The sequence below is a fragment of the Leptodactylus fuscus genome, chromosome 1 (assembly GCF_031893055.1).
Source record: "Leptodactylus fuscus isolate aLepFus1 chromosome 1, aLepFus1.hap2, whole genome shotgun sequence".
In the NCBI taxonomy this organism is placed as follows: domain Eukaryota; kingdom Metazoa; phylum Chordata; class Amphibia; order Anura; family Leptodactylidae; genus Leptodactylus; species Leptodactylus fuscus.
In genome coordinates this window covers 285,996,204-286,276,334 of record NC_134265.1, presented here as the reverse complement: position 1 = coordinate 286,276,334, position 280,131 = coordinate 285,996,204, and the positions used below count along the sequence as shown (strand labels likewise).

Below are 280,131 nucleotides of genomic sequence, written 5' to 3'. Positions count from 1 at the left end.
CATACTATGCAATGTCCCACTGTACAGAGGCCTATCATTGTCATATGCCACTGAAGTAGTACAATCATACAATATAATACATGAAAAAAGACAACCAGCCCAATTCCTATGGAGCTGCCTACAGGCTTTGTGTCTGGCTTGATGTTCATTGTTTTGCCTGCCATAGACCGCTCTAGTCAGGGTCTGAATGCTTGTATACAGTGCTATTAGCTCTATGCTCACCCCTTGTATTAGTTTCCATCTGAATCCAAAAGACTCAGAGTTAAAATTAGGACCTGCTGTCTGAGACAACACCCATAATGCTGACTGTTCTGCTTAAACTGAGATGGGCGATAGTGGACCCCTGCAGCCATAGGCCTGTTGCAGATGCACCATTTACAATATGGCTAAAGCAGCCCAGTCTCCATGTCACATAACCATTACATAGAGACTATTTGTGTATCCATAGGCATCGCAGGATATGAACAGCAGTAAGTATTTCAAAGTTTTAACCAACCTCCCTTTTCCAGTAACATGTTGACGTATTTGCTAGTTTGCAGTAAAAAAAAAAAAAAAAAAGCCAGTGTCTCTTACACTGACTACACAACTTAAGTAAAACCTCCGTCTGCAGCTGAGTATGTTATCTGTCGCATCAAGACATTTGTGTTCTCAGAGCTATAATATTTCCCTGTTACATGACATCATGTAATGTAGGAAGCTTTTCATGTATATGGTTACAGAATTCCGCACCTTACGTCATACATTACTTAGCTGCATCTGGGTCATGCCTTATTCTTGGCATAAAGTTTTTTTTTTTTTTTTTTTTTTGTAAGTCATATTCTTATTTGTCCTTTGTTTTTGCAGTACTTGATTTTCCCTAGACTATCTCTGATTCTCAGTTGTTGTTTTTTTCTGAACCAGTGGCTAGAATCTAGTTGCTATGATGTCTCCCATAAACAGCACTCAGAAGAGGAGATTCTGCTCCTTAATGTTCACACTCACTCAGGAGCAGCATCTGCACAATATAGGACATTATAAAGACGTACAAAAAGAAAAGCACGCGAGGTTCTGCCCCTGAGGGAGAGGGCTGGAGAAATTGTTGGGTAATAACAAGGATGGTTAGTCTCTGCTAGTAGGGCCAGTTTAATGTGACCTTTGAATAAACACTGCAAAGCAGGTTACCATGATGGCTCCCCCTGTTCTCCGAGCACCCCTGCATTATAACCTCTCGCCGCCCCTTAGTTAATTCTGTTCACATCCCTTTTATGTTCTCCTGAAAGTCTGCCTTGCATAGGCAACAGATGCTGCGCTATACGCTGGCTGCGCATGTTCCACCACCATTTTGCGGTGGTCTGTTACATGGGAGTACAACAGACAGGACAGCAAGAGGTTATGACACAGGGGTGCTTGGACTTGACGGAGGTGGTGAAAGCTCCTCTTTAAGGTTCACTTGGCCTGTAGATAGATGACGGATCAATATCATCTATTAGGTATAGATTTAGGAAAATGATCCTGTCCTTTTATGGACAACTATTCAGCTTTGCATAAGATCATACTACTGCCACGGACGGAAAGCAGTATCAAGTAACCAATACAATGTATGTGCCAAAAAGTGAGTCTTATAATATAGAAAAAGGTTTGCAGATTCTTAACTAACCACATTTTGTATATAATTAATATTGGGTATTGCATCTGGGACTTCCCATTTTTTGCTATTTTGCAGTAATACTACAGATACGGTTTGATGCTTTGCCCCCAGTTAGTCACGTTTCCTATAGGTCTGATTCTAGCATGGAGAGCAAAGAAATAGTTGGGAAAAAAAAACGGAATACATCCTGATAAATAAAAGAGGAAAACAGATGATGAAGATTTGTGTGCACTAGCTGTGTGTGAGACAAGAACATCCCGAATTCTACACTACATTCCAGTGGATCAGGAGATTCCTCTCCATATAAATCCTGAGCTTCTTACTGTGGCTTATTGAAATGTGTTCACTTAGCGATTTCGTCTCCTGAAGTCCTTGCAGGACATAATAGGGGGTTGTAAATGTAATCTGAACTAGACTTTGTATGAGAACCGAAGGCTTGATGGCTCTGTAAATAAAATTTTCCTTCTTTTATTGCGGATGTGCCTGGATTTTCATCTGTCTTGCCATATCCTGAATATTCCTGCCATTTCTCAATGATCTTTCCACACTAAAAACACTGTTACTGGATACTTTTTTCTCTGCTGTATCTCGGAGATGATACAAGCCGAGTATACAGATGACTAAAAAGTTTGGGGTTTATTTACCAATCTGATAATCACATTTTATAGTTCATAAAAGGTACAGCCCATTGTTAACTGCTAACAACTAATGTACAGCAGCAGAAGACTACAATGCTGAAATGGGGGCACTGCTCTGTTATATTCACCCCATAGCAGAAACTCTCAGCATGGGCAGGAGAGAACTCCCTCGCTGTGATGGTTATATTTTACAATCACGCACCTACTATCGCTATCCCCACTACAAAGGTAGTAATACACAGACACATTCCCACCATAAGACTACATATTGACTGGTTTTACAACATCAACTTGCAAACAAGTCTTTGTGATTTTGCACTTGTCCTGGTGGCTAAAACCCTTCCCGGCATCCACCGTTGTATTACAGCGGATGCCGGGTCTGTAAGCTAATAAATACAGTTTTTTTTTTAAATAAATTTTTAATCTACCAAATTTTAAAGACATGTTCAGTATCCCAAAAATGGAACAACCCTGTCAAACAGATCTTACACATTTGGGACTATAACAATGTCCATGATGCTATTTTAATCAATCCAAAAATGGTGTACATACAAGGTGGTCACATGTGGTCTGGCACCCCACATTATATCAATTGCAAAACAAAAATGTTTGTTTTGGTACCGTGTTAGCCAGTGGTTATAAAATATAAAAAACAAAAAAAAACTTTGCAAGTCTTCAGTAGGTGATACCTTTTTTAATGGCTAACTCATAATGATGACAGAATATGACGTTTCGAAGCTTTCCTCTGAGCTTCTTCTTCAGATATAACTAAAAGACACTTTCTAGAGGCTGCATATTTATGTACAACAGGACACAGGGCTAGAATTACAGGAGGGAGGGGGGAAGAGGCTTATTACTATATACTTATAACAACAAACAATCAATTGCCAGATCCCCCAGTTCTTATCTTAATGGCTGTCTTAATGATGTGTATAAAAAGACATAAACCCACGTGAGATGTTCATCCCATTGTCCAACGTCTGGAATAGGGTCATGGCCTTGTACTCATAAATCAGTCGCTGTTTCCTTGATTTAAAGTTCCCTTTTAAGATCAAGATTTTCATGTCATTGGTGATATTATGATCTTCCTGGCAAAAATGATTTGGCACGGGAAGATCAGTTCTCTGTTGTTTGATTGTATGGCGATGTGAATTAATTCTCATTCGGAGTTTCTGACCAGTCTCTCCAACATACAGATTTTCAGTGGAACATTTGGTGCAAATGATCAAATACACCACATTAGGTGTGTTACAGGTGAACGTACCTGGGATTTGATATTCCCTGTTAGAGTTTGGTATCTCTATCTTGTCAGTGGTCAGTATGTGCGGGCAGGTTTTGCACCTCTTCTGTCCACATGGAAATGTTCCTTTGTTAGTTGGAGGTGACAGAGAGCTGCTAATAATCATATTCCTGAGGTTTGGTGGCTGTCTGTAGCATAGGAGAGGGGGGTCAGAAAATATGGATTTTAGACGATTGTCTTTTTGCAGTAGTGGATGTAATTTGCGTGTGATTCCTCTCAGCGTCTCCAGGTGGGGGTTATATGTGACAACCAGGGGTACCCGAGTGTTCTCCTGTTTGGTATTGTATTTTAATAACTCCGATCTTGGTATCCTGGTGGCTCTGGTGATTTGGTTATCAACTGTTCTTGGATGGTAACCCTGCCTCAAGAATGTGTTTTTGAGGCCCCCAAGGTGTTCGTCCCTATCTGCAGGGTTTGAACATATGCGATGGTATCTGATGGCCTGGCTGTATACAATGGAGTTCTTTATGTGTTTAGGATGAAAACTATCCCATCTTAGGTACGTAGGGCGGTCAATTGGTTTCCGATACAGTGATGTCTCAATTTTGTTGTCCTGTATCTTGATGACTGCATCCAGGAAGTTTATTTCGGAGAAGGAGTGATTGAGCGTCAGGTTGATGGTGGGATGGAACTGGTTGAACTGTTCATGGAAGGTTTTCAGCTGTTCCTCAGACCCGGTCCAAATGATTAGGATATCATCAATGAAGCGATAGTAGGCCCGAGGCCTAATGGTGCAGGTGGATAGGAAGTCACTCTCAAGCTTGGCCATGAAGAGATTAGCGTACTGTGGCGCCATTTTGCTCCCCATTGCGGTGCCGGTCCGTTGTAAATAGATGCAGTCACCAAAGGAGAAGTAATTGTGAGTGAGTATGAATTTTGTCAGTTTCACCACCGATTCAGCGTTCATACCTCGCTTTTCCATGAAAAACTGGCAGGCATTTATACCGTCCTGGTGTGGGATGTTGGAGTACAGGGATTCTACATCGATGGTGGCCAGGATGGTTCCATCTGGAAGGGGACCTATAGTGGATAGTTTGTTTAATAGGTCTGTAGTATCCTGTAGGTAGCTGGCTGTATCCTTCACTAGGGGTTTCAGAGTGCCCTCCACCCATCCAGAGATTTGTTCAGTGAGAGTCCCAACACATGAGATGATCGGTCTCCCTGGGTTCCCAGGTTTGTGCAGTTTTGGAAGCATATAAAAAGTCCCTGTCCTAGGGCTTGCCGGTATGAGGCTGCTTAGGCTTATTGCTCCATCAGATAGGCCGGAGATAACCTTTTTTAGTTTTTTGGAGTACTCCACTGTGGGGTCTGAATCCAACTTGGAGTAGTAGTGTGTGTCATTCAGCTGTCTGTGTGCCTCCTGTATGTAGTCTGATGTGTCCATCATGACTATAGCGCCACCCTTGTCCGCTGGTTTAATGATGATGTCGTTATTATTTCTAAGAGATTTTATAGCCCTTCTTTCCTGGGCGCTGATGTTAGATGGCAGTGCTTTATTTGTATCCAGTATAGTGGATTTGACCATGTGTCTGAAACAGTCTATGTAATTATCCAAATCAAAATTTCGTCCAGTTGGAGGTGTCCAATCAGATGTCTCCTTTTTTGCTAAGATTGGAATCTCTGAAGGGGTAGGTTGAGTCTCCTCTGTGTCATCTACCTACTGAAGACTTGCAAAGTTTTTTTTTTTTGTTTGTTTTTTATATTTTATAACCACTGGCTAACACGGTACCAAAACAAACATTTTCCTTTTACCAAATGGAGGATACCAGAATCTACCGGAAATTTAAGGACCTGAAAACACTTCTGAAGAAACGGGCACAGCTGGACAGCGACATCTTTTTCCTATCTAATTGCAGAAAAGAGAAATTAATTCCTAAAGGACTCAGGCTCACAAACCCCATCGCATCTACCTATAATACTCACTATGCACAAAACTTGTGTTATAGAACTTCAGAGAGACTGCGGAATCACCTCATACATCACTTCTACAGCATCAAGAGTAAAATCCAAATGGAGATTAAAACAAAATGGAACAATATCGAGGAGAGCTCCAGGATAACATTACTACAATACTATGAGAAACTGCAGAAATCTCTGATCCTCAATAAGCGAAAGAAACTCCACAGACTGAGACTTGCTGCAGGATTCTACAAGAATACACACAAAGCAAAATATATATCTAACAACAACCGGGACCACTCACATGTGGATTTGGAAACACAGAACTGTGTTATCAATCTCTCCACCTATGAACCCACCAAAGCAGAATTTGGGGTACTCTCCAGGGGACTCTCATTTTGTCCTTCTAAAACCATGGATAAAATTGAACTGTGCAGCGACATGGAGGATTTTTTCAGGAGACTGCGCCTGAGGGAATATTTTCATGACACAGATGACACAGAGGAGACTCAACCTACCCCTTCAGAGATTCCAATCTTAGCAAAAAAGGAGACATCTGATTGGACACCTCCAACTGGACGAAATTTTGATTTGGATAATTACATAGACTGTTTCAGACACATGGTCAAATCCACTATACTGGATACAAATAAAGCACTGCCATCTAACATCAGCGCCCAGGAAAGAAGGGCTATAAAATCTCTTAGAAATAATAACGACATCATCATTAAACCAGCGGACAAGGGTGGCGCTATAGTCATGATGGACACATCAGACTACATACAGGAGGCACACAGACAGCTGAATGACACACACTACTACTCCAAGTTGGATTCAGACCCCACAGTGGAGTACTCCAAAAAACTAAAAAAGGTTATCTCCGGCCTATTTGATGGAGCAATAAGCCTAAGCAGCCTCATACCGGCAAGCCCTAGGACAGGGACTTTTTATATGCTTCCAAAACTGCACAAACCTGGGAACCCAGGGAGACCGATCATCTCATGTGTTGGGACTCTCACTGAACAAATCTCTGGATGGGTGGAGGGCACTCTGAAACCCCTAGTGAAGGATACAGCCAGCTACCTACAGGATACTACAGACCTATTAAACAAACTATCCACTATAGGTCCCCTTCCAGATGGAACCATCTTGGCCACCATGGATGTAGAATCCCTGTACTCCAACATCCCACACCAGGACGGTATAAATGCCTGCCAGTTTTTCATGGAAAAGCGAGGTATGAACGCTGAATTGGTGGTGAAACTGACAAAATTCATCCTCACTCACAATTACTTCTCCTTTGGTGACTGCATCTATTTACAACGGACCGGCACCGCAATGGGGAGCAAAATGGCGCCACAGTACGCTAATCTCTTCATGGCCAAGCTTGAGAGTGACTTCCTATCCACCTGCACCATTAGGCTTCGGGCCTACTATCGCTTCATTGATGATATCCTAATCATTTGGACCGGGTCTGAGGAACAGCTGAAAACCTTCCATGAACAGTTCAACCAGTTCCATCCCACCATCAACCTGACGCTCAATCACTCCTTCTCCGAAATAAACTTCCTGGATGCAGTCATCAAGATACAGGACAACAAAATTGAGACATCACTGTATCGGAAACCAATTGACCGCCCTACGTACCTAAGATGGGATAGTTTTCATCCTAAACACATAAAGAACTCCATTGTATACAGCCAGGCCATCAGATACCATCGCATATGTTCAAACCCTGCAGATAGGGACGAACACCTTGGGGGCCTCAAAAACACATTCTTGAGGCAGGGTTACCATCCAAGAACAGTTGATAACCAAATCACCAGAGCCACCAGGATACCAAGATCGGAGTTATTAAAATACAATACCAAACAGGAGAACACTCGGGTACCCCTGGTTGTCACATACAACCCCCACCTGGAGACGCTGAGAGGAATCACACGCAAATTACATCCACTACTGCAAAAAGACAATCGTCTAAAATCCATATTTTCTGACCCCCCTCTCCTATGCTACAGACAGCCACCAAACCTCAGGAATATGATTATTAGCAGCTCACTGTCACCTCCAACTAACAAAGGAACATTTCCATGTGGACAGAAGAGGTGCAAAACCTGCCCGCACATACTGACCACTGACAAGATAGAGATACCAAACTCTAACAGGGAATATCAAATCCCAGGTACGTTCACCTGTAACACACCTAATGTGGTGTATTTGATCATTTGCACCAAATGTTCCACTGAAAATCTGTATGTTGGAGAGACTGGTCAGAAACTCCGAATGAGAATTAATTCACATCGCCATACTATCAAACAACAGAGAACTGATCTTCCCGTGCCAAGTCATTTTTGCCAGGAAGATCATAATATCACCAATGACATGAAAATCTTGATCTTAAAAGGGAACTTTAAATCAAGGAAACAGCGACTGATTTATGAGTACAAGGCCATGACCCTATTCCAGACGTTGGACAATGGGATGAACATCTCACGTGGGTTTATGTCTTTTTATACACATCATTAAGACAGCCATTAAGATAAGAACTGGGGGATCTGGCAATTGATTGTTTGTTGTTATAAGTATATAGTAATAAGCCTCTTCCCCCCTCCCTCCTGTAATTCTAGCCCTGTGTCCTGTTGTACATAAATATGCAGCCTCTAGAAAGTGTCTTTTAGTTATATCTGAAGAAGAAGCTCAGAGGAAAGCTTCGAAACGTCATATTCTGTCATCATTATGAGTTAGCCATTAAAAAAGGTATCACCTACTGAAGACTTGCAAAGTTTTTTTTTTGTTTTTTTTTTTGTTTTTTATATTTGCAAAACAAAAACAGAGACACCGAGCGCTCTAAGTGTGTTATCCCTTATGGAGGGAGAGTAGAACTTGTGTTGCAGAAATAAATGATATAGCCTCTCACCTGAGGGGGTTGTGCAACCGTCACAACACCTGGAATACAAGATGGATGGACCTGGTGAGAGTGGCAGCGGTTCCGTGGGAGACACCGGAGAACCGGGAGAAGCACGAGAGGTAGATGTAGTCAGGGATCCGCGCTCAAAGGTCATATGAAGAAATGATAGGTTCGAAAACCATTTGGTTAAAACGGAAGGTTTTTTTTAATGTAGATAAAAACAGTAGGCACAACGCGTTTTGGATTACAGAAATCCTTTTTCAAGTGCAAGAAATCACTGTATAACAAAATAAACAGAAACAAGAATGCATGTAGGTGTGGCGGGAAACACTGTTTTTTGAAACCGTTTAATACATTATACCTGTGCTTGCTAATGCGTTCTCTCAGTGGTCTAGTGGTGCGGTCAACATTCTGGAGGCCGCATGGGCACTCAAGTACATATACCACCCACGCGGAGGAGCAGTCTAAATGAAGTTGTAAGTCAAATGGTTCCTGTGTGGTATAGCTGATGATGGAATTAAGTTGGTGGCCGATTGTGAGGCAACATTTACAGCGTTTACTCTGACATCTGAAACTCCCTGGTGTGATGGCAACATGTTATAAATTGGGTCAAACTTGCTTCGTATTCACTCTGACCCCACTCTAAACCCATTTCATAGCAGGATGCATATCTCAGTGTATATTCCACACAAGTTTGAATTTTTCATTGTCAACCACTTTCAACCACTACTGGATATGATGTAGCTTATATATGGTTTGTAATACTAATTTGGTTTATAATATTAATCCAGTTGTAAGCCTTTTTAGGCTGTTTTATCCCAATATCTATAAGGGGCGTGATGCTAGAATATGCCCTTTTTAATATGGGTACCCCCCCCTTTGTTTTAATTGACTACTTCTACATGCATTCTTGTTTGTTTGTTTTGTTATACAGTGATTTCTTGCACTTGAAAAAGGATTTCTGTAATCCGAAACGTGTTGTGCCTACTGTTTTTATCTACATTAAAAAAAACCTTCTGTTTTAACCAAATGGTTTTCGAACCTATCATTTCTTCATATGACCTTTGAGCGCGGATCCCTGACTACATCTACCTCTCACATTATATCAATTGTGACAATTGGGGGTAATTTAGCATCAAAGGTAAGCGGTGTTCCTGGATTTAGAGGTGTTGGTGGCGCTGGGTACCAAATAAACAGCAGATCAGGTGGTACAATCCAAAATAAGTGGCTTTATTCAGCTTCAAACAGGAACAAAAACAACAAACAGCCTAGCCCACACACAGGGCAATACCTCACTTCTTGAACCCTCACTAGTCTATTGGGGCAAGATACTCTCTGAGGTTTCTTCTCACCAGTCTGGCTCAAAGTCCTTTATGGATTCCAGTCTTCTTGGGACAGACCTCCTGTCTTTCTCCAACTGGTCCAGTCCACCTGCTCCTGCAGGTCACTAACAGCACCCTTCTGCGGTGTGCACTCCCTCTGGAGTTGAGCCCCGTTCTCTTAGGTATGGGTGTGGTCCAGGTCCTTTTTAACCCTGTTTTGGGTCGCTCTACAGCGCCCTCTAGGTTCACACCCTCACACAATATATAGTATTATTTAATGAGACAGAGTGTGCCTACTGCTACAGCCATTAGGCATTGTATGTTATATCATATTTACAGCATACCATAGTGCTGTCATTGTATAGAATTATTTAGACAACTATATGGAAGTGTTAATTTGCAAATATCTAACACTTTTAATTTGTACCTTACTATATGGTAGGCACTGGGGAGACCTATTTGTACACCTTATGTGGAGATCACAAGATTTCTAAATTTCCAAAATGCCACTAAGGGCTCGTTCACATCTGCGTTCGGGTCTCCGTAGTTCAGGTTTCCATTTCCTGCCTAAAACAGAGGCAGGAGACGGAAACCTGCAGGAGTCTCTCTCACCCATTCATTTGAATGGGTGAGAGAGATGTCCGGCCGTGAGCGGTGATGAGCGTTTTAGGCTCTCCGCCGCGAAACCGGGTTTTATAATCCGGACACAGAGTCGGACATGCAGTACTCTGTGTCCGGATAAAAAAATCCGGTTTCGCGGCGGAGAGCCTAAAACGCTCACGGCCGGACCCGGTCTGAGCTTTCCGACTTCTGGCATGCAGAAGACGGAAAGCTCAGAACGGACAGGAGAACGCAGGTGTGAACCTAGCGTCAACTGTGTTTATTTTTTCTCCATAATGGATTAGATTAATTTCCTAGGTTTATTAAGAAGAGTTACTGTAGAAATTCCCAAACTGTTACTCATTTACCATAAAGTATGTAACTAGCAAAGACTTGGCCCCCCCACACTGTATACTGTCCCATTTACACACACATACTATAATATTTCCTGCCCCTGCACACAGTATAGTTTTCTATAGTGGCCCCTGCACACAGTATAATGTCTCACAGTGGCCCCTCCACACAGTGTTATGTCCCATTGTGGCCCCAACCATGTTCATTGCAAATATTTAAAAAATTTCAGGTTCAGTAGAACCCTAAATATTTGGGATACACCACCCACAAACTATTATTATACGCTAGGATCTTTTCAGACTCCAGGGTATAATGATCCAAGGCCCAGGGGAGGTGACAAACATAAAACCCTTTGGTACTTACCTCTCCTGGGCTCCGCCGTGGTCCTCTTCAATGATGTCATAGACGTGGGTTATGCTGGCATCGTTGGGTGTTGCAATGCCAGCCTGACCCACGTGACGTCTGTGATGTCACTACAGAGGCTGAATACTGCCTGGAGTCATGCCGGGGAGGTGAGTAAACACTGGTTTTTATTTTTGCTCACCTACCCTGAGCTCTCGTTCATTATACTCTGGGGTCTGAAGAGATCCCAATGTATAATGATCTCAGTATTTTGGGGGATTCACTCAACAAATACTCTTGTCTCGGGCCTGTGGTATTACTTACGGATATCCTCTTCTCCTCACGCCACTAACACTTCACTTCTTCCCTCCAGGGGGTCCTAGCGAAATGATATGAGATGCACGAGGCCAATTGGAGGGCAGAAGGGGAAGCGGAGGTGGCTGTGAGCAGGAATGGGGATCAGTAACTATTTATAGCCTGTTATCTGCTGTGGTTATTCCAGCAGGTAATGGCTTATTTAAAAAATAAAAAAAAGCAGCAGGGGTCTGCATGCCCCCTAAGATCCAGGGCCCTGTGGCAGCCTGTACGGTACTTATGCCACTGTTTACCATATTCACAGCACGGACATAACGTGTAGAACCTGTCCAGCTAACTTCTTTTGAAAAGTCTTGTTATTTGGATTGTAAAATCCCTTGTACATGTAAGAGAAGAGTTCTCTATATTGTGTATGGGGGCCTGCTAACTTCCCCCCAACATTTGTTCGGAGGGAGAGAAAAGCTTCATCCAGAGGCATCTGGTAATGGCAACTCCTGTTTCCTGCGCCAAGTTGTTGCCTATCCTCATATAAGGTCTTTTTCACGCATTTGCATTTCTGTATATTTATTAAGACATCCATCCAGTCCCTGGGTCAGCGGAAAAAAAACTGAAGCATATTGGTTTTTCTTCACTGATGTGGATGCATCACATCGATGCAACTCTATGGAGCTGTGAAAAAAAAAAAAGCATGACATTCTTGTGTCTTCCATTTTCCATGGACCCAGAGATATTGAAAGCGTAGGAAATGTTTAAAAAAAAGCAGAACTGTTTTGCATTCAGGTTAAACATGCATCAACCATGGACAGCAAACCACCCACAAATAAGCAGGATATATAATACTGTCCATGAACATCACAGGCAAAGAATTGACTTTTATGGTATACTAGCTGGTACCCGCGACTTCGTCTGCGGTGATTGTGGAAGTCGGTAAACAGGCGTGGGTAAGGTTTTCGTACTGTGTATAATGGTTGGATGGGATATGAAATGTAACTTTGTATGTTGTTTTTGCTGTAATCCAGAGAATACGTGAGACTTTTGTGTTGAAGTTAATTTGTATTTCAGCTGCTATACGGTGTTGTTATAAACTGTACATAGTGTCTTTGGGACAGAGGTATTTCAGGTTAATATACTTCGATATACGACATTGTATGATTTGTTATTTTCCGCTAGTACATGTAAGTTTTGGGCACAGGATACTCTTGAGCAAGCAACATAAAGTCTGGCCCTGTGCATGACAGTTTAGTAACTCCATGTGCCTCTCATTAATAGCAATTAACCCCATCATGTCCCTCACATTAACCCTTGTGTAAGAGTTACTGATATGTGAGAGACTTGGAGGTAATAATTAAGTATCTTCATTACTGAGGTCTTTTATTAGTACCTCCATATGTCTCACATATTAGTAACCTTTATATGAGTCACACAGGGGTTAATATGAGGGACATGATGGGGTTTATTCCTATTAATGTGAGGCACACAGGGATTAATATGAGGGACATGATGGGGTTTATTGCTATTAATGTGAGGCACACAGGGGTTAATATGAGGGACATGATGGGGTTTATTGCTATTAATGTGAGGCACACAGGGGTTAATATGAGGGACATGATGGGGTTTATTTCTATTAATATAAGGCATACAGGGGTTAATATGAGGGACATGATGGGGTTTATGCCTATTAATGTGAGGCACATGGAGTTACTAAGACTAAACTAATAACCCCAAATGCCTGACATTAATGAGAACAGTAATCCTATGTACCTGCGTGTTTTTCAGTTTCACTTTGCTAGCAGCTTCCTCTTCTCCTCGGGGAATGTTTGCAGGATGCAGACGGTGACCACTATAGCAGGCAGGCACAGACCTGAGCGATTAAGCTCCAACCCCTGGGTTTCCTGCACCCCTCTCAAAGGGGAGTGTCCTTATGCCTCAGCTCTAGCAGCCCACTGAAGAGACTCGGACTTCATTTAACTCTTGCAGGTCCTGTGCTGCTGGTGTGCCAGTGAAATATGGCAGGAGTGCCACTCTTGGCACGTGTGCCAGGGGTTGCTGACCTCTGCTGTAGAGGGTAATATGAATTTTGTGGCTTGCTATGGTCCAAAGTGTGTGAGATTGCAGAGATAGTGATGTGAGTTTGGGTTTTGTGGGGGTCCTGGGAAAAATGTATGTGCGCTATTGTGACGAAAAGTAGCCTATTGCTCAATACAGTGTAGTAACTATGTTTGTGGAAAATTTCAGCCAAATCGGTCGAGCGGGTTTTGTGTGATTGAGTAACAAACATCTAAACATCCAAACATCCAAACACACAAACCCACAAACATCCAAACTCACAAACTTTCACCTTTATAATATTAATAGGATTAACTCAGTGAAGCCTATGGATAAGTTTGAGTTGTTATATGAACATAGCCTTATTAGTTTACAGGCCAGCCAGACAACAATCTGGCATTGACTAGGAAGCCTCCTATGTTGTATGGCTGTTACACGCTCATTGCAGCTGGAGCTGGGGATAGTATTTGTTCATCTCTTGTTCTCCCAAGTTGTCTCCCCCGATTTCCTCCTAGTGCCCTCTCTTCATGCTCCGACTCACATAAGTCCTTTGGGTTCCTGGATTTTATTATTTTAAAATCTTCTTAATAACAAGGTAACATTGTCTCAGCAAACATACATGGTCATCTGTTTCACTGCAGGACTTTCCATTCACAGAGACATGCTATACAAAAAGTGTCCCCATTGAACTGTCAAGTAGGGTTATAAATGAGTCCAATTTGCCCAGTGAGTATTCCTCCGAGATACCTTGTATGTTCTAGCGAGGACGTAAGTCATCGCCCTATAAATGTAATTAAGTAAGAGCATTGTGTTTTGTGTAAGTTACAGGGAGGCAGGCTGAGATAATGCACAAGGAAAACCGTGGTGCCAAAAAAGTAATTGAAATCCATTTTTCTTCTGAACAAGAAAATATTTTGTAGAATTCTCTGGGAGGCTCCGAGGGTTTCTCTCAGATCACTGAAGCATTGCACATTATGTAAAAATTTGCAAAGTCTAATTTGTTTCATACACCTGTGGACAAAGATTTGCATCGACATACATATTAATAACCACTTTAGCAACAACAAGGGAAAAGACGAAGCAAGTATCGGAAAAAAAAGAAAAAACTTCTGCATCTTTACAAGTAACTGCAAGATCTTGGTATAAGTGTTACATTCAGTCCGAGGGTTGTCCAAGAATCAGTCATATTATAAAAAACCCTTAAGGCTAGTTTCACACACAGCTTCTTTTATGAAAATGCCACCTTTTTCATGGGGTTGATAACGCCATTTTTGTTTGGCCTTTTTTGGCAGCCAGATGTTACTGTACACATTTTATATTGCACTATAGATGCCAATGTTTTGTGCTTTGTTCCATTTTTCTAGAGTTTTTTCCAGGTTATTCCTTTATGCAGCATGCTTTATGTATAGGACTTGATAAACTGGTGTATGCGACTTGTCAGGAAAACCTCATGTACACAATGCCACCAAAAACGCAGTGAAAATGCAACAGAAGATACCATCCTTAAAGGGATCCTATCATTAAAACTCAATTTTTTGTCCCTAACACGTAGGAATAGTCTTAAAGGGATTCTACCATTAAATCCTTTTTTTTTGTGGATAAGACGTCGGAATAGCATTTAGAAAGGCTATTCGTCTCTTACCTTTAGATGTGATCTCTGCCGCACAGTTCCTTAGAAATACCGTTTTTTAATGGTATACAAATTAGTTCTCTCACAGCGATGGGGGCGGGCCTCAGCACTGGAAATGCGATGGGGGCGTCCCGACTGCTGCTCAAGAACAGGCTCCAGCGATGCCTCTATCTTTGGCTGGATCCTCTCCTTCTTTTGTCGTCTTTCTTCGGTGTCACCTTTGACGTCTGCGCAGTTGGCTCTGCCAGTGAGATACTAGTAGAGCCTACTGCGCATGCGCACAATTGCGGCCTTGGAACTATGGCTGCCGGTACGCGAAGTCGGCTCTACTAGTGTTTCACTGGCAGAGCCAACTGCGCAGGCGTCGGAGGTGACGCCGAAGAAAGACGATGAAAGAAGGGGAGGATCCAGCCAAAGATAGAGGCGTCGCAGGATTGTGTTCTTGAGCAGCAGTGGGGACGTCCCCGTCGCATTTCCAGTACTGGTGCCCGCTCCCATCGCTGTGAGAGAACTAATTTGTATACCAGTAAAAACCGGTATTTCTAAGGAATGGTGCGGCAGATATCACATCTGAAGGTAAGAGATGAATAGCCTTTCTAAAGGCTATTCCGACGTCTTAACCACAAAAAAAGGGTTTTAATGGTAGAATCCCTTTAAGAAAGACTATTCTCCTATCTTTAGATGTCTTCTCTGCGCCACCGTTCCGTAGAAATCCCGGTTTTCGTTGGTATGTAAATGAGTTATCTCGCAGCACTGGGGGCGGGCCCCAGCGCTCAAGCAGCACTGGGGGTGTCCGCAATGCTGCGAGAGAACTCTCCAGTGCCTCCTCCATCTTCTTCAGAAACGGCCTCTTCACGCGTTTTCTTACGGGGTGTTCTGCCCTCATAGGCAAAATTTGTATTGTGTGGTAACAGCACCATCTACTGGTCATTCACTGTAACCTCTTTTAGTTCTAGCCCTATGCATTATGGGTAGTGCCCGGGTTTTTTCTACTTCCTTCCTCTCCAGCCACCATTTTACATCATCTCTCAGAGTGAGGAGGTCACTCCATTCCACCTGTGCCATGTTGTTTGCTATCTCAAGCCTGTTTCAAGCATAGTCGGTAAGAGAGTTATACTTCTGTCACTATGCCTTGTTTTACTGTTTGTTTCATGCATTACATAGTTCTGTTCATAGCCTGTATTGCTACCTCATGTTATACCATACTTGAGATTATCTGTATATGTATCTGATATACTGTATATGCACTGTACAGATTGTATTCTAAGTGCCATTATTTCTTCCTATAGTTTCACCTTTCCTGTCTTCCCATCAACTTCCAATAAAGAGGTTTACCACGTCACAAGCCTTTTTCTTAAGAAGACAGGGGGTTTAGCTACATGTCTATTACACACCTCAGTCACGTGTATGAGGACAGTATAGTGAAACGACTGCTTATAACAGACTCACGAGATCAGTGAAACGACTGCTTATGACAAGCTCACGGGATCAGTGAAACAACTGCTGATTACAAGCTGAGGAGATCCGACCAGACGGAGCCCGCCATTATCCACGCAGAATCAGCATACGGATAACACAGCTACCTCCTAACGGTCACATCATGTCTCAAAGCCGAGCATCTTCAGTTAAGACAAGATCCCTGACAAATGGCTCTAGCAGGACATCTATCAAAGATGCTGCCACCATTGCCCGTGCAGAAGCGGAAGCAGCAAAAGCGAAAGCCAGCTTCACAGAAAAAGAGATACAGTTAAGGATGGAAAATGCACGCCTCGACGCCGAGAAAGCACGCCTCGATGCTGAGAAAGCACGCCTTGATGCCGAGAAAGAGATGGCAGCCGCCTTAGCAAAGGCAGAATTCCTAGAAGCTTCAGAACTTTCAGAATCTGAGATTCATCGCGACGTTCTCCAGCCAGGACTTGAACTCCAAGATCCAGATCAACGTACTTCACAATACGTCTATCAATATTCCAAGTCAGCTGATGACTTAGATGCAGAACGGGATACAAAGCCCTTCATTAACAGACCAAGTGAACCTGATTATGCAGATCACCAGGAAGACTACTACCACTCTGCTTACTACAAACCAGAGAACGCACATCAATGCAAGACTGGCTACAACAGCTGCCCCCCAGAACGGAAGATCCGAAATACTTCCCAACTTAGAGAGACACCCTTTGCTTCTGAAAGGTACTACACAGATTGGACTAAACCAGAGACATCCACCAGGTATGACCACACACCACGCATGTACTTTGACAACACACCAGCAGCTGGTTCTAATGCTGTTCCAGCCACCATGGACTTTGCCAGGTTCCTTGCACGACGTGAGTTGGTCACAAAGGGACTTGTAAAGTTCACTGATCGTGCTGAAAACTACAGAGCCTGGCGAGCCTCTTTCCAAAACGTCACCAGAGACATAGGTCTATCATGTAGTGAGGAACTGGATCTCCTGGTAAAGTGGTTGGGAAATGAATCTGCAGAACATGCTAAGAGAATCAGAGACATCAATATAAATCGCCCAGATGTCGGTCTCAAAATGGTCTGGGATAGACTTAATGAGTGCTATGGCTCACCTGAGGTCATAGAAAGTGCCTTATTCAAAAGAATCGAGGACTTTCCTAAGATAGCTAACAGAGACTATCCAAAGCTTAGAGGGTTAAGTGACTTGTTATCGGAGTTGTGTGTAGCAAAGGCAGGAGGAGATTTGGTAGGATTGACATTTCTTGATACTGCCAGAGGTGTTAACCCCATAGTTCAGAAGCTCCCGTATAATTTACAAGAGAAGTGGCTTATGCATGGTTCTCACTATAAACAGGTTCACAAAGTGCCATTTCCCCCATTTAATGTATTTGTAGATTTTGTCTCTGAACAAGCAAAAATCTGAAATGATCCAAGCTTTGATTTCATGTTGTCATGTGGTACCACCCATGTTAGTAAACCTCGTAGAGCATTGGTAGAAGTGCACAAAACTAACGTTTCCTCCACAGGTTCAGTCCGCCAAGAGTCTAGCCCACGTCTAGACAAGGACCCAAGCAGACAGTGTCCCTTACACAAGAAGCCACATTCTCTACTTAAGTGTAGAACCTTCAGGGAAAAGTCACTGGAGGACCGGAAAGCCTTCCTTAAGGAGAACAACATCTGCTTCAAATGCTGCTCTTCAACTTCACATTTCGCTAGAGACTGCGAGGTCAATCCAAAGTGTTCCGAATGTGACAGCTCAGAACATAACTCAGCTCTACACCCTGGACCACCACAGCGGACTGTTCCCCAAACCCAAGAGCATAGCGGGGAGTCAAAAGACGTTAATACAGACACTCCAGCAGTCACTTCTAAATGTACAGAGGTATGTGGAGGCCTCAGAGGAGGAAGGTCCTGCTCTAAAATCTCTCTAGTCTACCCAGCAAGTGACCGGAACAAGGCCATCAAAGTGTATGCAATTCTGGACGATCAAAGTAATAGGTCGTTAGCCAAGTCTGCCTTCTTTGATAGCTTTAATATTGAAGGACCCAGTGCACCCTACTCTCTAAAAACATGTGCCGGTATGGTACAGACGGCTGGAAGGAGAGCAAGAGACTACATAGTAGAGTCCATAGATGGCAAGGTGTGTCTGCCCCTGCCAACTATACTGGAATGCAACCAAATTCCAGACAATAGACCTGAGATACCCACCCCTGAGGCAGCAGCGCATCAACCTCATCTGAAGCATATTGCACACCTGATTCCGAACCTTGATACAGAGGCTCAGATAGTCTTGCTCCTTGGTAGAGATATTCTGCAAGTCCACAAGGTTAGACAACAGATCAACGGTCCCCACAACACTCCTTATGCCCAGAGACTGGACCTAGGATGGGTCATCGTAGGAGAGGTCTGTTTGGGAGGTCTACACAAACCCACAACAGTCAACAGCATGCTTACCAATACACTCGAGTGTGGACGTCCATCTCTCCTCCAACCATGCGAAAATCACTTCTTCATGAAGGAACTGCCACATAGCACTTCACCACCAAACATCATGTGTAGTCCTGCCTGTGATGACTGCATGTGGGACAGCAATCAAGATCACTTAGGGTGCACAGTTTTTCACAAGACAAGAAAAGACGATCATATAGCAATGTCATTTGAAGATAAACTGTTTCTTGATATAATGGATAACGGAATGGTGCAAGATGAAACAAAGAGTTGGGTTGTACCCCTACCATTCAAGCCTCAGAGGCAACGCTTACCGGACAATAGAGGACAAGCTTACAAACGATTCGTCTCCCTCAGGCATAGACTACGAAGCAAGCCAGAGATGAGAGATCATTTCTTTACCTTCATGGAGAAGATATTCCAGAATGGTCATGCAGAGTTAGCACCTACTCTTCCAGACTCTGAAGAACGCTGGTACCTGCCCATGTTCGGGGTCTATCACCCAAAGAAGCCTGGTCAGATCAGAGTGGTGTTTGATTCAAGCGCCAAATACGAAGGTGTCTCATTGAACGACGTCCTGCTATCAGGCCCGGATCTGAACAACAAGCTCATAGGAGTACTCTTACGCTTTCGCCAAGATTCCATTACATTTACAGCTGACATCCAACAGATGTTCCATTGTTTTCTTGTCAAGAAAGAACATAGGAATTTTCTGAGATTCTTGTGGTTCCAGGATAACGACCAGTCTAAAGACATTACGGAATATCGGATGAAGGTACACATCTTCGGTAATAGCCCTTCTCCTGCGGTCGCCATCTACGGGCTGAGACGCGCAGCTCAGGAAGTCGAAGCAGAGTACGGAACAGATGTCAGACTCTTCGTAGAAAAGGATTTCTATGTGGATGACTGTTTGAAATCCATGCCCACAATTGAGTCCGCGGTTAGTCTTCTAAAGAGACCCAAGGAAACGCTTGCTCTATCTAACTTGAGGTTACACAAAATCGCTTCTAACTGCCAGAAATTGATGGAAGCCTTTCCTTCTCAGGACCGTTCAAATGATTTAAAGGATTTGGATTTAGGTGTCGATCCTCTTCCCATGCAACGAAGTCTTGGCCTACTCTGGGACATTAAAGCTGACACCTTTACCTTCCAGGTTGGCAAAGACGAGAAGCCCTTCACACGCAGAGGAGCGCTATCGACTATAAGCAGTCTATACGACCCACTGGGTTTTGCAGCTCCAGTAATCATCGAAGGCAAAGCTATGTTAAGAGACTTCACCAAAGAGGTGTCGGACTGGGACACTCCTCTCCCCATACAGGAAAAAGCCAACTGGTTGTCCTGGAGGAATTCCCTATCAGCCTTATCAAATCTTCACATTGGACGCTCCTATGTTTCAGTATCAACTGTCAAGGTTGCGTCACAAACCCTTTGTGTCTTCTCTGATGCATCAGTCAAGGCGATTGCTGCCATAGCTTATTTGAAGACAATAGACACCAGTGGACAATGCCATGTAGGGTTCGTCATGAGCAGAGCAAAGCTGACGTCACTCCATGAACACACGATACCACGTCTGGAACTTTGTGCCGCTGTGTTAGCAGTAGAGTTGGCTGAATTGATCACAGCAGAGATGAATCTGGACATTAAAGAAGCCAAGTTCTATGCTGACAGCAAGATAGTTTTAGGATACATCTATAATGAAGCTAGACGTTTCTACGTATACGTCAACAACAGAGTGTTAAGGATCAGAAGGTCTACCTCTCCCGGACAATGGCAGTATGTGCCTATACATTTCAACCCAGCAGATCTAGCAACCAGATCCGTTGCCGCCAATCGCCTCAAAGACACGATGTGGTTTACTGGACCTACGTTCTTGTATAGACCAAAGTCCAGCATTAGAAGAACCACCATGTTTGAGCTCATAGAACCCCATGCTGATGTTGAGTTACGCCCTCAGGTATCTGTACTGAACACAGAAACTGTAGACTGCCAGCTAGGATCCCATCGCTTCAGTAAGTTCTTTACTTGGAGATTCCTTATCCTTGTCATCACCTGCCTGACTCACTTAGCTTGGTCATACAAGACTACCTCATTGGTTAAAGAGAAAGTCTACACAGGCTGGCACCATTGTAAACGTGTTTACACAGCTCTTGATCTGGAGCAACCTAAGAATGTAATTGTCCAAGTAGTACAAAGTCTTTCCAACGCCTTCTGGGGCAAGTGGAAAAAGGAATACATTCCTATCCTACAACCTAGGAGAAAGTGGTAAACTGGCGAGTCTAACCTCCAGCCTGGTGATATGATGTTAATGAAAGATTGTCAGACACACCGTAATGAGTGGCCCCTTGGTTTCATCACCAAGACATTCAAGAGTACAGATGGAATTATACGTAAGGTAGAGGTTAAAATTCGGAAACAAGGTGAGACCAAATTGTTCTTGAGACCAGTGGGAGGACTTGTTCCGTTGTTTTCATCTAACGAACCTAGTAGTGACGTTGACCGACGTCAAGCGGGGAGTGTTCTGCCCTCATAGGCAAAATTTGTATTGTGTGGTAACAGCACCATCTACTGGTCATTCACTGTAACCTCTTTTAGTTCTAGCCCTATGCATTATGGGTAGTGCCCGGGTTTTTTCTACTTCCTTCCTCTCCAGCCACCATTTTACATCATCTCTCAGAGTGAGGAGGTCACTCCATTCCACCTGTGCCATGTTGTTTGCTATCTCAAGCCTGTTTCAAGCATAGTCGGTAAGAGAGTTATACTTCTGTCACTATGCCTTGTTTTACTGTTTGTTTCATGCATTACATAGTTCTGTTCATAGCCTGTATTGCTACCTCATGTTATACCATACTTGAGATTATCTGTATATGTATCTGATATACTGTATATGCACTGTACAGATTGTATTCTAAGTGCCATTATTTCTTCCTATAGTTTCACCTTTCCTGTCTTCCCATCAACTTCCAATAAAGAGGTTTACCACGTCACAAGCCTTTTTCTTAAGAAGACAGGGGGTTTAGCTACATGTCTATTACACACCTCAGTCACGTGTATGAGGACAGTATACGGGGGTTGGCTTCAAACTTCTAGGGAAAAGGCGACTGCGCATGCCCGCCGGCCACAAGAAAATGGCCACTTACACAGTATTGTGGGGCCCCGGCCTTTCACTGCGTTTTGGATTTTTACCTCCCCACATGTAAGTTTATAGAAAAAAATAACATGCTTGCTTTTTTTGAAAATTCCATTAACTCCCTGTTTTTTTCAGGTTGACAGCAAATAAAATCTCATTCACTTTACTGGGACTGTGAAACACAGCATTTTGTTTCTGCTGCTTTTCTGCAACGTGTTGCCTTGGTTAGTGTGAAAACAGTCCAAGGCTAAGGTCACACGTTGCAGAAAAATAATACTGTGTTTCACAGTCCCAGCAAAGTGAATGAGATTTTGAGTCAAATATACTGGCCTGTGCACTATGCCTAAACATTATAGTTATCATTGATACTAGGAGTCCCTGCCTCTGTGCTATATACTATCCTATAGTGTGTACTGTATAGGACAGTATATAGCGGAGAGGCAGAGGATTTTAGCATGTTTAAAACAACCACGGCAAAATCTGCAACAAAAATGCTGCTTCTCCTTAATCTAATAGAGGTACAGCCATATAATAAGTGGTCATCATTATCCTAGGTCTAATGGATGTTAGAGAACTTTGTCAGGTCCCCTGGTGGCAGTGGTAGACATAACAAAAAATCAGACTATACCCACCCCTCCTAACTACCCCATTGCAACTCCAGTTCTCCCTTGACATCTCCCATTGCCGGCACCGCAGGATGATGTCACTGACTACAGCTTTAGTCAATCATTGTCCCTAGTGCTTGGCACATACTGTGGTGTGATACCATCTTACAGTATTGGCAATGGGGGCCACTACTCTTATACCAGGATATTTCAGAATGTCTTTAGATAATATGCTTGGTATGTCTGTCCTTGTATTCTGATCTTATACAAGAGGCGTATGATTTATAGGCAGCTCATTCAGTCACGACTGAGTCCTTTCCTACCTCGTGTTAGTTATGTAAGAATTAGCCGCTGTGCTTTGTCAAAATCCGCAGCAGATAAATAGAGATATTTCTTCTACATATTACCCCTAATAATAAAATGAACAAGTTTACCTAAAGCTTATAAAAAATAAAGGTTCGCGTTTCCATGCCTTCCGACTAGAGTTATAAAATGATTTAAAAAAATCTTTTGACTGTTTTATGTTGGGCCGCCATGCTTGCTATAACACTTCCTTTGTACTATTCAAAGTCATACACAATATGTCTTCTGAAAGACAGAGATATCCTATTTTCTTTCATGACATAACACAGTAATGAATTATGTAGTTCAGGAAACATCAAATTCACATAAATTTGACTATGCGGTCTGTCTTAGCATGATATTTCGTAAGGAACATTTGGTAATACACCTCGGATGTTTCTAGATGAGAAGAATATCAAATTCTCCTTTACAGTAACATCTTTAGGACCAGGGCTTCTTACATCATGTCATCTATATCAGGAGAAACAGGAATTGCCAGAAGCAGTGACGTAACTAGGAATGGCAGGGTCCCAAGGTGAACATTTGACATGGGGCCCCCCAGCCCCCTTATGTACTAGGCCTTGGGGCAGCGACTATCGCTGATACCCCCGACTAGAAGTTGTGAAACTCCCACAGCTGGCTCGAGTCCCAATTCCTTGGATATAATCTGAGAAGAGTTGGTTTCATCAGCACAGTAATGGGCCACAGAAGAGCTACACAACCTAAAAAGAATATTGCGTGGTTCTCATATCATTGCTGTTAAAGAGGACCATTCACTAACTCCTTCATCATCACAATATACTAACTAGGCTCTGTACTGTCAGGTGGATGGTCCCTGGCTGTTTGTTCTAGCCCTGGATAACCCCTCCTACTTTTAGATATTTCTCCGCACCGCCGTTCGGTAGATATTCCATTTTCCATCTTTATGCAAATGAGTTCTTTCGCAGCACTGAGGGCATCCCCAATGCTGCGAGAGAACTCTCCAGAGCCATCTCCATCTTCTTCAGGAACTGGCCTCTACGCGTCATCTTCCGGCCTGGCTTTCAATTTTCTACGCATGCGCAATTGGCTCTGCCAGCGGGCAGAACCAACTGCCCCTGTGTGCAGCCATTTTTTTTTTGGCCGCTTACTACAAGAGCTTGCGTAAGTGGCCACAAAAAAATGGCTGCGCACAGGTGCAGTCGGCTCTGCCCGCTGGCAGAGCTGATTGCGCATGCGTAGAAAATTGAAAGCCAGGCCGGAAGATGACGTGTAGAGGCCGGTTCCTGAAGAAGATGGAGATGGCGCTGGAGAGTTCTCTTGCAGCATTGGGGACTCCCCCAGTGCTGCGAAAGAACTCATTTGCATAAAGATGGAAAACGGAATATCTACCGAATGGCGGCACGGAGAAGTCATCTATAGGTAGGAGAAGAATAGCCTTTCGTAAGGCTATTCCTACGTGTTAGTTAGAAAAAAAGGGATTATAATGATAGAATCCCTTTAAGTGCAAGTTTTGTGGGGTACATTTTTTATTGCCACTGTTGAACCCATCGTGAACACATCGTATGCTGCCAGTCATCTTACAATTTACATATACAGTTTTGCTCTCTCCAGAGGAACTGCGTTGTTAGCAAACCAAGGATAGATAACTGGATTGGGAAATTTGCCTAATTGAAAAGGAATGTAGGAGGAATATACACCAGCATTGTTTTACCCAAGTGGCAAAAAACAGCGTTATACTGTACTTCAAGGGCTTGTTCAGTCTTTGCTATGATCCCAATTCCTTCTTGTCTTCTGTGTACATTACTGCTCTTTCATATGAAATTAGATTCATATAGGTGTAACATAGGGGCCCATAGACAGGCCCATCTACATTATTTATACAACTTGGAGAATTCCATATCCTCGTGTCAGTCTACAACATTCTGGCTGAGTTAAAACCCTGCTATCTTGACTATATTAGATAATGATACTGTAGATGGGGCGTTCATAGGATGCTATATTGAGCCAAGAAATGATGGCTCCAATGTTGATTCAAACTAAGGCCTATTCACATCTGCGTTCAAATTTCTGTTCGGAGAGTATACTTGGGGACCCCAAATGGAAACCTATACACATTAAAAAGCACTTACCTGGGAAACCTGCATACCACATAGACTATAATGGGGTCTGTGTGGTTTCCACTTGGTTTCCGCATGAAACATGCAGAGATAAAAGTCCTGCAAGCAGCACTTTACTCTCCGCATGATTCATGAGGAAACCAAGTGGAAACCACACGGACCCCATTATAGTCTATAGTCAACTTAAAACCAGAATCACCGATATTCTGTTAGTGGACTAGGGACAACAGTGACCATTCTACACCCCAGAACAGGACCGAGGCATCCCATGATGTGCCAGTATTGATAATTTAATAGTGTTTAAGGGTAACTGAACTTTTGGACAACTGGCAATGCTTCTGTCATTAATAAATTTTGTATTATACTTTATTAACACATTTAACTCCTTTCTGTGAAATCCTGATTTTTATTTTTTTTTTCACTTTTTCCCTTGTTTCTCTATTGAGAGCTGTCCCTGCTTCTCATTATGTACTGAGTAAGGGGCTGTGTGAATTGAAGAGAAAATGAGGGTGGGGAAGGGTCACTTCAGAGGGCTATATCTCGGGCACTATAAAACGTAGAAACGTGCTTTTACTATCATTTGTCAGGATTGAAAGCAGCTGCATATAAATATCTCAATTGCAACTGTGTTTTCAACCAGTAATATCTCTGTATATCTTCTATGTAGAACTGCATCCTTAGTATCATATGAAAGATGAGCTTTTCCTCATTCATATGGCACTAAACCATACATATTGAGAAAATGAGAAGCAGTGGACAGCTCTCAATAGTGAAGCAAGGGAAAGAGTGATAAGAATGCAGGATTTCACAGAAAGGAGCCAAAATGTGTTATAGTATTGTAAGCCGATGGCTGGTCAGGTAATGGAGGGGGTGTATATCTCACCCAGACTACTCAGGTGGGTGAGATGAGAAACTCCAGAAGGAATGTTTGTTCTCAGCAGATAACTTTCGTCTGCTGAACTTTTTGGTAAATGCTCAGTATTGGGCTGGATTTTTAGGAATGGCAGGTAGGTTGGTAGTGGGACTTGTCATTCCACCCCCCTCCAGTCCACACTTTGGGGATGTTCCGGCAGCGACTCAGCTGCAGAGAGTCTCCTCATCAAGGAGGCTTAAGAAGATGCTCCAGCAGCAGATGTTTGGCAGAGCTTGGCTGGAGAGCCACAGAGAGAGGTTATATTTTTGGAGCTGTGTCCTGAATGATTCTACTGGCTTTTGGATTTCTGTGATTGTAGGTGAGGTAACCTTTACTATGTTTAGTTAGAGCCTAGCCGGGCAGGTAATTATTTTTGTATTGTTTCCTTTTTTTGCTGCACTACCTTTTTTGAGTGAAAATAAAACTCTACTCTTGTTTTGGACTAAAGAAACTGGACTTGTGTGTCTATGCCACCCCACCTACAACCCCAGACCCTGACAGTATATTACAAAATTTATTTATGACACAAATACTGCCAGATAATCCAATGTTTTCTGAAAGTTTTGTTACACTTTAAGACACTATCTGTATCTATGGGAACTGTGAAACCTGAAGTTGCATTTTGGTATGTTATTATATGGTTTACACATCTCATGTATAACTGCTCGGGGGTAGATGGAGAGGGGTGATCTGGCCTGTGAACTTGTATCTGTTTTGTTAATTGTTGCATTTGTTTGTACAACTGTCTGTAAATCAAAAAGGCTTTATTAAAAACTATTTGATCAAAAAAACAGAAAGACCCATTTATGCAATAAAGCCTGCCCCATCCCAACACTTTTTTGGATGCTGGAAGGAAGCTGGAGTACTGTAATGAAACAATCTCTTGCCATCACGCTAGAATTTACTATTCCAGCTAAGAACACATTCATAAAACCTTCAGAGCATTAACATAGGAACATAAAGCTATTCATCTGAGACCACGTGCCTGCAATGCAATAACAAGCCTTGTGTCGGAAATATAAATCGCGGCAAAGCCATGGTGTTTATTTTCAAAGCAATGTCTATTACCTTGACAAATGTTCCTTCTCAGTGACATGATTGTACCAGATGGTTAGAAATCTTATAAGATTGTACAAAAAGGAGAAGGTAGTCATTGATTTTTCTCTAACAAGACAAGTCTTTTATTATAATATGCATATAACTCCTAGGTGAAAATATAGTAACAATCCTTGCCTCTGGTATCCAAAAACCTGAAAATACTGATAATCTGGTGTATGATAGTTAGAATGTCATATGATGGGAAGAAACAAGCAGTGAGAACCACTTAGGAGACTACAGAGTATAGAACAAATAAAGTTGGTTTTGAATGAGTTTAATAGGGGTACATTTATACACCTGTGTTATGGCTGCAAGTCCTTGCCCAGAAGAAGGTCTAATGAACCGAACTATTCAAGACAACTTCTCTATAAACCTAAGGTGTTTGATGACATGCAACCATTGGATTAATGGTTCTCCATAAATTATAGGGCTGAGGTGTGTGCTCTAGAGTTCTTCCTGGGAGAGACCAATATCCGTCATGTCCATGCACCTCAATAAGGCATGCGGAAAGGGCTTGTCATCCTTCTTAGAGTCTCTCTACCTTTACAAGTAGATTTCATATTTCATCTTGAAATTACATCTCATCTGCATTTAAAGGAATTGACAGGCTGGCAGTACTGGACATATGAAAATACAGTTTCTGAAAAAAGTACCCTCTTCTCAAGTTATAGACTACTCCCTTAAAATGTGCCCATAGCTAAAAGTAAGGACTGGCCAAGTGAACCCTTATGACCCATACGTCTTTATATTGTACCCCCAGTTATTTGTACACCACAGATTTTTCTACATCCTGCCATTCTGTATGTTCTCTCTCCATCCCTCTGTCAAGTCTTATTGGCAACCAGTCATGTAAGAGAAAAACCTCAAGGATTTCATTGAATGGATCTAGGCGTACAGATCATGACGCAGGATATGGTAAAATAACCAGTAACATGTCAGACCTACCAGAGCTTTCACCCTTTCTTATAGCCCACTGCCCATGTGGTTACAAAGCATAGTGTAATTCTATGGTGGCATCAGTGAAACAATGTAGCCACTATCTGGCATTAAAAAGAATTGATCACCACCAAAGTCACTTCTATGGAGTTGTATGGACGGTCAGCGACGTAGTGAACATACCTTATTATGCTGAGTTCACACAGAGTTTTTTGGACCGAATTTTGACACGGAATCCGCCTTAGAATCCGCCTCCCATTGACTTCACTGGGAGCTGTTCACTTCTTTTTTCCGCTAGCGTTTTTTTCCCAATCGCGGAAAAAAAGAAGTGAGCTGCCCTATCTTGACGCGGAACCCGCGGGTGAATCCGCAGCGGCGTCTGCGGCGAAAGACTCCCTCCCAACTAGGCCCATTCATTTGGGCCTAATCTGGAGCGGAATGCTGTGACTGGAAACCGGTGCACTGCAGGAGGCATTTTTTGGAGGCGGATTCTGAGGCGGCTTCCATGTCAAAATCTGATTAAAAAACTCTGTGTGAACTCAGCATTAGGGTGCAATCTTACCAATGAGTTTTAATTTGTATGCACATGCAGTGTTTGGGGTACTATGGGCATGGCCTTGGCTGCCAAAGTAACTGTCTACATCTGTGGTTGCGATATTATAAAGAGTGACAGGGCAGTCGCTCCACGTGCACATTGTGGGACCGTTCTGCAAGATCATAAATGTTGGAATGAATTGATCTGATGTCCACCGTGTGCTATTCACTAAAGTGGTGCCAACAATTGTCATTAGAGTCAGGGTACCACTGATAACCCCTGACCCCCCCATCCTTTAGTTTACTCCTCTGCTTATTGTGGTTTACTGCAGCAAGATAGTATTAACTCAGACTACCTTGAATATAGATGTTCTTCAGTCAGTTCAGCTAAATGTAATAAAATTCTCCCCCGCTCAGAACAGCCACTTGTCATGCAGCGCACATTTCTTTAAAAAAAAAAATAAATAAAATAAAATTGTATTTGCAGTTTATTGCGCATCTCCTCAGTAGCTGTCTGCAAGTAATCTTCCCTAGCTGCTTTACCTCTGTTTGGCAAATACACGCTGTGAAACGGGTTGCATAATGATGAATTGTCTAATCTTTTACACTCTACAGAGCAGGAATATGCTTAAAAATCTTCATTTGTGTAATGCTTCTTAAGCAATTATTCCTGTGTTGTCTAGTAGGTGACCATGAATTGCACAAGTAAAGAGAAAAGGTGCCATGTCAATAAAATGCTATTTATCATGGCCCTCTGTTGCATATCAAGTATATTCTTTACTGCCAGACAGATTGTGTCTATAGCTGCAGAATGAGCTCCGGGGAAAGCGAGCGCACACTGATCATCAGATATAATATTTCAGAATATTTCTGTATTATAAAAATTAGAAACCAAACACTTTTTCGTGGTAAACTGTTTGTTCAGGACATCTGCCCTAATAGACATCTCTACACTTTCTGCCCTATTATACCTATAGGGAAAATGCAGGCATTTCGGTAAATATACGTGACATGCTGCGACTTACAAAAACGCATTCTGGGATTCTGGCGTTGTCTGAATTAGCCCTCATAGAGATGAAGTCCTCCAAGGTGGACACTGGACCATAAGTAGTTGGAGTGATTTAGGATTGGGGGTTAGTTTTTTTTTTAATGTCATCTTTGTTATCAAGTTTACTCAGTAGGAATAAGATTATGGAGTTTGTGCAAGGAAAACCAACTTATCCACTTCTCTCCACAATTTCCATGTGCAGTGAAAGAAATATAACATCTCCATTGTTTCTGCTAGCAGGCATGATTTAGCATAGCTGGAAACAGATTCATTGAAGTTGTATGTTCACCAAGTTTTAGAAAGTGAGAACAGTTCAATGACTATGCCAGGATGTGCTGTCATGTGAAATGGCCCATTTTAACAGGGAAGGTTCCATGTTCCAGTTCAGTGATCAGGGTTATGTTATGGTTTACCGTGTCTTTTACTTCTGCATCCATGCTTTATTCCTGAGCAAGTTCTTTAACACATCAATTATTGCTTAGTTTTGACATGATTATGTGAAGGATCTCGGGGAAAATATTGCTGTATTAAAACAATATGGTTGGTAGGAGTATAACAATGATTATGATAGTGTACGGCATCTTGTGTAGTGACTTGACAACTATGAATATTACCATTGTTACATTTGCACTCAGTGCCATATAAGATTTAAGGCTGAGGCCCCACATTGCAGAAACGTTTTTGATCGTAAATTTTGCTGCATTTTATTTGAGCCAAAGTCAGGAGTGGATTTAATAGCAAGGCCTGGTTAACATCTGCGTTTGGTAATCTGTCCACGGAGTCCACATGGGGACAGACTACCAAACACATTGGCAAGTGGTGTGCAGTGAAAGCACATGGACCCCATAGACTATAATGGGGTCTGTGTGCTTTCTGCACGCTGCCCGCACAAGTCATGCGGACACGAAAGGAGATCACAAAGTACTTTTCTGTTCGCATGTTCTGTGCGGACACTGTGGGAAAAGCACACGATCCTCATTATAATCTAATGCGTGCAATGCGTTTGGTATTCCGCTTGGGGGGGGGGGTTGGACCCTGTGCGGACTCCCCACACTGATTACCAAAAACAAATGTGAACCAGGTATGAGAGCTTCAAAACACAGAAAAATTTACAACACAAAACCCTTCATTTCCACAAAGTGGGGCCTTAGATGTCGGTTAGATGTAAGTATGGGACCCACACCTATCTCTAAAATGAACCCCCCTGACATTGCCCTGCCTCACCCTGCCCTGTTGACAGCCAAATCCAGGCTGCTAACAGAGGTCAGGTTTATGGAAACAGCTGAGATGTTTCAGTGATCCCCATAGAAGTGAATGGGAGTTACAAGAACAGAGTACAACAGTGAATTATCTCACAAGTTCCGGAAACGACATACTTCATTGTTTTACGTTGTTCCTGTAATTTCTATAGAAGTTAAAGAAACACTATAGTTTAGTAAGCCTGACTGTGTCCATAGACTCGACCACTACTACCCTGTTTCCCCGAAAATAAGACATCCCCCAAAAGTAAGGCATGGGGGGAGGTTTTGTTAAATTGCCTAATATAAGGCACCCCTCGAAAATAAGACATCCCCAAAAACACTGCAGCCGGCAGAACACTGTGCACGATGTTCCGTGTGCACAGGTATGCCGGCTGCTGCCTCTGCTGTGATACCACTGTTCCTGCTGCTGTAAGATGAGCTGGGAAAGCATCGTATGCTGCGGGGAGTCCACTCTCCCAGCTCATCCCACAGCAGCCGGAACAGTGGTATCACAGCAGAGGAGGCAGCCAGCTTTCCTGTGCACATGGAGCACAGCATTCAGCCGACTGCAATGCCCACTAAGTGAGGCTCTCCGGCACAACCGCCGGAAGCCTCGCTAATCTCTGCTAAGCCCCGCCAACCACTTCCACCACTGTGACCAACAGCAGCACCAGCGCTGCTATGAAGATGGGGAAGGTAACTAGCATACCTCCCCCACCACCACCACCTCTTGCACTACCTACAACCGGCAGTCATGCCGACACTCCGTTAAGGAAGCGTCGGCATGACTGCAGATTGTCCCCCGCTCCAGCCGCTCCATAAGACATCCCCCGAAAATAAGACAGGTCATATATTTCGGAAGATAATTTAATATAAGACACTGTCTTATTTTCGGGGAAACAGGGTAGCTGTAACATCTCTGCCTGTTCGGGCCTCTGCGCCACCCTCTGCTCGCGTGCTGCGGCGCAGGAGGTGTGTGCAGTTTGATAATCTGCTTAAAGTTTCTAGTTGCACTGTGTGAACTCAGCTCTAGTTCTGTGATTGCTTTTGCACCACACCCGTCTTCTGCCAATGTTGCTGTCCATTTAGTGTTTGAATTTGTCTTGCCTGTGATTGACAGCTTTCCTTCCTACCAGGTTCAGGGTGGGTTTTTCCTCCCCTATTTAGTCTTGGCTCACAGTCACACTGGTGCCGGTTATTGCCTCTTGCTTCTGGTATCTCTTGCTGTTTAATTACTTGTATTCTAATCCTTGACCTCTGGCTTCCCTACTGATTATTCTTTTGGACTCTGATTTGGCACTGCATCGCTCTACTGTTACCGAACCCTGGCTAGCTGACCTCCCTTTGTTGTTGTTCGTCTTGTCTGCGTTTTGTGTTTCACGTATTCAGGGAGGGACTATCTTCGTGGTTGTCGCCTATTACCTAGGATAGGGTCTGGCAATAGGAAGGGAAAGTTGGGGGCTTCAGCTTAGGGCTCACTGTCACTTGTGCCCCTCCCTTCAGGGTTCGCCAGCAGCTTCTGGGGAATTATCATCTGGCTATTCCCTAACAGTAGCAGGCTCAATATCCCTGTCAGCGGGATTGGGTGTGTGGAAGTCCATTTAGATATAAATGGGGCCCATAGAAGTGGGAATATAATCTAGTATAAGGAAAATGTTTGTTTTTGTACCATGTTAGCCAGTGGGTATGAAATATATAAAACAAAAAACTTGCGAGCCTTCACACGATGTAATGCTGCGCTTATTCTGATCGTAAAAACACGTTCAGAATGAGCGCATAAAAAGCAGCTCCCATTGACTTGAATGGGAGCCGGCATATGTGCTCTCCCCATTGAAATCAATGGGAGGCTTTTTTCCCTAGTGCTTTCAATGTACATAATACATTGAAAGCAATAGGGAAAAAAGCCTCCCATTGATTTCAATGGGGAGTGCACGTATGCCGGCACCCATTCAAGTCAATGGGAGCTGCTTTTTACGCGCTCATTCTGAACGTGTTTTTACGTTCAGAATGAGCACAGAATAACTCCGTGTGAAGGTTCCCTTAGAAAGTGATTTTAGATATATCTGAAGAAGAAGCCGAGAGCATCGAAACGTTATATTCTGTCATCATTATGAGTTAGCCATTAAAAAAGGTATCGCCTAGTGAAGACTCGCAAGTTTTTTGTTTTTTATATTTTATAATCTAGTAGTCATTTATGGCATCTCCTGTGGATATTCCATAAATGTCTGGCATGGGAAAACCTCTTTAATTGTACAATGGATACTTGCTGATAGAGATGAGTGAATACTGTTCGGATCAGCCGATCCGACCAGCACGCTCCCATAGAAATGAATGGAAGCACCTGTGACGCTGACTTTGCTCCCATTTCTATGTGAGCGTGCTGTTCGGATCGGCTGATCCGAACAGTGTTCGCTCATCTCTACTTGCTGATTTATTACAGACCTTTATTCTATTCCTCATACTCACAACTGCTGGATACAAGGAGTAGCGCACTTGAGGAGATTACATTCTCCCCAGCCCTTGGAGTCTAAAAATAGGAACCACACACAAAGAAACTGTAACCAGTGACAGTGGACTCTGTCCATAGCAAATGAGAGAAAAGTATAGCAAATCCAGAATAAAATGTGCAACAAATGTAAAATCTGCATCATTCCCTTAAAGGGGCTGTCCTTGATCAGATCCTTAGGAAGGATACCATAGTGTTGGGATTCAGAAATCAAGTAGGCCCCACAGCAGTGGGTTGCGAGGATGCATGATGGCTGCTATCTTTTGGGTATTTTACCCATTGATCTCCACTCCTGCCTCCACTTTGGCTCAGCAAATGGGACATTTTAGTGCTGTCCTGTATTGGATTATAGAGGGGTTCACAGAGAGCCTGGCCTTTTACCCAACAAGATAGCGCATTATGCTGCACTAACATGTCCACATTTTTTTTTTACCTGTATGTTACTATGTATGGTGTGTTCCCTGTAAAGAGGGGACAGGACCTAAAATTTTTGACTGGGAGGCTCCCTGATATAACTTTGCTCGTGGGAACGTGAGCGAAGCCCATCCCTGTTTTTAAGAGATGTCATGCATATCAGATCAGTAGGGAGCTGACACCTGACACTCTCACCGATCAGCTGGTATTTGCACAGTGTACATGCATATCCATCTGCTTCCAACTCCTGTGTGACCAGATGTTGATCCCCACTGACACCATTCATGATCTATTCTAAAGATAGCTAATCAATATGAAGTCTCTGTTAGCCCCTTTAACAGATAATCGACCACACTCACATGTTACACCCAGGTGACACAGTCAACCGCGCTGCTAAATTTCCTATTTTTTTCCAAGTTTCTGAGGCAAAAACTACCTGAAATAGAATTCACCTGTAGCTCACCTGCTTTGCAATGGTTAATATTTGTGTGTATCTCCTGCAGGAGGAACTGTGGGTTCACATGGCGCTAAGGGTTTTAGTCGCAGACTATGGATGAGATCTGTTTAAGACTCTTAGTGACGCCTTTCCTATTAGAAAAGGTTGGCAAGTCATTACAGAAAATTAAAAATCATCTCTGTCCTGGGAAAATTAGAAACTTTATTATGTATTAATTTATAGTTATCGGAGAAATGTAACTATGACAACAGTGATTTCTTCTGAGAATAACAATGAATTACATTTAATTAATTTTACCATTTACACAAAATTACAAAACAATTGGCCCATTAGGAAGTAATCCTGATGACTGCAATACTCTAATGATATGCAAGGGACATGCACATTTCTAGAGATGAATACAACAATGATTCCTCTTGTGAACAATACAAGATACGACAGTAATACAGAATATATTTGGAGAATTTCACCAGGATTGGGAGGTAGATTTGTTTAGAAGTGTAATTTCCACCGCTCTGAGGCCCTGTCACTAAATTCACATTGTCACATAAGACACATCATAATTGTTTCCTCAAATGTAATGTCTCAACTATACGCAAGTTATACAGTCCTATGAAAAAGTTTGGGCACCCCTATTAATCTTAATCATTTTTAGTTCTAAATATTTTGGTGTTTGCAACAGCCATTTCAGTTTGATATATCTAATAACTGATGGACACAGTAATATTTCAGGATTGAAATGAGGTTTATTGTACTAACAGAAAATGTGCAGTATGCATTAAACCAAAATTTGACCGGTGCAAAAATATGGGCACCTCAACAGAAAAGTGACATTAATATTTAGTACATCCTCCTTTTGCAAAGATAACAGCCTCTAGTCGCTTCCTGTAGCTTTTAATCAGTTCCTGGATCCTGGATGAAGGTATTTTGGACCATTTCTTTCTACAAAACAATTCAAGTTCAGTTAAGTTTGATGGTCGCCGAACATGGACAGCCTGCTCTCAAATGATCTGAAAACAAAGATTGTTCAACATAGTTGTTCAGGGGAAGGATACAAAACGTTGACTCAGAGATTTAACCTGTCAGTTTCCACTGTGAGGAACATAGTAAGGAAATGGAAGACCACAGGGACAGTTCTTGTTAAGCCCAGAAGTGGCAGGCCAAGAAAAATATCAGAAAGGCAGAGAAGAAGAATGGTGAGAACAGTCAAGGACAATCCACAGACCACCTCCAAAGAGCTGCAGCATCATCTTGCTGCAGATGGTGTCACTGTGCATCGGTCAACTATACAGCGCACTTTGCACAAGGAGAAGCTGTATGGGAGAGTGATGAGAAAGAAGCCGTTTCTGCACGTACGCCACAAATAGAGTTGCCTGAGGTATGCAAAAGCACATTTGGAGAAGCCAACTTCATTTTGGAAACAAAGATTGAGTTGTTTGGTTATAAAAAAAGGCGTTATGCATGGCGTCCAAAAAGAAACAGCATTCCAAGAAAAACACATGCTACCCACTGTAAAATTTGGTGGAGGTTCCATCATGCTTTGGGGCTGTGTGGCCAATGCCGGCACCGGGAATCTTGTTAAAGTTGAGGGTCGCATGGATTCCACTCAGTATCAGCAGATTCTTGAGAATAATGTTCAAGAATCAGTGACGAAGTTGAAGTTACGCCGGGGATGGATATTTCAGCAAGACAATGATCCAAAACACTGCTCCAAATCAACTCAGGCATTCACGCAGAGGAACAATTACAATGTTCTGGAATGGCCATCCCAGTCCCCAGACCTGAATATCATTGAACATCTGTGGGATGATTTGAAGCGGGCTGTCCATGCTCGGCGACCATCTAACTTAACTGAACTTGAATTGTTTGTCCAAAATACCTTTATCCAGGATCCAGGAACTGATTAAAAGCTACAGGAAGCGACTAGAGGCTGTTATCTTTGCAAAAGGAGGATCTACTAAATATTAATGTCACTTTTCTGTTGAGGTGCCCATACTTTTGCACCGGTCAAATTTTGGTTTAATACATATTGCACATTTTCTGTTAGTACAATAAACCTCATTTCAATCCTGAAATATTACTGTGTCCATCAGTTATTAGATATATCAAACTGAAATGGCTGTTGCAAATACCAAAATATTTAGAACTAAAAATGATTAAGATTAATAGGGGTGCCCAAACTTTTTCATAGGACTGTATGTAAAACTCAATCATCTGCTGTATAATCCCCAGACTGTTGGGCAATGGACTTTGATATAATGGTTAGGAGTTTTGGCCTTAGTGTGTATTAGTATGCGACGCTGAGGAATTAAATAGTGTCCCCCAATAAGAACAGAATCCGATGCAATATGAAGAGGCTGCGATACAAGCATAGTTTATCTTTCTTTTGCATCAGTTGTACAGTATATATATTATGTAGATTACAGTAACATACATTAAACAGTTAAATCTTAAAAACTTGCTTTGCCATAACATTTTTTTATGAGCGGATATAAATGGGATGAATTAAGCCATAAAATGAGTAGTAGAGATTAAAGGAAACAGCCTTCTATCTAACATGAGGATTCTAGCATGCAGGTTTAATATGGAATTATATCATCTGTATCTGTTTTCATCAATACTATACTTTCCATTTATTAAATATGTGCATATATATATATATATATATATATATATATATATATATATATATAGTGATAACATATTAGCTGTATGGCATTGTCTGAATTTTTATGTATTTCCAGGATATCATTGGATTCCCTGTTTCTTTAGTGAAGGTCTGATAAATTATTATCCATAACAGTAAGAGGATTCAGTTGGTGGTCTTGACTATACAGTAGACTTCAGAGTAAAGGACTGTTTCTGCAGCACCTTTTTGTCTCTCACACTTCTAAAAATCTTATATACCAAGGGATGTTTAAAGAAGACCTTTCTTATCTCATGTGGTTTTATATACCACTAGAAAGCTGACAGGGTGCTTTCCCGTTATGTGCCCCAGGGGAAGTGATATTGGTACCGTTACTGATCTCAGCCCACTATTAGAAGGGTGTTCCTGACAGTCTAGTTGGGCTGTGAGGAACACCCATCCTGAGAGTACGCGTCCATAGTCTTGTACTGTCAGAGGGGGCATTCTTTACTGCCTAGTGATGATGCTAAGCTGTGAGGAATGCCCCCCAGTATTAGTCTATGGCCGAGTACAGTTAGGAGGGTGTTTCTCACAGTTTAGCATCATGGCTGGGTGGTAAGGAACGTCCCCTCTGACAGTACAGAACTATGGACAATACTGTCAGGAGGGCTGTTCCTCACAGCCTTGCTAGATTGTCAGGGACACCTTTCTGACAGTGGGCTGAGATCGGTAATGGCATTGATATTGATATCACAAGCGTCTCCAAGATTTCTCCCGTGCATCCCCCATACTCTGGAACTCCTTACCAAGACACATAAGACTGACCCCCACAATCACAGGATTCAAGAAGGCCCTGAAGACTCACCTATTCAGGAAGGCCTACAACCTCCAATAAGGCCGGGTTCACATGGAGTATTTTGGCACGTAATGTGGCACGTAGAAGGCGCGGGAGCTTTTGCGGGCCGTGTACGCTCCCATTGTTTTCAATGGGAGCCAGTACCGTATACGCGGCACTATTTTGCGGCCGTGATTTTGCGGCGGCCACAAAATAGCGCCGCGTATACGGTACCGGCTCCCATTGAAAACAATGGGAGCGTATACAGCCTGCAAAAGCTCCCGCACCGTCTACGTACCAAATTACGTGCCAAAATACTCCGTGTGAACCCGGCCTTACACTATCACCGCACTGACATCTGTACAGTCTCCCCCTCTCCTTCTGTCTCTCCCCCCTTCCCTCATAGATTGTAAGCCCTCATGGGCAGGGCCCTCTACCCCACTGTGCCAGTCGGTCATTGTTAGTATTGTATCTACCTGTATATTCTGTGTACTGTATGTAACCCCCAAATGTAAAGCACCATGGAATTAATGGTGCTATATAAATAAACAATAATAATAATAATAATAATAATATCTCTTCCCCCAGGGCACATAACAGGAAAGCTGACAGTGCGCTGAATTCAGTGCACTGTTGGCTTTCTAGCGGTATATAAAGCTGCATGTGAAGGAGGACATGAAAGGTCTTCTTTAATAGGTATGTAGCTATAGTGAGTGCAGAGTTACCAATTGCTACTGGGTCCTGGGGCATAGAGCAGACACTAGTAATATAGACAGCACATGATGTTGAGCCCCCCATTACAAATTTGTGATAGGGGATCACTTCCTTTAAGTCTGAGTGACTTTTACAAAAGCCAAATTTGAATAGTTGACTGGGTCAGAATATCTCTAAAACAGAAAGTCTCGAAGGGTTGCTCTTTGTGTACAATGGATAGAAACTACCAAAAGTAATCCAGTGAAGGACAATGGGTGAATCAGCTATAGGGTCATTGTCACTCAAGGCTGACTGATGTGCTTGGGCTGCAAAGGCTGGCATATGTTGTCTGCTCTTACAGACGAGATACTGTACTATGAGAAAAAGGTGTAGCCACAGACTTGTCACTGGTAAAAATGCCTACAGTGGTCAGACTGTGAAGGCAATTGAAGAGGCTGTGGCACTCATGTGACTGCTGTGACCCTTCCCTGTTTACATTACATGCCATTTGTTTCATAACTCTCCCCCTCCCCATGCTACGTAATTAAAGCCACGTCCCATAGAAGTGAATGAGACAAGGCATTAATTACATTGCATGACCACTATGAAACAGGTGGTGTTCAATATGATCAGTCATGAGGCCCCTAGCTACCTACCCCTATAAACAGGGGGTCTCGGGCGTCAGACACACCCACTGATCTCTTATTAATGACTTATGAATGATAGGTTATCAATAAAAATGAATGGACGACCCCTTCAAAGGATCTGCTCTTTATGTCTCATACCTGATTCCACAGCATTCCATTCCAAATTGTATACAATTAAACAATGAAGAGGCATTATTTACTGAAGCCATATTATCACATTAACATCATGATAGTAAGAAACTTTATGGATCCATCTATTTGGAACACGGTGTCAACTTTAGCTCTGTAGGTCACTTATAAAGGACCTTTCATATAATCCTCCACTTGCGGTTTTATACACTACTAGAAATCTGACATTGTGTTGAATTCAGCGCACTGTCGGCTTTCTTGCTATGTGTCCCTGGCGTGGGGATATCGGTGCCGTTAGTTTCGGCACCAATCTCTACCGACTGTCAGAAGGGCGTTCCTGACAGGCTAGCTGGGCTGTGAGGAACGCCCCTCCTGACAGTATTCATCCATAACCCTGTATGGTCAGAGGGTGCATTCATTACCTCCCAGGAATGATAGTAAGCTGTGAGGAACGCCTTCCCCTGCCCCAGGACAAGTCTATGGATGAGTACTGTCTGGAGAGGAGTTCCTCACAGCCAAGCTAGACTGTCAGAAACGCCCTTCTGACGGTGGGCAGAGATGCAGAAACTAATGGCACTGATATCTCCAGCCCGGGGCACATAATGGGAAAGCCGACAGAGTACTGAATTCAGCGCACTGTCGGCTTTCTGGCGGTATATAAAACCGCATATATAGGAGGACATAAAAGGTCCTCTTTAAAAGGTTTTTCTGGGTCTTTTTAATTGATGATCTACCCTTAGGATTGGTCATCAATTGAAGTTCTGTGGGGTCCAACACTGTGTCCACCACAGATCAGCTGTCTGATGCAGCATTGGCACTCCATGAGCACCACTTCCGCTATACAGGCCATTGGTCATCCGTTCTTCAAGGGAATGGGCTGAGCTGCAATATCAAGCACAGCCACTATACAAATATATAACAATATGTAAGTACTGAAGAGGCTGCAGACTTCACCTCACCAGGACACTGAAGCATCTTCAAACAACTGACCATCTTTAATTGATAACCTATCCGAAGGAGGCCTAAGGAGGTTTTCCTAAGGATAGGTTATCATTATTTAGCATGGATAATGTGACCCAAATGGAAAGAAAGAACAAAAACAAAGAGAAATGGAATAAAGAGGAATTAGGGTGGAAATAGGAGTGTGAGATGAATAAGGTCAAGGCAAGGAGAGAAAGCCCAAGAAAGCACTGGCTGCTGTATTCATTGATGGAGTAATTGTTACTATTAGTTTTCTATGGTTTAGCTAATGTAAGTCATATTCAGGTCAAACATGAGTGGTGATCAACAGCTTTGTGGGATTTCTCACATGCTATGATTATATTGATTTTTGGTACTTGAGAACAGTTACTTGTGTATGACAGGTTGTTAGTGTTCCCATTCATTGTGCAATAATGAACACTTGCTATTAGGCTAAGGACACACGTAGCATTAACCCTGTGGGTTAGAAGCCTTGAATTCTCCGGCAGCTACCATATGTTGAATTCCATTTTCAGCATAGACGTTCGGATGTAAATAAATCTCATCCACATGCTGTATGAAAAACCTGCAGCACAAAGCAACTTGCATGTTGGGTTTTGGACTTGCGCTATGACAATTATTGCTCGGGCCATGTTCACATCTACACTGAGATCAAATACTATATCTGCCTGATAATTATGCACCAAGAACTTTTTCCTCCACCATTTTCAGTTTTAAAAAAATGGACATTGTGTGTTACCAATTTTAGTGGTCCACCTTTCTGCTGTTCTCTTATAACAGACCAGAACAATGGAGATACAATGCTAGTGTGAACTTATTGTCAGGGTTTTACCTGTGGACTTCAGTCTATGCAATGAAAAGTGTGAAAGGCGATGGGCGCGGCAGAGAAATCTGGAGGTCAGGCGCAGCATAAAAACTGCAATTATGCTGCAAAGAATATGCACTGGAAAATGTTGCTGAATGTCCCTAAAAAAATTAAATAATAGATGTATTAACAAAGAAAGCAGGCCATATATACCGTATTCATTGATTATAATGTTAATCTGTTTTCCTTAGTCGTAACAGCAGCACAATGGAGGGTCTTGTGCTGCTGGTAGGACATAAGGGAATCATAATTTCAGCTTGCGGTGAATTTGCACAAGATTTGTTACACAATTTTAGTAAAATTGTGCGATTGGAAATGCATGTCAGAAAAAAGGTACATGCAACTAGATAAGTGCAGAAATGACACACATAAAAAAAATGCTGCCAATGAACATTCACAACTACAAAATTCATGGTCCGAGGAAAAAAACAATATAATAATAAATGAAAAGTCAACTTTCAGAAGTATGTTGCTGCTGTTTGGACAAAAGGAAAAGAGATTAACATCATAATGAACGGTTCTACACTAATACATAGTGGAAAATGGACGCACGTTATAAATATATTGTGATATGTTAATCTAGAAGTGGACTACACTTCACTTTAACCAGCAAAACACTAAAAGGTAAAGTCATAAAACAGTATACAGAATATACATATATATGCAAACCGAAAATCAATTCTTTATACATAGTGTCCAGCATTTAAAAGGTGCAGAATAAGAAGCAGAGAGACGCAAGAGACTTGATAAATGCCTAATATGCCTTAATATATTTTTCTTCTGTCCATTCACCTTATGGATGACTTTGACAGCAGTTTCCATATGCCCATGTGTTTGTACAATCACACAGCAAGGGGGCGTCACTTACAGATTTTTGTTGTCCTTCGTTTTGTAACAAACGATTATTGTTCAGTGACAAGGGACTCAGTAATCTGTACACATCCCATACACATCCCATACAACACGGGTGATTTAATCTACAGCTGAACTATTCTCTCTTTCACAACTTATAGTAGTCATTTCCTACCTTGTGTGTCAGGCATCTGCTGTTAGAGTGAATTATGTGTCTAATACATAGGTCAATGCACTTGGGCTATGTATTATGACATTGCAGTCATAGATGTTTTTTATCTTTACAATGAAGTATTTAATAGGTTCTCCATTAATGCTCATACCAAAATATTCCCAATGCTTTCTAAATACAAAATAACAGTATTTACAGCTCCCAATTATTTGTGTATTAATGTTATATATCTGTCTTTTTAATAGGAATGGTATTCATGTTAATAAAATAAAAAAGTACCTATAACAACAAGACGTCTGCTGGGAAGTTCCTGTCCTGAGCTTGTTTAAGCGCCTTTCTAGGGGGGCGTTCACACTAGCGTCGGTGTCCGACAGCTAGTGTCCGATGCTAATGTCCGCGCAAAATCTTGCGCGAACATTAGCATCGGACACTAGCTGTGTCCGTTACATTTTACATTATTTTAAATGGGACATCATGTGTGTCCTTTACTGTCCATGTCTGTCCTTAACTGTCCATTCACAAAGATGTCCAATTTTTTCAAGCGGACAGCAAAAACCTACCGCCATCTAACTCTCTCTAGTAGCTGTGTCTGGCAATACTGCTTGTGATATGAATGAATACATGATACCCACTGCCAGGATATTTCCCAGTACCCACATTTGGATCCCTCAATAAGTGCAGTGTTGAGCTGACAATGTCATAAAAAGTGGCACTTACACTGCAGTCCCTAAGTCTAAGGCCCCAAGGGACGTCCCACAGCCAAAAAGCACTGCGGGGAAAAACTGCAGCGGCAACGCATCGCGGTTCTTCCCACAGCGCTTTAAACAGAAAGTTCGTTGAGTTTTCCTCCTCAGACTGTCTGTTGCAATTATACCTATGGGGAAACCACCATCTTTTCTGGCCCGTTGGGGCCCCAGCCTTAAATTTTGGTCCATTATTGTTTTTTTGTTTCCACAGTCCTTGTGACAAGGAGGTACTGGCGGCACTTGAGGATTAGAGCTCTGACAGCCACCCTGATTTGCCTGTTGTCCTAACTGCTCACACAGGGGTCGGGTTGATATTCCATAAGCATAATCTGTGCAGTTACACATGTAAGTGTCTGGGCTAAATATTTTCATTGCTCATAAGTACTGATGCAATAAAGAGACTTGATGAGTTATTTGAGACCAAGGTGTCCATATGTTTTGCACAGAGGCCTTCTAATACCCATGTGCAGGGTCATTATACTCCTGCATTCATAGGAATCCTATAGATACCTGTATATAAAGTTCCACTGTGTCTCGGCAGTAGAAATGTAAAGAAATAAATATATACTGTAATTCTTGTCATATGGTCCATGACTGGCCGCTGTCTCTGAGCAGACACCCTCCATTCCCTGGATACTAGGACTGAAGTGCTGGTGAATAGCTATTACAATCTTTTAACTCAATTAGACCAATAAAGCTGAATATCCACAAGAAAACCAGATAGACTACGTACCCATTTCTAAACAGTGGCCAAACACATTTAGGGTATTGCTTAAAACACTACTGCATTTAGGCCTCATTCATATATGGAGCAGAGACATGAGAAGGTACTCTGTCTGCTTTTTTGGTTTACAAGGTTGTAAATCATGTAATCCTATTTGTGCTTTCTTAGAGAGAGTGCAAACCAATGGGGGAGTTTGATGGAGAATGCTGTGATGTGTTACTGTGTAAAACTGGAGATACATGGAGGAACAGTTATAGTTTGTGTATTCGACATGTATACTATATAGTGGTTGCCTGCAATTGTTGGGGAGGCAAAAGTGTAACCTAAAGCTCCTGAACCCCAATGTAAAATATGCAACAAGGCCCCCACTTACCATGTGCTATCTAGAATACTGGTATCTTCTCATATTGTAGAGAGGCCTTTGGTCCCTCTAAGTCTCTAGGGTCTGGTAGTGACTGCTACTTCTGCACCCGCATAGCTACACCTCTGAAGGGAGGCATGTGGTTCATATAAGTTCTTTATTTTATAACATTATCTTCTTGTTTCCATTTTTTTTAAATACTAGAAGCAACCCTTTAAAGGGGGTCTATCACTTACAGATGAGCGAGTAGTACTCGAGCGAGTAGTTATTCGATCGAATACTACGGTATTCGAAATACTCATACTCGATCGAGTACCACTCGCTATTCAAATGTAAAAGTTCGATGCAGAACCAGCATTCATTGGTCGAATGCTATACAGTTGGCCAATCAACGCTGGTTCTTCTCCTACCTTTAAAAGTCTTCTCCATGCAGCTTCCCCATGGCATCTTCCGGCTCTGAATTCACTCTGCCAGGCATCGGGTCTGGGCAGAGCCAACTGAGCATGCCCGCTTGTAGTGCGGGCATGTGCAGTCAGCTCTGCCCAGGCCCGATGCGGGGACGCTGCAAGGAGAAGACTGCACGGAGGATCCAGCCCGACCCTCACTCGTGGACTTGGTAAGTATAATTTGATCAAATGTTGCCTACCCCTGAAACGAGCATTTTCCCCCCATAGACTATAATAGGGTTCGATATTCGATTTGAGTAGTCGAATATTGAGGGGCTACTCGAAACGAATATCGAACCTCGAACATTTTACTGTTCGCTCATCTCTACTATCACTGGGAAAAGTCATTTTACAAAAGTCATACATCGTGTACCCTCTTTGCTATTGTTTCCTATGGGTGTATACAAAACAGGCTGCTGCTGCTGATGATGATGACTCAGCTTCCTGTATGCACACACATAGGAGATAATAGCAGAGATGAGTGCTGCTGGGAACTTCTTGTGCTGGCTGGAAGCTCATTAGCATATGAATAAAAACGGACTTATTCAGAAACCACTGAGGTAATCTACATACTATAGGTAGGTGTGGAATAGACTTTCTAAAGCCTATGCAAGGATGTGATTAGTTATAAATGACTTTTCCCAGTGATAGAGCCCCTTTAATATTTCTGTACGATGTCTTCAGTACCTAGGACAGGCAGATATTTTTTTCTAAATTTTCATCTTTTATATCTAAATACAAGATTCCCCATCCCCTAACACTCTGTAATACAGTGTAAAAGTCAATCAACAAGTGAATAAGAATCTACTATTAGTCACTCCTTGAAATCGCCATAAATGATTTGCCTTCATATAAATCTAGAATATTGAAATATACCCTGTGGGATCACAAAGACAGTCTTCTCTCAGGCAACAGCTGTTTTGTGTGTATCGTACACCTTCTCAAGGTACACTCACAGTCTTCTCGTTCAGTCAAGCTTTTTATTAACGTCCCATTCTTAAATCTTCTGGGAGCCAATTTGCTGTCCCTTCCTTGAGTTGAAAATATCAGCGAAACTGATGTAAAAACCACTTGAAATTCAGAGATTCTGCAGCCCAGATAACTCGCTTAATTGAGCTCTTATGAATTCTTGGGCAGCATCGGTTTTCAGTTGTGTGAAACTTTTTTGAAGGTTTTGTATATTTTTTATGCTTTAGTAAAACTGTCTTGAAACTTCCTTTTAACCCTGTTTGTGTTACTCTGGGGGTCTGGAACGTATCAGACAGGAAAGTCATTTAATACGGAGGTAATTGCTCTATAGGCACTGTAGGATTTCCCCTGAATGAACTTGATTGAGTAACTGTTATGTTCAAAGTGTCTGAAAGATGAAAGATGAAAACTTGCTTCTTCTGGGTATATTTACTCTGCATATTACGCACTTTCCTTCCAACGACAACAAACTTGAGCATTAGTTGTGCAATTAATAAGCTCCATAGTTACTGAAACAGCCGGACGCGCATTGTTTGATCCTCTAATTTTCCCATAAAATTCTATTCCATCAAGAAATGAAAGGGGTAAGGTAGCGATACAGTAAAGATCTGGGGAAGAAGCTGTTTTCAGACAGCGCGTGGTACATTTCAGGCTAGTTAAGAGACATAAGGAAACAATGTCTCTCCCAGCAGCAGGACATGGATTGTAACAAAACGCACGACTAATTCATTTTGCAGTTTTAAATCTGGAAATGTAATTCTTTGGATTTTCAGATCACTGTAAAAATCATCACTAAACATGAATAATATTTCATGCCAAGTTTACGTTTGTAAAACATTGACTCAAAGCAGTTTCCCAAGATGTGTTTGTTTGTTTTAAACAATAAATGTTTAGTAGTTGGATTTGCTATTTTGCAAATGACTGGTACAGACTGGTGAACTTCTTCATAATGTGTTTGCTGGAACCCTTCTACGCTGTAGCAATGCGTGCAACTGTTTGATGCAAAAGGTGCAAATCCTGCATGGAGCTTGCATGTATGCCTCGTGTTTGCTTCTATTTAATCAACTCAGGCCACGTTCACACAGTATAGTTTTTTATGTGATCTTTTTAGCCACAGGTACAGAGCAATAAAAGTATTTGATATAAACTTGACTTCACTCTGCCTTATTATTATTATTCATTATGTTGGGTTTTTTTCTGCGTTGCGGAAACGCAGCTTGTTTTGTTGCAGATTTTGCTATGTTTTTTTGAGCCAAAGGCATGTGTAGGAAACTCTGATACATCTCACTTCTGCTCAATCCACTCCTGGCTTTGACTCAAAAAACTGCAGCAAAATCTGCAACAAAAAAAGTTGTGTTTCCGCAATGTGGGGCCTCAGCCTTATAGATATTGGAGCTCTATTGTCTGATACAGAATTTCAAACACGGTAACATGCTGGCTACCTGCAAACTCCCCTAAAGGCAGCATGGGAGCTCACTGTATACTGATGTATACTATCTAGCAGTATGCATTGAAGTGTACCTGCCATTTTATTCCACTTCCCCAGGATAAGCTGTCATGTGTGTTCATGAGGAATAACACTATTTTTGGCCATTATATGGCTTTGATTTTGTAGCAGTTTTCTCATCTGCAGACTCTTTCTAGCTTGCATTTCAATCTGAGCTGGTGGGTGAAAAGACTTACTGCCAAACACTAAATACAGTAAGTAGAGAAGAATCTGTCTATATCTCCTCTTGCTCACTTAGACACAGCCCCAGGACCATACAGGACATATATAGAGAAACATTGACCTGTACTCATGTGAATAAAGTACTTTGAGACAACTTAGCTCCAGCATCAGACTAAATATGTATTTCTGCTTCTATGTTCCTCACTTCTCGCTTATTCCTCCCACTTCCATTTCACACTTGTAAAGATACACATTCCTTTTCCAGGCAAATATAGCAGAGATTTTCTGTGACAACAATGCTATATACCATAAAACCTATGTAATAGGTTGTCCAAGAAATATAGGAAATATTCATCTATCTCCAGCACTCCATTGGACAGTCCCAGTCCTCCTTCCCGATCAGTGGACTCAGCACTTATTGGTAAGGAACTGGTAATGTAAAAGGTAATCTCTCAACAGTGACTGCTTAGGCCACTGGTTACTCTCAGTAGTCATGTCAGCCTCTCAGCTTCAGGTCCTGTGAGTAGTGAAAGGGACACAGAACTGTATAATGGAGCCCCTGGAGATCGTGAAGTATGAATATTTTATAGGTTTTTTTTGTTTTACACTCACCCTGGCCAGTCCTATATAGACAAGACATCAAGTGAATGGAACTGAGCCTGCAGTATGTATTGAGCCTACTATGCAGTATATGCGCTGTGCTAGTTCAAGTGACCGCAGCCCTACAAACAGCGGATCACCTGAAGTGCACTGAGTCCGACCCTCGCTGATCTGATATTGATGATCTATTCAAAGGATAGGTTTGTAAGGTGAGGTGGATGCATATCTTGAACAGGTAAGATTCTGCTCAGGGAAGAGTTAAACACCTGCCCATACTCCACTTGTCAATGTACTGAAAGTTAGCTAATGCTAGGACACAGAGTACTGCATGTCCGACTCTGTGTCCGGTTTAAAAAAAAAGCGGTTTTGCGGCGGAGAGCATGAAATGCTCACCAGCGCTCACGGCCGGACATCTTTCAAACTCATTCAAATGAATGGGTTTGAAAGAGTCCTGCAGGTTTCCGTCTGTTTTGTGCAGGAAACGAAAACTTGCAGAACGGAGACCGGGCGCAGATGTGAACGAGCCCTAAGCTAGAACATCACAACTTGGCGTGGTAGATTTTAGCCTTTGTAATGTATCATTTATTATGTTGTACTTGCATTGCATTGGCTATACACTTTATATATGATCATGCTGCTTTAAATGGTGCAGGCAGTGGCGTACCTACCGCTGTAGCAGCAGAGGCAGCTGCCACAGGGCCCGGGACATTAGGGGCCCAGAGTATAATGATTGGCAGACCGGGAGAGGTAAAAAAACATAAAAAACACTGTTACTTACCTCTCCACGATCCGTGCAGACTTCAGCCTAGTCGTCTGACGTTTCATGACCCCTGCCTGCGTCCCGGGTCATGTGACGTCTGACGTCATTGAAGATCGACTACTTTGGAGGCCGACAGCGTAGGAGCCGTGAGATAGGTGAGTAACAGATTTTTTAAAATGTTTTTCTCCCCCTGGGTCTCCGATTATTATACTCTGGGGTCTGAAAAGATCCCAGAGTATAATTGTTTATGGGTGTCCACAGTGGGACATAATATTGTGTGCAGGGGCCACTATGGGGGATAATACTGTGTGCAGGGGCCACTATAGGGGATAATACTGTGTGCAGGGGCCACTATGGGGGATAATACTGTGTGCAGGGGCCACTATGGGGGATAATACTGTATGCAGGGGCCACTATGGGGAATAATACTGTGTGAAGGGGCTACATTGGGGTATGATACTGTGTGCAGGGGCCACTAAGGGACATAATACTGTGTTCAGGGGCCACTATGGGGGATAATACTGTGTGCAGGGGCCACTATGGGGTATAATACTGTGTGCAGGGGCCATTATGGAGGATAATACTGTGTGAAGGGGCTACTATGGGGGATAATACTGTGTGCAGATGCCACTATGGGGGATAATACTGTGTGCAGGGGCCACTAAGGGACATAATACTGTGTGCAGGGACCATTATGGAGGATAATACCGTGTGAAGGGGCTACTATGGGGTATGATACTGTGTGCAGGGGCCACTAAGGGACATAATACTGTGTGTAGGGGCCACTATGGGGGATATTACTGTGTGCAGGGGCCGCGAAGGGACATAATACTGTGTGCAGGGGCCACTATGGGGAATAATACTGTGTGCAGGGGCCACTAAGGGACATAATACTGTGTGCAGGGACCATTATGGAGGATAATACTGTGTGAAGGGGCTACTATGGGGTATGATACTGTGTGCAGGGGCCACTAAGGGACATAATACTGTGTTCAGGGGCCACTATGGGGGATAATACTGTGTGCAGGGGCCACTATGGGGTATAATACTGTGTGCAGGGGCCATTATGGGGGATAATACTGTGTGAAGGGGCCACTATGGGGTATAATACTGTGTGCAGGGGCCACTATGGGACATAATACTGTGTGCAGGGGCCATTATGGGGGATAATACTGTGTGAAGGGGCTACTATGGGGGATAATACTGTGTTCAGGGGCCACTATGGGGGATAATACTGTGTGCAGGGGCCACTATGGTGTATAATACTGTATGCAGGGGCCATTATGGGGGATAATACTGTGTGAAGGGGCCACTATGGGGCATAATAGAGTGCGCAGGAATGCGTAGGAGGGGGTCAGTCGAGGTCTTCGGCGTCGGTGTCGGTCAGGGGGGGGGGCCATGTCAAAAGTGCGCCACGGGGCCCCGCCATTCCTAGTTACGCTACGCCACTGGGTGCAGGTCATGGCACAGTGTTCAGGAACTTTGGGGAACTGGGTTGCACAATTTTTTATAGTTGAACTAAGTTGTGTCCAGTCGAGAAGTTGTTTGTTACTCTCCCGTGGTGCGGCCTGTTAGTCTTCAGGTGTTTACCCAGCTACCCAGGACTAGAGATGGCTCCTTTTTTTAAGGACTATCCCATTTTCTGTGGGGAAGGGGAGACATCTAATGCCAATGTACTTTACTCCTCACCGACTGTGACAACTGACCATATAATATATAGATGGCTTCGTATCAGGCTGCTGCTCTGGCTCCTAGAGGAAAGTTCTAGACAGGGGTCCCCTGGGTCATAGGCAGGGCTAGCCAGAGAGTCCATAACTCCTAATACGGCATATGTATAGGGGTTTGCCCTGATGGGATTGCCCCTTTAGGGTTTTCCACAATAAACATTTATCAAATACCCATGACCAGTATAGGTTAGTGCTTCTAAAAATAGAATATTACACATGTTTATTCTGGGAAAACATCATTAATTCGATTAATTTCCTAAATGGACTCAGAATCAGTGACATAATAATAAATAATGGTGTCTCTAAAATGTTCTGTGCTAGAGTTTCTAATTTTTCCTATAAACAGAGAGAAAGGAGACATACAGAGTACAATGGCTGCCGGCATGAACAGTGATCTATTTCTGATTCTTTATGAAAGATATATTCATATATTTCCTAATACACCTTTACCAGCAGGAACTTTCTGACCGGCCATGATCAGCCCCTCATAGAAAGCTTTGGGTTAAAAAATGGTGCAGTTACAAGTCACATTTTAGTAATGAACTTAAAATGAAAAGATGCTCAAAAAGCTATTTACATGAATTTATATAGGATTGTTATATGTGGAGGTTATCGCTACACACTTGTGTGCCGGGCGCATAATTGCTTGCCGAAAAAAAGTATAAATTCCTGAAATGGAATGGGTTTCCTTTGTAGAGAACATGTCACTTTTCATAAAATATTCTTTTACGAAATTCTTTATACACAATGTTTTCTATGTCCTTCAGCTCAGAAGAGAGCACCGAAAAATGCAAACTACGAAATCTCTTCACGCGGCTGTAGAATGACCCCCAAGTCCATGTTTCTTCCTTGTAGAACGACCTTGTAGTCAGTTCCTCTGATTTGCAGATGCTCATGAACTACTGTGTGCTGCAGACTGGAGGCCACCCAGCGGAGGGCAATGACTGCAGGATTATATTAGAACCAAAGCCATCCTTTACATGTATATGTACCAGATAATAGATAGATAGATAGATAGATAGATAGATAGATAGATAGATAGATAGAGAATGTCAGCTCTTCAATAGAACCTTTATCAATCTATGCATATATATAATTTTGTTCAGTATTTTATCCTTTGTTTTATTGATTTTTCTTAATAGGGCCAGATTGACTATTGTCCTGAAGATGTCACTCCTCATTATCTACTTATCCATTATCTACTCCCCAGATTATTTGGTTATCCAGGGTAACCTATTGTAAACAATATAGGAAGCCATTAAACATGTGTTCCTTCATCATGACCTCAACAGTTTTAATGTCTTTGTAGTCTAGAGATTAATATGGCAAACTACCCATCCACACCCATGACCACACATACATACACATCTGCTGGGATATTTTCTTAGTTATGAAACAATACTTAAATATAAAAATAAGATATTAAAATGTGTTGTGTATGTTAGTGGAATGTTTGCTTGATCCCCATTTCAGACTCAGTTCATGAATATACATATATATATATATATATATATATATATATATATATATACAATTTTTTTTTGCAATGCGTGATACCTAACAACCCAAAACACTTCATAACAACTTCATTTTATGAGACCGGCTAGATTTGCAGCGAAGCGTATTTGTCAGTTGAGTTAAATACTCTCCATGCATTGTAAAGCTATTTAATTTGCACAAACCATTTACTATATAGCTCAGCCAAAGGATATTGTATTTAAGTCCTTCAGGAAATGAATTCAATGAGTTTCTGTAACTTTGTGTATTATTCTCAAACTTTAATGTTTTCTTTCAAATTTAGAAATTAAATTGCTCCTATGTAAGAATGTATATATGTGTGTGTGTGTGTGTGTGTGTTTGTAAGAACGCTCACATCTGACATCTTTGATCATTCTTCTCTCTGTGGTGACATGTAGCGCGTATGTGGTGACTTTTCCATGTTCATGTCTGCATCAAAGGGTCTGTTAGAAGCCCCTGTTGCCGATTCCAACAGAAATCACAGAGGAATGTCCTCCATGCCTGATTTTATGTCCAATAAAATGACACTACAAGGGAGCGTTCATGATGCTGAATTTATCAAGCAGAAAATTTCTACTTCTGGAATTTGAAGCAGATTTTTTCTGCTTGTCAAAAACAGAAAAGGATTTTGACGTTGAAGTTGGAGAAAAGTACCACTGTAGTTTGCCTGTTACGCAGTGGCGTAACTACCGCCATAGCAGCAGAGGCAGCTGCCACAGGGCCTGGGACATTAGGGGCCTGGTGACAGCTGCTACCACTGCTATCATCATACTCGGGGGTCTTTTCGGACCCCCGAGTATAATGATTGGCGGACTGGGAGAACTAAGAAACATAAAAAACACTGTTACTTACCTCTCCACGATCCTGGCCAGGCCTCCTTCCTTGTTGTCTGACGTCTCTGACGTCACATGAACCCGGCCTGTGTCCCGGGTCATGTGATGTCTGACGTCATTGCAGAAGGACGGCAGCGGAGGCCGACAGCGAAGGAGCCGCGGGACAGGTAAGAAACAGTAGTTTTTTATGTGTTTATTCCCCCGGGTCTCCGATTATTATACTCTGGGTGTCCATAGTGGGACATAATACTGTGTGTAGGGGCCACTATTGGCGATAATACTGTGTGCAGGGGCCACTATGGGGGATAATACTGTGTGCAGGGGCCACTATTGCGGATAATACTGTCTGCAGGGGCCACTATGGGGGATAATACTGTGTGCAGGGGCCACTATTGGGGATAATACTGTGTACAGGGGACACTATGGGGATAATACTGTGTGCAGGAGCCACTATGGGACATAATACTCTGTGCAGGGGCCACTATGGGGGATAATACTGTGTACAGGGGACACTATGGGGATAATACTGTGTGCAGGGGCCACTATGGGGGATAATAGAACGAGCAGGAATGCGTAGGAGGGGGTCGGTCGAGGTCTTTGGCGTCGATCGGGGGGGGGGGGGGGCATGTCAAAAGTTCGCCATGGGGCCCCGCCATTCCTAGTTACGCCACTGCTGTTATGTCTCCATTGGGCAAGGCCAAATTCCAAATTCTGTGTAAAATTTCACATCCAATTCAGTACCGAAGGAAAAAAAGTATTTTCTACCTCCCACAGTTCTCAGATGGAATTTGCCTGAAGAACAACGTGCAGGACACTTATTTTTTTCTCCTAGCTGAAAAAAACAGCTCACAGAAAAATATAAGCTACTGCCTCCCATTGAAATGAATGTGAGGCAGATTTCCGGGAGAATTTGAGGCTGACTCTGTATCAAATTCCTACATCTAAACACCCCATAAAGGATCTATTTGTGTCTGTCTTTTGTTTCAGTTTTCTTTTCTGTTCAGATATCCTGATGGAGATGTGAGCAAAAAATAGAGGGGGAGGGAGGAATTAACTAAGAAAAACACACCGTGAACTCTAAGGGGGCGTTCACACTGCCTTTGGTGTCAACATTGTCTCTGGCTATTGTCCGTACAAGATTTTAGCAATGAACACTAGTTGGTCAGTTTGCAATTTCCATTAATTTCAATGGGATTTTATCTTGTGTCCTTTAGTGTCCATTTACAACCATATCCGTTTTTTCAAGCAGCGAAAAAAAAATCTTACATGTAGGACTTTTCTGTCTGTTTGAAAAAACGGACAGCAAGTGTGGGTTATTTTTTTTTAACATTGAGGTTTATGGGTAACGGACATATAGTGGACAGTAAGGGAGCATTCACACTACCGTTGGTGTCCAACAGCTAGTGTCCGCTGCTAATGTCTGTTCAAAATATTGTGCGGACACTAGCATCGGACACTAGCTGTGTCCGTGACATTTTGTATTGATTTAAATGGACATCAGGTGTGTTCTTTTACACTCTGTGCCTGTCCTTAACTGTCCATTCCCAAAGATGTCCGACTTTTCAAGCAGACAGCAAAACCCGACATGAGGATGTCCCCTTGTCACTGTCACTGGCCTAGGAGTAAAAATATCCTTAGAAAGTTCTTTGTATTGTCCCTTCATGTATTTGTACATTGTTATTAGATCTCCCCGTAGACGTCTTTTCTCTAAACTGAATAACCCCAAGTTTGTTAACCCCTTCCCGACATGCGCCGTAATAGTACGGCGTGTGTCGGGTCTGAAAATATGGCGACCGCCCGGGAGCCGGGCGGCCGTCATAGCCGCCGGGTGTCTACTGCTTTAAGCAGTAGACAACCGGCTCTAATGCCTCCGATTGGTCCCCGGACCGATCGGAGGCATTAACCCCTCCGGCGCTGCTGTCAAAGGCGCCGGAGGCGCCATTTTCCCGGCGAAGCATGGGCGCCGCCATTTTGGCAGGGATCGCCGGCTCCTGGAGCATGCTCCAGGGCCGACGTCATGTTGCCATGACAGCCGGGAGCCTTGTTAAAGGCTCCCAGCCGGTCTGCAAATTCTCTCTTTTGCAGGCTGGTCTATGCAGCCTGCAAAAGAGATGATGATTTTTTGCAATGCATTGCAATGCATTAGCATTGTAATGCATTGCATTAGTGATCAGACCCCCTGGGGTTCAACACCCCTAGGGGGTCTAATAAATGCAAAAAAAAAAATAAAAAAAAAAAGTAAAAAAAAATATAAAAAAATATAAAAAGTATTAAAAGTTCAAATCACCCCCCTTTCCCTAGAACAAATATAAAAGTAGTTAAAAACTGTGAAACATATACATGTTAGGTATCCCCGCGTCCGAAATCGCCCGCTCTACAAATCTATAAAAATATTTTTCCTGTTCAGTAAACGCCGTAGCAGGAAAAATAGTCAAAAGTGCCAAATCGCCGTTTTTTCACTGTTTTGATTCTGATAAAAATTTAAATAAAAAGTGATCAAAGCAATAACATTTCCCGAAAATGGTAGAACTAAAAAGTACACCCGGCCCCGCAAAAAAAGACGCCCTATGCATCCCCATACACCTATGTATAAAAAAGTTACGGCCGTCGGAATATGGCGACTTTTAGAAAAAAAATTTTTTAACACCGTTTTGGAATTTTTTTTAGGGGTCAAAATGTAAATAAAACCATATAAATTTGGTATCCCTGGAACCGTACCGAAACACAGAATATAGGGGACATGTCATTTTGGCTGCACAGTGAACGCCGTAAAACCAAAGCCCGTAAGAAAGTCGCAGAAATGCATTTTTTCTTCAAATCCACCCCATTCTGAATTTTTTTCCTGCTTCCCAGTAAATTATATAGAATAATTAATGGTAGCATCATCAAGAAAAATTTGTCCCGCAAAAATTAAGACCTCATATGGCTCTGGGAGCGGAGAAATAAAAAAGTTATGGGGTTTAGAAGGAGGGGAGTCAAAAACGAAAAACGAAAATCAAAGAATGCCATCGGCGGGAAGGGGTTAATCTATCGTTGTAGTCCAATCCACCCATTCCCCTAATCATTTTGGTTGCCCGTCTTTGCACTTTTTCAAGTTCACTTATGTCTTTTTTGTATATTGGGGCCCAAAATTGTGCACAATATTCTAAGTGTGGCCGTACCAGTGATTTGTATAGAGGCATAACTATGTCCTTGTCATGAGAATCTAGACTTCTTTTGATGCATCCCATAATTTTATTTGCCTTGGCAGCAGCTGCCTGGCACTGGTCACTAAAGGTAAGCTTGCTGTCCACCAAAATCCCCAAGTCTTTTTCATTGGCAGTCTTACCCAGTAATTTACTATTAAGTACATAGTCATACATAAACTTCAATTACCGAGTATCTTCCCATGCTTCCAGCTTCCTTAGATACCCTGTAATATTATACTATCCTCCTCATTATTGATTACTTTACTCTTTGTGTCCGGTTAAAAAAAACAAACGGTTTCACTACGGAGACCAGAAGACCATCACGTGCGGACGCTGACTGCCTGGTTTCTGTCTCCTGTCCAGTTTCTCGGGCAAAAGACGGAAACCCACAAAGCGGAGACTGCGTGCAGGTGTGAACCCGCCATTAGCATCAGTTAGTGTCAGTTAATATCTGTTATGACAGGTGTCCGTTTTTTTTCTTTTAAGCAGACACTTTCATAACGGAATAGTGTGAACCCTGCTTAATCTAACATGCCTTGCGACACATTTAGAAAGTGTGACACTTTTTAGACACTCGTATGACTTGCATCAAAAAAGGGGCATGGCTTAGCGGAAATGTAGTGTGGACTAGTGGAAGATTAGTGTATTTTTATAAACCAATCAAACTAATAGGAGATATAAAATTAGACTACGCAGTCTAATAATGTAACAAATTTATCAATTAGCTTCAGACAATATGATAAAATATGATCAATCTAGCACATTTAAAGACTATCTGGTCTAACTTTTCAGTATTAGTAAATCTGCCCCAGTGTGTGCATTGTAAGACAGCTTGTATAGAGGTCAGATCATTATTACACCAATGGCTACTATGATAAATTGGTACATATACACAGGTAATGTGACTTGTAGTGTGAAAACCAATTACAAAGTTTCTTATATTCACATGAAAAGTTGTTTATACCTGGAGGAATCCTTTAAATTCAGAGCTACTTGGTAGGCATTTCTATACCCTTCCCACTCAAAGTTAGAACTACTGTGTTGCTACCCCTCTTCCCCCAAAATCAAAGCTTCCTTTGTGCTTGCATCCAATCACTTATCACAATCAAATCCATTGGCAGTTTAAGACTGGATTTTACTAGTGATGGTCTGTGCTTAGGTTGGATCATCAGTAGCATATCTCTAGGGGTTTGACTCCCTTATCCCCCACCAGTCAGCTGATTTTAGGGCTTTCCATGCATCCGAACAGATACACAGTGTACTGCCTGGAAACAGAGCACCGCATACTATGTAGGACCCTGGTTACTGAAGCTCAGTCCCTCTCATGTGAAAGAAAAATGCTGGAAATCAATCGATCTGCTATTGATGACAAATACTATGGCTAGGACATCAATGGTGAAATCATGGAAGACCTTCTATAAAGATGTCCCCCCAAGTCTCAACTCCATACATTTATGATGCAAATGTGATCATGTTTCTTAGAAGTTCCAAGGTGGTACAATGGAGAAAATGGGAGGGGAGGAAAAGGTATCATTTTGTGGAAGTGCCTTTCAGCCTCTCTCGCCATTGGCATAAGGTACTGATATGTCAGTCTGTAGACTAGTACCTGCCAGGATGCACCACTTGGATGCCTCCACAAGTTCTGTTCTAGATGTTGGGATTTGTGGCACAGTGTTCAGTACTATCTGCAGCCAGGAAATTTCTGTTTTTTAACATGATTCGCCACAAATTAATTTGGATCGAATCAAATTGTATCTGAAAATTCGGCAAAGCTGCCAAAATGAATTTTTGAAAAATTTGCTCATACACTGTCATACACTGTCTACCAATAAGTATTTGGACACCCATGCAAATGAGGATGTCTGCAGTCATGATGTACGTCACGCCTTCTGCCGTTAACTAGGAAAATAGGAAACAGCATTGGCATTATTGCATTGGCATTAGTCGCATGCAAGATGCCACGAAGTGCAGAGTTGTCCAATTTCGACAATTGTGGGGTACCACCGAAATGGTTGATCCTTAAGGGACATAGCAAGCGAACTGAATTACCCATGTGGCCTATGTGATTACGAAGTGGAAGGTGAACGGTGATTGTTGGAATGTGCCCCAAGTCGGCAGACCCCCGAAACTGGGAGCTAGAGACCGACGAGTGCTGGCCAGAGAAACTGCACCCAACCGACGGCTCCCATACACCAGGAGTTTCACCAGGCATCCAGTATTGTGTCGATCAATACCATCCGTAAAGAAGCATTTGCTGGGGTCTACCAACTATTGGATAGGAATAAATGTTGTATTTCTATTCTACCACAGGTGTCCAAATACTTATCGGCAGACAGTGTATTAGCAGTGGAAGATGGAAAAAGTGGGTTTAGATATCTTCTGTGGCATACAATGTATCTTTGTATTGTTTTACTTTAGCTTTTGAAATGGGACAGAAAATGGTTAAAGAAAATGAGGATATCAAGGATATCATGGTAAAGGGGTTGATAATATTTTTGTGTTTATTTTACAACCATTGTACCTTTAAGGGGTGACTTTATTAAAACGTAAAAGATTTTACATGTGCCTAAAGGTATTCAGTAAATGTAGTGATACCACACTGGAATTTAAGGAATATTTACTCAAGTTTTCTATGTATATACATACATATATTGCCTGGATACATTTGGCTTTGCTGTATCTTTAATATTCTCGGACTTGCCTGCTTTAACCTTCAAAACCTGCAATACATGAAATGTAGTGTTACCTACACATAATCAAATATTCCATGTGAATATGGGCTATCTTTTTTTAGACTGCAGCTGTGATTTATGTAAAACTATGATTTTAATATCCAAAATCCTGTTTTTCTCACACTCTTCAGCTCAGTTTTCCGTTTGACAAATCTCATTCTCACATTTCTAACATGGTAACGGATCAACATTCCCAGTGGTGCTAGATGAGTTTACAATACATGAGGCGTTCCAGTTTACTTTATGTAAAATAAAAAATAATAACACACAATAATATAATGTTTCGAAAACACAGTAAACATAGTAAATGATATTTATAAAACTATAGGGAAGAGGAATCCAAAGCAGATGCCCCATTATCTCCCATAAATTCTGAATTGGTGCCATGTGCAGCACAAATGGCGTTTTTTTTTGTTTTTTGTTTTTTCTTTGTTTTTTTTTTTGTTTTGTTTTTTTAAGAAATGGCTGTAAAATACACAGTACAAGCAGTGCCATTTTTAGGGGCTCAAAAAGCATGGGTGTATAGCTATAGTGGGTGCTCTGATAGCAGTCGCTACTCAACCCTAAGGCTCCAAAGGTCTCATTGCCATAAAATATAGCACTATTCTAAATGGTACAAGGTAGGTAGGGGCACCATTACAGGTTTTGCATCGGGGTCCACGAGCTTCAAGTTAAGCCTCTGCCTCAAAGCAAAAAGTTTATAAGTACCTTCCTGAACACGTTCATACCCCATGAGTGACCGAGTCGCACACACTTTTATTATCTAAAAATTGTATTCATATTAAGGACAAGAGGAGTATGTTATTATGATCCTAATCCTAAAACTTCTATAGCTTTTAGTTTACATATGTTTTTATTGATCATTTCATAGTTTTTTGTATCAGTTTTTGGGAACATTAATTAATAAATTAGTACTATCTCATCACCTAAAGAAGTCAATTTTAAACATTACATACAAACACTGCTCTGTCCTTCAGTCACGTGACAGTAGTAGTGCAACTAGGAATGGCTGGGCCCCAAGGCGAACATTTGACATAGACTCCATCCCTCCTTCCCTCCCTCACCTCCCCCATACAAACCACATTTCCGCACACAGTATTATGCCCCATAGTGGCCTCTGCACACACTATTATGTCCCATAGTGGGCCCCTGAATACAGTATTATACCCCATAGTGGTCCCTGCACACACAATCATGCCCCATAGTGGTCCCTGCACACAGTATTATCCCCCATAGTGGCCCCTGCACACAGTATTATGCCCCATAGTGGCCTCTGCACACACTATTATGTCCCATAGTGGGCCCCTGCATACAGTATTATACCCTATAGTGGTCCCTGCACACACAATCATGCCCCATAGTGGCCTCTGCACACACAATCATGCCCTATAGTGGTCCCTGCACACACTATTATGCCCCATAGTGGCAACTACACACACTATTATCTCCCAAAGAGGCCCCTGCGCACAGTATTATGCCCCACTGTGGACCACCCTTTTCAGACCCCAGAGTATAATGATCAATGTTACTTTCCTATCCTGGGCTCCAGCGCTCTCCCTGCTGATTTAAGCCATCTTCAATGTTGGTAAAGATGTCACGTGAGCCAGGCTTGCGTCGCAATGCATAATGATGCAGGCATGGTCCATGTGATGTCTGGAACGTCACCAAACAGGCCTGAAGTCTGCCAGAGCACAGGATAGGTAAGTAACAGTGTTTTTTATATTGTCTCTCCTCCCATGGGCCTGTGGGGTTCACGGGCCCGCGGCCTCACTTACCTATCCCCACTCCTGATCACAACTGCCTCTGCAGAAGGGGAAGTTCAGGCAGCCTTCTGCAGGAGTGAGGATCGGTAAGTAAATAGAGCCCATTACCTGCTGGGCTTAGTCCATCAGGTAATTGCCTATTAAAAATAAACAAAATAAAAAACACATAAGTGGCCCCTAATGTCCTGGGCCCTGTGGCAGCTGCCACCAATGATACCGTGGTAATTACGCCACTGTTTGACAGATACTTTCCAGTGCTTCTAAGACAGTAGCAAATGCCAAGCAAAAACCTTTCCAAACCTCAGTGATCCAGTACAGAAGCTCACCCAGAGGCTCAGTGGTGAGAACCATGATGCCAGTAAGTATGTGTCTGAGCCACTGAAGGACTGCAGTAGCCATGTGCAGGCCACTTGAGAAGAAATGGACCACTGGGGCTATTGTGCTTCATTGCTGGGTTTCTAGTTTTTGTTATTTTAAAAGTTTTGCTGCTTTTTTTGCATTGTGTGTAAAAATACGGGCAAAAAAATGCGTCTAAAAACGTGCGTTTTTTTGCGCGTTTTTTACACGTGTAAAAAATGTCATTGAAGTCAAAGGGAATCTGATTTTTACACGTGTATTCTTTACATGTGTACTATGCAAAAATGAGCGCGTGTTTACTCTGTGTGCACGGGCCCTAACCAGATCATAAATACCCACAATCTGAGTCATGTCTGATCACAGCACTGCTACTGGGTCTCTGCTGCGTGAAACTAGTCAGGGGCACCATGACATACAAGCACATTGCGGTGCACATATGGGTTAAATTCACTTCTGTGAGTTGCTGCAATCCTCCCTATGGAGACAAAAATATATGTTTGTATTTTTATGACATTTGTTCTTAATAGAAAAGTTTGTTTAAAATAAAACTCATGTTTATTCAGTTTTTTTTTTTTTTTTTTTTAAAGTGTGTTATTATGTCTTAGGCAAGGCTCACATCTGTGCCAGTGTCCATTCTTCAGGGTCCTAACAATCCCTGGGGGGTTCCAGACTGTTATGATCAAACCATCGGCCCAGATGATTAGAATAGCGGGGCTAATGGTGGTGAAACAAAGGGATCTCTATCTATTTGATTAGACTCCTCAGATGTCATGATCAATATTGTTTGCATCAGCTAAGAGGTTAAATGACTGGGACTGGAGATTTATCCTATTCCTTCATTAACCCCTTAAGGACACAACCTAAAAACCCCATAAGGAAACTGACATGTCACTTTATGGGCAAATAACTTTAGGACATTTTAACAAACCCAGGTGACTTTGAGATGCCACATTTCTTTTTCCCAAGCCAGTGACATCATATTAATTTGTCATGTTGCCTGTCTGCAGCTCAGTCCCATTCAAATGATTGGGGCTGAGTTACAGTACCAAGTACAGGCCCTATGTAATGTGTGGCACGGTGCTTGGTATTCAGCGAAGAGGACACAGCACTTACCTGAACACAATTCACCTAACAGCTTATTGGGAGGGTCCCCCACAGATCGGATACCAGATATCATTAATATTTATTGATTATATTGACCTCTTGAAAATTCAAAGTGGATATCAGTTTGGAGGGAAAGATAGGAAAAGAGACAGATACGAAGAGAAAGAAGCATTGTTCTCTAAAAAGATACATCATTTATTATATTTGCTTGTACTATTGACTGATAGGGCTAGTTTTTGCTGTCTGGGCCAATTTTTTTTTTACTACCATTCTAGATGGAGCTTAGAGGTCACATGATTCTGTATAGCTATTGATACCTATGTAGGATAAATATAAAATATAAAAGGGTTCATGCATGTTTGCTGTTGTTGGAAAATATGAGCCATGGAAACAATAGCAACAAGTGACCACAATGTAAGGACCAAATGTAACAGCGAACACGGAAGAAAAAACAACAACAAACCTTACAATGTAGAGTTGGGAACACAAACACTCAGTGATTGCCATTTTAACATCTTTTGACTGAAATTTTCCATATGAACACTGACTTCATAATGAATTAGTATTCACAAGTAGTCAGCATTTAGCTGAATGTCTACCTAACAGTATCTATAATTTGTCATTCAGTGGTATGTACCTGACAGGTTACAGACATGAGAGTAATCCATTGAGAGATCTGTGAATTAGATAAACATATGTAAGTTAAATGTTATTATTATGATTATAGACGAACATTTTGTACAGATGGTATTTCTATGATATGGAAACCCTTTTCCGTTAGTAATTATTCTTTATTCCTTTAGGATTGCCCCATGTAGCAGTATCAACACAACAGGACTCAATAGGGAAGGAAACAGGCAGAATCAAGAGCTAATATGGGTAAATGATTTATCCTTATTTATCATGGAATCAGACATGTTAAGGGTTAACAAATGCCTTAACTTAGATGAATGTAACTACTGGTGGCCAGCTCAGACATATCTATATAGTGAGCATCCTGAGCATCTTGTATGTTAAGTGTATTTGTTTCTTATAGAGTGCCCAAAATACTGTATAATGTGAAGATTTATACCAGTAAGGTTGTCTTGGAGTAACTTTCTTGGTTGTCTTGGAGTAACTTTCTTGTGCATGAAAAAGGGATGATGCCCTGAAACATTGCTGTCTGGGTGTGTTCAGGATTCTGTGAATTATTTGAATAGACATTGTAGGACTATGCATAATGTCTACTACAAGACAATAGGTGACTTGTGTATTATTATATATGGTTACACAAGAAGGTTTTGTAGTACAAATTAGGCTGGGTTCATATCTCTGCTCATTGCCCATTTGGGGATTCTGTCCCCCATTCTGCTTGAAAAATGCAGAGAGAACAGTCCACCAAGCAGGACTTTTCTCTCTTCATTCTTCAGATGGAAAACTGGTGGAAACCCGGTGGACCCCAATATAGTCCACAGCTTTCTGATGGCAACTGCTATTTAAGCAGATTGGGTTTCCATTTTTCAGGCGCATTGGGGATTAAGAACGGAAGTCCAAAAATAGGAGTGAACCTCGCATTACGCATATTTATGAAGAGCTACCCTGTTTCCCCGAAAATAAGACACCCCCCCCCCCCTTCACCTTCTGGATCACATACAACCGGCAGTCATGCCGGCACTCCGCTAATTGTTCCCCGCTTTGTTTGCCGATTGTTCCCTGCTCCAGCCGCTGCATACAACATCCCCCGAAAATATGAAAGGTCATATATTTCGTTAGCTAATTAATTATAAGAACATGTTTTATTTTCGGGGAAACAGGGTAGTTGCTAAATATTTTACTATTTTTTGTGACTTGGATAACACTAGTACTAATTTTCGGTTGGATATTAGTTCTTGTGTCCACTATAAGGACACCAGGAACTGCAGTTTTAACTGCAATTTGTATTGGTTCCACTTACCTTTCATCTTTTCATCTTCTCCTGATGAACCCTATCAAAGGGAGAGATGTGTAGAAGAAACCACTTTAATACCCAAACAAGGTTATAATGGACCTTTTCAGCTGCTCGTAACTCCTCAATATAGTGATACTCTGGCTCATTGCTCGTAGCGCTGCACCTATTTCGGTTTAAGGGAATAGACTACTTGCTTTTGGACAGCTGCTGGTTCAGAGCCTTATCTGTTTATTAAGCTATTTTGCCAGTAAAAGTCTCACTGCATGCAGTTAAGTTTTTCACTGATCTTGTTATATCTTAAGACTCAGTGGATATATACCATTTATCTGCATGCAGGATGTCAAAGTGATATCTGGATCAATAAGAGACACAGAAGGGAGATTAGTGCATACCCTCTGTGGTTTGGATACTAGCAGCTGAACTAACTTATCTCATGCATAAAACTCACTGGGGGATAATATTTTTTACCCTTCATTGAATAGTTACACAATAGTTACACTGATTATATCTACAGCAGGGGAGAAACATTATATCCTCTACTGAATAACAATACTTTGGGAACAATCTGTGACTCATGATGATGATCCAGATAGAATTGATATCTGAACCCACCACCTGGAACAGCACCCAAAATTCAGGACAGTCTCACTGAATACAGGACTACTGAGCTGCCTTAAGGCTTGGTGTACCATTTGCTCTATGATTAAAGAGTTCCTAAAAAGTACCTTCTTTCCTTTGCACAAAAAAGACTTCTGGATTAACCACCCCCTGAGAATTTGCTTGATTTTATCCATTGTTGCTTCAGTTTCTGGCAGCGACAATGGATAAACTGTCCAAAAGTGGGTGAAGTCGCAGAGACCAAATTATTCATACAGTTTTAAAGAAAATGGTGCCCCAGAGTTTGAGCCTCCTTCTTAGTAAATACATCTGCATAGAAGGAATAAGGAGATGAGAGGCTTAGTAAATTACGTGGAACCGAGTTCTGTTTAGGGTGTACTTGGTGATTGTTTGAGTGACAGTGGGAACCCCATTGAATGATCTGTATGGAATCCCAGTCACTAATCGGAGTGAGTAGATGCAACAGAACATGCCAAAAAGAAGGATTAACAGAATTGGGGAAAAAATGGAACTCTTTTTTTTTTTCATAATGCAGAGCCCTAACACAATGTTCTAAAGCTTTAATAATAGACTTGACCAGTACAGAGAGCAGTTGACCATTACTTGAAGTGACTTTCAGAAGTTTCTTCAGAAGGAAGGTGGGTATTTATAATTGGTTGACCAAAGACAGATGAATAATGTTGCAGGCAGATGTTTTCCATCAGAAACAACCATTCCAGATAGGGTTAGTTTTGGAGAGAAATCTTCGTTGACAGGAATAATCTTTCCTAACCATAGGCATTTCAGTTTCCTTGTTTCTGTGCGTCATTGCGGACATAGCGCGACTGTCCTCCGCAATATAGACATAGGTTATCTATATTTTGACATTCCCTTTCTAGACCTGAAAGCTTCACACAGTCCTCTTGCATAGTTTGTAGAGAAGCAGAGGTGGAAGCAATAGTTTCTGGAATACAGGAGACAGTCTAGAAGTTCTTCTTTTTTGAGCAATCTCTTGAGAATGGCCTTGGAACTGTAAATTAGTAGGAATGTCCAGGTAAATCAGAGTATCCAGGGTAGAAGGTATGTTGTGTCCTGCCAGTTCATCTTCAATGTGGCCAGCAAAACCCCTTTCAGAAGGTAGCAATCAATCTTGTTGTTCCACACCAATTCTGCAGCTAGGGTATTGAATTGGATGGCCAATTGTCCCACTTTAGAATTGCACTAGTGAAGACCTAGGAAGGCTTCAGCCAGTGGCGGATCCAGGCTTTGTGGGGCCCTGGGCAAATGACTTTGGCGGGGCCCTACTTACTGGGAGGTCTGAAGGGTAGTTAGCTGTGTTTGACCAACTTATAAAACTGACCTTATTTGTTTACAATTATAGTAGTTCCTAATGTACTAAATTAACAGCCTGAAAATTTGATCAGTTGGTACTATAGGTCGTACGCATTGACTGAATTTTTTTTATACTCGCCTGGTCCTGGATCCGCCCCTGGCTTCAGCAGCAGAAGAAGTAAGTCCAGTTTCTTAATAAGGGAGCGTTCACACTACCGTCGGTGTCCGACGGCTAGTGTCTGCTGCTAATGTCTGTGCAAAATCTTGTGTGGACATTAGCATCGGACACTAGCTGTGTCCGTTACATTTTGCATTGATTTAAATGGACATCGGGTGTGTTCTTTTACCGTGGATGTCCTTAACTGTCCGTTCCCAAAGATGTCTGACTTTTCAAGTGGACAGCAAAACCTGACATGTAGGTTTTTGCTGCCAGAGAAGTGTCTCCAAGCACCGCCTCCTTCTTCGTCCGCCGCATCATGTTCAATGTCTTCTTCCGCCACAGGCTCGTAACCTAGCAGAGCAGAGCAGACTGTGCAAGCGGCCATTTTCCTGTGACCTGTGCGCCTGCGCAGTCTGCTCTGCTCTGCTAGAAGTTACGAGCCTGCGCCGGAAGACATTGAAGATGACGCGGCGGACGAAGAAGGAGGCGGTGCTTGGAGACACTTCTATGGCAGTGGTGGGAACGCCCTCATCGCTGTTTGAGCGCTGGGGCCCGCCCCCATCGCTGCGAGAGAACTCATTTGCATACCGGTAAAAACCGGTATTTCTAAGGAACGGCGCGACGGAGACAACGTCTAAAGGTAAGAGACGAATAGCCTTTCTAAAGGCTATTCTGACGTCTTATCCACACAAAAAAAAAAATGTTTTAATGGTAGAATCCCTTTAAGCAAGCAGGTTGCCAGAGGGGAAGTGATATACATTCAGCTTGAAATGGACCATACACTGGTTTACAAATCTACAACACACTTTTGCACAGTGGCAAGGGCACACTTTTGCACAGTGGTAATGCTACTGTGTGAACATGAAGAAGGTGGTATAGTAGCAGAGGCTGTGGTTTGAGGAGCTACTGATGTAATGGTTACAGGAGGAGAGGCAGAATCCCAACGGGCAGCAACAGTGTTCATATACTGCAGTATCTGGTCCTAGAGAGCTCTCAGATTGAGCTGCCTTTAAAAGTGTGGACTAAGAACCCTCCTTGGTACTCAACTTCTGACCCCTGTACAGGGATCTGAACTTTACTGTAGGGAGGCTCCCAGGTTTATACCTCTTGAAGTGGTTGTGGTATTGGTAGCACATAGCCCAGAAGGTGGAGAGACAGCAGGGCTCAGATTCAGGCTAGATACAGGATCAGGTAAGGTACAGGCAGGAGATCAGGGTTGGCAGCAAAGGTGCATAAGTCATGATCAGGCCAAGGTTGGTCACAGGAGAATGTAGTCAGGAAAGTGAAGGATCAAATCATAGGTTGTATCAGGTTAGAAAACAACTTACAGCAGGCGTAGTATGCCGAAAACCTTGTTGATATGATGCTAAGCAAAGGGAATTGGCTGGTTAGTGCACTGTCCCTTTAAGAGACAGAGAGGCAGTGCGCACCTCGTATAAGCACCTCTTGGAGCCACAGAGGAGAAAGAGAAGAAAACCAGATGGGAGCGGGAAGGAGCAGGGCAATGGGAGCACGTCAGTGAGCTTAGACTGCAGGCACTAACCCTAGGGGAAACAGGACACAGCAGTAATGGAGCACCCATATTACATGTTCATTTATGAAATGTTGCTGGTGGTAGATTTAGGGCCCCTTCACACGGAGTAAACGCGCCGCGCATTGTGGCGCGTTTACGGCGCGTGTACGCTGCGTTTTATTAAGGTGCGCGGTTACGCCGCGTTAACGCCGCATAAACGCGGCGTTAACGCGGCGTAATCGCGCACCGTAAAAAACGCGGCGTACACGCGCCATAAACGCGCCACAATGCGCGGCGCGTTTACTCCGTGTGAAGGGGCCCTTAGGGTGGTTTAGAGAATAGGTAGAATTCTTCTGCTCATCACTGACAATCATGCATCCACATATTCATAGGCTTAAATCCACAAAATAAACTGAATAAACATGTAAACATTTCATTTACTCTTTAGCATTTAATAACATGTTAGATTTACCACAACAAAGGTACTTGAATGGGTCCAGAAAGCCCACGTCCTATACAAGGCCCATGGTCTCTTACGTTAACCATTAATGGTCATTTGGATTAGTGGTGAAACTGAGATACATGTGTTTTGTACAATTAAAAACATTTGTACAACTTTCAGACAGATTTTATGTCCCCTGAGACAAATCCTTGTTAATTTTCCAAAATGTCATTCCATTGTATTGCCAAAGAAGGGAAGAGAAGTGCCAGAGACAGGAGGGGTATGCTGCAAAAGACAAGATGTCTCTATGGATAGAAGTCTTCGTGGCAGTCTGGGCTACAGGGAAAGCAAATGGCTAGCTTCAAAGAAGGAGTCAACCTGGTGCCTTCAGGCTGGATTCACACCTGCGTTGGTGTCGGAGACTCCGCCGCAGAATCTACTTAAAATTGGCAGAGAGAAAAGTTCTGCAAGTCCGCTGTACTTTTCTTTTCTATTTCCTATTATACTAATACCATGCTCCACTTGTACTAGTTCTTTTACTGTTTCAGCCCCATATTGCAAATTTATTTGATCACTGTCTACTGGTATTACTGTATTAGGCAAGGCTTACACAGAAATCATGACTGTGAATCCTGTCACGTGACCAAAAATTGCCATGTTACATCCTTCACTAATATAAGCAGATGGAGTCACATTGTGACCTTAAACATGTTACGCTGGGTTCACACCATTGCACGATCTACATTTTCAGGCTTCTGTCTTCTGCTGACAGAAGACGGAAACCTGGCAGACCGTGTCCGGCCGTGAGCACAGGTGAGCGTTTTGTGCTCTCCACGGCGAAAATGTTTTTTTTTTTTTAACCGGACACAAAGTCCTGCATGTCCGACATTCAGTTTTCCCTTATCCACAGAGGCACTTCCACCCCTCCTGCTCTAAGCCAGCGACCCAGTCCAGAGAGGACACATTTTCAGATCAAACACTTCAGTTGTCTATTGACGGTGCGCTAACAATAGGTTCATATAAAAACACAGTGTTCTTCTATCTCTGTAATATAAACTAATACACTATCTGTAATCCTATTCAGAACGCCTGACTCTATATGTGTGGACATCTTCCTTTCTCATACCTATCACACTCCAGGAACTGGTACGTTTAATCACTGCTCCACATTTTTACTTACATCATAGCTCTAAAATCACGACTTATGGGTGGAGTTGGAATGAGACATAGAGTGGATGTATACCTTTACATTATCTGGATAATAGCACTATCAGCACAGAACTGATGGGACTTTTGAATATCTACAGTAGATAACCTAGTGATTTTGCTTTATTATTTTATAAACTAAGGAGCCAGTATGTACTAACCAGGAAATTTTTACCTGATATTGTATCGATGCAGTTCATTGTACACTTAAGACCTACCGTGTGATGATTTTGTATACAATGGTGTATATATATCTATTGTGTCACTACTGCACATATACATTTGTTTTGGTTGATTACTCACACATATTCTATTATGTTTTTGTTTTTTCTTTTTTTGTAAATATTGTAGAGTCTGATGAAGGCCATGTAAGGCCGAAAACATTCATTTGATACCTGACAATGTATATATCACCTTGAATAAATACACCTTGAAGCATTTCAAATAGACCCAGTGGGATCTTTATTGCATATTACGTACGGATTGGGACCCTATCCCATTGCAGTGAACCAGATCTTCCCACCACACCACTCCATATGAATATTCCCTACATTTGGCCACATTTTGCTATAATTTGTCATAACTACAAGTCGTCCCCTATTCAAGGGATAGAGCATAAGTTGCTGTTGCTCCATTCATTTCTAGGTGACTGCTGGAGATTGCCCAGGGCTGTACTTTGGCCATCTCTGTCAGTCCCATAGAAATGAACTTAAACGTGAATGATTGTGGGGGTCTTAAGGGAGCCTTCACACCGAGTTATGCTCCGCTTATTCTGAACGTAAAACTTGTTCAGAATGAGCGCATAAAAACCAGCTTGACTTGATATACGCATATCACATTGAAAGCATAGGGAAAAAAGACTCCCATTGATTTCAATGGGTAGCGCTCGTATGCCGGCACCCATTCAAGTCAATGGGGGCTGTTTTTTACGCACTCATTCTGAACAAGTTTTGCGTTTAGAATGAGCGTAGCGAAATTCCGAGTAAAGGCTCCCTTATAGCAGTCAAACCCCACTGATCTGCAACTTGTCCCCTATACTGTGGATAGAAGGTAAGTTGCACTTATGTGCAAAGTCCTTGAAATGTCAAGTTAAAGTTTGTATATACTGCCTAACTAGAAAGATGTGTTATTCCGAATCTAGGAAAGTTGGGCTAAACCAATGTGTACTCCGATTTCAAGAATATTGGTTGTTATTCAGTTTTCCTAGAGAATGCAATTCAGAAACTTCTGATTATTATTATTATTATTATTATTGTTATAATACTATTTGGTGTATATTTGGAATTGTCATCTTAAAACATAAGCAAAGTAACATTTTTCTAGTTTACTTTGGGGTTTTAGCCAGCAAATAGTTAAACAAAACATCAAGTAACTGATAGAAAAGTATAAGCAGCTGATAGGTGAAATATTCCCATATAGGAAATCCAGCCACATCCTGTGGACTATAGTACGCAGAGTATATACAAGTAAGTGTAACACTTTGTATTCTGTGTATGATTCAGTGTGAGGGTGTATTAGTCACATAACACACTTTCCCTACATCTTTCTAGTTCTATGTTACATGACATACAGTATGAGTGTGCGGCCAGGGCTGTAGGACTAGTAGTAAGTGATAGTAAGAGCAGATGCTTGCTGCAGTGTAATTCTATGAGAAGGCTTTGCCCTTGCCTGGGATCACATGATCAGGAGCAGGCACAGCTCTAGACAGGCAGAGCAGAGTGAGGCACACTACATTGTCTGTACTGGGAGGAGGTAGCACTGCAGGGACCAGGCTGCTGCTGCTGCTGCTGCCACACACACACTCACACACTTGTTATTCCCATCAACTTTTCCTGCTTCTTTTCCCTCTCTTATCTTTGCTCCAGAGGATTATATGATTTTCCTATTGACAATATCAGCATGTAATAGTACAGAGCATGCACCTGATTCTATGGGAAAGGACAGACATCCAGCAGAAGAAAACCAGATGTGAGTGGAAATATTGAAGGTTTTTTTTCTTCATTGCACATAGGACAATACAGGAGACAGGATACTGCATTTCTTCCAGAAAGGAGGGAGTTATTCTTCTAGGTCTCAGCACAGTCTGCCAGGTCATCTGGACCTCAAGAACAGTCCTTGATTTTAAATATGAGCTGCAGACACAAGAAAGGATAGTCTGGATGGTGCATGTCCTTCACTCTGTGGATAAAAGTGTTGCCTCATACTGACTGGCACAGAAGACGTCTATGCATATGCATGGCAGTGACAAAACCTTTAGGAGACTGAGTCTTTTGGATTGAGAGGATGCCAGTCAGACGGTGCAGAGGTAGAGGTGGTAAAGTGATGGGATGCTGCTGCCAGTCATTGCCTCTATTGCTGATGCTGCTCTGTATGGGCACTTGCTGCAGAGCTCAGGTGTACAATCTTAGCCTGGCAGTGGATGAAGGACTGCCACCTGGAACCTTGGTAGGGGACATCCGTGCTGGACTGCCAGAAGGGAGCCCAGGTGAAGGCTTTTTCCTATCTGAGGAGGATGGAGAGTCTCCAGTGCTGAGGGACTTTCACATTGACACTGAGACTGGCATTGTAAGGACATTACGAATTCTGGACAGAGAGAGAAGACAACACTACAGCTTTGTGGCTGCCACTTTGCTCGGAGATGTTGTTCAAGTAGACATCAAGGTGCAAGATGTCAATGATCACTCGCCCACCTTCCCTGTAGAATCACTGAGACTGCAAATATCTGAACTGACACCTCCGGGCACCACTTTCAGGTTACCTGCAGCCAGAGACCCAGACACTGGGGAGTATGGGCTGAGGGGTTACTCTTTGGTTAGGGGCAGCCAAGAAAGTGCCTTCATCATCAGGTATGGGGAGAGCAATTCTGGGGTGGGTGCTGATAAAGATTTTGCAGATTGGGATCAGACAAGAAAGATTGTGGGGGTAGACAAGGTGGCTAATAGAGATCTATCATATGTTCCAGAGTGGCACGAACATGACAAGTTTGGGGAGGACAGTGTGTATGATGATTTAAATGTAGAGCTCTCAGATTTTCACAATAAGAGTGAAGGGTTGCAAGCAGAACACAGGGGGGCAGGGATAGCTGTGAAGTCATACAGTGAATTAGGTAAGATGGGACAAAGTGAGAAATCAAGCGCAGAAGAACAAGAAAATAAGGATGTTGACTATGCAGAAGGCATGTCCTATGGGACAAACACAGGTGGGGAGCAGCAAAAAGTCACATTAGAGGGCCATAGTCCTGATGTACATTCAGAAGGTTATCTGTATGATTGGCATACAGGGGGAAATAGTGACAGATTAAGATCACAGGAAAAGCTGGCTTTACAAGGGTCACTTACATATTCTAATTTTCACCCCTTGGATCTTGTGTTAGTGCACTGGTTAGATAGGGAGGACGTTGACAGGTATCAGCTGGAAGTTGAGGCTTTTGATGGTGGGTATCCACGGAGAACTGGAAGACTTTTAATAGATATTACAGTATTGGATGCAAATGACAACCCTCCAACCTTTGACCAGACAGAATACAAAGGATGGGTTTGGGAAAATGCTCCAGTAGGTACACCAATTTGTACAATTCATGCCACTGACCCAGACTTAGGAAGCAATGGGGAAGTGAGATATACCCTACGATCTGATGAGGGATACTTTTTTGTTGAAGAAACCAGTGGAGTACTAAGGGTTAATCGACCATTGGACAGAGAACAAAAAGCTCTTCATCAACTTGTAGTACAAGCTAAAGATGGGGGATCACAACCTGAGGTTACAAGTGCCCTTGTTATAATAAAAGTTCTTGATGTAAATGATAACAAACCGCAAATACAAATCACACTACTGACTGACAGTGGACGCCCAGAAATATCAGAGGGAGCAAGGGTTGGCGAGTACCTTGCAAGAATTTCTGTATCTGACCCTGACTTAGAGCTACAGGATGTTCCATTGGAGGCATCTCAAGACCAGGAAAAAGGGGAGCAAGTAGACACAACTGTCTATAGTGATACATTGGAAGAAAGTGATGGCAAAATGAGACATTCACAGTTCAATACAACACCTAACAGTAATAAGGAACAAAGAAAGCAATATAGGAACATAATGGGTCAGCAGAACATTGAATATGGCTCCATGAGTGCACCGCAACAGGTGTTTCTGACTTTGGAAGGTGCTGATGGCTCGTTTTCTCTACGTTCTGTTGCACCTCAGATATATTTTTTGTGTGTTGAATCTCCCCTGGATCGTGAGCAAAAGGATTTATATGAACTGAAATTGCTTGCTAGAGATTCAGGATCTCCTCCTCTACACACTCTTAAAACACTACTTGTTGTTGTCACAGATTTGAATGATGAGTATCCCGCTTTTACTCACCCTGAAGGGTACCATGCCACAGTCTCAGAGGCTGCATCTGCTGGTACCGCTATACTGACCCTTAATGCCCAGGATTTGGACGATGATGGCCCAAATTCTAGGATCACCTATACTCTCCAGGACAGTCCTATTTCCACAGTCTTTACATTAGACCCAGATACAGGGGTTCTTAGCCTTAACAAAACACTTGACTTCGAAACAGAGACAACATTGAACTTTGTTGTTGTAGCTGCCGACCATGGTATTCCTCCACTAACCACCACTTGTCCTGTGACTATAATAGTTGAGGATGTCAATGACAATGAACCAGTTTTCTTACAACAGTTTTATAATGTAACGCTGCAGGAACATTCTGCTGTAGGACACTGCTTCCTTCAGGTAAGGCAAAAAGTAGATTGTCTATAATATTTTTTTGATAGCTACCTGGTTCACATTGCACATGGCATCTATGTATGAGCTCCCGCTTAAATCCAATTTATTTTTATGGTTGAACATTATACATTTTAGCACTTTAGGGCACCATTTACTTTGGCTGTCTATCAGTGATAGGACCGGCCACTGGACTCATAAGCCCTGAATGTGCAGAGATTTCAGTTAATAAATTACAGGTTATGCTACATTAACATATGCACAGGTAAATCCGATCTTTTGGTCCATTGGAGGACCTGAAGAATGAAAAAAACTAAAATATCAGACACAGAGTCTGTTGGGTGCCCATTTTTTTTTTTTTTTTTACTAAACTCACCAATTGAAAAAGTCTGGCTTTCAGGACTTTTTGCCTAGTGATTTCTGAGTGCCGCAACGGAATCCCTGAATGGAGACTTTGTGCAGATGTGAACGCAGCCTTATACTGAATCTTGTCCATTATGTTTCTTTATAAATGTTAACAGTTTTATCTGCAGGCATCATGACATAGAACAGGGCTGAGCACAATGATGTAGTTTGGTGGTCTGGATTTCTGCCAATTCATTCCAGCTTGCTGCAGGTTATGAGTCCAGTGGGCGTTCCTACAGTCATCTGTATATACCTGCTCATAAAGGAAACCTGGGAATCATTGAACTGCTTTGTCCTCATGAACTAATAGTAAATGGTAATAAATGGCAAGTCATACCAAAACTGTATATCTGTCTGCTCATCTCCTGCTGCTATATGCCATGCAGTGTGAAGATAGATCTGCAGATATACATAAACAAACTCAGGGGAGAATTCATTATATCTTGTAATGAATTTAAATCTCTGCCAACATGTGTCAATGGGGACTCTTAAGTACAGAATACTGTATAAGGGTTGCTGAATACTTCTGTATTCATTCATCAGTACCAATGACTAAGTATAAGACACTCAGCATGTCTTATCACAACTGGAGAGACAATCCCTGCTGATACTTCTGGTCTAATCGCAGGCAAATCAGCATTAGCACTCTGGCAATGCTTACACTTAAGACTGCAGCTCTGAAAAGGTGCCGCAACACTGGCGCTGATAGGTCTGACAAGTCTTCTTTACAGATCAATAATTCACTTCACTGACAGCTTGAAAAAACATATATATATATATATATATATATATATATATATATATATATATATATATATATAAAACTAGATAAATATATAACCTGTGAAGTAGCGCTTGTTGGAGAATAACAATTTTCTCGATAGATGTCTGTTTGTTTTTTCCTCTGATGTAAGACCTCCATATATGCATCTTGATATACAGTATACACAAATCAGGAAAAAGGAGGGTTTGACTTGTTAAATTTCAACATCCTTTTGTTCTCAAGGAAGAGAAGTCACCACCTGGCTCCTGCTTACACCCTTGTTCTCATTGGTAATACATGCATGCTCAGCCAAACGTGTGTTGAGCTCATTAGTGATTAAAGTGATTAAATCCCAGTAAGGTTTTGCAGTTCCTGTTAGCTATTGAATGTCCTTTAAGTATTGCATCGTATGTCCATAAACTACTCTACTTCCAGCAGTGTTTGGGTTCATAACCTTTTTTGGACTGACTCCCACAATGATAAGTAATATCTGAATGATCCACAATAAAGGTTTCTCCATAATTAGAAAAAGGATCTGCTTTTCCAGCAGACAATGCTAAGTCTGGCCATGAGCCGTGTCTTGTATTGCATGGGAGTGCATAATTTCCAGATCTGCAATGCCACACACAGCCCATAGGCAAGAATAGTTGTTTCTGAAAAAAAGCCGTCCCTTTGTTCTAATCCTAAACAACCCATAACGCTGCAATGTAATGATTCCTTTTTAATATCCTATAAAACTGTAGGCAGAGCAGAATGCTGCAAGGACTGCTATAGAGAGACCTTGACTGGCTGTCTGCTGTTTTCCACTATGATGTTGAGCTCCACTTCCTCTTCACATCACGTCTAATGGTCACGTGGCCTTACTGCTGCTTAATGCTATGTATATGAATGGGACTGCAATACCAAGCATAGTCTCTATATAATGTATGGCGCTGTGCTTGGCAAATAGTCAACAGGCCAGAGCAATATCATAATCCCAGAAAAACCCCTTAAATCTACGAGCTGGTTTTTAATATGAGGAAACATTCCCTTACACACACAGACATATACTCTACTATACAAATAAATGTACTGACAAACATAGAAGAAGTGCATATTTATATCTGAGGCCTGGTTCACATATGCGTTTGGGTTTCCTTTCAGGGAGTCCACTTGGGGAACCCCTGAATGGAAACCTATCTGCCTAAAAAAGCAGCTACCAAAGAAACCACATGGACCCCACAGACTATAATGGGGTCCGTGTGGTTTCCGCTGATTGCAGGACTTTTCTCTCCGCATATTTCATGCAGATAGGTGAATGAAATAGTCCAAACGCATATATGAACTGGGCCTTACAAAGATATAAACAAAGCCACTTACTACTCAAGCAAACATACAGTATATATGCATCATGATATACATGTGATTCAGTGGTGTGCACACATACCGTATACAATGACACACAACATATACTGTACACATATGGATACTGTACACACTTAAACACTAGATGGATACCCCTGTGTACAGGGCATTTACAGCCCCTTCCAATCTCCTTCACTTTCTACCAACTCTCAGGCTTTGATTTTCCAAAGGCAAAATACGAAATATTGGTTATGTGTTGCCTTAGCTAAAAGTGTCCTCTGTGCAAGCAGATCCATGAAATGCTCCAATGTATCCGACAACTATCAGAAGTATAATAATAAAGTATATAGGTGTACAAGAGTCTGTCTGTAAGTGAAGGTTGGTTATTCTATAATGAAAAGCTCTACATCAAATTTTCTTTGTTTTAATTCTTCACCTTTTCAAGACCAGGTCAGTGAATGGGAACATTGCTGTGTACAACTAGAAGCATGTACACACCAACTTGTCCTTTGTGAGCTAAACAGTCTGGACTCCAGGCTCATACCTTTTACTTTTGACAATGGCAAACATCTGTAATGCTGTTTTCTCAAAGAGACTCAAAGTGCCGGGAGCATAGTGGAGTAGGGGGGTTAGTGGTTACCATACAGGCGCTCATCTCCAACACCCACAAGGTCAATTATTAGTACTGGGAGACAATTTACCTATCAGTACATAGATATGTATATTTTTTGGCCTACACTGAAAAAATTGTTGCACAGGTGAGATACCATCTGCATTAATTTTTCCCTTTGTTTGGGATATATACTAAAGATTTGTATGGCAAAAATGTCCATAGACAGGTCATATATGTGCATACATTGGCATACTTTTTATCTGTATTAAGAAGTTCATTAAGTCATTCAATGTCAAAAACTTCTGTAAACCTTTCCTTTGAAAGGAAATTGATTGACAACATGGCATACAGTTCTGTCGGGGTTATTATGTATGTATCTATGTGTCTGGTGCAAAAACTGGAGCATTTCCAAGCATATACATTGAATTCAACAGAAAAGACGAAGTGTAAAGAGAGACTAATACTGCACAGAATTATGGGCAATTATAGGGCAATTGGCATGAGCCTCATGGTTTGGGTTTTTTTTGCCTTCCCCCTGGATCAACACTGTAGGGATTGTAGGGTTATAGGTTGGACTTGATGGACTGATGTCTTTATCCAACCTCATCTACTATGTCACTATGTATAGAGGAATTATTTGGTCATTATTGGATCTTGACATTTTACAAAGTTTTGGATTTATTTATCTATAATGAGAAAGTATTTTAACACTTTCTGATTTGATCAAGTCTGGATGTAACTTTACAGCATCAGATTGGGTAATCTTACATGGTAATATACATATCAAAGGAAACCTGCCACAAGATTCATGCAGCCCTAACCACAGGCAGCATGAAATACTGACAGGTTCCCTCATTACAATGAACTTCTCTCCATTCTTTGCTCTTTCTCTGAAACGCCGTAGGTTTTCAGAGTAAAATATAGTTTATTGTAATAAAGAGTGTGTTGATATTTCATGCTGTATGAGTAGAGCAGTGGGAGTCTGCTGACAGGTTGCCTTTGTTTCATAGCCTCCACTATTATCATGTATCCCCTATGCACATAAGTATCTGAAGGGACCCATAGCATTCAGGAGAATGGGGGTCCCCAAGTAACGCATGTGAATAAAAAGGCAGTATGTAGGTGTGACTATTGCTCTACTCACTTCTGTGGGTCCAACAGAGAGTGGCATATTAGGAAAACGTTGGCATTTTCCGTATAAGTATAATAGGGGCAGAAAGTCTATAGAATTATACAGGACTCAGTTTACAACCCTATATAGTGTGGGGAAGATAGCTCGGTAGAAGCAGTGGTTGGTACGTACCCAAGCAGTCAAGACAGGGTCACAAAACTGTGCAGCAAACAGATTTATTTAGGAAAAACAGGAAAATAAATAACGCTTGACTTCAGGCACAAATGAGAAAAACAAAATACAGCCTTAACTTCAGGCAAAAATAGAACAAATACCTGCTCGTCCGAGCGACTAACTAAACAGAAGTAATAACCTAACTATATGTGTGGCTTACTACCAGCCACACGAAAAACACAAGCACTGGACTCAGGGTTACAGGACAGACCCAGTCACCTTCTCACTTCCTGAGAAGGAATGCTCTGCAACCTTTAAGGGACCAGTTATGAGCCTATGACCCACACTTGGGGCTGAAACCTATTCCAGACCCGCACTGGACCACACATAAGTCAGGAATCTGGGGCTGATATAGTGGGACTCCAGCACTCTGCCTGTCACCTTCTCACAATAGATAAAACACATATATCTTATTTTGTACACCCCCTTTAAGCGGCAGTAGATATCAACGTAATGATTAAAACCGCATGCATTTCCATTTAATAAAAGTTTCATAGTCTCTTCTTCATCCTGACCTCTCAATCAATATGTAAAAATCATAAAAGATATCAAATGTCACAGTCTAAAGGGAATAGCAGATTCTTCTCTCCATGTGCTCTGTAGTTTTGACCTTCTGTTCAGTTCTGTGGCATATGGCAAAGTGTTAGAGACAGAGCATCTGGATGTCTTCTGATTCTTAATTGCAGAAATCTTTTATCAAATGGTCCAGATTTTTTTTTTACAAGTATCAGAAATGTGTCGTGTTCTGTACGTGTTTTTCTAATGTTTACTCTTACAAGGAATAAAAATCTAGATGTTTTAAGTTATTTTGAAAATGAAATTTTATTAGGAATTTGAGACTTTTGTTACATTTTTTACAGTATTCTAAGGGAATATATTTCTACATGTAAAAAAATTTGATTATATTTACTTCCTAAAGTCATAGGTCTTCATAACCTAGTTCTTCTTTTATCCCCAGTATTAAGTAGGTGGCCAGACACTGATGATTCAGTTGCCAGTCTTCATTGCTGACTCCACAGATGAGATTGCACTGGGGTCCAGTATGCGTCAGCACAGTCCCTGGAGGTCATCTTTCTATGTCCCATGCAGTATCCATAAGTGGTAGGGTATATAGCCATGGGTCCCTCATTTAGCCAATGGAGTGTCCTTTAGGCATCCTGCAAAAATGTTTTCTGCATTTGGGAGTCTATGGGTATATATTGGAGGTATATATATTAGGAAATGTAATCTGGCATCTCCATAATTACCCCTATAATAAGATGCTTTTTGCTTCTTGGTTTTTGTACATGTTTTATAGAAATAAAATGCAGAATAATAAAAAAAAACTAAGTGGTGTGCTTTTGGAAAGATACGGAAGTTCATTAGTTCAAAAACAATGCCCCAGATTTACTATTCTGGGTGACTACTTACAGGTGCAACTCTGGTACATTTTGGCATATCTAATTTGATCTAACATTTTGTATGTATGGCTTCTCAGAAAAATTGGGGCGTGGCTGAAATGCAACAAAAATGCACTTAAAATGTGTCAAAATGCACAAAAGCAGTGGAAAGAGCAAGTGTTTTTGCTAAAGCGTTCAGTTTTTTTTACTTCAGTAGTGGTCTTTATCTGGTTTTCACAATGTTTGGGCTTAGGCTAGCTGCACACGACCGAGTTTCACCCGTGAAACTTGGTCTGTGTATTAACCATATTTACTGATTTGAGCTTCATGCTGGCAGTGGGACTCCAGGCATCTTGGTTATCTATGATGCTAGGAGTCCCTGCCTCCCAACAATATACTGTCCCATACCAATTAGAGTATTAAACAGTATGTCGCTGGTAGGCAGGATAGCACACTTACCCATTCTTTTCTATGGACCCGTACACAGGATTATGAATTTCACAGTCCTGTGTGCAGGTTGACAGTCCAGGCCACAAAATTATAGAACAGGTCCTATTCCTGTCCTATTTTGCGGCCCGTGCTCCTGTGGCTCCTATTCATTTAATGGAAGGAGCCGCCGAAATATGGACGGCTCACAAGGAACATACCCGTGTCCCCCGTGTGCCACCCATGGTTTTAATTCACAGCTGACCGGATGCAGCACAGTCGCCTGCAACCAGCCTTAGGTTGAGACCTCACGTTCCAAAAAATCTGCTTTTTGTTGCAGATTTTACTACTTTTTTTTTAGTCAAAGCCAGGATTGGATTGACCAGAAGGGAGACATACAGTCCTATGAAAAAGTTTGGGCACCCCTATTAATCTTAATCATTTTTAGTTCTAAATATTTTGGTATTTGCAACAGCCATTTCAGTTTGATATATCTAATAACTGATGGACACAGTAATATTTCAGGATTGAAATGAGGTTTATTGTACTAACAGAAAATGTACAATATGCATTAAACCAAAATTTGACCGGTGCAAAAATATGGGCACCTCAACAGAAAAGTGACATTAATATTTAGTAGATCCTCCTTTTGCAAAGATAACAGCCTCTAGTCGCTTCCTGTAGCTTTTAATCAGTTCCTGGATCCTGGATAAAGGTATTTTGGACAAACAATTCAAGTTCAGTTAAGTTAGATGGTCGCCGAGCATGGACAGCCCGCTTCAAATCATCCCACAGATGTTCAATGATATTCAGGTCTGGGGACTGGGATGGCCATTCCAGAACATTGTAATTGTTCCTCTGCATGAATGCCTGAGGATTTGGAGCGGTGTTTTGGATCATTGTCTTGCTGAAATATCCATCCCCGGCATAACTTCAACTTTGTCACTGATTCTTGAACATTATTCTCAAGAATCTGCTGATACTGAGTGGAATCCATGCGACTCTCAACTTTAACAAGATTCCCGGTGCCAGCATTGGCCACACAGCCCCAAAGCATGATGGAACCTCCACCAAATTTTACAGTGGGTAGCAAGTGTTTTTCTTGGAATGCTGTTTCTTTTTGGACGCCATGCATAACGCCTTTTTTTATAACCAAACAACTCAATCTTTGATTCCAAAATGAAGTTGGCTTCTCCAAATGTGCTTTTGCATACCTCAGGCAACTCTATTTGTGGCGTACGTGCAGAAACGGCTTCTTTCTCATCACTCTCCCATACAGCTTCTCCTTGTGCAAAGTGCGCTGTATTGTTGACCGATGCACAGTGACACCATCTGCAGCAAGATGATGCTGCAGCTCTTTGGAGGTGGTCTGTGGATTGTCCTTGACTGTTCTCACCATTCTTCTTCTCTGCGTTTCTGATATTTTTCTTGGCCTGCCACTTCTGGGCTTAACAAGAACTGTCCCTGTGGTCTTCCATTTCCTTACTATGTTCCTCACAGTGGAAACTGACAGGTTAAATCTCTGAGACAACGTTTTGTATCCTTCCCCTGAACAACTATGTTGAACAATCTTTGTTTTCAGATCATTTGAGAGCGGGCTGTCCATGTTCGGCGACCATCAAACTTAACTGAACTTGAATTGTTTTGTAGAAAGAAATGGTCCAAAATACCTTCATCCAGGATCCAGGAACTGATTAAAAGCTACAGGAAGCGACTAGAGGCTGTTATCTTTGCAAAAGGAGGATGTACTAAATATTAATGTCACTTTTCTGTTGAGGTGCCCATATTTTTGCACCGGTCAAATTTTGGTTTAATGCATATTGCGCATTTTCTGTTAGTACAATAAACCTCATTTCAATCCTGAAATATTACTGTGTCCATCAGTTATTAGATATATCAAACTGAAATGGCTGTTGCAAACACCAAAATATTTAGAACTAAAAATGATTAAGATTAATAGGGGTGCCCAAACTTTTTCATAGGACTGTATAAAGTGCTTCATTTATACCTCCCATGCTGTGTTGTCTCAAAAAAACCTCACCAAAATGTGCAACAAAGAAGCAGCTTTTCTGTAATGTGGGGTCTTAAACTAAAGGATTTTTCAAGGATTTAATAAAGTGCGGGATTTAATAATAGTGAAACAGAGATTATAATAATAGCAAACTATATTTGTATAATCCAACAAATACAGCCAGTGATATTACGGTAAGTTCTAGACACTTCATGGTTTTAAAGATGCATTGAGTATTAGGGACATAAGGTGATGTAAAAAGATGAGTTTGTGATCCATGAAACAGTGATATATTTGTTGTGCTAGGTTTGTGACAAGGCCATTTTGCAGCGAGGTGCTCTCATGAAGTAAGCGGTCATCCTCTAGTGCCTTACTCTTAACCTGATACTGTGTTTATATTATGAGCAATGTCAAAATGCAGGGAGCATGAACAGTTGTAAATCCTTTTGCACTGAGATGTTGTCAGTAATGTCTTCTGATGTCCTGTGATAACTCTTAACCAGGGGGGAACATGTACATAGCAGAAGACTGATCTTAAGGTGCATCTCCTTTGATCAAACAACCTGCGCATTCTTTTTTGAAAGCCATGTAATGTGAAACATTCCCTCCAAGAATAAATGATGTAATCAGTACAAAGCAGGATATCTCATGATATCTGATCTGTGTCCACTCTTGTGTAGTGTAGAATAACTTAACTGCATATGGCGGTAGAAATTCAGAACCCTTCACTCAATAATCCTTCATAAAGACCAATACATCATAAGTATGTTTGGTGATCTTGAACATATAGTAAGTTTATTTCAGTGTCACTTGAGAATATAGAAAGATGAGGTTCATAAGTACACTTATTAGTAATGAGATGGGTATTGAAGATCAAGCAGAGGCTTGTAGAAAGTTCTCCAGGATCAACCATCTATTAGTGTTACGATCAATGGCCCTTCAGCCGCAGTAAGGGATATTTTTTTAGCTATACTATATTCTGATCAGAGTAAATAGAAGTTGCCTGATCACCATATTGTAGAGAAAATCTGGCATTATCTAGCACATTTAGAAGAATATTATAGTCCAGATTTCCAGGCAGTGATGTATGTTGGTTTTAAGCTAAGTGATCATGGATGGTATTTTTATAGTTTAACTTTAGAAAATATAAAAGAAGTGTTACTCACCTTACTTCTTACCTGACACTCCTTTTTTATTTCGTCTTCGGTTTTTCATTGGCCTCTACATCCTGATCCCACTCAAAACACAGTAAAGGACTGTGCAGCCAGTCACTAGCCGCAGCGGGGAATAGTATCGACCAATAGGCAGTATTTTATGTTTGTTAGTAGTAGAGAATGGTGGAAAACTCAAAAAGCATTGGAACCAGAGTGTTGTGGTACCATGAGATGACTATTTCTTCTTTCATTTTTAATCCATTCTGAGACTACAGTAACAAAGTTATAACTACTAGACAACCCCTTTAAGGAAATACAGCGTTGTTGCTCATATTAAGCAGAAGGGCAGCCAGCTTTTGTAGTCCAGGTTAACAATATGAAAAAGATGGTGGAAAATTTGATGACATGTTTGTGGTTTGTTTTTTTTAGATGGACTAGGATTGGTTTGTGGGCGCTTTACACTCAGATAGGTATAGTTATTATGTTAGTTAGTCTTATGGAGGATCTTATAACACAAATTCCGAAACTGAATGACTTTCTATACCATTACACAAGACTCATTTTTTAAATAATTGTTCTGTATATCTAAGTAAATTGTAGCACTTCTCAACTTACATGTTGTTTTATGGCTAATGATATTCTTATGATCATCTTCTGCCATGCAAATCTTTGTAGCTGATCCATGACCCAACGCTCCATTACACTTTGCCTTAGCGTCTCAATTTTCAAAGTGTTTTGCAAAACTTCATGTTCAACCTGCTTTTCTTCTTGTAATCCAGATTTTCCTGGCCTACACCTGAAATGTGGACTGAAAAGTTTTTTAAAAAAAGGGTTATGAGGAGGTATATAAATCTTATCAATGTATTCCCTTCACTAAATAAGTTTACTTAGGCTAGGTTCACACTTGCACTGGAATCCTGCATACAGACCCGTAGACCCCATAGACTATAATGGGGTCCAATGGGTGTCCATCGGGTTTCCGCCACTTTTATACTAAAACCGGTGGAGAAAAATCTCTGTCGTGCGGGACTAATCTGTCTGCCAATTTTTGCAATGGCGATTCTGCGGAAGATGTGAACCTAGCCATACTAATATATATGGCTATCACCCAAAATCCTAGCTTTGTATAATTAAGTTAGGGTCCAGAAGTCTCGTTCCTCTGCCTCCTCCAATGTTTGGACTGACTCCTAGCTAATCTATGTGCAAGCAGTAGTAGTAGAGCAGAGTCATTGACGTCACAGGGAGCCAGAGCAGAGGCAGAAGAGACTGAACACAGAGACTTCTGATATCTCACTGTACTCTGCAATTGAAGAATGGGAGCCAAACTGGACATGCATATATTAGCAAGTAAGCTTATCCAGTGCAGAGAATGCACTAGTGAGCTTCTAATATCTCCACATAACCTGTTTTCACCATATCATGAAACAGCTTATTAGACTGAAATGAGGTTCATAATACGGAACTTTAAACACAACTATATGGTTCCATACTGTGCACCGTATTCTGGATCAAATACACAGTCATGTAAATGAAGGGGAAGAAGGACTACAGAGATCAATTTACAAAGAGATTACGAAACTATTCAGTATGTAGAAATATTAAAATGGTTTTATTTCTTGCATTTGCTATTTGACGTTACACTTATAGTGGAGTAGCAACTACTGGGATTCCTTCCTCTTCTACTAGAACTATTATTGGGGAGGTCGTGGGGATGAATTAAGCAAATTCTTGAAGACATGGAAACAAGAGATACGTGTTGATGGGGTTAACATATAAAAGAACTTGTTTAGGACTTATTATTTTACTATGGGGAAACCCTGCTCATTTGAGTCCAACTCAGACTCAACAATGGAAAACACTGACAAAAAGACAAATAATAGGTAAACATCTTCCATAAAGTTAAGACTTACAAAACCCATGGAATACAAAACCCATTACTACAAACTGGACATTCTATTTCTGTATTTTGGTACAATATTTATGTGTATGCCCTTTGTTTTATGCCCCTTTAATTACAAACACTGAGGTAAATCCCTGAGGTTCTGGATGCTTGTATGTCTAATCTTCAGTTAGCAAATTATTGTAGCAGGTTAATAGAATTTTCCTGCTTATATTGTATCATAGGTAGGATTAATTATATATAGTTTACAGAGTCACAGCTACCTTGAAACGTGTACTTCATTATTCACAAGAGTTCTAGATGGTAATGATAAAACAGCACCTTGGAAAGTTATACTCAGTCTTTTTATAACACAAGAACAATAAATCATGAATGAGATAAATATGTTGATTTTTAAGGGGAAATTTGCTATTATGTGTTTCTCTTATTGGTTAAAAGTGATGAGACAATTGGGCGGGTTTTAGGAGGAGCAGATTTACCATAATGTGCGCCAGATATTGGTATAAATTATGGCACAAATCTTTACCTACTAAGCTGTAAGTAGCATGGCATGAGATGCACGCAATAAACAGCCACAAGTAGAGTTTTTTCCACATGGGACTTCCATCCATTCTGGAATCCTTCTTCAAGTGTGCATTGGTTGACAGTCTGACGCGCTCCACCTATAAGGGAAGTGCAATAAATGTACTGTACCAGTTCAGAAATGCTAGCCTTTAATAATCCACATTGGCAGCTGATTTATCTCCTCCTATATTTTAGGGGGTGAATCCTCTTTTTTCAACATTTTAATGGCATTCTTGTGATTTGGATACAAGATGGAATAAAAGCTGAGTGTTAGTATACAAATACTTGGGATGCTGGATCTTTTATAATTTCTCTGTAAATAGAGATTTGCCCCAGAGTATAATAGATGGAGATACAGGGAGGGTTAAAAAAATAAACAAAACATTCATATTTAACTTTATCTATTTTTTGGTCTCCTTGTGGCGTCCAGTGCTCTCTTGGTGATGTCTGGCACTCTTCTGTGAAATGATCAGCCCAAGTTTGAGCCTCAGTGGTGACCTGGGCACCCCGGGCATCATAACGTCACAGAAGACTGCTGGATGTCACCAGGAGAGCAGCCCAAAGTGGTAATGGAAGGTGAATATGATATATATATATATATATATATATATATATATATATATATATATATATATATACATCTGCCCTGGGCCTCCTCCTATTATACACTGGGGTTTGAATAATGTCACTTTTAACTTTGACATAACTTTGGCTATGTTTGCCTTAGAGATCTAGAAATTGGATACCTGGGTTCCTAGCAGGTTGTTGCAGTTGCGACTTGGCCCATTAGCCAGGACTCCCTCACCACACTAAGGTTGATTGTATTTTCTTACATCTCTTTTCTTTTCTTCTTCGATGTCCCAGTCCATATTGGGTAAATCATTTTCTCTGCATTGCTCCTGGACTGAGAGGTGAGGAGACAGTGAAGGAAGATTCATGATATAGTCAGACAGAACCCTCTCATGTATCTAGTATTCAGCTCAGCCCTCTCTACTTGTACACTGCTTTGAGTAGCAATACCAGACATGGCCATGGACTAGACCAGTACTGTGGGGTCCATTGCTCTTTTGCGTGGTAAGAGACCCGGCAGATAGAGTTGTTCCACTAAACTGATGACATATTCTAGTAATGTACCATGAATATGTGAATCCACACAACCGCTATAACAACACATGAATTATAGTTTAGTAATTTGGGATATTTCTTGTATAACCATAGTGTTTCATTGTAACTGTCTTTAATTATCAGCCATTTCTAATGGTTCTGGTGAGCAGAATAGACAATGTGGAACATGAGCCAGCTAATTATTTCTGGGTTTTTCTTAAATGTTCATGCCATGACGTCTAACATTACTTTGATGTCAGTGTTTGGAATAGACTTTTTCCATTTTTCTTCTGTATGCAAAGAGAGTCATAAGATGAAAGACACTTCAGCTCAAACCTCTTTCCCTTTGGGATACAGTACAGAAAAGAACTCAGTAGGGCATAAATAGAATTTATTCTAAAGAATCATTCTGCAGGGGGCAGGATTTGATCCTTTTGGATGATCGCTGGTATCTTTTGTGGGTAGAAACCATGTCAATAACGACATACATTAAAGGGGCTTGACAAAGTAACAGAGACCTATCAAATGTAGCTTTTGAAATTAATGTCTAGCATAAAACTTTTTTCTATTTTTCTAAGTAGTTTGGTTCCTTTTTAGTTGGCTTAACAGCGCCATCATTATAACTTTACTTAAAGCCTGGTTGTCTATTATTCACACTGATCTAATATAACTTTTTCTGAAATGTGAAAACAAGTCAGAATTCATTCATCCATTTCAAAAATATATTATTCCAACCTGTCTAGGTTGTATGTTTCAGCATCACGCTGAGCAGTTCTCATTATCACATCCACAGTGGGAATGGTCCTCAAGTAACTACTGTTTTATTTACTAATGTAGCTGCTATACAGACCCTTTAAACCTGCTAGATTGGGTCTTTAATAAGTATCGAGGAAGAAATTGTGGAGGGTGATGATTATAAATCACATTTATTAATCATTTTTTTGTCCTCTGTATTGAGTGAAATGCAGAGTGACAACATAAACTCCATTAAATGTCACCTAGTTAACCCAGGAAGAAGTGTAGAGCTGCTACGTTCATATCTGCATTGGTCTCTCCATCCTTCGAGTCCATCAGGGGACCCAAACAACAGAGAGATAGACCGCTGTTTTAGTGGTTACACACGGATGCTGGCAGACCTCATTGACCATAATGGGGTCCATCGGGTGTCCACAATTTCAAAACTGAAGCTGGCATAGAGAAAAGTCCTCCCTGTAGGACTTTTCTCTTTGATGGAGACTCTGGTACAATTTATCGGGTTCAGATGATATTCACCTGAGCATAAGAGAATTAAGTTGTGTAGTATACTGACACTTATTTTTAATATTCATGGATTCTAAGAAGGACAAGTCTGTGTCACAGTACCACCGTATATCATGTGGTGCCATTATTCAAAAAAGGGTCAGAAGCTGAGCCCAGAAACCACAAGCCAGCAGACTTAACCACATAAAAGGTTGGTACATAATAGGAGAATAATGGTACTGGGTGAAATGTCTGTAAGTGTTGAAGTAACTCAGTGATAGAAAACAGAATGTGATTATTTATTTTTTATTAATTGTTATTTATTTATTTATTATTTCCTAATAAGATTGGCTCACCATTACTAGTGTTATACCACAGATAGATTGCACAGCAGATGATGCAAAACTATGTAAAGTGATTAACACAAGAGACAACTTTATACCGTTACATATGGATCTGGATATGTTTGGCAAATGAAGTTTAATACTGTGTAATAATTGTAAGCTTATTGTAATTGTACTTAATAAATGGGAAAACATTGGATAGAACTGACATGGAAAAGGACTTAGCAATTTTAGTTGACAGTGAACTTAATGTTAGCAACCAGTGCCAAGGAGCTGCTGCCAAGTCAAATAAGATTACTGGGTGTTTTAAGAGGAGCATGGATGCACATGACATAAGCATGGTTCTGCCACTTTGCAAATCACTTGGTAATCAGAACATGTGCAGTAATACTGGGGCAGATTTACTATTGAAAATTTTCCAGAATTCTGGTGCAGTTGGCCCCCTAAATGACTTACATCATAGTTATTAGGCATTTTAGACACTTTGTATCACTTTCTGTGTCTTGTCCTACAAGGGGTGCAACTTGTTGAAAGAATACAGAGCCTAAAATGCAACTCTGTGCCAAAAATCCAACAGTTAGGCACATTTTTGTGGGAAACTAAGCCAATGAGTAGGTGGTGTAGACTTAGATTAGACAGTCTAAACATATGCTAGATTTACCATCCACCATCAGTCACTGTGATAAATCTGGCACATTTTTAAAACTGTCTAGTCTCCTAAAACTTAGGAATTCATTAGTAAATTTTCTCCATAGTGCACAAGAAAGACACACTAGGGCTTTAGCTGGTCAAAAGGCAAATAACCTAAGTATTCAATGCAATAGGTGGACTATGGAATTCACCAAAATTAGGGTTATTTAGTTTAGAAAACATATGATTGAGGGGTGGCCTAATAACATTGTATGAAGATATCAAGGGTCAATACAGAGATTTCCCCCATGACCTATTCATAACCAGGACTGTATATAACAATGGGACATCCTTTCAGTTTAGAGGAGGGAAGTTTTCTGCATAGAAGGGGTTCTTTACTATAAATGCAGTGAGATTAAGGATCTATCTGCCAGAAGAAGTTGTCATGAGGAATTCAATAAAAGATTTAAAGAAGAATGTCTTTCTGGGGAATAATACTATTATAGAATATTATTATTGTATTATAATTTTTATTAGATTTCTGGAGGTGGGTCATGACTCCAGGGATTTATTCTGATTGCAAGATTTGGAATCGGGAAATAATTTTTCCTCCAAAATAAGGAAACTTGGCTTCTACCTTATAATCGCTTTTGCCTTGCTCTGGATCAACATTGCAGTACAGTAGGCCAAACTGCAGCCTTACAAATTATATTACTATGTTATGTGATTCCTTGGGATCAGACAACAGACAAATCTTGTGTAGTCTGATCCTGCAGTCAAACTACTCCTTCTATCTGTCACCTCTTTTCCTTTGCATGCATTTGGTAGATAAGCAAAAACTATTGTACAGATGCAAATTTAGCATTGGTACTATGCAGAGATACTGTAACAACAATTGGAACCATTTTGGACAACAGCACACGGCAGTAGTCACAATGGACCCCAGTAACCTCTCTGATCAGTAGTTACAAATGATTTCTTCAAGTAAGATCATGGATGAGAATTAGAAATATAGCTTATGAATCATGAGATTTTTGGCGATACCATATTGAACATTTTCCGGGCGTTTATAATTACTAAGAGAAACCTTTAAGAACAGGCCTTTAATTCCAAGTAGCTGACTAATGTGATGAAAAACACATTTAAAGAGTTTAAATTGTTTAAATTAGCTTTAATTAAAGGGAACCAGCGAGCGAGTTTATGGCGGCGTGATAAGTTAAGTAAAACACAGCAGAGAGAGGTTTATTTTCATAGAGGTGGAAAAAATGTCCCTATCAAACTTGTCTTCCGCTCTCCAGCTCCATGTATTACATCTCCCTGCCATATAATGAACAGGACTGCACATGTGGCTTTTCGAACCAATTCATCATTTTAAAGGGCCAGTGTTTGATTGTTTTGTTATGTGCCATTAATATAGGCTTGTTGCATGTGTTTCCTCGGATAATTGTGGCACACATACCTGTATTGTGTCCTTTCTTGTGGTGAGCTATAGAAAAAATACAGTAATTATTCTTGCTGTTCTCTTTTCTTTTTCCTTTCCCCTTCATCCTAAAAATACATGATATACAGAGGCATTCAGAAAGGTAAAGAGTAATGGGTATATGTGGAGCACACTCTGAGAGTATGGGGAAGGCAATTTGTGCAGACAATGAGAGTTCAAATGGAGAAAGAGTGAGGGAGATGGAACAACAGCAGAGAACGGCGAAGCCGTGATGCTAAAATAATAAGGCAAGAAAATTCGGAGAATGTAAAGGACAATTGTAAGAACTGTAAATCTGCTGCTAAAAGCATAAAACATCAAAGTCCACCCACCTTAGTAGGTATGAGTCATTTACATGGGGAGGAAGAGCAGTCGCTTGTACTTACAGTATAATAATGTAAATTACTAATTCCAACACAGTAAATAACATTAGCAAATACATTTTACTAAGCTGTCATTGCTGCAGACAAGTATCAGGGAATAATTTACATTAACTTGTAAAAATAAACAAAAAATGTTGTACCCAATTCGCTGCCATGACAATTTTCACATGACAATTGTATTATATAGCCTCAATTCCAAAAACTGTGACACTGTTTAACCTGTAAGGAAAACAAGAATGCAAGTGGGACATTTCTCTCCCATTTTTCATGCGGAAACCCGGCGGATTCCACTATAGAAAGGGATCTACGGGTAACCAAATTGTAAGCAGATTGGGCTTACATTTTTCAGGTCCCCAAGGATCCGATGAATGGCAACCCAAGCGAAGGTGTGAATCTAAAGTCATTTAGAAGTCAATGACAGTAACACATCTCAAAAATGTTGGGGCAGGGTCATGTCTAGCATTGTGTCGCATCCCCTATTCTTCTGACATGTGTCTGTAAATGTCTGGGGAAAGTGGAGACCAATTACTGGAGTTTTTAGAACGCAATATTGGCCCACTCTTATCTGATGTAGGATTTTAACTACTGAACACTCATGGGTCTTTTTATTTCATCAAATGTCTTGGTAGAATGACTTATCTGCAGACAGGCCAGTTCAGCATCTGGACTCTACTGCTGCAGAGTTATTCTGTTATGATGGATGCAGTATTTGGTTAAGTATTGTCTTGCTGAAATATGTAAAACTTTCCCTGAATAAGGCATTGTTTATATGGAAACATATGTCATCCTCTATACGTTGCTCAGCATTAGTAGTGTCTTTCACAATGTATAGGCTGCCCATGCCATAGGCATTAGTGCAACCCCATGCCATCAGAGATAGACTTTTGAAATGTGTGCTGATAAACTGTATCTGTCTCCATGAAGAATTTACATTTTGTGCACATGGTTTACTCCAAATTGTCTGAATCTTTTGATATTATGTATATGGTAAAAGGAGGGATATTCAATGTCTTTAAGTGTTTTTCATTGATTGGCGAACCCCTGACCATCTTTGCTTCTAAGAGACTCTGCCTCTCTAACATGCTTTTTATATACACAGTCATGTGACTTAGTTAAAAATTAACCCTTCAGATGTTTTTATTAGTATCACTTGCTCTTCCAGCCTTTCGTTATACTTTTCCCTTATGTGTCACTGTCGTCAGTTTCTAAATGAGTTAATTTTTTCAGACAAAAACAGTAATATACTGTATAACCTTCACCTTCTGATGTATTCTATATTCTTACGTGACTAAAATATAATTATATCTGATTTCCAAATTATGACATACTTGTTTTCTTTACGTTTTAAACAGCGTCCCAACATTTTTGAGATTGGGGTTGCAAAATAGTAAATCCTATTAAAGCAGGTACACAGTGTATCAGTGGATCAGATCACTTAATCTGTCCTGGAGAGAGAAACATTCTCCTGGTTAGTGGACAAACAAGGTTGACTCCGAGTGCTGGAGGGCATCCAGTACCAAGGGATGAAATCCAATAGTTTTATTTAGCACACATAGAAAAATTGGTTGGATTGAACTGATTGTTCATGTTTAGGTTAAGTTATAAGAAATAGCTTTTGGACAAGTTGTATGGGCTCCTTAGTAGGCTTTGATATCTTCTTTTGATATCACTTGTCACCTCCTCCTACAACAACACCTGTACAGATACACAAGATCAGGGTGTAAAACTTCTCATGTTACTCCCTAATATTGAATGACATTCTGGGCTTTTATATGATACCATTATAATATCTAAGCTGTATAACTTATACTACAGAATGAATGGATTGATGCTGGAATACATTCAGAATTAATATTTGGTCATAAAAAAGTATATAAAATATTTAAAAGCATGGAAGACTTTTATAATACAAATTCAGAAAGAATGCTAATATGATACATGCTTTTATCAGCTTGGTTATGCTTAAAAGAGCATTTAACTCTGGCTATACACAATAGATGTCTGCCAGTTTCAGCGGAACGGCGGACCATGTAATCTGCATTGGCATCTCCTGACTCTCTCTGGTGACAGATGGCTGTTGGGTTTCAGCTGCCCATTCCTTTTCTTGTGGAAGAAAAGCCGTCACCAGAGGTATTGAACCGAGCATGCATGTGTATGATGGGACTGGGAGGGGTAACTATTGGATGACTGTCACCCTTAGCACATTTGTAGGCACAAAGAAGGTTCATTGTGTATTCCATCTTTTTATTTGGATGACAGTCTTATGATAAATGAGATGGATGTCAAGAGTTATATCAGTTTGTTTCACCTATCATCCCATTGACTTCAATTGAAAGGAAATTCATGAATTAGTCATACCGTAAGTGGTCATCTCAGTCATTAGGGGAATCAGACATAGATGTATATTTTAGCATATTTCGTGCATACAAGATTATGGGTCTGTCCTATATAGATCTGTGACATGGCACCAAGAGAAATATGTCATCTCATACTACACCTCCGTATACCTCCTATCTAATATTGAGACATGCAGAATTATTTCCTCATGAGTCATTCTGAGTCAGTGAACAAAATTGTGACATTTCTGTACATGCCTTACAGAGATATTTTTTCTCTAAAAGCATTATAAGGGAAGGAGGAAAAAAAAGTAAAGGTTTGCATGGATTCTATATTACTTATACTTATGAAAGTGTAGTGTTGATACAGGTGTTTCATTGCCTGTCCACAGTTAAAGGGGTTGTCCAGGCACTGAACATATTCGACACACGAACTTATCAGCTTATGTGGCCGCAGGAAGCCATATACTAAGTAACCCTGCTTCTATATGGGGATAGGTTATCAGTATAAAAAATGTTCAGATCCTGGACAATCCCTTTAATGGAGTACCTATTGTTTCATTGGAGTTTTCAGGATACATTGTAATGTGTGCAGAGTAACACTATTTCTGGCCATTATTTCTGCAGTTTTAGCAGTTTTCCTCTCTGCATACCAGGTATGGATTTTGTCGTTCGCTTTGAGCTGGTGGGTACAGACTAGCTGCCATGTACCGCACACACTAAGTACAGGATAATCTTCTCTATAATTGGTTTTCTCACTTAGTGACATCCCCGGGATCATGCATGACATATATAGAGAAGTACTGGCATGTCTTAATGTGAATAAAGCGCTTTGGTTGTGATAGCTTCTATTCATCTATCTTCTCTTAATTCCTAAATTTCTAGTTTACTCCTTCCCCACCCCTCTTCATAGACCTCTATAGACAGGAGTTATCTGAATCACGTGACCTGTAGTCTGTGTCAACATACACATAGCATGGGGCAGGGGACATCCTATAAGAACAGAAAGAAGCATTTCTCTCTGATAAGATATATTCCAGAGTTTCTTATGTTTGCCTGTTCCATCATTTATGACATCAATAACATTGAGCTATGCAGTAATATTAAACAACATGGAGCTATCATATACATGCTACAAAGTAAAACTAAAGTATATTAGCAATAATAAACAATACACGGTGTACGCTCCTACTGAGAGAGGAACTTTTGATGTATATGCCCTACACCAAAGCAATGTTTACACAGAACATACTTGTCTTTGACACAGCAAAAACCTTAAGAAAAATAATTATAAGAAGCATATTCAAGAACAACGGGTCCTTGAATAAAATGATGGAATCGCATACATAACACATACAGACAAAAGGGATTCCAGACAACGCTGTATATGTTTATCTACCAGGATCACATTACCGCACCGCATGAGCAGCTTCTGAAGTATGGCTGATGATCTGTATTTACCGAATGTCAAATACAAACAGCAGCCGCCTCTCTTTGTAGATTCTGTCCTGCTCGCTGTGCGACATTTTGTGTTCTTTATCAAGTGGACCATGTATTCAATGTAAATGTAAACACCAAGGCCCAGACGGCCTTCTTCAAGGTTTACCACTGGTTACTGCGGTTGAATTTGTTATGGTTACATTTGATACAGATATTTCTGCTTCCCAATGTCCTTGTAAGTAGTAATGAATCCAGAGCAGAGCACTTCTTTGAAGTAGAGAAGGACTCCAATGGAGAGCGACATAACACCCGTTGTCAAGTCTTCCTCCGATGCTTCCAAACTGGCACATTAAAAAAATAATGAATAAATAATGAGAAATCCAAGAAAGAGCACCGGAGCAGCCATATTTTTTTTTTTTGGCATCAGGAATGGAAGTGCTGGTGGTATATAATGAATATAGGGCACAAGCCATTCTACAATATTGTGACTGCATGACTAGTCTGCAGTTCACTGCGACCATCCATATATGTTCTATATATTTATAGGCGATCCACATCATGATTGTATTAGTGAGGTCTGGGAGTATAGGGTGAGCTACCCAGAACAGTGCTTCATTGCCTGCTAGTCAGTGGTTAAATTGGGTAAAAATGTGTCTGAAGCAGTTACTTACCACTCCTGGCTCTGGGCAGTCTTCAGGCCTACTTGGTGACATCACATGGGCCAGGGCTTGAGTCCTTATGTGTGTCACGATGCAAGCCCCTACTCACGTGACATCCTGTACGTCATTGAAGATAGCCGACATCTGCGGGGAGTGCGCCAGAGCCAGGGAGAGGTATTATAACAGTGTTTTTTATGTTTGTATCCTCCCCTGGGTCTCTGATTATACTCGGGGATCTGAAAAGACCCCTGAGTATAATAATTGTTCATGGGGTGTCCACAATGGGAAATAATACTGTGTGCAGGGGCCACTATGGGGCATAATACTGTGTGCAGGGGCCACTATGGGGCATAATACTGTGCACAGGGGCCACTATGGGGCATAAATTATGCCGTATGATGGCCCTTGGAAAAAGTATTATGCCCCATAAAAGTGTGTGAAGGAATGCAATAAGGTAGGGGTTGTCGGTTTTCCAATATAAGCACTGCTGCTAGTGTGAAACCTCAAGGAGAATTGTGCAGATGAGACCTAGGAGCTGCTTCAGTTTTGCATTCAGTGTGGGTTCAATGTGTCTCGCTGAAATCTCAAAATACAGTTAAATTGGAGGTATATGACTATCATTATTGTCAAATGATGGATACAGCATGCACAAAAGTACATATAGTCCCACATCTTAAAAACCTCCGAGATTTGCCAGTGGATAGTCAGTTTTGTTAGAATTTGTCGTACAATATTTCCCTAGGAACATCTACAAAGAAAACCGTTCTTGCCCTTGCAAAGTAGTGATAAAATATAGCTGCTCTTGTTGTGTGAGAGCTGGAAATACCTGACACAGTTGTATGTGATGTTGATTCTTCTGAATGTGTACAGCTGTCATAATTGAATTCCCCTTGTTTTTTGGTTGCAAGTCTTGTAGCTCTTTGCTCTTTAGTTCCAGAAAACCCTAGTCAATAACTAATAAATCAGAAGTTTAGTTGAAGCATAACAGCTGAAGGCAGCAAGATCCCTAAGCTAGCTGCCCCGGACGTGTTTCTGGCTAATAGCCCGTGGTTATTTCCTCTGAGTGGCAATTAGCCATAAAATTTGTTAGGAGCAGCGAGCTAAGAGACGTCAGTGCTGTCGGCTATGTGCATTTCTGGATTGTCAAAACTTTGGTTTGATGGATTTTCATCTCTTTTTCCTGCTGCTTCTCTCTTAATGTAATGCATTGAACATGGCAATAAATAGCTTCATCTGATTTTTAAGCTTAAGTTGTATATTAACAAGTAAATAATTACAGTTCTAAGCCATAGGAGATCATTATGGCATTCCAGATACAGGCTGCTTGTACATGTGTACTTGCAACAATATGCATGGCCCCATATTTCTCAAAAAGGACTGAATACTGAAGCATTCCTATAAAACATAGCAGCTGCATGACATTCAAAGACGTGATATCATCTAGCCAGCCATTTTCATCTATACAGCTAGTAATGACAAAGTATTATTTCAGGTTTTTTATGAAAAGGCCAATAGATGAAAGGTTGTGCTAAATAATAGAATGTCTAGAGATATTACCATATACAGTATAGACATGTGAATAACAACTTATTATCATTTAACTGTCATTTTCAGCTGGGCAACAAGTAACCCAAGCAGACTTTTAAAGGGAGACTATCAGGTCCAGTATGTCTACCAGACCAATAGTGCTGTGTATTGGCCTTTAAAAGAAGCAGAAACATATCTTTGTGGCCCCAAACCTGTGAAGCAATGCAGAGATATTCATTTTTTATAGAGCCTGCAAGTGCATTGGGGAGGTGTAACTGAGGTCTTACCTGCAGATAGCTGTAATATATGCAGAGGCTGAAAATGTCTACCACTGATAAAGGGGTAAAGTTGGGCAGATATTCCAGAGGAGATCCGAAGCACTTATGGCGGTCTGCCCTGGTGCACTTGTACACTTATTTGCATATCTATAAAAGACAATTATATCTGTTACTGGTTTGGAAGATATTTTGAACCTGATAAACTTACTTTAACTCATTAATGGGATTGTCTAAACAGGGTAGGGCATGGTATCTGACTGGTGGGGGGCCAACATATGGACCTTGCACTGATCAGCTGATCTGTCTGCCTTTGGGTGCTAGAAGCTGAATACATGGTATATAGTAGGAAGAAGCTTTGCTTCTAATCAAGTGAATTAGAGCTCGCTGCCACTACTGCTACAGCGCTTTGTACAATTGCAGATGTGGTACTGGGGCGACTGCAACTCTGTTTCCATTCACTTGAACAGCAATAAAGCTTCCACAGGCAGGTAGATCAGCTTATTTGTGCGGGGTCCTTGTGTTAGGCCACACAATCAGAATTCTATAGCTTTTGGCAGAGGCGTAAATTAAAATTTCTATAAAACCTGTAATTGGGCCCCTTAATACTATGTGTCATTTAGCATAGTGGTATATTTTATGTGGCAGTGGAACCTTTGGGGTCCCTCAGGTTCCAGGGCCTGACAGTGAATTCTATCAATGTACTCCTTATAGCTATCCCCCTTCCCTTGGGTCTGAGACATCACTTTAAATCATTTCCAGACAGGGATTTCTTGGACCAAACAGAGAGAATATTTCTGAGAGCTTACTCTCCATCTGTATAGAGCTATATGTGCCACATCCACTTTATTGTTCATGTATTCACTGAATTAACTATTGAAAGCACATTATATAAGTATGAGCACTGCTCTCTTCTCTAAGGCCTAAAGAGGAGATATACAGTCCTATGAAAAAGTTTGGGCACCCCTATTAATCTTAATCATTTTTAGTTCTAAATATTTTGGTGTTTGCAACAGCCATTTCAGTTTGATATATCTAATAACTGATGGACACAGTAATATTTCAGGATTGAAATGAGGTTTATTGTACTAACAGAAAATGTGTAATATGCATTAAACCAAAATTTGACCGGTGCAAAAGTATGGGCACCTCAACAGAAAAGTGGCATTAATATTTAGTAGATCCTCCTTTTGCAAAAATAACAGCCTCTAGTCACTTCCTGTAGCTTTTAATCAGTTCCTGGATCCTGGATGAAGGGATTTTGGACCATTCCTCTTTACAAAACAATTCAAGTTCAGTTAAGTTTGATGGTCACCGAGCATGGACAACCCGCTCTCAAATGATCTGAAAACAAAGATTGTTCAACATAGTTGTTCAGGGGAAGGATACAAAAAGTTGTCTCAGAGATTTAACCTGTCAGTTTCCACTGTGAGGAACATAGTAAGGAAATGGAAGATCACAGGGACAGTTCTTGTTAAGCCCAGAAGTGGCAGGCCAAGAAAAATATCAGAAAGGCAGAGAAGAAGAATGGTGAGAACAGTCAAGGACAATCCACAGACCACCTCCAAAGAGCTGCAGCATCATCTTGCTGCAGATGGTGTCACTGTGCATCAGTCAACAATACAGCGCACTTTGCACAAGGAGAAGCTGTATGTGAGAGTGATGAGAAAGAAGCCGTTTCTGCAAGCACGCCACAAACAGAGTCGCCTGAGGTATGCAAAAGCACATTTGGATAAGCCAGCTTCATTTTGGAAGAAGGTCCTGTGGACTGATGAAACAAAGATTGAGTTGTTTGGTCATACAAAAATGTGTTATGCATGGTGTCCAAAAAAAGCATTCCAAGAAAAACACTTGCTACCCACTGTAAAATTTGGTGGAGGTTCCATCATACTTTGGGGCTATGTGGCCAATGCCGGCACCGGGAATCTTGTTAAAGTTGAGGGTCGCATGGATTCCACTCAGTATCAGCAGATTCTTGAGAATAATGTTCAAGAATCATTGACGAAGTTGAAGTTACGCCGGGGATGGATATTTCAGCAAGGCTATGATCCAAAACACCGCTCCAAATCCTCAGGCATTCATGCAGAGGAACAATTACAATGTTCTGGAATGGCCATCTCAGTCCCCAGACCTGAATATCATTGAACATCTGTGGGATGATTTGAAGCGGGCTGTCCATGCTCGGTGACCATCAAACTTAACTGAACTTGGATTGTTTTGTAAAGAGGAATGGTCCAAAATACCTTCATCCAGGATCCAGGAACTGATTTAAAGCTACAGGAAGCGACTAGAGGCTGTTATCTTTGCAAAAGGAGGATCTACTAAATATTAATGTCACTTTTCTGTTGAGGTGCCCATACTTTTGCACCAGTCAAATTTTGGTTTAATGCATATTGCACATTTTCTGTTAGTACAATAAACCTCATTTCAATCCTGAAATATTACTGTGTCCATCAGTTATTAGATATATCAAACTGAAATGGCTGTTGCAAACACCAAAATATTTAGAACTAAAAATGATTAAGATTAATAGGGGTGCCCAAACTTTTTCATAGGACTGTATAAATGACTTACTGGTGTTGAAGTGAAGATACTTGTACTAAGGCATAACTATATTCCTAATGTTACATATACCTATATGTGCTTAAACCACTGAAACAGACATTGACCCTAGTAATATGTGACTGATTCCAGTTAGTTAGTTAGGGGTTCTCTTCTGCTGGACTTTTGGGGGTTGATTATTGTGTTTCGGTCTGGACCCCCCCCCCCCCCAGTATTCTGATATGCTAGCTTGACACTACATTGAAGAGGTTTTCTGAATATGTCTTCATCAGCAGATTGGTGAGGGTGCGACACTTAACACCCCTCATAATAAACTGTTTAAAGAGGTTTCAGTGTTGAGAACTTTAGTGCTGCCCCGTCTTCTCTGTATACCAAACACGACACCATACAACTTAGAGTTGAGCGAGTACTGTTCGGATCAGCCGATCCGAACAGCACACACGCATTGAAATGAATGGAAGCACCTGGTACTTCCGGTTTGACGGCAGCCGGCCGCTTAACCCGCCGCGTGCCGGCTGCGTGCATTGATTTCAATGCGTGCGTGCTGTTCGGATCGGCTGATCCGAACAGTACTCGATCATACAATATATAGCATTCACTTCAATGTGACTGAGCTGCAAACAAACCCTCTGACAGAAAACCACAGCGATGGCTTCAAACAACTGATCTGCGGGTGTGCTGGGGGTCAGTGCTACGCCAATCTGATTTCAATGACCTAAGGATGTGGCATCAATTCCGAATTTGGATTATCCTTATAAAGTATCCCAAATTTAGCCTTTCTCCATCTATAGTCTTACACTCTGATGATGCCCTCTAAAAAGTCAAACAGAACTTGCCCTAGACACTAGACTGTAGTATACTTATTTATTATTAGTATTACAATTATTATTATTATTTATAATATTAATTAAAGCTAATAATAAGATATTTGTGAATTTCTACATCTGTGTGAGTCTATGCCAGTGGGATATTATTTGAGCAGAAGAACAAGCTGTGCTGAAAGTCCTGGCCGAACACAAGCCATGAATTGAGAACATGGTAATGATTTATCTTCCAGAAAAATAGAATAAAGCTTTGCCGTATTATTTTAAGTGACAATGTATGTTTTGAGTGCCCTGATTCACCCTTCTAAGCGTGCCAACTATCTGGTTGGTTTTTATGGAAGAAAGACTTTGCTTTTAAGACTGTTTAATTTTACACCATAACTGTCTAAATGATATGTGTGTTTAAATAACATTTTTGTCACAGCTCCCTCTTATGTTCTTAGAGGAGTAAACTTCCAGTGACAGGGTTACACTTCGCTTTCAAACAATATGATTTTTGGATATGGGTCAGTTGCGACTTTACAGTGTTGAGTAAACATTGCCCCCTCTCTGGCCTCATATCACGGACCCTGGACTTGTTTTATGCTCATATGTTGTAGTATTATCTTGTTGTCCGGTTAGTCTGATTAAATGTTTCAGTATGGCCTCATATACGTGGTAGAGCATACAGATAATCTGAAAGGCCCATAAGCCCTCGGGGTACCTATATATGGTGCTACCTACAGCCAGTCATATGGAGATTTTTAGTTTAAGTTTCTAATGGAGAATAGCTCTGTAATTTGACATATGATGGAACTTTCCTTGGAACTTTTTCATTTTATAGAAGAAAATTATGAAATCAGGAGAAATACAGAGATCTAGGAGAGGCGCATATACTTCTATAGTTGTCATATCACTGATCCATATAGATTGGTTGTAAACATAAACTCAAAGCGTTTCATGGGTCGTCCAATAGATCATTGGTTTAAAGCACAAAGAACCACAAAAGCAGTCGCTCCCCTTTACCAGTTCTATACCAGCCTTGTTCCAGTGTCATCTGGGTCCCTGCTGTTCTCTACATCCTTTCAACAGGAAGGAAATGACTGCTTAGTCAGTCTCTGGCTGAGGCAGGTCAACTATATGTTTTTATGCCACTGTTGGCCTTTTAAAAAAAATATCTGCTGGAAAACCTTTTAAGAACTAGATTTTATTTATTATATGAATATTTTTATTTTAAAAGAATAATAGGATTGAGTGCAGAAAAGGATTTATCCTTGAATACGGAACAATGTGAGTTTATATTGAATTTACACTTCATCTACACTGTATCTTAGTAAGGGCTGAAGATTTATACTTCTGATATAGAGGTCGCAGTCTCATGCCTACATATGGCTAGCCATGACCTATTAGTGTATATGGATGAGACCACTCTATGAGTCAGGGTATAAAGCTGCCAAGAGAATAAAAGCAATCCACAATCAGGAACCTTGTCCATGTATTATATGGTAGGCAGTTCATATGAATGGCCAGCATCTAACAATTCCCCTACAAAGGCCACTGAATGGTAACGTACAACTTCATCCAGCAATGACAGCTAATGGCTGGGGGATTCTAAAGCTGAACTTACACTAAGAGTTTCTATTACTCAGTAAAGCTAAGGCCTCACGTGGCAAAAAAAGCACTGCAGGAAAAACTGTGGCAGCAATGCATCGCGGCTCTTCCCGAAGTGCTTTGCACAGAAAGTTCGCAGAGGTTTCCACTGCGGGATTTCTACTTCAGTTATACCTATAGGGAAACTGCCGGAGTTTCCGCAGGTATAATTGACATGCTGTGATTTCCAAAGCCGCAACAGATTTGGAAATCGCAATGTGTCCACAGTGCGTATTATACCACAACGTGGGGGTGGAATTCGCTAGAATCCCATCCAATTTGCTGTGACTGTAAAACACTACATTTTTTTCTGCCTTGTTTGTACTAAAATATTATGTTGTGCATATTTTTTACACATTATTATATTATGGACCCTGTATCCACATTATTGTGTATTCACATTTATTTAATCCTAGGGAACATCAGAAATTTCTTGCTGCCTCACATGGAGGAACATCTGTAGGACAACACCATCTTGTCCTATGTACAAAATTATTTTGTAAATGTAAAATATCCGACAATATGTTTATGATTATCGAATATTGGGGCATGTGTCAGTTGATTTGTATAGGGGACATGTGGCTAGCAATGTATACCGGACAGCATGTGGCTAATACTTATTGAAGTTGTAGATAATTCATATGGTGAGGCATGAAGATGACACTCTGTATGGAATGACATAGTTGTCGTTTATGGTTTTGTGACTCTTACTTTATTCGGTAATGCATATGACTATTACTGAATATGAGGATATGGCTATAAAAGGTGGTGTGGCTGGTGTTGGCTCTGTTATTAGGACTTCAATAGCACCTAAAAAGGGTGAGCACAAAAATCTCAGCCTGCCTTCCTTCTTTCTTCTGTTTGATAGCTGAGAAGTATAGTATGTCTGAGTATGGGCATAGCTATATAGGATGCAGAGGTAGCATTAACTACTGGGCCCCGGAACCTCAGGGGGCCCAAAGGCTTCTGTACAGCATATGAAGACAGTAGTATCATAGACAGTGCTTAGTAAGCAGGTGCCCCATTACATATTTTGCCCTGGGGTCCAAGAGCTTTAACTTACACCTCTATCTCTGAGACTATGAGTCTTACAATATGATACTGAATATTACATGCAAACTTTCTTCTATTTTTCTGACATATTTATTCCATTCTATTCCATTACAATACTTAATACTTGACCCCTTGGACCTGACTGAACAATCTATTTTCTATGATATAGAACATGATATAATATAGTAACATATCCTTCTGTTGTTTTCAGAACTGAACATAGCCAGTTGCCGCTCAATCGGGATCTTTCCTGCTTTACAAGGACAAAGTTCTTTTTATTGAGAGTGTTTGCTGGCAACTTATACTGAAGGGAATTCAGTATTGCGAGAATTGCACTGCGGATACATTGTATAACTCCAGGAGCATCTGTAAACAAGAAACTTGTTAATTCAATGTGTACGTGGAGCAATTCTGCACCCTACTTTCACTAGTTCATGTAGTCAAAACATTTCAGTTGGATTGCAGTTTTTCTTCCCGATTCATCAGTCCCAGCTGATTAAGTATAGCTCACATCTGCTCCTCCGTCTCCAGGTTTCCAGTGGCGGAGCTGCAATGTGGAGCTGAGCTTGGAGACGCGGTGCAATCAGTACCGGAGACGTGCATCTAAATGAAATCCATCTTTAATACAATTAATCACGCCAAGCTTAAAGAGGATACTTTGAAGAGATTATATTAACCTCTCTCTGTATATTATCTTTCTTCTATTCACTACATGATAGATAAGTGAATCCATCCTGGATTTCATTTCCAGCACTGGCCGTGTGTAATCGGGAAAAAATAGGCTGAATAGGAGTTTGATCATATTACAAGCAATTATTGCTTTCTCGATAAAGTAGAAAATCCCTTACATGTCTGTTATGGACGGCGGAACTTCTGTCAGGTTGTTACAAAGTATGACGGCTTGTTAAGAAGTTAAGTAGAACTGGTTGACGACCAAAGGGGCTGCCATTGCAGATCTAAAAGTGGACATCACTCGGCTCTCCTAGAAGCCTGAAAAGCAAATCTCCTTCAATAAAAATGGCGTAACAACTACTTTGGGAGCTACATCACCCAACTTTCCCAAAACAGATAAAATCAGTCAAGTTTTGATGTCTGTATTTCAACATGCATGATCTGTGAGGAGTATACGAGACTAAAACACAGGCAAATGGGCCTAGTAGGGAGCAGCACAACAAATGAAGTGAGGGCAGGTACAAAAGAACTAGTGAAGAGATGGACCAATAATAGACCCAAACTTTGTAGCAATCTAGAATCTCCTGTCAGTGCCATAGTGATGTGTGCACATGGGCACAGACATATAGAAGTAACGATTGTCTGCAGCCTCAGGGGAGGAACAAGGAAGGGAGTCCCTAGGATATTTTACTATAATATCCCCCTCTATGTTGCACCATAGTATAATGTCCCCTTTCTAGTTTTCCCCTCATAATATAATGTCCCCTTTCCAGGTTATACACCCCATCATATCATGTCCCCTTTCTGGGTTGACTCCCACAGTATCATGTTCCCTTTCCAAGTTACCCCACCCCCCTACAGTATGTTGCTACCCTCCCTACAGTATCATGTACCCTTCCCAAGTTGCCCCCAGTATCATGTCCTCTTTCCAGGGTGCCCCCCCTGTGTAATGTCCCTTTTCCAGGTTTCTCTCACACTATCATGCAACACCCCCTCCCCAGTATCATGTCCCCTTTCCAGGTTGCCCCCCACAGTATAACGTTCCCTTTCAAGGTTGCCCCTCTACAGTATCATGTCCCCTTTTCAGGTTTCCCCCCCATAGAATCATGTCCCTTTTTCAAGTTGCCCCCCCCCCCATAGTATAATATCCCTTTTCCAGGTTGTCCCCACCCCAGTATCAATCAAATAAAGAAAAATAACCATCTAATTCTCACCTTTCCTTGTTCCCCTGATGCCTTCTGTCTCTGCTGTCAGCAACTACAGAGAGCAACAGGCAATGATATAAGCAATGTCACTACATCGCGCTTCCTGCTCCCGAGCAGTACACTGGTAGCAAAGACAGTAGAGTGGCCAAATAGCGATACATGAAGTAGAGGGCTCCCTGCATCACCACTGTATTCCTCTCATCTGCGCCCCAAAGGATGCAGATAAGTTGGAGCTGTGAAGTATTGGGGCAGTCCAGTACAGCGGGCACACCACTCTAAATGCAGGACTGTCCCGCTGTCTCAAGGGGGCTCCTGCTACCTTAGGACCCGCTGGGCACAGAGCACCTTGTGCAATAGATAAACTACCATGTCTGTGTACACAATTACGTAATTTATGTCCATTAACACTTATCTGATATAATTATGGAGCATCATTAGAGCACAGCCCTTTTTTGTGCCAGAGATGTGTTACATTGTTGGCTCTGTGCCCCACTCAACACTTCATATAGAAGTGGGCAGAGCAGGCAGAGATCAAGGCGGAATATGGCGGGAACATCTCAGCCCAAAAATGTAACTATATGCCTGAAATCTAGGCCAGCCAATAACTGGTGTAGATTTCAATTCCGTCACAAAGGATTGCACCTGAAATATTAAGATTATTAATCTGGAGCATCTTAATAGTTGAGGTGCATCTCGCACCAGCTGGGGAATTGGTTAATACTGGATTACCAGACACTGGTTTTGCTTAATAAATTCCCCTCATTGTTTCTCCTGAGCACTCCTGGGAGCCCTGCTCCATTCTTATTATATCACTGATGTGAATTAGGACAGATGCAAACTGAAAGTCTTCAAAAAGGGAAATATTAATGGCCTTTGTTCTGAACCTCTGACATGTCGGAACAATGGATGGTCTCCGGCAGTGTGAGCTTTCAGGTCTAGTGTAACCTTGAAAGGATATGTCCTCACATTCTCTAGTATCAGCAGTGGAATAACTATTTACAATGCTGTATATAAACTTGGATAGCACTATTCTTCTTTTGTTGGAACATACTGTAGCACCAGAAGCCAGAAAGAAGCTTTTCAGAAACAAAGATGGATCCAAGAGATTAAGGACAATTCAAGCAACACCGTCAGCTCCTTAGAGTAATTGCTGGATTTGCATTAGAAATATAAGCACAGAAGCTAGGATTTTGTCACACTTTTCTTGGTCTAGAATATGAAATCATTATTTTAGTTTTACAAGTGACCCATACTGAACGAATAGTCAGCAGTACTGGAGGAGCCCTCTGTCTATTCAGACCTAGTAGTGTGAAGAACACATTTAATGAACAGGACCAGTTAGCATATTAGTTGCCATAGACAGATGGAGGCCTTGCTGACACTGACATACAGTGAGAAATTTGGCCAGCAGTGAAGCAGGGATTCTCCTCTTTTGAAATTACAATTGGGAAATTTGTAGAATTTAGTTTGCACTTTATTTGGATCCCAAGCTCCTTCGATCATCAGAAAATGCCTATTACATTGCTCGATTATATCTTCATTTGTAACAGAGAGAGAAACTGTCCTGTGTGACATGGTTATCTGCAAACAGAGAGACATTATACACAGTCCAGTACATTAATGTGACCACTGTCAGAATCCAGAATAACCACCTTTGGCAGAGCGGACCGCTGCGAGATGTGCAGGAAGAGAGGGGATGTTGTGATGATGGTCACTGGGATGTTGAGCCATGCCAACTTCAGTTCCATGGCCAGCTGCACTAGGTTATTTAACATTGACGTCAAAAGTAGGCAGTGGTCACATTAATATGACTGGACTGTGTAGATTAACAAATTACTAAATAATTTAGGGACACAATTTAATTAGTTAGAATTTATAATAAGAAGAACACACTTCTGAGTTCAAAGCAAGTTATTTTCAGCCTTGTTATATAGACCTGGCCACCCACCTACTGATGGTAGCCAAGCTCTTAATCCCTGCCCTGTGGAAATCTTCCACCCTCCATCCTTCTTTAAATGGGTTAATAAGGTCAACAACATCTATAGGATGGAAGAAATGGTACACTGGAACACTATGTCCAGACCTACATTTCTCGAGACTTGGATCCCATGGTTATCGAATAAACAGACACTCTTTGAGCAATAGCCCTGCCCACTTGACTATTTATACTGAAACGACTACTGTTGGCTCATGCTTGTTTCCGATCTATGCCTAGATATTAATCTACACCATCCAGGGATTGCTGGTGATGGATTCAGGTGGTTTGGCCACGTCATAACCCCTGGGTCATGTGATATGAAGCAGTGAGGAGGCTCTCAAGCAGCCATCAGAGCAGGCACCAGGATATACATATATGTCCTGTTTCACAAATATGTCTTTCTTGACTATATATACCCTTTAGGCATATTGAGGTTGCCTCATAACAAATATTCTAATAAATGGTGCAAATTTAGCTACCCTTATTGATTTATCCCTTCCCGTTAAAGCTTTTTTCAATTCTTTTCTATTTTGTGCTGTCCTCCTCTACCTTTAAAGAACCATAACCTTTTTACTTTTCAATTGACATAGACGTATGCATTTAAGGTAAGAAAATAAGTAAAACTTTACGTATAGGGAAGAATTTTCTAAAAAAAAAAAGATATGGCAGTTTTATGACCACTGACATTTTTATTACATAACTGTTTGGCACCAGATTTGCCCCACTTTCTCCATTTTCTAACCTTCTCTAAGCTTTTTTTTTTTTTTTTTTTTTAAAGAAAAGTGGGTTGAGCAGGGTGGAGATCATGGACGGCCAGGCCAAAAAACTGGTGTGAGTTTTACTTGAAATCTATCCACTCAATTTTGATGTGTCTTGCGCTAGTGGGGTAATGAATTGATACGGCCAGAGGAAATACCAGTTTTATAAATTCTCCTCATGGTCTCGATTAAAAATGTTTAATTTTGGGTCTATGTAGAATTATATGCCACCCAGTGGAATCCTGCAGTTGCATATTACCATCTTCAATCCAACGTACTACAGCAGGAGGCATGTTCTTGTCTTGGAGTACTTTAACTGCTACCAGAGATTGAAATTGGTAAAATAAATCTGCAGAATGAAGACTAACTCCCAAGTCTCTAGTAATGGATGAAAATTTGTGGAGTCATTTGCATATCTGAATTCTGAATTCTTAAGACCTATTTTATTGAAGCCTTACTTTTTTTTTATTACTCCTAAGTAACTGTTGTTCTTAATAGAGTTAACATTTTCCTTGGATTTGATCCCCTTGTGCTGCTCTGACGCAGCGTGCCCCAGCATGCATTATTTAAATAAGATCTGCTTCAGCCTCCAGCCTTCAGGACAACATGTTGGTACTTGATTAGGAGATATTAACTGAGATGATTAGAGATACGTCTTGCAGTTTCTCACCTGTAATCCGCAGGATTACTTCAACAACTTCTTAATTCACAGTTACTTATATTCGAGCTCCTATATTTAGCTACTCATATTGGCAGCAGTAATAATATGATTATGTGTCACAATCTTATTGTGCCTAGTACCTTATTTAAAGGTAGACTACACAGTTTATATAGAGATCACCTTACAGAGCTGTAATAAATTCACAATATATGTACAGTATATGACCAATAGAAATATAAGTGATAGGTAGTAAAAGGAAAGCCATGAATTTTCCCTCTGAGTGGCAAAATATACCGCTAGAAAGCCGACAGTGCGCTGAATTCAGCGCACTGTCGGCTTACCCGTTATGTGCCCCGGAGGAAGAGATATCGGTGCAATTCCCAATAGCTCTTTACTGTCAGAAGGGCATTCCTGACAATCTAGCTTGGAATGCTCCTCCTCCGTAGCACTTTACTGTCAGGGGGGCATTCCTTACTGCCCAGCCATGATCCTGAGCGGTGAAGAACACCCCCCCCCCCTCCTGGCAGTACTCACTCATAGACTAGTACTGGAGGGTCATTCCTCACCGCTCAGCGTCATGGCTGGGTGGTAAGGAACTCCTCCTCACCGTATAGCGCTACACACAGTACTGTTACGAGGGATGTTCCCAGCTAGACTGTCAGGAACGCCCTTCTGACAGTGAAGAGCTATTAGTAATTACTCCAATATCTCTTCTCCTGAGGCACATAACAGGAAAGCCGATAGTGCGCTGAATTCAGCGTACTGTTAGCTTTTTAGCGGTATATAAAACCGCATGTGCCCGAGGACATGAAAGGTCCACTTTAAGAAAATAATGCTGAGTTATCCATACAATGATATAGATTTATGTCACTCCAGTATCATTTGTGACACCGCGCAGGAAGTGCTGGCAGTGTTTTTCAATACATATAGGACAGTGTGGTCATCTGAATGTCACTATTTTATATCAAGACCTATGCAAATAGTCTGAATAGTCAGTTGGATATTTAAAATTTGCACATAGGACAAATGTACTTTCACTTAGGCTCTGTTCACATATGCATTGAATCTCAATTTGGGGCCTCCATTGAAGATTCAATCATATGTAATAGAAATATAGTGCTCTGGGCATCCATCCATTTATCAGATACCAGTGGTATCAATCATGTGATAAAACTGACAGGACATTACAGCTTCTGCTTCGATGACAAAGGACCTAAACAGGTCATAGTTGTCTCAGAGACGGCTTTACTGCATGAAGACTAATAGGTAAAATGGCAGAAAATGCTGACATAAGACGTGTAACTTCATGGTCCTATACTCCAATGCAAAATAAATAACAGGGCACCCCACATAACATGTATCTTTTATAAGACTGGTTTCAATTAATGTAGCCAATGGTTCTTTAGGCCCCCTCAGGCACTGGGATCTGGTTACAACTCTTACCTCCATACCCACTGTACCTTTGGTTGAGAAGTGGAACTATATTTTGGGTTCCTCTAGACATTTTGCTGTTTGAGTAAAGCATCACATAGGACTTCTTCTCCTAAACTGGATATGGAAAAGTGTAAGGATGGGCTGTATAACTACTAAAATTCTGCCCATGGCAGTCATAGAAGGATGCCCGCTTGGCTAAAGTGCTGCCTTATGTGTGCTGTACTCCTCTAAGAGGTAGCACTGCCTCAAAACCAGTAAATGATCCATCATAACCCAGCGCATTAACAATTATTTACACAGATTACAGGGCTGCGAGAGGAATTTGTACTAAATGCCCCATGGCCATGTTATAAACAAAATAATAATAATAATAACCACTAAACCTGTTTCCTCTGAGGCGTCTTCTGGTACTTAATAGACTTTGGAGTTGGATTTGGCTAATTGCTCTATAATCGTTTGCAGTTTCTAGTTTTATAAATGGGACAAATCCTGATCCTTCTCTTACTAATGGTTTATTTATAAAGCCGCACTGAAGTCAATGTGATCGCCAGAAAAACATCTCATATTTGGATTCTCCACTCCATACTTGTATTCCGTCTAATGATCTGGCTGTAGTTAAAAGAAGTGTCTGGGAGGGAGGAATAAAACAGCACAAGATTGAAGGCTGAGATTGTCTATTAACCATAATCCACTTGTGGGCCTTCAGCCTAAATGACATATTATTATGAAGCAATGCTGTTTTGCAGATCCCTACTTCTAAATGTCTAAAGTGTGTAGGCTCGAAGTTTATTTGCCATTATGGAAATGTCTGTGGGGGTTTGAAGGACACAAGCTCATAAATTTTGAAGAAGAAAATAATGTTTTTAGAGACCATAAACACCATCACTTAGTACAGACACAGACGGTTGAGGGCCCCTGTGCAAGAATATATATGGGACTCCTTACAAGGGTATGAACCTCTTGCTCTCCAGTAGCTCCTCACAGAGCACCTTCTGATGTCTTGCTAACATTATATCAGTAACGTCCTTTATATACACTTTTAGCTTCATAGACAATGGAAGAATTAAGTCCTTTATGTCACCTTCTCATATAGCGTAATATAGGGAGAAGTCTCACCAACTGTATTTTAACAGTTTCATGGCTGATAAATTATGTTTGGCCTTAGGCCTAACCACTTGGACATGCTATCACCAACAGGTCAGTGGGGGACCTACATGCTCAAATGAGCAAAGGGACTGCCATAGTAAGATTAGATATCAACCCTTCACTGCACAGCAGGACAGCATGGCCTAATGCTTTGCAAGAACCCATTGGAAAACTACCACAGTTAGTTATTTCAGAAAAATGGAAATAGACCTTATATACAATGCTTAGCAGATATGTGTGTGTGTGTGTATATATATATATATATATATATATATATATATATATAGATATGTGTGTATATATATATATATATATATATATATATATATATATATATATATATAATGTTACAGTAATATACATTAGATTGAATCCAAAAATTAATAAAGTCACTTAAGAACACTAATATGTAAGGGAATTGCAATTCCCTAGTGCTGCCGCTGAAACCAGGAAGAAGGGAAGACGAAGACAGTGAGCCCAAACTGGAACCGCCCACTGTCCCTTCCTACTTGCCTGCCCTGTCCTAAGTGACAGGCAACAACTGGTCGACAAGCCCTTCCAAGATATGCATGACACACAGAGCAAGACAAGACAAACAACACAGAAGAGTAGTCAGCAAGCCAAGGGTAAAAGCCAGAGAGATAAAGCAGTACAAAGTCGAATTCAAAAGAGTAGTCACAAGGAAAGCCAAAGGTCAGAGGTCAGTAGTACAATAATAAGAGAAGGAGGAAGCTAGCGAGGACAAAGTCACTGGACAGAGTCAAAATAGTTAACAACCCTGTATGGACTGGTAATCTGTATATAGTTCAGGGCCCGCCCCAGACCTGATTGGTAGACAGGTTGTCAATCACGCAGGTGAGGCTAAGATTAACTATTAGATGGACAGAGGGAAACAAGATGCAGGAGATGGGTGTGGTGGAAATACAGTAGTGTGCGCACAGAGCAACAAAAAAATTCTCAGCAAAGAATCAAACTAAAAACACCTTATGCGTTGCAGCGTGTGAGCGGAGAGTGGCACAGAGACTCGAACAGGCAAAGACGTTACATAATGTTTCTCTGATTTTTGCCCCCCTTTCATTGTTTACTCCCAGACACAGTAGTTTGTCCATAGAGATGACTGTGCTTGGTACTGCAGCTCAATTATATTTAATCCCATTAAAATGAATGTAAAGAGTTACACTACCAGACACAGGCACTCATATATTCATGTCTGTGTAAACATTAAAAGGGCCACAAGGTTTGAGGAGCCTCACAACTGTATCTCATTCTGCTGATCTATGTAGGTCGATAAGGTCATTCTTCCTTCCCATCAAACATTGCTGACCTATCCTTATTCTGCAGAACATTCAAGTACCTCTTTTATTTTACAATTTAAAACTATTGAACAAATAAACAAAAGCTGTTCTGAGTATATATTGTATGTGATCATAATTCTGAAGTATTGAACTTGTCGATACATGACAATTTTATAGCATAAAATCCCAAAAGGCTTTGGAAATCCGCCTTAGTATAGTAGAGAACAGGCAACAAAGGGCACTACTGTGTGCAGTGCTTACAGTGTTTGTTCAGAGGTGACATCTATTTCTGGATCATCTCATGCATCTGTTTTGAAATTCTTGAGGATATGACTTTTCAGATCTTGTGTCCATGTGACTTCCTTATCGTATGTTGTACAGATCTGATCAGTAGAAGTAATGCATGAGGTTGGTCATATGAAGCCTGTATTTTGACTAGGCTTGTTAACGCATATGGTACTCCTCTTGTCTCAGCAAGCTCTGGGAACAAACCCAACAACAATCCTGAATTAAAAGTACGAATTGCAAACAGTCTGACACTAATTTGTAGATAAATGATTCAATGCGGCTTTTCATCTAGAATTTAAAGCACCTTAAAAAAAATGAGCTCTAACAAGCATTTACGCAATGGAAGGTTTTTGGGTTTTACACACATCCATTCATAATCCACATCCAGATGAGAAAAAAAACATAACATCTATTTTTAGATGAAATTACAGCTAAAAATAAATCTTCTGTGTTTGTGTTTGTTCTTTCCACTAGTTTACATTCATGGTTATGCATATGGGCTATTTTACATGTAAGTCCGCTGTTGGATACTTAAAGGTACATATTTCTATAGTATACCAAAGTTACACAGATGTAGGCCAAATGTTGTTCATTATATTGTTTATTTATATAGTAATAGCTACAGTGTCTATTTATTATATTCATTGCTTATATAGCACCAACATATTCTGAAGTGCTGTACAGAGATTGTCATCAACCTCTCCCCCCATAGGGAACACTATATTACCTCCTTTCTACATAATTTGAGTTGAGGACCCCAACATGCTATCCACTATGTCAATTTAGTAAACTTTCTCTATTAAAACCACCAAAGAGTTGGAGATTCTGACTTTAAATGGTCTATATAACTGCGGAAATTCAGGGTTTGTCCATACAGATGGTTGCGTCTGGTACTGTAACTTAGTTCCTTTCAGTCCCACTAAAGTGAATGTAACGGACTGTAGAAAGAACCGCAAAGAGCCACCTATATACACAAGTTGTGATGCATGTGTAAAGAATGAAAGGGGAACAGGGTTTGCAGGGTGGCCATAGATATTCCATTGAGCTCATCAGTTGTACCCCCATCAATGAAAGACTGGTGGGCTATGCTTAAGACTGGCCATGAGTATTTAAGTACCCCTTTGCCAAGTGTAGCCAATGTTGCTCAAGTACTAAACATTTAGGCTGGGGCCCCACGGAATGGAAACGCCATGGGCAAAATCAGAGCATTTTACAGTATGGGCAAAGAGGATGGGATTCCAGTGAATCACATGCCCAATTTATGGTAAAAATGACTGTGTAGACACGCCACGATTTCCAAAATCGGTATAATTGTAACAGAACATCTGCAGAGGAAAACTTTGCGAACTTTCTGTTTAAAGCGCTGTGGGAAGAACCTCAATGCATTTCCACTGTGGTTTTTCCCGCATCTCTTTATTGCTGCGGGACGTTCCGTGGGGCCTTAGCCTTATAGGAGTGAGGGTTGGCGGAATCTTTCCCTGGTCTGTTTCCTCTTCACTTGTTTGCCTGAGTTCGCCTCTATCCCCCCTCCCATAGCAGCCTATGCAGCATCATCTGACTGTATGATACACAACCTAACAGTAATATTTTGTTTTAGAAGAAAATACATCTTGAATAAGCAATTATATCGCTTAAGAAGAACCATACGGTCTCCCTATCGGTAAGATGTGCTTTCATCTGTACTGGCTCAAAGTTGAATCTAGTGATATAAACCAGGTTTAGAGAGTCATACAGCTGTACGATATAAAAACACGCTTTTATCTGTCTCCCTTTTACTATATTTTTGTATCATCAGCAAGTTTAGGAGACTAATAAGATGTAAAAATTTCTTCAACTTACTAAACGCTTAACTTCTTGAAATAGAGTTGTAGTTTATTTACTACATTCTTGACAGCTCTTCTGTCACCGCGAAGTATAGCAATGTTTTACACAAAAAAATAAATATTAGGCAATGTCGCCTGGTGAGTAATATTGATACGGAATTCCAACACTATATACAAAGTACATGCCTAATAAAAAAGGGAGGTGATGGGGTAAATTTGTTGTTATGTTAGGCTAGGTTCACACTTGCGCTGTGCTTTCTGGGACCCGATCGACAGAGAGCCTGCCCGGTTACCAGCGGTTACCTGCAGACACCCGCAGACCCCATAGACTATAATGGGTCCACCAGGTGTCCGGTGGGTTTCTCACGATTTGATACCGAAACCGGCGGAGAGAAAACTCCTCCATGCAGGTCTTTTCCCTCTGCCGATTTTTGGCGGAATCTGCGATGGAGACTCCAATGCAGATATGAATGCAGCCTTATTAGCAGTCAACATCGATAGTAAGGCACAATATCTATAAAGGAATGCCTGCTATTTACATATTCTAAATTGCTGTTTGCGGAAAAATGACATGTAATATGACAGGAAGCGCATTTTTATTTAATAGAAAGTATCAAAACTGCAAAAATCACAAAGTGTTTTTTATTTTCACATACTAGTTGAATCTCTATGGACCTATAAGCAACAACAGAAACAAAAAGTGTCTTCTGGGGAAACAAGCGGCTGGGGAAACTTAGTACATGAGATGGTTAACTGGAAGGCCACGATATATTTCCTATAGATCTAACATTTTTAGGCGAGGAAAGTAGCTTAAATTAACTTAGAAAACAAAGGAGCGTGTAAGGCTAATGGAGTACGTCAGCCTCCGAAATAACCATTTTTTTTCAGCATCGCTCTTTCTATTTTTACAGGTTGAAATAACTGTGAGACGTAGCTTAGATAACATCTATATATATTTATGTGACGTTCTTAGTCTCAGCCCCTGAACAATGATGGATATTGTCAAGGATAAATGGTCTATACAGCTTTTCCTTCTTTCTGGTTAATCCAGTAAAAAGCTTGTACCCCGTGGCCTGGCACAAGAGATATTTATTAGCGAGTGTGTCAGTAGGAATTGTTCCATTCTTATCAGGTGGGGTTAAAGGTACAGATTTACTAGCAAAACAGCTTATAAATGTGTTCCATGGAAGTCTGGAATATCCAGGGTCTTGTTTTGTGTGTTGGCTTGTGTTTAATACTTGGGGGGTAGGTCTATTGCTAAAGTACACAGTTGAATACAGTACATGAAAAGGAAAACGTTTCCCTGCAATTTAAGTGCTCCCAGGTTTCTTTTTATGCGCAGTGCTTTGTACTTAGAAACATGTGCATAAGCACATTAAACAAGCCTAGACTGGTTGCTGAGAGGCAATTTGCTGGCACACATCAAAGATAACTCAATATCACATTGCACCATAAAACCCTCCCGGTTCAGAAGAGCCCTTGACTGTGACACATAACAAGGACTTGCATTCAAAGGCGCAATAAACCCAGAAGGGCGCATAGGGGTCTTAACTCTGAAATTTTAAGTGTCAATTTTATTACTGTTGCAAGTTTATTTCTCTAACTGTTCTTATATGTCGCACAATATAATTGCTTGAAAGAGATCGCTAAAGTGTCTGGTTTACCGTGAAGAAAAGCAATGACCGGAGACTTGACCTGAATATAGCCTTCAGCTTTCACCTGCTTGACTTGCAGTGACCAATCAGGGCTAATGTTACATGATATACACAATGGACATGTTTATTTATATAAGTCTTGATCTATTATTTCCATTGTAAATAGGACTTTGGTGTTGAATAGAGATGAGTGAGTACTATTCGAAACGGCCGTTTCGAATAGCCCACACCCATAGGAATGAATGGAAGTGGCCGGCACGCAGACTTTTCCGGCGGCCAGCCGCTTAACCCCCTGCGTGCCGGCTATGTAAATCATTCCTATGGGTGCATACTATTCGAAACTGGAGTTTCGAATAGTACTCGCTCATCTCTAGTTTGAAGTTGAAGTCATGGACTTGGAGTTTGGAGTGGAACCAATTTTGTATGTGGCTTCAAAATAAAATGATTAATTATATTATACAATTATTATTATTGTATAATTAACTAGATTAATAGTTTCTTGCATATTTCATAGTAATTCCAATACTAATTTTACTACTTCTGATTGACCACGGCTGTAATAACAGAAACAATTGCTACAAATTGTACCTGTGTTGTACTTGGTAAACCATGAAGGTGCTGGAGCTGCATCAAAGAATCAGACCCCTATTGATTTGTATAGGACATCCTCTTTAGGCTGAGGCCCCATGTTGTGGAAATGCAGATTTTTTTGTTACAGATTTTTCTGCGTGTTTTTTTTTTACCCAAAGCCAGTATGTTAGGGAATAGCCAGGTGATAATTCCCTGGAGGAAGGGGCACAAGGGACAGTGAGCCCTAAGCTGAAGCCCCTAACTGACACTTCCTATTGCCAGGCCCTATCCTACGAAATAGGCGGCAACCACGAAGACAGTCCCTCCCTGTATAAGTGATACACAAAACGCAGACAAGACGTACAACAACAAAGGGAGGTCAGCTAGCCAGGGTTCAGTAACAGTCGAGCGATGCAGTGCCAAATCAGAGTCCAAAAGAATAGTCAGTAGGGAAGCCAGAGGTCAAGGATTAGAATACAAGTAAATAAACAGTAAGGGAAACCAGCAAGCAAGAGGCAATAACCGGCACCAGTGTGACTGTGAGCCAAGACTAAATAGGGGAGGAAGAACCCGCCCTGAACCTGATAGGAAGGAAAGCTGTCAATCACAGGCAAGACAAAATGAAACACTAAATGAACAGAGGCAACCTTGGCAGAAGACGGGTGTGGTGCAAATCCAATTACAGAACTAGAGCCGTGTTCACACAGTGCAACTAAAAACTTCAAGCAAATTATCAAACTGCACACGCCTCCTGCGCCGCAGCATGCGAGCAGAGGGTGGCGCAGAGACCTGAACAGGCAGAGATTTTACACAGTAGTGAAATGAGTATAAGGTAGAAGTATAAATACTTTCTATATTTTTCCCATTCCTTTTCTAGCCATTCTTGGGTTTGGCTCAAAAAACTGCAGAAAAATCTGCAACAAAAAAAGCTGCGTAAAAATTCAGGTCAGGCTGCGGGTAATTCTAAAATTCCACTTCTATTGGTGTTAGTTAGTGCCAATTTTTTCTAAGAATGTTGTCCTATACAGTTTATTCATTATGGACGATTTATTTGCACACGCTTGATATCCCTTCCATATATTTGACTTCTTCACAAGTAGTTTTCAGTTTATTCTATTAAAATTCGTAATAGCCCTGCATGCACAACAATGACAAGATGAGGACTTACAAACCAAATGCTTCAATTGCAAAAGAACTTCATGACTTATGGTCAAACATTTTTTGTAAATCTGTAAATAGAGCTAAATAAGGTACAATATAGGAAGTAACTCAGGCCCGATTTTCATCTACATTAGGGTTTGCATTTGAGGAGTCTACTTGTGAACCCCCTTGAACAGAAACCTATACGCATTAAAAAGGAAACCACTCGGATCCCATAGGCTCTAATGGGGTCTGCATGGTTTCTGCTCGGTTTCTGGACAAATCATGCAGAGAGAAAAGTGCTGTTTGTAGGACTTTCCTCTCCGCATGTTTCATGCAGAAACCACATGGACCCCATTTTAGTCTATGGGATATATGGGTTTCCCATAAAGTGCCTTTTGACAGTCCTGGATGTCAGAGTGAAAATCGTATTAGAGACAAAAATTAATAATACAAATAGAGGGTGGCTGAGGAAAGGAGAAAGAGCCTGACCATGAACATGAGCATGAAGATATGCAGAGTATGCTGACAGGAGAAGATGCTATATTGCCTGTTTATGGAAATTTATCTCGACATGTAGGCTGTAATAAACATACTGATGATTACAAGTGAAAGCAGATGTTAATATGTGAGATTAAAAAATATTCATCATAAATTGTACAATGAATCTTCTCAGGTGTAGAAGGCTGAAACTCATTGAAAACATAATCCATCCAACAAAAACAAGACAAATGGAGATAATAATTCAGCCACGCCACCTGCAACATGCGCAAAGCTATACACATCAGGCTTTCCAGCATAAACAGCAAAAATGAATTATTATTTACTTATGATTAGCATTGTAAAGTATGGAAGGGGACAGTATAATACTACACATGGATGGATTCAGGGGAAGCCAAACTCCTCGACTGGGAAGTTGGAAATGAAGTTTTATAAAGACAGGCATAAGGTTTTACACTTGAAATGAGAAAGTACATTTTACACTTTTATATTGAATAGTAAACCCCGGGTAAAACTGCCACTAAAAGGGACATTGAGATATTTATGGGCAGTAAACTTATCTTTAGTGATCAGTGCCAGACAGCTGCTGCCAAGGCAAGTAAAACCAGTGAGTGCTTCACAAGTAACATGGATGTTCATTACAAGAACATAGCTCTATACTGCTGTAGTCAGACTACACTTACATGCACACCGTAGCGACATTAAACTGTCACTTTTTACCGTCTGTTTCCCATCAATGTGTCACCTATTCTTAATCAGTTTTCTGGTTGTTTGTCCATTTTTAATGTCCACTTTGCATCACCTTGTCACCCGTTTTTAATGGATGAACTTTATCTGTCTATTTTTTTTTTTTTTTACCTAGCTCATTCATCTGTTTTAAAGGCTGTCACATAAATGCTCAGACTACATGATGTGTAAAAATAGATGTACTTGTTCTTGATCATTTTAAAAGTGTCCAGAAAAAATGGTGGCAGCCATGATGTGCCTTATTTGTTGCCCAGTAATATCAACAAGCAACACGATGCAGTGACCACTGAATAAAATGAGTGGCCGTATATTTCCATGACAAGTATGTCTCGCAAAATGACATAAACTGTAATATACACAAAAAACACATTTTTTTATGTAGATTGTGAGCCCCACATAGAGCTCACAATGTACATTTTTTCCCTATCAGTAAGTCTTTGGAATGTGGGATGGAAATCCATGCAAACACGGGGAGAACATACAAACTCCTTGCAGATGGTTTTTTGCCCTTGGTGGGATTTGAACACCAAGACTCCAGCGCTGCAGTGCTAACCACTGAGCCACCGTGTGGCTCCTACAAAAACTACATTTAATAGACATTATGACCCTTCTTACTATTTTGTAATATGCTGAAAGAAAAAGGATAGTACAAGCAGCGATGGGTTAAAACTTTTTGGAGCAACTTCCTATGGCGAAAGGATGGAGAAATGGTTTTGGCTGTAAAGGGTTGGGTATAGGTTCTTTTGGCAAACAGAAATCCCAAAGACAAGTCCCTGAAGTTGTAAGGATGACATTTAGATTTAATAAATGTCACGAACAGTTTCCGAAACGGCAAATGGGTTCCAAACAAGAGTGAAGTAACTCACAGCACATCTGTGTTATTCAGACGGATTTTTAAAGTTCATCCAAGTTCTTCTGAAAGCAAAATCTATCCCCTTCTGGAATTTAGTTCACACTGTTGAATTTATGCTTCACAGAGACATGATGAGCTAAAACAGATTAAGAAATTCAGTGCAAATTAAAAGATTTAAATGAATATCGGAGACAAGCTGCGAGTCCATCGCACATGGCAAGAGGAAAAGTTCTGTTCTACAAGATCCAGTGAGAAGAATACAGAATTGTGTCAGAGGCTCCTTAACAGACTACAAAGTGCTACTATGTCAGCAAGTCCTGGTACTATAGAAGTGTCAGCCTTCTGTTCATAGGACGCAATGTCAGACCATGTTCGTTGCAAGTATTAACCCCTACTAGAATTTGAAAGTCCCATCCAACAATACTTTACCATACTCCTCTCATGATGCATTGGGGTCAATGGGGGACACTGCTTAATATGACTTACAAGTCATAAGATAACTTTTAGCTAATCCTTGAGTTATCTTGGCATGTGAATTTCAGGACTTACCATCTAAGCAAGCTGTGATCCAAAGTTTGTGACCACCCCATACCTTAATTATAATTATATAACACAATATTAACCCATGGTGTGACAGCTATTATGGTACGCATGATGCTATTATTTGTCTACCTCTGTATGGAGGTATGCACATAGGCATTGTCTGGGGCTCATACTGTACAGTGTATGAATTTTGCATAGCATTGTTATTTAGACAGTTTCTTAGAATTATTATTTGACCTCAATATGGCACTGCTATTGGGTACCATACTGTATAGCACAAGTATGATATAATAAGACACTCTTTGGTATGTTTATTAAGAGGCTGTAAGACAGTAAGCCATATAAGGGGATCTAACAGAAGGCACAACACAGATCCTGAACATACAACATATTTTTACATAGTGCCTAAGGACATCACATCTTACAGAATTTGTGGCTAAAGATGAAGGAATATGAAAATGACAAAGTGTGAGAGTCCCAGAAAATATCACAATAAACAAGAAACTGGATAATTGGAAACATTTTGCTATTATTGCACAGAATGAATAACTCATGCACAGGAAGAATAACTAGTCCAGGCAATAAAGATACTCTTATGCATATGGTACAGACATAGATGTGTCTATCTATCTATTGTGGGAGGATAGGCTCAGTGGTAGCTGCAGTGGATCCAGACAGTCAGAGACAGACACAAAAATTCAGGTTCAAACAGGTTTTATCCTGTACCTTTATTTTGCAAAGATGGCAAAACAAAATAAGCCTTTACTTCGGGCAAAAAATAACAGAGATCCTGCTCGTCTGAGCTACTAACTATACAGAGAATATCCTAACTGTACATGTGGCTTGCTTCAGCCACATGGTCAACACACAGGGCAAAAAACAATGTCATCTGTACACACTGGACTCTCACCAGTTTTAAGAGTATTGAGACAGAACCCGGCTCCTTCTTTCCCCCCAGGAACTGCTCAGAAGTGAGAACTTGCCAACCTTTTATAGGCTTTTAATGAGGCTCAGCACCCATCTATGCTTCAAGGCTCCTCCCTAGTAGGACAAGAAGAGGTTAAGAGAAGAAGCCTTCTCACAGCTAAGGTTTTACCTGAATTGTAACCTCACTTACCACACATAAGTGAGGAATCTGGGGGAGATATAGCGTCCTTCCAGAATCTCACCTGTCCCCTTCTCACATTATCTGTCTGCCTATCTTCATACTAAATGTAGATGCATGAATCTGAATCTAGAGACTAGTACAATGTGTTTTATGTGCTGTGGTGGCTTGCTTTCATTGATACATGGATGTAGGAAAGCAGTAGTATAACTATATAATGCTGAAAGGGTTTATTGACGTTGGATTACATTTGGGTATAAAATGCCGAACAAATCTTTATTTACCTGTTGATACAATGCTGCCACTACAGTCCATCATACCATTCTTTGTCAATGATGTGTAGACTTCTACAGTCGATGACTGACCTTAGTGGTTACCTATGAGGCCAATGATTATTATCTACACTAAGTGCAGTCCAATAAGCAAAGACAAATGGTGATACCAGAATGGAGTGCTGTGCAATGCAACAGGTTATACATATTGATTGATAGATAGATAGATAGATAGATAGATAGATAGATAATGCTTTATTTGTTGCTTTACCCTTTTGCATGGATTTGCCCCAATTTTCTCAAAAAGATCTCAATGGCTTTATTAAAAAGGGAAGAGAGGTTTCATGTAGGAAATAAAAGATAATTTTACAAATGAAAAAAGGACACATCTACAATCTGCCATAGACCTGAAAATATTTTCACTTACCCATAAATCCATTTGACATCCTGATTGTTTTGGATGAACATAAATTGGTTCTGTATAACCTAAAGTATAACTGACGTGAATTGACTGGAACAATTTTTGGTCCTTTGTTGCTCTGACAGTCATCACATTTATGGTCAGTACATTGTGAATATCCCATGAAGGGGCCGTGTAAAGGTAATTGTTTTACTTTTTGCCAAATTCTGAAGATGAGAATGAAATGGGAAGACATTATCGTGCTGAGAGTGCTTATTGCTATTTTTCTAGTTCAATCACAATAGCGAGCTCCCATCAAACTGGCAGTAATCTTCTTCACCCCGGCCATACAATTGTATCTGACATTTATCTTTATTCTCAGTACTTGGATAACAACGCAGTATTTGACTAGATTCAGATATTCAACAATATTAATGCAGAATAATATAAATTTATACATTCTAAGGATATTTGAGGTCTCGGGGCAGAGCGAAGGTGTTGGCCATACCTGTGAGCAGACATTTCTCCATTCAGCTCAGTATCAAGACACGGATCTTTCCGTAACCAACCTTTGGACCTATTCACTTATGTGATCCTACTGACAATGTATAAAGGAGTTCTGCTGGTTGTATAGAAACCTGAATTAGTAGGGGACCTCAGCTCACCACCAGCCATGACAGTTTACTGTCAGTATCCTACTAGTTATTCACTGGTTAGCAGCGTTGCCTTGCAGTGATGGGATCATGGATTATAATCCAACCAATGGCAACATTGGCAAGACCACATTCCTTCCACAACACATAATTTGAAATTTAGATTGTGAGCCCCAATTGTTTAAGAAAGAAGTCCATTCTATTATAACAAATTCACCCCCTGTCCCCCACTGATCCCAGTGTGTGCATTGATCATTCTTGGAAAAAGTTCCCTAAAGGGAATGTGTTGTCTTTTATAAAAGATATATTTTAAAACCACTTTCTCTAATCTGTTTTTATTTTCTGAATCTAGATATTTTAATTTTATTTTCTGTACATGATCATGGGGGCTTCCATCCTGTCCGCTCTGTTAACAGCATTTTGTGCATGGTCAACAGTTACAGCAATGTTATGGCCATAAGCAGCAGTAGACTGCAGCTGACTCATTGTGATCTATGGCAGAGTTTTCTAGACATGCTTTTTTTTTTTTTTTTTAAATGTAGATTGTGAGCCCCACATAGAGCTCACAATGTACATTTTTCCCTATCAGTATGTCTTTTTTGGAATATGGGATGGAAGTCCATGCAAACACAGGGAGAACATACAAACTCCTTGCAGATGGGTTTTTTTTTCCCTTGGCGGGATTTGAACACCAGGACTCCAGCACTGCAGTGCTAACCACTGGGCCACCGTGTGGCCCCTTTTCTAGACATGCTTTGTGCAGGAAGAGGGGACAGAAAAACTATAGATACCATTTATTGTCAGTAATGGATACACTGTTGGGTCAGTGGAGTCATCTATAGAGGTGTTATCTTCTGTTGTAATCCTGTCTGTGATGTAAATGAGATGACTCTATAGAACTGGAAAGTGTCAGGCTGCTTTTAGGCTTAGTGGCCAGAGTAAAAATCGTGAGATCTTAAAATATCACAAAATATTCTCATAAAATATGTTTAACATGAAAACTTGGCTTAAAAATAGATAATTTTGTGGTGACACATTCTCTTTAAATAAAGCATTGTGTAAAATAAACTTCCAAGCCAAGAAAATTGTCAGTTTATTTAAGGACTCTGCCAGTGGTCTCTTTTAAGTGTTTTAGAGCACAAATCGTGCTCACAAATTGTAGGTCATATTACTAATATGGAGCTGCATGTCCTCTTTGTGTTACCATATAAGCTCCAGTAGGCAGGGCTGTTTAAATAGATTAGGGGGCCCTGTTCAAAGTTTTTGTAAGTGGGCCCCCTTCCACATAAATTAATTTTCCTGGCCCAAACTCTACATAAGGCCCCCCTCAACCATCAATGTTACCCACACAAAAATATAACAACAAAACGAATATACACCGAACCTCATTCCCACAGACTTGCAGGCTCCTTCTGTAATGATGTCTGCAGTTTGGCAATCGCTGTGCTTCTTTCCAGACTCCACTATCTGTGTCCTAAGGACACAAATAGAGTTATAATCATTGCCTGCCACCCGGAACAGCAGGACAGCACCCGAAATGTGGAACTATCCCGCTTGATCCTGGGCAGCTGGGGGCCCTCGCAACCAGAGGACTCGGTGTGGCTTCACCGTTGGCACTATGGTTGAAGTGGCCCTGCCATTAGGTACTGTACATATGAAGATAAAAGCATTGCATCTAGGAATAAAGCTTCATATGGAAAATGATGGAGCATTCCAATTTTTTTTTCTCTCTGCATGATTGTATGTTCCTGAATCCCAGTTTGCCCATGATGTCAACATAACACATTGCAATCTATTAGCAACATTACTTTTGTATTTCCATGTAATAGCTCTAGTTTTGAAAGAATGTATTTCACTGAGAAGGTCAATACTTACAATGGAATCTCAAGTTCTCATTTTGGTAAAGTAATATTCCTTAAATTATGGAAATACCAGATATCAGCCACTATAACTAGGGTAAGAAGTAGTATGGTATCCAGGTCTAGAATCCAAGTGTGTATCCTGTCCTGAAATGGACACGCTTGGAATGTCTCTCGATTGTCTGTGCCAACTGGTGGGAGTAAACCGCTATTTATAGTAAAAAAAGGAAAAGGAAGCGAAGAAAGTTATTAAAATGCAATAAAAATTAGATTATGCTAGATCAATTAATATACCAGGGATGAAAATTCTACAGCTGAGTTTATGACATAGTGTGGTATTCTTGGATAACTGCTAAATTGCTGCTTTTGCTCAAGGTTACAGCACCTTCTTATGTTGTGATTAGTCATTTCAATGCCAAGGATAACTTTGCAGCTTTCTTAAATGTGTTGGTTAACCGTTTCCCTAGTTAAAAGACCCTGGAGCTGCAAATGTGACTACAGTTTTAACACACAGAGCAGTGCTGCTATAAAATAAAAGTGGGATTGTAAGAGGTAGAACACCAAAACCATTCCTATGGTTATAGTATTAAGTAGTATTGATTCAAATCTTAAACAGTCATGACATATTACAGATGGTAGAATCAGTACGCTTTATTCAAGATGGTTGGATTGGATTGCTTCTGTAAGTTTATTTGTATGGTTTAAAGGGCTTATCTGTGGTAGGAAGATTTTTAAAACATGTTAAGAAAGGGTTAAAAACCAAAAAAATAGTAATACTCACCTTACCAATCCTCTACCGCTCCCACAGGTGGTTGCACCCAATACTGCTGTGGACACTGAGTGAGCAGCAGTTCCTGGCAGGAAGTAGAGACCAGTGGGGACCCCATAAGCATTGGGGACCCAGTGATTGATATAACAATCTCCCACAATAATTGAGACACAGCTTAGGGCACCAATGGGCTGGTGCAGAGGCTTCACTATAGTTCTCCCTAGCTCTGTTAAAGTTTTCTGGTTCTGACGGTCTCTTTTTTAAAGCGTACATTCTCCTTCTCTTCAGCTTCTGCAAGAAATACCTGCAATTGCCCAGCTGTGGAGTGCAGATATATGAAAGGCTGCTAGGCATATCTTGAAGGTCCCTGTTGTGGATGCGCGGCCCTTCCAAAAATTCTGAAACGATGCATACAATTCCAAAATCTTATATCTGTATTGACTGCAAAAATAACACTAGCCTTGACTTGTAGTTCACAGCCTTAGGTCAGCCTAACCTACACACTCCAGCTAAACTCCGTCTCTTCTTCTGAGACACTGACCGTAGAATAATCTAAGGTTGAAGGAATGTATCATCTACCTTTCTTCTGCCTCCTATGTATAGTCTATCTTAAAGTCACATCGGCTCCAAAACAGCAAACAGTAAAAAATACAAAGCATAAAAACACAGTTAGATAGCAGCAAACCTTGGTCCATTGTGCTCTGATGGGTTTGGAGAAAGTCTAAATTGGGTTCTAAAAGACCCCTGTTGAAAATCATTAAAGTGTAAACTATATTATACATATATAATGAACAGTGTATAACAATTTTATGATATTTAAAGGGATCATGCCATGAAAAGTATTTGTCATTTATCTATAAGATTGAGGATAAATACCTGATCGGTGGGGGTCTGAACGTTGAGACTTCCAACAATCCTGAAAACGTGTGTTGGCGGGGGTGGGAGGGGTGGGGGGGGGGGTTCCGAACAGGCTGAAAGCAGATTTGTTGGTTGGTGGACGGATAAATATGTGGCCCCATTTACTTCAATTGGAGTGCTAGAAATAGCCAAGTGCTTTACTTAAGCTATTTCCAATGATCCCATTGAAGTGAATGCTAGAGTCGTCCACCAAGTGACCAAACTACATTCAGACTGGCTGCGGAATGTCCATTGGGGGGAGAACACCCCCATTCTCAGGATCAGTGAAGGTCTCAATAGTCAGGTATTTATTCTCCATTCTTTTCTTGGCATAATCCTTTTCATTCCTAAACGTATAAGGATAAAAGTAAGTTTACCAAGTGTGAAACACGATAGTTCATTGTATGATTTGCCCTTCATTAGACACATTAACCCAAAGAAAATGATGAGGTTACAGTGGTTGGAGGTAAATGTGTAAAGCTTGATTTTGTCTTCCCCCAAATGAAAAGAAGCTTTGGATTATAATTGAATATTTTATGGGCCGCGGCTCAGTCCTAGCAACCAATGATTAAATTCTGTTAAGCTATATGACAGTTCTTTATTAACTTCATTAATTACAGCGCAGTCCTTCAGAACAGTCTCGCAAACTTAACTCCGACAATTAAAGGACCAGAGTCTATAGAGCAGATGTACAGTATATGGGCATGAACATTTAACCAGTTACATGCTGGTGCATTGTGGCAGTGAGAGCAATGTTAACAGCTATGCTATCAGCTTAACTTGGGTGTGTCAGTAAAACATTCCTATGGTGTCAGTGGTGCTAAATATTCACTTTATGTGTATATATATATATATATATATATATATATATATTAGGTTTCAGTACGGAAATTGGAGCATAGTCCCAGAGGTTAACAGCCCTCCTCTCTCTGACAATCACCATGCCATGCTATAGCTGGTGTCTATAACATAAAATACAACGGGGAGACTTATCAATTCTTGTATGACAGTTTTCTGGCATAGAGAGATGATATTGTGGTGCACATTTTTAAGTGAGGCTCTTTCTTGTGCCAAACGTGACACAATTCTGTGCCTCGCTTGCCCCATTGTGTGACTATGGAAAGAGCGGGGCGGGACAGGGACACTTCAGTTTTCTGACGCGCATTATAATGGAGTTTCCAACTGATGTAGATTTCAATTCTGGTTCAGACGTGTGCACATGACTTATGAAGAGGCCAGTCGGGCCTTAATACGTCAATCACTGTGGATCTACAGTTTTTAATAGAATGTAAAACCAGGCAAGACTTAGTATATTAAATTACATTCAGGGGTTCTCTTGTCCACAGACTGGAGCAGATTTACTAATAGGTGTCTAAGTTATTAGACAGCACAAATACAGACTAGAGAGTCTTAAACTGTGCCAGGTCTATCAAAGTGTCTGTTGCTGTGTGTTGTGTATTGTATTGTTAGACTGTCCTAGGTACAATACCATAAGTGGACATCACATACCACCCTTTAACACGTAACTAAACTTTTGGACAACGTTTTATTTGTATCATTAATAAATCCTGTAATATACTTTATTAACACATTTTGGATCATTTCTTTGAAATTTGGCATTTTTTCATTGTTTCCTTCATTTCTGTATTGAGAGCTGCTTCTGCCTCTCAATGAATGTTACTGGTGAGTAACATCGTGGACATTATAAAACATGCAAACTTTCTTTTGTGTCATAGGAAAGAGGTTGCAGTGCTATCTAAATTATTTCCAGAGATATCACAGTTGGGATTGGGATGTTTATATGCAACTGTATAATGTATATGATATAAAAAGTTTAAAGTAGACTACCTTTCTTCTATCCCTGCTTCATGTTTGCTCTTCATATCGTGAGTCTCTGGATCACCAGGTGGTAATAAAAATTGCAAGTTGTGTAGTATAAACATATCATTGAACCATAACCTATCTATTACATATTATAAAGTTATTCAGGAACTCCTTAGAAAGTGCTGGGCAGGTGCAAATCTGCTATGACTACCATGCAGAACCCAAAAACAAAAATGCAACTGCACATTGCTGGCATACAGATATATATATATATATATATATATATATATATATATATATATATATATATATAAGAATGTGATTTTTTTTATTATTTTAATTGCATTACTGCTGACTTTACTATATTTCTACATTTGAGGTTCTTAGTGCGTATTTTGATCAAATTGTGTCACGACAAGGCCACCTCACTCATATGGGTCATTTCATTACACATTGACCTGTACAACAGAAGAAGAGCTCGCTCGCTCTTTTTGGACTTACAAAATGAATTCAGGATAGGTAGGAATCTTGTATTATTTGAAAAGAGAACGAACAGGTGAAAGAATACACAGCCAAGATGGAGGCAGTCACCAGCCCCACATGTGCAAAGCAAGAGTCAAATTTAGCCAGCACCTCCTATCAAAGTAAGATAAATGAGCAGGTGCAAGACTGCTGTGACTGCAACGTAAAAGCGAACAAACACATAGTCACAGCAGCGACCTGTGGATGTTATAGTATATACTGTGCGTACTTCCGGTGTTATTTATGTATAAATGTACTATTCTTATACCACATTTTCTGACCTGCTAGACTTCATATATTGAGTGCAGATCAGCATCATCTATTGTCTGAGTTCAAAAACCAATGATCAAATACCCTATCAGCAAATACAACATTAAAGGAATTGCCCAGAATTTAGGTTTTTATCATTGTCAACGATACCTGAGTTAAGTACCAATATCCAGTCACTAAAAAGGGCAAGGAGCGAACTGCTACCGGCCCTGTGTAGTGTTTAGTATGGGCAACAGAGGCAGCTCCATACGGCTGATCGGTGCAGGGGCTAATTGTTGGCCATAAAAAACTGAATCCTGGACAAGCTCTTTTAATAGAGAGAGACATTCATTCTAGACTACCTTTTAGTAGTCCTTTTTGAGTAAAGGACATCTACAAAGAATTTCTCTTTGCTCTGGAGGACCATTGTGTCCAAGCATTACTTAGACAGCCTGTTGACTTCTGTACATATTGTGTAATGCTTAATTTCTCCACTAGTAGTGCTGCAGGGAAACTCTTGCCTCTGGATTTCCTTCCTGTTTACTAGTTGACCAATATGTCATACTTGAGCCATGTTTTTGTCCTCTGTACCACATCCAAATATTGCTTTTTATTTTTTTCCATTAAGGTATCCTTTATAAAACTCACTAAATGGAAATTGTTAAGTTATTTGTAAAAATCTATATTTTCCCACCACCTGAATGACCAGAGATAATTGCATATAACTTCACAAAGGCAGACACTTTTTCTAGAAATAAAACTGTACTTTTCCATTAAGGTTAACTGTAGGATTTATATGGGTCCTACTATTATGCTCTTTAAATTTTAATGGTAAAGACAGCTTTATGTGCCTTAGAAATGGACGTCATTTTTCCTACAGGGTGTAATAAAAAGCCCTTTTTATTCATCTGCATGTATCTTTGGAAATGTTAAATGAAGCTTTGCATATCCCCTTTTGTAAGTTTAGAGATGTAAGTTACCAGTTCTACGAGTCTGTAAATGTTGATTTGAACACAATATTTAATAGCAATTACTGCTGTGCAACTACTGCTGTATGTTACTATAGATATGCTATATGTTACTTAGCTGAGTAGTAGATTGCAACCCAGGAGTATACAGAGGATGGGAATAGTAGAGTTCATGGCGGCAGTCACCTCTACTATACACTCTTGCACTCCTCAAGGATGGGTGCAGTGAAGAGGGGGCCTTCAGTGTGATAGATTATGGTAGTAGCATCGCTCAGGCACTTCCCTTTGTTAGTCCTCACTGGACCTGATGGTACTTGGAATGTTGTTGATGGTGAGTGCAGGACAGAAGGCTCAGGAGACAGTGAAGAACGTTGCAGTAATTCATGACTTTCTTGAAACAACACTGCAGGGGATTGTAGGGTTATAGGTTGGACTTGACGGATTGATGTCTTCATCCCACCTCATCTACTATGTAACTATGTAAGGTAACACAATAGCAACTTCTTCCATTTAATGAAGGTACAGTTCTTAGGAACATTGCAAGGTTGGAGCTGAGGCTGAATGATGGTATGTCAGGGTCATTCAGTGTCTCCCTTGCAGGGGCATTCTTCTCCCAAAAATGCACTTAAGGCTGAGGCCCTACATTGTGGAAACACAACTTGTTTTGTTGCAGATTTTGTTGCGTTTTTTTGAGCCAAAGCCAGTAATGTCTATAAAAGGAATGGAAAATATATAGGAAGTTCTTATAATTCTACCTTCTGCTCAATCCACTCCTGGTTTTGGCTCAAAAAACTGCAACAAAAAAGCTGTGTTTCTGCAACGTGGGTCTTTAGCCTAAGGCTAAGGCCCCACATTGCAGAAACGCAGCTTTTTTTGTTGCAGATTTTGTTGCATTTTTTGTGCCAAAGTCAGGAGTAGCTTGAGTAGAAGGGAGAAGTATAAGTACTTTTTATAGAGTTCCCATTCCTTTTATAGCCATTCTTGGCTTTGGCTCAAAAAACTGCAACAAAATCTGCCACAAAAAAAAAGTTGCATTTCTGCAACGTGGGGCTTTAGCCTTAAAGGAGTTTTCCCATCTCACTGTTTCAGCAGTTTTTCTGGCTGTCTCTTCTTCTTACTTCTCGTATTTCTTATCAAACAGTTAGAAGAGCAATTAGTCAAATAACCCAAATGATAAAAACTTTGTAGCCCTCAAAACGGAACATACAAAAAAAATGAAAAATGTGTCTAGTCCTGAACTGAAGTGGTTAAACTCTCACAAAACCACAAAATGACTTTAATACCCATCACAAATGTGCCCAAACTGACTGTGGCTTATAGGCTGGACCGTAGCTATGAGGTCCATCTAAAAATTACCCTCACAGTTACCTTCAAGGGAGGAGGGCTATGGCCCATTTCTTGACTGTGTACTGAGATCTGAGCTAGAGATGAGTGAGTGCTATTCGAAACGGCCATTTTGAATATCACGCACCCGTAGGAATGAATGGAAGCGGCCGGCACACAGACTTTGCCGGCAGTCGGCCGCTTAGCCCCCTGCGTGCAGGCTATGTGCATTCATTCCTATGGGTGCGTGCTATTCAAAACTGGAGTTTCGAATAGTACTCGCTCATCTCTAATCTGAGCTAATTTATTTACAAGTGGCCAGCCTGAGTAAGATCACCTCGGCCTACACTTCCTCCTTCTCTCTTACTAGGGAAAGGTAAGAGTAGACTAATTACTAGACTAATAGGTTGAGCTCCACAATAATTTCACGCCCTACACGCATTACACTTGCTTCTGTGGGACTACAGTGAACACTTTGTAAAGGGTTAACTCTAGTAGATCCATTTTAGTGCATATTAGAGTTGGGAGTCTAATGGCAGTACATGAAGCTGTGTTCTAGTACTCAAGTTACGGCACAACCTTCCATTTTTGCATATGAACATATACTGTATTTATGTATGACCTCTATAAATATACAGTGAGAACTCATAGAGGTTTATGAGACCAATGATATGGGAAAAACCCATACTAAAATAGAATAATATATCCTCCTATTCCTGATATATGCTTACATCTGTAGTGTAAACCAGGAAGCAGATGTTAGTCAGTGACAGTATATGAATAGCAGTAGTCTGCTTTATTTCTACAGAAAGCCAGCATTTATTAGAAAAAAAGCCAGAAAGTGACGAGGACATTTTTGTTTGATTTCATTGTGTTATTCTCCTGGCAGTACCAAGAAATCCTCACAAAGACTCACACAGAGTGCAAAGTGCCTGTGTATGGCGGTAATGTAGACAGAGTGACATTGATGGCTCTTGTGCACAGGTGTTCTCTCTGATAATCTTCTGGGCTCTAATTTATATTGACAGGACATTAGTGGGTTATATTTTATTAGAATGACACCTAAAACCAATTAAGCATGAAAGAGCTTTGAGGGTTCATACACTTTTCTATTGTGTAAAAAGAAAGACTAAATGTGCTAAACACTGTAGTAACCATAGCACTTTGTTGTTTAAAGGGATTCTATCATGAGATTTCCCTTTTTAACTATGTACACGTCGGAATAGCCTTAAGAGTGGCTATTCTTCACTTACCTTTATTATTCTGATGTCGTCTTTCTTCCATGTAAATGAGTTTTCAGACAGCACTGGGGGCGTCCCCTGTGCTGTCCGAAAACTCTCCAGCGACGCCTCTGTTTTCTTCTCGGACCGCCTCTTCTCCCACATTACATCCTCATCCAAAAGTGCCGACTGCACATGTCTTTTGGCCATTTTCTTGTGCCTGAACAGGATCGGCCTCAGGAAAATGGCTGACAGACATGCGCAGTCAGCGCAGCCAGACATTTTCCTGTGGCTGAATGAGAGAAGCCACAGGAAAATGGCCAATGGACATGAGTAGTCGGCGCTTTTGGATGAAGATGTGACAATGACGCGGGAGAAGAAGTGGTCAGGAGAAGAAGACAGAGGTGTCGCTAGAAAGTTTTCGGACAGCACAGGGGATGCCCCCAGTGCTGTCTGAAAACTCATTTACATATGGAAGAAGGAAGAAAATTCTCAGGAACAGCGGCATGGATCAGAATAATAAAGGTAAGAGAAGAATAGCCATTTTTAAAGGGCTCTATCAGAAAAATTATGCTGATAGAGCCCCACATATGCGTGAATAGCCTTTAAAAAGGCCATTCAGGCATTGCTAATGTTATATTAAACTACCCTCATACCGTATTGTGTACGCTGGGCGGACATGCATGGTCCGACGTCATCTTTAGCCATGCCTACATCTTCTTTCTTCATGCAGCGATGTCCTCGGGTCCTGTCTTCCTCGGCTTCTTCTTACGGCGTCATTGCCTGTAATCCCATGCCAGTGCAGTAGCAGGGGAACAGTAGCAGGGGAACTGAGCATACTGAGCATGCTCAGTACCCCTGCTACTGTTCCCCTGCTATTGCAAGCAATGATGCCAGAAGAAGAAGACAAGGAAGACAGGACCCAAGGACATCGCTGCAAGAAGAAAGAAGATGTAGGCATGACTAAAGATGACATCGAACCATGCATGTCCTCCCAGCGTGCACGATATGGTATGATTATCAATTTTTTTTTAGAGTATTATTTTAAAACGGGGGGGGGGATAGTTTAATATAACATTAGCAATGCCTGAATGGCCTTTTTAAAGGCTATTCACGCATATGTGGGGCTCTATCAGCGTAATTTTGCTGATAGAGCCCCTTTAAGGCTATTCCAACATGTACTTAGTTGAAAAGGGAATTCTAATGATAGAATCCCTTTAAGGTAAACGTCCACCTTAACATAGACTTAGACCTTATCATTATTAGATCCAGAATTCTAAGATGATTGATTTATTAATATATTTTTATTGTAGCAAAGTTCTATTTTTCTAATATAAAGTTTCAAATCATCTGTATAAATCTAGTGCTAAATGATAAACTTCTAGTTGTCATTTGACCATCGGATATGTCATTTTTTAATATTTCTATGTAGGAGATGGGAGATGTCTATCAGAAAATCACATCTCCAATCACAAAAACTATGTTAGAAAATTAATCAGTTCTGCATTTTTGACACTTTTAGACCAAAATAAGTCCAAAAAAAACCAGAACAGGTTTTATTAATAATCTGCATCCAATTTGTAGCTGACTTCATTTCACGCTGTTTCAATATACCATTGATGTTTCCAGTCGAAAATTGAATGTATCTCGCCTACCATACGATAGGAAATAAAAGACTATGCTGGCTAAAGTTCTGACGTTCACAGACTAACTGCGACTAAAAATGTTTCAGATTTCTTTTAGTTTATAGTAATGTCATACAAATTTGCAGCAATAAACCTAATCTGAGCGGCCGGAAATAATTTCTCCTGCGCAGGACTTGCATAAAAAGAATTTATAGGTTTTATTCTAGAAATGTACGTTTTAATGTAGGTAAGTATGTGTAGCTTATAAAACTGCCATTAACAATAGCAAACTTATATGAACAGTCGGAAATTCAATGGGATAAGCTATTTTGTGCAGAGAAACACAACATTTAATAACTGTGTTAGGAACACACTTCGCCTACCTGTATTTTATAGAGGAAATGGAGAGGATCGTATTCTGTAAAGTATGTATAGTGCTTAGTTCTGTATTACAGCTAATATGTTCTTGTTTATATAAGTATAACATTTATTTTATAGAAGTATGGTCAGTTTAATACATTTTTAATATGCTTGTATAAAGTTGGAAAAATATTATACCATTGCTTGTGTAAAAGACTTGCAGTTCAGGTGCAAGATACCAGATTTGCACTATGTATATTGACAACTTTAAATGTGTGAATGCAAGGATGACATATGTACGTGATTACAATATTAGAAAAAAAAGCTTATTGGAACAATTGCACAATTGAGATAAGATTCTAGTACCCTGTTGGGCTGCCTCTGGCCTGGATACAATATGAGATACAATGTGTATTTCCTGACTGTTGTGATGTCACAGTCAGGAAATACACTCCTCTTATGCGGCGTTCACACTTGCGCTTCTTGTCCTCTCTTTGTGTTTCCGCCTAAATCCCTGGAAAAACTGGATAGGGACGGGTTGCTGGCGGTCACTTTAAAAACAAATTCATTTCAATGGGTTTTCAAAACAAACCGCCGGTGTCCATATGCAGCCTCTCCGCGGGGAAACCGTTTGTTTTTTTGCACGGACACAAAGTTGGACATGCAGAGAGGCTTCATACGGACAACGATGGTTTGCTTTAAAAACCCATTGAAATGAATGAGTTTTTAAACAGACTGCCAACAAGTCATCCCTATGCAGTTTTGCCTGGCTTTTCAATGGACTCACAAAGGGCGGACAGTGATGCAAGTGTGAACTGAATTGGACAGCTACAGCCAAAGCAGATAAAATCATTTGGATTGAATGAAGAATCTCACTCCAGATAGTGCTTTGTTAACCATTTATTGTACCATATCATTTCAGTATTATACAATATTGTGTAAAAATTTGAAGCATGCGTGAAAGTTAGAATGCATTCAAAAATATAAATTAATAGTTAATAGTTTATTTTTGTCAAGAAATAAAATTAGATGAATGACCAAAAGATAAATCTAAATGAAATCAATGTGTGATGTGACAGTATATTTTCCACACCTGCCTTTTGCTTAGTTCTGTATATCCATAATGGTTGTGATCTCCAATATAGTTTTGATCAATGAGCTAAATTTTACAATAAAATCAAAGTCCTAGGGGTCTCTACACTAAATTACACATCCCCAGACAACAAGATTCGAAGACGTGAACTTCTAGCAGTTCTATGGTGACTTATATGTGATGCGGATTTCTGTACAGCTCATTTGTATGTTTAGCTTAATGAAAACTTGTGCTTGACGACTTTGACAGGTTTCTTCCCAAGCCATTTGTGTTATCAAAAATGGAAGCCTGTAGGAATAAAATCTGAGACATCCCACGTCCAGCCAAATCTCCAGCCATGTCTGCACACAGCAGGAACCATTAACTGTTATATTGTGTGTGCTATCTAACTGGGCTTCAGCTGTACAAAGTCATGAAAAGTCTATCAAAGAATGTTTGATTTCCTAAGTCTTTCTCCAGGTATTAAATTAACAAGTTCTGCAAAATAGTTTTACTTTACTTTAGACAGTGATAACGTGCAAAGTGTTTTTTCCAGTATTATTGTATCACTCACAATCATTCACTAATATTTTAGGAGCACTGACATACTGTATAGATTTGGATGTTGTCATTGAGACTTGCTTCAGCCCTTGAAGGAGTTATCTATATGGGCAAGAATCAGACTGTAGTACTGAAGAGGTTGCAACAATCACCCTAACACTGCAGTGTCTTCACTTAGCTGATCGGCCTGGTGCCTGGTTGTTGGACCCCTGCCAATATTTAATTGATGACTATCCTAAGGACGTCATCGATTTTTTTAGCCTAGAAAAAACTGGATCTCTCTCATTTAGTTAGTTAAGACTGGCACATCCTTACGGATTCCGAGTACTCAATTTTATGGGATGGGATCAAAGGTCTTTCTAAGTATACAGTATGTAATCTGTTTTCTATAGATAACAAATACAGTGTATTACATATAGTACATACAGCAATTTTTATGTATGAATTTGTGTGGGTTACAACTAGCCTTGTAAATTATATATCAAACATTATGCTACAATATAGATTAAAAGAGGATCTGTCACCAAGTATAAAATGCTAAATGCAGGCTGTGTGTGAGCAAGAGGGAGAAATGGGGGTACAGGCTGTGTGTGAGTAACAGGGGGAATGAGGGGCACTGATGGGAGTGGGCACTGTTAGCACATAATACTGTGTGAGGGTTATTGTGAGCATATAACTCTGTGGAGCATATAATTCTGTGTGAGGGCCACTGTGAACATATAATTCTGTGCTCGTGCCACTGTGGAGCATATAATTCTTTGTGGGGGGCCACTGTGGAGCATATAATAGTGTGTGGGGGCCACAGTGGAGCACGTAATACTGTTTGGGGGCCACTGTGGGGCATATCATTCTGTGGTGGGGCCACAGTGGAGTACGTAATACTGTTTGAGGGACACTGTGGCGCATGTAATACCGTTTGGGAGCCACTGCAGAGCATGTAATACTGACCCAGTATTGTTTACATGCCAGGCGCTGCACTGCTCACTCACCATATTCTTCATAATTGAAGTTGTGGGTTCTAAAGCTGTACCCTTTTCAAGTATCTGAGATATCGCTTCAGCGCCCATAACTGCCACTATCAAGAATTCACTCTGGGAAATGGGTAGGAGACCTTGGACAAAAGTTTGCACCCGGGCCCAAAAGACTTTAGTTATGCCCCTGGCCAGAATCCCTCTTACTCCCCATTCATGGGGCACTGGCTTTACAAACATTTGTGAAACAATTTCGGAGAATATCTTGAGAATGGTGCCCCATTTATTTGCAAAAGTGAATGGAGAGGGAGTGCACAATTGCACAAGAGCACTTGTTTGGAAGTTGAGGATATAGCGAGAAATACTGAGATGGGTATGCCAATATAACGGACTGAAAGCCTTTTTTTCCTTAAAATACAGCATGATATTTTTACACTATGTTAGATGTATTCATATTTAAAACGGTAGTTTGACCATGACATGTCTGAAAGGTTACATCAATAGATTTCCAAGAGCTGGCAGCTTAGCAATGCTATGACACCTATTATAATGAAGAACTGACCATGCATGTCGTCTTATAAAAACTGATGTTCCACCAACGATTTCTGTTTCACAGTTGCAGTGGCCACATGTCATGTGTCATGTTATTACTGGGACATGATCATTCATAACAACTTCTTATGACTTTGATTAACATTTCATAAGTCTGTCAACCCAGGATATAAAATATAAGCATTTCCTGTCTTTGATATATTTCCTGTCCCAGTACTTAAAAGTAACAATGCAAATGTATAACAGGCTTATATACAGTATATTACAAGAAACTGATTTACCATTTGTCGCTTTCTTCCTCCAGCTGTGCATTATGGATTGAATAAAAATATGTACAATTTATATGTGAAATGCAGTAATAATAATTATTAATGTCACTATAATAGGCGTCCAGGGAAAACATCTTTTGAACCTCAGTTAGCGTGAGATCTGTCTTCATTGAACATGCGTTTTTATTTTGAAGCTTTTTGTGTCTACACATTAAAGTCTCCAATAAATACAGTAAATTAATATAAACCATTAAGAAGAGGCTGCTTTCTATTAGCACTTAATGTGATGCGAGCATTAAACTGAGGAAAGAATGTGGGAACGGTCCAAGATATTGGAGATCACTGGCTCGCTGCAGATCTGGTATTCACAGGCTAATAGGAAAACAAAAACAAGTAAGGATCGTATAAGATGGGGAGTAAATGACCTTGTTACAATGCACCCGAGTTACAATAATAGGAAATAATATTAGATCTGCCATTCATATTGGTGGTATATATTACCCCTCTCAGTATATCTTTGAAGGAACAATGACTTTTTGTTGGCTTAAATGTAGGACATTGTCACATCTTAAGTCATGCCCATTTCTTGTTAAGTTATGCTCCTTGTCATAGGTCTCACTTTAGGATGGGTCCCACGTGGTGTAAACGCCGCGATTTGTCCATGGTGAAAAAGCAGTGGAATAAATCATGGTGTTATACAGTCAGAGCAAAGTGGATGGGATTCTAGCAAGTCCCATGCCCACATTGCAGTGAAAAGCATTCTGCAGACGTGGCGATTTCCAAAACCAGCTGGCAGTTTTCCCATAGGTATAACTGAAACAGAAAGTCTGCAGAGGAAAAGCGCTGTCGGAAGAACCACGAGCATTGCCACTGCAGTTTTTCCCGCAGCACCTTTTTGGGGCCTTAACTTAAAGAGGTTTTTCAGGACTTTTTAATTGATGAGCAATCCTTAGGATAGGTCATCAACCGAAGATCCGTGAGTCTTCTGATCAGCTGTTTGAAGCAGCAGCGTCATAGGTCATGTGACATCACATTTATTAGTCACATGTCCTGATAGCAGCTTAGTTCCATTCCAACCCTCAGCTATATGGAGTTGTTAAAATTCTGCAAATTATCATCAAGTTGAGCTTTAGTCAATGGAATAGTCAATGAAAACTTATTAAAAAAAAAAGTCAGAAAAGTGTCCCTGATAAATACCCGCATTCTCTTAATAAGATACAGGAGCTAGTTTTGGATCTAAGTGGATGATTGGATAAAAAAATAAAATGATGATAATAAAAATAATAATTAAAAAAAGATAGCTACCGTTATTGTCTGTGCAAAACCAGAACCCCTTATCCAGAGAAAAAGCTGAACCAAACCAGATCAAATCACGTATGCTACAAGTATGTGCTTATTTAGCCATCGTGCCTCAGTCATTCTTTACTGTTACACATCAAGTGACCAGTTTAGCAGGTTTGCGCACAATTATGTCCATGCAATTGTAGCAAAAGCTGTGCTTTCATTGTGTCACACGGTGTATGATTATGATTATGATTGAGTGCGGACAATTGGATTATAAAATTTGGGAACGTCGGTCTGAATTGAGTTATAGCAGACAATACGTCTGCTGCAATAAAGAACAGAGGTTTGCAAATGATTAATATTAACAATTTTCTGGACTGAAAAAAGTAAAACAATCACAATGAAAATTTACTGAACAGAAACACAAACTGGAATATTTTTATGGGGTAGAGTATTTTTATTGCTTCTGAGATGACATTGACTTACTGTAATGTTACAAAAGAGGGAAGATAGCCAGATGATGGACGAGTTGTAAACAGTACATGTCTAATCTGAAGGTTTTAAGGGATCCATTTTTGATGTCCATTCCCAGATGTGATGGGGAATATGGACAGGAAAAACTGATAGACCCTATATCAGGGTTGTACAGATTCCAAGTAGCCAATGAGCACTTTAATTTGCTGGTTACACCCTACTTTAGGATTAATTTCTGCTGATGATTTCTGTTATATTGGCCGACTACCTGGCTGTTACAGAAAACAGATTGTAACCTAAGTCAACAGTAAGACACTGTAAAAAGGGTGCTCTTAATCACTGAACCATCACATTCTATTAGATAATCCGGTTAGGATGGAACAATGTAGAATACTGGTTAACAGAAACTGACAGGAAACATATTTAGCTGGAAGGTTTGGAAATTCAGCTATTACTATACAACATCATTTTAGGGCTAGGCTTTTATTTTGCTTCCTTTAATAAACTTTAATAAACTCAATAGAACAATTATGCGGCTAATTATATCTGCTTTTGCATATAAGGATCCAACTACTTGGGAGGTAATTGGCAGCCAGAAAACAAAGAAGGCCTGTAAGGCATATGCCATAAGTGCAATCCAATGTGTTTCCAATATGGTCTCAGCACCTAGAAACATGGCCAATATTTTGACTTCCCCTTCATTAACAGTTGATTTTACTGACTTCCCTTTCACATCAACTAAAACAGTCATTTACTGTACTTTACTGTACCTAATATTCTTTCCTCTATTCATTTCTGTTTAACAGCCATGCTACATTTTTCATCACTTCTGGTCTATGAATGATATTGCTATATATAGTATATATACCAAGGTTCCACATATATATTCCAAAATAAGTTCAGGAGTATTTTAGATTTTTATATATAAAACTTATTAATTATAAGAAAAAAAAATAGACAATGAGTTGCCATGTTCCTAAGGGTAGCTAACAGGTGGTCAATAAGCTGGGGTTTACAGTAGGTTCCATACTGGGCCATAATAACCTTAAGGGTATATGGTGTTCCTTATCAGTTGTTCGAGCCCTGCATTTCAGGTGCTGTCCTGCTATCTCAGACAGTGGGTTCCCCAATCCAATCCTATCTGTGTTGTCAGAATGCAGTCAGAGCAAAATACCATGGTGGGGAACTGAGCCATCACGTGTATGCTCCACCATTTAGGCCTTGACTAATACTGTCTGCGAAAAGGAACTAAAACTAAAGACACGCTATAACAGGAGTTTTCCTACACCTCTGTTGAAAGAGGCTGGGTGAGGTTTTTTTTTTATGTGTATGTAATATATTTTGGGGATTACTGAGGGCATCATTATTATACTGTGTAATGGTCCTGGGAGGGAACATTATTATATAGTGTGATAGGCCACTGCAGAGGCATTATTATACTGTAGGGTCAGCCCCTAAGGGCCACAGAGGGCACATTATACTATTTATGGGTCACTTAGGGACAATTATATATTGTGGGACCACTTTGGAAACATTATATTGTGTTGGGCCAGATAAGGACTATTATTCTGTAATTATTCTGTAAGGCCACTTAGGGTATATACTTGCCACTGAGCCGCCACACTTGTCCATCTTTGTGTTCTATGAAAGTTGGAGCGTATGTCTCACTGTAGTCAGAGGGTACCCACTTGAGAATCCTTGCACTGGGCTATCGGTATGTTGAATGGCCTGACAAACATAGCTTGGGCATGGAAACTGGCAAAGAAGGTCCCTTTTTATATTATTTTGCAATACTGTTGTCTTTTTATGTGGCCGAAGATCCTCCCTTTTGCCACCCGAGGCGAACTACAGAAAGCCGTCCCCCCCCCGGGAGGAGAGGGCCGGTTGAAGGGGCGTGGCCGAGCGAAGGGGGTGTGGTGGAGCAAAGGGGGCGGGGCTTAGCACCGTTCGCAGGCAGATAGCAGGCACGGAGATGACCTGCTCTCTGCCTGAGCGTGAGGGGAGGCTGCTGGAGCAGCGCTGCTCCAGTGGCCTCCCCAAACCACCGCTTGGTGCTAAGCCAGTCCAGGACAGTTTGTCCTGGACTGGCTTAGGTAATCAAAAATGCCGCCCTCCCTGGGGTCCTGACATAGCGCCACCTGAAGCGCTCGCTTCAGGTCGCCTCATGGGAGGTGCGGCACTGCCCCTGGTGCCAGAGCCATCGTGTGACTACCCCTTTCACCTTACATCTAGAACAGTTTATATCAGTTGCGAATACTACTTATATATGGGGATTATCCAGGCAACATTTTTGGAAATTAATGGAAATGCACTTCCAATGGTGTATGTTTCCATTATCTGACACTAGATCTTGGCCTTGCCTTGCTTTTTAGACATATCACAGATTACATAGTGATCAAACGTTTAATATTCATATGGTGGTTCAGAACAACAAACTTTTATCTTGTTAATTGGATTCAATTAAATGTGTTATATCTTGTGTGTTATCCTGTATTAATTCCTTGTAAGATGGCAGTACTGCTGGTGTGCAAAGCAGATTCATAACAGGCAAAATATTGAATATGTAATGTAGATTGCTTGCAAGTTTCATTGTGATCATGACATGGCGTAAACTACACTGTGCAGTAGCTCTTTGTTGGTGTAATCGGATTTAAAGGTCTGCTGAGCCATACTTAATATTTCAGTCTCAGTTTTTAGCAATTAGAGAAGATCTCACTTATTGTTTTTCCAATTCTATTGCCATACAAATAACAAGAAACCTGGAAAAGTCATGTACGCTATGATTTCTTTATCTCACCTCCACAGGTATTAATGAAGATGCAGAACCCCCATGTGTGGCAAAGAGGCTCAACTTTTATTCTATTATTTTCCATTGTGTTATTATAACTGTTCAGCAATTACAGCGGTAACTGAAAGTACTTTACATCTCATTCCTACAAATCTCAGACAATTCTGATCATTTGTTTGTTTTTTTTTGTTTGTTTTTTAAGGTTCGTGCACACGTTAAAGCAGTATATTGCTAAAGGATATATATAGGATACATATATACAACAAAACTCGGCTTTAGGCGGTTTACCCGTCTTTCACCTGCCATAGCTAGGTTATCCATCAAACAGGGCAAAAAATGTATTTGTAGCAATGTATCTAACCACTCTGACCAAAGCAGGTTTTTTGGCAACCACTTGTCACCCAGTTTATGGGCTATATGCTTTGCCTAACACTCCCTCTTCTTCTTATAATTAAAAGAGTTTTCTGGCTCCAAATGGAGTTTTCATACTAATGGCATATACACAGGATAGGTTACCTGGATGTGATCTATGGAGTCTGACATCTGAACCCCACACAAATCAGCTTTTCCGACAACCTCTGGCTGACCATAAACTGGTGCAGTGAATGGAGAGTGTGTGCTGGCTGCTCCTATTCAGGTAATTCAGGCAATTCCCCAGAACCACTGCTATACTGTGGATGGGACTGTAGCATGGCTCCTATTATTTGAGTATGAATAGCCTGTACATGCTCCCTATCCACTGCTGTAGCTTCCAGCAATCAGACGCTCTAGGAACAGCTGATCTGTGCAGGGTCTAGGTGTCCACCTGTCCATAGGATAAGTCAACAGAATGAAAAAGTTGGAAAAGTAGCTTAACAGAAATCAAGTAGATTTACGCATCTGTAAATTAGCTGTAATGTCATATTCACACACAGGGGATTTCTTGTTGCAGTTTATTAATGTAGAACAGTCTTCTATATCATAACACTACTAGTTTCTAGGTCACTAAAAATTGTTGATTAATCTGTTTTCCATCATTATGCATACTATATCCACCAGAACACCATTGTGGGCTAACAATGTTTTAGGTCACCAGAGAGTAGTTAATGGGATTATTACAGAATGCAGAATCCTGGTGTGGTGGTCAGGGACATGAGTCATAGTGTTGAGTTTTTGTTATTGTAGTCAAGATTAAGAACAAGGCCTGTGGTGGATTGACTTGGCAACAATTGAAAGAATGGTCAAGGAGATTTAAGCATTGGTCCTAAGTAGACCATTCATTTAATTTTTCTTTGTTGCAGCATATATCTGGTGTTGCTTTTATTGTGTTTTAATGATGTCGATATAATCTGAAATTGATGTTACCAATTCATGGAATAGAAACCAGTAATATCAACACATAAAGAACTCCATTGTCTACAGCCAGGCTATCAGATACCATTGCATATGTTCAGACCCTGTAGATATGGTCAAACACCTTGGTGGGCTCAAAAATACATTCTTGAGGCAGGGTTATCATCCAAGAAGAGTTGAAAACCAAATTGCCAGCACCACCAGAATGCCAAGATTGCATTTATTAAAATACAATACCATACCGGAAAACAATCGGGTGCTCCTGGTCATCATGTACAACCCACATCTGGAGATGCTGAGAGGAATCACACGCAAACTACATCCACTATTGCAAAAAGACGATTGTCTAAAATCCATATTTCCAGACCTCCCTCTCTTGTGCTATAGAGAGCTACCAAACCTCAGGAATATGGTTGTCAGCAGCTCACTGTCACCTCCAACTAACATAGGAACATTTCCATGCGGACAGAAAAAGTGCAAAACATACCAACACATACTGACTACTGACAGAATAAAGATCCCCAACTCTAATCAGGACTACAAGATCCCAGGTACCTTCACCTGCAGCACACCTAATGTGGTGTATTTAATAATATGTAACAAATGCCCCACTGGGGGTCTTTATGTAGGGGAGACAGGGCAGACACTAAGGATGAGGATGAACTCACACCGCCACACAATTACAGAGCAGAGAATAGACCTCCCTGTGCCAAAACACTTCTGCAATCATTATCATATCATCATCAATGACATGAAGATTTTGGTTTTAAGGGGGAATTTAAAATCAAAGGGACCATAAAACTCAGAGGGCCATCCTTTAAACTGATAATTTATTTTTAACTTCCATCACCTGTCACACTGAACACTTGATTCCTGTGTCCTTTTGTGTATAAATATGCTTGCCTTCAAAAATTGTGTCATACCACACCTGATGAAGAGACCTAGTAGTCTCGAAAGCTTGCAATCTGTCATCATTTTTGCTAGCCATTAAAAAGGTATCAACTTCTGAAGACTCTAATTCTTTATATTTCATATCCACTGCCTAATACGGTACAAAGATATATTTTTCCTAGTACGGCTGTAATGTGAAATGATGACATATTTATCAGAGTGGCTCATGCTTGATGATAGATTTGGTGCATCTTTGAAATCTCTGCACAATTTTTGGTACTCCTTTAACTGTTCCCCTTTTTGACAAAGCCATATTTCTTGGCTGGTAAGTCAATCCTCTTGTCAAGCACAGGCACAAAAAGTAATAAATGTGGTGCACAGCGTGACCGCCAGTGTTGTGTTTACGCTGTTTACAAATGTTCAGCACTAACAACTGTTCTCCATCTGAAACTGGTAGGTGGTAAAAGTTCTACATGTCTTTATACGATCTGTGACAGGTTTGTCTCTTTATCCAATAACATCTTATTCACTAAGGCTTTCCTTTTCCAAGACAAACACTCTTCAGGTTATTTATTAAAAACTGCACTGATGGAATATTTTCGTGGAAGGAAGTAAAACTATTGTGAAATACCCTGGAATAATCATTTTCCAGAAAAAAATCCTTAATTTTGTTAAGCTTATTTTTAACAGGCTTGTCCGAAATGTGGGACATGAGAAAAGACATGAGAAAAACATATACACAGATGTTCACTTAGTTATCACAGTATAGCAAAACAAATACATCTTAAAATATTAACTCGACTAAACTGTCCCACAGTCTCACTCAATTCAGCAAGCGACTACCATGGGAAAAGCGAGAGACATTTAAGCCTTGTTAATGCAGAGCAGGCTTTTGGAACATCTTTTTCCACATCTTATTTTTACATGATTTTTTTTGTGAAAATAAGTCCCTTAATTTCTTCCCTTTAAGAAAAAAACATTATACCAAACCTGGCAATGTTTATAGCCGCCTGAAATACTAGAGATTAGTTTTTCTCTGATTTTCAGAATGCTGCCACCTATTGGTACCATGGCTGTAATATTGTGCTTTCCGGGATTATGATGTACTCTCCATAGAACAGCTCAAAATAAGCAGCCTTGGGTGATGAATGTATAAAGCTGTGATAGAAAAGTTATGAAAGTTTAGTTTCTGCTTCAAAAAGTCATGTTTATAATTGGTCTTGGAAACTGTCGATCTTCTGGATTTTTCATCATTTATAGATATTGGTGAGCAAAAATAATTCGAACCAAGGACTCCAGCACTGCAAGGCTGCAGTGCCAACCACTGAGCCACCATGTTGCCCCTGTTCCTGATTATTTCTCATGACCTATGATTGATGAACTTTTCATACTGCATACTATTGATTCAATGCCATATGTAGAAAACAGATGTATCCACACTTAACTAAACCTCAGGTCTCTTAAGGCTGGGTTCATACAGAACTTTTTTGACAATGAACTGAGCAAGTTTTTTAATTGCAGGAATGAATATCACCTGTATGATAACAGGCAGTGCACAAGTGTTTTTAAGCTTAAAGGGGTTGTCCAGGATAAACTGAAATTAACCCCTGAAATAAACTCCCTCCCCCCACCTAACTTCTAATTCACTTTGATTAAAAAAAAATCTATAGTTACCCATATCCCTGAAGCGGTCATGTAACCACCCAAAGGACACTTTCTGATCATCTAGTGATGTTCTGTTTCACCGCTTCTGACGTCACCATCACTCTTTCCCCTCCCATATCCCCTGAAATACTTACCAAGCCTTCTTGTGTCCGGGGACAGCTCCTCCCTATCTTCCAGTCTTCTAGTAGTGGGCAGAATAGGTTAGCTAGGGAGATGGGGGAGGGTGGGCAGGGCTAGTAATGGGTGGGATTGATAGACTTAGTGATATAAGGAGGGTGGGAGGGGCTAGTGATCGGTGGGATCGCTAATCAGTGAGGGTGGGAGGAACTAGGCTTAGTGAGACAGGCAGGGTGGAATGGGCCAGGCTTAGTCAAATGGTGAGTTTTGTAATGGAGTGAAAGGGGGTGGGGCTGAGTGTGAGGGAGTTAGTGCAGCAACTACACAAGAAGCTGCACGGCAGGAATATACAACATGTAAACAAGGGGAGAGAATGCAGCAACAGCCAGAGACACTCAGAAATCACTCCAAACACTGCTAAAGGTATATGGGTGTATTTATTAACCCATCACTAGCACTAACAAACCTTTCTAAAAGAAGATTTTCTGCCTGGAAAACTCCTTTAATGGTAATTAGTATACATGTGAGATGCATAGTAACATGCGTTACTCATTATGGCAATTAAAAACTGCATGCCGTTCTTTAGCAAAAAAAGTACTGTGCAAACACAACCTAAATACTTAAACTTGTCATAAAACCAGTTGAATGCAATATCGCAACATTTGAGCAAAAACCTTGAATGGCTGCAGTTCACCCTCGATCACCTGGTGGTCACAGCTAGACATAGGTTTTTAAGCATGTCACTTTGTGATAACATATAATTAAATCATGTTTAAGAAAAGATGAGTAACTTGTAGCACACCGGGTCAGATTTATTAGGACTGCTATGTTATATAACAATCTTAATAAAGGCCCTGACTAGCACAGAGCCCTGGCCTCTTCATAAATCAGTCGCACGCGCATGCACCTAAATGGAGATCTATGCCACTTAGGAACTAGTGTAGATTTCCATTATAACTCAGGAAGAGAACTGGCATAAGTTATAATAAATATGTCATCCCGTATAGGACAAAGCTTTACTTTATATGTATTATTAATATTATTATTATCATCATTATGTGGAGCCAGTTGGAGACTACTAATCCACCACTAATTTATCATATTGCATTAATTCTCTGTGACTTTTTTGGAATGTTAAGTCATAGTAAATTTTTTCTCATTCTTAACCACAATAATAAACCAAATTTTCTGCAAATGTAAACATTTTAATGAATGAGAAACCTACTCATTTACATTCCACATTTCCTAACTAATTTAGAAGTGATTACTATCTAGCAATGCAGTATAGTTAGTGACGGCTCTCTACGTTACTTAATATCGGAAATAGTAGATTGAGCTCAGACCACCAATTAATATTTATTTTCTTAGCAAAGCATTAGTCAGACTACTGTAGTTTCTCTGACTGATCCCTGTCTGGTTCTGTGTTCTGAGGAAGCACAGAAGAATCAATTAGAGATGATTCAGTCTTTGTTGGAGTCGCTATTTTCTTAGAACTTTGATGTACAGTATTCTGATGAATGTAAATTGTCGTTGAGCCCATAACACATTAGTAATATACAGCTCATTATGCCAAGTCTCCTTGCATGAATTTCAGTTCAAGGGAACCCGTCAGTAGATTCAGCTCCCCTAACCATGGGCAGCATGAAATTCTAGCACAAGAAGATCACAAGTAAAATGGTCTGCATGGTGGGCTCCCAGTTTAGGTTCTGACACTAGTTCACTTTAAGTCCACGTGGTGTCCCGCAGCAAAAAAGCGCTACGGGAAAAGCCATGACGCAACGCTTCATGGTTCTTCCCTCAATGCTTTAGACAGAAAGTTTGCAGAGGTTTCCTCTGCAGATTTTCTGTTTCAATTATACCTATAGTGAAACTGCCAGTGTTTCCCTAGGTATAATTGACATGCTGCTAAATGAATGACAGCGAGCAGCAATCTAGAAAACTGTGAAGAATTGATACAGAAAATACAGTATATTGGAAAAACTTTATAGGGAAACCATAGGTGTAATTGACATGCTGTGTCCATTTTTGCACAGAATGTTTTGCAGCGCTTTTTTGCTGCAGCCTGTTATGTGGGGCTTAGCCTAAGATAGGACACTTTGGTTTTTTAATAAGCTATCTCTGAAAAAAAGAATCTAGCTGACTGATATCAGTGAGAGAAAATTTCAGGCATTTTTAGAGTTGTTTTTGAGGCAGAGAATATCAAAAACAGCTAAAAAAAAAAAAAAAAAAAAAAAAAGCAGTGGGAACTCTAGGATTGAACTAAGATCTGAGACTGAAGCTTGGCTACAGTGCCTACATAAAGTCTAAGGGGGCATTCACACGATGTAACGAGGCGTTAATTCTGACACGTAAACTCGTGTCAGAATCAGTGCTGCAAAACAGAATCCCATTCACTTCAATGGGTTGCGTTTAGCATATGTATCACTTTAAATCAATGGGTTAAAAAGCCTCCCATTGATTTCAATGTGTTACGTGCGCTAAACAGAACCCATTGAAGTCAATGGGATTCTGTTTTGCAGCACTGATTCTGACACGAGTTTACGTGTCAGAATCAACACTGCATAACATCATGTGAATGCCCCCTCAGACACTCCTATCCTATCAAGTACAACCTACTAAACTACCAGTGAGATGTAAGATTACTATCAAGCAATTGGTGTACGTATACTCAGACAATGAAGCCTTAAAGGGGTTGTCAAGGATAACCACATTTTTAATATGAGGCTGGGGAAGGTGAAAAAAAAAAAGTTACTGTATATACTTGAGTATAAGCTGACCCGAATATAAGCCGATGCCCCTAATTTTACCACAAAAAACTGGGAAAACTTATTGACTTGAGTATAAGCCTAGGGGGGAAATGCAGCAGCTACTGGAAAAATTTAAAAATTAAAAAGGTCGTAGTTTTTGGGTGCAGTAGACTCTGGGAAAGGGGAAGGGGAGGGGGTGTTTTGGTTGTCTGTCTGCCCCTTCCCTGAGCTTGAGGACTGTTTTTTTTTTTTCCCCCGCTTGGAATTCAGTCTGGCTATTAACCCCTTCCCGATAGAACAGGAGCACTGCAGATCCCCTATATTCAGTAGACTGGGCACTTTCAGACACAGGGATACCTAATGTATGTGTATGTGTTTCATAGTAATTCTCTTTATTATGCCCCTAAACCAAATCTTTTCAATTCAATGGCCATTAGCTTTCAGGTGAAATGTATGGTAAGTTGTGCTAGGTCTTACTGCAATAAAAAAAAAGAAGCATGCAGTGCTAAATTTAAAAAAGTACTATGCCCCGAGCCCTAGGCCGGTTGCAGACGACTGTGTGCAACCGGCCTCTCGTGAATTAAAGCACGGGCGGCACATGGGGGAAACGCGGATGTCCCCTGTGAGCCACCTGTGCACGGGCCGCGGTTCCTTTCATTAAATGAATAGGAGCCACTGAAGAAAGGGCCGCAAAATAGGGTAGGAATTGGACCTGTTCTATATTTTGCGGCCTGGATTGTTGGCCAACACGTGGGACCATGAACTTTATGGTCATGTGTACAGGCCCATAGAAAAGAAAGGGTCAGTGTGCTATCCATGAAATACACAGATAGCACACTGAACACGGCCACTGTCGTCTGCAGCCGACCTTAGACAGACCGCATTGCCAGGTGCTATATTTTTATATACCTGTGGCAATGAGACTGAATGGAACACCTGAATTCAATAATTAGAAGGTAAGTGTGTAGATCGTATGTATATATATATATATATATATATATATATATATATATATACTTCTATATATAATCTCATAACAAATGTATTTGGTTTCTTTCACAATTTTCAGACGATCATTGATTACAGAATATAAACTTCCTTAGCAGCTGTTAAGAATTCCTGCTCATTAATTTTCAAGAAAGTCGAGGAAACTTTAATTTGAGCAGCTGGAAACATACATTGATCACTTGTGTATATATTGGTGTGAAGTCTCAGTAAATAAGCAATCTACAGCTATACCACATACTTCTAGTAAGGTTTAGCATATACACTATACACTGTTATTTTATTGATACTGTCACTTTAAGAGTAAATATTTTATATACTACATACATAATTATATAGATAGATACAGATTGTGGATATATATATATATATATATATATATATATATATATATATATATATATATATATATATATACAGTATACTGTTTTTGCCACAAATGACTTGGCGGCAGTACAGATATAATTAGGAAAAGCTTCCTTTGAACTTGCACTGGAATTAATGATGGAAGTCACTGTGGTCCTGATTGTCCTTTGCGGTGACTTAATATTTTAATGTTTACTTGCCTTCTTCTTGTTTTTTATTTGTAAGTGGGCTTTTTATAACAGTTGCTCAATCAGTCTGGTAGTTTAGCACAGATGTTACCCAAATGTATTTTTTTCTAATTTAGTCTGTGAATGTTTCAGAAGCGTTCTAATTAAGGTATTTATTCAAGCTTTTGCATGTTTTTACAATTTTCATCAAGAAAGACTTATTTCTATACAACTATAGTATTGTATTGCTCAATGCATAAGTCAATTTAAACAAAAAAAACAAAACGTATATGCTCACCTAAGATGCCCTCTTTCAAAACAAATATGCTTGCAAAGAAAAAAATACTTACCTTCAATTATTCTCTGAATTCATTTCTTTAAATTTTATTAAGATCCCTGCCCTGCACTGTACCATATTCGCAGAATTGGGATGGTGAGGTGTGGATTAGGGCTTGAGCTACACATTTAGCGCAAGAAAGTGCCTTGTGCTACACGAGGGCCTTACCGTTTGTGATTAATTTGCTCCAATATTTCTTTAAAAAAAAATACATATATATATATATATATATATATATATATATATATATATATATATATAGTACAGACCAAAAGTTTGGACACACCTTCTCATACAAAAAGTTTTCTGCATTTTCATGGCTATGATAATTGTAGATTCACACTGAAGGCATCAAAACTATGAATTAACACATGTGGAATGATATACTTAACAAAAAAGTGTGAAACACCTGAAAATATGTCTTATATTCTAGGTTCTTCAAAGTAGCCACCTCTTGCTTTGATTACTGCTTTGCACACTCTTGGCATTCTCTTGATGAGCTTCAAGAGGTAGTCACTAGAGATGAGCGAACAGTGTTCTATCGAACACATGTTCGATCGGATATCAGGGTGTTCGCCATGTTCGAATCGAATCGAACACCACGTGGTAAAGTGCGCCAAAATTCGATTCCCCTCCCACCTTCCCTGGCGCCTTTTTTGCACCAATAACAGCGCAGGGGAGGTGGGACAGGAACTAAGACACCGGGGGCATTGAAAAAAATTGGAAAAAGTCATTGGCTGCCGAAATCAGGTGACCTCCATTTTAGACGAATAGTGGATTTCAAATCCGGGTCATATGAGAATGTGAACTTTGTGACTATGAGACAGGGATAGCTGTACAGGCAGGGATAGCTAGGGATAACCTTTATTTAGGGGGGAATGTTATTAAAAATAACTTTTTGGGGCTCTATAGGGTGTGTAATTGTGATTTTTGTGAGATAAACTTTTTCCCATAGGGATGCATTGGCCAGCGCTGATTGGCCGAATTCCGTACTCTGGCCAATCAGTGCTGGCCAATGCATTCTATTAGCTTGATGAAGCAGAGTGTGCACAAGGGTTCAAGCGCACCCTCGGCTCTGATGTAGCAGAGCCGAGGCTGCACAAGGGTTCAAGCGCACCCTCGGCTCTGATGTAGGAGAGCCGAGGGTGCACTTGAACCCTTGTGCACCCTCAGCTCTGCTACATCAGAGCCGAGGGTGCGCTTGAACCCTTGTGCACACTCTGCTTCATCAAGCTAATAGAATGCATTGGCCAGCGCTGATTGGCCAATGTATTCTATTAGCCTGATGAAGTAGAGCTGAATGTGTGTGCTAAGCACACACATTCAGCTCTACTTCATCGGGCTAATAGAATGCATTGGCCAGCGCTGATTGGCCAGAGTACGGAACTCGACCAATCAGCGCTGGCTCTGCTGGAGGAGGCGGAGTCTAAGATCGCTCCACACCAGTCTCCATTCAGGTCCGACCTTAGACTCCGCCTCCTCCGGCAGAGCCAGCGCTGATTGGCCGAAGGCTGGCCAATGCATTCCTATGCGAATGCAGAGACTTAGCAGTGCTGAGTCAGTTTTGCTCAACTACACATCTGATGCACACTCGGCACTGCTACATCAGATGTAGCAATCTGATGTAGCAGAGCCGAGGGTGCACTAGAACCCCTGTGCAAACTCAGTTCACGCTAATAGAATGCATTGGCCAGCGCTGATTGGCCAATGCATTCTATTAGCCCGATGAAGTAGAGCTGAATGTGTGTGCTAAGCACACACATTCAGCACTGCTTCATCACGCCAATACAATGCATTAGCCAGTGCTGATTGGCCAGAGTACGGAATTCGGCCAATCAGCGCTGGCCAATGCATTCTATTAGCCCGATGAAGTAGAGCTGAATGTGTGTGCTAAGCACACACATTCAGCACTGCTTCATCACGCCAATACAATGCATTAGCCAGTGCTGATTGGCCAGAGTACGGAATTCGGCCAATCAGCGCTGGCTCTGCTGGAGGAGGCGGAGTCTAAGGTCGGACCTGAATGGAGACTGGTGTGGAGCGATCTTAGACTCCGCCTCCTCCAGCAGAGCCAGCGCTGATTGGTCGAGTTCCGTACTCTGGCCAATCAGCGCTGGCCAATGCATTCTATTAGCCCGATGAAGTAGAGCTGAATGTGTGTGCTTAGCACACACATTCAGCTCTACTTCATCAGGCTAATAGAATACATTGGCCAATCAGCGCTGGCCAATGCATTCTATTAGCTTGATGAAGCAGAGTGTGCACAAGGGTTCAAGCGCACCCTCGGCTCTGATGTAGCAGAGCTGAGGGTGCACAAGGGTTCAAGTGCACCCTCGGCTCTCCTACATCAGAGCCGAGGGTGCGCTTGAACCCTTGTGCAGCCTCGGCTCTGCTACATCAGAGCCGAGGGTGCGCTTGAACCCTTGTGCACACTCTGCTTCATCAAGCTAATAGAATGCATTGGCCAGCACTGATTGGCCAGAGTACGGAATTCGGCCAATCAGCGCTGGCCAATGCATTCTATTAGCCCGATGAAGTAGAGCTGAATGTGTGTGCTAAGCACACACATTCAGCACTGCTTCATCACGCCAATACAATGCATTAGCCAGTGCTGATTGGCCAGAGTACGGAATTCGGCCAATCAGCGCTGGCTCTGCTGGAGGAGGCGGAGTCTAAGATCGCTCCACACCAGTCTCCATTCAGGTCCGACCTTAGACTCCGCCTCCTCCAGCAGAGCCAGCGCTGATTGGCCGAATTCCGTACTCTGGCCAATCAGCACTGGCTAATGCATTGTATTGGCGTGATGAAGCAGTGCTGAATGAGTGTGCTTAGCACACACATTCAGCTCTACTTCATCGGGCTAATAGAATGCATTGGCCAATCAGCGCTGGCCAATGCATTCTATTAGCGTGAACTGAGTTTGCACAGGGGTTCTAGTGCACCCTCGGCTCTGCTACATCAGATTGCTACATCTGATGTAGCAGTGCTGAGTGTGCATCAGATGTGTAGTTGAGCAAAACTGACTCAGCACTGCTAAGTCTGCATTCGCATAGGAATGCATTGGCCAGCCTTCGGCCAATCAGCGCTGGCTCTGCCGGAGGAAGCGGAGTCTAAGGTCGGACCTGAATGGAGACTGGTGTGGAGCGATCTTAGACTCCGCCTCCTCCAGCAGAGCCAGCGCTGATTGGCCGATTTCCGTACTCTGGCCAATCAGCACTGGCTAATGCATTGTATTGGCGTGATGAAGCAGTGCTGAATGTGTGTGCTTAGCACACACATTCAGCTCTACTTCATCGGGCTAATAGAATGCATTGGCCAGCGCTGATTGGCCAGAGTACGGAATTCGGCCAATCAGCGCTGGCTCTGCTGGAGGAGGCGGAGTCTAAGATCGCTCCACACCAGTCTCCATTCAGGTCCGACCTTAGACTCCGCCTCCTCCAGCAGAGCCAGCGCTGATTGGCCGAATTCCGTACTCTGGCCAATCAGCACTGGCTAATGCATTGTATTGGCGTGATGAAGCAGTGCTGAATGTGTGTGCTTAGCACACACATTCAGCTCTACTTCATCGGGCTAATAGAATGCATTGGCCAGCGCTGATTGGCCGAATTCCGTACTCTGGCCAATCAGCACTGGCTAATGCATTGTATTGGCGTGATGAAGCAGTGCTGAATGTGTGTGCTTAGCACACACATTCAGCTCTACTTCATCGGGCTAATAGAATGCATTGGCCAATCAGCGCTGGCCAATGCATTCTATTAGCGTGAACTGAGTTTGCACAAGGGTTCTAGTGCACCCTCGGCTCTGCTACATCAGATTGCTACATCTGATGTAGCAGTGCCGAGTGTGCATCAGATGTGTAGTTGAGCAAAACTGACTCAGCACTGCTAAGTCTGCATTCGCATAGGAATGCATTGGCCAGCCTTCGGCCAATCAGCGCTGGCTCTGCCGGAGGAGGCGGAGTCTAAGGTCGGACCTGAATGGAGACTGGTGTGGAGCGATCTTAGACTCCGCCTCCTCCAGCAGAGCCAGCGCTGATTGGTCGAGTTCCGTACTCTGGCCAATCAGCACTGGCCAATGCATTTCTATGGGGAAAAGTTAGCTTGCGAAAATCGCAAACTGACAGGGATTTCCATGAAATAAAGTGACTTTTATGCCCCCAGACATGCTTCCCCTGCTGTCCCAGTGTCATTCCAGGGTGTTGGTATCATTTCCTGGGGTGTCATAGTGGACTTGGTGACCCTCCAGACACGAATTTGGGTTTCCCCCTTAACGAGTTTATGTTCCCCATAGACTATAATGGGGTTCGAAACCCATTCGAACACTCGAACAGTGAGCGGCTGTTCGAATCGAATTTCGAACCTCGAACATTTTAGTGTTCGCTCATCTCTAGTAGTCACCTGAAATGGTTTTCACTTCACAGGTGTGCCCTGTCAGGTTTAATAAGTGGGATTTCTTGCTTTATAAATGGGGTTGGGACCATCAGTTGTGTTGTGCAGATGTCAGGTGGATACACAGCTGATAGTCCTACTGAATAGACTGTTAGAATATGTGTTATGGCAAGAAAAATGCCTCTAAGTAAAGAAAAATGATTGGCCATCATTATTTTAAGAAATGAAGGTCAGTCAGTCCGAAAAATTGGGAAAAGTTTGAAAGTGTCCCCAAGTGCAGTTGCAAAAATTATCAAGCACTACAAAGAAACTGGCTCACATGAGGAGCACCCCAGGAGAGGAAGACCAAGAGTCACCTCTGCTGCGGAGGATACGTTCATCCAATTCACCAGCCTCAGAAATCGCAGGTTAACAGCAGCTCAGATTAGAGACCAGGTCAATGCCACACAGAGTTCTAGCAGCAGACACATCTCTACAACAACTGTTAAGAGGAGACTTTGTGCAGGAGGCCTTCATGGTAAAATAGCTGCTAGAAAACCACTGCTAAGGACAGGCAACAAGTAGAAGAGACTTGTTTGGGCTAAAGAACACAAGGAATGGACATTAGACCAGTAGAAATCTGTGCTTTGGTCTGACGAGTCCAAATTTGAGATCTTTGGTTCCAACCACCGTGTCTTTGTGCAACGCAGAAAAGGTGAACGGATGGACTCTACATGCCTGGTTCCCACCATGAAGCATGGAGGAGGTATGATGGTGTGGGGGTGCTTTGTAGGTGACACTGTTGGGGATTTATTCAAAATTGAAGGCAGACTGAACCAGCATGGCTACCACAGCATCTTGCAGCGACATGCAATTCCATCCAGTTTGCGTTTAGTTGGACCATCATTTATTTTTCAACAGGATAATGACCCCAAATACACCTCCAGGCTGTGTAAGGGCTATTTGACCAAGAAGGAGAGTGATGGGGTGCTAGATGACCTGGCCTCCACAGTCACCAGACCTGAACCCAATCAAGATGGTTTGGGGTGAGCTGGACCATAGAGTGAAAGCAAAAGGGCCAACAAGTGCTGAGCATCTCTGGGAACTCCTTCAAGACTGTTGGAAGACCATTTCAGGTGACTACCTCTTGAAGCTCGCCAAGAGTGTGCAAAGCAGGAATCAAAGCAAAAGGTGGCTACTTTGAAGAACCTAGAATATAAGACATTTTCAGTTGTTTCACATTTTTTTAAGTATATAATTGAACATGTGTTAATTCATAGTTTTGATGCCTTCAGTGTGAATCTACAATTTTCATAGTCATGAAAATACAGAAATCTCTTTGAATGAGGAGGTGTGTCCAAACTTTTGGTCTGTACTGTATATATACACTCACCGGCCACTTTATTAGGTACACCTGTCCAACTGCTCGTTAACACTTAATTTCTAATCAGCCAATCACATGGTGGCAACTCAGTGCATTTAGGCATGTAGACATGGTCAAGACAATCTCCTGCAGTTCAAACCGAGCATCAGTATGGGGAAGAAAGGTGATTTGAGTGCCTTTGAACGTGGCATGGTTGTTGGTGCCAGAAGGGCTGGTCTGAGTATTTCAGAAACTGCTGATCTACCGGGATTTTCATGCACAACCATCTCTAGGGTTTACAGAGAATGGTCCGAAAAAGAAAAAACATCCAGTGAGCGGCAGTTCTGTGGGCGGAAATGCGTTGTTGATGCCAGAGGTCAGAGGAGAATGGCCAGACTGGTTCGAGCTGATAGAAAGGCAACAGTGACTCAAATAGCCACCCGTTACAACCAAGGTAGCCAGAAGAGCATCTCTGAACGCACAGTACGTCGAACTTTGAGGCAGATGGGCTACAGCAGCAGAAGACCACACCGGGTGCCACTCCTTTCAGCTAAGAACAGGAAACAGGCTACAATTTGCACAAGCTCATCGAAATTGGACAATTGAAGATTGGAAAAACGTTGCCTGGTCTGATGAGTCTCGATTTCTGCTGCGACATTTGGATGGTAGGGTCAGAATTTGGCGTCAACAACATGAAAGCATGGATCCATCCTGCCTTGTATCAACGGTTCAGGCTGGTGGTGGTGGTGTCATGGTGTGGGGAATATTTTCTTGGCACTCTTTGGGACCCTTGGTACCAATTGAGCATCGTTGCAACGCCAAAGCCTACCTGAGTATTGTTGCTGAACATGTCCATCCCTTTATGACCACAATGTACCCAACATCTGATGGCTACTTTCAGCAGGATAATGCGCCATGTCATAAAGCTGGAATCATCTCAGACTGGTTTCTTGAACATGACAATGAGTTCACTGTACTCCAATGGCCTCCACAGTCACCAGATCTCAATCCAATAGAGCATCTTTGGGATGTGGTGGAACGGGAGATTCGCATCATGGATGTGCAGCCGACAAATCTGCAGCAACTGTGTGATGCCATCATGTCAATATGGACCAAAATCTCTGAGGAATGCTTCCAGCACCTTGTTGAATCTATGCCACGAAGAGTTGAGGCAGTTCTGAAGGCAAAAGGGGGTCCAACCCGTTACTAGCATGGTGTACCTAATAAAGTGGCCGGTGAGTGTATACTGTATATATGTATATATATATATATATATATATATATATATATATATATATATATAACACGTATATTCACAGCCATGCACCCGCTCCTGACACCGTGATTTGGCAAATCACTGATAATGGCTGTCTAAGACAATATAAGATAACACTTTAATAGTCCCACCATGGGGCTATCCTAATAGCCATCACATGACTGACTCTGCTGTACTCTATGACCTGTATCAATCACATGACTGATTCCACTATACTCTATGGCCTATGGTAATCACATGACTGACTCTGCTGTACTCTATGGCCTACGCCTGGAGCACAGCTCCAGGATTCAGTGATATCACATACATCTGGGTTGGCAGCAGGGAAGACAGTAGACATAGACCTCCGCCACCCTGATGTATCCTACAAAGGTAATAATTGGGGCTCCCAGAGACCTGGTTAAGTATTAAACTATTTACTATGGCCAATTAATTTACCTCAGTGTGGTTGTGGTGAAAAAGTTAGATTAACCCTTTATAAGCATCTATGTGCACCTCACCATTTACAATGTTTGGGATTCACTTTTGGTGAATTTATAAGAAAAAAATAGTCAGTTGAGTTGGACCAGCAACCTGACAAAACTATAAAACAGGCCAATTGATTTGCTCACCTCACCACCATTTTGATTCTGTATAGAATCACTAATCTGCCTCACAGTTGGTACCTCTGAGAGAAGAAGAAAACCTCACCAAATTCATCTATTGTCATTTTTTTGTTTTTCTCAGAACCAATAAATTGTAACTGAACTCGTAGGAGATATGTAATATCTGTATGTATTATCTAATATTCCAACCAATACTAAAGCCGCTCAGTCTATATTCTTATGTCTTCCAAATCCTGAACTGCCACAAAGTACAGCAGAACAGATTGAGACAGAGGCAGCAGTAGAGTCGTAGTCATGCCAAAAAAAAACTGAAGTGGGTGAAAATTCTCTTGACAACATTTTTTTGGCTGATTTCATTGTTACAGTTTAGAGATTCAAGTTTCTTAAAACTCAAATTTTAACCTGACATAAATGTTCCTGTGTACTGTACAGTACTTGTATAAGAATCAGCAACAGTGGGCATTGCCAAGTGAGATCCTAGTAAAAGAAAATGTATTGTACTATTTAGTTAGAGTGGACCTGCCATCAAGTCTGAAAAGCCCAATGACATACTGTACATCATCTGATAGGTGCTGTCATCCTGAGCATTCTGGTGCATTGTTTCTCCAAATCCGTTCAGCTATTCCTAAGATATAAGGAGTTTTAGAGATTATGCAAATTACGGTATTCTAGCCAAAGAGGCAGTAACACTGGGATTTAAAACGGGTTCCGTGTGCTGCATGTCATGCAATGTTACCGCCCGTGTGGTTAGTACACCCAATTTGCATGACCATTAAAAAGGCTTATATCTTTGGAATGGCTAAGATTTGAATAAACAAAATGCTCAGGAAGACAGTGTCCATCATATGATGAATGTCAATGGATTTTTCAGGGGTGGTGACAGGTCCTTTCTAAATTATACTACTGTAGACAAATGCTCTAGTAATGGGGAGAGGAAAAAATTCTATATAAGTAAATATCCAAAATCTTTTTGCTTTATGCTTTGTAATTTGATATAATATCAAAAAATAATTGGGCAACATGGTGGCTCTGTCGATAGCTATATTACCTTTCAGTAACAAGGGTCTGAGGCTTGAATTCAAGTCCAGGCAAGGAGTTTAAAGCTTCTCCGTAAACATATTCTCTTATTTCTATGTGTGTGTTCTTATGGAGACTAGGGTATAATAGTGAGGACCTAGCCCAATTTTGTATCTGACATGCATATGAATAAAATAGCATCTATGTAGTACATATAGGCAAAACTGACCTGAAAACGCATGTGATGAATACAAAGCAAGTATACTATCTATTATAGAAACAGAATGCTGAACAAATGCAAGCTATCCACAATGGCTGTTATTCTAGCCTGTAAAAACACTGTCTTCTGTGAAATGTCAGATGCCCTGATCCGCATCTGTGAGGTTTAAATGGAGCCAATGAGATTTATGTTTGTTTTACAATCTTAATGAAACCCTTTTGCTGTAAGTCTGTTGCACAGGCACACAGCCAAGAAGAGAGCCTTCTGCCTGTGTCGCTCTGACCAAAGGGACTTCAGCTAATTCCAAATGATACTTAGACCTACAAGGTGGAAGCTGCAGCTGAATGATCCTTTGGCCACTTTAGCCGGATACACTCTTTATTTCATAACCTGCCTATTATCTGTATTCAGCCTCATATGACTTATTCCGCCTGTCTTCAGGTACCTGCTGTTTGGCCTCTGTTTGATATACTGTGGACAAAAGATGACCACGGTACATGTTACATCTACAGTAGACTATGACCATTACCTCATTCTCAATGACATCAACAACCCTTTCTACGTAAAGGACTTGATCAATAAAGCAACAGTGAAAACATTACTTATAAACTGAGATTGTAATTCTGACATATTTTTTGGTTTTTTTTAGTAAGTAGGGTTAGTAGTATGTCAAAGTCTATAGAGAACAGATTGTTTCTAATGCGTATTCATACATTACATGAAGAGACCTGTAATAAAATTTTCACCTTCATGCAGTGGCTGGCTCATTAGTAGTCACTGCATTGTGACATCACACACACACACATATATACAGTCCTATGAAAAAGTTTGGGCACCCCTATTAATCTTAATCATTTTTAGTTCTAAATATTTTGGTGTTTGCAACAGCCATTTCAGTTTGATATAGCTAATAACTGATGGACACAGTAATATTTCAGGATTGAAATGAGGTTTATTGTACTAACAGAAAATGCGCAATATGCATTAAACCAAAATTTGACCGGTGCAAAAGTATGGGCACCCTTATCATTTTATTGATTTGAATACTCCTAACTACTTTTTACTGACTTACTCTTTATTGTTGTTGTTTGTCTTGTTCGCGTTTTGTGTGTCACATATTTAGGAAGGGTTTTGTCGACCAGGATAGGACCGGCAAGCAGGAAGGGACAGTGGGGGGTTTCAGACCAGGGCTCACTGTCTCTCGTGCCCCTTCCTCTAGGGTTTCTAGCTGCCCCTATTGCAATTCCTTTAATATATATATTATTAAAATTATTATGGCAAACTATTAAAATTTTATGGCAGGAAAGTCAAATACAACAAACCAGCCACAAAACATAATTACTTAGACATATTTGGTATCACCGTAACCATTATAGTCCATAAAATATTAAACCATATTTAATAAGATCGCTTATTGGCAAAAATGAAAATGGCATAATTGTTTATTGTATTTAATCACTAACAATCTGGGTCCAATATTTTTATATGGAATTTGGTAATCTAGCTGTGAACTTTTATAAACGCCACGGGTTTGAGAATACCACATCCACTTTTGCAACTAAATTCTACTTGTGAGTCACCTTGTGAAGGGCTCAATGTACATTTTTTCCCCTATCAGTATGTCTTTGAAGTATCGGAGGAAATCAAAGCAAACACGGGGAGAACATACAAACTTCTTGCAGACGTTCCTGGCAGGATTCAAACCCAGGACTCCAGGACTGCAAGGTATCAGTGCTAACCACTGAGCCACCGTGTTGCCCAAAGTTTACAGTAATATAAAAAGGTTACCCAAGAACTAATATTAGTCACCTGTCCTTAATATGGGACCTGGAACCCCCACCGATCAGCTGTTCTCAGTGGGTGGAGTTAGAAACAGACAGCTCTTTACACTGTGCAAGTGTCCAGACTGCACTATTGCAGCTCAGCTCCTATACTAATGAATCGGTCTGACTTTTGAGAGAATGATAATTTAGCCCCCCCCCCCCCACACACCACACACACACTTTGGTTGAGAGTGAAGAAAAAATAACGATCTTTAGTTTGTGACTTCAGCACAGGTATAAACAATAACACGCCATGTATGGGGAAATTATGATATAAAGGCCAAGCTTTTGAGAGCCCGTAATGCTGACACTGACAAGGTTATTATAGCACTCCCTTTGGCCCTGCTTTGGGATCACTTTTCTGGCACTGTTACGTAACTGGCACATCTGTACCTCTGTACTTTACTGCAATGACACTGGCACTATGTTTTGCTGTGGGCAGTGATCCATGAGAACCTTTTACTGTTTACATTTTACAAGGCACAATGGCATCCAGTCCATCAATGGCATCCAGAGCATCATTTAAGAATTTTATGGGTTTTTTTTCTTTGCAGTTTAGAAGATAAGAAGGAGGTTTTCCTTAAAATAAGCATTAAAAATTAGTCTTAGAAGTGGGAAATTATAGAGTGAATTAGCATCTTTATATTCATCAGTTTATTTGGTATATGGAAATTCTGTGCTCTGATAAATCACCTGATTTATATACAAAGCCTGTAATGAAGCTTCATTTATCATCCCTGTGCCTTCACACATTGTATTATTCTGCCACAGACAGGCTGCCAGCCAAATAACTAAAATTATACTCCAGTAAACAAAAATGTATCAAAACAAACATAGTAATGCATACAGATGTATCCACCTATACCTTATCTTTAATATGGTTATGGGCTCCATGAAATCAGTTAAACACCATACGACAACATACAATAAAACTTGTGAAGGCTACAAGTAACAACACAATGACTGGGTGGCCACAGATAGACACACACAAGATAGAGAGCAGATTATTTGGTGTTATCATATTACTTTGTAACAGCATATAGCAATAACCTGGTAAAGGGATCCTGTCTCTTGTAAAATGGTCTGCAGACCACAGAGGGCACCACAGTCAGGCTGTATAATCAACATCAGGCTAAGCAGATCACTCCGCACAGAGAACTAAATGATCCTGAGTCCTTCTTTTTCTTCTGTTGCTATGACTCCTAGTATATTTTCCATCTGCTATGAGCTTGTATGTGTTCTTTCTTGTAATATATTACTGTATTATCCATGCTGCTGTAACACACTGAATTTCCCTATGGAGGAGATGAGCAGATTGCTTGTATTTTGTGGGCAAATATTCAGTATAACCATTCTTTTATCTATTGACATCTCTTATTTTATATGCTTAGGAGTCATCACTGGACTTATCAGTAAATGATGGCTATCTCTGTATGCATAGTCATAAAGGTAGGAGACTATCAGTAGTAAGACTTCCCACTTGACTTCTCTTCATAGAAAGAGCAAAGATCTCAATAAGTAAATGACTGGTTATACCTTTTCCAACAAACTTATATATCACATTGCTCAACTGTTTCTAATCTTCCAAATGGACTGTATTCTCCATGTGACAGATTCCCTTTAACCTCGTAACACACATACACTGTATAGACATGGACAGCCAAGAGGAAAGTTATGCAGGAGACATCTGTAGATTATGATACACTCCCATTCATGACTATGGCTGCACAGCGGGGCGATTCTAGATGTTCTAGCGAATTCAATAGCATGATTTAAAGTCAGTGTTGTTTTCATATAAAGAATTCAGTTGAACTATATCCGTATTCCAGAATAAGCATCTGTGGTGTTTTTATTGTGTTCAGTCCTGTAAATCATACTTCATTTGCCATTGAAAAGCCAGTGTCATAAAACAGATCAATGGTATTAATGTAGGAGTGGGTGGTACTATTAATGAGAGCTCTGCTGCTTGTAATACTGTGGTTCGGGTTACTTTCCTGTGGTTGCAATATAAAGCTCTTATTGTACTGAAACCTATTGCTACATATGCCATTAACTCCTTATGGTACTTGTAACCATTTGAAAATGCGATTTCCTTTTGAGTCTCTCTAAAAATTAAGTATATGGAATAATAACTGGGTGGGAAAGAATTTGACACTTCTCCATTTCTACCTTCTTTAGGACACTCCGACTTCTAAATGGGAAAAAAAAAACTTTTAAAAATGAGACATTAAAAGTAATACTCATTTTTTGTGTCTAGTCTGAAAATATGTACTTATTGTAAAAGTCACGGCTTCTGTTCCGGGGAACACCCAACCAAGTTCCAACCTCAGGGTTTCATGGAGACTTATTGGAAAACAATATTCTAACTTTGTACATGTGTAGGAAATGTCCAACAGATATTTTCAGAAAAGAGCGAATGACATGAATTAATGGATTAATGGATTCATTTCTATTTATTGCTTAAGATTTAAAATATTGAATCAATAAAAAAAATTATATCAAGATGTTTTAGAATAATTGGTCTGCTAAAATTGTAAGAAAAAATGCAGGTTGTGTCGAGAATGATTCAATTTAGGAAAAATCCATTTTACGTTTGGCATGTATACTTTGGTATACTAATTGCTAATTTTTTACCTGTAATGGAAAGTATAGTCACCCGTGCTTTTCAGTAGAAGTGGAGCTTGCAAAATCTTTATGTGTCTTTAACACTGTCAAGGGCTGAAACATACAATGCATGCAGACCCATGCAACAGTTTAGATGTAGTGTTGGGTAACCTTGCAAGATTTGATGCACAAATATCCATCCTGCAGTTTTGTTTCAGGCCTAACCTGTTAGTCCGAACTGTAACTGCTGTTATTATACTCTGAGGTCTCTCCAGGCCCAGAGTAAACTGAGTGAAGGCTTAGAAAGACAATCTTGCTCCCCTCTCCTGGATTCCGCTGCAGCGTCCATTGTGGGTTCACCGTCGCACAGCAACAGAGTTCAGGAAAATTGAGTAATATTGTTTGTTAGGTTTACGCAACTCCCCTGGGCTTTGCTTAATATTCTCTGTGGTCTGAAGAGACATCAAAGGATATTACAGGTTTGTGGGTGGTAAACCCTAAAAATTCAGGTTCGGTGGAATACAAATTTTTTGGAAATTTCATAACAAACTTAACTCTTTATGAACTGGTTTATTAAAATACATGATTAAACTTTTGGGGCTTATATTCAATAGCATTCTTAAAACATATATTCTAAACATATACCCCAACGTGTAACTAAAATAAAACTACGTAAAAGATTGATTAAACGTGAACTCATTGTATTACTTATTCTGTGTAATGTGAGGCTTCATTCACATCCTCAGTGCTGCATTCACAAAGTTTCAGCATACCCAGGGGCTACACGGTGGCTCAGTGGTTAGTACTGCAGCCTTGCAGCGCTGGAGTCCTGGTGTTCAAATCCCGCCAAGGGCATAAAACCATCTGCAAGGAGTTTGTATGTTCTCCCTGCGTTTGCATGGATTTCCATCCCATATTCCAAAGACACACTGATAGGGAAAAATGTACATTGTGAGCTCTATGTGGGGATCACAATCTACATTAAAAAAAACAAAAACAAAGTTTCAGCATTCCTTGTTGTGTATGTGATGTAGACACAGTTCTTAGACTAAGTTCACATGGGGTTTTTTGGATCGGATTGGAATCTGCCACAGAATCCAGCTCCAAAAAAGGCTCCCATTGACTTCTATGGGAGCCATTCACGTCTTTCGAAGTGAGCTGCCCTGTCTTGCCGCCGATTCTGTGGCTGAATCCGCTGCAGAATCCGTGGTGTGACACTCCTTCCCGACTAGGCACATTCATTTGGGCCTAATTCAGAGCAGAATGCCGCAACTGGATATTGGTGTACTGCATAGGCATCCAGTCGCAGCTAGCTGTTTTTTGGACCAAATTCTGAGGCGGCCTCCGCATCAAAATCCGGTCCAAAAAACCCTGTGTGAACTTCCCCTGACTCTGTTGAGTTACATTGTGGAAATACCAATAGGATTGCCTCCCTCTGCACTAGAGGAGCTAGCTCAGTTAAGCTGGAAAGGTTGTGTCTGTTGACATGTTTGTTGTTTCCCATAACAACCATTACAATTGTGAATGTAACTGTAGACTATAAGGACTCCTTCACACACTACTTTTTCAACATTTTAGACTGGGGATCCACATTGCAAAAAGTCAACGTTTTACAGTAACGGCAAAGTGGATGGGATTCTGGCTAATCCCATTCACACATTGCAGAAAAAATCTGCAGCGGAAAAGTTGCGATTTTGAAAATTGCAACATGTCTATTTTATCTGCGGAAACACTGGCATTTTCCGTATAGGTATAATGGGACAGATAGTACACAGAGGAAATCCACCACATTTTTTCATAGTATTATTTTTTTTTATGTGTCTCACTTTATGGGCACTTAGCCTCAAAGTGTTTTTCATAGCATTTTAATCTTTTGGTTACATTTTTCTATTTTGTTACATTTGGAAAATTTATTATTTTCTGGTGTTTTTGAAGTCTCAGGAAAAACCCATAGGAAAAAAAAGTCCAAAACATGCTGCAGCACGAACCCTTAATGCACGCTTTGTAACAGACGTTGAATCAGTGGCCAAAAAATTACTTAGAAACACAACTGACAATGCAAGTCTACAAAACTATGTATGTATATCCAGCCGAACAAAAGCTTAAATTTAGGATTTGTACAAGATACATAACACAACTTGTATACATACGGTATATGTGCTTATGTGTACAGTATCAATGTGGTTTTATGCATTTCTAGATTTTTTCACATCACCATTTTTTAGCAGCGGTCTATTGCTTCTTAGTACCGTGCTGAAAGCTCACAGACCCTTAATTATAAAATAATACCTTACATCCGAAAAAGACTGCACTTATTGTGTTACCACACACTCCCTTAAAATCTTCTGGCATTTTAACAGTTAGGGTGGGAAGAACAGATTTTAGCAGTTGTGACTTAATCTTTTTTTGACAGCTTTATATTGTATGTAAGATGTGTTTCAACACTACAGATGCCTGAGATCACCTTAGAGCTAATGTGTTTAAAGGATAAGGATTATAATGCAGAGGAACAAAGATAGCGGGATAACAAGAGCTTATAACTGCCATATGGGAGAAAACTTCACCTACATGCGGTTATATAATAAATGTGTGTTGTGTACTCTGCTCTAGGTTCTCGCAAACTGACCGCTCTCATATGTAATAAATTCTATAATTCTTCATGGTTAGGCAGGGAGGTATGGATGATTTGAAATAACAGTTAGGGAGTGTTCACACTACCATCGGTGTCCGACAGCTAGTGTCCGCTCCTAATGTCCGTTCAAAATCTTGTGCGGACACTAGCATCGGACACTAGCTGTGTCCGTGACATTTTGCATTGATTTAAATGGACATCGGGTGCGTTCTTTTACAGTCCGTGTCTGTCCTTAACTGTCCGTTCCCTACATGTCGGGTTTTGCTGTCCGCTTGAAAAGTCGAACATCTTTGGGAACGGACAGTGCGTAAAATGGAACCCATTGAAGTCAACGGGAGTCTTTTTTTCAGCACTGATTCTTTACTCGAGTTATTGTAGCAAAATAAGCGCCACAAACCTCTGTGTGAATGCACCCTGAAAGTTATTCACCCACATTAACGTGTCAAATATCGGAACACGACCATGACAGCCAACGTTGAAATGATTCCGGAAACTTCTCTGTGTTTGAAAGACAGAATGGCCATCTCAATAAAGGTGTTTTACACGAACACACGATGCTCTATCAACCACGTCTCCATTGCTACTAAAATGGCGGGTCCTGACGAGCAGATACCCCCACTCTTTATCCACCAAGGTTATTGCCAACTTGCGTGGCGCCCTGTTCAAACCATCCATACCTCCCTGCCTAACCCTGTATTTTATTTTCTCTAACCATCTTAGTGGTGGCAGTCTTCTGTTTTGATCATTGTCAATGGGTACATCCTTGAATGCAGGAACTTTCCATGTTCTGAAACCGAACCATGATTTCCTTATCTTTTTGCACATGTAGTGTCCCTGCCTTCTTTTGTGTAGGCAATAAGCAAAGCAAGGCTGGGTTTCTGACAAGTGCCAGACCACAGAAAGCTACATTTATGTTTGTATTGATTGGCAACTGGTCAAGAATCACCACTTTCACCACTAAGACGGTTAGAGAAAATCTTTAAATGCTACAAAATTGTCAATTATTTATATTTGCAAAATCGAAAAGTTTAAATATTATTCTGTTAATGAGAAAAACCCTTTTAGGCTAAGGCCCCATGGGGCATCCTGCAGCATAAAAGCGCTGCGGGAAAAAACGTGGCGGCAACGTATCGCGGTTCTAGACAGAAAGTATGTAGAGTTTTCCTCCGCAGACTTTCTGTTACAGTTATACCTATGGGGAAACCACCGACATTTCATAGGTATAATTGACTTGCTGTGATTTTCGAAACCGCGCCAGTTTTGGAAATTGTGTCATGGCCGCACTGCGGTTTTTACCGCAAAGTGGGCATGGGATTCACTAGAATCTCATCCACTTTGCCATTACTGTAACGATTTTTCCTGCAGAATTTCCGCTATGGGCAAATCATGGCATTTCTGTCCTGTGGGGCCCCAGCCTTAATATTGTTCATTTTGACTGTGGTTTCAGTATAAACAGATTATTATGGAGCCTTGACCCAAATCTTAATGCTGCCCTATAGGTCTTGAGCAGCAAGTTTCTCACAGGTGACAGTGCACTTTTTTTTTTTTACTATAGTCAAACCTACCCCTTGGCAATATGGGATCCTGGATTTAAGTGCAGCTAAGGCCAAACACTGCATACGTTTTTGTAGCATATTTTTTGAGTGAAAACCAGCATTAGCTTGAAAAGAATGGGATATATCAAGTAAGTTCTTATTCTTCTCCCTTCTGGCTTTGGCTTAAACCCCCCCCCCCAAAAAACAAAGAAAAAATAATAGCTTTTCTGCAACGTGTTGTCTTAGCCCAAGGGTGTGTAGTTTTGTAACAATGTAAATGCCCTGATGCAAAATTTGTAACAAGAAAACCATCATATAAAGGGCAGAGGAACTTTAGGGCCAGTTCCTAAGTGACCCCCCCCCCCCCCCCCTCTGTATTACAGTAATCAAAGGGCAATTTCAAGCCGGGAGGATGCTGTAATAAAATGTTCATCAATCTAATGACTCATTAGTAAATTGATAGAATATAATCCTCTGTGATCACTATTTTATCTCACGTCTCCTTTTGTAAATATCCATATTTGTAAATGATTTTATGGTTAGGCCTCATTCTCATGTATTTCGATCAATACTTTGTATCACTGTTGGTAAACCAAACTTATGAGTGGGCCCAAAACATATAGATGGTGCAGATATTTTTCTCTGTAGGTTTTGGCTTCAAAAGAACGGGGAAAAATACTGACCAGTATACTGTTGTGCGAATGTGGCCTAATGTTTTATAAACTTTTTACTATGGGATATGTATTGCTCACACATATGTACGTAACGGATATTGTCTGATATGGAACATAAATGTTTTATTTGCTAAGATCCAAAGACATATATTGTGATAAATAAACTTCACCTCTTTCTCCAGGTTAAGGCCTGTGATGCGGACTCCGGTTCCTTTGGAGAAATCCACTACTCCCTGTATGATAGATTTCACAACACTAAGGAGTCCCAGAAATTCTGGATTGATCATGACTCTGGACGTATTTGTGTATCACAAGATATCGATAGAGAAGGAGAACCAGGAAGTTATGATCTTATTGTAAAAGCACAAGATGGGGTAAGTTTTCAATTTTTCAATCTTTTTTTTGGATATCATACATTTGTTTAAAAGGAGTTTCTCATGTCAAAAATACAACAATAATAATGCCAAGCAGGATCCTTTAATAAGAGAGGAAACATATGGTAACAAAGTGACAAAGCAATACAGAGGTAAACATCTATTTATAGATATGCAAAACAGTGTGCACTTCCTCAGGGGCGGGGCCTGATTTGATAGATTTGCTTACAGGCAGTCGTGATGCAGTTAGAGGCTGAAATTGTTAATCCTAACTATAGGGACAATGTCGGGGGAGAACATTTCTGAGGACAGTTAGAGGACTTGCAGCTGTTTGTAGGGGGCCTCAAATATGGCCCATTGATATATAGCAGCTAGTTTCTGCCATATTTTTTATTTAGCCAAGGTTGATTGAAGATTAAATAGATTTTCTAATGTAGGCCACAACTATAGATGTACAAACAGTGAATGTAGATACATGTTCATAGTCCACACAGTGATAGACTTTCAAGGTAAAGTACAAGGTTCCCAATACAGAGAACAGAACAGCAGATTTTCACCATTTCTGCTCTTCTAATAATAATAATAATAATAATAATAATAATAATAATAATATTTAGCTTGTTGCCATTTGCAAACATTACCTATCATAGAGTGATATTAATGCAAACATTAAAACTTATTTTTTTGTAAATGAAAACTAAGTGGTATACATGTGGTATTCACATATGCATGAAATATACTGACACATGAATCTGTACAGTATGCTTACCATTGAATTCTCATGATGGGAAAAACATCTTATTGTAAATTTATGTGCCAGTTCTATCACACTGTTTGGAGTCGGCTCAGGAAAGGACAATGTAAATGCAACCCTAGGCAAAATATAGAGCTTCATTTGGTATAATGGAACAACTCATAGTCCGGCATTATGTATATCATAAAACAATGTTTAACGGTATTAAGGAATTCATTGTTATTGATTTAATCCTATAAATATGATAAATGAAAAAATATATTGACATAAATGATTCTAATATATACTGTATAAATATTTTTATACCGCATAAAAAGTTCGAGTTAGAATGAAAAAAATGGAAAATAGTTTTAAAAATGAAGAATATTGGAAAATTGTAATGTTATTTTACTAGATTTATTTCCTATGTTTCTAGAATGCACATGTACAATATATGGATAGGCTCACATTCAGATTTATAAGTCAGTCCTTCTGTCAAAGCAATAGAAGAACAGAATGACCTGTAAAGGCAGGATAGATAATCAATCAAAGATGAGCACAAGCCTAACTCCCTGGACCCTCGCTGATCAGCTGTTCTAAGTAACAGCAGTGCTCTCTGAACCCGGCGTCTACTTTACTGACCAAGTCACATTTATTGCGCACATGGCATGTAGGCATCTCAGCCTCATTCAAGTGAATAGGACTGAGCTCTAAAACCAAGCGCAGCCGCTATACAATGTATGATGCTGTACTTGGTATTCAGTGAGGAGACTGAAGTGCTCACACATACTCTGTAGTTTCTTCAAACAGCTAGTTAATGGGAGTCTGGGGTGTCGGACCCCTGAAATCTACCACTGATGACCTATTCAAAGTAGTGGGGCTGGAAAACCATTTTAAACATTCAAATTCCATAAGCAATTTTTAATTTTTCATAAGAGTTTACACGATTATAAACGAAAATCTGCAAAGATAAAGCACTCAATATTTTATTAGTCACACTGGGTAATCTCAATAATATAGTTGTCTTTCAAAACTAAAAACTATATTCAGGATTCCAAACATTTTTCATTATATCAAAATCATGAAATAAAAAAAATAGCCAGGTAGGTCTGCATAGGTCTACCATGTTTTACAGCTCCCCTGAAGACCTCCATGTTAACAAGAGCAAACAAACCCTATGTACTCTGATTCTGCAGTCATATCCTCCAATTGTCTTTTAAGTTTGCATATCAGCTTATTCACTGATATGTCGGCTCATTCGGTCCTTGTTTCTCAAGTAGGCAGTGCTCCTATACTCTGATAGACAGTTGTCATTGAGTAGGACCGCCCACTTGACAACTAAGCTCAGAGTGAGTAGACATTGAAATCCATAAATCTTGTTTTTTACATCCATTTACCATCTGCTTAATGAATGCAAACATTGGAAGTGAAAAATGGATGCAAGAGTTTGGCCATCTGGTTACCCAAAATCAATGTAATAAAAACTGATCTGCTTCTGTTTTATTATGGGCACAAAAGTGCAGGACACAAATTGTTCCATTTTTTTGAGTCCATTAAACAGATCTGCTAAACACATGTAAAAAAACATGAGGTGAATGCATCCGGAGTATAAGACCTAGGTTTTAGAGAAGGAAATTAGGGGAAAAAAACTGAAGTAAAAAATGGTAAAATATTTAATAACATAAATAATATATGGGAGTTTTAGTTTTGCAACAGCTGCAAGGCCACATTGACAGGTGACCCTGCAGCTGTACGGAGTTGTATAGGGATTCGTTTTTGGAGGGGCCAGATGTACTTTTTGGTTTTACAATTTTGGGGAATGTCTATTGCTTTGATCACTTTTTGTTCAATTCAAATGCCAAACATTGAAAAAAAACGGCAGTTCATTTTTGATTCCCCCCCCCCCCCCTGCTACAACGTTCACCCTACGGGAAAAATATTTTTTATAAGTTTGAAGACTAATTATTTATGGGCACAGGGATACCTAGTGTGTTTGTATTTCACAGTGATATTCTACTTTTATATGTATTCTAGAGGGAGGGGGTCATTTAGAACTTGAAACTTGCGGTGCAGGAGCAGGCCTGCAACTTGAAAGGTATTGCAACTTGATAGGCAGCTATTTTTACACTATAGGGGGCTTTGAAGTAGTAATCCCCACGATCAGAGTAGATTGTACAGTGGAAACCAGGTAGCTATGGTGACTGTTCTGCAGCAGAGTGGCCGTAATCATCTTTACAGACCTGGCATCTTCTGTAATAGCATGGCAGATGCTAGGATGGGTGCGCTAGAGCCCCCTGTCCTCGCAGCCCAGAGCCCGCACATTGTCTCACTCCTTCAATGTAGAAAACCGCACTGCAGGAAGCCGGCGATGACAGGAGTGGGACGATGCTTCAACATTGCTCTTTTGCCCCCCCCCCACCCCCCAACACCCACCTTCGGACTATGACGTACCTCCCCATTTTCCTCCCAATTTTTTGTAAAAAAGTATGTCTTATAGTTTGCAAAATACAGTATGTAAATCTGCTTAGCTCCTTCTGCTCTTTAACATGCTGCAGACTGTACTGCATTTTCATGGTGGTTGCTATAGTTCTAGTGTAGTCTAGTAACTGTATTTTCAGTGTAGTACTGTTTGCATATATCAATAAAACGTGTATATGAGAAGCTTTATAGTATACCTTATAGAAAAATGTTTCTTTTTCCTTTTTATCAGGCTTTTTCCCACCGCTCCTTTCTTTGCTAAACTGACTTTCACTCAGAAATCTCTGGTGTAGTCATTCAAGCAGCTCACATGTTTCAAGTTAGGCATTTTCATCTCTCTCTCTCTCTCTCTCTCTCTCTCTCTGTATATATATATATATATATATATATATATATATATACACACATCTATATACAGTGGCGTAACTAGGAATGGCAGAGCCCCGTGGCGAACTTTAGACATGGCCCCCCCCCCAGACCAATGCTGAAGACCTCAACCAACTGACCCCTAACGTGCCCCCCCTCCCCCCACGTGCGCATTACTTCGAGCACTATAATACTCCAATACTTGGCCCCTGCACACAGTGTTATGTCCCCATAATGGCCTCAGTACACAGAATTATGTCCCATAGTGGCCCCAGTACACAGTATTATGTCCCCATACTGACCCAAGTACACAGTATTATGTCCCATTGTTGCCCCTGCACACAGTATTATATCCCCATACTGGCCCCAGTACACAGTATTATGTCCCCATACTGGCCCCAGTACGCAGTATTATGTCCCATTGTGGACATACTGAACAATTATTATACTCTGGGGTGTGAAAAGACCCCCGAGTATAATAGTGCTTGTGGGGCCCGCGCCGTCACTTACCGATCCCGCCAGGATTGGTAAGTATATAGGGCCCATTACCGGCTGGAGTAACTCCAGCCGGTAACAGCCTATTTAAAAAAAAAAAAAAACCCCGCAGCTGTAGCGGTTGTCGCCGTGCCCCTAATGTCTCGGGACCTGTGTTAGCTGCCTCCGCTGCTTCCCCGGTAGTTATGCCCCTGTCTATATAAGTTATTTGGAGTGACAAAGAACTGAGAAAGAAATAGACATGGCCTGTGGTTGAAACTTTCTATTTAGCTAGGTACCTTATTTGTATCACTATATATCAAATATAAATAGCATTCAAATAATTCTCCTTTTAGAAAGCTGACTTTTGAGAAAAATGTTTACCCTGTTGTTTGGTCTTCTTATACTCTTTATGTACAATGTGTTGATACATACTGTACAGGGAGCAATTAATTGAAATAAAATGAATTCATTTATACAGCACTTGTACAGTGACTGTAGCCAAATACTCTGCCAAATTAATTACCATCTAACAGAACAATCTGACTGTAAACAAGTTTGATCTTTGTATATGCTAAAGAGATAGTAAAACATGAAGAATAACAGATGCTCGAAATAATGTCATGTCCTTTTTCTGATATAAAGAGCTTTATAAATATATGCTAAAGAAGTTAACTTTTTTGCATTTTTTTGTATAAACACTTCTCACTATGATCGTATCTTAAGGGAAACACATGGATGTAAAGTATAATATGATGAAGCCAGGTAGTATAAATAGTGCAAAGTAATAAAATGTTGGGAGGATTATCTGGTGTAGATGGTTTATAATATGGCACAGCTTTGACTCCCAAGATATGCCACACCGCTGTTTTGAGCTTTGATCGCCAATTTACACAAATGTAGGTGGAGCTGGGTTGTCTACTATAAAACCTTCAGCACTATGATGTGTAAATCTTTTCATTCAGAACATATACTGTATATTGTAGCACTGTACAGTATTATAGCAGAGACAGCATAGTACATGTTTTATGCTAGGTGCTTTATACAATACTGTATGTTTTGCAAGAATTGCAGAAGATGGACCATATTTACCTTGTCTCTAAGAACAGACATTATTCTTGTAGCTTTTTTGTGTGGAAGCAATGATGTTTTCCTGCCACATCACTATTACTGCCTGATAATGCTTTAGGGGTGCCCATGACACAAAATCCATATTCATTTACACTGGCATTTTAGTGCACAGCTAAAACATTTACAAAAGATAAATCAAAACTTAGGAAATGGAATTTTTCATCATTCTGATCTATCTATCTATCTATCTATCTATCTATCTATCTATCTATCTATCTATCATTTCTCTGTCTAGCTATCTATCTTCATGTTGAAATGCAACACTAAGAACATACCAAAATATATTCAGTTATGCTATAAAGCAGTAGTTCCCAATCTGTATTCTGCAAACCTACAACTCCAAATGTGCCTTGACAGCCTCAAACAGGTTGGAGACAATGGCTATAATGAAATGAAACCCTTAAGGTCGTGACTGATGGGTCTAACTACACAGCCCCTTTCCATTTTCTACGGACAGATAGTCAAGAAAATGACTAACATAAAACTGGTGCACAGACACAATGTTGGTCTACAGTAAAACCTCTCCAATAGAGGTTGCAGGGGCCACTGTGAGGCATAATAGAAGATGCAGGGGCCGCTATGGCCACAGGGCCTACCCAACCTCTATTATGCCCCACAGTGGCCCACCCGACTTCTATTATACCCCATAGTGGACTACCTATGAACTATTATTATAATTGGGGGTATTTTCAGACCCCCGAGTATAATAATCGGAGACTTAGGGGAGGTGAAGAAACATAATAAACACTGTTACTAACCCACCTCACCTGGATCCGTTGTTACTCCTAGCACAGGATCCGGGCCTTTATGGTAATGTTCCAGATGTCACATGGACTTGATGTCTGGGACATTACCAAAAAGGCCCGAAGTCTGCTAGGAGTAACAATGGATCCAGGTGAAGTGAGTAACAGCGTTTTTTATGTTTCTTCACCTCCGCTGGGGCTCTGATTATTATACTCGGGTATAAGTATAATTATAGTGGTTGTTGTTGGGGTTTGCGGCCTGGGCCTGCTCACAACCACTTCTGCTCCCCTCTTCTGCGTCCTATAGCAGAAAGGGAAGTAGGGGGCGGCCATGAGCAGGCCCAGGGAGGTAGGGAATTAGGCCACCACCTTCTAGAGATACTCCAGCAGGTAGCATCCTATTAAAATAAAACCAAAAAGTATCCTAACTCACTTTACCTGCAATTCTGAGATGGAGCTGCTGCCTCCTCTTCTTCTCCCGGCCACGCATAAGACATCTGCATCTCAGCGCAGGAGGCACGATGAAGTCTTTCATCGCCGTCTGCTCTGAGAAGCCAGCCCAGGACAGGACCGCTGAGTTTTGTTTTCAGAGCTACCTGTCTTGGACTAGTTTAGAAAAAAAAAAAATAGAAAAAAAAGGTAAAATGGCTGCCCCCTCCGAAAGTGCCGCCTCAAACGCCGCCTGCTCTCGCCTCATTAATGATGTGCTCTTGTACACATATACCATGTATGTGTATGGTACCCACATTGACCTGCAAGAGCTGTGGCTGTGTGGATGGTGCACTGCATTCAATGTAAATGGTAATTTGTATCCTCCATTGTGTGACTGGATCCCCTGCCTGTAGGAGGGTCTCTATGGTCAGTAATTGACAGTAGGGTAGAGCAACCTGTAAGGTGCACAGGAGTGCTGCTACTGCCATCCTCTCATGTCCGTGCAGTTGCAATGCTGTGTTTTCAGCCATGGATTTTACTCTTTGTACTGCAAAGGTTGAAATCTGGGCAAGCCACATGGGAAACCGCCCATGAAACCAGTTGATTTGAGCTGGTTTTTTACTATGGGCTTCCTTCTTTTGTATTTTCAGGGCCTTGTAACACCCTGCACTCAGCTTATGTAGGTGTTCTGTTGACTGCATTAGGAACATGAAATAAGATGGCTTTAGCATGTGACCGACCTTGAGCATGAATATGGTAGAAATGGAGTTGTTCAGGTATCGGTGATATAATAGATATTAGTATAAATGTCATATAGACATAGCAGAGTAAGTGCCAATGAAAGTTTCAGACAAATAAAAGCTGCTACATAAGTTTTGTTAGTTAGTTGTTACTCAGTTGAGATCCTTTATTACACATGAACATTTAGTTGCCGTATGGTTCTTTTTATGCCAGCCCAGCTGCTATCTATAAAGCCTTGTATGCTACAAACAGATGCCATAAATAAATGGCGGAGTGAAGAAACATTTGTATATATAATTAATCAGAATCCGCAATGACATCTCTCTATGTCAGAACTTGACAGGTTTAATCAATTGTGCCGAGAAGGTGGAACACAGCGATAAAACACATTAGCCGTCTCTCTCGCTTGCATTAATGTTAGATATTTTCTGTTTCTTAATATTCTTTTTGCCTCTGTCCAACAGCTGATAGGGATTTCATGGTTCTTTCTTACATAGATAAGAATATGTGTTTAGTTATTAGATTTTCCTACCATCGACTTTCATACATACTTAGGCCTTGTTCACATGACTATAACGTAGCCAGATTTTAGCATCCAGATCGTGGACCCCATTCGTCTTTATTAGAGATGAGCGAACCGTAAAATGTTCGAGGTTCGATATTCGTTTCGAGTAGCCCCTCAATATTCGACTACTCGAATCGAATATCAAACCCTATTATAGTCTATGGGGGGAAAATGCTCGTTTCAGGGGTAGGCAACGTTCGATCAAATTATACTTACCAAGTCCACTAGTGAGTGGACAAGCGGACATGTGCAGTCGGCTCTGCCCAGGCCCGATGCCTGGCAGAGTGAATGAAGAGCCGGAAGTCTCCGCGGGGAAGCTGCAAGGAGAAGACTTCTAAAGGCCGGAGAAGAACCAGCATTGATTGGCCGACTGTATAGCATTCGGCCAATCAATGCTGGTTCTGCATCGAACTTTTACATTCGAACAGCGAGTGGTACTCGATCGAGTACGAGTATTTTAAATACCGTAGTATTTGATTTAATACCTACTCGATCGAGTACTACTCGCTCATCTCTATTCTTTATTAAGTAAATGTACCTCAGATCACCATATGGTTCTGTATAACTTCATTTTAGCAGTCTGAATGAGGCCTTATTATATGTAACACAGAATGTAAAGTGAAGATCCTTTGGGTAAAGTTAAATTATTAATCTTAGATAATAAAGGTCAACTCAAACTGAGTTTTACATCCTTCATTTTTATGGTTTAAAGGACCTTGAAAACGTAGGAGTTTTTCCTCTACTGACTTTTTGCCTTTTTTTACCTCTGGTGATTTATTATACGAATTAAACAGTTAAGGAGCGGGGCATTTTCCCTAGTTCAGGACAGGATGTTTTGGGGGTTTTGCGCATGTGGTTTTGAGAGCTATAACATTTTTTCCTTTGTTTTGCCTTTTTTTTGGTGATAAATACAGCTTACTTTTTATGTTGATTTTATTTTTGCATATTTTTTCTTTATTTTATTTTAATTTTGAGAAAATGTAAAGATTCATGGAGGAGAAAATTTGTGATTCTTCATATTTTTCACATTTCTTTTTATAGCACAAAGTGCTACTAAAAAAAATTGTTTCCCTCTCTGTTAGGCTGAAGCCCCAGATTGCTGAAATGCAGCATTTAAGGCTGAGTTCACACGGGGTATTTTGGTCAGGATTTTGAGGATGTATTCACATCCAGTTGCAGCTACCCGTGTTATGGACCAAAACGTAAGGCTGCCTCCACCTCAGGCTCCGGACCAAAAAGCCCCGTGTGAATCCGGCCTTACAGTACCTGCAAAGTGGATGGGATTCTGGCTAATCCCATCCATACATTGCAGAACAAAATCAGCATCTGCATTTTCTGAAAATCGCATTATGTTAATTATATCTGCGGAAACGCTGGTGTTTCTGTACAGGCATAATAGGGGCAAAAATCTGCAGAGGAAATGCTGCAAAAATGCAATGAAAAACACTGCAGAAAAAAATGTGGTTTTTTTTAGCAGCTTTTTTTTTTTTTTTGCTTCGTCTTCCTACTTGCAGCCTTATAATAACTTTTATATATGTGGCTGTCATGTGGCTTCCGGGCCAGAAGTGGTGCGACATCATGGCCTGTACACAGCAATTGGTAAGGGAGGGCCCATAATAAAATGCCCCTGTCTTCCCTGCAGGAGGTCTGGCTGCGGTGTCCTCCTATGAAGCTGCACAACTCGGTGCAACTGCCTAACCCAGTAACCCCGTGGACTGTCCAGATATAATAGTCTAAGGGGGGGGGGGTCCAGAAGGGGTTAAATTAAAATTCCAATAGTGGTGGTTCCCAAATGTTAAGACAATGGTGGAATTTGGCAACCCATCTATACCTCTTTCTGGTGTAGATGAGCGCATCTTTGATGGACAGTCCTTTTTTGAGCCAAAGAAACACAACATTGTTCCATCTGCAACCTGCTTGCCACTTTTACAAAAGTGGGTGGATCAGGGCTGAGACCAAGACAGGCAAGATGGGGATTCCTTTCCTGACATATTTACTATGACTCATACCACAAAGTTGAAGTGTCATTCTTTGTAGGAAAGTATTCAGAATAGCTTGGTCATTTATTCTTGTATATGTTTGATTTTTCAATGCTAAGAAGTCAAGGAGGCGGTCCTATGAGTGATTGTCAGCTATCTCCGCATGCACTGTCAGAGGGGAGGCTGTCTATCTCTGATAGGAGAACCTTCTTGACTGCTTAATATAAGCTCCCAGTAATCCTGAGAACTCTGAACCACTATCCAAGGGGTCCAGGAGGCGACAAAAGAGTCATGAGTATTTCAGAGGGACACCATAAGGTCTTCTATGTCCTCCACCCTACAAATCCAGCGAGTCAGTGTAGGAGAAACAGTGGACTTCCATAGGGCCGGGATCCAGGTTCTGGCAGCATTTATAAAATATTTAAGTGCAGATTTTCAGTAGGTTGGTAGGGAAGAGTCAGAAAGGTGTAACAACATGTACATTTAATATGTGGAATCAAAAGTCACAAAACAAAACAAAACAAAAAGCACAAAGAAAAACGCTGCAACAACTGCAGGAAAAAATGCAATTCTTTTTTGCAGTGTTTTTTCCTGTAGAGTTTTTTTTTATTGAGTTTCTCTATGGGAAGGTCTTACCCTTAGTCACTCTTGCATTCTCCAGCAAAAGGGGCGTGGCTTAGCAGAAATGGGTGCCACATTGTGCACCAAAAAATATGCCAACATTTTGGTGCATTTTATGGCATAACCTTAAAGACGACATATAGGTCTGAACAGGTGCCAGATTTTTTTATCCACCCGCTGTGATATATCTCAGGCATTTTATAACTGTTTATGCTTCAGTTTACACTGTCTATTAGATAGTATTGGTAAATCTGCTGCAGTGTTTCCACTCAAGATAATCCTATGTGTGCAATCTGGAGGCAAAACTGATACATTTCCCCAGCACTGACACATTATAGTAAACTATCAGAGGGATTAATAGTCTGTGTACAATGGATAATCGATTTAGACCACAAAATGCTTGGCTTCTGCTTATACGGATGAGTGCACTTCCTCCATCTTATAGAGCTGTACTTTCTCTAACCCTTTGTTATCTATAATAGCAAAACAAGTCTGCTAACATATTATCTAGGATATAACATATACATAGCATTTACTGGGACAATAGTGAATTATTAGTGCAGTCCCTGGATCCTGCAGATATGATGTGTACCTTAGATATCACCATTTAATAAACCCATACTATAAATTGTGCTAGAGCCTCAACCAGTAGAATAATCATCTATAGAGTTGTATATTATTTAGTGTATATAGTATAAACTATGTATGCTCCATGTATACGGTATTATCTAATCCTGATCCTTATCAACAGGTGCCCTTTCCCATGTCACCTCCTATACTCAAATTTGTTACATGTCTGGAAATTCAACTCTGACCAGACTGTAGCATTCTTTGTAGAGTCAATGTCAAAGTACTGAAGCTGAACCAGATTTATTCCTTCCCTGAACATGTGACATCAGTTATTTACTTCACTTGCTCGGTATGACCTCACTGTAGACCTTATCAAATCTTCACTGGATATCTATGAATCACAGATGTGTGTTCTTGCTCCATGACACGCATTATTTTATTCCCTTGTCTACTAAAAACATGTCATTTTCATTTGGAGATAAGTAACATCTGCATGGAGTTTGTTCTCCCTGTCTTTGCGTGGGTTTCCTCCAGGTACTCCCGGTTTTCTCCCACACTCCAACATCCGATAGGGAATTTATATTGTGAATGAAGACAATGAATTAAGACGTCTAAGAAAGAAAGAAAGAAAGAAAGAAAGCAAGAAAGAAAGATCGTGTTGTAGCTAGATGAGCATAACCCTAATTCAATTACTAGATAATTAGAAATTACACATTTTTGTGCATATAAATAATTAGGAATTTTGCAGTTTTACAGATTCTCTCTAACTATTTTAGTGATGAAAGTCTATTGCCTTGATCGATTGCCAATGGATTTGACCATAAATGCAGGAACTTTCTATGGTCTGGGACTTGTCAGAATCCCAGCTATGATTTCCTTATTGTGGCCGGGTTATCTTCTCGTACTTGCACCGTCTACGTCTGATAACCAGACCACAATTAGGAATATCATGCCTGGGATTCTGACAAGTCCCAGACCATAGAAAGTTCCTGCATTTACAGTATTCATTGACAACCTATCAAGTATGCCACCACTAAGATGGTAGAGAAAATCTCAATCTGTGCAAAATGTTAAATTATTTATATTAGCAAAAAATGTTGTAGTTTTAATTGTCTACAAATTGAAATACATTTATGTTCATGTTTCATCCTAAAAGTTCATCTATTTTTTTTTTACAGCTGGAGAAATTGTGCCAAATAATTAGAAGCACATGGTCATTTATCAAGTGAAAGGACTTGTCCAGTTCATTTTCATGGATACCAAAGTGCATTGCCTGAATTTCAGTGTGGATCATACGAATTCCAGGTCAATATAAAAAAATGGCCATAAATGAACACACTATAGTGGGAATTGAGAGGCTCCTCATGATGTCATGGGAAGAACACATGTAACAGCAATAGCTTCCGCAGTGTTTGCCAGACTATAAGTCATTGGTTTGGCATGCAGTCACTAGATCAAAAGGCCGAATGGTGTCAGATATGAGTTTTCTTTCATTCCACCTTAAATGGGACATTGAGGTAAAAAGTCATATATATATATATATATATATATATATATATATATATATATATATATATATTTTTTTTTCCCTTTTCACAAATAGTCAAATAATTGGTCCTAGGCAGAGATATAGTTATATAATGGATAACATAGAGTATAAAGCAATATCAGTGAAACAGATATCATTGAAACATGAGATGCATAACATGAACATTAATATCCAAAGTCATACATCAATTAGACAAAGAATGTCCAAAAACGCTTTAATGGCCGTGAATAATTACAATAACCTCCGGAACAAACAGCAGACTTTCCTCTATTTTACCATTGAACAAGAATGATGCTCAGACTGTGCTGTCCTAAGATTTATCTTCATTTGCAAGAACTGTTGTAGACCCTTTAACTCTGAGAGTTAGCGTTACAATTTGTGTAAGCAATCATAATGAAGGACAATGAGAATGATAAACTATATAACTATCATTTGTCATTGGTCTTTATTTCTGCTTATCTGGGCCTCAATCATTTAGTATAAATGTAACCTGAGTGTCATATACATTTACAAAACCTGTCTGCGGCACAGCTCTTGTAATAGACATCACTAGGTAGGGATAATGCTTCTTGCTTGGCAGTGAGGATTGTCTTCGACAAAAAGGCCTCCAATTGTCAATGCATGTTTTTTTTTTTGTTTGTTTGTTTCTTTTTTAAACCATTGATTTTTCTTAAGATTTTTGAAAGGTTGGTAGAAGATGAGAAAAAAAATTGATGTAATGAGTTGGAGTTGGTGGTGAAAGTTCCCCTTGCGGAAAAAAAATATGACCTCTAATCGTAATACTTAAATGGTCACTCTTGTTTCAACAAATCTTGCATAAATCAATAGTCCAAGTGAATATAAAAACTCTGCCATTTACCATATCACAAAAAATGCTTATTTCTCCGCTTATCTGGCTTGTTTCCTGCTACCCCCATTCCTAAACTGACTTTCACTCTGAAATCTGTGCTATATCTCTCATGGAATTCAAGTCACTTGTATAAGATTTATGATCTCTGTAAAAGTCTATGAAGTGAGGTGGGTGAGCAGCGGCTTCAGAGAGAAACAGTGGCAGAGACAGTATGCAAAAATGGGGTGTAACAAACTTTCCAAATGCTTTATGTACATTGATACAGGCCAGTACTTTATATACTCTATATATGTCCTGTATTGTCCATGACTTTCTGATTGAGAAAGAGGAAGTTAGCTACTTACTCAGTGTATGTCAGCTAGTTTCTAGCCACCAGCTCAAGGAGATCTACACACTACAGAAAGAGTCTGCAAAGGGGAAAACTGCTAAAAATGCAAACTATAACTCATATAATGACTAGAACTAGTGTTATTCCTGATGAACACACACAATTCAGGATCCCACCAGGCTGACATCCACTGACCCAGGTCAAGGAGGAAAAATCCTGGTTTTCTATGTATATTGATAAGCCCATAGACAATATTTACACTTTGAGAAAAATGGAGTAAAACAAGAACATACAGTTTAATGTGCACTGTGGGTCTTAGACTATGCAATATAATAAATCATTTGTTTCTGTGGGTACAAGTGTTGCTTGCTTAAAACCTTAGAACATGGTCATTCACACAGATGAATTTGCGGCTGATTTTGAGGCAGATTCCACTTTAAAATCAGCTCAAAATTCTGTCCTGCTCAGTCTTCCCATGGATCTGTGGTTGATACAGCCTCAGAACCTCTAGCCTAAGACCATTGCTGATTAACCCCATTGTGTTTGAGGCTGAGCAGCGAGCAAACCTGTGGTAGACTTTCCATTGCAGATTACCCAGGGATAGAGTTTGGAAAGAATCCAAGGCTGAAGACCACCTCAAGTTCCTTTCCAAATTTAGTTGCATGAACATACCATAAAGGGATATCACAATGTCAAATTAATTTGTTTGTAAATCTTTAGCATCTGAAAACTACTGAACATCGTATCTTTTTTTTTTTTTTTTTTAATAAACAGAGGAATAACTTATTTCTAGCATTCCTAATTCTTATCTCCTCCGTACCATCTCACTTGCAGACATTGTGAAACAAGGTCAATCATAATTGCAATCACACCTTGCAGACATTGCCCTGTGAGAGCTGATAGACTACGAATGATGATAAGTTTTAGTAAGCAAACCAGTATATTATGCCATTAAAGGTTACCTTATTAAATATCATCCTTTGGGCAGATTGTGAAAAACTTTTCTGTTAGAGAAACATATAGAATACATATTTGTGAATTTAAATTAAAGCAGCATGGGCACATTTGGTTATAGTCAAAGCTGCATTGTACACAGTTCTCTGCAAGTGGAAGATATGCAAAAGCCCACTGTGCAAAAGCCTATATTGTAGGATTGGAAAGTAGCTATCAGTTAGTTGGATATGGCACTGAAAGAATGAGCAGCTTCTGTACATAGCAACAGACTATTAGGATCACAAGATATTGGCATTATATAATACGTTGTCCATCATATAGTCTATATGAATATAGTTCTGTAGATAACAACAGTAAACAAGAAAGAATTAGACACTATGACATGTTAAAATTTGCAGCACCTGCAATGCCTACGGTAAAGGAGAGGCAGTGCCTAACATTTATGGTAGATGCGGAATACGGTGTAAAAGGGAAGATGTTATTGATGATGATTCCTGCTACACAACACTGGTACTGGTTAATTTGGGAAGGGGGGAGAAAGACACCCCCAATCAAAATTTAACATGCTTCATTTTCCAAAAAATGGATGCGTTTTTGAAAAAGCAGCTTTTCCACACTTTTATTCTGTAATGTGTTGATGAGGTTAACCAAAATATCATTCACTTTGCTGTTACTGTTTCCACAATGTGTGGCCATAATGTGACTTTCTACATAATTTTTGTGTTAAAGTGCAAGCGTGTTGCTGAGAAAATCCATTTTTTTCTGTATTCGGTTTTATCCGGTTTATTGATTTTGCTGGTTATAGACTCCTTTTAATGCATTAAGTTAAGTGTCGAGTTAAAGTTTGATACATCTGTACAAATCATGTTTATTACATTAAAGCTGTGTTCACATTATGTGGTGATCAACAAGTGTGTTCCCTTGTTCTTTCCTACAAGTAAATGTTATATCTTCCTGCTATTTTCTACAATTTATTTTAGAACTATTTCTTTTGTATGTCTTTGTATTTTTCAGTTTTGTACTTTTTGTAAGCCCTGCATCATTTTTATTGAAGCTTTCAAGTACAATAGTTTTGGCCCTTGTTTACGCTAAAAAAAACCCTGCTTAGCTTATCCTTCAACTGTTTAACCCTTTAATCGTTGGAAAGCAGAATGTGAATGTAGACGTACCTATCAGGTCACAATGTGCAGTAGATGGAGTCTATCATGAGTGTATAAACTGCATTGGGTGTAATTTAGGCTTGTTTTGCAGCCTGAGTGGAAAATGAGTATACAAATTGAGTGGAAATAGGTTGTAGCCTCACCCACATCACATGCTGTAATCCATTCCCGTTCCTTTTAATGCCTAATAGCACCATTAAAGGGATCCTGCCAGGTGGATTTTCTACCATAAAATGGTAATGACCCTATGGTGGTACTTCATACTTTCATCTCCGCATGACTCATGCGGACACCATACGGAAAACACACGGACCCCATTTATAATCTATGGGATCCTGTGTGCTTTATAAGCTCACCACTTGTCAGTGCGTTCGGTATTCCGTTCAAGGGGTCCCCATGCGGCCTCCCTGAACCGAATACCGAATGTATTTGTGAACCGGCCTGAAAAAGTACATGTGTAATTGTGACTACAAAAGGTAGTTTGTTTGTTATTGACTACAGCATATATTTTACAGATATTGTATCAATAAGAAGGCTCCATGCCTCCTGCTGTTATATACTGATATATCTGGTGTTGGATTCTAATATATATTGAATAAACTCTGAATATTGCTCTCTAGCATTCCCAACAAAGTCACTACAGAACAGATTGAAGGTGAAACAGGATGCTTGGATATCTGCTGAACTTACCGTTTTCTTTAATACAATTATTTTCAGATTGTGAGAGTGAGATTTTCAAGGGCATCCATGAGGCCTAGCTATAGAACATTGTAAGATCAGAGAAAAGATACATTTTCAATTTTTGGCTATAAATGACTTTTGACTGAGTTTTGACTGATCTATTTCATTACAAGAGTTTTACATTTTAAAAGTGTCTCCAAATTTTCATCTAAATTGCTTGTCCTTGTCTAGAATTATCATAATTGGCTTTTGATGAAAGCACTTTAGTCCTTTATACTGACAAGGATAGCCTAAGAATCTGACACAGATGTATACTCTCGAAAAGGTGAAATCAAAATACAATGCAAATATATTCTACCCGTAATAACAACATTAAACCTGACTGTTTGTCCCTGGATAGTAATTATTTAGTCCATTGAAGGAGATATTCTTTCATTCAGCCAGTGAGAACATTCTCAGAAAACTGATGTGTTGTCTAAGCCCGTAGATCAATGTGGCATAATCAATATGCATTAACCTGCCTTCAGAGAAAATTAACTAATATTTCTAATTCAGATATCTGGTTGCAGCAATGCACACATGTTGGTGGTTCAGAATGTAAAGAAGGAGGATTCTTATTGATGGCCTAGAACGTTCACTATTAGCGTAGTCAGAAAATGGCAGATGCTGTCATTGCCGTGACAGTGAGTGAAGATTCTTTCCTTCTCTTCTCAAGTTGTCTATCCCTTGAAAAAGAACCTTAATGGGGATGGAAGATTTATACTAAAATTAAAATAGTGTTTTCACTCTATTTACTCCATCTGAATGAGGAGTCTCTGTTCTGTCATTTATGGAACAGGTTAACGGATTACATTAGGATGGCAAAACCAGTTCTATCATGTTTGCCAGATTGTGAATTGATAAAGCTAGACAAGTTTATTGTGAATGAGTCATTGATTTATTTATAGGAAAACGAGTCCTACAAAAAAAATCAAAATTGTATAGTAAGGAAGTCATGATGCATGAGACCTCACCAAACTCTCACCTTACATCTATTCTAAATGCAACAGCCAGGCTTATCTTTCAGATTAACCACTACATCAATATCTATTCATTGTGTCGATTATTGACCTGGCCGCCCTTCCACTTCAGAGTACAATTCATATTATAGCTCACTCACAAAACTCTGCTCCTCTGCCGCCCCTCCCTAAATCTACTCCTTCTTCAACAACTCTACCCTTATGCATTCTATTCCGCCAGTTATCCAAGACCTCCACCACAATCTGCTCATCTCACTCCATCTCAAACTTTTCTGTAGCTGTAAAGTTTTCTACAATGCACTAACCTAGACAATTGGGTTAATTCTACAAATTCAAGACTATCCTAAAAACACATCTTATTTCATAATCTATCTTTTCTCTTTTTATCACTACCACATTATTCCTTAGTACTGGATCCCATCCCATCCAATACTCTTCCCATGTAGCTGTCACTATTTACTTGCCTAGTTTGCCTCCGGCCCCTATAAGGCATGCATGCACTTTTATTATGGGCAAATATGTAGCAAGTTAAATAGTGATCATGTCCTGACAAGTCTCCGCTCCTATCAGCTAAGTTTGCATGAACTGTACTACGCTACCAACAATGAGAAAAACATTCAAACTGGGACACAAGGCAGCATACATAAAAGAGCAAGACTGGGTGGGGGGGCACAACAATTAAACCAAACTGATTCAAATATAAAGGGCAATACAATTTAGAGGGGCCACTCCACCACTTACACTGTTCCTCTCAATAGAGGCATAGAGGAAGAGTGTAAGTGCACCCTGTAACCAGTCCATGGCTTGTCACCTGTTTTCCCTAACTGGAGAGTAGTTGAATAATAAAATTCCTGGTTATATACTATCCTGAAAAGGTAAGACTATTCTGTTTGCCCTGATCTATGTCTGACTTCTGCCTTTTTACCCAACTCTGCACCTGTTCCTCCTATCCTGATCTCTGTCTAAATGCCCTATTGACTATATGTTACATCTCCTGACCTCTCTTTGTGTATTGTAATGAACAAACTCCATCTGCCCCTACTTTTGGCCCGTCTTCTGACCAAGACCTAGCCCAGCCCTCTGGTGTCTCTCCTGAACTGAGAATACTTCTGAGCTAGTGACCTAGTGATCCTCTGTAGTGAAGTCCAGATGTCCATACAAAGGTTAAAGGGTGAATTCCAGAGGCCTAATTATACAATGCCCACAAGAGTAGCCCCCAGTCACATCTGTTCAGTGGCATGGTGGGTCCAAACTCAAATGCTCTTCATATCAGCCCATACAGAGGTACTGGTTGGTTAATGGTTTGTGCAGCTTTGTGTGTATTACCTTTTGTGCCAATCCATGTCCTCATAGATTATAAGATTTCGTGAGCAGATCCATCAATCTTAATGCTTGAATTGTTGATAAGTTTCCTAATGTATAGTGTCTGTACATCATATCCACTGATTTGTAAAGTGCTATGGTATATATGGGCACTATTTGATTAAAGTGTGTTATCTTTGGTACTGCAATGATTATAAAACATATTGGTTTTACTGGATCACAATTGCTTAGTATGGGGATAAAGGCAGCCAACTGAATAGGATGGTGGCAATGTGTTATTATGTCAATGAGTCCATTGTGATCTGCTCCTCAATGAGTACATAGGCCATTATGGTAATTGACAGAAATGATGCACGTTTTCAGTGGAATCATTTTCATCATCTATGAAGATTATTTTCCTGCCAATTCAATTGAAAATGACCACATTTCGTATTAAAATGTGAATGGGTTGTTTCAAATTTGGAACAGAGTCCTCCATTCATTGGCAATGACAGTACCGTATAATATTCTAAGTGGCATAAAATAGAAACGGAATTATAATGTGTATACGTAGAATGTAATAATCTGAATGCCACATTGAAATCACTGTCTGATCTTATTGTCATTGCTTATAAAACAGAATGATTGAATACCTCAATTACCCTGTGAGCTGCCTATAAATATGTACCAGTTCAGATTTTGGACTGTTTTGAACAAGAGGTCTAAAGGCCTAAGAACAACTCCTGTGGTTGTGATAAGAGCTGCATTCATGAATATGAGGTTTACAGGGCAGGACGTATCATTGGCACAGTAAGTCTAGGCCTAAAGGTAGCCCTGGGGCGATGCCATCTGCTAATGGAAAGTCTACAAGTATTGTATGTAGTCTGAACTCATCTATTGTAAATATGCAAATCTTATGAAATATTCTGCAATATTCAGCTTTATTTTCCAAGATCAGGCAAACACTATAAAGTCATAAATGCTCTAGACGGTCTGTACTGAACTTGGTGACTTGACGTTCAATGAGAAGCCATTGTTGTACCTGGCAGAGAATAAGGATATGAATTTATTTTATTCACAAGTGCATAGGGCCAAAAAGTCATTTTATACTTTACATAAAATAACTAAAAACAACATTGGTCTGAGTTTTTCTAACATTGTCTTATATCTTTCATTCTTGTTTCACACAGGGCGGCCTAAGTGCTCAAGCATTTGTCAGAGTTGATATAGAAGATATCAATGACAATGCACCAGTTTTTGATCACACCAGTTATGTGACAACCATTAGTAGTCATACTCTACCAGGAACTGAGATACTTAATGTGTTGGCCACTGACAGAGATGGAGGAATATTTGGAGAAGTGTTATATGAGCTAATACCTGGAGACAAGACCCCAATATTTACTATTGACTCATCTTCAGGTAAGTGCATTCTTCTTATTACATGAGCACTGGCAACATATAATGTAGGATGGTGGAAGTGGTGAATAGTCCTCTTTAAAAAACTTGTCCATAATAAAGCCAAAACCATAAAAATGCATATTATAGACAGAGAAAAATGGTCTATGTAGCCGTCAATTATAGTATCTCCTCTCCTGTCTCAGGATAGACATGTACATATCCCAGATCTGTTTAAATTCATTTACTGCTACTGTTACAGTAAAAATATTCTGACATTGCACCTAATAAATGTATAATAAAGGTATAAACAAGGCTCAGGAAGGAAGTGTTAAATAAAAAACTAAGCATACAGAGGCACAATCTAAATTTAATTGAGGGGAAGATCAGAATGCCAGGATATGGCCATCATCTGCCATAGAAAGATGTGATATGTTCATGAGGTTTCAGAGAATCAGAACGTGGACAGGTATCCAAGCTTGACATATTGTAGAAATATTGACCTACTTTTCTTCGTTGTTTTCATTCTATTTAATCTATAATTCAATCTATGATTACAAGAGGCTGAGAACTGACAATGCTCAACCACATTATGGACTTCACGCTGGGTATAATAATAACCACCGACAAAATGTGAGACATACAACTCATATTTGATGATCCTAAAGAAACAGTGCAGATGGCAGACATATACACTGTCTACCAATAAGTATTTGGACACCTGTGGTAGAATAGAAAAACAACATTTATTCATATACAATAGTTGGTAGAACCCAGCAGATGCTTCCTTACGGATGGTGTTCATCAACACCAGATACCTGTTGAATCACCTGGTGTATGGGAGCCATCGGTTGGGTGCGGTTTCTCTGGCCAGCACTCATCGGTCTCTATCTGTCAGTTTCGGGGGTCCGCCAACTGGGGGCACATTCCGACAATCACCATTCACCTTCCACTTCGTAATCACATAGGCCACTGTTGATTTTGGATAATTCAGTTCACTTGCTATGACCCTTAAGGGTCGACCATTTCTGTGGTATCCGACAATTACTCCTTTCTTGAATTCGGACAACTTTGCACTTTGTGGCATCTTGCATGTGACTAATGCCAATGCTGTTTCCTATTTAATGGTGGAAGGTGTGACGTGCATCACGATCGCCGATATCTTTATTTGCATGGGTATCCAAATACTTATTGGTAGACAGTGTATTAACTTTCATATTTCCAGGAGGAGACAGAAATTGTTTAAGGCCCCACGTAGCGAACAGCAGCAAAAAGCGCACAAAAAAGAAACCTCTGCGGACTTTCTTCTTCAATTATAGCTATAAGGAAACCACCATCGTTTCCATAGATATAATTGACATACTGCAATTTCCAAAACCTCAATAGTTTTGGAAATCGCAGCATGGCTTCTGGGTGTATTTTTTCCATAATGTGTAGATAGGATTTGCAAGAATCCATGTTCGACCCTGGACTGTAAAGTGTTCTTAGTTTTCTCACTGCTGAATTTGAATGTGAGTTTATATATCACCATATTGTTATCATGTGAACGGGATCATAGCTAGGGTAGACCTGGCACAGCATTTGCCACAATTGCTGGGTGATTTAGAGGGTACCAGTAATAAGGTGGCAGATGTACAAGCCTCCTTTATTGGTTATTCCAGAATGTGTGCCTGGAGTGAAAGAACATATTGCTAAATTTATACCTATGACTATGGTGTTGATTTTTTAGGGAAGACAAATACAGATACATAGAGGCATTTAGGCTTCAGCAGTGGGCACATCCAGGTGTGCATCATTGTGCTGGAAAAAAGGGGACACAGTTCAGAACCCCTTCATTTTTGGGATTATGTGGATCCCTTAGGTTAGAAACTGTATCAATAATAGATGGTATATCCTAGCTATCAACTTGCTGTCACTCTGTAGGATGGAGAAAAGGTTTGCTACTCACCAACACAGAATTGGAGGGGTTGGGGGTGTTTGTTTTTTTTGTAACTGCCCCTCCAGATTATAATGCTGCTTCTGTCACTGGTGCATAATGTAGAAGGGATATTATTAGTACATCTTGGCTAAGAAAAGGTTTCTGTTCTAAGGCTCCAGAGTGTATTCAACCTGCTTCACACAGTACAGAAGACGTAATATGTTGTCATAAGTCATTTTAAAAGTCGAATAATTTTTTACGGATGCGACAATGGAAGAGATGTGTTTTCACCCACCTAAAATCAATCCCCTGTATGAGAGCGTGCTCTGTTCTTGTAAGCTAATGGCATTCATAGTTGATTTAAGCGCCTGTTTTCATTCCCATAGTTGTAGTGCTCTGAAGTCAATGTGGTGCCTTGCGGCTCTTTCAGAAGGTCTGCTAGTGGCCAAATTGCTGCAGTTGTGTGAGTGGAATAAAATTTCTAGAGTTACGATCGTCTGCCATGATAATTTCTTAGCTACGTGCATAAACTTTGAAACACTAGCAGCAGCAATGAGATCAGCAGCATTATTCACAGATGTGGATAAGAAAATCTACATGGCGAACAGCATACATTTATAATATGATAAGTATTTCTGCAGACGTGATACATGTCATGTATACTTTATCTTGTGTTATACGAGACCTATATTATGTGTGTGCACATGTAGTTTCCACCTGCCTTGTAGTTTTAGGTTAAATGTCAGGAACTAAAAATCTGTCTCTGGAAATATTGAAGTTTTCTTAAATTATTTTCTACAAATGTCGGATACAAATTTTTCCCAAAAGAGCATTTGGAGACATAAATAATATGTAACATTGAATTATTTGTACACAACTATTAATAATTGTTATGAAAAGATGAGAAAGTCCACAATGAGCATTGTTTAAGGCGAGCAGAACAACCACAGCAAGTGCAACAGCAGATTTGGAATTGGCTCAAGATTTACATCTGCGCCGCTGCACCTGGATATCTGTAAAGCATGCAGAAGTATTCACAGGCTAAGGAGTAAACACAGACAGGCAGAGAATGCTTCTTACTACACATTTACTCAGCAGGCACGTATATGTTTTTAGTTAATTTTCACATGTGACTTACTCATTATACTGATTTTCAGCTCCACCATATATACTCTACATACTGGCCATCTTATTATAGAGGACCAATTGGCTTTCCTTTTTTAGTTAAATTTTAGGTGGTCATCATAAACCAGTTTCATGGGATAAATAAATGTATCTACGTTAATATCATTGAATATGCAAAACGTAAATTAAATATCATAGTGGCTATGTAGGCTTCTGTCCTAATGCTGATGTCTTGAAGCCATGTTGTCAGAAACAGCACAGGTTCTATTGAAATCCCAGGCAGGGTCAGAACGCAGCCCTCAACTTTGGTTAATAAGGTTGAGAATAAAATATTGGAAATCATACATTTATTTGCCCCATTACTGTCTTCTTAACCAATTCTCAAAAGAGATTTTCCCAAGATTGGCCAAAATTTGCAGAATGGAAAATAATGAAATATTAAAAGATGCAGGCCTTATAAGGGATTTAGCATAGGGTGGACAAATATATCCAAGTGGGTCCTCAACAGGTATACCAATATTAGCATTATATAGTGAGCATATAGTGGTAGATACCAGGTCTACATTGGGCTCTACAGACCATTTAAATGAATGCAGTACAAAAAAAATATTGTGACTTACAGGTGGTGTACGGTATTCATTCCCAGCTCTTCCATCTGGACTGGACTACAGCCACATCGCCTAGTTGTGACTTGTCTCTGTAAAGTTTGCAACACAGACACTTCACTTGACTAGATACCCGACCCACCATCCTGCTTCTACTCCAATTTATAAAATATATAACATAAAAATCCTTTGGAAATGAATAATACATTTACATTAATAATGTCCCCATGTTCATCACTAATAAATAGTGCCCCCCAACTAAAATGCACTATGTACTCCTAAATTGTAATGCATAGAGATGAGCGAGTACTGTTCGGATCAGTTGATCCGAACAGCACACTCCATAGAAATGAATGGATGCACCTGGTACTTCCGCTTTGACGGCGGCCGGCCGCTTAATTCCCCGCGTGCCGGCTACGTCCATTCATTTCTATGCGAGCGTGCTGTTCGGATCGGCTGATCCGAACAGTACTCGCTCATCTCTAGTAATGCTCCTTTTAATAATGCCTTTGTGTGCCCACTTAAATCAGTAATGACACTGTAATTAATAATGCCCCATTCCCCAAAGATTAATTATACCTCTTAATTACCCCTTGTATTAATTATGCCCATGATATCCTGTTAAATAAATATTGCCACCTAACATATTTTCTATTAATAAGAGTGTGCAAAAAATGTATTATAACTATACTTACCTACCGCCAATCCCCAGAACAATAGAATCATGTCTGTCTTTATTTGCTTTTATTAACTCTCAGACAGTGGCGTAACTAGGAACGGCGGGACCCCATGGCGAACTTTTGACATGGGCCCCCCCCAACCAACACCGACGTCAAAGACCTCGACCGACCCCCTCCTCCGCACTCTATTATGTCCCTTAGTGGCCCCTGCACACAGTATTATGTCCCATAGTGGCCCCTGTACACAGTATAGTGTCGGCAAGTTAATAGGGCCCGTAATGGCCTATTAAAAAAAACCCAAAAAAACGCAGCGGTAGTGGCTGTCACCGGGCCCCCTAATGGCCCGGGCCCTGTGGCAGCCACCTCCGCTGCGTCTATAGTAGTTACGCCCCTGCTCTTAGACTGCAATCCACTTCAGGCCTGCAACCTACAACAGGCCGTTACCCCAGATAAGATGACAATAATAATAGATCAATAGGGGGTCAATCTCTTGCGCCTCTTTCAAGCAGCTGTTTGATGAGCCCTGGCATGTGCCCTTCATTGTTTACCAGACACAACTAGTAGTGACTGCACAGTGGGATTACCGATCACAAAAACGTCATACCATTATGTCAAACCAGGCACAGTAAATATTGAAAGTATAGAAAATCAACTTGTAATCCATATGCAAGTGAGCTGTTCACTGCACCCAGGGTGTGGAAGCATCTGCTAGAGCAACCATATTTTACTTGTGGTCATCACCCATTGCCAACCTCTAACACAAACATTGACTAGTCCCCTTGTATGTCAGCCACAGGTCAAACTCAAAACGGATGCTCTATCCCCAATGCGTCAAACAGGTCAATTGCGTACAGACTAACAGCTAACTTGGACAAAGAAGGTATGGTCACGATGTCACTGACTGTGCCTACAATAGCATACAGTACAAGTAGTTTAGAAGCAAACGTGGTGACACTACTGTAGAAGACCCCTTTAATCTCAGCCTGCTGCTAGACTTTCTACTTGATATCAGCCATGTATTTTTAGAATAAGTAATTGTCACAAGGCATCCATAACATGTGTAAGAGAAGTGGAATTGTTTTTTTTCCAAAGTTTTGGCAAAATATTAACTGGGATTCAGTGCTCATCTAAAGAGCTCCAAACCAGATGTCTTTGGTCTCATAAGCTTTTCAGATTTCCCAGTTTCTTTCATTCTTATTTTGTTTATTCTAAAACAAGTTTGTCTCCTCTGAATACCCCATCTTAAAAATATCTGAAAAAGCCAAAATATCAGTCACATAAATACATAGTGTGAATGTCATCACTAGATTCACACATTATATTGAGAAAATCCTGGAATACATGCACAATGATTTAGGCATCATCATATGCATAAATTTGGCTGTTGTCTTCTCCTTCTATGGTTATTGCATTGTAAACTATACAGGAAAGATACATTTTGTATTGTTCAAATTGGCTAAGCCTAAAATCAGACGACCAAGTTTCACTCGTGAGTGTTGGATATTCCAGCCAGAACAGTGTGCAAAAAGGGGGACTCCTAGCATTATAGTTTTCTATGGTGCTAGTAGTCCCTGCCTCCCATCAACATACTAGAGATTATAGTATAGTATAAACCTCGGTCATCTGAACCTAGGCTAGAACTTAAATTGTAGTATGCAGTGACTTGCATCGGGGCGTTTATGTAGATATTTTCTATAGCCATGTAATGAGATTTACCAATCATGACCTCTATGTGACTAGCAGAATAGTATATACTATATGTTTGTCATAAAGGGGTTGTCCAATATCAGTAATATCATTGTTATTGTTTGCAAAATTAAAAGTTTAACAGTTTTCTTTATCAATTCCTCATAGTTTTCTAGAACTGTGCTTGCTGTTATCTATTCTGCTTACTTTGAGTGGATAAAAATTATGTGGTCATGTGATGTACAGTCCATGGTCATGTGATATACAGTCCATGGTCATGTGATATACAGTTCGTGATCATGTGATATACAGTCCATGGTCATGTGCTATACAGTCCGTGGTCATTTGATATACAGTCCATGGTCATGTGATATACAGTCCATGGTCATGTGATATACAGTCCATGGTCATGTGATATACAGTCCGTGGTCATGTGATATACAGTCCGTGGTCATGTGATATACAGTCCATGGTCATGTGATATACAGTCCGTGGTCATTTGATATACAGTCCATGGTCATGTGATATACAGTCCATGGTCATGTGATATACAGTCCATGGTCATGTGATATACAGTCCGTGGTCATGTGATATACAGTCCGTGGTCATGTGATATACAGTCCATGGTCATGTGATATACAGTCCGTGGTCATGTGATGACACACAGCAGCTTGTTACCAGGCAAATATCTGATTACTGTGCTGTGACTGTAACGAGCTGTGCACCTGTGTGCTCATCACATGACCATTGACTGTCCATCACATGACCATGGACTGATTTTTAGCTACTGGAAGAAAACAAAGATATTTAGAAATTCATAAGGATTTGATGCAGAATGTATATTGGAAAATTGTATAACTTCTCTTTATGAAAACATGAACATGTATTTGTTAAAAGTGGGAACCCCTTTAAATATATTTCCAGCTATAAATACATTGTGCACATGACTTCACATGCTGCCATTTTAACCAGTAACTTTTAATAAAATCCTGGCATTGGCTTCATTACTATTGTGATCTTGAGCCCGCTGTTTATTTCCCATTTAATTACTAGCACATTGACTTTCAAAGGGAAGGCTCATTACCAGTGATACATGGTTCTGTTGCATGACTTGTACTACATTTGGTCATATTTTTACAACTATGCAAAACTAGGAAAGAAGACACATTGCCATAGTACTGACTTACATGTTTGAACATATAAAGATGTCCTCAAAATGTAGAATATAAAGAGGTAGCACAACAAAGCCTAAGAGAGCTGCGAGTGGACTGGTGTCACAAGCCAGATGTGAGAGGTCTTTTTATAGCTACAGTACAATAAGAAGTCCTAGTGTAATTCAGAATAACTCCAGCTTGCCTCTGTATCCTTGGAAGCCAATGCAGTCCTTATTCACATTTTACTATTGTCAATATATTCCAAGGTACTCTTATTACACATGTGTATCACTACAATGCCGGTACTAATAGAGGTTACAATCAGTGGCGTAACTAGGAATGGCGGGGCCCCGTGGCGAACTTTTGACATGGGGCCCCCCCGACACCGAAGATCTCGACCGAGTCCCTCCTACGCATTCCTGCGCGCTCTATTATGTCCCTTAGTGGCCCCTGCACACAGTATTATGCCCCATAGTGGCCCCTGCACACAGTATTATACCCAATAATGGCCCCTGCACACAGTATTATGTCCCTTAGTGGCCCCTACACACAGTATTATACCCAATAATGGCCCCTGCACACAGTAGTATGTCCCTTAGTGGCCCCTACACACAGTATTATCCCCCATAGTGGCTCCTGTACACAGTATTATCCCCCATAGTGGCCCCTGCACACAGTATTATCCCCCATAGTGGCCCCTGCACACAGTATTATGTCCCTTAGTGGCCCCTACAGGACTAAATACTGTCACTGCTGACCGCTATACCAGGACAAATTGTGGATAAAAAAAAATCTGGTCCTGTGCATTACAATTTAGTAACTCCATGTGCCTCATATTAATAGAAGTTAACCCCATCATCTCCCTCACATTAACCCCTGTCTGCCTCACCATAAGAGTTACTGATATGTGAGAGACATGGAGGTAATAATAAAGTATCTTCATTACTATTACCCCCAAATGTCTCACATATCAGTAACTCTTATGGTGAGGCAAACAGGGGTTAATGTGAGGGAGATGATGGGGTTAACTGCTATTACTATGAGGCACATGGAGTTACTAAAACACAAGTAATCCCCCCAAATGCCTGATAGTAATAAGTAACCCCAGTACGTACCTGTGTAGCTTCAGTTTCATTTTCCTGGAGCAGCTTCTTCCTCCAGTGCAGGACGGCAGGGATAAGCCCCGCCTCCTCCTCTCATTGGTGGGCAGAGGACAGCAGAGAAAGGGAGGGGGGAGAGAGGGGGAACGTCCTGCAGCGCTGAGAGGAGCCAGAGCTGCAGCTCCTGTGTATCAGCCATTGCTGCAGCTTCGGGGCCCCCTGTTGGTGGAAAGTATTCCACCAACAGGGGGCCCCGATCATTATACTCGGGGGTCCGAAAAGACCTCCGAGCATAATGATAGCAGCGGTAGCAGCTGTCACCGGGCCCCTAATGTCCCGGGCCCTGTGGCAGCTGCTACCGCTGCTATGGTGGTAGTTACGCCACTGGTTACAATCCAGGTTTTATAAGCACTCAGCCAGGTTGAGTAATGCTGCATCCACCAGCTGTAGATTACTTGGTGTCCCCGGCCAAGTTGAACGATAGTGACTTCTATGCTTTATGTCCGTTTACAAACACCTAAGTTATATCTGCCCAGAAAATCCCCAGCAGAAAACCAAAGCTGAGATTCACAATTCTGCTTTGGGTTTGCCAAAGGATCCCCGTGCAAATTTACCTCCTTGTAAGTGAGTGGAGTTAATCTGAAAATGCGGTCTACTGTAAAATCAATAATCCTGATTTTTTTTTTCTAGAGGATGAGCTCTTCGTATTCACTTACTTTGGCCATGAAATGTCAGGATTTAGGAACTGCATCTAAGTTCTGAAGTGTGAACATATCCTAAAAGTGACTACAAACTATAAAAACTGTCGAAAAGCATAGCAACCAATCACAGCACAGCTTATATTATTCAGAGATAGAATACAAATTGAAATTTGCATTGTGATTGGTTGCTATAGGCAACTAATACAATTTTGTTGTCAGGCAGTTTTAATAAATCTGGCCCCATGTCCACTGTAATTAATGTATAGTAGTGCAGTGTACGGTAGTATACAATGTACTGCATGCTATCACTGATGTCATATTAGTGATGTGTCTAAAGTACTTGTTCTGCTGTGTGGCCGTAGATGTCCCATTATTAATGGCCCTATAATATTACAGTCCCAGTTAGTAATGGACAAAATAGTCACAGTGTCCATAGTTACTGCACTAATCCGAATTCCTTTGTCTATAGATGACTTTCACAGTTGTTCTTCATTGCCAAAGACAGACAGATAGCAGATCATAAAAGTGTCATCATCTGTGATTCTCCGAAGGATTAAAGGGAGTCTATCACATCCCTCAAGTATATTCAGCTGTCACCACTGCATTATAAAGTACATTACAGTGATAAAAAATCCCATACCTTTGTTACAAATGTTACTTTTTTTAGATTTGGAGAAAAACAACTTTGATGTCTTCTACAAATTAGACTGTTGGAGCACTGGGGGCGGGCCTTCAGCATCCTGGAGCACTGTTCTTGCCACTCAGACCATTTTCTGTCTACAACACCCCACGCAGTGAGAGTTGCTCCTCCCACTGCTATGACATCAGATAGATAGATAGTCTTCTCTTCCCTTTCTCTCCACCCTTATCTCCCCACCAAGGGTATGGTATATGGTACATAGCTTGTTCACACAGTTCTATGTAGCCTGTGGTTCTTTTATCTGTGCATGAGTGACTGGTCATCTGACTAGTCAATGGCTAATCTATGCTAATGTATGTAGAAATCTTCACTGATTCCTGCCCCCACCCCACCACCCCTACCCAGTTGGCACATGACATGGACAACTTTCTTTGTGTACAATTTGCTCTTTGTGGCAATCTATATGGACATGTCTTCATTGTATGTGCTTCTGATTGGCTGAAACTTAGCCATATATTGTAAGATCTGCAATTCTGATTGGATGAAGCTTAGCTGTACATTGCAATAGTTGATATTATAAAATAAATGAAATTCTGAGGAGGATCAGAAGAGGATCACACATGCCAGAGTGTGCTGAGTCTTGTATCTATCCAGCTGGAAATATCCTGACTCCTACATGATGCTTAAAGGGGTATTCCCATAACTCTTGTTCTGCAGACTGCAGGCTCTGTACTCTCTTCACTTCCTGGTTTTCTTGGCACATTGGTGGGCGGGGTTTCACTTGCTCTGCTATGTGCTATGTTTGCAGTCAGTAATAAGGGATTGTATGTAAATGCAGTACCACAGTAAACCGGATGATAAGTGGAAGAGCAGGAGATAATCCCAGATCTCTCACCTCCCCCCTCCCTTATCTGAGGAGTTCTGTTGCTTGTCAGACATATTCAGCTCAGAGCTGCTGCTGAGCACTCAGCCCCTCCTTCCCCCCCTGAGAGACTGAGCAGATAAGCCCGTGGTCAGGGGCCCGTGGTCATAGAAATGCATGTAAACAATGAAGTGAATAAATTAAGATAGCTGCCAAAACAAAGCAGTTTTGATAAAGCAATGTATTTATAAAAAGTCTTAAATGCAAATAAACTAGCAGTATAGATAGGATCCTTGCTATGGGACAAGCCCTTTAAACCCCTTTAACCCCTTGGAGCATCAAAGACAACAAGTTGGAATACCAATATTTGGGATCAAAATGAAATATTACTACAACAATTTCAAAGTGTTTTTTCTCCAAATCTACCAAAGTGACATATATAACAAAGGTATATTAATACTGTGATAAGCTCTGTAACACGGAGGTGGCTGCTGAATATGCTTGGGGGTCTGATAGACTCCCGTTATAGCATTAGCAGTCAGACCACCTGCTTGAGAGAGGAATGAAAACAGTTAATGAAGGCTGGATATGGAAAGTGTTGAACCAAATGATAAGTATCGTAAGGTACAAGTCACTGCTAAAAGTCACTGGCGATTGGGCATGCTCAAGAGATAATAGTCACAAGGACAGGACAAAACCAGATGGAAAAAACCACCTTACCCAGTGAATACATCAACGTATTATCCAGAGAACCTGCCATAGAAATAAGGACTCCCTTCTGAAAAGCATCTTCGGCAGCTAAAGCAATGACTGGGCAATCTGGAGTCTTTGAAAAGGAGGGGAAGACAAATAAATGCCTCGTAGGAAACATAAAAGACTCAATATTTTTATTTGTACATCTTTTACATCAAAATATGAAACACAATAAGATTAGTGAAGATGGGATAACATAGTAAGTGTTTTTCTTTTTAGTTTTAGTACCCATTAAAATGACAAACTCTTGGCAGTTTTTGTAAATAGATCGGTTATGAAAGGGACTTTAGTATGTTGTATTTCACAGGTGCTGCAGGTACTTTAAATGGCTAACTTTGTTATTTTGATCTTGCCTCCTTCTTTAAAGTGGTTTTCTAGGATAAAGATATTGATAAGCTATCCTTAGGATAGGTCTTCAATATTAGATCAGTGGGAGTCCACTTGTTCCCCCTTTGATCAAATGTTCACAGCGGCCCCTAATACTAACACCATCAACGGAGCTGTAAGCATAGCCTGTGTATTCCCCCAAGCTGAGTGATCGCAACTCTGCCCCTGTAAGGATGGGTCAGCAGTATCTTTAACCTAGAAAACCACTTTACACTCTTCTGAATGAATTTATACTTAAACTAAAAAAGTCCTCTTATTTTATTAAGTGTACCAGTAGTGAAATGCCAACATGCTTTTCCAGCATTTACTATAGCCATGATTTACAAGAAGTGAAAAGTCCCAATGCTTCTTCAAGGTCACAGCCATGGCCTAAAGTTTTGTGACTGACACAAGTTTTAGTTTTCACAAAAGTTTGCTGTTGGATATCAACTTCTGAGCTAAATCCTGACTGATGACAACCCATTCTGGCCTTAGCAGTGCTTGAAGTTTACTACACTTTATGTGTTTTTGGTTGTTCACAAGCTTTGAGAATTGACCACAGGTTTTCTGTGGAATTTAAATCTGGGAAGTTTGATGACCATGGACCCAAACTTTCAATGTTTTGTTCACTGAGACACTTAATTATCACTTTGGCCTTGTAATGGTGCTCCATCATGCTGAAAAAAAGAAAGTGCTCCTGGATCATTGAGGGAGGTTGCTCTTGAAGACTGTTAGGTGTCAGCGTTCTTAGGTATGGGTGAACAAACCGATTCAGATAGAGCCAGATTCACCCCAAGTATTCCAAAAGTTTTGTGTTCAGCCCAAACCCTAAACTTCTAATGTTAATCACCCACAAAACACTATTATAGTCTGATTATAGTATAATAAGAGGAGGTCAATGGTTAAAGCATGAAGACATTGGCACATCACCTTGGATTAAGTCTTAGTGGTGAACTCCGGGTGTGTGAAGTCAGTCAGAGCCTAAAAGAAATCTGAAGAGGACATTGGAGGCCGCAAAGATGCCCAGGGGTGGGGAGACAAGGTGAGTATAACTAGTTTTTATTTGTATTTAACCCCCCTGGGCCTTCATTTATAATACTCTGTGTACTTCTGGTTCATGCTGAACAATTTGTGGCTCGAAATGAACCAGAGAGACCTCACAAATCTTCATTGAAACGAGGTTCATCCATCTCTAGTCTTAAACTGACGGTAGCACTCAACTTTTCTTCTTTAGACAATCATTGTTCCAGAATCGACAGATTGACATGAAGTACAGGGACTGGACTGCAATGGACTTTGGTAAAGTTAATTTCTGTGATGAAGCCCACTTCAAGTTGTATGGGAATGATTGTGAAAAATAAAATTTATATGGGTCTTCAAACCTTTGGCCACGACTGCAGACCACAACATAGTCTGAGCTCCAGAGGACCATTCTAGGCAAGGCTGATGCAACACTGTGTTCTACCTAGTGCTGGCCCTCTGAGGGTGGTGCATAGCACAGGAAATTTACTCAAGACCTGTCCCCTCAGGGTGCCCAAAATCCATAATACATAATCTTTTTCCATTCTAAATATCTTCCTATTAAGTTTGTAAAGTGTTACTGACACGTCGATGAACAAAAGCTGGATTTCTGCTTCTGGCTTCAGGCTTGAGGCTTATCCATTGCGATAGATCTGTTCAGGTTAGGTGGTGTCCCTAGAAACATGCCCAAAGCTAAGGTTTAAAAGCTGTTTTCGGAGATTGCTATTTTAAGAGAATAACTATGTATGTATTCTGCTTGTGTGACCTTTATGTACTTTAGGTGCAAGCAGTTTTCCAACACTAGCTTATTTTCAAAGCATTTGGACACAGAGAGAACAAATTGTACCAGATTTTGTAAGCAGTAGTTACATCAAATACAACAAAGACAAGGTCTTCTGGGAGAGCTTTAAACAGCTGTGAGCCTATCCAGTATAGACAGTGACCTCTCTATTGTATTGACTCGTGTCACGATGTTTGCTTATACAGTCTTACTACCTGTGACATGTATGGAACTAGTTCTGTTATTCCTATCTTAACAGACCACAGTCATTTATCAAGGTAATGCGTCATTTATGATTTAAGGAAAGGTTAAAGATGTAATGTGGAAACAAGGTGCAACCTAAATCCCTGGTTACTTTATACAACTGTTAAGAGGCACTTGTCTTACTTCAGACAAAGCATTTCAATGCACTTCTCCCCAAAATGTGATAGAGAGAGCAATGGTTTAGGTATATCCGTGGGAATGGCTTGACTGAGTATGATAATTTCATGTGATGGTCTGATGGTTTGTGCAGAAACGTTACATCATGGGAAAGGTAAATAGTGCAATTGATAGAATAAACAGGATACATCACGAGCATGGAAATATGATTGTTATGGGAAACCTATTAAGTCTCAATTAAATTCCAGTTACACATAAAATGCAAGAGGATCTTGTTCTGATCAGTGTCTTTAGACATTAAACACCTGGATACTTATATATGGAGATGAAATGACAGATTGTAACATAACTAACTTCTATAGGGGGGCCCAGCATATGCAGTCTTGTAGGTGACTGTAAATTGATATTCAGTGCTTCAAGCTAGTTTCAGTATTGGATATCATCCTGCAATATACATATTTATAGACATGTAGCTAGAACAAGAAACCTCATACATTCTTACATCACTTCTTAAGAGAAAAGAAGGCCATTGCTTGATGGGGGAGTTTGGAGGCATCAATCCGTCTTACTGCAGCCTATTGAGAAAGTCTGCAGTACTGCTGTCAAGGCAATAGTGAAGACATACTGACAAATTGTAGTGCAACAGATTTCCATTGTCTACGGTTATTAAGGGAGTTGTGATACCAAGTCACAGCCATAATGGCATATATGGTACTCTGTGTAAAGAGTGAAGGAGATATAGTGATCCAGGATCGGTGTTCATTGTGCTGGTCAGCTGTGGTTTGGGACTCATACCCCCATCAATCCAATATTAATGTCCTAACCTTAAAAGTGATCATCAATACTACAGGTTAAGGAAATTCTTAAGGATCCATTCATATGATAAGTCCATTTTGAGGGCTATAAATAAATGGACTTTGTACATCTTAGTGTATTTCCATTTATGATCCACATCCGTGCGCCATTTTGGGGGTTTGAAAAAAAAAATGATGCTGCCTTATTCATTTTCAACATCTGAAACAATACGTCAACAACAATAAGTCAATGAGAAAATGGGAAAAAACACGCATAGCACATGGATGACATTCGTGTGCTGTTCATCTTTTGACTTGCATGGCCTAAATGAGTAGCGGAAAAAGAAAAAAATTGTGCACGAATGTCTCAGTTTTCATGGTCTGTACGAAAAAAAACCCAAATGTGTGAATAGCTCTATTCAGTGTAATGGGACCATGTGCTGTCCATATGCAGCACTCGCACCAAAAATTCCTTAGTGTGAAATAGTCCTAAGCCTGATAAGTGTATTTCATGTCTGTATTTGGAAGGTCCTGAATGTAGAGGTGATACCTCTGTATTTAAAGGGGCTATCATGAGACACTTTTCTACTCATTTCCTCCAGGCTTCTTTATGTGCTGAATCTTGGGATTCTGGGTTGGTTCTGACATTGGCCCATTGACCATAACCCTCCTCTGGCACGCGCGTCTCTCCTTCTCCTTTCCGTGTTCACAACAATACTAGACAGGCCCATGGACAAGAATGGTGTTGTTCTTAGTAAAATTTAGACTCGTTAAATTATTCAGAAACCAATGTCTTTCTAATTTTCAACACTTTTATTGAATAAGAGAATTCGTGTGGTTTCTACAGAGCACTTTTCACACACAAGACTCACAATGGTGACTAATCCAAATAAACCGTCCCGGTTTTCTAGCCCAATGTAATAATGTTTCCAACTGTATATTGATAAAAGTTGTAAAAATATTTCACTATACTGGGAACCAGACTATTGTTTACTCAAGAAGTTTATGGATCCAAGGACCCTGATATCTGACCTTACAAATTAGCAGAGAGCAGCAAAGTGAATGCGGTATTCCACGCTCTCCAGACAGTGGTCTCTAGTGTGCAGTCACTCAGGCATCTTGAGAACATTTTATAACAATTGGCTAGTTCATCGTAGCCTATGTGTTTGATGCATAAAAACTTTGAAACAAACACATTGGCTTATTTCTATGTTACTTTTGTTAATGGTGTGCTATAATAAGATTGCTTGGCACGGCATGACACGTTTAAATATTTGAGTTATATATAAACCTTTGTGGTGGATATGTTTTGTAGCTAAACTTAACTCAAAACTTGAGTGCTTGATCCTGCTTGTTTTTCCATTAGGCAAAAATATGATGTATTTAATAAGAACCATGTGAAGACGTTAGACGATAGCTGCATGACTTTGGTTGCCGTTCAAATACGCCGAAAAACATGCTGTTTTATATTATTTCATCAAAGGTACAAATAAGCTTCTGACCTTGGGCATGTTTATATATTTGCTTCGAAAACCACCCAACTGTTTTCTCATTGTCACAAATATTACATATCACGTCTGGTAGGGGGGAAAAAAAATCCTGACTTGTTTACCTGGCTAAATTAACTTTTTATTGCGGAGTGATTGGGAAAGGGAATTACGGAATAAAACACAAACAACACGTAGCACTTAGGAACATCAAAACACTACTTTCTGCATCCTCGCTTAACATAATCTATGGAATGCTGATTGTCAATTAGCAAAAAGTTGCGGCATCCATGTGTACGTCTGATTAAAAAGCATGACAATTATACCGCTTAATTAACACAGGTAGGAAAAAACAGCAACATTGCAATAACAACTAGCTCGATGCCGGCTGCTTACTGGAAAAAATAGCTTTAATTACAAGATCAAGAGGTTTTTTCAGTTCATTTCATCCCGATTCTGAATATTACATCTAATATTTTACAGTGACAGAAAGTTATACATACAATACATCTTTTTACTCAAACATGAAACAGATGTTTGTTTGCTTTGTTGAATTGCAAATTTTTTGACGTTTCTATTTTGGGACTTTTTGGAATGAACGTCTCAGCCTATACATGAATTCACTTGTAAGGCTGGAGGTAGAAGAATGTTCCCTTATGTGCCCCTTAGTTTTCTTCTTTTGTTAAATAACACACAATTAAACATTGTACAGAAAATAAATACACATATTTGGAGCGTATAAACACGGTTAATTCGCCTCAGAATACAGTCTCAGGCCACAAGGTCCCATATCCTTTCTGTAAACAGTCTGACACGACCTGAATCCTTCTCTGTGAACTGAGGCATCAGACATTGGAAATATGGATCTAAAACTGAAAGGTCAAAGGAAATAAGTGATAAGGGGTTATGATATGATTTTAGGTGGCAGGTGACAAGTCTCCATTGTGCTACTGTAGCGTCCATGTAACATCATTTGGATCCTCGGCTAATAGTACTATGGGATGTTAATATAAGTGCCGACATGATGGCAATATAAGATCTTCATGGCCAGAACTTCTTCAATATAGCCGATGACCTCAGTATAATGCGTGGTCTCCGCATGAGTAATGTGGAGAGGAAAGTAGTTCATGATCTATTTTTATCTCCACATGACTCGTGCAGACAGCGCATGAAAAACAAATGGACCCCATGGGGTCCATGTGCTTTCATAAGCTCACCGCTTGTCAATGAGTTTGGTATTCCGTTGGGGGGGTCCCCAAGCCGACTCCCCGAACGGAACATACAAATGTGAATCAAGCCTTATGGTTCAATCTCCCTGGGAAATTCATTGTACTTTAATAGTACATACAAATAGAAAAATTCCATAGAAAGCCAAGATAAACACTACATTAAGGTTAAATCATATCTTTTTTCAGACATGGTCACTTTAAACAAGGACATACCTAAGATAACAAGATAAACTCTACTGGGAATTGAAGCATCAACTACACAGCTCCTAGATAATAGGACTTCAAAGATTGGGTCTGTATAAGGTACATCCAGCTTAGGGATAGACAAAAGGATATTTAAGAGAATTTTGATAAACTATGGGGGGGAGTTTATTAAGGCTGGCGTATCTTGACAGGCCTAGATTACTAAGAGCTGTTGTGAATGTTGGAGGGTCCCGTGAATCTGAACTCAAATCTACACCAGCCAGTGGCGTATAACTCAGAACAGTTTTCTGGCCTGATTTATAGCAAATGTGATGTCCCAGGGCAATCCTTCCCTGGCCCACTTAAACTGAAAACTTTTTTCTGCAATGTGTTTTTCTCCACTACATTTTTGCAAAAGACAAAAACGTTGCATTTCTGCAACATGAAGCCTTTGCCTTAAACAGATCACCTCTTTGGCATTGCCATTTTTGTTTTAGCAAACATATCTTGGCGCCACTGCATTTCATTGTGGTGGATTAGAGTGTGACACTTTAATATACACACAGTATGTAGCTGGGATTATATTTTTCCCACAATCCCACATCCAACATCCAAAAAAAACCAAGATAAATATTGGTGGAAGGTAAAATTTTGCAATTCTTTAGGATCACACAAGGTGTTCACAGTCCCTAAAGTCCAGTTCCCACTGTGTATACGGAGCAGTGGCGTAACTAGGAACTTTTGACATGGCCCCCCCCCCGACCGACACCGACGCCGAAGACCTCGACCGAACCCCTCCTCCGCATTCCTGCGCGTTTTATTATCCCCCATAGTGGGCCCTGCACACAGTATTATCCCCCACAGTGGCCCCTGCACACAGTATTATCCCCCATAGTGGCCCCTGCATTCAGTATTATCCCCCATAGTGGCCCCTGCAAACAGTATTATCCCCCATAGTGGCCCCTGCATCCAGTATTATCCCCCATAGTGGCCCCTGCATCCAGTATTATCCCCCATAGTGGCCCCTGCACACAGTATTATCCCCAATAGTGGCCCCTCCACACAGTATTATCCCCCATAGTGTCCCCTGCACACAGTATTATGTCCCACTGTGGACACCCATAAACAATTATTATACTCTGGGGTCTTTTCAGACCCCAGAGTATAATAATCGGAGACCCGGGGGAATAAAAACATAAAAAACTGCTGTTTCTTACCTGTCCCCCGGGTCCTACGCTGTTGGCCTCTGCTGCCGTCCTTCTGCAATGATGTCGGACATCACATGACCAAGGACGCAGGCCGGGTTCATGTGGCGTCAGAGACGTCAGACAACAAGGAAGGAGGCCTGGCAGGATTGTGGAGAGGTAAGTAACAGTGTTTTTTATGTTTCTTACCTCTCGCGGTCCACCGATCATTATACTCAGGGGTCCAAAAAGACCCCCGAGTATAATGATAGCAGCGGTAGCGACTGTCACCAGGCCCCTAATGTCCCGGGCCCTGTGGCAGATGCCTCTACTGCTATGGCGGTAGTTATGCCACTGATACGGAGGTGTCTTTAGCACCTATAGGTATAAGTGTATATAGGCAACTGTAAATACCCCATGTGCTGGCTTTTCATAGGTGGATAAAGTGGAAATTGTCATCCATCTGTAAAACATTCACAATAAAGGTTTGACAGCCATTTTATAGCAAATGCAAAATATACTTTTGGCTGCAAAAAGGTGATAAAAAGAAAATAAAGTGGTGTAAATGTTCTCATGTGCTAGAATGTGAATGAACTAATCCTAAACAACATTCATTACTGCTTGATCACGATCCCTTAATAAATCTACATTCTTATTTTTCAATAAACCTATATTCTTATTTGTTAACAAATCTACGTTCTTATTTTTAACATTTTGTGCTCCCATCCTACGTAGGATTACCATTTTCATTCATTATTGTTAGATATTATTGGAGACCTCATTTTGTGGCATTGCATTCTTCACCAAACATTTGAGCTCATTTTATTCATGTTTGTCTTATTTGTTAAACCTAATTTATTTTGACCTTCGGAAAGGTTACGTTCTTCTAAAAGCAGCATTAGAAATCTGCCATACATGGTCTTATAAATGACTAATCCGGTTCTGTTTATCTCCATCTTAAAGATTTTAAAATAATTTGTCTGGTAGATTTTAAGGTTAGTTTGGGTAACAAACTGCTCGCCCCACTTGGCCATCTGCCTCCTGTCTGATTTACTTCTGGCTACTTAGCAGCCGTAGCAACATGCTATATGGAGTGGCTAAGAGACACCACTTTATTATAGCATTACATATATTTCTCAAGTAAAATTATACAAGTGCATCTTGTAGCAATTGCATTTCCTTTGACCCCGCAGGAGACGGCTTATAAATCACAGTTAAGTGAATTTACACTTGTTTTAGAAACATATTTTACAGTTCCATTTGCAAGGCTTGACATATTGGAGCTAGGCCCACAGGAGAGACAGCTAAAAGGTTAATTGGACAATTACTGCACTGTACTAAGTCATCTTCAGCTTGTCCTGACACTTCAAATTCATTTTGTTCCATTTTTAGACCTTAGACATATTTCCTAAAATACGTTGTCAGTAGAGGAACCATTTTAACTGTGAACATGCTATTTTTGAAAAGTTTCTAAGCTAGAAATACAGGTTGACCTAAATTAGAAGATATCTGAAGACAGTCAATAAAATATATATGTGTGTCAATAGCCATTACTCTTCTTTTAAGGTGCAGATAGATAGATAGATAGATAGATAGATAGATAGATAGATAGATAAATAGATAGTGTTTGTGTGCTTTAAGATAAGAGATAAAATGCGATAATCCTTTAAAAGTCCCATAATGGGGAAATTCAGTGTGTTACAGCAGCATGGATAATACAGTAATATATTACAAGAAAGAACAAATACAAGCTCAGAATAGCAGATAGAAAAGATACTAGGAGTCATAGCAACTAAGAAGAAAAAAGAAAGACTTCAGGATTATTTAGTTCTCTGTGCGGAGTGATTTCCGCTTAGCGTGATGATTATACAGCCTGACTGCAGTTGGGAGTGTGGATATCTGAGAGTGCTCCATCTCACACTTGAGGTTAAGCAGTCGGTCACTTACAGTGCTGCCAAGTGCTATCACGGTCTCATACATAGGATGGGAGTTATTCTCCAGCATGGAGGTCACCACGGACAGTGTCCTTCTGTCACCCACTACCTGTACTAGGTCCAAGGGGCTCCCCAGGACAGAGCTGGCCCTTCTAACCTTCTATAATGTGAGCACTAATTAACACACTACAGCAGTCATAATGTCACACAGAAGGACTCATTTCACAGTGGAAAAATTGAGCAAAGTTGAAAGTATAGCATGAGGAGGGAAACCCATAAGGGGGTTCATCGCTGATATTATGGTGCACATTCATTTAGCGCCTTGCTTAACACTTTATGAGAATGTGGGCAGAGTGGGGTAGAGATTGGGCTGGGATGCTTCCGTCCAACATGAAATCTGCACCAGTTCCTGACTGCCATAGATTTCCATTCTGACGTAGGGGCCCTTTATTGAGGATGGTGCACGATACGCCAGTCATAATAAATTGGTCCCAATGACTACAGATTACCGCTGTTCTCCATTTTTTTTTTTTTGTCCATCCCTTATTTCTTCTATCATAGTGTTACCTTGATGAAATAGCAGAAACATCTTGAACTCCACAAAAGTATTCTCCATTTTCAGGGGCCACACGGTGGCTCAGTGGTTAGCACTGTAGCCTTGCTGGGTCCTGGTGTTCAAATCCTGCCAAGGGCAAAAAAACATCTGCAAGGAGTTGCAAGTTTGTATGTTCTCCCCGTGTTTGCATGGATTTCCATCCCATATTAAAAAAAGACATACTGATAGGAGAAAAAATGTACATTGTGGGGTTCACCATCTGCATAAGAAAAAAAAGAGTATTCTCTATATTCTTATATACCAGTATATTTTCATTTACAGACTTTAATTTTTTTAAAGTTCCCTTATTTCTCTCCAGTTTACTAGAAAAGTCTAAAAATATATCTACTTATATTTTGGCAAGTTCCTTTTTGTTTCTCTCTAGCCCAACTATCCCATCTTTCTAAAATGGATGCATTGCTTCAGGATGAGGCCGAGCAGACATAACTCTGAATGGGCAGGAGGAACCTACACAGGGAACATAATTATTAAACATGGGTCCTTGGTGTCCAAGGACCCATGTTTAATAATTATGTCCATTATGTCCGTTTTTGCCCAAAGCAAGACAATGGTAGAAAATAAAAACCTGTACTGACATTGAATGTATGGTAACCATGAATCTGCACCCATGGGTACCATTATTTATAACACAAGTTTAGTTGCAGAAGGAAAACTTACCAAAAAGTGACACAGAAGAATTTTAAGGATTTTATAGGATTGCTCCAGGCATTGACAGCAAAGAAAGTCTAAACACACTTCCTGTCTTATGAGCATCTTAAAGGAACACCCCTGTGACTATTTTGACTCTGACATCCCCTCAATAATAGCCTACTTGCAATGTCTTTCCTTATCATACTTTCAGCTTCTTTTATAAGTCACATGACCACAGTATGACCTTTTTTTGTAGCATGGATTGCTGTGTCAGCAGGAGGTCTCTCTCTGCTGCTGGTAGATACTACTGAGAACTACAATGTGACTTTAGATTCATCAAAGTCACACAACCCTACTCCTTTTCTCTACCTCTTCTGTCATAATGTTTCCCTGCTCCTCCTCTGCCTCTCACATATGTTCTCTATAGCGCCCCTCTCTCTGCTTCTTATAGCCCCCTCTCTGATATACAGCCCATAGTTCTCCATTATCTCACAGTTAGCTCCCCATGTCCCTATTACATTTCCTAGTGTTTTCAGCAGGAGTTGGTCCAGCTTTACAAGGACATGTGGTGGCATTATTCTCACAGTCTTCAGTCCTGGAAGTTATATTGCATTATGAGCTCTGTGGTATTTGGCAGCAACAAGATATTTACATGGGTACAGGTACTAGACAAGGGTAACAAGATCATCCATGGTAGATTTAGAATCTATTTCAATAAATACCCTTCATGGCAAAAAAACAACAAAAATCACTGGAGTACCGCTTTAAGCTGATTATTTCCCTTCTGCTTTACACTGCAGCTGTTTTAGATGAATATGAATCCAGCATAACCTTATATGTAGATATGATGTCAATATATAGCAAGGATATAATTATTGTAAACTATTAGAAACTAAACCACTTGTGAGGAAATTAACACTCTAAGGTACTGAATGAGATATGCTAAAGTATTCCTTTAAGTTTTAGCAATCTTGATAGATACAAAGATAGATACAAAATATACTGTATTAGGATTGAATTTTCTTCAAGCAGTATTACTTGTAAAAACCTTTGTAATATTTCATGTAATTGAATGTTATTTTTGCATCTTAAGGAATGATCTATTTGATTGCTGATCTTAATCATCTGGAAGATTTGCAAGTGACCTTCTCCGTATGTGCCCGAGACAAAGGTGGCCTGACATCTGCAGTGAATGCATCCATAACTGTTAACATACAGAAGACGACAGTTGCACCGCCAATATTCGAAAAATCCCGCTACATATTTGTCATATCAGAGGATGTTCCAAATGGCAGCGCTGTTGGTACCGTCAAAGCTAGAGAACCTCTAAGTAAGTACAGATTTCATTTGTTTGGGACGGTGTGTTGTTAAACTTTATCTAGTTAAACATTTTTTGCAAGTTAAAAGTCCAGTTAAATGCAGAAGTTTGCCAAATATTGCCAAAATTGTATAGGGTAACTGTGTTTGTTTTAACTACAGAGAGACCAAACTTATTCTACCGTACTCTGTTCTGGTGGCCATTTATTTTACAAGATCTGCTCTGATAATGTCACTTTGCGATAGCTCTTAAGCAAATAATGTCCAATGGTCACTTTATGTTCAGGGTATGCTAAGAAATTAACAACTAGTTTTTTGTTCATGAGAAGCATATAATAGTCAAGCTAAACATTTTGGGTGAGGCCACATGTTACGGAAGTGTTGCATAAACACATTTGAAAAAACAGCGCTTTACTGTCCCAGCAAAGTGAATGAGGTTGTATTTAGTCTAATGTTCTCCAGAGACATATGGAGGAGGTCTAGATCCAAGCATTCTTGCTATGACTTTTTAGTTGTAATTGGCTTTGTGTGGCCTAACAGCATTCTCTGCTTTATACACTTCCTACCTGTAAGGATCTAATGACAATACGGTTTTCAGACCCCCAAGTATAATGATCACAGACCCAGGGGAGGTGAGAGAACATTTAAAAAAAACACTGTTACTTACCTCTCTTGCACTTCAGCAGGCTTCAGGCCTATTTGGTGACATCACAGACATCACATGGCCCAGTCCAGCGTCATTATGCATCGTGACGCCAGCCTGGGTCAAGTTACATCTGGTCCAACATTGAAGAGATCTGTGTGAGTGAGCTGGAGCCAGGAAGAGGTAAGTAAGAGAGTTTTTTAAGTTTATATCCTCCTCTGGGTCTCCGATCATTATACTCTGGGGTCTAAAATGACTCCAGATTATAATAATTGTTTATGAGTGGTCCACAATGGGGCATAATACTGTGTGCAGGGGCCACTATTGTGCATGCGGTTTGTGCCTGGTGGGTGGGGCGCTGGAGGGTCAAGGGGCTGGGAGGACCCCATGTCAAATTTTTGCCTTGGGGCCCACCATTCCTAGTTACACCACTGCTGTTACACTTCTGTTTTCCGAACAGTAGTAGTGGATAGATACTGTACATATACATGTCCATTATTAACTGAAGGTGGATATGTCCTAGGTTTGTCTGCTTTTCCACCCTGATGGAACCAATGCAAGCCTTTGGGAAGTTCTTAACATATGTTTTTGGGTAATGTATCAGTTTCACTAACCTAAAATGCCAAGAAAGTTCAACCATTTTTTTTTTACTGACAGTAAAAACAAATGACAAACTGATAGAAAATGGATATTAAAAAACTGAGGCACAGCCAGAAAACAGGTTGCATTACACAATGTCTAGTGAAGTTATTTTTTTGTCTCTGCAAGGGCTCCTTCACATAGAGTTTTTTGGCAGCGGATTTTGACACGGAATCCACCTCAAAATCTGTTGCCAAAAAGGGCTCCCATTGACTTCAATGGGAGCCACTTGCTTCTTTTTTCGCTAGCTAGCAGCGGAAAAAAAGAAGCGAGTGTCCCTATCTTGCCGCGGATTCCGCTAATATATATTAGCATGTTGCTATACTGAATCCTGTATACAGTTTAAGTCACATGACAATATCTTTACACACTATGCTCTTGGTAATCCAGTGTGACTGGTCGTGACTCCTGTGCGCACCAGCACTGTTCCTGACCTGCTTTGCTATGCAGACATTTCTATACCTCAAATTCCAATTTAGTTTTACTTTACCTGTCAACAAGTGGGCTTTCTATTAGTTACGGTTCCCCACTGAGATAGTCATTCTTATGTCGCAGCCTTTAAATTTGCAGCTGTGTGCTCTATTGTGACGTGATCTGCAAAAACATTAGTATTACGAATCTGACCTTGCGTAGGTTAATTGGAATGAATATTCAGCTTTTCTTTCCAAATACGCAGATTCTTATATAAATTGTGAGCCGTCACTGTAAGAAGCTGTCCAGTTGTGGACTGTATTAACTGCAGGTGCACATCACAAATCATACTCAGGTGTGTAGAAAGAAAAGAACAATGTAAAACATATATTTATACAATTGTACATAGACCGATAGAAGATGGAATACAAAGATAAATAGGTAGAATATAAAGGTACATAGATAGATAGATAGATAGATAGATAGATAGATAGATAGATAGATACTTTAACCTTATTTAATATTTAGGGTTAACTGTCGATATTATGTTCTACCGCAAGAAATATAGTATTTAGACATTTGCTACATGGTCTTGACGTCTCCTGCAGATGTTTCGAATTTCCGCTATGTTTTCCACAGTAACTATATGGATAATTTATTTGACAAGTCTAGTGTATTATATAGTTTCATTGTCCTTAATCAGAAACATAAGAAGCCTCAGCAGAAGTATTATTTATCTGAGAAGTGCCTGCTGAGATCACATAAACTGTGGATGATATGATCACTGTCACCAAAGTTCTTACCTGTCCCTTACATATCCATATAGAATATATTCCATTGCTGAACCTGCCCCAGACTACAATGTTTATGATTATACCTTGTAGTTTAATGTATCCTATTACTCCAGTTGTAACAGATTGCCGTTGGAATATGAAGTGATAAAGAAAAGAAATACATGGTCAGAATGGAAACTTCATCACCCGCGTTACTCTAGCAGACAATGACTTAGATTTACATCTCTGTTTTGAAAAATGTTGTTTGAACGCGCGTCACAACTTGTATTAATATGATTTGTTTTACTGGTGACTATAAGCGATCCTTATAGAGACTAAAATAGTTCTTACCACCAAGTAATAAGAAGAAATGTAATCCCAGGTATAGTAAAGAAGTCACTGAAGGGAATTAATCGATTGAGGAAAAATGTATACCACATTTAGTATGTGCCCCTCTTTTACATTGTGCCATAAATTGTTCAAAATTTATCAAAAAGTTGCATGTTGTTTGCTAAAACCTGCACAATCTATCCTCATGTGTACATGACTCTGGTATAATTGTAAGGTCTAGTTCATACAATACTAGTCCAGTCAAATAAGTATGTAAAATTTAGCAGAATTTTCTCCATATAGACTACATCTCTTTTCAACAACAAAAAGCAATCTGGCGAACATAGTGAAGAAGACAGGAGATTAGGCATAAATGCTATATAAGGCTAAGGCCCCATGTTGCGGAAAAAGAAGCTTTTTTGTTGCAGATCCAACGCCAACAGTTACAAAAAGAATGAGAAATATCTTGGAAGCTCTAAGGGCTAGTTCACATGGAGTTTTTTGAAGCCAAAAACGTCTCCAAGTGACTTCAATAGGAGACGCTCGCTTCTTTTTTTCACTAGCTAGTAGTGGAAAAAAAGAAGCAACATGCCCTTTCTTGCCGTGGATTCCGCGGCTGAATCGACCGAGCCGACTGTGGCTCGAGACATGCTCCAGTGTAGGCCCATTCATTCGGCGAACCGCGCGGAATGTTCGCACAGCGGAAAAGGTTTCTGCGACCTTTTCCTCCGTGTGAACATACCCTAATACTTTTCCCTTCTGCTCAGTGCAGTGCTGGCTTTGGATCAAAAAACCACAACAAAATCAGCAACAAATAAAAACTGCTTTTCTGCAATGTGGGGGCCTATATCAGGAATAAACAACCTGATAAACTAAAGAAATGGGTTCACCTGGAGTCCTTTGTAAAAAAAAAAAAATGCAACTGTGTGATTTCTGATATATTACACTAAATGACAAACCCAGCTGTGCTTCAGTTTGCAAGTATGGAGGTATAAGACAGATAGAAAAGAATTAGGTGAAAGATTACCACTACAGTATAGTATATTGTTATGACTCACAGTAATAGTATTATTTGTTTTATTTGCCTATTTTATCCAGAAAACATGTTTTTTGTCAAATAAATAACTGAAATATAACAACATCATGTCTTGCAAGTAGTAAAGCACCCGGAGCTAACAGAGATTCCGTAACATAGAAGCAATATGCAAAGAGTATCTAAATAATAACATCTAAGAGTACAATATGTCACTGTGACAAATTGTTTAATATGTTCATGTACAGTGGGGCCAACTTAAAGAACAAAATATTTTTTTTTACAAGAGATGGTAGAAGGATAATATCTTTGACTGTTCTTAACACTTATCAAGTTCACCTAAGGTTAGAAGACATAAACTTTGTTAGTATATAGGAATGTAGTTTATTCTGAATGGTGCATATATTATCACATTTATTATTTTTGCAATCTGTCTTCTTAGAACAGAGAGAGCTATATCCAGGTAGGATGCGGTTGGTGACAAAATATCGGTCATACTAGACCTTCTCCAGGCTAGATCAGGTGCAGCTCAAGCTATGGAGGTGGCCTCTGCCATACCATAATCTATACCAGATCTGGCTTGAAAGAGGTCTACTATGAGCAAAATATTGCCGCCAACTGCATATGATCTGGATATAACGCTCTCTCTTTTCTAAATATGGTGGATAGATTGCATCATGCCTTTTCATGCAAAATGAATTGGGACCACCATCTCTCCGACATGAGTTGGCATAGCCATAAATGTCTAGCATGGTACAATCTCTTTAAGTCAATTCAAACCATTCTGATTTCTTTCTATTGTACCTCACGATTGAATATGTTGACACCCTCCTTTCTGCCTCTGCCCTTAATATTTATGACCTACTAAGGGTCCATTGACACTGAGTTTTTTAGCGCTGATTTTGACGCTGAAGCTGCCTCAGAATCCACGTGGAAAAAGAGCCTCCCATTGACTTCAATGGGTTCCTTTTTCTGCTGTCATACTAGACCAGGGGTGAGCCTGCTCCTTTCGCCGCCCGAGGCTAACTGCAGAAAGCCGCCCCCCCACCGGAGGAGGGGGCGGAGCGGGGGCGTGGCCGGTGGGTTGGGGGCGTGGCCGAGTGAAGGGGTGGGGCTTAGCGACATTCGCCGGCAGAGAGTAGGCCCGGAGACTGCCTGCTCTCTGCCTGAGCGTGAGGGGAGGCTGCTGGAGCAGCGCTGCTCCAGTGGCCTCCCCAAACCACCGCTCGGTGATAAGCCAGTCCAGGACAGCTTGTCCTGGACTGGCTTAGGGAAGCAAAAATGCCGCCCTCCCTGAGGCCCTGGCATAGTGCCGCCCGAAGCGCTCGCTTCAGGTCGCCTCATGGGAGGTGCGGCACTGTACTAGACCTCTTACAAGCCATCTCTGGTATGGATTATGGTATGGCAGAGGCCACCCCCATAGCCTAAGCTGCACCTGATCAAGCCTGAAGAAGGTCTAGTATGACCGAAATGTTGCCACCAACTACATCCTACCTGGATATAACTTTCTCTGTTCTAAGTAGACGGATTGCAAAATAATTTTTCATACAAATGTGATAACATATGCATCATTATGAATAAACCACTTTCCTATTCCCTAAGGGGAACAGGAAAAAGTCAATGAAAACTGTTCTGAGAACTTATCTGCCTTAGCAAAGTCTTTGTTACCTTTCAAAAAGAATCATCCATGAATGCCAAGAATAAGATTATTATATTTCATACATCATACTTCATAGTAAAATCGTCCACCCTGGATGTGAGTAGGTAGGGATATAAAGCCTTCTCTCCAAGGATAATTTCTCTTTAATTGTCACTTGCAGATTGTGCATCTAACTGAACGTATAATTGCTTGTACAGTACATTTACTGCAGCGCTAGCTAAACAGTTTTACAGCATGTATAATTCTCCATCTGTTACAGAACTCTTACTATAGTCTGAAAAGGCTGTTCTCATATAACATTGCCAGCTTATGGTTTCCTGGCTGGATTTGGTTGTAATTTATACAATAACTTGTAGATACTTCTCTGCACACAGATCTGAAAAATTGTAATGTGGTCAGTGGTGCGAAAACAATGCATGAAACCTGGCTCTGGAGCACTTAGTGTTGGCGCCTGTATCAGGCAAAAACAAAAAGAAAGAACGAAGTAACTTTAAAATAGTCTTGAGTTCTTTGTTTTGTGGTCCTGTGCAAGCCTATGTGTTACTATAACTACAGACTACAAACAAACGCTGAGTGTAGTCAGATCCTGGAATTCTCCTTCCACAATGTATGTCTAAAGTGCCCATAGGCTGCTGTAACTCAACTATATGGCAAAAGAGTTTTGATAAGGGCACTGTTCTATGAAGTCTAACATATTATCTTACCATGTTGATCCAGAGAAAGGCAAATATCCCTGTGAAGCAGATGCCTATTGCCTCCTATTAGAGTAAAAAATAAATCTTCCCAATTCCAAATATGACAAATCCCTGGATTAAAATTGGATCCCAAAATTTTAGTTCCCCTAACTTGTGATATTTTTTACTTTACTTCTTTAAAGTATCAGATGCCTGCTCCCAAATTGGGGAATATATCAGCCATGACCACATTACATAGTTGCATAGTTACATAGTTGATGAGGTTGGATAAAGTCATTAGTCCATCAAGTCCAACCTATAACCCAACAATCCCTACAGTGTTGATCCAGGGGAAGGCAAAAAAAAACCCATGAGGCTCATGCCAATTGCCCTATTTCAGGGGAAAAAAATTCCTTCCCGACTCCAATCTGGAAGTCAGTATAAAAACCCAGGATCAGCTTGTCCTTAAAATCTAGAGTCCATAACATTCTGTGGCAGCAGGTTCTAGAATCCAATCTACCATATGACAACCTTACAACATTCTTTCCTTTAAACATAGAGAATGCCCTCTTGTCAAGGTTACAGGCTTGTGGGAGTGGCGCTCCATTCACTTCTATGGGGGCCATGACTGTAATCTCCAGCAGTGCCTTCAGCCTCATAGAAGTGAATGGAGCACCAGTCACACAAGCACACTGTCATATGCTTTTACAGTGTAGTTGGGTCACCCCCAAACCATCTTTTTTACTAACTAAATAACCCCAGGTTCGGTAACCTGTCTTCGTACTATAATCCACCTATTCTCTTACCTACCATAGTGAAGTGCTGCTAATTGTCTCTCATATACCATATTACTCCTATAAACATATATACAATTTAAAACATATTATTTCTTGATCTGATCTTCTAGGGGTGATACGTATTAGCCTATCCTGATTATTTGCTTGTATGTTGGATGACTTGTAGTTTTAACATATGTATGGTTCCACTTTAATAACATTATTCTTTCCCTTTATATTGTTTTGTTTAGATTCCATCGATCCCATATCATACAGAATACTGTCGGGTGATCCGCTTCAGATGTTCTCCATACATTCTCAGTTTGGTATCATTACAACAAGAAAGCCATTGGATTACGAATCTCAGCCCGTTATTCTTCTTACTGTCCAGTCTCAGCTAGGCAATTCTCCAGTCTTCAGCAGTACACAGGTCAACATTACAATAACTGACGTGAATGACAACCCACCTGTTTTTTTAAGGGTGAATGAAAGAATAAGCTTACCTCAGACAACTCTTCCTGGCAGTGCGCTGTATGTTGCTCAAGCAGAAGATATGGATGATGGCTATAATGGATTGATTACTTACAGCATTGCTAGTGAAAAGCAAGACATGTTCACCATTGACCCTAGCCTGGGAATCTTATATCTAAATACAACATTGACAATGGTCTGTGAACATATTCTCCTAATAATGGCTGAAGATAACGGACATCCTCCCTTGAGTTCCCTGCTGACATTAACTATAAGTGTCACAAAGAACAATCTTGGTAATGCTTTGACTTTTGGAAATTTGGTGCATCAAGTTGAAATCAATGAAGATTTTACTATAAATTCTAGAATCATTCAGATGAAAGCCTACTTTGATGGAACTCAAAGCCAACAGACAAGAATAATCTACTCCTTACTCCCTGATTCAGTTACGGATTCAGTTACATTTGGAATCAATCGGAATACAGGATGGATTTTCCTATGTCGGTCTTTGGATTACGAGAAGATGAATATATACAATCTGATTGTAGTGGCAAGAAGCATGGATCAGTTTGAGGACCAGACTGCGACTACTTCTGTCATTGTGAAGATTTTGGATGTAAATGACAATTACCCAATTTTCAATCAGCACACCTATTTCTTTACTGTTCCTGAAAGCCCGACCCCTCATGGTGTGGTGGGGACAATCCGGGCACTGGATGGGGACTCTGGGAGGAATGGACAGCTGTCATACTTTCTGCTATCTGAGGAAAACTACTTCCATATCAACTCCAAGACAGGTAATGTTATACAGGTATCTTCATGTAATGTGGAGGAGCACAAGGACAATCACCAATATTACATCTAGTTTTACTATTTCACTTATATAACTATTACTACCAATATTACTATTACTTACTGTCTATTACTTTATGGAAACCTGTATTATGTCCTTGTGTTTGCCTTATGCTAAGTGATAGGTTTACAATTCATATGACCATTGTTCTAGTTAGGAAAGAACCTCCATACTAAAGCGTGACTTCTTATAAGTATGGTAATATGTCCATTTAGAGGGAAGTTCCTTATAATGGTCAGCATGTGTTTTCTCATGTTTTGTGCTGGATCTTAAGCAGCTACTCCATTATATATTCTAAATCCCAAGTCCTCGGTTAGTCATCCGGTGACAGTGGTCCCAAATAGCGGCCATCAATCCTGCTGTCACTGTGTTGTAAGTTTTCAGCAGCTGTATACATCGGGAAACTGTTAGAGGCAAACACTACCTATGTGTTCCTTTTTATTAAACTGTGCTGGTTGCTTAAAGAGGACCTTCGACCTCCTCCAACATGTCCAACTTTACATCAATTAATAGGTACTGGAATTTTTTTCTCTAGCTCCCACCATTCCTGAGCAATCAATGCTGTTAGCTGTGGTGCCTTATATGCAATTTGGTCTCTGTGCTGTCACAGGGGTGGTGTCAAGCAGACATGGGGTGTGAAGAATGGAAAATGTAAAGGAAGCTCTGAGACTTTTCTCTTCTGTTAAATCCATTCCTGGGTTTGGCTCAAAAACCCTGCAACAAAAAATGCTGCATTTCTGCAACATGGGGCTTTAGCCTAAAGTTGTAACCTTTGTTCTAGTCAAAGTTCAATTCTGCAGCAGTCTTCAGAGCTGAAATCTCCCAGCAAATGGCAAATTAAAAATATGAAAAAAATATTTTCAATTAAAGGTACTTGAGAAAGATCCCTGTGTAGATCGATATGTAGTATATTGCTATTTCTGATAAAAGGACATTTTCCATTGATTTTCAAGATGCTGGCAGACTGGACTCTTTTTCGATTTTGAATAGCCCCACATTAGTGAGGGAGCTCTGCCCAGCAGTTTATGGAGATCAGTTTTCCCAAGTTACACAGCAGAGCCCCCTCTTAGATACAGGGCTATTCAAAATAGAACGAGTTGCTGTTACAACATTCTCTTGTTTTCTTGCTATCAACATGCAGAATGTGCTGAATTGTGCCTGGTCATTAAGGTCTTTTCAGGCCATAAGGGGTTAACACATTAAAGCTGCGGATAGTAGGTAAATAATAGGCATATGTTAATCCATTATCTTACTTCTTCTTGTGATCTACCTGATGTAACCTCGCCGGAGTAGGCCAGTATGGTGTATAATCCTCTCCCTGACTGTACATATGTGTTGTTGGCTGTACATCTGTTCCTGGCCTTCCATATACAAGGATCTCCTGCCAGATTAGTTGTAGACCACTGTCTGACAAAGCAGAAGCCTCCATAACCTCTTCACCACCAATAATGCAATTGCTTTAATGTTAAATGGCCCCTATGCCATGGATGGCACAATCCGTCTTATTTACATAGGGCATCACATTTTTTTTGTTGCTCCCCCGATGCAAAGCATTTACAAGTAAAGTGTAAGTGAAGGTGTCCTTTTGATGGAAGGACATATGGTGTATGTAGATTGAACGGGTTGCTTGGGAATCTTATTATGGCCTAAATGAAGGTTTCTTGAAGAACAAAGCTTGATATTCACAGACTGAATAAAATTATTATATTGTCTCCAGATTAATGGAGGAGTGAAGTCTTTTAGATGATGATATAAGAACAGACGGTTCTATTGTCTTATTACATTTTCTGCTTCCTCTATTTTACACAGGGGAACTGCAAAATTCTGAAGCCTTAGATCGTGAACATAAAGCGCATCATAGCCTCACTGTATTGGTGACTGACCATGGCACGCCACGCCGTAATGCCACAGCTGCAGTTTACATCACAGTCATTGACCTGAATGACAACAAGCCATTCTTTCCCCAGTTACCATCAGGAAAACCGCTGCAGATAAAGGTTTGTCAGTAGTTGCAAAACTTTTATTCAGTGAATGAGACTGCCATCTAGTGGTTATAATATCTGCTTGCACTAATCAGCCTTGAACTCATCTGCATGAAATTTACTTCTGTATAGACAAGCATATTATTTATTCTAGGATATGGTGGAGTAGGAGGAATCAAGCTTTTATACAATTGTAAATAAAAAACTTGGATACCTTTAGTGAATAGTGATATATTTCTATGAAAGTAATAAATATAAGCAAGCTCTTGAGATGTTGTATTAACTGTACAGTCTGTATTATTAGCTGTTAATATGCTGCCACCTACAGGACAAAAGTGATGTATAACAACATATTTGTATCATCCTTGCTGCCGAATTGTGGCGGCCTGGCGGGTGACTGGGTTTCTTTGCCACTATTCTTAAATAAAGCAGTTTCTATATCAAGTTTAACTTGACTTTTATTGCATTAAGTCAATACTTACGTGTCACTTTAACATGACTTTTTCCATTATTTTCATTGGCTTGTGTTGTGAGTTCATGGCGCAGCAAGTTATCAGATTAAACTTGAAGATGGCTACATGTATAGGTACAAACAAAGAAACAGAAATATGCAAAACTACTACAAACCATGGGAAGAATATGCAAATCTGTCTTCCATGATGTAATTAGGAAGTCAGGTGCCTCAGTGTTGCAAACCAATAGAGGGTGCTCACTGGAATGTGCAAGCCTGTCTTCCCTGATGTAGTTAGGAAGACAGGATTTCAGTGAAATAACCCAATAAAGGTTTGCTCCCTTTAACATCATGCTCGACCTTCCAAGAGGCCTTTGTTTTGCAATGATGCTGGGATTATTACCAGGTATAGTCTCTCAACCAAGGATGGCCATTTCAATGTTATTGCATCTCATCAGCCTGGTGTAAAGAAGACTAACCTGGTAGAGGTGAGAGGCTTAGACAGGGTTAAGGGGATATTGTCACTCCTTAGGGAGAGACCACCATATAGGTGTGTGGAGGCTTATTAAGCCTTTAGCACTCCACTTTGCAAGGGACCATGGGAAGAATAGGCAATCTGTCTTCCATGATGTAATTAGGAAGTCAGCTGCTGCCTCAGTGTTGCAAACCAATAGAGGGCGCTCACTGGAATGTGCAAGCCTGTCTTCCCTGATGTAATTAGGAAGACAGAATGTCAGTGATATGGCACCATAAAGGCTGCTCCCTTTAGCATCATGCTTGACCTTCCAAGAGGCCTTTGTTTTGCAATGATGCTGGGATTATTACCAGGTATAGTCTCTCCATGTGATATACTAGTACCATTGTTTTTTGGTACCCAGTAGTGTGTAACTATATGCATTGCTTTATGTTTGGCTACATTATAATTTACTATCTTTATGCTCAGGTTCCAGATGGCCAGCCTGGACATATGTTTGTGGCTGCTGTTTATGCGAAGGATCCTGATGCTGCTAATAATGGGACAGTCGTGTACTCAATGTCCTCAGGTAATAGCTAAACATTATTCCTTTATGTTTAGTAATGTATTATTGAGAAATTGTGATAAATGTAGAACATCTCCCAAGTGTCCCTCGTTTGGAAGGACGTTCTTTATTTTTGACCGAAGTCCCTCTGTCCTTATTTGCTTCTTGAGTGTCCTCCATATGACCTTGAAAGTAGATGTGCATTGATAAACTTAACCACATTGTTGCAGAAACTATCTCCGTGGTCCTTATCATTATAATAGACATAATCTACATAATAGGTCATTATATGGTGCATTTTAGACCTAAAAATGTCTATATTTAGATATTGTTTTTACTGATATTTTAACAAATCTATCCAACCATATAAATATGCAAAGATGAAAAGAAAGAATAAACTTTGACCACAGTATACAATAAGTCTGGCTCTTTCCCAGTCCAGAAAGTTAGGGGGTATAATGTTCTACACATGTGCTATGAGTTGTGAAATAAATTTGCCAAAGGAGAATATAAAGATGTAGATTATATAAACTGACTTTATTGTTCTATGCAAAGCTACAACTTAGAATAGATCCTAATTTGATGGAAAACTTAACGTTTATTAAGAATAAATAATATAAAGAAATATGTGAACAATCCCTCGTGTGTGTGCACACTTAGTGTTAGTTAAAATAATACCGTATTATATACATGTCATCATAATCAAAATTATTTTCTTCCAAATTACAAGGTAGTTTAGTGAATGAGGTTCACCCTTGTATTTGTATAGAAATGGAGCGATCAAAGGAACCACCATTCACTCCTTTCAAATAAGGGCCTCAGATACCCTTTTGTCGGGTTTGCTTGGGGTCCTAGTGGTTGTACATATAGCGATAAAATGCCTGCCGAATCAAATGGACTGTGAAATGGCCAATGTGTGAAGCTGCATCCAGCCAGGTGTTACCCCCAGTGGGTGCTGTATAGGAAATGTATTATTACATGGTGGTCATACTGAATATTTAGAAAGAATGCATTTCTAATGATATTGTTCTTATTCCTACTATATTTACCCCTACAGATGATGACCTGGATCACTTCTTTATTAACATTAGTAGTGGGGAAATATGGACAAGCCAAACACTATCAGTAAATCTAAGATCCCACTATCAGTTAACAGTTACGGCAAGTGATCAAGGCGTCCCGTCTTTGGAGGAATATGTCATAGTTAACATTCAGGTAAATAAGTAAGCATGAGTATAAATGGTGAACATGTTAAAATATAGCAAGCCAGTCAAGCAAGCATTGCTTGTCAGTATCAGTTAAAACAGAAGAGTCCTAAAGGGAACATAAAGTACGTATATATCTGTCCTGGAATTCTATTTCTTTTAAATATTAGCTAAGTGGCACACATGTAATGTGGTATATTTGTAGATTAGTACATCTTGTATAGGACAGAGCAAACGTTCCCCTCTACTATATTTAGCCCCATTCGGAAAAAAAACCCTGTAAACTTAAAGACAACATGTGTATTCTGTCTCTATTCTGCTGCTATACTTCATTTCACCTGTATTCTGCCTTTGTTCTACTTTTCAGCTGTATTCTGCCATTGTTCTTCTGATCTGCTGTCTTTTGCCATATTCTTCCTCTTATTTTACTGTATTCTTCCCCATTTATTGGCTTTGGCAGTCAATGTCCACCCACTGACTCTCCCTTCTCCATGCAAATCTGTTCATGATGCTCATAAGCCCAAACACTACAAACAATGTGTGTTCGGCAAACACTTATTCAGTGCACACACATATATTCCCACTTGCTTGCCCACACCCCTGCCCCTGGCAGTCTGTTCAGCAAAATGCTACAGCTATCCCCGTCCTCAGTTAACATTGATCCCTGGACATTTGTAGGCCCTTGTGTGGTGGCTACTGTTATTACTAATGGCATACCTCAGTGGGGGAGCCTCATATACTGATTCCCGTCTCACTGTTCCAATTGGTGGAAGGTATGTTCCGGCTTCAAATCATCTCCAACCAGAGGACACAGATGAGTTTAATGGCATAGTGAAGCAGGGAGCCATCTGCCCCCTCCTTTACCATTTGAACACTGTCTCCGCTCCCAGTGTCTTGGAAGCAGAGACACAATGTTGTGATGTCACATACATGGCACCTCCGGCACCATGAAGCCTCTGGGAGTCAGTCAGAAAATGCAGGGGCACGGCTCTAGAAGCTGAGGCATGTATTTTTTGACCTATATATATGCTAAGGAAGACCTGTTTGACCTGAAGCGTCCAATTGCAAGCAGTATTCTCCTATACTTTCTGAATTCTTAATGCCTGGCTTCTATTGATGACACATTAATAAATGGAACACTAATTTCCCAATAAAGGAGAGTACATTGAACTTTATAATAGAAGAACAGCAGGGCGACAGGGTGGGGTGAGTATTTTTTTTTTTCTTTCTTCGAGCTATTGTGATGGAAACTGGAGGCAGAGCTTTATACTGTGGGGACAACTTGAGGGGGAGCTGTATACTGTGGGGTCTGTTGGAGGGGAGACTGGATACTGTGGCAACAACTGGATGGGACTGTATAGTATAGGCACAATTGGAGGGATTTATAATGTGGGAGCATAAAGTGTCAGGCCCAGTGGCATAATGATCGTCATTGCAGAGGACATGACTGCAACTGGACCTGCAGAGATATGGGACCCGCTGAAGATGGCCCCATAGTGGTTGGGAAAATCCTGGTTTATCATTGGTGTATATCTAGTTAATGGAAAAAGGCCCAACATTATGTATATGCTGCCTGGTCCCTTTCCAATAGTAGCCTGTCCAGAGGAGGTGAATAAAAATAACAAACGCTTATATTCCAATCTACTAGGTTTCCAACGATCCTCAGCATCCTCTTGAGGGCACTTACGGGCCAAACCTTGTTGAAACGAATTTCGTGGTTTCACCTGAAGTGGCTCAAGGGGGGCTCTTGGAAACATATTATACTATGTGGTGCCACTGTGGGGCTTTATACTGGGGGGCTCTGTGGAGCATATTGTACTGTGTGGGGCCAATGTATGTAGCATATCATAATGTGTGGGTCCACTCGGAATCAGTATACTGAGAGGGGGCACTGTAGGGAGCATATTATACAGCATTATATAGCATGTTATTCATCGCACAGTCATTATAAAACAAAGTGATGTAAATAGGGAAAGGATCATGGCGCATGCAAAAGTACCATGGTACCATGATCAAACAGCTGATCAGCAGGGGCCTTCGGTGTTACACCCCAAGACTTTCTTAAACTGTCAGGACCCCTGCAGATCAGCTGTTTCCTCAAGCTATGCTACTCACTCACTGTATTCTTGATAACCACAGCAGCAGCAGCAGATACCGCAGCAGCACCCACAACTATTGATATCAAGCACAGCTATTAGAAATAGGTCTTTTTCACTACTTTTCAGGCTGCCTTTCCTCTCATCTCTAACAGCAGACTCTATGTAAGAAGTAACTTAGCCTGATAAATAGAGATGGGAACATACACTCAGTGACAAAAACACACCAAAAAGAAGTTGTTGAAATCAAATTTCTTTTTGGTATCCTGTGGCACATTTAATTACGGCGGGGCCTAAACATGTAATGTTTTGTTTCCATCTGTAACATAATAGTATTTGACCTAAATATACCTTCACTGAATGGTGAGGGTCCAACAGGCAGGTACTCCACCTGCAGTACCCTGAGAATGAAGGAGCAGCAACTCTATTTAAAGGAGTGGCAGAGTCATAGAACAAAGAGAGTCTGCCATCTTCCCAAGTATATTCATCTGCCACCACCCCATTACAGTGATAAACAACATACCTATGCTATGTATCTCACTTTTGTAGTTTTAGAGAAAAACAACATTCAACATTATTTTTCTTCAAATCTACAAAAATGACTTACATGACACAAGTAAGAAGGTTATCACTGCAATGTGCTCTTCTGTACCTTGGTGGCGAAAGTTGGGAAAGGAGATAGACTCCCTTTAAGTGTTGTGTCTCCTTCACAGTTTTTCCCTACACAGCACCATTGGAGGCCTGCACAGCGGCCTCCAATATACACATAGTAAATTATGTAATCACTGTATTTTGCAGAAATATATACAATAAATTCAAATAACTATAGATAGCAAAAGATTTTTCACTGTACCTTGTCAACCTGCTGTCTGATAGCATAGCATTCAGAAAAATGCCTGTTCCCTGCCATGTCTGTATTTTTACAATGAACTGACCTTGGTTTGCCATTGGAATTGACTCTTAGCTGACAGCTTTGATTCTTCATGTTGCCTCAGAACCACAGGATACAGACCTTTTCCCAAGAAAACAATCTCAATGTGAAGCTGTACATTTTAGCACATATTGCTGAGTTAGTATTACAACCTTCAAATATCAATAAATGAAATTTAAAAAATTCTATAAATGTTACTATGCAAATGCATGCCTACGGCTCCAAGACAACTCCAAGTCATTGTAAACTCAACTAAAATGTAAAAAGATAGGTTTGAAGATGGCTGAGGATGCCATAGAGAGTACTCTGCTGATCACTGAGAGCTGCCAGGATCCCCTGCTATCAGTTGTAATGTAGGGGAATACAGTAACACCTATTCACGGCTGTAAGATAGGGGAATACAATAACACGTGTTCAGTTCAGTTTACCTGGAGCATTGCAACAAGTGAAATGAAGCAGGACACAGGCCCCGGCGAGATTAATGGAATGTCTTATCTGAAGGATGTAGTCGTACTGCTGACTGGGCCAACAACATAAAAACCATTACCTTCCTCTTCCCGGTCCTCTGTTCTCTGGCAGGTCCAGTCTTCGGTTTACAGACCCTCCAAATGTCATCAGCAGTGACGTCCTGATTGTGCGAGGTGACTGCTGGAGCCAAGCTCAGGCCTCAGCTGTGACCTCTTCACAAGTGGCATGTCACACATTCATGTGCATTTTGTAAAGCGGGCACCATGTAGCTCTGTGATTGGATGCACCTAGCACAAACAGGACATCAATACGGACTTCAACTGGGGGGCATGTAAACAATAGACCAGACCCTCTGGGAATACAGGATCAGAGAGACGTAATGTCTTTTTAAGGTTTTGACCCCCTCAACAGTGTTTTTACATCATAAAAAATAAGTCAGGACGCTGCTTTAAAGAAATGTCCACAATACGTGGTTATGCCCTTTGTTGCCACTCTTTACTTTGGGGTTACAGAGGACTAAAAATGAATGACCTAAATTTAGGAGAGGTCTTTATAGGGCTTTTCCTTACCACATCTATGGTCTTTTATACTGATAACTTATCCACAGAATATATCACCAGCATCTGATTGGGTCAGGTCTGATACCCAGACCCCACACCGGTCAGCTGATCTGGCTGCCTCTAGGTGTTGGAGGCCACTGCCCTGGGTTGAACAAGATGCAACTCAGCTCTTATTCAGGTGTAATAGACTCTGTATAGCATGGCACTGGAGTACTGCAACTCTTTATATGGATACAGATGTATTCTTTTTAACCCTTCTTCTTCAAGCAACCAAAGATGTGTTGCAAGATAACTAAATTTTTAAGAGAACATGATTATACAAAACTCTCACAAATTTCTGTATGTGTCTGTGTGTGACCACCCCATGTTTGTGATGTTGCTAGTTTTGCTACAATGTTGGATCAGATTTTTTTCTTATAAAATTAATATCCTTAACCAAATTTGTCCAAACATAAGGTTTGAGACACCTCATGCAGACAGGGTCACTGAAACATGTAGTGTCACTTTAAATCCTGAAACTAAACTATAAATCATATGTTTTAGGTTATTTCAACATCCACAGAAAAATCTAAAGATCTAATTGAAGTCAAGACAATAAAAATTCCAGAAACTGTGAAACCTACTGAAATGATTGGCTCAGTGAAGTTCCACGAAGAAAAATTGTTGCCAAATTCTAAGCTCAGATATCGTCTTTCTGAAGAAGACCACAGCAGGCATTTTGCCATTGACAGTTCCAGTGGAGATATATTTCTGGCCAGACCAATAGATTATGAAATGAATAGTCAATATATCTTATATGTTAGCATACAAGATCATAACAAGGTACCTCCTCAAAACCACTCTGTCATCTTAAAGGTTGACGTTGAAGACCAAAATGACCATTATCCTGTTTTTCCTGACCACATTGTAGTTATAGGGATTGCAGAGAATGTCCCTGTTGGAACTATATTGTATACATTTAAGGCAAAAGATGGAGATGGCAACATAGCAAATAGCAAAATTAAATATTCTTTAAACTCAGAAGGAACGAAAGAAAATCCTTTTGTTATTCACGAATGGGATGGAATCTTGACTACAAACCAGGTTCTGGATAGAGAAACAGAAGAGTCATTTATTCTGACAGTGATTGCAACAGACCAGGCAACTAACATTACACAGCGCCGACACTGCTCACTGACAGCTCAGATTATCATTCAAGACGTCAACGACAACCGTCCAAGTTTCCTATCACCGCCTGCTGCTTCTGTAATGGAGGACACAGAAATTGGCTCGCTCATACATCGAGTAGTGGCTGAGGATGCGGATGAGGGAAAGAATGGAAAAATAACATTTCACATCAAGGATGGAAATTCGAAGAAGGTTTTTTTGCTGGATGAAACAACAGGTATTATACTTAATTTTTCAAGAGACACAATTTTCTTTGGAATCAAATATGGCAGTAGATACTTTCGCAACTTGGTACTTGGAATAGGAAAATGTGTTTCTGAAGACAGTTTTTAAGATGATCCATGTTCCCACTTCTAACTGATCGTACAGCTGCCAAAACCTAGGCTTGGCTATGATGATACCCAACACATCTGCTTGTAATTTATGGGAATGCTGTATTTTAATCAAATAATGATAATAGATGGTGTGTGCATGGCAAGGTTTTATCACATTTGTCGCATTATTGTGCTCTCAGTAAAGTCTGCTCTATTTTTTGGTTCTTAAAGGGGCTCTATCAGCAAAATCATGCTGATAGAGCCCCACATATGCGTAAATAGCCTTTAAAAAGGCTATTCAGGCACCGTAAATGTTATATTAAACTACCCCCCCCCCCCCCGTTTTAAAATAAAACCCTAAAAAATAATATGATCTACTTAAGAAGAAGACACACCCTGAATGCCCGCCCACCGTGCACGATGCGTAATTAGATCATATTATTTTTTAGGGTTTTATTTTAAAACGGGGGGTAGATTAATATAACTTTTACGGTGCCTGAATAGCCTTTTGAAAGGCTATGCACGCATATGTGGGGCTCTATCAGCATGATTTTGCTGATAGAGCCCCTTTAAAATGAATGCCTATGTATATAATGCAATATATATAATTTCACCTATAATAAGTTCTAAAAAATGTTTTGATAGGTATTTATTGTAAAGGGGTTGGCAAGTTAGAGAATATAATCTTTATATGCAAATTATTTTTATATATCATTTAATAATAAAATGTAATTAACAAAGGTGCCAGAATATCCTGCTGTCAGCACAAGTCACGTTTCGTGAAACACGTATTTCTGACTGCTGCTCCATAAAGGAAAGTGTTTCCCGTGTGAGTACATGACTAGTGCTGTGTGTCTGAAGGAGGCAGACTGACTGGCTCATTCCAGAAGCAAGATCTGTCCCCTTCTTTGTCATGTGTCATAGACCCAAAATGAGAAGAACCAGTTGGCCAGACCATTCATGTACACAGCACTGGTCGTATGCCCAGATAAGAACCACTCGAGTGTCACACATAAGCTGGAAGTGGCAGTTCCAGGACATAGGACTGGGACTGACAGTGGGAGATCAGAACATTATTGTCAATTCAGGTTTATTAGTAAATGTTATATTGATCTATGTTTAACACATACAAAAATATGTTTTCATAACTGGACAACCCCTTTAACTTTCACTTAGGCAAGATTTAGACCGAGCTATAGTATGGAGGCCCATAAAGTATAAAAGGTTGTTCAGAGTTATAAGAGCCTGGCTGCCTTCTTCCAAAAACCCCACCATATTTATTCACCCTTTGTATGCAGTACTGAAGCTCATCTTCATCTACTTCATACAATACTCAATTCTCAGGACAAACTCAAAGTTGGAAATTTTATCTTCCAATATTACATTCAAGTTAGGCTTGGCTTAACTATGCTTTTCTTGTTTTCCAATATACTAGAAAGGCTAACTGAGATGAATAGTATTGGTAAAACAGTCTTAGAATAATGGTAGGTTTTACATCTCTTCCAAAACTAAAACCCAATGGCACACAGAGGCAGATTTACTAATACCGTCAAAAAGTTAGGCTGTGTAAACTTAGACCAGACAGTGTTAAACTGTGCCAAACTTATCATAGTGTCTAATGCGGTTTAAAAAACTGGTTGCATTATTAGATTTTGGGCTAACTTTATACCAGACAAATTTTGGAGCACAGTATTACAATTCGTGTTTGACCCAAATTGTTCAGTTTCGTTAAACAAAAAAAAAATTGGTAATTTTTTTAGGACTAGCTAAACTGGCCTTCGCAATACGCATTGTAGTAATTTATTATACTCCTGGGTCACTTCAGATCCCAGAACATAATAGGTGAAGATCCAGTAGAGGTGAAGAAAAAACATTTATACTCCCGCACCTTTCTCCTTGTGGCCTCTGGCACTGTCTTAATGATGTCATGTACCCAGGGTCACCGCAGAGGGCTGTGATTGGGCATGATACATATGGTGCAATGCATGTGCGAAATCTGGTGCATTTTGTTTAGTAAATATCTCCTGCAGAGTTTAGAAGATTGTTTTGGCGCTTTCTAATAGTGAATGGGGAGGGTTTCCAGCTTATGTTTTCCCATAATCCATGTCCAACATGTCAAATTCAGTAATTTTATTGAACATTAATGTACACACAATATATTGACTAAATTCCAAAAAATCTGGTTATGTTCCAACGGACAAAAGGGAACAAATATTGGGTCACTAAACAGTAGAAATTTGCGGATTTGCGATATATAAATATATATATATATATATATATATATATATATATATATATATATATGTATATATAATGTGATATTTACCTTTCTTAATCTTAACTCTCCAGGATGGCTCAGCTTATCCGCTACAGTTGACCGTGAGATCCAGGAACAATATACTTTAACCATCTTGGCCACAGATCATGGAAATCCAGCTCTCTATGCAACGCAGATTCTTACCGTCACGGTTACTGATGTAAATGACGTGTTACCGACATTTAAGCAAGTCTTGTATGAAACTGCAATTCCCGAAAACCTAGAGCCTGGACAGCACGTGATGAAGGTTGAAGCAGAGGACAATGATTCAGGTGCCTGATTTTTCTCATGTGTCCAATAAATGGGATTACAGTTTTGGCTTATTCTTACGGTATTCCCGCAATTTATATAATCTGGTTTGACCTATTTCCCAAAATCTAGGGCAATGTGTAAGTAAAATAGAAAAAGCAACACACTCCTATAGCTGCAGTGCATACTAGGATATGTTGTGTTGGACATTTATCCATTACAGTATGTTGGCTTAATGGAAAAATAAAGCTCACTTGGTGAATATTAGCCAGATTGTCTAATATATCATGCTGTGTTAGATGTGGTAATTCACCATACATCACACATTGCTTATGTCCCTGGACTGTGATAGAAAACTACAATAAAACAAGACATCTTATTTCTTTTTGAGGGCCTGTGTGGCAGCTCAGCTGATTTTATATTCATTCTAGCATCCTAAGGAACATTTGCCTTTTAAGACCAAAATAATGTAATGCTTTTTTTTTATAATCTGTCTTTATAATGGTCTGAACTCAACTTTTATGATACATAATAGAGATGAGCGAGTACTGTTCGGATCAGCCGATACGAACAGCACGTACGCATTGAAATGAATGGACATAGCCGGCACGCGGGGGGTTAAGCGGCCGGCCGGCGTCAAAGCGGAAATACCGGGTGCTTCCATTCAGTTCAATACATGTGTGCTGTTCGGATCGGCTGATCCGAACAGTACTCGCTCATCTCTAATACATAACTGTATATCCATTGCTTCTTTCTATATTTCCATAGAGTAACATGAAGCCGCCTGGAGTCACCAGTAGGGGGAATTTAGTAAAAAAATAAAAGCAAATATATATATATATATTGTGGGGAGTCGCTCAAGTAGATGCTCGGTAGCAGTGCAGGAAACAGGGACACAGACTGGGTTGCACACAAGTTCAGGCTTTATTCACTTGTAGTGCATACACTGACTTTTCAAAGGCACAAAATAACCAAAATAAAACCCTTCTCGGCTGAGAACTAACTTAAACATAAGGAAACTGTTCCCTGACTATACAGGAGACTGGCTACCAGTTTCCCACCTTGGCAACAACAACGGGTGGCACAGTACCTGCTCTGTAGATTCAGTTTGGACAGGTCAGCTCTGTCAGTGTGGTGCCGCACTTCCCAGTCCTCACACACAGACTAATATAAGGCCTTGATTACCCAGCTGACCTCCCTGGGGTGGATCTTACCAAACACCCTTTAGGTGCCTGGCTGGGACATACCTGTCTTCCCAGACCACACGCTTCACTCTCACACTATATATATATATATATATATATATATATATATATATATATATATGTTCATATATTCATTTTCATAAAGGTTATGGTTTTAAGGGAACCTATCAGCTATTTTAGAGACACTTCAACCAACAGCATGCTATTATGTAGCCTGGGTTTATGGTCACAAACCTGTCAATATGGAAGTCACCCTTGCCCACAATCTTTATGAAATGAATATATGTTTTGGATGGATGACACTTGGAGTCTGGGCATGTGCACTAAAGCAATGTGTTCCCATAGTCTTATTTTATGGGACAGATAAGCCCAGAACATGCTCAGATTCATAGGGCACAATGTGCAAGCACTAATGTTTTAAAGGGCTCTATCACTGAGAAAAGTCATTTATAACTAATCACATGCTTGCATAGGCTTTAGAAAGTCTATTCCACACCTACCTTTTGTATGTAGATTGCCTCAGTGGTTTGTGAATAAGTCCGTTTTTATTCATATGCTAATGAGCCTTCAGCCAGCACAGGAAGTTATCAGCAGCCTCCTCTCTCCTATTATCTCCTATGTGTGTGAGGCAAACAGGAAGCTGAGTCATCATCAGCAGCAGCAGCAGTCTCCCATAGGAAACAACAGGGAGAGGTGTGCACGATGTATCGTGCAACAGTCTAAGGGCTCGTTCACACCTGCGTCCAAGGTTTCCATTTCCTGCATAAAACAGAGCAGGAGACGGAAACCTGCAGGAGTCTTTCTCACCCATTCATTTGAATGGGTGAGAAAGATGTCCGGCCGTGAGCGGCGGTGAGCATTTTATGCTCTCCGCCGCGAAACCGGGTTTTTTAATCCGGACACAGAGTCGGACATGCAGTAGTCTGTGTCCGGATTTTAAAAAAAACTGTTTCGCGGCGGAGAGCATAAAACGCTCACCGCCGCTCATGGCCGGACCCGGTCTGTGCTTTCCGTCTTCTGGCATGCAGAAGATGGAAAGCACAGAACGGAAGGCTGAATGCAGGTGTGAACCTAGCGTAATTAGCATATGAATAAAAACGGACTTATTCAGAAACCACTGAGGCAATCTACATACTAAAGGTAAGTGTGGAATAGCATTTCTAAAGCCTATGCAAAGATGTGATTAGTTAAAAATGACTTTTCCTAGTGATAGAGCCCCTTTAAAGTGGACTCCTGGACTTGTCTCCCCATAAGATATACATGACATTTTTTAAGTTAAGGAGTGGGTCTGATATTGTGTACCCCAGACTTCTGTTCTAGACCAAAAATCCAACATGTTCACAGTGGGAGCTGTAGGAAACCATCAGACATTATTATTCAACTGTTTCCAATACATTCATGGTAGGACAACCCTTCAAACTAGTGACGCATGTTACTAAAAACCAAAATGATGTTCATAACTGAAAAATCACCTCTGTATTATCCTAAATTTTATTCAGTTATGTATTTTATTCAGAAAATTATTGAACAGAATACATTCATAATTATGTAATAACACATTCTCTGCCATTTTCCTGTATAAAAAGCCAATTTTGCCACTTAGACATCTGGGAAAGATGAGTAATAACCATTGCTGTGCTGTATTGATAGCCCTACTTGCTTTCCTAGAAATAAAAATATAACCACGATTCTGAATACATTTGGTTTGGAGTACATGGTGGCTTCTGTATACATAAGTGGACCTGACAGACCCTACCAACTTACAATGGTATCAAGACCTTATACTAATGTTATATCTCCATTGTTCTTGTCCATCAGAGGAGAAGCAGACCACTAAAATAATGATAATATCTAGAGCCTGCATGGACCCAATGTAATGGGGTCCATCCCTTTCAAATATGACAATGGACAAGTCCAGCAAAGATTCTGGTACAGATGTCAACGTAGCCTTACTCATTTAACCCCTTCCCGATGTCCGCCATACTAGTACGGCAGATGCCAGGTGTTTAACTATGGTGGCCGCTCTGAGCCGGGCGGCCTCCATAGCTGCCCGGTGTCTGCTGTTTTATGATGTCAGTCAGGAAGGGGGAGGGGCCATATCAAAAGTTCGCCACGGGGCCCTGCCACTGATCGTGGACATTAATCCCTCTGGGCCACAGTCAAAGTTGACCAAGGCGCCATTTTCCCAACAATCGCAAGCACCTGGAACAAGCTCCGGGGCCTGCGCCCCATTTCTATGACAGCTGGGAGCCTTGTGAAGGCTATCCAGCCTGTCATGCTGTATTCTCTATTGAAGGCTACTCTATGTAGCCTGCAATAGAAATGCTGTATTTTTGCAATACACTACAATGCATTAGCATTGTAATACATTACATTAGGGATCAGACCCCCTGAGGTTCAAGACCCTTAGGGGGTTTAATAAATGCCGGAAAAAAAAGGAAAAAAAAAATAATAAAAATAAAAAGTATTAAAAATTTAAATCACCCCCTTTCCCTAGAACACATATAAAAGTACTTAAATACTGTGAAACACGTACACATTAGGTATCCCTGTATCCGAAAACGCTCAGTCTACAAATCTATAAAAATATTTTTCCCGTACGGTAAACACCGTAGTGGAAAAAAAAGTCAAAAGTGCCAAGCCGCCATTTTTTCACTGTTTTGCTTCTGATAGAAATTTGAATAAAAAATGATCAAAGCAATACCAATTCCCCAAAATGGTAGAACTAAAAACTACAAAAAAAGCCGCCATATACATCCCCGTACACGGAAGTATAAAAAAGGTACGGGTGTCACAATATGCCAACTTTTAGAAAAAAAAAATTGGCACAGTTTTGAGTTTTTGTTAAGGGGTTAAAATGTAAATAAAACCATATAAGGGTGCATTCACACTGAGTAAACGCTAGCTTATTCTGAACTTAAAACACGTTCAGAATAAGCGGCGTCTAAAGCAGCTCCATTCATTTCTATGGGAGCCGGGATACGAGCGCTCCCCATAGAAATGAATGGGCTGCTTCTTTCACTCCGTGCAGTCCCATTGAAGTGAATGGGGAGTGCCGGCGTGTACGCTCCGGCATGAGCAGAGCTTGCCGTATACGCCGGCACTCCCCATTCACTTCAATGGGACTGCACGGAGTGAAAGAAGCAGCCCATTCATTTCTATGGGGAGCGCTCGTATCCCCGCTCCCATAGAAATGAATGGAGCTGCTTTAGACGCCGCTTATTCTGAACGTGTTTTACGTTCAGAATAAGCTAGCGTTTACTCAGTGTGAATGCACCCTAAATTTGGTATCCTTGGAATTGTACCGAAACATAGAATACAGGTGACATGTCATTTTGGCTGCATAGTCAATGCCGTAAAACTTAAGCCCTTAGGAAAGTCTCAGAAATGCACTTTTTCTTCAAATCCCACCCATTCTGAATTTTTTTCCAGCTTCCCAGAATAATTATTGGTATTATTATAAAGAAAAATTTGTCCTGCAAACATTAAGACCTCATATGGCTCTGAGAGCGGAAAAATAAAAAAGTTATGGGCGGTGGGAAGGGGTTAAAAGTTCAGCCAATGTCATTTTGATATGAAAAAAAAAATCACAGCATTTCCCGCTCACCCTTCTTCTGACTGTAACTACACTGTACTGAATTGGTAAATATTGTCCCTAATAAAAGTAAGGGTAGGTCCCCATGCAGAATATTTTGCTATGTTTTCACAGGATATTTTACATCACAAGGGGTAAAAACTGGTAGAAATTTGCAACAGAAAATTACACACCCTGTGGATGAAATTTTATAACATCTCATATACATGTCTGGTACTGTAATCCACTGCAGAGTTTACCTGTGCAAATTCACAGGTAAAATCTGCAGCATTTTCATAGACTTGCACTATTTGGTAACAATGACTGTGGTAGAACAGAGTGCGGTGAGCTTACTATATCTAGCCACTGTGTGGCACTGTTGCACAGTCTTACATTGCTCTAAACTCATTTTCTGGAATTACCTTGTAATGTAACCAACAATCTATAAAATAGTAACCTCACTGCAATAATTCTAGTGCTTCACATTTCAGAAGGTATCGGCACCTAGAGGTTGGTTAACATAGCTAGCAGCATAGATTATACTTTTTGATCCACTATTTGCATTACTGTGCACACTACAAATGCTAGTATACAGTGAAATGTGCAGGGGTATAGCTATAGGTGATGCACAGGTAACAATTGCTACTGGGTCTTGGAACCAAAGGGGTCTAAAGGACTGTCTACAACATAAGAAGGGACCAGCATTACAGATAGCACATGGTAAAAGGTGGGGTCTCATTACATCTTTTATATTACAGACTAGGCTTCACATTATTCCTCTGTAAATATGTATTTTTTACGCATTTTACCTTTCTGAGTGTATGCTGGATGCTTGTATGTATATAGAGCTCATATATAGCACATAGGTAGACCGCTGGAATGTATTGAGTCTTGCAACAATCTCTCCATCAGGGGTACTTATAATATGGACTCACCATTTATTTAAGTTTATGCCTAGTATATTCCTAAACTGAGTTGGTATCATTGTAACCAAGAATCATAGTCAGTGACTAGTATTATATTTGTAAAATAACCACAAAAAGATAACGCCAAGCTCCATGTATTTTGCCCTGCTGTTAAATTTGGAAAGGGGAGGCCATATAGGTATGGCGGAGGATGGCAGTATTATTACTTAAGAGGCTAAGCTCACTGGAGGATCTTGATGGAGGCCTCTTCTTAAACCAAGAGCCCACTTCAGCACCAAACATAAGTCAGATTTGATCTTTGGGATTGTAAAAGTCACGTTTGTGTTTTATTTTTTTAGGAGTCAATGCTGCGCTTACATATCACATCCTGCCAGGCCCAGCACATGCGTATTTCAGGATAAATCCTAATACTGGAGAGCTGATCACAGCGGCAGCTTTTGACAGAGAGAAGCAAGATCGCTTTGTTATTAAGGGTAAGTTGTACATTGACCACAAGTATATCCTGTACTAGACATGTGACAGCGCGAAAGTAATTGTTCAGCCATATAATTATAATGAAGATAGATTACTGAAGAGTGAACCATACATGTGTCCATGCATAGTGCACCCAATGACTGTACACCAACCGCAGTCCAAGAACTGTCCATAAGCTATAGACAGCACATACAGTATCTATAGATTCAACACATTGGAAACCATTCTAGCAGAACTTATAGCAGATCACACCCAGGCATTGCAAAGGTTTACTCAACAACAGAAAATCACTAGGAAATGCCACCAATGTTCAACTTTTGGCGATCCAGCTGATGTGACAGTGAAATGCTTTGGCTCCCATAACTGTCACTCTTTCTGTTTTGGAATCCATACGATAAGGAATAATCGCTCGGGTCTCACCACTAGACACCCACTGATCACTAACTAGAACAGGGATCCCAAGTCCCCTGTGTGAATGGAGCCATTCTGCACATGTGTGACTGCTACTCTTACTACTATAGGACTGACTAAAAGAACTGAGCACAATGTTCTGTCAGATGAAGGGAATGGAGGACTTAAAGGGGTCGGCCACCTTCAGACCAATATTAAGAGACAAATGTTATTTTTTTGTACAATAAAAAGATATACAATTTCCCAATATACTTTCTGTATCAATTCCTCACGGTTTTCTAGATCTCTGCTTGTTGTCATTCATTCTGTTACTTCTAGTGGATAAAACTCTGACCATGGTCATGTGACTTACAGTCCATGGTCATGTGATGAGTACACAGGTGCACAGCTGATTACCAGGCAGATGTCTGATTACTGTGCTGTGACTATAACGAGCGACACCTGTGTGCTCATCACATGACCATGGACCGTAAATCACATGACCATGGTCAGAGTTTTATCCTCTAGAAGTAACAGAATGAATGACAGCAAGCAGAGATCTAGAAAACCATGAGGAATTGATACAGAAAGTATATTAGAAAATTGTACAACTTTTTATTATACAAACCATAACATTTGTCTATCAATATTGGTCTGAAAGTGGACAACCCCTTTAAGGACCCCAGTTTTCAAGCTCGAAGGAGGTCTCAGCTGTAGAAACCCCAGCTATTAAACACTTCTCATCATGCTGATAGGTGATAAGCATTATTCATAGAATATCTCCTATGTCAGGGTAATAAAAAAAATCCTTATTTCTGAGATTCTGTCAGTCTCCAGGTGACAACTTATATGACTCCCACTTGGATAGTCACCCAGCTTTACTAGTCTCCTGAATTGCAGGTCTGCATAATTATTCTGTATTTATTCTGTATAACATTCCGCCTATTAGCATCTCAGTTAAAGTAGCCTGAAGCCTGGACTATGATCATTATCAGATTATGGGTATATATCATTATAGGTATAAAGTCATTAGTAATTCGCTACATTTGCTCTGTGTTTACCATCATTTCTTTATCACTAGTACTGGTGACGGATGGCGGGTCCCCGTCTTTGTCCAGCTCAGCGACCATTGTGTGTATTGTACTGGATGAGAACGATAATGCTCCTGAGCTCTTACTTCCTGAGGCTGAGATCCGTGTCCCAGAAAACCAAGATCTGGGAATAATTCACAAAGTGTTGGCCGTAGACAAGGATGCTGGCAACAATGGCAGAGTCCAATTCCAAATAATTGGTAATTAATGATGCTTGCTAAACTGTCTGAACAGATGTTTAAATCAGCATTGCTTTCAGGTTTTTACTAGCGCTGAGCTGTTTATTGTATGTCAGACATCTCAGGAACTTTCTACACTTGAAATTTCTTCTTTTTTGTTTTTTTCTTACATTACATAGCACGTAATTTAGTATCTTGTTTATTCTTATTTTTACTTTCTCTGTGTGTTTTTTTATCTACCAGTTCCAGCCTACCCATAATGTTCTATGATAATGACAATGAGTAGATCTGATGTGATTTATTTAGACATAGAAGTTGCCTTATCCTATTCGGAAATATTTTTGGCTGAACAATGATGCATAGTTTGACCAGTGCATCACTTGGGAAGCGAACGCATATGCACATCAAATATATTCATGTATTCAGGAGGATTTATTCATGGAGCAAGGAGCATGCAAAACTGATAGAATAATAGTATACAGATAGTAACATAATGGAAGAACAGTCACACATTTTATGTCAAAATCCAGCTGCGAAAACTAACTTTTTGCACTGGGAAATAAATCTCCTGCGTTCTTTACACTTAATTCTAGTAAACTGTAGCCGGTAATACAGAGAACAGCACACCCCATAGTATGCTTAGATCAACAATGGAAATGAAATACTTCAATATATGGATATAATACAAACATATTTCAATTATATGGTTTTATCAATTTAGGCTCTTCTAAGCAACCATGGAAATGCTCCATGATTGTATATTATATATTTTATACATTGTGTACCTTTGATCTTGGGCTCTACATGGATTGTGTCATGCTTTGCCTAAATGTGTTTACTTACATATATCTATATAACTGTGACTATAGTGTAGGGTCATAGGAGACATGGATATATGTACATTATATACCCCAACATTGCCCTGCTATGATTCTAGGTAGTGACTCATGAACCTCACAACATCCCATTCCTGAGGTCTGAGTAAGTCAATGTAAGTCAGGGGTAATAGACATTTTAGCAGCTCCTTTAGAATGGGTTTGTATTGGGTAGTTTTGAGAGCATGCACAAAAATTTCTGCAACTCTGATTTAGATGAATGGAGCTGATTTACAGTTGCAGATGTTTCTGCAACAAAATATGCCATTTGTCAAGGCATCCTATAGGGGTTTTCACACAGTCAATATTTATTTCATATCTACATATATGATTACTGGGGGCTCCCAAAGTGTTCGGCTGTCTCCATCAGGCCCATAGACTTTAGGTGCATCTGCAGTGTGCAAGGTCAGTGTCTATGTCTACCACCTTATTGTGGTCATGTGATGAGGAGGAATGGGCATTCTAGTTATCTATGTCAAAGCAGTGGGGTCTCCAGTGTTTAGACATTTATTTGCTATTCTGTAGATGGGTGATACATGTCAATAATGGGACCACCTCTTTAATTCTGTGACTTTCCCTTTAGCAATGTATCTGTGCCCATTACTGGCAATATACATGCTCCAAACCAAACTTATCATCAAGTCTTTTTTAACGTCCTATCTCTTTATACATACCTTCATATATACATAATTAATAATCGACATATCCAAAGTGCACCAAAAGCTCCTATGTACCACTGTGCACATGGCAAATAAATCTGACTTAACTTTGAAGTCTCTCTAAGTGTCCATATAGGCAAGTGTAAAAGCAAACGCTGTCACCCCTACAGCTGTAGTACCTGAGATCTAAGCACAGGAACAGAATTTTTAGAGGATGTGATTTACAAACCTAGGTCACTCCCATTGCTCAGTTCAATAAGCCCTGGGTGTTCGAACAGTCTCCCTAAGAAGTCTTTACTTCTTAACTATGAACTTATTGGAAGATTCTATAGATTAGATGATATATTCCAGTTGTAGCGTTGAAGCTTTATAATTGTTTGTTTGTAGCAATGAGCTGCTCTAAAATAGCCACATTAAGATATATATATTATAAGGTGTGTCCAATTTACAAAAGGCTTCACATCTGGAGAAGTCATTTGTCAGTAATGGATAAGGCATTCTGTATTTACTGTCAGTACCACCCACTGACTTAAATGAAATACAGGTTTTAGGGCAATCACATGCCAGAGACACTTAAACACTCGCTGTACAAGCAGAAATGCCTCATGTTATTGGACTTAACATATTTTTATGGTGTTGCCATGATATATATTTCCACTGTTTCTCAGTGTCGGTTTTTGTTTTATGTCTCTTTCCTTTTAAAGGTGGAAACACGGGCGAATATTTTGCCATCAATAACACATCAGGCGAGCTTTGGACCACCCGTAGCCTAGATAGAGAGGATGTCAGCAGTTTTACCATTATGGTGGAATGTCATGACCTGGGCAGCCCCAAGAAAAGTACCACAGCCAAACTGCATATTAAAGTCTTGGATGAAAATGATAATCCACCTACATTTCCTAAGAGCCAGTACCGCACATCTGTTAGAGAGGATCTTGCTATTGGATCAATGGTTCTTAGCCTCCATGCCTTTGATGCAGATGAAGGCTTAAATGGTGAAGTAACATACTTCTTGTCTGATAGTACCCAGGGTGTTTTCACTATAAACCATACAACTGGAAACATTGTAACTGCAAAGGCTTTGGACCGAGAATCAAAACATCAATATGCGTTCCGAATCGTGGCTCGTGACAGTAGTATATACGGTCCTCTTACTTCTACTGTCAAAGTTTTAATTCACATTGAAGATGTCAATGATAACATCCCATTATTCTCAGAAGATCTGGTTCAAGTTCATGTTCCCCACCAATCTTCAGTGAATGCAACAATTGTTACTGTCCATGCAAGCGACCCAGATCAATGCTTAAATGGAACAGTCGTGTACACACTAGTGGAAAGTGATCCACTCTTCTTTATCACCCAAGATACAGGGGAGATCAAACTTCAGCAACCGATCTCTCATACCTTTAGGAGCACAGTTCTCAAAGTGAAGGCCTCAGATCTTGGTATTCCAGTGAGGTCATCAACAGGTCTTGTGACCATTAATCTCGAAGGACAGGAGAAAGATATTTATTTTGTACAGAATCTTTATGAAGCTACCCTATTGGAGAATAGCAAAGCAGGTCAGTATACATAATGTCATTATAGTAGTGAACCTATTCCTAAATGTCATGAATAACAACTATATTTAGCATAGAATTACATGTAATATATATATATATATATATATATATATATATGTATATATATATATATATATATATATATATATATATATATATATCGTTTCTTCCAAAATTGTGTGCAAGTGTGGTCACAACAAATATTTTGTTAATTGACAAAAATATACTATTAATTAACAAAATTAAGTTCATTAATGAAAAAAAGAGTCTTAATTAAATCAATATTTGGTGTGACCACCACGTAGGCTAAGGCCCCAACATAGTGAGCCAAAGCAAAAAAGTACTGTGGGAGAATACACAGTGACGCATCACAGTTTTTCCCGCAACACTTTTCACAGACAGTCTGCAGAGGTTTCCTCTGCTGACTTTCTGCTTCTATTATACCTATTGTGGAGTTTCCATAGGAACAATTGACATGCTGCGATTTCCAAAACTATGATGGTGCTGGAAATCGTAAAGTGTCCTCTCTTCATATTTTTCACAAAGGTGTGGATGGGATTCGCTAGAATTTACGTTTTATGCCTCGTGGGGTTCTGACCTGACTCACAAGTTTTGAAGGAACATCTTGGAGAACTAACCAGAGATCTTCTTGAGTATATAGGCTTGCTCAAACCCTTTTTCTTTGTATCATCACATTCAGGACTCCTCTTCAATGTATTGTAGATAAGAACATATGCTGTTCTTTCAGGGCATATATAAGTAACTGTAGTTATGGCTTTCTGATGATCAACACCACTATTTTTTTTGCTGACAGTGCCTTTGAGACCTTATTTCATTTCTTCTATGGGCATCCATGACGTTCCAAAACAACATTCTTGTTTTTAATACAATATCATTGCTATATGTTTAGATATATTTTACTTGTATTTTAACACTGTTTACTATAATTAGATTTTCTACTGTTTTATAAAAGTTCTTATATTCGTATTTTTCCTGGAATCAATTCTCTTTTTAATATTTTTTTTTGTTTCTTCTTCTAAACAGGGACAGCAGTGGTGACTGTAGAAGCCAAATACTTTACACCATCTGAACAATCCATATCCTATAGAATTATCAGTGAAGACAAAGATACATTTATACTTAATTCTAAAACAGGTAACTCTTGTATAATATGTGCAGTATGTATTTAGTATACCTTATGAGAAATAATGTTGAAGTTCCCACCATATTAATGTGGATATACTTATCAGCAGACATGACGTCATCAATTGGTAAATTGCTTCAATAGGTAGTGGGAACAATTGGAAAGAGTGTGCTGCATGTGTAGCTGACATGTAATCCCCAAACTACTCACTGATATTCATATTCATGTAATAAAATGGTTTCATGTTTGTTTATTATCTAAAGTGCTTTTATACTATTTTACCATCTTTTTATTAAATAAAGCCGTCTATGCCTGTAATCCAAGAAGTTTTATTATGTGAACCTTCAGGCTAAGGCCCCAAATTGTGTAAAAAAAAAATGCTTTTTTTGTTGCAGTTTTTTGAGCTAAGGCCAGGAATGGTTAAAAGAGGAATGGGAAAATATAGGAAGCTCTTCTTCTCTCTTATGTTCAATACACTCCTGGCTTTGGCTAAAAAACCTGCAATAAAATCTGCTACAAACAGGCAGCTTTTCCACAACATGGGGCCCTAGTCTGAGCTCTTTCCACAGCATGAAAAACACAGCATTTCCGCAACGTGGGGCCTCATCCTAAGGTTAAGGCCCCACATTGTGGAAACGCAGCTTTTTTTGTTGCAGATTTTGTTGCGGTTTTTGAGCCAAAGTCAGGAGTGGATTGAGCAGAAGGGAGAAGTATAAGAAATTTTTATGTAGTTCCCATTCCTTTCGTAGCCACTTTTGGCTTTGGCTCAAAAAAACGCAACAAAATCTTCAACAAAAAAAGCTGCATTTCCACAACGTGGGGCCTCAGCCTCAAGGAGTTTTAGGCTAAGGCCCCACATTGCGGAAACACAGCTTTTTTTGTTGCAGCTTTTGCTGCGGTTTTTTGAGCCAAAGCCAGGAGTGGATTGAGCAGAAGGGAGATGTATGAGAGTTTCCTATATATTTCCCATTCCTTTTGTATCCATACTTGGCTTTGTCTCAAAAAAATGCAACAAAATCTGCAACAAAAAAAGCTGCATTTCTGCAACGTGGGGCCTTAGCCTTACAAGGCTATAATATTGACAACCTATCTTTGGGGAGTACAGGTAGCACCGACCGGCACCGATCTGATATCAATAACCAATCCTACTATTTTCTATTTATGGGTAATGTATAGAGCTCCATTGTTACTATCACTGCTTCACTCATTTTCAATACCTAGTAAAGATTATGTACTTTCTGCTATGCTAAATTGTATTGAAAAATATCGGCAAAGCTATTTTTATTTTTCTATGTTTTGAGCAATGAACTAGCGCCGAGAGGTGATTATCCAACCATTTCTAAATAAACCATCTAGTAAAAAAATAAAGAAACATACAATATGCAGTACTATAGCGGAGATTCTAAAGAGCCTGTATAAGCAATAGCATATAGCATTAGACACAGTATATTTAATGTACGTACTAATCTGCATTTTATACTGTAAAAAATGAGAATTATAGCTTTATTTCCATTTCTTCTATTCTTATTCACTCAGTTTAGAAAGAACAGTGCCATTTATTGTTAGAATGATATAAATAGTAGTAATGGTGAATAATAGTAATAGTAACAAGACTACATGTATATTAAAGATTTAGTCCTGCCATGTATTTTTACGTGAATCTGAACTGGTAAGAGACATCCAGAAACAATTGTCATGATTCAGTATCTGAAGATTATCAGTTCTTTATTCACGAGAAGATCTTGAAGTGTGTTATTCTTTCAATAAAATCCACCAAGGCACATATACGATTGTCCCTTTGCACCAAGGCAGCACCACTGTAAACACCCAGCTTTCCCAATTCTTCTACAGTACTTGTAATTGAATCAGAACTGACAGAAATGTTGTCAGTAATTTTTACATTAATATAATTGTTATATAATATCAATAACAGTATAATAGTATACTTAGTGCAGATCAATTGTTTTGTTTGATCACTTCGAGTGACATTGAAGTAACCGGGACTTTGGCCTTCCCACCCCCTAACCCAGTGATTTTCCTGGACGTAGTACAAAGACATTTCTGGTGTCTGTTAGCAGCAGTTTTAATACCTGACGTTTCCTGGAATCAGATGGAAAACTATTGCCTCATCTGGCCATGGACATTGGATACTCTAGGTGCACAACATGCAGAACTCTGTCATCAGTTCAGTCCTGACTAGGTAAAACAAAAAAACAATTTGTCAGACTAGCTGCTATAAGTGAACCCAGCATGAGGATAGAAGCTTTAGTGAGAATATATACAGGGATAGTGCCCCCCAACTAGACCTGTCACTCGGGTGCAACATATGGACCATTTTACACTGGGCAATTGTTGGGGATAAATGGCTGCGAGAGCAATTATTCATAACATATGGTTGTTCTAGTGGTAGTTTGTTTTCCATTATGGGGAGAGCTCATCCCGAAAATCAACCATTTTTAATGCAGCATAAAAGTTGTCCCTGACTGCTGAGCCTTTAAAATGGGCCAGTGATTAGGAACAAACATTCCCTGGAACATTTGTTGCCAGATAATCTGCTTATATAAAAGGCCCTTAAAGGTACATTCACGTATAGGAAATTGCCGTGGATTTTTATGCATAATCCGCATTAAATTCCCCATTAAATCCACCTTCCATTCATTTCAATGAGTGTTAGTAGCTGATTTTTTTTTTTCTGCTAGCGAAAAAAAGGCATCCTGCATACCACTTTTCCCATTGGTGCGCAATTTGGTTCAGAATTTGGAATTTGTACCTGCCAAATAAAAGGAAAATACTGGAGCAATCTTCAGCTGGGTTCACATGGGGTTTTTTTGGACCAGATTTTGACACGGAGGCTGCCTCAGAATAAAGTACATTGCATACAGTGCACCGGTATCCAGTCGTGGCATTCCGCTCCAGATTAGGTCCAAATGAATGGGCCTAGTTAAGAGGGAGTTGTCACGCCACGGACTCAGCGTGGAATCCGCCTCAAGAAAGGGCATGCAGCTTCTTTTTTCTGCGAGCGGGAACAAACCACTCATGGAAAAAGGAACCCACTGAATTCAATTGGAGGTGTTTTTTTGAGCCGGATTTTGATGCGGATTCCGTGTCAAAATCCTGACCTAAAAAACCTGTGTGAACCCGGCATTCTGCTTCAAATTCAGCATCAGTTTTGTCAAGCAGAATCCACTTCACATTCCTGAAGCAGAAATTTTCTGTTTGGCAAATTCAGTGGCAAATTCCTACATAAGAACTTACCCTAAGGCCCTATATATTGGTACAGACACTGTATTTCGACTCTGTACAATTTAATTTATATATCTCTATAATTTATAATAGTTTTCTGATTCCTTTTACTTGATCCTATTACAATGTGTCATTGTTTTCACGTCCCAGGAGACCTCACCATACATGACCCAACGCAGCTTGATTTTGAAGCCAGAAATAGGATGAATGTGATCCTCTCTGCCGTAACCAGCCGGTCTGTGATATACTGCAGTGTGTCGGTGCTAATCCAAGATCAGAATGATAACCCACCAATGTTTGACCAGGATCATCACATTACATGGGTCTTGGAAGGTCAGGCCTATAACACGGTTGTCATCCAGGTACGGTAGTTCTACTGTATGACAGGAATACGGATTTGAACAAGTTATAAGGGATTTGTATGAATGATGATGGTTATATTTATATAACCATTTATAGATTTAGTACCTCTTATTCATGCACTAAATTATTTTTCCAAGGTCGGTAATAATTTTACAATTTACTGATTTACAGCATTCTTATTGTAGGAGCTGGTATAGGATTATAAATATTGTGGGCTTGAAACCGCACCAGAGATTTATTCAGATTTTACTGCCAGTTGATATTTTCTCTCAGAAACGGAGTTCTGGACTGGACTACTGTGGATAGTATATCTTTCAAGTATTTTCCTACCGTGTCTGGAAATGAATTATTACAGTATACTAAAAAAGAACTTGTTTTATTCTCCCGGCTTACACTGAGCTGTCAGATCAGATATTTATCATTGACTTTTATGGCAAAGGTTTGATGCTTGAGTGACTATTGCTGCAGCATGTATGACTGTGCATATGTTTGGTCATACATACAGTATACATTGTACAGTGAGGCCTAGCCTGAAGCCACATCAGTCATAGGCAGAAATAGTAATGACACAATGTAACATTATTATTGATAATACATATATATACATAGGGAATTCTATCAATAGCCACTAGGGATTTGCTATTTACTGCATTTGTCTGGTTTAAAATTTAAAAGGGATCAAGCAGAGAAATTCATAGTTTGACACCGCCTAGTCTGGTAGCTCAAACTCTATATTGTTGTATAGAATAATTGTTAAAGGGATTCTAGCATTGGAAAATAGCATTTTTCACTAGTGACACTATAATGTAACCTTTATAAAAGATATTCCAGCAATACATTTAATTTTCAGATCCAGCCGATAGATTTTGAATAAATTGTTTTTTTTCACCATATGTAAATGAGGTCCAGAGAGCACAGCCGCGTCACCGTTGATTAATGCCTCTTTTTCATTATACCCTATCTATGAGCTACTGAGCAGCATAGAGGGCCCCTTTACACGGAGTATACGCTGGCTGATTCAGAACGTGTAAACATTCCAAATCAGCGGCGTTTAAAACAGATCCCATTGCTTTTTCCAAAAGCAGCCCATTCATTTCTATGGGGAGCGCACGTATACCGGTTCCCATAGAAAGCAATGGGATCTGTTTTAAACGCCGCTGATTCGGAACGTTTACACGTTCAGAATCAGCCAGCGTATACTCTGTGTGAAGGGGCCCTAAGAGCGTACTGGGCATGTACAGTACTCTCGCTCCTTCAGAAATCAAAGATGGCGTACTGAACATGCAGAGTACGCTCAACCGCAAACCCAAAGTGGTCGAGCGTACTGTCCTTGTGCAAGATTTGGACCAAGAGCTTCAAGTGACAAAGCTGGGATGGAGAGAAAGGTGGACGGCTCTAAACTAAGGAGAGGATGGTGCATAACGTAAATGAGGCATTATTCAATGATGATACGGGCGTGCTCCCTGAAACAGGCTAACACCCCCTGTGCTCTCTGGGAGAATGATGTTTTTATTCTTCTGTCCCTATCACTTCCGGTAACCCCTGGGAAAGGAGTGTCATGGATTTTTGCTCATGATATTATACCTCATTATCAATCAGAAGCATACTTGCCATTTAACCCTTTATATGCTGCAGTCAATGCTGACCGCAGCACCTAAGTCATTAAAATCTATAAATAAAATGAGTACATTGTTTATTCTACATGATAAACACCATAAAGCTTCAGATGCCAGAAATTTGTTCATCTCTCCTCTCAACAACCAAAAGTGATAAAAACTGATCAAAAAGTCTTATGTGCACACAAAATACAAGGTATTGTAAAGCTACATTGAAATAAAATGTAAAAAGTTATGAAAGCTGCAATGCAGAGAGGGATAAAAAGTGACATTTTTATGAGCGTTTTTGCAATTTTAATGTGACTATTAGGGGGTTAAAGGACCTTTACCGCTAAAGACAATGTTCTCTCATCTGTGTAGTATATTACCTAAAGTAATATTTTCTTCACAGGTCTTTGCTAGTGATGCTGACAGTGGGCTGAATGGACAGATAGATTACACTATTGTGGATGGCAATGAAAATAAAGCATTCACCATTGACTCGCGGCGAGGTGTTATCTCTACAAACGCCATCCTGGATCGGGAGATTAAATCTTCTTACAGGTTTGTTGCTTGAGCATTGTACAACTAAGAGTAGGCTATTCCATGCATGCACTGTATAAAATTGGCCATGAGCTGTTGTTGTATTTCACCTATGACAAAGACTATTACAGATGCGATTATTGGAATTGCAGTAGGAACGGAAATGGATGTGGTTTTGGACTGCACAAGGGCCGGCATACTCTGATGATAATCAGTCATCTGAATAGGGTAATACAAAGATGACATTCCTGTTAGAGGAGTTAGTATAGTGTGTGCTGTATATCTAAAACAACGCAGATTTGTTTTTGCATATGACACAGATACTGAAGATGCTGTGCCGTGCCAGGTACTATCTTTGACTAAGGGCCCTCACTCCTTTTCTTGATATAAACTCAAATTGTTGTTTGGGTTGGAAAAAGTAGCTGGGGTTATCATAAATATGGAGTTTGAAGTGAATACCATTTTTTCAACAAAGCGATGCCAGAAAAGTGATATGAGTATTGATAAATCTCCCCTGCAGTCTTCTAATCTAAAACAGTCATAATAATATTAAAAAAAGGAATATGTATTTGTGTTTTCCGTCTCTTCCCATTGCATATATAGCCAGATAAATGTGGCTAGCCGTTCTCCCTGTTGCGACAAGCTGAACCCCTTCAGTTCCTAGGCTCCACTTCTAACATTCTTTTCACATGTTTGGAGACGAAACAAAGTTTGACAAAGTGTTTTAAAATTAAGCTTGAGTGCTGTTTAAGATTAAATTGTGTAAAAACAACCAGGAAAGCTAACAAATTCTAAAATAATACCTGTATTCCAGCAAGGGAAAACACAGACAGCCATCATACAGGGAAATGAACACTTTACAAGATGTGGAACAGTCCATTAGTCGCACTTTTACGTATTTGTCTAACATTTGTTATGCTTTGAAATATGGTTTAAATCCAAAGGTGGTATTTTAGAAATAACAAGTCATTAATTACGGGGCTGAGAAAACACTTTAGAGTGGTTTAGATTCTTCTCGCTGGCTGCTCTCCACATTCACACCACCATACAACAATAAATCATATCCACAGTCTAACAACAAAAGCATGTTACAGTCTAAAAGAATGACTTACTGTCCCGACTTTTTAAGATGAAATGATTTTATGCCAGCGGTTTCCGGGGTTTTTCTTCTTTCTTTCCTCTTGAACCTATTCCACAAACCATCAGTTATTTCCTCTTAAAGAGATTCTCCATAAAAATGTAAATATATATATATATATATATATATATATATATATATAACTAAATATAACTAAAAGGCCAATGGATATGAAATATATATGCCTTAGCACCTTATAGTGAGACTATGGTATAGTACAAAAAAGATCCAAGCCAAGTTAGTTGAGTCTTGGGCTCCTCATGATCAATCATTGGTAAGGGGAATAGAAGAAAGTGAAGAGAAGTTGTGGGAGAACTCACACTGCGGGCTTGCAAGTCTACAACATTCTTTCTTTTTAGATTATCCAAGCTGTACAATATGGATAGAGTATTAGCGTAAAAACATTGGGGCTCCCAGCAGAACCAAACTGCAGAGATATTCACCACAGCTCCACAGCCTCACCTGATACAGTGAGAACCATATTAGGAAGGGTTCACACTACCGTTGGATTCCATTTTGTAGGTGTCCGTGTAAAAAAAGAAATGGACACTTATGGCTATCAGTTACTGTCCTTTATAAGTCCATTGCCCATAGACTTCAATGTTAAAAAAACAACAGACACTTGCCATCCATTTTTTTCTAACAGATAGAAAAGTCCTACATGTAGGATTTTTTGTCCACTGGAAAAAAACGAACTATGATGTAACACAAGATAAAATCCAATTGAAATTAATGGAAATTGTAACAGATTTCAGATGGTTCCGCTAGTGTCCGTTGCGAAAATCTTGTAACGGACAATAGCTACGGACACTGCTGACAGTCACCAACTGTAGTGTGACCGCCCGTTTAGTTTGGTTATATCAGCATAACTGCACTACTGAGGTACTATAGTGAAGGAGCAATGGCACATCATTTAATGCCTTTTTGTTATACTTATCAATGAGTGTCTTCTCTGAATAGGATATCATACTTTCATTCGAAATTATGATTTCAAACCTAATTTACACCAAAAATTGCACCCACTCACCCAATCCCCACTGCCATTGAAGCCCCATTGTTTTTTAAGCTCATGTGTGGGGATTTGGTTATGGACATTAGCTGTTCCCAAGTCACTTTCCTCTCCCATGTAACAATATAATGTTAAAAAATATTTTTGGCACATTTCTAAAAATTGTAACCGTCAATTTTAGAGCGAAGGAGAAGCTTGAAATAATGTCACAAACCATTACATGCACCGCACATATAAATCATTTGGTCACTTTATTTCCTTGTATCAGTTTTCAGAACAGGGGTCAACCTGTTACACTGACTATATTTAGTTCTATATTTGCGACGTTTCTCTGAGATCTTTACAGAATCAGACCAAGCTCTACTACATATATGTGTGAGTTGTCAATAATTGAAATAATTAGAATTTTTTTTTAGTTTAGAAATTTAGAATTTTAGAAATTAGTTGACAGAATGATATTTTTATGTTTATGTCCCAATGTCTTAACTTTATCAATGGAAAACAAAACTAGTTCTCCTTTATGATTATGGCCAGGTGACTAGCTCAATTATTACAATTGCAGGCATCAATGTAGAATTGAAATACCCCGCCTAAGCTCAGGATTGGACAATGAGGCAGCACTCTGATTGGCCCTTCATCTCAGAGATCTGACTCGCTACAGTCTCAGTCAGCTGTGAGCAGTGCTGCACTGAAAAGTATGATGGATACAACCAATAATCACCATAACCAAAGACCTTAGTAAATATCTCAGTTTCCTGGATGGCTGTAAATATAACATGTAATGTGGTATATTGGGGTTAAGTGGATTTATTTGTGCAGATTTATATCAGACAGCAGTTTGCAATAATACACTTGACAGCCTGTCATATTGCAAGACTGTTTGTGGATATAATAATCTGCTTGCTTTAGTTCTCACAATTTAGATTTCATCTAAGACTTTGGCATCAAGCAGATTTATTTTCAGGGTGGGAATTAGGGAGAGAACAAGAACTAATGTTAAAACTTGCTGGCAGAAGCTATTTCAATGTTATGCCCAGTGATGGGTGAATTGAGACTGACCTTCTACCCTCAAGTGTGTCTATTGATGTTGCTTCCCAGAAAAGTCAAAAACTTTGGCAATGTTTGGTATCAGAATTCTGAATTATTTAGCTAAATAACTCGATTGGCAAAATTACATGTTTGTCTGTAACAAATGTCAGACTAAAAAAACCCAGAAAAGTCAATAAAATATAATAAAAGGGCAGGAATGTTTCCATGTGTTCCGTACCAACAGTGTATTAAATGTGGCCTGCACAGGGTACATTTCTGGTACAACTTTGGTCAACGGTGTAACTATCAAAGCAGCAAGTACAGCAAAGGGTATTAGGTCCGGCTTCTTACATTGCTCACCTTCTCTTCGATATGGCAGAGGATGATTTTCATCCATGTGCACCATTCAGAATAGCTAGTTGTGTTGTACTGCAGTTGAAGGACCCATTTGTTATATGAGCCTCAGATGTTAGGGATACTTAGCCATCCTGTTCTGCCATAGGTCCTGATGAATCCAATTGACTATAATAATGTCCATGAGGTTTCCATCATTTTACCATATAAAACAACACAGTATGGTGCAGTATTTTATTTGGCAGAACATCCAATGCAGATACAGCCTTAGTGGGTACTTAGCTACAACTGGGGTAAAAGCGGAAGTGGTGGATAGACAACAGAATGCAATGTGCCAAGGCCAAGAAAAGACTGTGATTAAAGTATTAGTACTTGGGTATATACTACAATGCAATGCTGGGTAAACCCTCCACTGTCGGTCTTGAGTTTATCCTGGATTATAGCTCCGTATAGTGCCACAGAAATAAATTTTATAATTTGTCTGCCCTGAATAATTCTTGGTTTTGGAATTTGCTGCAGTGCTACAGACTGTCATGGTTGTTCTATTCCTGTGTTGCTTTTGGCTTGCTACTTGTTAGTCCTTTGTAAGTTCCAGAATAGTCAGCAGTGGCGGTGACAAGTAGGTGTCTGACCAAAAAGTTTATGAGGGCTCAAGAGACCAGTGCTGGAAAGATTGATCAAGATGGGCATACCATAAAACTATGCACCAGTAAAAGAGCAGTCTACAGTACTGTATAGTGTATTCCAACACATATCTGAATACTGTATAGGAGTATTGTTTTTTCTTTTGAAAATGCCAAGAGGAGTAGGGAGTCTTAGAGAAAACGCTTCCTGGGAAAAGGTATGAACATTGACGCCTCTCCCTTTTGAAGGAAATAAAGGCCTACATCCATCTTGGAATATAAATGTATTTAAATCCACCCACTATTGATTGAGAATATTCTGATAATTCTCATTTTCAATTAATTGTATTTACAGGCTGGTCCTCCAAGCTGCTGATAGGGGTTCGCCCAGTCTTTCTGCCACAAGCACAGTAACAGTATTAGTTATTGATATCAATGACAATGCACCTACAATACCTCCCTTGGAAACAGCATTCATTCCTGAAGGTAAGTATGAGAATATGTGCAGTGCTAAACAAGGTTTGCAATCTCATAAAAAATTTAAAATTTTGTGGTTGTCAAATTTTATCAAATAAATGTTATTGTTTGTGTATTGAAAAACTGTACAATTTTCCAATATATGTTCTTTATCAGTTTCCTAGATCTCTGCTTGTTGTCATACATTGTTTACTTTCAGTGGATAAAAATCAGTCCATGGTCATGTGATGGACAGTCCATGGTCATGTGATGGTCAGACAGGAGTACAGCTTGTTATAGTCACAGTACAGTAATCAAAGCTCTTTGACCTGTGGGTCCATCACATGACCAGAGACTGTCCATCACATGACCAGAGACTGTCCATCACATGACCAGGGACTGTATATCACATGACCATAGACTGAATTTTTTTGCCTTTCTCTGTTCTACTTCCTTTTGTCAATTTATTTCTAATTCTTCAAGGAGGAATAACAGGGGAACGGCACAATGCAGAGTTCTATCAAAATGTTCCTGCATTTTATAACAAATATAAGTATTTACTGAAACAGACAAGCCAAGAGAGGTGGCAAACTCTTTTTTAAGCAAATGTTAAGTAGTGATCTAACATGCTATGGGTATGTCTGTACGATTGATATTACCTTATAAAGCCAATACATGCAGAACTGATTTGTATTACAGTTAGGATACAATTATAAGAAACAGATGCCTAAACCTAATATGAGAAAAGTAAGATTATCCAGTGACTGCCCTAAACACGCTGAATCAAACTACAGTAGCATTAGAAAGGGGAAGTTGGAAATCTGTATTACAAAATTTATATCCTTAAAAGGAATGCATCAGGTTCAGAATGCCTCCTCCATTTGTAACCTGAATAAATCTTTCTGAATTAATATCCATTGGTTAATTGTAGCGCTGCATTAATTATACTACCAAGCCACATGCAAATGAAGCCTCAAGTATTGCCTCTGCCATGTCCAGAGCATGTTAGTGTCTTAGTCAATCTTCAAGTTGTCGCTGGTCAATCCTGAATCTGTTGATCACATAATGCAGAAAATGTCCCTGAGCTCTCATTTAGGTTATCAGGAAAGATCAAAACTGACTACTCTACACACCCAATGGTTAACAGTCTGATCAGGCGCCATTTTTAGCAACAGATTTAGTGCAGCCTTTGGATGACATTTTAGGTAAAGCCACGTGTAGGCTTAGCAGATATTAACCAGGCCAATTCACCTAAACTGTCCAGATATACCCAGTTCTCATTTATATACAGTACTATTTATGAGATATGCAGTGCTACAGCCGACTAATGACTATACAGTCACAGACGATGGAGGGATTTGGTTATAAGGGTACATTCTGCTGTCAGGCTGTGTTTTTGTTTTTTTGATGTTTTTCATCCTTCATTGGTAAAGGTTTATCTTATTGTACATTTCAGATGCAGCCCCTGGCTTCAGTGTAGTTTGCATATCGGCCAATGATGTGGACCTGAAACCAAATGTATCATATAGTTTTACTGATGATGGAAATCCTGGGTTAAAGTTTGCCATTGACAAATACTCAGGAATTGTAACCCTCGTCGGTGTCTTGGACTATGAAGAAACGTCTCAATATCATTTGAAGATTCAGGCCTCTGATTCCCTGCATCTGGCTGAAGCAGAACTCATCATTGTTATTTTAGACGTTAATGATAATCCTCCATTATTTACCAAAGATATCTACAAAGTAAGTACCTTCTGCAGTAAGATCTCAGGCTGAAAAGCCATTTGTGAGAAGTTAGCCAGCATTTGGCATAACGAAATTCGTGGTGTATGATGGTGGATTTATGGCGTGTCTTTATTTTTAGATTCTCCCCTTCTTTCTCTTCCTCTGTGCTATGCTGTCAATTACTTCATGGCTCAGCACATCATTACATGGACAGTTAAAGACAGTGCCATCCCTGCCTGCTGGGAGAACAGTGTATTTATCCTTCTCACAATATTAACCTAAGACACCATAAGTATGCAGGAATGTTGACTATACAGGAATCTTCATTATCAGTGGCGGATCCAGGGTTTGCGGGGCCCTGGGCAATTGACTTTGGCGAGGCCCTACTTACTGGGGGGTCTCGCACTTCTAACCTGTACTTCCCAACTGTTGAAGACTAGAAAGAGGGAATAGAACGTGTGGCGCACGCAGCGCGCCGCAGCAAATTAGGCCCCGCCCACTTTTATGTTGACTCCACCCATTCTCATTCAATTTTCATGTGATTCCACACAGTATAATCCTCCTACAGTCACCCGTAAATTATATGTCCCCCCCTCCATCTCTCCCCCATTTTCATATACACCCTTCATCTACCCCTAGTTTCATGTCCCCCTCCTCTATCTCTGTCCCCAGTTTCATGCAATTCTCCCCCTTTATCTGCCCACAGTTTCATTTCCCCCCGTCTCTGCCCCAGTGTCATGCCATTCTCCCCCCTTCATCTGCCCCAGTGTCATGCCGTCCTCCCCCTTCATCTGCCCCAATGTCATGCCATTCTCCCCACCTTCATCTGCCCCAATGTCATGCCGTTCTCCCCCCCCTTCATTTGCCCCAGTGTCATGCCATTCTCCCCCTTCATCTGCCCCAGTGTCATGCCATTCTCCCCCCTTCATCTGCCCCAGTGTCATGCTGTTCTCTCCCCCTTCATTTGCCCCAGTGTCATGCTGTTCTCCCCCTTCATCTGCCCCAGTGTCATGCCGTTCTTCCCCTTCCATCTGCCCCAGTGCCATGCCGTTCTCCCCCCTCATCTGCCCCAGTGCCATGCCGTTCTCCCCCTCCATCTGCCCCAGTGTCATGCTGTTCTCCCCCCTCCATCTGCCCCAGTGTCATGCTGTTCTCTCCCCCTCTATCTGTCCCAGTGCCATGCTGTTCTCCCCCCTCCATCTGCCCCAGTGTCATGCCGTTCTCCCCCCCTTCATCTGCCCCAGTGTCATGCCGTTCTCCCCCCTCCATCTGCCCCAGTGCCATGCCGTTCTCCCCCTCCATATGCCCCAGTGTCATACTGTTCTCCCCCCTTCATCTGCCCCAATGCCATGCCGTTCTCCCCCTCCATCTGCCCCAGTGTCATGCCATTCTCCCCCCTCCATCTGCCCCAGTGTCATGCTGTTCTCTCCCCCTCTATCTGTCCCAGTGTCATGCCATCCTCCCCCTTCACCTGCCCCAATGTCATGCCATTCTCCCCCCCTTCATCTGCCCCAATGTCATGCCGTTCTCCCCCCCCTTCATTTGCCCCAGTGTCATGCCGTTCTCCCCTTCATCTGCCCCAGTGTCATGCCATTCTCCCCCCTTCATCTGCCCCAGTGTCATGCTGTTCTCTCCCCCTTCATTTGCCCCAGTGCCATGCTGTTCTCCCCCTTCATCTGCCCCAGTGCATGCCGTTCTCCCCCTCCATCTGCCCCAGTGTCATGCTGTTCTCCCCCCCTTCATCTGCCCCAGTGTCATGCCGTTCTCCCCCCCCTTCATTTGCCCCAGTGTCATGCCGTTCTCCCCTTCATCTGCCCCAGTGTCATGCCATTCTCCCCCCTTCATCTGCCCCAGTGTCATGCTGTTCTCCCCCCTTCATCTGCCCCAGTGCCATGCTGTTCTCCCCCCTCCATCTGCCCCATGCTGTTCTTACACATACACACACTCACCATTCCTCGTTCCCTCGCAGCTCTCTCCCTCATACACATATTGTAGCCGCGATGTCATGACGTTATCACATCGCGGCTACAAATGCCGGAGCTCAGCGTTAAAGCAGGAGCTGAGCTGTGACAGCTCCTGCTTTAAACGCCTATGTATTCAGCGCATCGGCGTCCTACCGCCGATGCGCTGAATACATAGGCGTTTAAAGCAGGAGCTGTCAGCTCCTGCTTTAACGCTGAGCTCAGTTGGAATCAGGACATGCCGACCGGGACCATTTTGTTAGGTCCCGGCCGCGCCGCGGGGCCCCGCTAATCGCGGGGCCCCGCTAATCGCGGGGCCCCGGGCGGTTGTCCAGCTCGCCCGGCCCTGGATCCGTCCCTGTTCATTATAACTGTGTGACAGGAACCTGTCTAATCCTGCTCAGTAGCTGGTGATAGGTGTTTATACCACCCCTGCCCACACCCACGCACACGCACACATGCCTTTAGAGAGTCTTTGGGAACAGCGCATTATACAGGAAGCTCTGTTGCCTGAAAGAACAGGAGAGATAGAAAGACATAATTTTTATGGAATAAACATGAGACCACATGACTCATCCGAAGTAAAGGATATTATTAATTTTCTGCTAGAAAGTAATAACTGAGTAAGGTAAAACTAGCTGGTAATGTTTACATGCTGAGAGCCACACTGCTCACTCGCCATACGATATGTAGCGCTGCCTTCAGGTACTACACCAATGTCCCCTAGACTTTAATGGGGCAGCACTGCAGTGCCTAGGACTTCCCCTACCCTTTTTATGCGTGTAAACATTACCAGGAGATGCACTGCCCCAGAAACGTTGATCCACTGGGATCCTACGTGTCTGACCCATACTGATCTAACATTGATAACCTAGCCTAAGGGTAAGCCATCAATATTAGAAACTGGATAACCCCTTTAAGGCTGTAGGTGATCTTTGTGATAGAGTGTAAAAAGCTAAAAGTTGGATATAACATTTCTATCACACTAATCCAGGCCATTATAACTTGATAGATGATACTATAAGCACCACAGTCCTGTAATGAATTGTGTTATTTTATTATACTAACTTACTGCCCACTAAGTTGCAGTTATATCATGCATATAATGTATAAATACTGTATGCAGGTCCTTTTTTATTCTAGACAGATCATCTTTAACATCTTGTGTGTAGTCTCACATTTGTAATACCAGTGTTTAATGTTACACTGGAGACCAGGTTGACTATAAAGTTATGGCCATCAATACTCTTTGTTTAATTGTGTGTCATACCAAGCGTTGACTGGCTGTCTCATTGCTGGACTGCTAATTTGGGTTTACTGACTCACAAGGACCTCATATTTTGACTAATGGGTCATACAAGAACATTTATACACATGTATTCCTCTGATGATTTAGTCGAATGCAGGAGTCTTTCAGCTCAATGAAAATATTTAATGAATTCTGTGTTTTATACTAGCATCTAAGTGGGCTATTCATTATGTTGGCAATTCCTTAGATTGTGCAGTAATGATAAAGTAGTTTCAATACAATTTTAATCACTGTTTCTTTTGGCCAGGGTATAGTAGAATCCTCAATAGTTTTGCCATGTGCAAGCTATGTATTGCTAAGTATGTGTTTATCATGAGCCGTCTGCACTGATGAATGGAACGCCAGAGTTAGGACAAGATACTCAAATGTCAGGGGCCACACGGTGGCTCAGTGGTTAGCCCTGCAGCCTCGCAGCGCTGGAGTCCTGGTGTTCAAATCCCGCCAAGGGCAAAAAAACATCTGCGAGGAGTTTGTATGTTCTCCCCGTGTTTGCATGGATTTCCATCCCATATTCCAAAAGCCATACTGATAGGGAAAAATGTACATTGTGACCTCTATGTGGGGATCACAATCCACATTTAAAAAAAAAAAAAAAGATACTCAAAAGTCACCAACTGCATAAGTTAGAATCAAGAACATGGTATAGTTTTATTTAGACATAGCATTAAAGTTTATCCTTCTGTCACCCACCACCTGTTTAGGCTACATACTGAATTTACCAGTGAACCTAGTGTCACTGACTATAATATTTGGCTTTATATAGACCCCAGACCAGGGTCAGGAAACACCTTTTGTATGGTGTGCCATTTTCAATTTAAAGAAGCAAAGATGAGTTACTCGGAGTGCCGTATAGTAATTGTGAGGCTGTAGACCCCTATACTAAAATCATATACTACAAACCATAACACAGAAGTCCGGCCACAAGATGTCTCTGGATCCATGCGTTAACTGCTATTTGCCATGTAGCATCTTTTATTTCAGTTAGCTATTACAATATATTATATTTTGTTTCTTCTATTGTGGTCAGTAGGATTATTATAGTTATGGTCAATTCTAATGTTATAGAAACTGTTTTGCTGTATTAGTTTTGTTTTATTTTGACTTAATAATAAAGTATCTTAATGATAATGTAATAAGATATTACATACAATAATCACAATAAAAAAAGCATGTTACTATTCTGTATAATTGTATAAATAGTTCGATATAAAGTATCCAAAGACAATGCTCTTATATACACATTAAATGCTCTATGGTCTGTTTAGGCTTCCCATAAAGTGTAATATAAATTTAGCTATTATATTTTAGTACCTTACATTATGACTATTTGGTGTAGAAATATATATATCAATTATACCCACACAGTATAGATAGATTGATGGACTCATAAAGAAAAAAGGAGAAAAAAGTTGTACAAATAAGTATAAAGTCAATCAAAGTGATGAAAGTATGCAGAACACTGGGTATATTTACAATGGCATGTCAGCCGTAGCTTCACGAGAAGCCAATATAGACAGAGATACTGTGTGAAGCCTTGCTTCTATTAGTATAAAATTACACCCAAGCACTCAACATCACAAGATTACTCTGAATCTGATGCCATCTAAATCTAAATCTTCAGTGGAGGGCTTTAATAAATCACAAGGTACATTGGAAAAAGAGTACAGTTAATACAATCTTTTAATCCCATGCATAGATCAGCAACAAAAACACTGCAGGAATGGTATGTATCCTTTTAGGTATCAAATATGATTGTTCTGGAGCTCTATGTGACTGTTTTCTCTTGCTTTTTGTCCTGAAGGCATCAATACCCGAGCTGACTGCACCTGATACATATATCATAACAGTGTCTGCTACAGACAGGGACTCGGTGATATATGGCCCTGTTTCTTATAGAATTATTTCTCCATTTAAAGGATTTGCAATCAATCCAACTACAGGTACGTCACTATAGGATGAGTGTATTTAAGGTCTGTAAATTGTTTGCAGGTGGTGTCTTCCTACATCTTGTTATCAAGTACATGATGAATATACAGTATATTTGCTATTAGACTAAGTTTATAGGAAAGTATTTTTCCCGTTATACTAATAAAAAAAAAAAAAAGTCTACTTGATCAGTGGCTTATCACAAGATAGGTCATCATCAGTATGGGATCTGTGGGGGTCTGACTCTTGGACCACAAACAGATCCAATGTAGCAGCAGCCTCCAAGTGCCCAAGTTGCAGCAGTGGTTGAGGATCGCCCACCAGCTCTGCTATTCATATAATAGGAGTGGCTCTGCACTTTCCCAGACACTTTGCAATGCAGTGGACAGGGCCACTTTACTTAAATAGGAGAGTTGGCGTGTGCTCCCTGTACACTGCTATAGCTTCTGGCTGCCAGTAAGGATAATTTGTGCAGGGACCTAGAACCGTACTCCCACAGATCAAATACTGATGACCTATCCACAGGATATAAAATTGATTTGGGGATTGACTACCCCTTTAAGACCATCTTTACACTGAAATTGAGTATGTTCACATGATCAAAATGTACAAATAAATCAAAAATGCTAAAAAATGATCAAAAATAATAATTTTTGTTCTGAAACCTGTGCCAGAAAGGCGAGACTAAGAGGGTTTCTACCATGCCGATTAGCCCCAGTCAATGTGGCTACTTAGTGTGGCCACCCACAATGGTTTCAGCGCGGCTTCCTACACCAAATCCATAGCAAGATTTTTTTAACATAAGATTTATGTGTTTATCTGGAGGAAACAAAAGCACATTCAGTACATTATGTCTCCTCATTTGTTGTACAGTTATTAAAATGAATATTTAATGTGCCAATTCCCTTCAGCTATAAGGTGTCTTTTCTCCAAGCTAAAGAAGCCCAATTTTTCCAGCTGTCAGGAATATATTTTCTATATATAGAGAGAATTGTAATGCACACCTATAGGATCTCATTCTATAAAAAGTATACTGTACTTAAAGGGGTATTCCCAGGAACATAACCAAATCTATATTTGTAGATAGTGAAAAGTTAAACATTTTTGCAAATATAAGTATCTAAAAATTCTGCAGGGTTTTAAAGATTTTCTCTAACTTTAATAGTGGTGAGAGTCTGTTGTCTTGATTGGTTGGCAATGGATACAACCACGAATACAGAAACTTTCTATGGTCTGGGACTTGTCAGGAACCCAGCCATGATTTTCTTATTGTAGTTGTGTTATCAGGTATAGACACTACATGTATAAGAAGATATCCTAGCCACAGTAAGGAAATCATGGTTGATTTTCTGACCTTAGCAAGGTCCTGTATTCGTGGTCATAACCACTGGCAACTGTGTTTTAAAGATATTTAGAGAAAATCTTTAAAACTCTGCAAAATGTTTAACTACTTATATGTGCAAAAATGTTTAACTTTTAATTATCTACAAATATATAATGGTTATACTTGTAGGAATACCTCTTTAAGGCACTCTGAATAGGAAAGCATTGTTGCCATTGTTGCCTGCGCTTACCTACATATGGTGTCTGGTATTTGGTGATTGGTGGCCTTTACAAACATTACAATATATGGTACTCTGGGAGATTTTACATTCATATACACTCACCGGCCACTTTATTAGGTACACCTGTTCAACTGCTCGTTAACACTTAATTTCTAATCAGCCAATCACATGGCGGCAACTCAGTGCATTTAGGCATGTAGACATGGTCAAGACAATCTCCTGCAGTTCAAACCGAGCATCAGTATGGGGAAGAAAGGTGATTTGAGTGCCTTTGAACGTGGCATGGTTGTTGGTGCCAGAAGGGCTGGTCTGAGTATTTCAGAAACTGCTGATCTACTGGGATTTTCACGCACAACCATCTCTAGGGATTACAGAGAATGGTCCGAAAAAGAAAAAACATCCAGTGAGCGGCAGTTCTGTGGGCGGAAATGCGTTGTTGATGCCAGAGGTCAGAGGAGAATGGCCAGACTGGTTCGAGCTGATAGAAAGGCAACAGTGACTCAAATAGCCACCCGTTACAACCAAGGTAGCCAGAAGAGCATCTCTGAACGCACAGTACGTCGAACTTTGAGGCAGATGGGCTACAGCAGCAGAAGACCACACCGGGTGCCACTCCTTTCAGCTAAGAACAGGAAACTGAGGCTACAATTTGCACAAGCTCATCGAAATTGGACAATTGAAGATTGGAAAAACGTTGCCTGGTCTGATGAATCTCGATTTCTGCTGTGACATTCGGATGGTAGGGTCAGAATTTGGCGTCAACAACATGAAAGCATGGATCCATCCTGCCTTGTATCAACGGTTCAGGCTGGTGGTGGTGGTGTCATGGTGTGGGGAATATTTTCTTGGCACTCTTTGGGCCCCTTGGTACCAATTGAGCATCGTTGCAACGCCAAAGCCTACCTGAGTATTGTTGCTGACCATGTCCATCCCTTTATGACCACAATATACCCAACATCTGATGGCTACTTTCAGCAGGATAATGCAATGCCATGTCATAAAGCTGGAATCATCTCAGACTGGTTTCTTGAACATGACAATGAGTTCACTGTACTCCAATGGCCTCCACAGTCACCAGATCTCAATCCAATAGAGCATCTTTGGGATGTGGTGGAGCGGGAGATTCGCATCATGGATGTGCAGCCGACAAATCTGCGGCAACTGTGTGATGCCATCATGTAAATATGGACCAAAATCTCTGAGGAATGCTTCCAGCACCTTGTTGAATCTATGCCACGAAGAATTGAGGCAGTTCTGAAGGCAAAAGGGGGTCCAACCCGTTACTAGCATGGTGTACCTAATAAAGTGGCCGGTGAGTGTATGTTAGAATAAGAGGGTAATAGGTTTATCAATATTTTACTTTAATTTTCCTGCCTAAGAAGAATATAGCGTTCTTACCTCAATGCAAAATTCATAAATCCTTTTTTCCAATAAATATGAATGTGTTTGCAAAGACGTTGAGGCTTCCATGCAACATTGCGAGAAAAATCTACATCTTTAGTATTGTGTTACAGCAGTTTAATTCCAATGAATAATCTTAAAATAATCTGATCATTTTAGGTGCAGTGCACACGGATGCTCCAGTGGGAATAAAGGAGAAGAGTACTGTCATTCCTGTTCTTATTGAAGCCATGGATAGCGGCATTCCTCCATTAACTTCCACTACTATCCTGGAGCTACAGATTCATGATGTAAACAACCATGTCCCCTCATTTTCAGAAGAGGTTTACCGTATCAATGTAAGCGAAGATGCCACAGTTGGAGAAGCAATTCTTACCTTCACGGCTACAGATTTGGATTGGACCCATGAGAATGCTTATATTGACTTTTCCATTGTTGGTGGAAATTCCTACAATCTGTTCAACGTGCAAAGCATTGGAATTCTGTCCCAACCCCCATTTTTAGTGGTTGGGAAACTAATTCTAAATGGGAATTTAGACTATGAGACAGAAGCCAGCCACACATTGGTTTTACTAGCTTCTGATCGGGGATTCTCACCTTTAAGCTCCACTGCCACTGTTTTAATATCTGTTCTTGATAGCAATGACAATCCACCAGTTTTTTACAACTCGGAGTACCATATTAGTGTCAGAGAACATCACCCTATAAATACGGAAGTGACCAAAATATCAGCTTTTGATCGTGACAGTGAAGATAACGCTGAAATAGTATACAGCATAATTTCTGGCAACGATGAAGAAATGTTTACAGTTGATTCACAAAATGGGACTGTCATGCTAGTAAAACCTTTGGATTATGAAAGTGTTCTGAACTTTGCCTTAGTTTTAAAGGCTACAAATGCTTGGGGAGTTAAAAATGATGAGGCACTTACAAGACTCTACATTACAGTGCTGGATGATAATGACTTCCCACCTCGATTCCTGTTTAATAGTCTAAGCTGTAGTCTGTCTGAAAATATGCCCCCGTTCTCACCAGTGTGTACGGCGAATGCCATTGACTTAGATTCTGGGCCATTTGGTGCCTTGAGTTACTCTATTCAATCTATGTGCCTAAATGAGCCGAAGCAAGACAAGTTTTTCATAGACTCCTTAACTGGGGATATTTATACCAAGCACAAAATTGATTATGAGATACAGAAGAAGTATTGCCTTGTTGTTCAGGTGAAAGATAGGAGTGAATCCACCGCCTGTGTACTGGTTTATATCGACATCGAGGGGCAGGATGAGTTTCCACCTTTATTCTATGACGATCAGTATCTGTTTGACTTACCACTAGAAAACAAACCTGGACAAGTGATAGGCAAAGTGGGAGCTTCAGACAAGGATGAGGGACTCGATGGAGTGATCTACTATAACCTTGAAAAGCCTTCCCAGTTTTTTGCTGTCAATTCAACTAGTGGTGTCATATACTTAACAAGAAGTGTTCAAAAGATACGAAGTAACACAAGGAAAAATGACGACATTATTGAGTTAGTGGTAAGAGCCCAAAGTCCAAAGCTAGACTCAAAGTCATCGACCTGCACTGTTCGAGTTAACATTTCAACAGCACTAGAAGGTTACCCTGTTATGTCAGCAAACATACTTTCCATCAGTTTCAGTATTTCCTTTGTGGTTTTCTTGCTACTGGCTATAAGCCTTATTGGAATCATTCTGAGATATAAGAAAAAAGATGTTGTAAATGCTTGTGGGATAAAAGAGGTTGCTATTCCTGCTCTTCCAAACTCAAATGTTAAAGACTGCATGTCTGATGAATGTCCAAAGTATGAAAATATCAAGAGCAGCATAGCTCCAGATACAGCCGAGTGGCTGGGCTTAGTTGGCATTAGAGAAAAGAAAGACACTGGAAACAAATGCAGGAATTCAGACTCAAGTGGTCATGGCTCAACAGAAGGGGAAACTGCTGAAGATGAAGAAATAAAGATGATCAATGAATACCCTATTAGAAAAGAATCTGGCTCTGTTCTTAGTGAAAGAGCCTCACGAGTTCCAGACTCTGGAATTCCAAGAGAATCTGATCTTCTGTCATGCGAGTCAGATGAAACAGATGTGGTGATTGGGTCAGAAAGCACAGACAGTGTAGTGATCCTTAAGGAGGAGAATGGAGATGGAGAGTGCCATGCGTACTATAGCTGCAAAAAGGAACCACCACCAACACATCACAATGGTGAAAGCAACCCAAAGGACAAAAACTCTCTACCAGAGACCAGTCAGGACTACATTTATGTTCCCATGTCATATGACTCCAGATATGGTTCTCTGGCATCTTTAGTGGCCTCTGATGAGGACCTGAGAGGAAGTTATAATTGGGATTACCTGCTTAGCTGGGAGCCCAGGTTTCAGACACTTTCCTCTGTTTTCTGTGATATTGGTAGACTGAAAGATGACAAGATGCATAGGCATGTACCTAAGCAAAAGAAACCTTTCATTTTTCCACCTCCATTAATCACTTCTGTGGCACAGCCTGGGATAAGGGCAGTGCCACCTCGAATGCCAACTATAATGTCAGGACAGACATTTGTAAAATACCCCCGTTCTCCTTTTTTCTCTGATTTGGCCTGTCAGCCTTCAACAATGACCCCAACCTTTTCACCTTCACTGTCCATGCTCACAGTTCACACTCCATCAACCTCACCCATGCGTTCAAAAACAGGAATGAATGGAACATCAATGCCTGCACTGTCTGAGGAACTGTTGATACAACAAGAATTTCAGGTATGAGACCCACATGTAGTGTACAGTAAGAACCTGTGGGGACCAAATAAGGCATGTCTAAAAAATCCATTATGACTCTGCATTGTGTTTTGATAGCTGCATTTCAACTACCTATATGGAATGGTACGCAGTGAATTGTAGCCAACTGAAATGGCTAAACTTGGTGACTGTTCTGCTTGTCTTATTTGTCTGCAAGAAAACATTTTGTTTACCTGCCTTTTTGTAACAGTTTCCAAAATCTCCAGCATCTACAATGCATGACCATGTTGGAATCGAAAACCATTGTGCAACCAGTAAACTCAATATCATAGGCCAGTATTTACCAGCATTTAATTCTATATATTACTACTACTACTAGAGTTTTACAATATTTTATTTATAGTCTCCCTTATGGTTTGTGTGTATAGTATTGATGATACATATTATCATCCATAAAAGAGACTGAAATTAAAACTATCCACCCCTCCGAGCCATTTAAAGAAGAGGAAATGGATGGTGTCCAATGTAATGACAGATCACTCACGGATTTGGTAAAGTCACAGAGCTCTTTTTACTTTTGAGAACGTGGAAACAAGATTGTTTGGGTGGCAGGCTGCCCTATGTCTAATTCTGTCTCTTTATGTTAATAAGACTGCATGTATATAAGGTAAGAATGTCAGGCAGAATACATATTTCACAAGTATTTCATTACATTTTTGTAATAGTTTAATGGAAAGATCAGATCCTCAACAGCAATATTGCACAGTTACAATCTGCATAAAAAGTTGGGAAACTTTAATTATTTTTATCAATTTTTACTTGCAAAATGCAAAAACTAATTATTCTATCAATTAGAGAGAAGTGCAATGTGGAGACACCAATGACTGGCAGATCAGAGCTATGGTTCATGCGCACAACCATATTATAGAACTGTGCTCTATGGATCTATGATGTATCATCCATAGACTTCCATAGAGTTGTATTAAGATTTTATACAATGGCACAGTGAATTTTTTTCTTGAAGATTTATATGGAATATATGTTTCAGTGCATGTCAAATTACTGCAATATTCTATAAGAAACAATATAGTGGCATGTTCTGATAGCTGTGCGGGCAGTGTTGTGGGCATTGACATTTAGAGCTTACGCTAAGTTCACACCTGTAATCAGGTTTCCATTTGGGGGGTTGCTTGGTGGAATCGGTTATCCGCGTATCTCGTAGACTATAATGGAGTCCGCTGGGTTTCCACTCGGTTTCCGCCCGAAAAGAGTGAAAAATGTGGAGTGAAAAGCTATGAATGCAGAGCTTCTCTCTCTGCATTTTTCAAGTGGAGAGGGGAACGATTTCTCCGAATGGACTTCAAGCGCTGGTGTGATCCTGGACTCAGCTGCTATAAGTCATGCTTCATAGCAGCTACTGAAAAGATAACAAGAAATAATTAAAATTAGTATAAAAACTAAAAAGTAAAGTTGTTTTCAAAGCTACTAAACTTCTTATGCAGACGTAAACTGTGAATTGTTGTTAAAATGGAATTCTATTTGGACATGGATTGTTATACCGCTAGGTATGATAAGTCAAGCTGCCATAATGTGTCTTATACTGATGTTAAAACCCTTATGCCATATGCTGATTTGTAAAACAGAACAATTGTACTATGATATTTTTAACATAGGAAGCCAATTACATATGCATAATTAGATTTATGTAACAAAAATTGTGATAATATTGTAATTTACATGTATCAACTGTCCTACACTAATGAGGAAGGGGTTATATCACAGCGTATTACCTATAAGAACATTTATTTTTTTTAGATATAGTGGACAAGCATCACAAAAGTATTCATTCTGTTGTCTTAAGTGGCAAATAACTGTCTTATTAATGTTTTGTGCCCCATCATCAGTATTTGATTATTTCCAAAAACCAAAAATTTTGAATGTACAAGAAAAGAAATCTAACCAACAAAATTTGGCTTAGATGTAATATAGTTAGCCAATAAAACATCCAATTCCATAGCCCTGATGTGTTTTTCAGGACATGGATGAGAAGAAATCTTATCTAGTGCTTTTGATGATCAAAAGTGCCCAATATCAAACAATAAGATTGTAGACTACTGGGACATCCTTCGTGGTTACCCAATCCCTTACTCTTTTGATGGAAAGAGAAGAGATTGTGGCACAATATGGACCGAAAAATGGACAGATACCTCACCATCCGAGGTTACATTTCACCCTTAAGAGTTCCACCACACTTGCATATTTAAAGAAAATGATTTCGATCTTTGGCTTTCCAAATTTCTAAACCTTAGACAAAATACGAGAAAAAGAAAAAACTAGTAAATATTCTTAGACACATATAGAATACCATATAGAATCAAATCATCAATTGGAAAGGAATTCAATGGAAAAAGAATGATGAAAGTTCAAGTATTACATGCGTTATATCATGGATATGTCATGTGGAAGTCCACTCAAATTGGAGAATTTTATCAAAGCTGATGAAGATGAAAAGTTGTACAGTTACCCATCAAAATATCATGGTGCTTCTATTTTCTACAGGTATTTGGGAAATGAGAAGTAGTTTTATTGGTTTATCTGGATAACTGCTCTACTTTATCTTTGCATCAGATCTGATAATTTGTATTCACTATGGACGGATTTATCATGTCTTGTTTGACTGGTGCTTAATGGCTTAATGGCAGGAATGGCTTTTTAACAGGCAGTGACTACATTTTTCCAAGGCTCAACACCTACTTCACTGGGCTCTGGAAAACTAGATCAGTGGTACATACCAGTAGGTGCTAAATTGCCTATTCCTGATCCAATGCTTAGTAATTGTCTAAAAATCTATTGTATAATCTTTACCCACCATGGGAATCTATTTTGTGATGTCGAGTGGGGGGGGGGGGGGGCAAATCTTACAAGCTGTAAATGTAACTTTTAATGATGTTTACCAAATTATTTTCTATTTTATATGTACACAGCATTCAGGAAATATTATAAATAAATGAAAAAAGGGATATTATTTTCGACGGAACCAAATGTATTAAAATAGCTGTGTTTTAAATGCATTTTTCATTTTATGCCAAAATAAAGACTTTGTATAAAACGTTTTATACCGTTGTTTTTCGTAGAAATTATTGAGAAGAAACATATTTGGTAACCCATTGTGTATTTGGTTTGGTTATTTTAAAACATTTCAGTTTTACTAAATGTTTATTAGGTGTCTTAAGAAAAGCAATTAAAGTCAGTTTCCAAAAAGTCAGTAAAAATCAGAGGTATATTTTTTCTCTTTATTCACTTCTTGGCCCTGTAGCTGTGAGGGGTAATCTGGGATTATAAAAACAAAAAAAAAACAATTCTACATCTATATATATATATATATATATATATATATATATATATATATATATATAGTATTCATTGTAGTTTTCTATTGCTATAATACAATATACAATTAAAGAAGAGCAGTTCTAGTTCTGTAAATTAATTTAAGATAAGGCGTATGGTGTAAGTAGCAGTCAGGCACAATTTAGAGTTGAAGGTGAAATATTCTGGCACATGTAAATGCTAGGAATGTTTCCACAGGACAAAATGATCTGGCATGGAACTAAGCTGACAAATTAGTGGTTTGGCAGATGAATAACTAGTTAAGCAGAGTTTAGGCACAGTACAATGACAGGGATGGTGCTGCCGGTGCTAGAACATAGTGATCTGGCTGGAGAAAGAGTAGTCTGGCACGTAGAAAAATTTGGAAAGGACTAGTTGGACGCATAGTGATCTGGGTAAGTGGAGGCCTGACACACAGGTATGAAGAGTCTAGGACGTGTAGGAAACCTTTTTTCAGTTGGGGTGCCAAATTTAAATAAAAAAATAAAAAAACACAGATGAAGTTCTTAGTGTGTCGAGCAAAGATTGTTGACTCCTTCATGGCTGTATAATCAACTTCAAAATAAGCGAAGCACAGAGAACTAAATGACCCTGAAATCTTCTTTTCTTTTTAGTTGCTATTGCAGCATCCCAGAGCGAGCTGCTAGATTTTTGTGTTTGTCACTTGTACTCGCAGGTTGTCTTGTTTGTCAAGTTCTATGTTAAATGTAAAATGACATGCTATTTTCTTAAGTGTTTTCACCTTCTACAGTTTGAATATTGCCTTACTACCTCATGGCCAATCACAGGCCACTGGGCGGGGTCGAGGAGAGAGTTTATAGTCCCCTGTTGGGAGTTAGGGGGCGTTCACACTAGCGTCAGTGTCCGACAGGTAGTCTCCGCTCTTAGTGTCCGTTGAAAATCTCGCATGGACATTAGGAGCGGACACTAGCTGTGTCCGTAACACCTGTCATTAATTTAAATGGCGATCGGGTGCGTTCTTTTCACTCCGTGCCTGTCCTTCACTGTCCGCATGTAAAGATGTCTGACTTTTAAGCGGACAGAAAAAACCTACATGTTGGGTTTTTCTGTCCGCTTGAAAATTCGGACATTTTTACAAATGGACAGTGAAGGACAGGCACGGAGTGCAAAAGAACGCACCCAATCGCCATTTAAATGAATGAAAAGTGTCACGCACACAGCTAGTGTCTGCTCCTAATGTCCGTGCGAGATTTTGAACAGACAGTAGGAGCGGAAACTACCTGTCGGACACTGACGGTAGTGTGAATGCCCCCTTACAGAGTCAGTCAAGAGTAGTGTTTGCAGCCTATCGGATCATGTTCCCTGCTGTGTGGAGACATCTGCTTTCTGTGCCAGTAGGAGCAACAGAAGTGCCTGACAGGAGTAGTTCAGACGAGCCTAGTTTTCAGGTACTCAGGTCTCTATCAGGACTCTTTGCCCTGCTTTAGCCCCTATCTACTGATGTTGGGAGTGGAGGAGTAAGCGAAGTGTATTTCTGCAGAGTCTATGTTATCCCTGGCAAACCTCCTAAGATTAAGGCTTTTGGGAACTGGAACTGTATCTGTACCCATCTGCAAGCTGCTGGTGCATCTGTTTATGCTGTTCAATAAAAGAGTTCTTTGGTTTACCCTGCAACACTGGACTCCTGAGTCATTACCTGCATCGACATCAAGGGCCCTTCTGTACATCATCACACCAGCTCAGCTAGGACTCTCCCAACTAGAAGTGCCCGGGGGAAACAAGGCCACTATCATCTCCATCAGGTAGTGCTGCAGGACTGCCCTTGGCTGTGTGCAGCCCTGGATAGGGATTAGAGTATGAGAGGAGCATCCCCGGCCTAGCAGGTGGCACAGTCAGTGTCATCTTTACTCTCACTCTCCGGTCTCCTCTACTGGGTTGTACGCTGCATTATGACTCCTAGTATCTTTTTCTATCTGCTATTAGCTTGTATGTGCTCTGTCTTATAATATATGACTGTATTATCCATGTTGCTGCAACACACTGAATTTCCCCATGGTGGGACTATTAAAGGATTATTTTATGTTATATAACACTAACCATAACATATTGAAACCAAATAATCAGTTAAAATTACATTTCATTGTGATCCTGGTCGGTGTCTTTCTTTGCAAAGTGTTTGCTATGTGGTAATTGCCAAGATGCAGCTGTATTTTACGATTACAAAGAATTACAAGTACAGATGCAGCCTATCTATTATGAAGCACATGTAACTGGCACTAATGGTGGGTCTGTATCTGTACTTGCCATTGCTATAGGTGTGTCCTGGCAAGTAATGCATGACGAATTTGCAAGGACACACACCGTCTCTAGGAAGAGCAGCGTCAGCCCTCATGCACTGTGGCAGTGATTCCATTACGGCTAGTGTTTTTGACAGTCCATTTTAACAGACTGTGGAAAAATCTGAAGTTCCATGAGGGATCCGACAAAGTGCACTCTGTACTGGTATATGTATGCTCTCATAACTTTCCTTTCTAGCTTCTCCATAGCTCATGATCCTGAAGATGTCTCTTTCTCTCTGCTTTAGCATTCTCTAATTCCTCAGCACAGCATTACCTTGTCAGCATGAGACTGTGCCACCTTTTCCTGCTGGGGGGCAGGATAATTATTATTTTCTCTACATTCTCTTTTATTATAACTGTGTGACAGGTGGCAGGGTCCTGACTTATAATCATTATTAGTTAGTTATAGGTTATGGGGGGGGGGGGGGGGGGCACAAACTTCTGAGAACCTTAAACTTCAATAAAAATATTATATAAAAAAAAAACTTCTGAGAACTCGTCAAACAATAACATAGAAGTGGAACCGCAATACTTGTCCGTTATATTTAAAAATTTCTTCTTTAATTCAATCCATTAAAACAATACAAAACTCCATGCAAAAGATTAGAAAAGACAAATAGTACAAAGAAGACAACGTAAAAACTGCTGTCAGTACTGCATGACTGCTGCTGACGCATTTCAAGACCCACTTGGTCTCTTATTCATAGCTGTCCCTGTGGGGGAGTTAATCCGTACTAAACGGGCATGCAGTGAAAAGAAGGATTACGAAGTCAAAAGTCGGGAAGTTATCAGTAGATTGACAGATAGGGAATATCCCCATTGGATGCTATCCAGGGCTCTAATGCAGGTAGAGAAAAGAGAAAGAAAGGAATTACTTACAAATAGAAAGGAGAGCATTGAAATTCAAGAGTCAGAAACTCCCGAGTTTAACGTTCAGTACCACCTATAGTATGGAATTTAATGAGATTATTAAGATAATCAAAAAAAATCTATCATTATTGGAGACCGATGAGATAGCCAATAAAATTTTACAACAAGGAGTTAGATTTGTTTCAAGGAGAGGAGAAACAATAGGTAGTGCTCTTGCACCTAGTTTTTTATATCCAGTTACGGAAGTCAAAAATTTGGAGACTTGTGGTTTTTTCAAATGTGGTCAATTGAAATGTTGTACTTGTCAGTTTACTAACAACACAAATATGGTCACTAGTTTTGCATCGGACTTTAGAGTAAGATATCATAAACATATGGATTGTAACAGCACTTTTGTTATATATTGTATAAAGTGTGTAGAATGCGAAGTTGATTATATAGGGTGCACGTCCCGTACCTTGAGAACTAGGATATTGGAACACATTAGGGATGGAGAAAAAAGTTCTTTGGAGGGTATTTCTGCGGCCTCAAAACACTTCCTTACGGTACATAGAGGGTCCACTAAAACATTCAGGTTCTGGGGAATTGAAAGTGTAGTTGATTCCATCAGAGGAGGAGACCGCAAGAAGTTATTACATAAAAAGGAAGCGCTTTGGATTTATAGGTTCAATAGCAGGCAACCGCAAGGGTTAAATATGAGAACAGACCTTACCTACATTTATTAACACAGATATTGTTTAATATGGTATGCACTAGATTATGGCATTTACCTGTGAGTTGCTAATACGGGTTTTTTTATGTCCACGGATAGAAATGTCAGATAAGATCGTAATAAATTGGGTAGGTTGTTTATATCTATAAGTAGGACATTTCATAAGATGAGAATCAAAGAGATTCGAATATATTTGAGTAGCAAATCGGGATCTTGGTATAAATAGTAAGGATGTGATAATATGTGATGAATGAATATAAAGCTTGGACATTCATTGGAGGAAGTGTACCACGTGGGTTTGAGTCAAGGAAACATGAATGGTATTAGTATAGTACTCCCTATTAGGTGGATGCAGGTCACGTGGTATATGGATACTCTGTCAGCGGTGGTCAAACAGAAATAGGATATCTTTCCCGACATAGCAGCAAGTAGGCTGAATCTTCAGGTAAATCCTTATTTTTGGGATTCTATTAAGGTTGTTTATTGGATAAAATTGATCATGGCAAGGAATAACATAGTTTTTCTATCTTCCTTTACGTGGTAGTGAATATACTATGAAAGCACTAATCCGGAATAGGAAGTGTAGGAGGAAGTTATTGGATTAAGAGGCAACACATGTGCTGAGAGTATATAAGTGCAGCCAGTTTCACCAGTCTAACAGCAGACACAAAAATAGCTATGAATAAGAGACCAAGTGGGTCTTGAAACGCGTCAGCAGCAGTCATGCGGTACTGACAGCGGTTTTTACGTTGTCTTCTTTGTACTATTTGTCTTTTCTAATCTTTTGCATGGAGTTTTGTATTGTTTTAATGGATTGAATTAAAGAAGAAATTTTTAAATATAACGGACAAGTGTTGCGGATCCACTTCTATGTTATTGTTTGACGAGTACAACGTTGGCCTTAGAAGTCCCGAAGGCAGTGGATCGTGCACCTTGGTCGAGAGTAAAGGGTGAGCTAATATTGACCACACGTTTTGTTGATATTAACTTCTGAGAACCTGTGTGGAACAGTCCATTATATGAGAAGTAAAAATGTGACTCTTAAACTGAGCGTAAACCCAGGGGTGAACCTTCCCCTTTCGCCGCCCGAGCTAACTGCAGAAAGCCCCCCCCCCGCCGGAGGAGGGGGCGGATCGGGGGCGTGGCCGGTGGATCGGGGCGTGGCCGAGTGAAGGGGCGGGGCTTAGCCCCGTTTGCCGGCAGAGAGTAGGCCCGGAGACTGCCTGCTCTCTGCCTTAGCGTGAGGGGAGGCTGCTGGGGCAGTGCTGCTCCAGTGGCCTCCCCAAACCTCTGCTCCGTGCTAAGCCAGTCCAGGACAGCTTGTCCTGGACTGGCTTAGGTTAGCAAAAATGCCGCCCTCCCTGAGGCCCTGGCATAGTGCCGCCTGAAGCGCTCGCTTCAGGTCGCCTCATGGGAGGTGCGGCACTGCGTAAACCTGTGAATTTTAGAAGTTGAGAAAGTGATTGCATTACCTAATCCCATGAATTATATGGTGGAAAGAGATAACTAAATTAGGCAATATTATCTGAATTATACAGTATATAAATACAGTATATTGGGGGAATGGGTATGTAATGATAGAAAAAATTACCACAGTGTTTGTTTAACCTTTGAACATTTGTCTATTTTCCTCTTAAACATTTCTGCTGAGTCGCATCTACATTTCTTGTCATCTGATGATTTATAGTACAATGTGAACGCCAAGTGAGGAGCCTTGCACTGTGGTTGATCTCCCCCATATTTATCTCTTTTACCACAAAGAATTATTTATGGAATTTATGGAACTCGCTTGTATTTCAGGGACCTGAATTTCTAATCCTACAAGTCATGTAAAAGTAAGGGATGGGCACTTCATTGGTTTAAGCATTTTTTCTCTACACAATGAATTCCATCTGTTTCAATAATACAGTGCTATTATTTTAGATATTAGATTTTCCATCCTTGCAATATTCTTAATTGCAAAATAACTAAAAGTGTAAAAGCAATATTTTTGTGGCATAGTGCATCCAGGGGCTAGAATTTACTAAAATGGACATTTGAGGGTAAATAATGTATCACATGTGGAAATGTGACTTAGAGAATCCTATGGATGTCGGCATCACAGTACTCAATATAGATACTGTAATAGTCTCAAATGGTGAACGCTTAAACTTATCTAGGCAATAATATACAGTAAGGTGCAAAAGTTTTCAGCATGTGTGGGAAAAATGCTGCGTAGTAACAATACAAAGTGAATGAACAAAAGAGAAATATATTGTGTAAGTGCAAAAAAGCATAAAGAGAGCACCACGTGGTACCTAGCACATTATCACTTGGCACAGAAATAGTACAGCAGATAAGTGCAAATGGATAATCACCTTGATATGCTGTGAATTGGTCACAGCACCTAAGTCAGCATAGAATAAACAGTATAAAGCTAATAGCAGACGAGGATCACGTCCGCAAAAGAACGCAAATAGCACAATGTGAGCAGGACCAAGCCCAACAACTCTTCACAGGAGTGAATAGGAAAAGGTGAAAATGGATCCACGCTTACCCTCTGACTTCTTGAACAATATTTGTTATTGAAAATCTTTAGCAAACATTTTGTCACACGACTCGTTTCGGGACCCCCGAAAGGGTGTGTAAGCACCCTTTCAAGCAGGAGTCCTAGAAGTAATGATATGGTTCCCACAGATCCATGATCTCAACATCATGTTAAGAGGTCAGCAACCTCCGTCACTTGTGCCCTTGTTCGCTTTTTACCTGGTACAGGACTCTGCTGTTTCAAATAAGAGCTGTTCTCATGTTCATGGACCATGGAAACAAAGTCTGAAAGGAAGAAGCACAGTATTTTATCTTTAAGATATATAATTTTTTTTTTTTTTTTAATTGGCAAGCCATGCTAAATTTTGTGAATTGCTGATTTATTTTATATTGTACTAACTAGATTTCATGAAACATTGGAGATCTTAAGCACATTTGAGCTAAGTTAAGGGTTGACACATCAGTATGTTGGATCTTCAGTGCAAAAAATATGTGTTACACACATAATAGTTATACAGTTCTTAAATTGATGGAAGCATTCAGCCAGGATTCTGCTTGAGGGCCCTTTCAAATCTAGCTAAATTGCTGATTCATCCAAATAAATTTCTTATACAGACTATATTCTAAGGGGTTTTTTGAGTATTTAATTCTATGAAAAAAAAATTGCAATCTTGGGGCAGAATGTAGCACACTGGCACTGCTTTGTTCATACTGTGGGAGGCAGCATTTATATTTTTTATCTACTTAAAAAAAAATTATTAACTTGGTCTGCCATTGCTTTGAATTACCACATGAGAGAACTTTTGACTAGTAAAGTCACTTAACATATAAAACACTAATAAAGTGGCAGTGTGTGGTCAGATTCTAAGATTCCCATCTCCTAGCTTCCCCCTGGGAACTGGACCGTGAAAAGTATCCTGGATTTACACTGGCCCATCCACTATATTAAACCACCCACTGATTTAGACCAACACTTAACTAAAAATTAACTCTTTTGCTACATAAGGGCCCTGTGAATTTTGACTTTTATAGCATCCTGTAACATCGCAAGTAAAGTCATTTAATTTGATGACAGTTTGCTTAGAGCTGACTTACTAAATGAAATACACCAGAATTATAACTTAATATACACCAAAAATGGTTTAGTGAGAAATATAATATATATATATATATATATATATATATATATATATATATATATTTATTTATTTAATAAATATTTAATAAATATATTTTTAAGGCATAGTAATCTAACCACAAGGTGATATAAAGGTAGACAAAAATGCCTAAAATTGTTCCAAATGTATCATCTCTTTGTGCCACTTTGATAAATGTCCTCTTTAGGAATAATTAAACTTGAGGTTTGAACTATATATAGTTATATATATAATATTGGGTTGGTCATTTTCATACTAATTTGGGTAAGCTTCAAGATTGTTCAGTGCTGTAATGGTTAAACTAGTAGTCTTATTTGCTCTTTCAGATGTTCCCACAAGACTTAAAAAATACTGTCAAAAAAAAAAAAGAAGCGACCAACAGCTGAGACTTCAAACTGTGTGTCTGCAAACACATGAACTCTGTGTGGGCCACTGAATCATCTGTTGGCCACAAAGACATACTCAGCACATCAAGTCTATTTTTTTCAGTACTGCTTAATATGCTTTAAATTTATGAATATCGCTTGTCCTACCAAGAACAACATAAAGCAGATGTACTTATTACTTTATCAAGTGTGCTTGATCTATTATGCTAGCTAGGAGTATTCTGGATAAGTAAAAACACAAGTACAGTGAAACTTCTTTGAGACACCCACCATAA

The 280,131-nt window shown here is 40.3% G+C and overlaps 1 protein-coding gene across 1 annotated transcript; it reads left to right on the top strand.

Annotated features, from left to right (window-relative positions):
- Positions 1–70,412: 70,412 nt before the first annotated feature.
- DCHS2 (dachsous cadherin-related 2) lies at positions 70,413–269,287 on the top strand. Its single transcript, XM_075287847.1, has 20 exons — positions 70,413–73,421; positions 169,013–169,204; positions 189,071–189,302; positions 212,201–212,437; positions 219,615–220,631; positions 222,497–222,684; positions 224,064–224,163; positions 225,197–225,354; positions 229,943–230,783; positions 233,230–233,469; positions 239,490–239,624; positions 241,097–241,306; positions 243,524–244,381; positions 245,426–245,536; positions 248,919–249,130; positions 251,139–251,290; positions 255,778–255,908; positions 257,335–257,621; positions 262,675–262,813; positions 265,925–269,287. The coding sequence occupies exons 1-20, from the start codon at positions 70,968–70,970 to the stop codon at positions 268,540–268,542; spliced, it is 10,512 nt and encodes a 3,503-aa protein (XP_075143948.1). The 5' UTR covers positions 70,413–70,967; the 3' UTR covers positions 268,543–269,287.
- Positions 269,288–280,131: the final 10,844 nt, after the last annotated feature.

Bases quoted from the DNA above. Each gene is read 5' to 3' on its own strand.
- DCHS2 (XM_075287847.1), top strand. From the start codon at position 70,968: ATGCCAGTCAGACGGTGCAGAGGTAGAGGTGGTAAAGTGATGGGATGC. The intron at 225,355-229,942 runs GTAAATAAGTAA...CATATGTTTTAG, and splicing joins ATGTCATAGTTAACATTCAG to GTTATTTCAACATCCACAGA. The intron at 241,307-243,523 runs GTAATTAATGAT...TTCCTTTTAAAG, and splicing joins AGTCCAATTCCAAATAATTG to GTGGAAACACGGGCGAATAT.